The 288,358-nt window shown below is 37.7% G+C and overlaps 9 protein-coding genes across 21 annotated transcripts; 5 read left to right on the forward strand and 4 right to left on the reverse strand.

Moving 5' to 3' along the window:
- Positions 1-4,137: 4,137 nt before the first annotated feature.
- st6galnac5a (ST6 (alpha-N-acetyl-neuraminyl-2,3-beta-galactosyl-1,3)-N-acetylgalactosaminide alpha-2,6-sialyltransferase 5a) lies at positions 4,138-42,198 on the forward strand. The gene is made up of 5 exons (XM_056743216.1): positions 4,138-4,290; positions 4,879-5,082; positions 33,177-33,589; positions 37,795-37,902; positions 39,581-42,198. The coding sequence occupies exons 1-5, from the start codon at positions 4,276-4,278 to the stop codon at positions 39,825-39,827; spliced, it is 987 nt and encodes a 328-aa protein (XP_056599194.1). The 5' UTR covers positions 4,138-4,275; the 3' UTR covers positions 39,828-42,198.
- A 2,553-nt stretch (positions 42,199-44,751) lies between these two features.
- Positions 44,752-71,376, reverse strand: pigk (phosphatidylinositol glycan anchor biosynthesis, class K). The gene is made up of 11 exons (XM_056743214.1): positions 71,238-71,376; positions 69,920-69,973; positions 68,397-68,488; positions 67,934-68,069; positions 66,048-66,159; positions 65,871-65,967; positions 63,648-63,765; positions 62,990-63,100; positions 60,305-60,477; positions 54,532-54,607; positions 44,752-46,130 (listed from the first exon to the last, which is right to left on the reverse strand). Exons 1-11 carry the CDS (start codon positions 71,319-71,321, stop codon positions 46,014-46,016), a joined length of 1,170 nt encoding a protein of 389 aa, XP_056599192.1. The 5' UTR covers positions 71,322-71,376; the 3' UTR covers positions 44,752-46,013.
- Positions 71,377-72,561: 1,185 nt separating this feature from the next.
- On the forward strand, positions 72,562-127,700 carry ak5 (adenylate kinase 5). 2 transcript variants are annotated; one of them, XM_056740865.1, is made up of 14 exons: positions 72,562-72,905; positions 73,853-74,039; positions 75,434-75,601; positions 75,911-76,083; positions 80,655-80,768; positions 93,317-93,508; positions 106,014-106,104; positions 110,809-110,885; positions 117,239-117,281; positions 118,891-118,935; positions 123,124-123,287; positions 123,911-124,027; positions 125,736-125,930; positions 127,133-127,700. In XM_056740865.1, exons 1-14 carry the CDS (start codon positions 72,846-72,848, stop codon positions 127,196-127,198), a joined length of 1,692 nt encoding a protein of 563 aa, XP_056596843.1. In that variant the 5' UTR covers positions 72,562-72,845; the 3' UTR covers positions 127,199-127,700. The 2 variants fall into 2 exon arrangements, with proteins under 2 accessions (XP_056596843.1, XP_056596852.1); XM_056740874.1 differs by lacking the exon at positions 118,891-118,935.
- A 1,042-nt stretch (positions 127,701-128,742) lies between these two features.
- On the reverse strand, positions 128,743-154,134 carry zzz3 (zinc finger, ZZ-type containing 3). 3 transcript variants are annotated; one of them, XM_056743219.1, is made up of 12 exons: positions 154,012-154,134; positions 142,480-143,941; positions 139,750-139,888; positions 139,474-139,621; positions 139,275-139,402; positions 135,486-135,557; positions 135,238-135,339; positions 134,720-134,815; positions 133,156-133,305; positions 131,790-131,924; positions 131,538-131,638; positions 128,743-130,260 (listed from the first exon to the last, which is right to left on the reverse strand). In XM_056743219.1, the coding sequence occupies exons 2-12, from the start codon at positions 143,874-143,876 to the stop codon at positions 130,116-130,118; spliced, it is 2,613 nt and encodes an 870-aa protein (XP_056599197.1). In that variant the 5' UTR covers positions 143,877-143,941; positions 154,012-154,134; the 3' UTR covers positions 128,743-130,115. The 3 variants fall into 3 exon arrangements, with proteins under 3 accessions (XP_056599197.1, XP_056599198.1, XP_056599196.1); XM_056743220.1 differs by lacking the exon at positions 154,012-154,134 and adding an exon at positions 153,426-153,550; XM_056743218.1 differs by lacking the exon at positions 154,012-154,134 and adding an exon at positions 153,086-153,400.
- A 536-nt stretch (positions 154,135-154,670) lies between these two features.
- On the reverse strand, positions 154,671-174,904 carry usp33 (ubiquitin specific peptidase 33). Its single transcript, XM_056743392.1, has 24 exons — positions 174,686-174,904; positions 172,942-173,029; positions 171,157-171,210; positions 170,038-170,100; positions 167,964-168,116; positions 166,661-166,766; positions 166,484-166,553; positions 166,230-166,343; positions 166,016-166,094; positions 164,773-165,175; positions 164,406-164,537; positions 163,923-164,035; positions 162,822-162,994; positions 162,616-162,686; positions 162,431-162,464; positions 162,292-162,337; positions 158,800-158,980; positions 158,229-158,355; positions 157,773-157,942; positions 156,926-157,007; positions 156,738-156,846; positions 156,394-156,496; positions 156,148-156,216; positions 154,671-155,804 (listed from the first exon to the last, which is right to left on the reverse strand). The coding sequence occupies exons 2-24, from the start codon at positions 173,023-173,025 to the stop codon at positions 155,647-155,649; spliced, it is 2,694 nt and encodes an 897-aa protein (XP_056599370.1). The 5' UTR covers positions 173,026-173,029; positions 174,686-174,904; the 3' UTR covers positions 154,671-155,646.
- A 1,339-nt stretch (positions 174,905-176,243) lies between these two features.
- On the forward strand, positions 176,244-188,111 carry miga1 (mitoguardin 1). Of its 2 annotated transcripts, none has more exons than XM_056742540.1 (16): positions 176,244-176,327; positions 176,786-176,941; positions 177,984-178,149; positions 178,948-179,063; positions 179,160-179,295; positions 179,550-179,686; positions 180,255-180,375; positions 181,070-181,170; positions 181,987-182,105; positions 184,013-184,085; positions 185,155-185,241; positions 185,327-185,425; positions 185,564-185,698; positions 185,784-185,837; positions 186,005-186,121; positions 186,949-188,111. In XM_056742540.1, the coding sequence occupies exons 2-16, from the start codon at positions 176,852-176,854 to the stop codon at positions 187,165-187,167; spliced, it is 1,770 nt and encodes a 589-aa protein (XP_056598518.1). In that variant the 5' UTR covers positions 176,244-176,327; positions 176,786-176,851; the 3' UTR covers positions 187,168-188,111. The 2 variants fall into 2 exon arrangements, with proteins under 2 accessions (XP_056598518.1, XP_056598517.1); XM_056742539.1 differs by lacking the exon at positions 176,244-176,327 and adding an exon at positions 176,439-176,707.
- A 2,553-nt stretch (positions 188,112-190,664) lies between these two features.
- fubp1 (far upstream element (FUSE) binding protein 1) lies at positions 190,665-198,416 on the reverse strand. 6 transcript variants are annotated; one of them, XM_056742534.1, is made up of 20 exons: positions 198,235-198,416; positions 197,608-197,707; positions 197,450-197,485; positions 197,314-197,353; positions 197,184-197,230; positions 196,660-196,743; positions 195,821-195,878; positions 195,548-195,710; positions 195,361-195,459; positions 195,178-195,276; positions 194,966-195,068; positions 194,607-194,855; positions 194,313-194,473; positions 194,065-194,201; positions 193,899-193,975; positions 192,514-192,639; positions 192,171-192,245; positions 191,642-191,701; positions 191,265-191,413; positions 190,665-191,005 (listed from the first exon to the last, which is right to left on the reverse strand). In XM_056742534.1, exons 1-20 carry the CDS (start codon positions 198,325-198,327, stop codon positions 190,997-190,999), a joined length of 1,965 nt encoding a protein of 654 aa, XP_056598512.1. In that variant the 5' UTR covers positions 198,328-198,416; the 3' UTR covers positions 190,665-190,996. The 6 variants fall into 6 exon arrangements, with proteins under 6 accessions (XP_056598512.1, XP_056598511.1, XP_056598510.1 ...); XM_056742533.1 differs by having other exon boundaries at positions 190,665-191,413; positions 196,672-196,743; XM_056742532.1 differs by having other exon boundaries at positions 190,665-191,413.
- Positions 198,417-198,495: 79 nt separating this feature from the next.
- Positions 198,496-204,954, forward strand: LOC130417884 (phospholipid scramblase 1-like). Of its 4 annotated transcripts, none has more exons than XM_056743723.1 (11): positions 198,496-198,599; positions 198,907-199,297; positions 199,854-199,886; positions 200,409-200,459; positions 201,082-201,132; positions 201,226-201,311; positions 201,502-201,544; positions 201,616-201,836; positions 202,428-202,589; positions 202,710-202,871; positions 204,311-204,954. In XM_056743723.1, exons 3-11 carry the CDS (start codon positions 199,874-199,876, stop codon positions 204,347-204,349), a joined length of 828 nt encoding a protein of 275 aa, XP_056599701.1. In that variant the 5' UTR covers positions 198,496-198,599; positions 198,907-199,297; positions 199,854-199,873; the 3' UTR covers positions 204,350-204,954. The 4 variants fall into 4 exon arrangements, with proteins under 4 accessions (XP_056599701.1, XP_056599702.1, XP_056599703.1 ...); XM_056743724.1 differs by having other exon boundaries at positions 198,500-199,154; positions 199,243-199,297; XM_056743725.1 differs by having other exon boundaries at positions 198,500-199,022; positions 199,274-199,297.
- Positions 204,955-206,639: 1,685 nt separating this feature from the next.
- On the forward strand, positions 206,640-212,093 carry si:ch211-71m22.1 (uncharacterized protein LOC100149582 homolog). The gene is made up of 10 exons (XM_056744609.1): positions 206,640-206,751; positions 206,836-206,952; positions 207,912-207,950; positions 208,536-208,618; positions 209,772-209,814; positions 210,288-210,508; positions 210,760-210,921; positions 211,149-211,310; positions 211,406-211,462; positions 211,570-212,093. Exons 3-9 carry the CDS (start codon positions 207,935-207,937, stop codon positions 211,433-211,435), a joined length of 717 nt encoding a protein of 238 aa, XP_056600587.1. The 5' UTR covers positions 206,640-206,751; positions 206,836-206,952; positions 207,912-207,934; the 3' UTR covers positions 211,436-211,462; positions 211,570-212,093.
- The last annotated feature ends 76,265 nt before the right edge of the window (positions 212,094-288,358 follow it).

The raw sequence follows: 288,358 nt of genomic DNA on the forward strand, positions 1-288,358 counted from the left end.
AACAATTAGAGAGCGAGTCGTTTTTGGGTAACCTAAATAAAAATTACTAAAAAATTAATCACTGGGACACAAAAGTACCTAAGGTTGACCATGCACTTTAAAATGCAATTTTACCAAGACTACTTTATACTGTCTTTGCTTAATGTTCTACTTAGATTTATATTTACGAGCTCCAGTTTGTAATCCCTTGAAGCAGATACAAACATAAAAAGAAACATTCTTAATATTTTTATTTTGAATTACGTGTTTTTTTTAATATAGACAATTTGCCTTTCTGTGTATTTCGTCACTAACCCCAATAAGCTCTATTCACAATGCTGGAGATCAGTTATGGAGTGTATAGTGGGTTTTTAGGTCCAGGCGAGAACACTTAAAGACAAAATCACATGCAGTTTCACATCATCACATTATTTAACGTGATAAGTCTTGTCCTCATTATTGCTTTGGTACTAACATTACGAGCAGATATAGGCATTGATATGGATGGCATATATCTACTGATCCCAAGCGTCTTTGTATGATTTTGCAAGCTAAGCTCTTTTCTTCACACATGGTTATTTCAAAGCCTTGCCTTTAATGGACTATAAAAGGCCCATGAATGATTTTTTGACATAAATGGTTCCTATTACCTGTAATGCAATCTATAATACAGGAAAAGGGTTGAAGCTTTTAGCTAACCTCTCACAGAGGGATGTCAACATGCTTTCTGTTGTAAAAAGGCTGTTGAATCTTAATTTTGTCATTTCTTAATAAAGATCCTAGCACACGCTGCTCACATCCCACTGTTTCTTGGTAACACATTTCTTGATTTTCCTTTTCCAGGAAAGCTCCTTAGTGATTGACATTTTGTTAATGAAAAAAATGTGTCATAAATAATGCCTTTCCGTATAATGCTGCACCATATTTCCCTTTTAGATTTTATTGTCTTGGTGCCCTTTATAAAAAATGCCAGACAAGTAAATAAATATGTTGTTTAGCCAAGAAATGCTGGTTTTCAATGTGGCATTGAGATAAAAAAAAATTGCACAACCACTTTTTGCATTATAAATCTACTTGAATGCACAAGGACATAAGTGAGTTGTTTATTGACTTTCCTTTTTCTGAACAAGCATGCATTGAACGTTTGACACTAAAAGTTATGCCTTGTTATTTTTCATCGTTTTTCAAAGGGATTTGAAATATGAAGGAATTATGAAATATGCATGATCTGCAGTGGATGACATATAGCAAATCAGGCACTGGCCTTCTCTCTCTCCTAATGTGGCTGTCATAGCAACATCCACACGTGTGCCTTTTGGCAGCAAATGTAATGAGGTGAGCACACACGGTGTTGCATGGGATGTGTTTTGGCAGATACTCTCAGCACAGCGGCCCTCACAGAAATGAATATCAGCAAAGATCTACAGCAAACTGTCCTGCACACACCTCTTTATTATAGCATCAGACAGTGTCTCCAGGACCAATCTGACCTGCTTTTCTTTCACAAGCTTTGTAACACAATGCTTCTATTAACCAGCTGCTTGTTTTATATTGGACGCTTTTATCTAAATCGGTGTGTGGGACGTTCCTTGAAGTTGCAGCTGGAACAATATATGGTTGACCACCATGCTTACAGGCAAAAAGATTGATAGGGTTTCTAGAATTATTGATAACTTATTTCACTGATTGTGGTTTACGTGCTATTATAAAATAGACAACTCAGATTGTAAATTCTGATTGGATGAGCAATGTACTGTTAAATGCAGATGAATGCAAACCATTCGATAGTAATGTGCCCAGTTGCTACATTGACTATCAACAGTAAAGAGCTTACATCTGTTGATGGAGAAGTCATACACAAAGATAACAGCATTACCCACAATACCCCTGACTATTAATCATACATTTATCTGAATATGGGCATTATACAGGCTTAGTGTCTCAGATGAAAAAATCTATTTTGAATGATCCGAAACCATGAACTTGGCAAACTGTGGCAGTTTCAGCATCTAGTCCTTCCTCAACGGTGCTCATTGAAGCAGCATTGGAACAACTTTATTTCCCAACAGACAGATAACAAACCTGTCATGTCTGGATCCCAGTATTGTTTTGCAGCTAGCCAATGAAATGGCATTAACTATTTCATAGGTGAAAAAATGTATAATTCTTACATTACGTTTTTATACGATCCGCATTCTTCCCAGTGACGTCAGGTTTAGGGGTGGAGTTAGGGGTGGGGCTTCTTTCTCGCTTTTCAACATAACTTTTTGTACGTAAATAGTATGTTTTATATCTTTCACTTCAAAAAACAGGTTCTCCTGTGAGATCAAGAATTTGTGATTTTCAGCAAGCTCTTGACAATTTTTGTGTGCAATATAGTTTGTCGTTTAATGCACCATGGATGCTATAGATCACAGGTTGCCATGAACCTTCAAAAACAGTAATAATAGTACTGATAAAAGTACTAATATATGCTAATTTATGTCAGTAACATAGGGGAGAGCGGGTATGAAAGTAACGTAGCGATTTACACCGAGCCCTGACTACGTTTGCATTCCAAGCTTTGATATCACGTTCAGCACACAACCTTTGACCTTGCTGCCGAAGATCACGTGATTTTGTCATTGTATCCCGGAGTTAGGTCCGGTAAACAGTTTTCGAGCACGGAAACACGTGTTATTTTCGTCCCTTTGCTAATGTAATAACATCTCATTTAATTTTCATATTGTTCATAGTGTTAAAACTTTTATTAAACACATTGACATTGCCAATCGTAAAATATTAAAAAGTATTTCAGTTTGTACAATCGGGTCATTTTTAAACGTGTGATAAAATGGAAACTTAAAATGAAATGTAATTTAATATATATTTGGCAAAGATAAAAGACATAAGGTGTTTGCACGTACATATTAACATGGTTATAGTCAGTTAAATTAATAAAAAACAGAGTAGCACAAAGAATCTAGCTAATATTGGTGAGTTACTTTTGACACACCTGTGTCATGAATCTCTCTCTGAGACATGGCGTGAGAACCCAAGTGCAGGCAGACACAGACGGTATTGATGGAACAAGGATTTATTAAACAAACACTGACAAAACAAGCAAAACAAAAACCCACGATGGGGTAAAACAATACAGGAAAATATAAACTTTAACAACGAACAAGGACACTGACTTACTCAACTAAAACTAAGAAAACAAACACTTGGAACAAACACTAAACTAACACTTACTAGACAAGGGAGACAGGAACAAGGCACGAGGTCTGACAACAGGTACAGCGACAGGAACATATACAAGAACACGATCATCAAACAGGTATCTAACAGCAACAGCAAGTAATGCACGAGCAACGAGACAAAGAAACATGAGGACTCTTTATAGGCAAGGTAATTAACAGAAACTAGGAAACAGGAGGGTAGGAATGATCACGCGACTCGGGGAGAGTATGGAAGACCGTCATTGTCAAAAACCTCTCTCCCCACACAAAACCATCAGGCAATGCCATGGCTCCACTTGAGACAAGAATAAAACATGACATGATAGTGGAACCATGACACACCTGTGTGTTACTTTAGTCCCTACTGATGGGGACGAAAGTAACAATGTGCAACTTTTCTTCAAAGTGAAATTATACAAAAGTCATTCAACATTTAAACATTTACATTTACATTTACATTTACATTTAGGCATTTTGCAGACATTTTTATCCAAAGCGACTTACATTGCTTTATCCTATACATATTACATAGGTATTTGCAATCCCCTGGGATCGAACCCACAACCTTGCGTTGTTAACGCAATGCTCTTACCACTAAACAAAATACCACCTGGTATTGCTGGACCACAGTTGTGCGTTACGGACCAAACCAAAATATATCTCTTTTTGAAAAATGATCTTTTAAAATGAATGAATGGTAGTTTCGTCCCCGCTCCCCCCTACTGTAAACATGTATTTACCTTCACCCTCTAAATGAAAGCAAAAAGTATGCTAAATCACATATCTCCTTCTTTTACGTTTCAATTAATTAACATAAATATAAAATGCGAGAACACGCTGAAACCCAACGCTCTTTAGGACCTCGGGCTGTCACATCGCTCTATATCTGCTCGCTGCTCTCAGACTGTGTGAATTGCTCGATAAGAATGGGTTCAGACCGACCGCACACACTCTGTCATCTCACTCTGCCAGATCGCAACGCGGCAATTTAACCACAATCTGATGAAGTAACAACAAGAGGGAAAAAGTGGATCTTCATGCACACATTCCCGGGAATATACCAGTGCGCTTCAGGATGAAGACACCGATGGTAATTGTTGTGAAACAGTTTTAATGGATCGCTTCTTTCTTGTGCAGCATTGTTCATGAATTACTGCGGCTCTCTGTGCGCTGTCCTCTCAACATGCTGAATGAAAGAAGATAAGAAACAGCAAAAAAACGAACACCTTAATCTCCATTTCTTGAATAAGTCTTTGCTGGAAATGAAATAAGTTGGGTCATGAAATTTTGTTTTTGTGCAATGGCTTTTATATGTTTTAAAATTACATTTTCAGACGTATAAGTATATGCATTTAAAAAAATTGTGTATATGTTAATATTATTGTAGTTTGCCTTTATTATACAGTTTTATTTGTAATAAGGGGATTTACGCACGGTGCAGTTTACTGTACTTAGTTTATTGTTGTTGGTCTAAAATCATTGTTTCATGACCTAATGCATTAGCTTTCATTTTAGTGAGAACACCCAAGTTGATAATAATGCGATTCGTTTCATGTATGGAAATGAGATGTGTTTCTCACGTGTGACTGCACTGAGCGTATTGGTGATGATTTATGACCTTGCGATCAGTCTGTGATATACAGTGCTCGGTCTGAACTTTTGCCCTCGTGTTTTCCAGCGTCATGGAGTAGCCGTGTTTCTCGCCATCACCATGTGCACCAGTCTGTTCCTGTTGTACAGCGTCAGCTATAATACTGACAGTACAGCATCCAGCGCATCTAAGGGCGCGTCGGGTGAGAAAGCGGAGCCCACCAGAGAGACCGTTAACACGCACCGGACACCTGTACCACTGCAGGGATACAGCGGCATCATTGACCACAAGGTAAAAACACATCATCCTTATTGTAAGGGAGATGCATGTCGTGACAAACGCGAATGAATTACTTTCTTCTAGAGAAAACAAAAGAAGACATTTTGAAGAACATTGGGAACGAAACCCACTTGGGACTATTGACTTACATTGTACGGACACAAAACCACTCAAAATATCTTCTTTTGTGTTCCACGGTATAAAGAATCATATACAGGATTTGAACGACGCAAGTGTGTCATATTATTTTATAAATAATACAATGAGGATGAAGAAGTTGAGAAGTTAAGAGACGTGTTATTTTCAAAAACTAGGTTTTGTGTCAAAACTGACCTATGACCCGGATTTTTTCGCCAGCAGTGGTTTTGATTGTTGGTTTTTAGGACAATGTTGGCATTTTGCTTTTGGAGTACAGGATTTCAATGTGACAAGATGCCCCAGTACTAGATTATATTAAATAATTGACTGGTATCTTGTCCCTCAGTAATAACCGTTCAAATATTCAGTAGCTTTATTTGTAGCCATAACTTGAAGGTGTGCACCTGCTGTATACAAAAATATCTCACCCTGAGAAATACGTGTAGTCACGTAATGTGTTTGACAACCAGCCCTGGTCTGTCTTCTTCAGGAGCACTTTTGCATTGATATTATATTCAATTTTGAACATCTTTACTTTTTTACCATCTCTATGTACTTTAACAATTAAGTGTGCGAAGGATTTGGAGTTAAAATTAACCTTTTAAAATGTATGACCACGGTCTACAGACATATATCTCCCAGCCTATTTCCAAGCTTTTTGGAGCCAAATTCAGTCAAATCCCCCTAAGCCATTCTAACCGATTTAAAGCTTATTCAGTCCCTGACACTGCTAATCAATACACTAGATTAGTTTTGAAAATATTAATATCGGAGCTGGTGTTCTCTAATCTAATTTTTTGCTTACTGGTACATTTAGCAAAAAACCATTCATTACTAAATTCATTTTGTGTTCACATTGAGGTTGATTTGATTCCACAGATGAGAGCCGACGGAAAGAATCAGATTGCCGCCACTTGCACAGTTTTTGTGAATCTCCCATTAATCACTATTTACCCCTGGCTGAGACAGATGGGCTGCTCAATACTCACCTGCCTTTAGCAATATCAGCTTCGACTTGAGCGAAATCCCTCACTGGCCACTTCTACCTCTTATTGATAACCTAAAGCAATTTTTTAGCAATAAGATTTGACAGCACTTGGCTCCCACCCTTGCCAAATGCCGGGCATTGTTGTTCACATGAGAGCTGATAGAAAAAGTATCGATATGGTTGTCATGGTGCACTTTAGTCACAGAGAAGATGTTGACAAAGCCAAATGACTCTGTGATCGATCTCTGACTTACTTTGATGGTTCTCTATCTTGGTGTTTTTCCAGGACACGGGTTTATTGGACACGTCTTATTGTTAGAACTGGCATAGGTGAATGATTTCATGATCACATTAGGAAAAACCATGTGGGCAGTGACGGAATGAAGTAAGATTTCTTTTATAAGGCTCATGTGAAATAACACGTCTATATGAGTCACTTGCAAGCACCTTAAACTTCGGCCTTGATGATGCATTAAATGTTGCTTTTACTGAGCTGTTGAGATCAGCATTTCTGCTGTTTATGAAGTCAAATAAATGCAATGCATAAATGTAAATAATCTCAGTTTTTGAACACAAACTGAACATACTGAGCCAAGTTTTGGGATTGAGTCCCTCCTTCAAATAAATTTCAATTAAGTGCAGGTGAACATGTGAAATGATAGTTTCACTGGCGTTAATCCGCGTCTGTGTGATCCTTTTTTACATACTCGTAACAAGCCGCAACGTTACTCAACTTGTTAGCCTCAAGCCTGGTGGCATCTACCAATGCCAAAACACTCACCAGAACCCTGCTTATGCATTAAAGACAGACAAGGATCAATTGATTGTGGTATTCAAGACACAGGATATCGACAGATTCCTCTAATTCCACAAGGAAACCATTAAAAGCCTCCTTCAACAGACAAGGTGAAGCATCATGGAAGTTATAAAAATGCAAGGGATGTGTGGTTTATATGCTTCAGCTGTGCAGTTCATGCAGAAAATCCATCCACATGCTGATCTGGATACTGAGTAAACCCTAGATTTGGGAATGTTCGGACTTATATTTTTCATCAATTAGATAAACTTTTTTTCAATCATTTTTCAATCGTGCTGTAAGCACTAGGTTATAAAAAAAAGTAGAATATTTTTCTTCTCACCATGCTGTAGAAAGTATTATTTTTTGACAAAAAACATTTTTGCTTTTAATGCTTTATTTAAACATTGTCATGGGACACCAAAGCACATAACACTCATAATAATGTTGCTTTTAACGTCATTTTAAAATCTGCCTAGTTTATATATTTAAATGTGCCCATAATTCTTTAATAAAGGAATATTTTGCCCCAAAATAAAAAACAATCATTACTTTTGTCATACTCATCATCATGTCATTTTAAACATGTATGGCTTTCTCTCTTCTGCAAAACACAAAATAATATATTTTGAAGAATGTTGGAAACAGGAAACTGTGGGTCCACATTGACTTAAATGTTTTTTGTCCACATAATAGAAGTGAATGCGGACCAATAGTTTTTGGTTACCAGCATTCTTCAGAATATCTTCTTTTGTGTTTTGCAGATGAAAGAAAGTCACACAGGTTTAAATGACAAGCGGGAGAGTAAATTATGACAAACATGACATTCTTAGATGAACTATTCCTTTAATATACATATAAGTTACTTAAATAATATAACACAACAAATTCATAAATGGCATTTCTGTGGAAATGTTTTTGTGAATATTTGATTGTGGAACTCAAGATTTGCACAAGACTGTTACCAGTATTTCAATGTCTAGGCAATGCTTTTCAGCAGTAAGAGGGATGTATACATTCATGTTTTGTGCATCACAGTGAGGTTAGATAGAAGGAAAAAGACATAAAGATCGGCTTAAAAGCAGTTAGCGGTATAACTAATGTTGGCGTGCACATTCATTTCAGCCTTTTTGCTGCTGTAAAACCTTGAAATGGGCAGCGGGTTAATCTCTAAAGTAGATGCCAAGTTCTGCTCATTGTTTTGTTTGTCACAGGATTAAGGGGGTGGATTAGGAAGTCCACCATTACATCAGTGATGTCTGCCTGACAGTTTAGAAAGAAAGAATGCATATTATACGTTGGCCCACATTTAGACCTGCCAGTTCAAAGAAAGCAATTCTCAAGAGCATGTTAGAGAATGTACAGCCTGCTAATGTGGTTTGAAAACTCTGCTCACAGTAGGCAAATAGAATTATGAACGACAATTTAAAATGCTTTTAAACTCTGAATTCTTTGAAATGCTAAGAGAGTGTTTCACTGAAGGCAATAGTTCACCCGAAACTAAAATCCTGTCATCATTTTACTGACTCTTTCTTCTTTCTAAAACTTTTTGCTGTGTCCACGGCTTAGCAAAAATTACAGTTCTGTCATAACAACTCTCGGAGTGCTTAGCAATTGTAATGTGCATGACATATAATGTATTTGGTCTTGGTGGAATAGATCTGCTACACTGCTGCTGCGACACAGCAAGTAAGGCGACATGGCACTGCCAAAATATCCACAACAAGCTGCTTTTTGCATATAAGGAATGCTGCTGCTGCACATTTAACATATGAATAAACCACATCTTACGTGGTCCTTGTAGCAGATCTAAAGATGTGGAGTTGGGGAAGGAGGTGGGTTCTGAAAAGCGCTGAAACTGCTGCAACAATCACTAGCCGAGATTTAAAGAGTAAGTAACATTAGATCAAAAAAATTACTGTCTGTTATGTTGCTGTATTTGAAACTAAGCAGTCTTCCAAGTTGTAAGTCCGAAGGTTATTGGTTTGTAAAAAAGGGAGTCAACTTTGAAGTCCGTCTTACTTAAACTATAAAAGGAAGAACTTCTGAGGAAACAATGGTTACAATTCATTTTTCAAATGACACCAAAGGAGTATAACCCCAGGGTTTTACCGTGCGCGCGTCGTTTCACCAAAGATTGCTTCAATAATCTTGGCACATTCACTGCAGGATATGTTAAAAGACTATCCTTGAAAGAGGGGGAAATACCAACCTTATTTGGACCTGTTAGTTCCACCGAATCACAACCTGTAAGTGTGAAATATTTGTGTACCTTATGTCTGTGTTTAGCTAATTCATATAATGCTACTGTTGACATATAGCGTTATTTCTGGGGTATTACCATTAGTTATAACCACTAGCTATGAACTCTGCTAGTTTAAGAGTTCAATCTATTATCGTCTATCTATTATCTACTATCATCTTCGGATGTTTCTTAGTCAGACTCTGGCTCAAACTGGTAATGTAAAATCCCCGCCATCTCTATCTATACACTGTATATAATATCCAACCACCTGTAAACCGTAATCCAGTAATCAGAATCAGAATCAGAAAGAGCTTTATTGCCAAGTATGTTTGCACATACAAGGAATTTGTTTTGGTGACAGGAGCATCCAGTACACAGAATAAGCAACAACACACAGACCATCAAACAATACAAAAAACAGTTACACAGATGATTTAAATAAGGGCCTATGAGTATAAAAATAAAGAAATACAATACAATAAACATAAGAGTAAAGTTATGTGTGTATGTAAATATGTACAAGTAAAAAATAGAATAGACTATTTCAGTAAAAGGTATGTGTTATATACAGCAAGATGAAATATAATTTACAGAAAAAGTTGTATAAAAAAATAGATAGTGTATTATCTGAAGGATATTGAAGATTGCACTTTATTATTATTGCACAGAGTTAAATGCACATAAGAAGTCTTGCACGCAAGACATTTTTTTTTTAAATAAAATTAACTGTTCAAGAGGTAGATGGCCTGAGGGAAGAAGCTATTTTTGTGTCTGGTTGTTTTGGTGATCAGTGCTGTAGCGCCGACCAGACAGCAGCATTTTGAAGGGATGATGGCTTGGATGTGAGAGGTCCAGGGTGATTTTCTGAGCCCTTTTCATCACTCTGGATGTATACAGTTCTTGGAGGGTGGGCAGGGGAGCACCAATGATCTTCTCAGCATAATGATGGTTGGCGTTCCATTTGCGACACATGATGAACTCATTCGACCAATCATAGCAGACTCCCGTAATGATGACAGGCGTTCCGTTTGCGGGACATGCTGAATGCGTTTGCCCAATCACAACAGACTACACCATCTGACCAATCATATGACATTAGGCTAGCAGATAGGAGGGGATTAGATGGATGAATCACATAACAAATCATTTGAGAGTCAGTCAAGAAGTAAGATAAGAATAACTGCCTATTATTACGAAATAATAGTGTTTTACGCCTTCTATGTACATAAACTTGTTGTTGGACACTCCATAAACCCAAGTAGGACCTTCAAAATAATATCTTACTACTCTTTTAAATAGAGCAGCAAGCTCATTGGCCATCACTTCACTGTGTAGTAGTTATTAAGACGGATAGGTTTAGACTTTAAGACTGCGCCATCTAGAGTTTCATGGCCGAACTATTCATTTTTCAGTTCTATGCTGTTTTAATTCCACTTTGCAAGCACAGTATTTCACTGGTTTGGACCTCCATGTCCTTTGAGTGCCCGGTAATGGCAAGGACTGAAATAGATCTTTTGATTTGAGGTAGAAATACGTACATTTTAAGGATTTTTAGGCTGGGCAACTAGCATTTCCTGCTCATTAAAAGTGTTTGTGTATGGTTGTACAAGCAAGTGTTTGATATCACACATAAAATGGAGACTATAGGGATCTTATTCACTTTACAGTTGTGCCACTTTTAAGGAAATTAAGGAAACAAAAATCTGCGTCTTAGAGAGCACCCACAATCCAGTTTAAGTGTGTGTGTTGGTGTGGCACTATGACATGGGTATTTAGTTATTCTGGATCATTCTTTTCTTCATGAACACGCCTCCTATGTAAATCAGTTCAGACTGCCCTATTTAAGTCAGCACATTTTTTCCGCATGTAATGTTTCACCTACTCAGAGCCGGCACTTAACAGAACTTCATTTAAAGGATTAGTGAACATGAAAATTCTCTCACCCTACGCCATCCCAGATGTACTGTATATGACTTGCTTTCTTCAGTTGAACACAAATGAATAATTTAATATCTGAGAGTCGTCTTATCTTTTTATATGGGATTCAAAATGGCAAAGCTTCAAAAAGCATACATCTTCATTAACTTTAAATTGATTCAAACAACTCAGTGGGTTCTGTCTTCTGAGACGAAACAAATACGTTTGTTGAGATAAAACAATCAATATAAATAAATATATGAATATATAAACAAAAAATAAATATAATAAATTAGACCAATACAAATCTGATGATGTGGTGGGACGTTACTAATTACAAATCTCATGACTAGTTTTGGGACATGCGAGAACCAAATAAATATTCAGATTAGAATTGAGTTTAATAAGATTAAAATATGAATCATTTTGTCTTACATTTCACTCCATCTGCGGCAACAACATAAACAAACGCTGTGGCGATAACCTATTAACCTATATTACATTGATTTCTTTTGTTCTTTTATTAACAGAGTCACAGTTGCCGCTAAAAGCATGTCTAATGCGGTTCCTATTTTCACTACTCTTTACATTCATTTAAGACTTTATTTAAGTTGTTGAAGACTGTGCTTGTTACAAAATGTGCGTTGTTGTTGATAATCCTGTGTTTTTTTTTAATACTGGTGCGCTGTCTGACAGATTCTGACGCAGCCTTTAGCCCGTGTGTACACCAGACATGTCGCGTTGATCCATGTTCCACAACCAGAAGCTGTCAATCTATACTGGAATTGTCAATACAACCATTTATAATCGTACCTAAATAGTTTAAAGGCCTTTATATGAATAAGAGCATGATCACATAATGTAACGCTGGACAACGATGAGAGAAAAAACTGATGTGGCGTTAATGGCATTACCTTTTTTTTAAATGTAACGCATGCATTAATGCCTTAACGTTGACAGCCCTAAATTTAAAACCATTAATATACAAAAGAAATCTTAAAATAAAATATTATAAATATAAATTAAATATAAAATAAAATAAATTCCTATCCAGTATTACTAAGCAGACCGATTACCAAACACAAGGCGTGTGCGTTTGATGAAACCAATGTACATTTATCATTCTCGAGACGATTCAGGTTTCTGAAGTGATGGAAAGATTCTGCACACTGAGAACGGCTTGGAGATGAGGAATTGAAGCATGCATTTGACCATTTTTAGAATGTATTGTTAGGCCTGCAGTCATTTAGTAGTAATGTCATAACCGTAATAAAAACCTTTTTGTCTACAGCAAGTCTTTGTCTTTACCGTATGTACCTTAGTGGGATAGATGTTTTTTGTTCTGGGTAGTTCTAGAGCTCTCCCCAATGCAAAATCCCATTGGTTGAAATCTCTCTGTACAGAATCCATCAAAAACAATCAGCTGTGATTGACACCGTTATGTTCAGCGTGGGGCAGGCAAATTGCTTGTCAATAGAAACGTTTGACTTTGTTAAACCAAGTGCCAACACTTTGTCGAGCCGTGGTCAAGTAATGTAGCATCAGTGCTGTCAAATTTGTGATCTACATGTATCATTTCATTTTCTTGGTCACATAGTAATTCAGTGTGGTTTTGTCCCGGCCTGTGCAATTAACAGCTTCCGGAAGGTGGATGGTGATAAAACTGGTCCCCGTGTTCTCTGACCAGCTCTCTCTGCATTTCATTTGCTGGATGACTGCTCCTTTGAATCCTCCCAGTGTGGGGAGAGATGAGTGTCAGTTCTTCTGTCGAGAGCGTAGAGGTGCCGAGGCTGAAAGAAAGCGAGCGATATCCCAAAGGTCTTCCCTCGGCTCACCATACACGGGCTGATGTCTCAAGCGATGCTGGATTTGCACACGCTCCCCTCGCTCTGAAAAAAACCTCGACCTGTAGACCTAACCAGTAGGGGAGCTTTGAATGTGCACTGATACGTTTCTATGGGCTCAGGTACAGAGGGTATTTAGAGGGTATTTGAAAGGAAAAGTTGTGTGAGTCTATCCCGACTTTTCCTTCTTTCTTTGTGTGCTGAGAGGAACAGATTTGTTGCTTGTAGGAAGAGATGAGCTCCTCAAGTACAATCAGTGTCTGTCAATACAGACGTGACTGTTTCTACAGTAAGTTCCTGATACCTCATTTACATTTGATGCTAAAATTCTGTTCACAAGGCCTGTTTTGAGTTTTTTTTGACAGTTGCTCAGTGTTTACTTTGTATATCAGCACTTTTTAAGTTAGTGGGAAAAAATCACTAATATTGCTCATACTGAGGTAATCTGTGCTGTTTTCTAAATGACTGCTTACCAATTGAAAAAAATCTCAAATCCAGTGTTATTATAGTTAATACTTTTTTTTATTATTAATTTATAGATTTACATTTTTTTGTCTTATTTGAAATGAGCTTTTATTTTAATGTTACATTTTTTTGTGTTAATTTTAGTTCAATTTTTAGCTAATTTGTAATATGCCTTTATCATGTATTATTTATTTGTTTATTTGTATGTTGATTATATAAGATATATGACTATATAAGATACAATAATATTATTATTATTATAAATTTTGTTTATTTTTATAATTCCAGTGCCTTAAACTTAACAAAACTTTAAATGTTGCCTCAGAAATAATCAGAAATAAGTTTTCCAATAATTGAAGGCCAGTATTTTAGTTGATTTTTAATAAACAGAAACAACAAGTTTTAATTGTAATTAACTAAAAATCCCTTTGCTGCATTCACACCAAACACGAATTAAAATATTTTGTAAATGACATACAAAGACAAGTCAAGGCAAAGACACAAATGAAAAAATTCAACTCGAACAAGAAATTCATCATCACCTACTGTTTGAAGACACTCCTGTTCGTGCAACGATTTTCACATCACTTACTCAAAAATAACAAACTATTCCCGCAAGTAATAAAGAGTGAGGAACACGATGCTTTGCGTTTGGTGTGAACACAGCATTAGACTGAAATTTACTTAAAGAAACAAAACTGATGGACTGTTAAGTCCTTAAAACAATTTCCTTACAGTAAATACATCTTACGACTAGCATTTTATACATCAAAATAATACTGCCATCACTGCTGTTTGGCTATTTTGAGTCAGGAAATAGTTCTGTTTAACACGTAATAAGAAAATAAGCGGACATTGGATGCGCTTGTCAGTGCAGAATACCAATTTCATGCTTTTTATGTTTAACCTCTTCTTCTCTGTGATCCATCAGCTTGTGGGAATTACGTTATTCAGTCTCAGAAGGCATCTTGCGAACACTTACACAAAGACGGATTCTTGATATAATCTGAGACAGGATGCGCATACATAACAGATGAATTGATCTTCCTCTTCTTTTTCCTCATGAGAAATGCAGCGGGGAAAGGCAGCAGATAAATTGCTGTGTATTAATGAATTTTTTCGCCCCATACCGCTCATGAAGCCTGAAGCATTATGCAGCTATTTAGTCGTGATTGATGAGTTCGTCGTTCGCACTCAGAAGAAGACGATCAAGCTATTATTTGTGTGTTCAATATAATCTGGCCTTGATAAGTTTGCATGCCGATAATATTTCTCAGGAGATCTGCGACATATTGCGTGAATCGCATGGAGCAATTAATTATTGTTCTACTATGTTAAATGATTTCTCAGAAAATGTTGCAAATAACCTTTATTCTTTGCTTCTAATAACTCGCATGCCTTTAAAATATGTTTCTAGATGAAGTGGTGATTTAAAATATGATGTTTTCAGAGCCTTGGTGCTGGTTTAATCAAACCACAATAACAGCAAAGGAAAGGATTTCTCAATTCCTATCAAGTTTGTTTCCCCCCGGACTCGATTCGAAGTGATCCGAGAGGCAGCTGACAGTTTCCACAAGCTTAGACAAAAGTGAAATTCCCAAAAGGGTTCACCACGTTTACCCACAATTCCACAGTGCCTAATGGCACAGCTTTTGTGAATATGATGGATGCTGTTGGCAGCTCTCATCAGCGTTCGTGACATGACAGAATGAAATGTTACACAATACTTTGGTCTCGAATGCTCTTGACACACCACTGTTGGAGACTTCATAATCGCTATTGTGCACAGAGCATTATCTCTCATTTTTATGCATATCGAAATTCCTACCGGGAGTTGACTGTAATTCGGGAATCTGTCTTTGTTGCGAGAATCCGGGAGATGAATGGAGAATGTTTGGTACGGCATCTTCTTGATCAGGGTAAATGACTCATTTTAATATCGGTCAGCTACTAAAGCTATGAACGCATTTCAGTTGCAGCTCTTAAGGAGGTCATGGGGGAGAGAGGTTAGTTATGGGTTAGAGAGGGTGGTTAATCGAGAGCTATAGAGGGACAATAAACAGTATTATTTGTATAATCATTTTAAATGAATTAAATCTTGTCTTGTGTCTTTTGGGTTAATTATAATATTTTACCTAATGGTAAATCGACGTATATTTCTCTTCTGTAATGGAATCTGGTGTATCACAGATTTCAAGGTCAAAGTTTATTATGTGTCATGTTCTTAAACGCGAAAAAAGGGGGAACTGTGACATTATTTTTCTGCGGTTATTAGTCGCACAATATTTGCAGGTCAGGTGATTGGCTCAAAAAGTTCTGTTGGCTCATTTGCAAAGCTGGCACATTTTCAATCGCATACTTCTAGAGGCATCCTGCACCAGATGAGCAGATGCCGTAGAGATGCAGGAAAATGCTTACAGAGCTTTCTCCAGATATTATAGACCTCCTTGAGATATACAAAGGCTGTTGTTATCTATGGTAATGTTTGCATGAGGAGTATGATGCCTGTGGGGTCCTCCTGAGGTGGTAGAGGAGTGCACCGATGATGAAAAGTCTATCCACTTAAGAGTCCGTGGAGAAAAAAGGTATTTCGCAATGTTATCCATGCAAAGTTAGAGTCTCCGAGCTCAGCAGAAGCCTAGGGTCATTACCGTTCTCTGATAAAGAGCTCAGAAGTTAATGACAGCATGTTTTTTTTTTTATGCGGTGATGATAGGAGGTCTCTCATGAATTATTCATCTTGGAAATTACATGTGCCTTCTGGCCTGTGTGTTTTGTAAAATTGTTACGTTTGCAGATTTTATTGGGGACTGACATAAAACACACACATTTGAGTATGTATGCAAAATGTCAAAATCATCCTGAACACAGTCCCACCTGTATTGTGTTGTTTATGTTTTATCCAATTTATTCTGCCTTTAAGATGTACACGATTGAAGCTTTGACATTTGTTAACTTTTGTCAACCGGTTCAACAAAACTATATTTTGTTCATCAATAGCATAAAGGTTTATGTTATCAAGGTCTGGACAATATGTAGAAATTATAAAAATATTGCAAATGCATATCGCAGTATGCCTATCACAATGGTGTGCGATAACTAAAACTTATGTATAACTAAAAGTTATGTTTAATCCATGTTTCATGTTGATGCAGATAGTAGAGTGACTGTCCCTGATATGCGATAGATGAACAAGTTATCGTATCCACAAGTTTCTTACGCCTCATGACTCTTTGTGCGAAAGATGGGAGAAACTTTCGGTTCAATGCAAACAAACGGGTTTCTGCCGTATTTCAAGTAATTTGTTTATAGCAGAATGTGAATTAACACACTGACAGCACTTTTAAACTACATTAGCGTACTGTCCACTACTTTATAGAGGAATGGGATGATGAGTGTAATTCTTGACGGCGGATATTTAGCAACTTTATTGATTCAGTTGTTGTGACCTTAAACCAATGGAAAATTTGGAAATCATGGAAGGTTTTCAATTTCTTTACATAATGTTAATTGAGGTTATTTAAAGATGTGTTCAATTTTTATTTTTTTTATGTGAACTGCAAAGGGTAAAATAAGTAAGTAAGATATGGTCATGCAGAATATGTGCTTTATTAGTACTAATAAACAGCCAATATGCCAATAATAGGCATGCTAATAACAACTAGATAATAGTGAGAAGGGCCCCTATAGTGTTACCTTGATGTTTAATGTGTGTTATCTATTTGCTTGAGATAAGTGGTCCACATTTTAAAGTTTGTCTTTTAAAAAAGGTACAGTCCTTCACAGAAGCAGTCCGTCTTAAATTTAGTTCTGTGTTTGAAATAAGTTTCGCCTGGTTGTAAGTGCAGCCACAAACAGCAGATGTTGCTCATCAGTTTCAAAATTATTTTTTAATAGATTCCCACATGAAACAAACAGTATTGCATTTAAAAATATGAATCGGTCTAATTTTCTGTCATCAGAAAAAAATATTTAACGCTGCCATTAGTGCAATACACTACTTCCACGGCATTTACCCACTTTCAGTTTTCCTCTGGAAATTTTTGGATGTAGCATTTTAAATATTGTGTAGACCTAATGTAATCTAACATAGCATTTGTGTGACACAATATTTGTGAATTGAGAAACACTCAAAACGTGAATTCGTAACCCTTACTTAATTAAATCGAAATTTTATACACACACTTTGATTTGTTTTATTTAAAATAAATCAGATTTAAATCTCAGTTGGTTTATGCCACCATTAATTAGTAGTGTTTAAGTTTCTGTAATGTTTTAACTTCTAGCACATTTATCAAACAAAACTGGTTGGTTCCACTTAATTTAATACATCTTGATTTATAAAGGTCAATGTTGACTTATAGAAGCAATAACTGATCATAGCACTAACACGAGTGTATGTGTTCCCTGGAAAAGCACTACTGATGTAAAACTCAACCAAGTGAGTTCCAGAAACACAGTAAGTGTGTTTATCCTGTGCAACATCACAGCTGGAGTTGTTTGTTGTGTGATTTGTGTTTTGTTTTAGTGGATTTCCTATTCTGGAAATACTTGTGATCTAAATTCTATATAAATCAGACTTCCGTGGTGCTTTTTCCACAACCTGTTTATCAGTACATGATATAGTAAAGCAAAAGCAAACTGACAGGATTATCATCAAAGCACAATGTCTAAAATATGAACTATAGTATAAGGATGTGATGTGTTTGTATATATATAAGTTCATATACATTATCACTGAATCCATTGTAGCTTGTCAAGTATTGCCTTTGTTGCTGGTGTAGAGTAAAACTCTAGATAACATACAAAAAATACCTTTTCTACTGTGTTGTGGCATCACGTCATCATCTTGCGTCTGTTGTGGAGTGGACACGGTTTCAGGGGTACTTAAGCAAGTTCCTGTTTGTGTGTACTCTATATCCCGCTGGGTAATGGACTGTTTTTAGTTTAACTTTAATTCTATTAGTCATATGCCTGTTTTAAGTTGTTTGTTTGAAGTTTTTTCTCTAATGATTAATATAATATTGGAAACATGTCTCTGACATGTGATATACCATTCTGGGTGTTTCTAGGTCAGTTAGACCTGTAAATTATTATAAATGTCATCATCTACTTCAAAGTCCACTTTAAAAAAGGGGTACTTCAGATCCCCCTCTTCCCTCCAAGTACTTTCAATCCTGGAAACACCTACCCTCACTTGTCTGTGATTGCTTCATCTCTGTCTCTCCTCTATATACCCCTCTCATCACTCTCCTTGAGAGGAGCCTTTTAGCATTGCAGCCCATCTCTGGTTTTATATGCCCAGGGATGGATGCTTATTCCTCCCTGAGGGCCTGCTTTAAAGAATCTCGAGTGTCTGCCGCCGGACCTAATCTGTGTTTGCAAACAACAAATACTGTTGGCAGGGGAGCACCTTTTGTATTCAGGGCAAGGCAATCATCTCAGCGGGGAGCATCTTCATCTCATCTTCACTCTGACTGTGACTTTTCTCTCCTTTATATATTTTTTTCAGATTTTTCTCATTCTCACTCCATTTTCTGACCATCATTCATAGCAACTAAAGGAGGAAAAAAGACACGGGGTGCTTCTCAATATGCCTCCTCGTTTCCTCGCTCCTCCGTCCTCCATCCTTTGACCCAAAAACCGATCGAGAAAGAAAAAAAAGAAAGTCATACAGGTTTGAAATGAGAAGAGGGTGAACAAATGATGACAGAGTTCACTGTGACATATTATTAAGAAGGTCTGTTCTTGTTTCAAATATGATGCATAGAACCAAAACGTCTTGGTTACGTATGTAACCTCAGTTCCCTGATGGAGGGAACGAGACGTTGTGTCGAGAACGACAGATGGGGTTCGCCCTTGAGAACCAATCAACTCTGACTACTATAGAAAAGGCCAATGAAATTTGGCGAATGCAATTTGCATGCCGGGCTCCGCCCCCGGAAATCCGGTATAAAAGGAGGCCGGCGTGCAGCATTCACTTACCTTTGTTCTGAAGAGCCTGAGACCTCTCAAACTGCAGCAGAATACGATACGTGTTCGTGGCATAAGGGACACAACGTCTCGTTCCCTCCATCAGGGAACTGAGGTTACATACGTAACCAAGACGTTCCCTTTCTGTCGGTCTCTCGACGTTGTGTCGAGAACGACAGATGGGGTTGCCTATGGAAAACGCCACAACGCTGTATCGCGTCACAATCTCTAGCGAAGCGACGGTAACAAGCCTGGGCGTGTCATCTCGAAGCTTTCGTGAGACTGTAACCTTCCAGTGTGGTGGTCGGGGGGTTCCAGAGCTTTCTTGGAGAAAGATGGGTACAGCCCTGACCGGTAACTTTCACGGACGGGGCCTTAGCTCTCTATAGGCGAGAGGCCGTCCAGATCAGTTTACACCGGGTAAGCGCGACTCTTAATCAGAGAAGCGCTACAGAGGCCACCTCCTACCCGTGGGGAGGAATATGGTGGATATAGGTATGGTCTCGTCCTTGGAGGAGAACGCATGGAACGTGCGGACTGAGTAGTTAACCGCGAGGTGGAGGCCCACCTGGGGAAGCTCATGGGTTACCAGGAGTGGGAACCATTCTCATGAGGATACATCAGACGGAACAGCCCACGGAGGGGGTGTTACAGACGTCCGGTAGCACTAGGTCCGGTTAGAGCTATCTGTGATAGCTCACATGGTATCCCGGCCTAAGGGGGAAGGCTGCTCTGCCCAGCCAGCCCCCAGGGGGTGCTTGTTTGGTGATAGATGGAATGCCTATTCTTAACCAGTGTCTGGGTAAGAAGGGAGGCTGGTGAGGTACCAGTTTCTTAGCGATGTGTTCGGGTAAGAAGAAAAGGTAAATAGCACACTGACCCAACCTGTTAGAGGGTGGAAAGGTGCTTTCGCAGGCATACGCCCCCCCGGATGCAAGTCCTACATGTCGCCACGCAGGACGTGGGCTGACACCGGGTTTACGCGAAGGTTGTTAACCCTTGCGAAGGTGTTTGGGCATAGCCCAACCCGCAGCTCTACAGATGTCTGCTAGAGAGGCGCTTCTGCCAGTGTCCAGGAGGTGGCTAAACTCCGTGTGGAGTGAGCCCTCACTGCCAATGGGCATGGGAGATTCTGAGATCGGAATGCCGTCGTAACGGCGTCCACGACCCAGTGCGCCAGCCTCTGTTTGGAGACAGCCTTCCCCTTCTGCTGTCCTCCAACAGACACGGAGCTGGTCAGAGCTTCAGAGCTCTGCGTGCGGTCCAGTACGTACTGGACACAACACTAATCGGGTTGGGTCTTCCTCCCCTATGGGGAGCGCCTGCAAGTTCAACACTTGGCCCCGGAGGGAGTAGTGGGAACTTCTTGGGCACGCATCCGGGCCTGGGTCTCAAGATAACGTGAGAGTTTCCAGGGCCGAGTTTAAGGCAATCCAGGGACACGGAGGATGCTCGGTGGTCCCCTACCCTCTTGAAGGAAGTGAGCGCCGTCAGGAGGGCGGTCTTACTCTATGAGGAAGATCGGAACCTCCGAGGGGCTCTTTGGGGGGCCCTGAGGCTCCCCAGGACCACTTAGGGTCCCAAGAGGGTATGGAGCGGAGATGAGGCGGATTCCGCCCTCTCGCTGCTTAGGAACCTGGTGACCAGGTCGTGTTGCCCTAGAAACTTTCCACCGACTGAGTCGTGATGAGTGGCAATAGCGACTACATACACTTTCAGTGTGGAAGGGAGATGTTAGTCTCCAGTCTCGTGAGGAGGGGAACACAATCCTGATCAAGCACCTCAGTGGGTCTTTCTCGTTGAGAAAGACACCAGGACGAGAAGAGGCACCGTCTAGAGGCGTGTAACCGCCTAGTAGATGGGGCCCTAGCCTGGGTGATGGTCTCAGCCGTATAGGGGGAGTAGCCATCTTAGGATCTTCTCGTCCCGTCTAGAGACCAGACATGGGTGTTCCAGAGGTCTGATCTGGGATGCCAGAACGTGTCCTTCCCCTGAGAGAGCAGGTCCTCTGTCAGGGGAATGGTTCAGGGGGAGTCGCTGTCCAGAGCATCGGCTCTGAGGCCAAGTGCGGTTAGACCGGTGTGGTGTAACCAATAACACTTGGTGCTCCTGCTCCCTGACCTTGCACAGAGTCTGTACAAGAAGGCTCCTGGGGGGTAGGTGTGCTTCGGCCCATCCCGCGGCCAGCTGTGCGCAAGGATATCCGTGCCGAGGGCAGGGACTATCAAGCGGGCAAATGGTGGTGTTACGAGGTGTGGATAGTTTAGTACCCGCTCGCCTTCCTCCTCTCAGGGAGAACCGTGGGAACGGCCGGTGTCGAGGAGGATCGAGACATGAAAGTAAGCGTCCTTCAGGTCGATTGCCACGAACCAATCCTGACACCTCATAGATGTCAGGACGCGCCTCTGTGTGAGCACCCTGAATGGCAGCTTGTGAAGGTGCTCTGTTCAGGGTACGCAGCCTTTGGGGGCAACCCGCCGTCTTTCTTGGGAACGATGAAGTGCGGGTGGTGACCCACTGAACATCTTGGTTTTGAGGGACGAACTCGATGCCTGTTTTGCCAGAAGGGTGGTGACCTCTACCCGAAGTACGGAGGCGTCCCTGCCTCTGACAGAGGGAGAGATGATGCCCCGAAACTTGGGTGAGTCTCTGGCGAACTGGATCGAGTAACCAAGACGGACCGCCCTCATTAGCCAGCGAGACAGTGTGGGCAGCTCTCGAGCTCCCAGGGACTGTGACAGGGTGACCAAGGGGACGGTCTGCTTCATCATTCCCACGGGGGGTGGTTCGTCGGCTGGCGGAGCTAACCATGTCGCGGGGAGTCCCCGGAGGGAAGGTTTTTGCTCCGCCTGCTTACCTGCCTGGCGGGACAACGGCACGCACTGTCGGTTTGAGAGTGGTGACGGCTGTCGTATGTGTACGACCTCACGCCTCGCCAGGGTGTGAGGTCGGTTCGCCGAGCACAGTCCAGTGGAGTGTGCGATCGGCTGCAAGTAAACCCGGGGAGAACAGAAAACTCAGTGAGTAAGTGGGCGCCAAGCCCTAACAAGGGCCCGGCTTTGGTGACGAGGCAGGAGTCGTCCCGTACCGACCGATCAGAGCCGTGGCTGTGAAGGTTCGGGCCCGATGTTGTTCTCCCTGGGGTCTTCCCGTCAGTGTCCCTTCTCGCGAGGAGGTTGCTGACGGGGTGGAGGTTTCCCCCTCGACCTCTGCTTCCGGGGTGCCGCCTGTGGGGGCACAGGAACCGGAGCCGATGTCGAAAGGGTCCTGGGTTGCAGGGAAGCAGACGTCACGTGAGATCTCGGAGGCCTGTAGGCGGCCGAGTCGCGGCGTGAAAAAAATGTGGTTAATTGCCACTGTCTGCTTCGCCGTCAAAAAACTGCTGAGCGCAGTCCTCGACGGTGTTACCAACAACCCACCCTGCGAGATGAGTGCATCAAGAAAGCGGACTTCCTTGCTGTCACTCTTCTGCACAAGGTATAGCCGGGGGTGTCTCTCCTGGACCACTACCGTGGACATCGTCCGACCCAGGGCCCGTGCCGCCGCCTTAGTCGCCCGTAGAGCGCTGTCAGCGGTGGCACGGAGATCCTGCATTATACCCGGGTCGGCCTTACCCTCGTGGAGCCCTCTCAACGCCCTGGCCTGGCGGACCTGCAGGATGGCCAAGGCATAGAGAGAGGAGGCAGCCTGGCCCGCAACATCGCAAGCTTTCGACACCAGTGATGCCGAAGTCTTACGTGCTTTGGACGGTAGGAGTGGTCGATCCCCCCCCAGGTGGTAGCCGTCCGCGGCACAGGTGCACCGCAGGCGGACGTTCCACCCGGGGGATCTCGACGCAGTCCTTGGCTGCCTCACCATCGAGGGAAGTAAGGGAGCCGGAGCTGGTTTCACTGGAACGGTCCGTGAGTGGAGCGTTCCAAGTTTTACACAGCTCCTCATGCACCTCCGGGAAAAACATGGCACCCGGGGTGGGCGCGGTTTGCACCGCGCACCGACCTCGGGAACCACGCATCCCCGGGTTAGCACGGATGACATCACTTCTGCTTCCTCCTGAACTCGACCGCTGGGGGTGGAGTTTGGATTCGGCAGAGTCGGATGCCAGTCTCCCTCCGATGCTGCGAGCGACATCTCATCTACGTCACACATCGTTTCCGAGTGTGTGCGTGAGGATCCGGACGGTATGCCACCGCCGGTTGGGGAACGTTCAGAAGAGCGAATCGGGGTGCGATCGGCCCGTGAGCACTTGGCTGGCGGGTTTACGTTCGCAGAGTTCCCCGTATCACTAACGCTGCTAACGTGGGTGGTCATCGGGGCCGTAGCCACAGATGTCACAGCCCGGGTAGCAGACGAAATGGTGGCTGGTTCCCGTAGGAAGACAGCCACCCGTGACCGCAACTTCTGAATGACAATCTGCCCGCAGTGCAGGCAGATGTGTCAACGAACGCTGCTTCAGTGTGCTGGACGCCCAGACACCTAATGCAGCGATCGTGTCCATCCCCCTCCTCGATGAGGGTGCCGCACCCAAGAGAACAGCGGGACATGCCGCGCTGGAGAATGCTCAGTCAGTCCTGAAAAGGACTTTTAGAAAAAATCTCTAACACCTCCGGAACCGCCGAGACGCCCAGGGGAAGGTCGCTGCAGGAAGGGACGATCCGCTGTAACACGTCGTAGCACCAGCGTGTAGTTGTAGAGGATTGAATCCTGAGTTGTACTCATGAGCGATGGCTCTGAAGAACAAAAGGTAAGTGAATGCTGCACGCCGGCCTCCTTTTATACCGGATTTCCGGGGGCGGAGCCCGGCATGCAAATTGCATTCGCCAAATTTCATTGGCCTTTTCTATAGTAGTCAGAGTTGATTGGTTCTCAAGGGCGAACCCCATCTGTCGTTCTCGACACAACGTCGAGAGACCGACAGAAAGGGAACATATATTTTATTGTACCTTTATTTGATAGGGTTCAGAATGTACCCCAAAAAAAGTTAAACGAAGAAAATGATCATTATCCAATGAGAATCTCTCATTGCCAAACGTATGAATTATTTTGTGAAAGCGATCGTTCACCTTCAAACTTCTCAAAACTTGTCATCTCAAACCTTTATGACTTTGTTTCCTCCGCAGAACTCAAAAGAAGATATTTTGAAGAAATGTTGGTAACAGAAAACCATTTGCTCAATTGACTTGCATTGGTTTTGAGTCCACACAATAGAAGTCAGTAGGGACCAGTGAACATTTTTTCAAAATATTTTCCTTTGTGTTTTGCTGAAGAAAGAAAATCACACAGGTTTAAAATGATAACAGGGCGAGTACAGTGATGAGAGAATTTTCATTTTGAAGGTGAACTATTCCTTTAAATCAGTTGTAGTCTACTACTAATAACTAGTATAAACAATAATAACATTCAATAGAAAAATTGGTTTACCATTTTAAACAACTTCAAATCAAATATCATGTGGAGAACTTTGTGGAAGGTGATAGATCCAACTATGAGATATGGCTTATTGATCTAAACTTTGAGTCCAGTTTCACTAGATCTCTCTCCGTTAGATAGATGATAGATGAATATTGTAATAAATGGGATAAATGAAATGGAATAATAAAATGAAATAAAACAACAAGTGTATGTTTCTATCCAGATCTATCATTCCCCCCTCTTAATCATAAATGAAATAATTAGATTATGTATGTTTATAAATCTTAAGGATTAAAAGCAAACAACCTCTCATAATCATGACAAACCAACAACAAAAAAAAACAAAAAGTTTGGTTGATCAGGCCATACTTTTCCGCTCTCCGTGCCCTTTTAAATGGACAGGTTGTTTTCTCTTTCATTCCGCGTACTAGCATCAGAAAAGGGTGTGTGTCTAATCTCAATGTGTCTAGTCTCTGCGTACTGATCTCGAGGTTGAAAACAGAGTGACGCCCCTCTTATCCGGTCTGCTGGTGGTTGACGCCACGGAGTGTCCTCTGTATGATAAGGCCTGAACCTCTCTGCAAACTGCTTGAAAGCTGCAACAATCTGTAAAAACAAAAAGGAAAGAGAAAGGAGACAGAGGAGTTCCACATTCAAGGAAACAAATGATGTCATCAAACGGTGTTGAAGCGTTGATCTTATTTTAACTAGTTTGACTCCCTTGCAAAAATCAAGCAGAGACAGGACGACTAAGCTGTAGTTTGTTCATCGTGAGGGTGGCCCCCAAGTAAATAAAAGACAAGGTTCTTCTCACAACTCCATCCTACAGCGATTCGCCGGCATCATTTCTATTTTTGGGAGTATGAGCTGAAGCTAATTTACAGTGACTAATGTGTGACAATTTAGTCTTGCCTAAAAATTTCACTGCAGAAGGTGTAACCAGTAAGACTACAAAAGGACCATCCCATCTTGGTTCTAAGCCTGAATGTTGCAGCTTCTTGACACAGACATAGACCCCTTTTGGGGCATTTCCCAAGCTTCCTGAACCTGTTTTTGAGCCTTTTGTATAGCCTCTGTCAAAGTCATGCAGTGCATTTAAAGTGAATCCGACATCAAATGCACATCAGCCTGAGCAAGATCTGGAGTTCCTGGTAATGACATTGGTCGCCCTGTGATAACCTCAACATTTTCATTAGCTTTTTGTTTCCATCTGCTAATCTAATTCCAGTCGACCTTTTGCTGTTGTGCTTTTCTGCACCACATCTTACCCTTTTACATCCTTCTTTCTCTGATCAAGGGTTTGCCATGCTCTCATCATACAAAACATCACCAAGAGCTTCCTTCAAATTCCTTCCATCTGCGGCTGACAGATTCACTGAGACTATGCTGAACCCATCTCTGACTGACAGAGAAAACACCTCTTTAAGAGCTTCCAGTCGAGCTAATGCTAATGCTCAAATCTTTTCTCACATCCCCAACCTCTTTTGACCATTTAAACACGTCTTAGGCGTTTGCAGGCACATAGTTGTAATGGACTTCATCACGACCCTGAATCTCACGATCCATTAACACGTTTCCATCCTTTGTTTTCTGAATATAACCTTCAGTTTTCTTTTGGCCTCTTTTAACATCAACAAATCAAGGGTCTGAGTCTTGCCTTTGCTCCCTGAAATTCATCAGAATCGGTGTCATAATCAGCATCACAGGATTTTTTCTATTCTCTTACAGAAGGAAGTTTTTGCTTCTCTTTCTCCTTTTTACCCTGTTCAAACTGATCTTCGAACTCCTTGCACATGTCCTGTAGAGTTGTTATTTCTACAGTCATAACTTCCTTCTCTTCGTTACAGTTTCCCACCTGGGATTTTAAATCATCACACCTATCTTGTAATCCCCTCAGTTTGATTTCCATAACATCTTTCTCCCTGTTATGGGTATCTTTGTCTATTTTCATTTCCCATTTCCTGCATTAAGACAAGGTAACAAGAGTCCAAGGAACCTGCCTTAAATCTCTTTTCCTAATTCTCTCAAATTTTTTCCATACTGTCCTGATGTAATTTGGCTCCCAAATGCCACCTTTCTGAGCTATGATCTTACATTTTTCAACTGTTTCTGCCTCTGTTTGTTTAGTATCAAAACATTCAGATAATTTATCTGACAATTCCTCAGCTATATCGTGCAGTTTAATCTCTGCATCACCCTTAGTTTCAGACATCTTTTCGTCTTTAGTTTTGTTTCCTGACATACCCATAATGAACAATTAGAATCAATCCCCTAACACACACAGTGTTAAACCACTGTACTGTTTAACTTTTGATTCTTTAGATGGCGATGACAAACAACCAACTCACACTGCTGTAGGCGCGCCCCAGTTGCAGCAACACGATGAGGAGAAGACCTGCAGGGTTTCCCTTCGTACCTCTCGTCTGTCACAAGTCCGGTTGTTCAGCTGTCATTCCATCCTGCCGACAACGCCATATGATAGATCCAACTATGAGATATGGCTTGTAGATTTTATAGATCTAAACTTTGAGTCCAGTTTCACTAGATCTCTCTCCGTCAGGAATGAATTAAACCTGAAAATATCAACTCCATTTTAAGTCAATCCTTTAACCCAACCACCAGGGAGATATAGAGCTGAACGGAAGAAGAGCAGGCAGGATACGAAGTGATGTTAAATAGACAGAGAAATTATTTATTGAATAATCTCAGTTGTGCGTTGATGCTCAGTCAAGCTCTGTCAAACTTCGTCTGACTAGAACAGATTCAATATGTGTTTTTAACCATTCAAGATTACAGTATCAAAACATAGTCTCATGACATTATTATGAACCTTGAGATGGAGACCAATGGATACTCATATCAGCATAAATCACAATACATCTCCCAACGAGGTTAAACAACAGGAAAGTATGGAACAAATAATATGAATAGAAGTTAATAATAAAATAAATGAAAGAATACATATGATAGATGAATATTGTAATAAATGGGAGAAATGAAATGGAATAATAAAATGAAATAAAAAAAGAAACAAGTCAGATCTATCAAAAGAGTACACCTTAGGTTTCTCATCACGTGGAGATTAATCTAATGCAGTACTCCACTATCAGCCTGTGATATGATGAGTTGACAGTGGTGATTCATCAAAATGAATGTTTTCAATTTTAATTCAATTTATCTGCTACATTGCATACTTAACTCTGAAGCATACTATATAAAGATTTTCACCATACCGTAACTCAATGCCCAGTAGCCTATATGGATGTTTTAATCAGGACAGATGAAGCTGACAGAACCCTCTCATTTAGACTAAGCTGACCAATCAGGAAGGATATTTGATGCCAATGTCAATTGATTTTATCTTAAAGGCACAAAAAGAACCCATTATTTACTAATAAACAGTGACATTTCAAGCCCATGCAGTTTTTCTTGATTTATCACACCTACATCCCTAACATTTTTCTCTACATCACCATGTCTGTTTGAAACATGTTTTACCCGTGAGCTCAAATAATAAATCACTTTTATAATCTTACGCTGGCAAATCAGGGTAATGTAAGGAGATATTTAATGACTGGTTTAATAACTGGATTATTTTTAACAAAAAAGGATTGCTGCTTCAAGTCAGTCTTCATACATGAAATACAATTTATTAGAGCAGTGTTTCTCAAACTCTGGTAGCATACCAGTGATCCTTGAAGAGACCCCTGTGGTACGCACACGGCACGACAGAAAATGAAAAACTCTGTATTTAAAACACGAAATGTAAATGAATACATCATTTTAATTGTTCTATACAAGATTGATTAATATGGAATACATCTCAGCTTATGTGCAATTTTTTATTAATTATCATTGGTCGATGTAACTGAGGGGCAGCGCAAACACAGAGCGGGAGCAGACAGGTGCTTGTGAGTCCATCACTCTCTCTCTTCCGATGAGCTGCGTGCATATGAAGCTTCTTATGTATTTCTGCACTTGAAAAGCTGTTTAAAGCTGTTGTTAAGCATTAATTCAACGTGCATCTGCATCTAATCGAGGTTAAACCAATGAAGCGTCCGTTGTGATTTAGTTTTGACATGCCGCTTTGACAAGAGCCGCTGCAGTAAACTGTAAGTCTCCGTATGTTATATCAGAATTTGGTTATATTCAGATGTTCTCTTGTTGTTTAAGTAAACGTATATTTATCTTCTGTGTCAAATATTCCTTCCACCTTGTTTCTCTTAAATATATGTTTGTAAGTCTGCAAGTCCCCACAACATTAATAAATCCCCCATAAAAGTAATTTACAGTGAACTACAGAAAAGTTTTTTGTGTCCACTATTACTGCTGACTAACTTGAAAAAAAAGGGAAAATATGTTCTTTAGTTTGAAATCAGCTAGTAAATAGAAAAAGTGTTTGTATTTTTAATAATACATTAGAATTGGAAGACAAGATGTAAAGAGAAAGATTCACAGCTCTACTATTAATTTAAGTGTTTATTCGAATGATTTTCTATGGCGGTCATTAGGTGGTACTTGGAACAACTCATTTTATTAAAGGTGGTACTTGATCTGAAAAGTTTGAGAACCTCTGTATTAGTGGATCTTGGAAAACACTAAAAGGCATGGCCATATAATATAATAAAAAGCTGTGATGGAATGTAGTTCTACTAGAGATTGAAGTGAATTAGAAGCGTTCTCCATTTATTGAGCAGTATTTATTTCATATCATCCTCCCCAAAGTTATCTAGAAAGAGACATTCAGCCTCATTTACAGATACTGTTTTCAGTCCTGTTTAAAATAGCCCAGCACTTACTAACACTCCTGTCTTCTGTTTCCTTCCCATCTGCCCTCAAAAGAATTCATAGACCCTCTGGATAACTCCTAATCAAGCCTCTGTAGGTCATGCGCTGTTATTAGAATCTCTGAATAATTCGGATGCGCTTCATTTTTTGTGTCCGTGTGGCAAAAAAATAAATGTTTTTGCCTAATTAAGAGCTTGCAGGAACACGTAGCCTGGACCATCAGCAGGGGATGATGGGAGGCCGATGGGATTGGGCTAATTGCCTGTTCCGTTATGGCTGGCACGCCCGATCGCGTCTCATTCGTTAGCTCACTATATCATGTGTACCGTGGGCCGCTCCGGTCAGCAGAGCGATTTGCAGGGAGTCAGCGATCTCCTTTGGGCCTTTAATCGACGGCGCCTCGGAGCCACTTCCTCCTACAATGCAAATGTGATCTCATTTTCTCTCTCTGCACTTATTTGAAAGAGATATCTATTTTTTAATTCGTGTCCGATCGGCCTGCAGCATGTACACTAAAACTAATTGCTCGGTCTTCAATCTCTATCGCATGCCATGGAGCATTTACTAAACATCACTGAATGTGGAATCGAAATCCTGTCTGATTAAATGAAACTTGCCAAATGGAAATCTGGGTCAGACTTTATTAACATGTCCTGTTGGGGTGTTAAAGTTGTCACAAAATCCAAACTGATTTAACTTATTTCCTTAATGCACGTTGGTGGTCTTACTGTGCATGATTTATTACTTCACAATGTTCAAAAGAGAAAAAAGATTGTAATCGTTGATCAAAATGTGAAATTACCTTTTTTGGAAGTGCTTCAAAACACTTCGATTCAACTAGGCAATACCATGGTAGCTATCATGTGTCATTTCATAACATAACTCTTCATCATGTCCTCTTACAGAGATGTCAATTCGATGTGGTCTCTTCCTCATGATATTTCCTTAAGCTGATGGATAGAGTCTTGGTCTCTCTTCAATATGTTATTCATTGTGTAAAACGCAAGCTTAACTTCCAGATTCCAGCCTGAATCTACCTCCTCCACTTCTGCCCGCTCAGGACACAGATACTGATTCTGCTGTCAGGCATTTTTAGCTAGAACTCCTACAGCCTGTGGGTGTTTATTCAGACAGGTCCCAGAACAGATAACGCTGCCCACAGCTAAGGTATGGTGGACAATGAATGATCTCAGTAATTTGGGGAATCCTATTGTGTTGGTTCTAATTTTCTTCTTCGTAACAGTAATGCCTTAAAACTGTTTTGTCATCAGATTAAGACTGTGAACTTGGTCATAATTTTTTACCCTTGTGTCATACAAAATTTGAATGGAACGCAAAAGAATATATTTTGAGAAATGTCTCATCGGTTTTGTTTTTTATACTACAAATGTCAATGGGGGCCAATGTTGTTGGCTCACCAACGTTCTTCAGAATTTCTTCTTTTGTGTTCTGCGGAAAGAAGGATTTAGAATGGTTGAGGAAATGATGAAAGAATAAAAATATTTTGGATGAAAGTGAAAGTGACCTATTTGTCAGGTATGGTGACCCATAACCGAAATGTAACCTCTTGCTCAAGGGCACCGCAATCGTTACCCGCCGGCCCTGAGGATCGAACCAGCAACCTTCTGGTCACGAGTCCGACTCTAACCATTAGGCCACGATTGCCTTCAGTTATCCCTTTAAGCAGTCAACAATCTCATTCGTGACTAGAATCCTATGACCAGTATCTCTAATAAGTTTCCACAGAATCCACAGCATTTTCTTCTTTAAAATATAGCAGCTGTGTTCATTTTGTCCACTTTTCACATTTCTTGTACCGAGACAACCCTGTTATTTTCCTCATTTTACCTGCACTTACACACAGCAACCTAGAATGGAATGGATCTCAAGAGTGTCTCGTGCAGCTGTCAACAATACTGAAGTGTTTTTCAACGCTTAAACGAAGGGTTTGGGGCAATGTAGGAAGCTCATGTGGTCCGCAAGGACCTCGAAAGCTCCTGGCCTCATTAAACATCATGTCAGTGGAGCAGCACCTGTGTCTTCTATGACCTGCGGCGGAGTGCCATTACCAAGAGTGAACAACGGACGGCAATAGGAGACACATTAAAATGCCACAGCGCTGCCTGCAGAATACATGCCGCCATTTGTTATTGTTATTTCTCTCACAGCGGATGTTTTCATCCGGGACAAATTATGCAATGCTGGCCGCACTTTTTGCATATTATTGATTTAAAGAGCGTAACAGAGGATGGAGAAGAGTGAAAATGTAACGCTTCCTTAAAAGGCAGAGATAGGCCTTTTCCCAAAACACTTCATCCCCTAGGGTGGAGGTGAAGGGGCTGTGCCCTTATCACTGTAGAAATGCCAATGGGGCTTTTATGTCGAGTTGGAATAATTCCTGAAAAGCCGTAGACTAGAGAAGGGAAAGACATGCAGTGGAATACTGTTTAGCATGTACTATGTGTGCAGATTTGTGTGTGAAGGTGGATGGATTCTGAAGACTACCAGATATTCAAGGTCAGCCAGTGACCCCTGAATAACTAACCACTGCAATTATATATCTAACAAAAATAAATCCTTGAGTTTTTCAGGATGCAAGTATTGATTATCAGCCTTATTCCTTCCATAAGGGTATACCATATTCCTCATAATCAATAATTCTTTCAACCTTCAAGTTCTCATAAGCCTTGTGCAACTAGAAACACACAGCTTGCATTTTCAGTAACTGAAGAAGTGAATAACTGTTGCTAATTTCACATGTTTTCATATCTTTTCTATAGTTGAAATGATGGGGGTACAAATGTCTTGAACATTTTCATTAAATCTCAAGTAATGTGTAGTTTTAAAAAGTGTTTTTCCCTTAGAGAGATATTACATGTTAATGCATGTAATGCATCTTAATGCATGTAAACAATACATCCACACTTTTGGCATTATATGCACACTTACATAGAAGATATTAGGGCAGCGGTGTTTGTCTTCACACCACAAATGGTGTAACTTCTGTAAATGAATATATTTTTACAAACGGATATCTGTTTTTTCCTTAATTCCTTAAGGCAATGAGTGTTATAGTCCCAGTTAACCAGAAGTTGCTCCACATTTTTACCTCCATATTCTGACGAATTTCGAGTGAAACCGAATTTTGAGAATTGTTTTTCATTAAGATTTTATTGACTGTATAAGTGGAACTGGCAGTATACTAAAGGGTGGAGCTGGCAGTTGAAAGGGAGGTGACGGATGGAGGATCAGATTTTAACTGAAGATTATGAGAGCAGACAAATTGACCCACAAGAGAATGACCCACACTGATACACAATTTACAATAAACGCTGCAATATTTAATCAAAAATAGGAATTGTACATTTTACTGGGACTTTAAGGTAATTTCAGTTTGTTTTGTAATGTTAAACTGAGTTTACATTTTTCCTTTGGCATTTTTTCGTTATTTACATCTCACTACTTCTTGAATAGACTGTGTATGAAATATTGACGGCTTTAGGGTAGTAGATAATGTTGATCTTTCCTCTCGGTTCCTCGCAGCCTCTGAAGATGCACTGCAGCAGCTGCGCTCTGGTCACCAGCTCGGGTCATCTGACTGGCGGGGGGCGCGGAAAAGAGATCGATCAGGCTGAGTGCGTCATCCGGATGAATGATGCGCCGACCGCCCGTGGTTATGGGGTGGACGTGGGTCAGCGCACCAGCCTGAGGGTCATCGCTCATTCCAGCATGCAGCGAGTACTGCGCAGCCGTCAGGAACTCCTCAACTCCAGCCAGGACACAGTCTTTATCTTCTGGGGACCCAGCAGTTACATGCGGCGTGACGGGAAGGGTCTGGTATACAACAACCTGCGGCTTATGAACCAAGTGCTGCCCAAAATCAAGGTCTACATCATCTCCTGGCAAAAAATGCAGCAGTTTGATGATCTTTTCAAAAGAGAGACGGGCAAAGACAGGTAAAAGACACTTTTTGTTATAGAATTTCCAATTTGAAAGTGGATTATTTGATAAGTGGCCAATTTTTTTGTGTCTGTAATGTTTCTGTCCAGAAACAAAAGCTAAATGTGATGATTCACTACTAGCAGATAGATTTTCATACCCAGTTCAGAATTTAAATGAGTGTGCAGAATGCGATAAAGCGAGCGTGTGCATTTACATGATTGAGAAACCAGACATGTTCATCAGAATGTGTGTCAAGGTCTAAGACTCTAGAATACAGATTTCTTTGGTGTTTTTTTAATAATTTATGTAGGGAGAGTTATTGAATCTTTTTTTATAAAGAGTGTTCTTAGATTTTGTGTTATCCTTTTGCGACCCCTATTTTTTTTATGTATTTTTTAATCAAAGAAAAACAAACTTTTTTTTTTTTTTTTCAATAAACCTTACAACATACCTTTAATTTTTTGTGTGTGTGTGTATTTTTTTATTGCAATAATCAGCTACTTTTCATTTTTCAAACGAGACCAACAGTAAGTCTGCATTACAAAGAATTCATGAGTTACCGCCATTTTAGTTCCAAAATGCATTTTTATGTGTATGCTCAAAAAGGGTCCTGCAGTTACTGGATGTATTGATAATACAGAAAAATTCATAAATGCAAATAATAAATACATTATAACAGTTAGGAAGCAAAGGTGATAGTCTGCTATCTGATATTAATCGGTTGTACATACATTGTATGTCCACTCAAACTGTATTGGTGCAAATAGCCCAAAAAGGTTCAAATGCCAACATAGACAGGCTACAAAACTAGTTGAGAATGTGAGATAAAGGTTAGGCTATATAGTTATGAGACGTACAAGTTGTAAATCGGTATTTTTACACCTTTCATTTAATTTTTTCACCGCAGTCCAGCAAATTCGACAATTCTGGGAAATGCCAGCATTATGATGATTCTGTAGCTCTCATTAGTCTGTTTATTCATGTCATTGCTCATTTTTTCTTATGTAGGTCTCCTGAAAACTCTTTGGAGACTGATTAGTGTGAAATTCAACACTTGATGATTACTACTGATGAATTAGCTTAGAATGATACCTGTTTTTTGTAGCTGTGCTCGCTCATGCTCACAGCTGCCTTTTTTTTATCTTTTATCTGTTTCTGTGTGTCCTCCAAAGTGGCAAATGAAAAGGAGATGTGAGATGTCAGTTAGACTGCTGCTGTTTTTCCACGGTTTGATTATGTCACTTTGTTGGTAAATACAGAATTTCAAAAAGCTGGTCCGTAAAAGGTTACCGTAGGAAACTTTTAACATATTTGCTTACAGATACAAAGTTTAACTGCATTTTTCATGTGGGATCTGATAGGGTAAAACCTGAAAATGGTAAAAGAAGAATAAACAATTCTTTGCCTTCTGACCCAATTCAGTGTTAAAGGAAAAGCGTCCTATTAAAACCAGAAAGTAAACATTCTGCAAAGCCCAAGGCTCATGAATATTAATTTGATCACACGAGCAATACTTTTTAAATGGATTTTTTTCATTTATTTACTCTCACTGTATGACTTTTTCTTATGCAGAATACAGAAGAATAATTATCTATTGAATACAAACAAACCATATTTGAAATTCTCTCCATTTATATACAAAAGCTTGTTAAATGTCAAACTATACCTGTGTAAATGTTGTTTTGATCTTTTTTACTGTAATGCGACACATTTTTATAGCTGCCTAGTCCAACCCCCCCACACGCACGCACGAACAGACTACAAGTTATAGACATCAGGGGATATGTTGAAAGACAAAGTACAACTGACTGAACTGGGTCATCATCTCTCTTGGGTCAGTGACTTGAAATGATGGAACAAATTGCAAATGTTGCTCTTTTGAATACAATGAAAGTAAACGGTGACCAGTGATGTCACATTGCGAAGCGTGTCACATGACTACGGTTTTATTTGTGTCTGAGAAACTTCACAATGTTGAATTAGATGTTTAAACTCAATTTGGCTTACAAACTGTACTAGAACATTTTAGGAGAGATAATAAAGACGGCAATGTTGATAGATGCAATAAATGTGAAGGATACGGGCCTGTTTACTGATTATTACCCAGAGCGTTTTTAAACTGAAATAACAATCTACAAAATGATCCAATCATTTGACAACATGCGTCTGAAGGCAGCGAGCGCAATATAAATTGCTTTTCAAATATTGCCCATTCGTTCCCCCTAAAATGACTAATTTATGAAGAAACCAGAATCCGTTGCTTATCAATCCCTGATCTTTTTTATTAAAATCTTTTCTTTGATATAGAACTTTCCCTTTTAGCCAGCAAATATTTGAAGCTTTATTTGGACCCCAAGACTCCCTAAAGTGATTCACGCTGAGGGTGCGAGTTGTGTATTGTAGGTCATGTAAATAGTCATGCGAGTTATAGAACACTTGACAGTCAGGATGCAGTGAGTTTGCTCTTTGGCCTGGCACTGATAGTGTGACAGACAGCCCTGCGGCACTAGCACACAGGCTCAGCCGTATTGTTTTTCCACGACTTAGCAGCTCTGTTCTTTGTTTTTCTGCCCTTTCACTCAAAGCAATTTGTTTTGCCTTATAAGAAACGCTTTTTCAAAGAAGGCTGTCAAACTGCGTTCAAAGGGTAAATACTAAATTAGCTGGGTTGTGACAAACGTTGCATACGTTGCTTAAGTCCAATGTTATGACTTGGATGGCTAAAATATTACCTCACACTTGAAATCTCGAGATGACTAAAATTCAGTGGCTATGGTTGTCCACTGTGTCACTGAATGTATGAACAGTCGTAAACATATACGAAACTGTACAACACACACACAGACACACCTGACTAGGAGGTTTTTAATTCACTAAACATTCTCAGACTGCATATCGGCTTCTATTTTTTTATGAAGAGACACTGAAAGAAGCTTTCTCCTCTGAGCTTCTTTAAGAGGTAAAGTGTTGAGATTCATACCACAGTGAATAGCAAACCCAGGCTTTTTTCTTTCTCGACTGATGCAATAAGTTCATGCCTTTGGGGGCATGTTTATCCTTGGATGGTTTTTGAGACTATAAGCTAAATTAACTGTCAGCCCTACGAAGTTTGTAACATTGAGGCAAACAATCTGTTCAAAGTAAAGCTTTAAAGGGACAGTTCACCCAAAAACAAAAATTTGCATTTACTCCCCCTCCAAATCTCTATGCATTTCTTTGTTCTGATGAACACAGAGACAGATATTTGGAAGCATGCTTGACATGTAACCAAACAGTCCGTGGCCACCATTGACTTTTTGCTTTTCTACATTCTTTAAAATGTCTACCTTTGTGTTCAACAGAACAGAGAAATTTATAAAGCTGGTAGTCAATGGTGTCCAAAACGGTTTGGTTTCAACCATTCTTCCAAATATCTTTGTCTGTGTTCAATAGAACGAAACTATTATACAGATTTGGAGCAACTTGAGGATGAGTAAATGAAGACAAGACAGAATTTTTATTTTTGGGTGGAGTGTTCCTTTAATTTCACAAACATGTCCTTTAAATAAAATATAATGATTTTTATTTTATGTGGTTGTTATTTGTTGTGCATGTCTTTGCAATCATTTGTCGGAAATCTGGGTCAAGGATACAGTTATAGGTCTACAATAATACATTTACTAATGAATAAAATATGCTGTTGTCATAAATGACGGTGCATTCGAACACTTTTCAGCAAATCGGATTGGTGGCCAGACCCAGCTGTTGTATAAACCTAATTAACAATGGTAAATGCCAAGCTGACAAATGACCAGAGTACATGCTGTAATAATTCACCTTTTTGAGGTTATAGTTTTGATGTTGATTAATTCCATTCATGTATTCAAACACATGCACGAGAACATTGACGTGGCAGTAGGCAGAGAGTAGATGCTTTGTTGTCAGAGGTAATTTAACAGTAATAAGAGGCTTCTAATCAATCACTTCCGGGCCTGTTGTTCGCTAATGGTGTTTGTTTTCCTCTATCAATGTGTTATTTGTCAGAGAATCACCAGGGCTTTCATGTCAAATGGGCGGTTGGCAGAACTGATGAGTGGTTGATGAGAACGTTCAGTTGTAGAAATGATCCTGACAGCTGCGCTGAATTCTAAACAGAACGAAATCGCGTGATTGCATGCGCTGAATTTCTATAGGAATTCTTGTTTGTTAACAATTGTGTTTTTTGTGTATTTTTTTTCAGGAGAATCTCTAATTCGTGGTTAAGCACAGGCTGGTTCACAATGACTATTGCCTTAGAGCTTTGTGACAGAATCAATGTATATGGCATGGTGCCTCCAGATTTTTGTAGGTAAGTCAAAATTATCATTTGTATTTTATTACAATTTACAGTTTACATAAACTGTAGTGGTTTCCAAAGGTCTGATGACAATCGTGAAAATGCTTTGTGCTGAATATTTTTTTCATTACAAATTGTTTTGTCAGCATAACAGTTCGGGTAACAATGATGACAGCTTGCATTTGAGCTGGCAGGAACTCTGCTAATCTGGATGATCTGTGAGAACGTTCCAACAAGCATTTTATTAAATTAAATAGGAAATTCTGACATTTTATACAATGTAGCATGGATGTTATGTCACCAATTTATTTCTAGTTGGCAATTGAATATTCTAGTGACCTAGTAAGAAATAAAAATGTATCATAATGTGTCTTTAGGTTAACTTATTGCTAAATTTATTATTTTATAACATTTTGAATTGGATTTTGGACCTTACTCTATGGGATTGTTAGTCCTGACGTTATGAACCACCATATATGGAAGGTTTACTGTTTCTGGGTCCAAACACTCAATAAGATGCTATAGGCAAACAACAAAAATACACTCACCTAAAGGATTATAAGGAACAACATACTAATACTGTGTTTGACCCCCTTTCGCCTTCAGAACTGCCTTAATTCTACGTGGCATTGATTCAACAAGGTGCTGAAAGCATTCTTTAGAAATGTTGGCCCATATTGATAGGATAGCATCTTGCAGTTGATGGAGATTTGTGGGATGCATGAAGCTCCCGTTCCACCACATCCCAAAGATGCTCTATTGGGTTGAGATCTGGTGACTGTTGGGTCCATTTTAGTACAGTGAACTCATTGTCATGTTCAAGAAACCAATTTAAAATGATTGGAGCTTTGTGACATGGTGGACATGGTGGATGCTTGGACCTTAAAACGGTATTCCTCACGTCACCACTTAACAAGCGAATATATACCTGGGGGCTGGTGTATAAACATTGCTTATGGCCACTGTCCTTCCAAAACCTTGTTTGTCAAAATTTGCTGTTTTTAACAATGAACATTTGAAATGATTGAATACTGTGTTGTCAAAGTAGACAAGCACTTTTTAATACTTTTGACTGGTTAGATATTTGCAAAACCCAGAGACAAACATAAAAAGTGGCTAAAAGTAATGATTAATGGCAAAAAATTTAAATCATGAAACATGGAGAAGAAAGACAGCAGTGATATGCACAAAATGGACACTGGAATATGTATGCAATGTATTCAATTATCCATACACGTAGGATTTATAAAATAAATTTAGTGTAAACATTTTTATAAAGATAAAACCTACTTAAAGGGGTGATATGACAATGCCTAAACAAATATTATTGTTGGTTTTAGTTGTAATTCAATGTGTGTGCACGATTTTTTGGTTAAAAAACGCTGTATTTCTCCCACAGACCTTGCATAACAGTGCTACATGAAAAAATAACTGATGGCTCAAAATTAAATGATTCATTGTGATTCCGGGCAGACTCATGACCTTTCCCCTTAGCCATTTTGCAACCTTAATGTATTACATGAAATCAATTCATTCCCCTTAAAGCAAGTTATTCTGTAAAACCAAATCAGGTTAATTGCCTTGAAAATTAATATCTATCTGAGGATTAATTTGGGAATCGGGGAATTTTGTTCATGTTAGGTTAATATAACACAGTCCCCATTTTAATCTCTACACTTGTTCTCTACAGAGAGTCACAGCACCCCTCTGTACCATATCACTACTATGAACCGACGGGTCCAGACGAATGTGCCATGTACATCTCCCACGAGCGGGGCCGTCGAGGCAGCCACCATCGCTTTATCACAGAGAAGCGGGTTTTCGCTAATTGGGCTCGGACATACAACATACATTTCTACCAGCCGGACTGGAGCCCTCCGCCGTTACCCAGAAACAGCACAGAGGCCACAGGCTCGTCCCGAACGCAGAAGACGTGACTCTGACTACAGCCTTTGTCAAACTCAAACTGCATCAGATAGATCACTGGCTATTTGCCATGTGGATGGAGCTTTACGTGTTTGACTGTGAGAGGGAAAATTCTGAGTAAACTTTCTCAGAGTCATAAAAGACTGATGCTTAAACCATTTCTTTTGCTTCGTTATAGTTTATGTATAAAAGGCATTGCAATGGCCTGTATGCATCTGTCCGAGACCATATCTTTAGATCATCAATGAATGGCAAACCCTTTAGAACAAACAGCTGAGGTTCACTGGATGTTCTTATTTTTATGCTGTGTGAGGAATTGTGGTAGGGCGTGGGCGTAATAATCAAGGAAGTTTGCTGCCGTAACATGGCCGCAGCATGCGCAGTGATATCACGTATAGTATAGTTCCTAATAATATATATTTTCCGCCAGTCTTATCGGTCTAATTGGATTCAATGATCTATGCTAAGCTATGCTAAAAGTTCTATCGCCTGCAGGAGATCGGCTGAATAGATTCCAAAACGGTAGAACTCAACTTATGGGAATTGGGGGGAATTGGAGAATGAGCCTAAAAAAAAAGTGGAGTGTTCCTTTAACACAAAGGGTTTGATGCCACATGCAATGGAATGACGGAACTGGTGTTGAAGTAAACACAAAATGTTAGGTGATGGTTTTCTGTGTGAAACAGGACTGGGGTAATATAAGAGGGTAAATCAATGGGTTATATGCATGCATGTCTTACTCTCGTTTCACATGAGGAACCCTAGGCAGGTTCCGGTTGGGGAGACAAAGCAGAGAGAAATGGAAAAATATTTAAATTTGCCAGATGCTGTACATTGCGGCACACAGCAGTGGTATATACAGTAGAAGTGCTGTTCTACCGTAGTTTAAATGATATTTTCATAAGTTAACATTTAGTTATAACATTGTAATAAGGTAGAACGTCACTTCTATATACCACTGCTGTGTGCCGCAATGTACAGCATCTGCTAAATTTAACTATTTTCTCATTTTTCCATTTCTCTCTGCTTTAAGCCTTCCTGTACAGGGTTCTTCCCGTGAATTGCGGAAGTCACGCATGCATAGAGCCCATTGGCTCAGTAATGTTGAGTATGACACCTATAGTGACCCCATAATATACCGAATGCGTATTGCAGTAAAAGACTTGTGGAAAAAACATACTAATCGAAACTTATGGGGAATATATTGTGAAGTACATTTTTTAAAAATAATTTATCTTTTGCCAACTATTTATTTTCTAGCGCCTACTGGATGGATTATATTTGAGAGCTTCTTAATTTATTTATATTTATTTTTCAATATTCTTTTTAATGTTTTTGGGATCAGTTAATGTACGTTTGCACATTATTAATTGTTAAACAGAACATAAAAGGCACAAACAGTTGTATTTGATTGAAAGTCCATTTTTAAGTGGTTAAACATGAATAAACGTGTTTGTTAAAAGTGAAATACAAATGATTATTGTATATGTGTTAACTGAGAGTAACAAATTGTTAAAAAAAAGATCATGCACACCTTGGATTTAGGATAGTATTTCCCACAACCCTGAAATCACCCAGGGTTAAAACATTTATGCTATTATTGGTTTAACATTAAAACAAAATAAGTATTTTGTAAATATTCAAAATCCACTTTTTTAATTTTTGAGCAAACTGCTTCTTTACGCATTTTTATACTAATTTGGAGAACAAAAAAGAACAACAAAAAGAACTCTAGAACCTCCACAAGAATAAAGCAGAACGTCTTAAAATGAAGTAGAAGCTGAACGTGCTGCAGCATCATTTATTGTTCTGGTCAGTCTTGAGTGGAAATATGTTCGAGTTGTTGAGAATGCATACAGGTGTAATTATTCCCGTCACAGCATGAGGAATCGCATCATTGACCATGACCACGCCGTACCCGTCAGTCATGCAAATGCACGCGCGGGCAGAGATTGCAAAAGTAGCTGAGGCTTTAATGCGAGTGCGCTCCAGATGACTGACAGGTTGGCAGTGGCATTACTGTTGAATGCACAAATGCGTTCAGATACAAAGCGCAACTGTGAGTGATGAGTCTGCCTATTATAGCGTGAATTATTGCGAGGTACTGTTTATTATATAAATGCTGATATATACCTGTCAAAACTTCAGCTGAAGCTCAAGTATTCTTCAAGATTTATTTAGCTCCTATAAAAACTGTGGGGTAATCGTGTGTCACTCTGAAAAGTAATGTTTAACAAATAAAGGATGAGATGTGTACAAACAATTGTGGTTTATAGGACTTTTAAAGTTACCTTCATTGATAAGCCGTCATTGTTCCTTTAATTTGGGAATCGTACGATCTGAATACGAACACTGGGGATATGACTGGAAAGGTAAAAGTGAGAAAGTATGCACACAGTCTTGGTTTTGCTACCTTTTGGCAGTAATAAACAAGAGCCATTTCTCATTTTGGTTTGGGCCACACAGAAAAATTGTGACAATCCATGGAAACAAGTTCCTCTCTCTAGATAGAAGATACAATGATTCAAGTGTGCCACTGTAGTATGATATTAAAAGAAAGAATTGGTGAAGCCAGAGTTGGAAATGGAGAAATAAGGCGATACAGGCCACTGCAGCAAGACCTAGATTGCGACACAAGGAGTCTTTCTCTTGGTGGTGTATTGATCCATGGTGGCCTAGCGATTTTCTTACAGCAAGTCTAACTCCGAGACAAACTGCATTTCTCATGTACTGTATGAACGTGCCAAAACTACAAATAGTCCAGCTACAAGTTAGTAGAATAGACTCCTTTGCCAGGTAACATATCTTGATAAAACCATTACAAAATCTGTACATCTTTTCATGATAAAATAGCCTAGAGTTTTATATTATTTTAATGGGAGCACGTGGGTTTAATCCAAACTATTCCCGTTGTACTAAAGCTCACTGATTAAATTGTGAAAAATAAAAGTTTATTAAATTGTGAAAAGACTGCTTCAACTGGCCTGGTCGGGTTTTCCCGACAACGAACAATAATGTCCAGCTGCATAATCGCAGCAGCAGATTCTGAACAGCAGCCACAGAAAGAAGGGGCGGAGCTTGCATTCTTCAACGAAGTCGCGCCACCTAGAGTCTTGGAGTGTGATTTGCTGTTGTTACACGCGAAGACGTCATATTATCATTGAAAGCTAATTTTTTGGTCTTACATATGTAAGTTATTGTTAAACTTCAGGTTCCTTTCGAACACTAAGTTTCTTTCTGTGTTTTGGATTACACTTAAAATCAAATCAGAAATAGGTTTGATGTTGTGAGAGAATTCTTCTGCAGATCTGGGAGCACAAGAAGACACAAAGTCATCCAGCTTTTGAACTCGTTTATTTTAGACTCTACAAGCCTTTATATAGGTACCAAAAATACCTCTGGATGGTTTCAAATGTCCAGGGGTTCACAGAATGACCAAATAAGGTATAGCAGATAAGAGAAAGAATGTTTAGCATAGAAAGAATCCCCCTATAGCCTGAGGGAAACCCTTCCACCAACTATCTAGCCAGGAATATATTTAGTGAGCTTAACAACTTCACAATTCATTTTTTTGCAGGTTTGTATTCATTTATGCGGAAAATTAAATCTAACAGTTATAATAACACATTAAGTTATAGTACAAGAAGCCATTAAAAACATCAATATTGTGTAGAATTATTGTATAAGGAATGTGTTTCATTGTATAAACTTATATGTTCTTGTTGATGGTGTTAGAAGTAATGTTTCAAACTTGTGGGCATCTTGTGTGAATGTATTAGTTATATTGTTTTATGGTTTTCTGTTTTGTCCTAAATGAAAACAGACAGTTTAATACAAATATAAAAAACAGCAGTATTATTTTAAACGATACAATTAAAAAGAGTGTAAAACAAATTATTAAATTACAATTGAACAAATTAACATGTTCCGCAGCTGGACGTGTCTCATAACGATGGATCTTAGCACAAAGGAGCGTTTCCTACGAGACCTTTTGCGAACATTCGTCATCGTTTCACGTAACACGTGTGCAATATATAAGGTTTGTAGCAGCCTGAAAACCTTTAATCACGTGGTTCCGCTAATAATGAGAGGTCCACAATAGTCTCAAAGAAATCATGTCTGTACTTAACAACAGCAGTAGAAAGACAAAGACACAACTACCAAATACGCATTTTGACCATTTCTCTTTTAAACACACCATTTGTACTTTGCACAAAATGTAGAATACTTTTAATACAGCAATCCAGCAACAAACATGCATCCCTCCCTTGTTAGAACCAACAACTTGCCCATACTGTATACTTTTTTATTCTTTACTTTATTAAAGATTTAAACAAACAAAAAACTAACTAAAAAAAACATGATAAGTCGCATAGGCGTGTTTAAGTTTAAGCTCAATTCTCCGGTTGTCCTGCATGTGACCTCATAAATCTGTGTTCTTACGATGCCCTCATGGCTTTACGATTACAATGCACTCGTAGATCTACGATGATTTTCAAGCGCTACTTAAGTTATGATGCTTTTGGGAAACAGACAGTTATATTAAGATCACTCGTACGATCGTTTTTACGATCAACTTAGCTTAGGATGCTTTTGGGAAATGCAGCCCTGCATGATCTAAGAAATCAAATTAAGGCAATAACAATTTATAATATGACTATGAGGTGAGAAAGCTGGTTCCCTTTAATTTACACGCGTGTTTCATGGACCAATGGATATTTACAATATACTGAAATACACATAGTGATTCTTTTCAATCAACCATTAACCAACAAAAGGGTATTTTTAACACATATTTCTCATAACTTTATCCATAATGCTATTTCATAGCAGCATACAGCCTTCTCTGTTCAACATTTCCACTATTTTTCTTCAACTCAGCTTTATTAGTTTAAGCTTGAGAGGAAAAGAACAACATAAAAGCTTTTAGGGTTATTTAAGCATAGGCTTTATTTAGAATGGCACCTACAGACAGATTTACAGTAAAAAAATACAGGATAATGGAAGACAACAAACAAAAAAGACGAAATGGCACTCTAGAAACGGACAGATTTTTAAATAATGGATTCATACAAAAAGCATGGTGAATAATTCTGATACTTCTAAACAATGATGGATGTCTGGCCTACCAACATGATGCATTAGACAGACAGGGGAAATAAAGAATTTAGGGATCCAATCACATTCACACTCGACCCCCTTTTAATGTGGAGTGGAGATGCTAATGGACAGATACAGGACACAGCCAAAGCTAAATGGAGCCATGGTTGCTATATATGGAAATTCTGTGATTGATGTCTGTGTCTCTCAAACTTGAATCTCATAAAAATGCCTAGGTCATATTTCACCCCAAAACCAGAAGAATTTTTTTAATGAAATTATACTTTCACAACAAAACTGAAGCATATTTAAAAGCAATAAGAGTGACATTTTGTGCACAACATATGCCAATCTAATTGCACCATAAGATGTTATAAAAAGATAATTTTTCTTTTGATAATGGGATTATGTACCCAGGGCATTCTTTTTTAATTTTTGTGGATTTTTAAAAACATTTCTGTTCTGCTTTAACATTCTTCCTGTTCCAGATTCACAACAATCCAGTCCTTAATCAATAATAGTGCACATAATAAAGCACAATTAAATTAATGCAGTAAGTCAAGAATCGCATATGCAGGTTTCGTATATTTGCACAAATAAAAATAAGACTTCCATTTTATCACACTGTGAAAAAAACGAAGACACCTAAAGTCTATAAAAGTTTCCATTGCCAGAGTGATATAAGTTTTAGGAAATTATTGAACTACGCTCTGGGCTGAGAGAAGATTAAATTATAACTGGAAATAAAAGAACAAACAAAAATCTCCCTGCGAGCTGCCTGTGTGCGCTAAGTTCAAAAGAAAGTCACTGTGTGAACTTCAAATGCATTCGACTACAAACTTCTCAGAACAACAAAGAACAACAAAGAACGTTTCAAAGTAAAAAAGTCAGTGCATGTCACTTTCAAAAGGGATACAAAGCAGAACCCAAAGACAACAAACCTGCATCAGAAAGATGAAGTTAAACCTATTCCTGACCAAATCAAGCATGAACAAAGTGAGGGTGGTGCTCTTTCATGAAAGAGAAGATATCCAGGCCTCAGATACTGTATGGCTGTAGGTTTCTTGAGTCCTGTGGTGTTGGAGAGAGTCTCTGCCTTAGAAGATGTGTTTGAGGTGTTTGATTCCATAGGTCTTGAAGAACACCAGTATGATAATGGTCCAGAGGCCCAGAATGAAACCATCTGGAGGGTGCCAGTTTTTCTGCTTGGGTTTCTGTGAAGACATGAGAAGAACTTGTTCCATAAAAAGGAGCACATGAAAAAGCAATAGATCTGGAGAGAGTTTGATGTACTATACATTTACATGATGTACTCTACTATATATTTCAGAAGTGCAAACATCATTCAAAGCCTAAATATGTTTTATGAACACTTTTTACAATGGCTGATATATCAGGATGGGCTTAGGCAACTATATTAAAACCCACAACCCTTTAGAAAGCATTAACAGGAAAGCATTATTCTGCTCTTCGTGTGTAACTAGGTTTCCATGTGTTTTCAAAGAAATCTCAATCATGTAGCATTCACAACCTATTTTACTCCTGAAAAAAGAACATTTATTAAACAAATGGAAAATATACTTGACTTTATACATCAAAATGGTAAAAGCAGCCATTTTTACCAAAATGGAGCCTAACATGAAAGCTTTAGAAGTTTTCAGTTGATTGTAGAGAGCTACTTTCCTGGTTGCCACTTTTGCGGACGCTTTCTGACAAGAAGTGGAAACTGAAGGTCAAGTTGAACTTCAAGAGCATCTCGGCATGTCAGAATGATAATACTTATTTTTCGAACTGTAATCTTTATCACATTTACATTAACCAGCTTTTAGTTTAGAAAGCATCTTACCTGCAACAGAAACTTAAATACAGTTGCTAAATAGCTTTCTTGCAACTAGTTAAAGTTTGTTGATAAAAGAAAGAGAAGACAAACAACTGCCAATCTAAATTTAATGTCAGACAAAGGAGGAAAGACTTGATGAAAGATTTAAACTAATTATTTAGCAAATCCTTGAAAAACATAAGAAAGAAAGAAAAATGTATGAATGGAAGGAAGGATGAAAGGAAGAAATTAATGATTTAATGAACGAACGAAAAAAAGAAAGAAAGAAAAGAAGAAATAAATAAATGTGTACTAATAGTTTAGTATCAAATCTCATCTGCCTCAGTGTTTGTACACTTACAGCTACATCATCACTTTGTGTATGAATATAATACATTTAAATTAAACATGCATCACTAGACGCGCATTTATATGCTAATGAAGCTTGAATATTCTACTGAGAAGCAAGATTTAACCTCTAAAGAGAAAGTGCCCATAACTTTTCCAATTATATTGCAGGGATGCGTGAGAGGCCGCGCTCTCAAAGGGTCTTGCATACACCATGTGACCATAACCTCATGTTTAACTGCAGACCTTTGCTATCAACTGAAAAAGAGCTACGCCCTGAAGCCCAACTCAACAGTGACCCAAAAAATACACGCTGAGCACCAGAGCGCAAATAATCGGACTCGCGGATGCCACCGACTGCAGAAATCTGGAAAAGGGTTCAATGTAAAACACAAACTCTGAGGACCGGTACATGCTTTTAAAAGCCTTTCATACCTAAGCAGAAGAGAATACGTTCATGTAGGTGATGACTTTTGTTCGTGCAGAGTAAAAACAGCAGTAATGAGCAGCCTCCATCAGCATAATTTATCACACCAGAGGGTGGAGGAAAGCGAGGGGGATATACAGAGTTCTGAGGTAGTTAACCTCCAGAGATAAGAAGAGACTGTACATGAGGCGCCTTCTCACATGAATGAACGGGGACTGATGGATCGGGTCTGACAGACAGTTCGTTCTACCTCAGGGAGCAGCCGAGGAATTGAAGTTAACTAGACCCATGATACAAAGGAGGTTAGGGGGGATATTCTGAGATTATTGACATTTACATTTGAAAAGTGAATAATTATGTGTTGAAAATCAATGAAAATAGTCCCCTAATAGCCAGGCAGAGAAAACACGTGTTGCTGGATTCTTCTGACATGTTAAAGGGATATTTAAGGCATCAAGGCATCCTAACTGAATATGACTGTAATTGACTCTTGAAGAATAATGCAGTCGGAGTTTTTTATTCCAAGTTGTAGAATAGGGGGTAATTTTTTGAAGCTCCAAAAAGTGCATCCATCGATCAAAGAACTGCTAAACACGGCTCTGTGGTTTAAAAAAGGTGTCTTGAAGCATTGCATTTGTTTAAGAGAAATATCCATATTGACAGCAATATTAACTTTAATGTCTAGCTTCAATTATCCCTCTGTTACGCGTGAACCTGAGGATTGTTTTTCCAGCAAATGATTGTGATGAAAGCTCTCACAAAGAGGAGACGGTATCCGATTGGAGCAAAACGAAACATGCCGCATTCATAACCGGAACTTACGTCATGTCTGCGTTATTTGCCGGGAAAACAAGCCTCTGGTTCACACGCAGAAGAGGGATAATGGAAGTTAATACGTTAATAACGCTGTCAATGTGGATATTTCTCTTAAACAAACTAATTTATTCGCTTCAGAAGACCTTTGTTGAAACAACGGAGCCATGTCTAGCAGTTCTTTGATCGAAGGATTGCATTTTTCAAGCTTAAAAACTGCCCCCAATTCACTCCCATTCTACCACTTGGAAGTAAAATGATACGCGGTATTATAACTCTGACTAAATTATTCTTTAACTGCATTATTCTTCGAGAAGAAAGTCATATTCAGTGAGAATGCCTTGAGGGTGAGTAAAATATGAGGAAATGTTGTTTCTTGCCTGAATTATCTCTTTAAAGGGATAGTTCACCCAAAATGACAATTCTGTCATCAAGAGCGAGTCATTTGAATTCTGTATGACTTTCTTCTGCAGAACACAAAAGAAGATATTTAGAAGAATGTCGGTACCTGTTGACTTGCATAGGTTTTGTGTCTATACAATAGAAGTCAATGGGTACCAACATTGTTCGGTTACCAACATTCTTCAATCTGTTTCTTATTCATGATTTTTATGGCTGTAGATAAAAACCAAGATCCACATGCAAGTAACAATGTACTATAATCTAAATAAAAAACTTTATATATTGAGTAAGTACAGAACAATTCACATAATGTTAAGTATAGAAAGATCAAGAATAACAGCTCAACATAGACTATATACCGTATTGCATATATAAAGATATATAATATACCGTATTGGTTTCCATGAAAATTATAAACACTTTCAACGTATTGCTTGTGTAAATAGAAACTAGAACATACCGTACAGCTAGAACATGAACTCACATTCTTTCACCTTTATACTTCTAAAGATTTAAAAGGAGCCATAACACAGAAAACTAGATTCTGGAAGATGGCTGCAGGGATTTATTCCCATTCACACACAAGAGCATCAATGGGGTCAGACACTGATGGTTGGGAGATGTGGTCTGGCTCACATTCTAAATCATCCTAAGGGTGTTCAATGGGGTTTAGGTCTGGGCTTTGTGCAAGTCCGTTTTCCACACCAGACTCAGTAAATCATTTCTTTATGGACCTCGCTTTGTGCACAGGGGAATTATCATGCTGAAACAGAAAAGATACGACCTATTCTTCTAAAAATGTTTGCTAAGCTGTAAAGGATTGCTGTATGCCCGATTTTATGCACCTGTTAGTAATGGATGGGGCTGAAAAGCCGAAGTCGCTAATTGGGAGCATGGCGGGTTCAAATACTTCTCGCTATGTGATACCCAATAAGGAATTCTGTCATCATTAACTCTCTTGTCATTCAAACCTGTGTGATTTTCTTCTGCTGAACATGTTGATAACCAAACAAAGGTAATATACCCATTCACATCTATTGTATGGACACAAAACCAATTCTAGTCCATAGGTACCACCGTTATTCGGTTACCAATATTACTCAAAATATCTTCCTTTCATCTTTTGTGTTCTGCAAAAGAAAGTCATGAGGGTGAGTAAATGACACAATTTTCATTTTTGGGTGAACTTTCCCTTTATGTAACTTTGTGTGAACTAAAACATCATTATAATGATACAGACATCTTAAAGACACAGTAGTCACATACATAAAAATGTTTTCTTTGCCAGCGTAAAACCTAAAGTAACATTTAATGTGATACATGGCACAACATAAAATGTCACATAGGTATACCCAAATATATGATTTATGGTGAGCAAAATAAAAGTTTTCTTAATACATAAAATTGCTAAATTGCTTTTTTTTGTTTGTACACAAAAGAGTGTCTTTTTACAACACAACTGCATTTAAACAAATCTCATTTTAAATGTTCCATGTAAAAAAAATCTGTTTCGACCAAAATAGTAATTAACAATAACTTGGTTAACAATCATCTAATTTGTAATCACGAAACACCCAAACCTTTTCCAAAAATTGTCACAGCATTGGTAACGTAACTTCATTCTTCCTGAATGTACACTCAGCCTTCCTTGGCCCCTCATCTTATTGAGTGAGGAAATTATTTTCAGTTTGACTGGTTCACAACCCAGCCAGAAAAAGACAAAAGGAAGGAACACAAGCATGCCTCCTCCTTCAGCTCTGATTCCCTAAAGCCATGAGGCTGAGACATCAATATGTCAAGTGAACAAATAACTATTCAAAGCTGAAGACAAGCCATCTCAGAGCAAAATCATCACAACAAGCCAAGTAATTGAGTTTGGGGGAGAAAAGCACCTTCAGCTGGGTACACGGTGATTATTCACTGACATTTAAGCTGATTTAGAAGCAGGAACGAACAGTGTGGAAAGGGGAAAACCTCATCCGGAGATTGACGCTTTGACGCGGGAGACATCAAGATTTCTTGGAAGATGGGGGTTATAGTAGTACGTTGTCACATTCGTGACCGCACATTGACTTCGCTCTTTTCAACGAAATTGTCGTGATTTGGAACAATTGAAGATGTCTTTTTGGGAACTTTGGTTATGTTCTCTTTTAGTGTGTCTGTCTAAAAATCACCAATTTCAAGTTTAATCATTATATCATCTAAATGCAACAAGGAACATCCTGAACCACAAAAGACTTGAAAACTTTCCAATATCAACAAAACTTTTAAGGTCATTTTAAGCAAGCCAACATATATTTAAAGGCTTTCACACAAAGTCAGACATTAACTGGCCTCCAGCTACATTTCAAATCATTTCAAAACGTAAGAGGTCACTGAATGAAAACGGACGAACACAGCCATGCATTTTCAGAGACATTTTCAGTCTACACAACGTCTGATGAATATCTGACCGAATGTAACTGCAGGGGAAGAAACTAAAAGGTTCTCCATGGAACTGAAGAAGATAGAGGCATAAAAAATGAACTCTTTACCTAGCAGAAGGTGTGATTATAAATCACATTTCCATTCTTAACACATAATTCAACACCAGTGTTAAGAATAAAAATGTTTCATAATTTGTACATGCAAATCAATAAACTGTCATGCAAAAAACAGCCATAGTTGAAATATGTTTATGTGAGAAATATACAGTGCTAATATCAGCTTGACAGTACACAACTTGAGGCGTTTACGTGACCTTCAGCATCATTTAAACAATTCCTCAAGGCAAAACTCAACAAGACCTACAGCGGCGCTCACACTCAACTTAGAAAACAGACGATTGCACTTTGGATTCTCTGGGCTCTTCTCTATTGTATATGCTCTTTTTTTAGCATACTCTTTTCTGAACTAATTTGATTGAACTGCTCTAAAACGTTTTTATGGTTTAAAGACAGTTCAAATGTTATTCTAATATTGTGACCTAGACAACATAGAATTCAAAATATTGCATTAGTGGTTGACTCATTTCTAAAGGGCCCTCATTAAGTCTCTCTCTTTACCCTATGAAGCAAGATGAGTGAATCACAGGCTTGATGAAACGCACATCCAGCCAGATCTGGAGTAGAAATTGCTTCGTGTGTGACCTCCACTGTCTGCCATTTCTCTGCTATTCAATCGCTAAACTTTCCCCAGTTGTGTCACCAACAGTGGTCGTCTACAACCTTTAATCAACAACTTTCTTGAATAAAATGACTTCTGCTAGCACTGCAAGTCAGTCACAACATGAGTGCCCCTTACTTGTTATTATGTGAGATTAAGCCTGTTTCCTTCTGTTTTGTATATCATGCGAAGAAGCCATCCAACGGAGCAGTAATGGCCCTGAACGGGCTTTTGTGCTATGTTCGGGAACTCATAATGCACTGTGCCATCCAAAAGACCCATTTTCAATCCAAAGATCTGTTGCACTTGAAAACTGTGCTTCATAATCGCCACTGTACCAAAGCTATTGTGCCTGGAAGAAAAAACTAAATCATACTCGAACAACACCTTCTAAACCATTTTGTTTACCGGACGATAAAAGAGTATTGACTGTGGATATAGTGTAAACAAAAAGCAATAAGCAAAATAAAAGATACGAAATTTGTTTCTGTTGAATTCAAGAATTGAATGAAAAAAAAATTGAACATTGTGTCAAAAAGTAATATGCTCGTGAAAAAATCAAGCCAGTCAGACTTCATTTATGACCCTGCTCAATATACCAGGAACTAGCAATAATAGGAATAGACACAGAAAGATGAAGAGAAAGCGCTAGTATAAAGATGGAAAGACAGAGAGAGATCAAAGGTTGTGATGCAGTCTGCATGAGGCCGGTAATAGAGTCCAGGACTGTGGGAGGGTCCAATCACCAGATTCCTGAACGGCTGCTGAAGGATCAGCTCATCATAGCCCTCAATCTCCCACTGTTCCCTTAATTTCCCTGTACTGTCTGCATTGTTCTGTTGCTTTTTATCCTGGATACAACATTAACGTGTGTATGTCATTCGCAAAGCTCATTGTGTCAGTCTGATTTCCTGATAAGACAAGCAATGGTGACTCACGACACCCATGAATCCTCAGAGATATGCCGTAGTCTTCCAGACAATTTCTTTAACCTAGTGGGAACTGTACAGCGACAACCACTGCATCAAAATTAATGAGCCGTCATCCACAATTCAATATGGCAATCGCTTTCCTCTATCTTTGAAAATTTCCTGAAGTAGCATCCACACAAAAAGAATACTGAAATGTGTTTTCAGATGTTTGGTTCTGCACCTGACAATTGTGTGGTTTCTTTTAAGATTATGTGTTTATATTGTACAGTACGTGAATGCTTGACATGACCTCAAATCTCTTTTAAAAAAACTCAGAACCAGCTTGTTTGTTTTATATATTATCAAAAGTTAATAGAATAAGACGAAGAGTTCTTCTACATAACCTTTAATGAAGGATATTTGTAAAAACATTTTATTTCAGATGGACTAGAAAAATAAAGTTGAGTTGTAGAGTATAATAAAACGGGAGCATCCATTACGCCTCACCCAGCTCCAATGCTTTGTTGGTTATAATGGGAGCCAGCTTTCACATCAGTCTGGCCAACTTTATGAGAAAACTTAATGCGCTGAGGACATTATCCTGTTCCCCATCCATTAACGTTAATGCTTTAAGGAGCTGGTGCGGAGCTAATTTTCCATCCCTGATGAATACCACCATCCCTTTGATAGAAACACATGGAACTGGGCCAGCGCCATCAGTTGAAAAAGAGTTGGCGTGAACACGAACCTGAAGTTAAGCACACACTACGTCTCAAACTACTTCAGTTGTGTTAGTGTATAAACTATACAACTAATCACAGACTTTGTGCGTTAACTGCAAGATCATCTGCAAGCTAGAAGACAGCTGCCAGCAGGCAAGTGCAATCTGCTTCTTGTCACGGTTACTGATGCTGAATAAAAACGGCGAAGATGACAGGCTTGAGACTTGTAGTTTGTGCTGGCTTGGATTTCCAGAGAAGCAGACAAAGCCTCTTTTATCATGACAAATTGGTCATTTTAATGTTTAACAATAGGGTATGGGAAGATGTGCACTACTGTGAATATAAAAGATGATGTATGGTTAGGCGTGACATGACGCCATATTCAAATCATGGCATATCCTTGAGTGCTTTATTGCTGTTATAAAATAGTTAACACATAATATGGAGGTTTACTAAAATAATTTTTCATCATTTCACCCATCCTCTTGTCATTTCTAACCTGTATGACTTTCTTGCTTCTGTAGAACACAAAAGAAGATATTTTGAAGAATGTTGGTAACCAAACCACGGCGGTACCCATCCACTTCTATTGAGCACCCAATGCAAGTCAATGGCCACGGCCGTGGTTCGGTTATCAACATTTTTCAAAATATCTTCTTTTGTGCTCTGCAGATGAAAATGTCATACAGGTTTGAAATGACACACAAATTGCTTCTATTCCATTTTATAAATTAGACTATCAACACCTACTATTTACTAGCTATTTACATACAGTATGATACTACAAACATATTTTAAGACCTCATTCCTTAATTATAGCAAACGTTCGTAATGCCAAACAAATATCATCACATTTAACTTACTGCATGACGCCATAATTGCAACAATTACCAAATCTGCTTTGATTTGAACATATAATTTAGTATTAAATATTGTCAAACCCTCTCCTGCTGGTATCCACTTCAAAACCATGAATCATATTCATAAGAACTATGTCCTCATACTGAACAGATTTAACTACACACTTACCTGATGAATTATTTCAGAAACTGGAAGCTGGTCCACATACGTCAGGGATTCAACCTGTAGAGCGGCGTTCCCAGATCTGAAACAAAATGAAAAATGACTAAAGCAGACAAAACAAATCCTTCTTCAAACAAAATGTTTTCAAATGCCCTCTGTGGTAAATCCACGACAACAGCATCTGCAAATCAAACGAACGGCTTGTATTGAAAAAATGAAACACTTGTTTTAACTAAATAAGTAATTTGTTTTGACTAGATGAACCCCGGAAGATTTTAAGCTCTGTCTACTCTAGCCACATTACTATGCATGGGCTAAGGAAGCAAAGACCTTGCCAACAGACAACCTTGCCCTCTACAATTGCCCACAGTCTGTTCATTTGAGTGGTAGGATGATGTTTCGGGCCTCATCGCAGGCCAGCAAAGCTCTGAGAGACGAGACAAAACCCCTCAGACTCGACTTCAGCCGTCTGTTCATGGCTACATACATGAGTGGCTGCTGGAATTAAATTCAGGAGGCAGCTCTCAATTCCACACAACATCTTACTGAAACCGGGTGTGATGTGGAGTGGAAGGGAACCAAAACAAACACAGAGACTCAATAATGAATGGAAAAAAAGTTGAGATAAAGCCGAGAAAGCGCACTTTGGGCCCCGACATAACCTCGGTGAAATCCCATTAGACCAGATTACATTTTTCCCCTCCCCGCAATTTCTCGCTGTATAATAAGTATCAGTATATTTTTCTCGAGAAAATATGCATCTGGATTTGGCTGGAGCGACACTTTTATACGGTTAGAAGGAAAATAAAACGATTTGGGGGAAAAAAGCTTTTCAGATATTCTTGGGGTGATGTGTGGGCAATGATTGACAGGTAATTTCAGAGGTGTCTGCGCTATTCACTGAACAAACAGCAAACAAACTGAAAAGTGTGTTTGCATGACGAATGAGGACCGGAGGTTAACGAAAAGAGTGCGGAGCAGCTATATATCGGAGAGTGAAGGCGATTGGTAATCTATATGTGGCCAGGGCATTTCAGTCAACAAATCACTTCTGTATTTCAATGAGAAGCTTGGGCTGCAAATCCTTGGCCCACCCGGGAATGAGGCTTTTTCTATTAGCTGACAAAATGGCTTGTCAATCTAGCCGTGTGTATGGTATAGCCACATTGAACCACATTTGCTCATAGTTCAAATGGATAAACTTGAATTACAGCGAACGGAAACCAGAGTATAGATTACGTACAATGTAAGAACCTCTGGAGCTGCAAACCTGCAATGTAATGGTGCAAACTATTGAAATGTAACATATTTTTTACAGCCCAAATTCTCAGCATCTTTAATAGAAGTACACAAAAGAAGACGCATATTTTGTAGAATGCTGGTGACCGTACAACGATGGTACCTATTGGAATTTGGTTTTGTGTCCATGCAATAGAAGTCAATGGGTACCGCCATTCTTCGCTTAACAAGTAAATAATAACCGATTTTCCATTTTTGGGTAAACTAGAACTTTACGTAACTACCATTTTGGTCAGTAGATATGACACAAGGACATCAGCTCAATTAAAAAAAGAAAAAAGTGCACACCTCTCTTCGACAAGCCGATAAATCTGAGGTATCACATTTGCCTGTAGCACAAACAGTACAGACATCTAAGTTTAATACAAGCCTTGTTCATAATGACATCAATTAAATTGCAGGAGGTCACCGAGTCTTCAAACTTTTGATTGCCGGTGGACGTTTCATATTATATCAGTTCTGTTTTCCCCCCTCCACTCTCCTGAACTCGGCTCAACTTTGTTACATCACCAACAGTCACTGCCATCAAAAATCAACTCCAATTGAAAATAAGCGACTTCTGGTTCTTTCGTCAAAGCAAATCATTTTACGTGTTTAAGCCTCTTGGGGTTTTGTTTAAATCCCTAACATTCATGTATAAACAATAATAAAAACGATTCTTGCCTTCGCAATTAACTAGCATTTCCATGAATTTAGAAAACACATTGTATCAAATTAATCGTTTAAATAGAGTGAAAATTATTCACACATCTGTCCTGGCAATTTAGCAACCATTTCACACAATAAACTTTTAATCAGAGTTCATGCATTTATGGGAAAAACAATCTGAAGGTGTCTCGGGAGAGGCCAATGTGTACCAGAGTGAGCACTCTCAATTCCTTTATGCCCGCGCAGCACCTTCTGATTTATTTTTCATTTCGTAACATCACCTGACATTTAATTACTTTGAGACTTGAGACCCGCGCTAGGCAGTCAACATCATCACCCTGGGCAAACTTGAATTACAATACACTCTCGTAAAGACTGGTCACGTATCATAAAGAGGAGATGGGAGTCTATTAAACCGTCCTCCTTTGTAAAACTTAATTTACCTAATGGAAGCCCCCCCCCCCCGATACGGCGACTGGGATGCGGAGGTGAAAAACAACTATGGAATGATTTTGTATCGTCACGCTCAGTGTTGGGTGTAACTAGTTACTAAGTAATTAGTTACTGTAATTTAATTACTTTTCCCTTGAAAAAGTAAAGTAAGGGATTACTCATATGGTTTCTGTAATTGAATTACAGTTACTTTTGATGTAATTAAACTAAATACTTTGTGAAATATATGCGTGTGCAATAGTGTAATTGACATCAAAATTCAAAGTCTTACTTTAAAATCTGTGCTTTAATGTATAATTCTCACATTTGTAATACTTTGGTCAGTTAGTAATATTATTTATTTGAATGTATTAAATAGTTTCATGTCTATCCTTGAATCACTTAACTAATCAAGGTCGATGTAGGATATAGAAAGTAATTTGTAATGAGTAACTAAATACTTTTTGGACAGAGTAATTTGGACAGTAATCTAATTACACTATTGAATATGTAATGAGTAACTAGAAAATAAACTACTTTTTCAGAGTAACTTACCCAACACTGGTCACGGTTATACTGTCATACTAGAGACATCTCACGGGGAGATATTCGAGTTGGGTTTTTTTTTACACACTCAGGAAGCTGATGTTCGGCGAAGTACATACTGTATGCTAACATTTAACAAATCCCATTTCAATCTCAAAGATGGATTTGAGCCGGGAGTCATAAAGTGAAGACTATATTTCAACTTGAATATGTAAATAAAAGTGTGATTTACGGCTACCTTGATTCCACTACTTCCGTGTTACATACACGCTGCTCCAGATGTGACACAACCAGTCCACATTGTCACAGGTCGTGATAAAGCTCAAAGGAGCAGGCATTAGTGCAGCGGAGTAAAGATCAGGCATGCGTCCTTGATAAGACAGCCTGATGGCGGATGAAAGTGGAATGCGCTAGCCAAGCATGACAGCTGTAAGACCCCCCCCAGGTGCATATGCTGTTGCTTCAGCCACAGATGTGCTAGTGTACAGTGAGACCTTTGGAAATGTGCCATGACAGACGGTGACGGTGGGATAATAACCAGAGGTTGTGCTACATATAGGCCTTATCATTATCTGTTAACCTGCCCGACTGAGTGGTAAAACTTTGGTCATGCTTTATTTTCATGGCAAGTTTGTTTTGATATCCCCATAATCATTTTGTAGTGACATCATTATTTTGTATGGAAAGAAGAGTATGCATTAAAATAAGGCTAAACCTTCACTTGGCTTCAAGCGTTCTCTCAATCTGTCTATCTCTCTATCTCTCTCTCTCTCGCTAACAAACACACATACTGGAACTATGAGAACGTTTTAAAATACTGTAAAAATCGTAGGCATATTAGATTCTTTAAAATGGTTAAATTAATATTTTGCTTTAGTTTGCTCCATCAAAATAGATTCCCAAACCTTATTATCTATCATCTATAATAATTAAATACGATTTTTGTATGAAGAAGGATTCCTACAACAGACGGTATGGCTAACACTGAGACCTGACCTCATTATCATTGAGTCAGTCTTACATGACGAGACAGAAAAACTGAGACAGCTTAAATCCATAAGAACTGATGCAACATTTATAAGATGCTTTTAATTTCATTTAGCAAATGAAAGTTAAATAATAAATTAAATCTATTTAGACATTATTTAAAAAAAACATACTTTACAGCTTTTTTATATAATATGTTGCTGCGACTTTTTAAAGTATTATAGTTTCAAAGTAAAAAAATCTCATTTGATTAATACAGTTGATGGCAGAGAATGTTAGTAAATGTGAAATGATGTTTTCAACTCACACACTAAAACAAAAATAACTTATAAATTATAAACATATAAATAGACTTCAGATTTTCAGGGGTGACACATCTAATATGCCTTACAGTTTTGCACTTCAGTATGACAAAAAGGTTGGTTAATAAAAATCAGGATTTACGTTTATTTGATTTTAATAGTGTGCTAGATTGTGTGCTAAAAGTTAAACAGACCATAGATCAGATGGAACTGTATTAAAGAATAAACTCTCCTTAATAACACTTCAGAATCTAATAAGTGTACTACGTCTGATTTATCCAGTGAGGTCCATATACTGGCTGTATTACTGCCAGTAAATGGATTACTTGTCAAACAAGACATACTAGTGCCATCTTGTGGCCCTCATAACTCGAAACACAATGAAAACTGCCTGAACATATTTTATACTCAAAAACGTGGTCTGCCAAAATGTGAATTCTTATCATGTCTTATAATTGTTTCAAGGCTCTATTTAATAATATTATGTTATCATGGGAAGTAAAGAATGAACAGTCCTACATGTCATACTGGAATCCGTGTGACCTGATTTGCCTATTACACACTAGCCATGGTACCTGCAGTATACAACATCATTATAAGGTCATTAGGGGAGTCAATGTTACTAAGGTTTTTAATAGTAAGCAGGCACAATATCTTTGGTGTGGAACATTAAGAAATGGTTTCATTAGGGCTGCCTTCCTACTACACAGTTATTAAAAACACTAATTATGCAGGACCAAAGAAAATTAATCATTATTAATGGAGAATATAATTTTTTCAATAGTTCAATAGGAGCAAAGTGTCAATCAGTTGTACGCCTTAAAGCTACAGTTTGTAAAAAAAATGCCGCTAGATGGCGCCCAATAAAAACAACAACAATGCCGTAGCTTGATGACGCTATTAAGGAGCGTGGAAAGATGGGATCTGTGGTCTTTAACTCCTCCGCTGATGTCCATCAATCAGAGAGGAACGAGGAATCATGTTAGCGGATGAGGTAAAGTGTTATAAATGTTGTGTATAATTGTGGTCCATAAATAAGTGACTGCTCGAAAAAAGCTAGTGGCTTGCTAGACAATACTTTCGCATTTGTCCACGAAACTGTTATCAAGCAGTTTCTACGTCAGTAAAGATGTCGTGATGGCCAATGATGATTTTATCACGATTTACAAGTAGGAGGAAACATTGTATTGTAAGTACTCAGCTGAACAAAAAATATAAAACTAGCCTAGTGGTTTTTGTATATTTTACTGCAAAATTGTTACAAACTGCACCTTTAAAATCCTTAATTCCAAAAAGCCCTTTGAAGTGTCCAGCTTTTAGCACTTGGGTTTGGAACCACTCTTCAATAGAGCCATACATCTTTTTGTAACGCAAACAGTTTTTATAATAGCATTACACAAATCCATTAATGTTAAAATAAGCTGTATGAGAATACAGCATTTCCTATTGTTACCTTTGATGTGATGAAGGTTCACACTGAATAGGCTAATTTACGCCTGCAGAGCACTTTTCCAAAAAAAAAGTAATGCTGAGAATCATTCAGGTTAAATTACTGTTATGCTTACCTCTCAATTGGCTGCTCTATAGGGGAATCAAGATTTATGGTTTCCTTGGTGATCTCCACTTTGCGCACGCTACCGAAAAAGTCTGTGATGAGGACGCTTCCGGGATCCCTCTGAAACAGGTCGGTGCGGTGGCCCGGTGTGGATACACACTGACTTTGTGGGCACACCTTAAACTGAAAAAAAAAACATGTGTCACACATGGGCAATACAAATAGATGATAAAAACAAGCAAAGAGATAATACTGTGGGTAATTTTGGGTTGCCAAAAAATATGAGCACATTTATTCCTGAACAACATCATTTGCATTTTAATATCATCTGTCAATGCACATCCAACGATGGCAAGCATGGATGTGTTATTAATATGTGGTCTTGTGAACTCTTAGGAGTGATGATAAAATTGACTGAAAATGGGTCAGGGAGACAAACATATACTTTACAAAGGAACCGCTAGAAAAAGAAGATTTCACTAAAAACAAGTTGTTCAAAGTGTTTTTTCACATCAACTTTTATGTTAAAATAAAATCCATTTTGTTGTTCCACCTATTTTGTACATTGATTTAACATTTGTATAACTGTCTGGAGAGGTTGAGGCCATTATCAAACATCTAAATTTAGAAATGTGTTCTTTTTAATCCACTCTGAGCTCTGAAATAATCCTTTCTATAAAACCACAGGATCAAATATTTTAAGACCCGATCATGTCCACCTGGAATTATGTGCATTTTTAAGTTAACATGAAATGATTTTTGCAACTCAATTCACATATGAACAAAACAGAATGCAATCTGAAAAATATTCCACTGTATCCATCAAGAACTGATTGGATCATAAATGGACATTTCACAACAGAACACAGAGTCACCTCTGAATAAGTTTGTATTGACAGGATGAAAATGTTGTCCCATATATCAGGCACTACATTTAGGGAATCTCAACATTTCTGATATTTGCTGTTATTAATGTTAACTAGATCATCCAATGGCAAGTTATTACATAGGAGCTACTGTAACAACAATAGTTGTAAAGTTTAACCGACTTGCTATACATAAATGTGAATATGAAACTGTTTAAATGCTTAAAGGCAATAAACAAATCATCACTACACTCTTACGGTCTCAAATCAAGATGATTCAATACATTTATCAAAAAAATATAAAAAAACAATGCTAATGAGAACGATTGAAATTTTGAGAAAGATTTCCAATAAATTGCTGTCAATGTTGCTTAAACAATCAGGACTGAAAGGACAAAATAAATGAACATAAACAACTAATTTGAGCTTTCTATTCTTCTGTTTCAAGACACTCCACCAATACTCCTTAGAAAAATACATCCAGTTATAAATTAAACATTGCTAGTCATGATTCACACTTTGCAATTCGGCAGCATTTAAAGCAACACCAAATTGAAACAGCAAATTGAAAGCAAGAGAAGAAATTTTCTTAAGTGCGTACTTGACGCATGCCAAGCAATTTCAAAATGAGGAGAAATGAACCTTTGGCTGGAAAATGCCATTATATTCCGGCACAACTAACACATACTGACAGGCAAAAGGACATGCAATCATCCTGATGAGAGTGAGTGGGATCGCTGAGGAGAGGGAGATCAAGTGGCCATTTTCCATTCAAGATTAAAACCTCTCCCACAGGAAATCCATAATATCACTGCTAATCTGAGAGAAAGCAGACACGAGAACAAAAAGCAGCAGAAAAAAAAGCTTTTTGTAGGACCTGTTTGATCTGGGAAGGATATGGAAGGCAGGGAAGATCAAAATGGATTGTGGGAGTTGGTGGGACTCCAACCAGTCAGATGAATAGAAGAGAAACTGCAGCTCAGTCAAGCCTTCAGAGAAAAGGTCTGCCTCCTGACTGTTTCAAAGCTGTCTGACCTACACCTATATTAGCCACTCTGTTTAAAGTGGCATGTTAAGAGAGCTGCAGTCCTTTCATCTGAAGTGATGGGATGTCTTTGTGACCTCAGCTTTCTAAATCTAGACCAGGTTTTACTGTATATCAGTCTGTGCACTTGATAGAAATCACACCTACGGTATGAACCTAACGTTGAGAGGACCATGCAGACACTACAAGACTTGTCTGAATATTACATTTTCTTTAATTACAAATGGGTAGTTAAACAAAATGTAAATATTATTTTAGATTATTTATATTTATACTGAAATGTATTTGTCAACTATCCATACATAAGCAAACGCTATAAAACATAAATTGGTAGTTGACAAATAAACATGTAAATGTGTCCTATTGTTTAACAGCAAAAATTTTGAAGAAAAAAAAACAAAACTGAAGATGAATCTCTCTTATGCTATTTTATTTTTAATATAAATATTAATAATATCAAATATTAACAAATATGGAGATGGTGGTCTAGTGGGTTAAACCACTGACTGGTAAATCAAAGGTTGCTGGTTCGATCCCAGCAGCCACCACCAGTGTGTCCTTGAGCAAGACACTTTACTCCATGTTGCTCCAGGGGGATTGTCCCTGTAATAAGTGCACTGTAAGTCGCTTTGGATAAAAGCGTCTGCCAAATGACTAAATGTAAACGTAAATGTAACCCTATTACTAACCTTTAGTTTTCAAAATGTTTGCTATGTCACACCATAAGACACATGTATGGTATATTTGTCAACTACCCACATACAGACACATACAGTAAACTTACCAGGTCATTCATGTTGGCCTGGCTGGCAGGATGCACTTCCTCCAAGAACTCCAGTAAGTAGAAGGTGTACTTATCCATCAAATGAACTCCTATAGCCAAGTCTGGCTGATGCTGTGTGCAAAAAATATTGATGAAGAAATGCAAAACGTATAAACTTCATAATCCACTTAAAATACAAACAAGTGGAAAACTAAAACAACCAAATAAGAAATAATGCAGCGAATAAAATAAAATAAATGTCTGAAGGCCATTCACACAAAGTCACAAAATGTTTTCGCTTTTTTGCAAAGTCAAATGTCAAACTTTTTTCTTTACTTTCTGGAAAAATATTTTAATGCTTAAATGAAACTGTTTTCCAAAGAAACATTAAATAAATAGGGAATAAGTAAGCTTATGAATGACATTTGAATTATTCATGTATAAACTTGCTCATTTGTTTTCACATTTGTAAGTTGCTTTGAACATCTACTACATGAATAAATATAATGTAAAAGGTTGTCTTTAATATTAAAATGCCTTTAGACTGCTCCAGACATAAAAAAATAATGAATATAAAAAAATAATGCAGAACTACACTAGTATCCAACAGCTGCATAGTTAAATCTATAAAGGGGGATGACAGATGTGCTAGAGATCACGTGCGTCATGTTAGACTTACTGAGAGCGAGTCCTCTCCAACCTGGCTGCTGGCCAGGGCCATGATGTTGGGCGAGTAAAACCTCTCATACATAGATGCTCCCTGGCACGTGTCTATGATGAACAGTAACTCATTATACCTGCAGAGAAAGGAGTTTGGTTTTATCAGTACTTCTTTTTTTCTTTGTGTACTAATGCAATCTATGTAGTTAAAGTCAGTTCTGGTGTAATGAGAGGCGGTTCAGGCTGTCTCAAGTCTGTAATCACTACATAAACAACAAAGCACTCCTCTGCAAGTTGTTGCCACAGTAACCAAAAACCTGGCTTCCATTAAAGCTTCATTCACAAAAAAAACATAATAAATATTAGATATCTAGCCCTTTCAGCCGAACTGGAGAGAGAGTGTTTAGATCACATGAAGCCAAGATGTAATAGGGGAGCAATGGTGCACAAAAGGGGCTTCACTAATTTATTGGATCAAACCTGCAATTACCAAATTGACGGCACAAAAACATCCTGTGCAGTAGTGGCTGAAAAGTGCGGTTTTACAGGCAGAGAGGAAGTTCTCATTGTACCTCACACCAGCCTTCCACAATATTGACACAGCGCTGGATCCTAAACATGCTATAAGAGCATTTAAAGCACATAATACATTACACTGTTGCAGGGGTTCAGTCTTGTGTATTGACTCAGTGTTATGTAAAGTGCAGGAGTCACAAAGAGCAGAATGGGTTACTGCATGTTGAACTCTGATAGCAAGAAAAATGCTTTTCAAAACTAAGAAACTATTGGGTATGTGTTAATAGCAATAAATAAACAATGAATAAACTGAACATGCGTATTAGCTGTTAGCTAAAACAATCAAATACTTATAATTGAACACAATTTTCAGTATCACAATTGCAGATATTAGCATGTGTATTTTGTGGTGCAAAATGCAAGTGGTGCTCTTGCAAAAACCATAGGGCTAAGGTGGTGTTGTTATGCAGCTGCTAAGGTGTCCAATTTATGACATGCACTTTATGGCAATACAACATGCCTGTCAAAGCAAACACCACTAATAACTAAGATATGTTAGATATCGCTAATGTCCTTCTGATACCTCGTATCTCCATGTTTCGTCATATTTCATTATTATTAGTCACATTTTATGTTTGTCACTGGGTTTTGCAAAAATGTAATCGATAAAAAGTATTAAAAAGTGCACAGTATTTGTGAGATTCTTCAGTATTCTGTGTGTCCCTCCCTCCCTAGACCCTCTCCTCATTAAAGGGGTCATATAGCACAAATACTTGTTTTTCTGTGTCTTTGATGTGTAATAAATTGCCCATGCATGTATTACACACGTTAAATTGCCAAAATTAAAGCGTTGGGATTTTTTAAATCTAAAATTCGTATTTTATTTCATCTGAAACACCTCGTGTAACCACCCCCCACAAATCTACATCAGTCCGTGGTATGATTTGACTAAGACTGCCCAAATGTACAGTATACGCAAGTAAGGTGGCGTACCTGTCAGTACAATTGCTTTGGAACCTGATGTTCCAATTATGTTCAGAGGCGTTACATTTTCGTCACAGGCTTGCAGTATATCTCTTCACACTGGTTAATCATAGCACACCTCGCTTTTCAGAGCGATGAGTTTTGTAAAAAATCTCTCTGCAAAGAGGCGGGGCAAAGAGGAGATACAAACATGCACGGTATGATTATAGTTTCCTGTTATGATTAACGTCTCCTTTTATGTTACATTATCAATACTGAGAATACTGCTTTACCTTGTCTCCCACTATTGATGATGTTATAAAAGACGATGTACCAAGAAACCAGGAATACACATATTGCTGAACTAAGCAGAATCAGATAACACGTGATTTTCCCCAGTCCCAAGTGTCTCCGCATTACCTCATTTACATAAATGTTAGTGACTATCTTTCAAAAAAGATTTGACTTTGAGTGAAGCAGCACTTCTGTGTTTGTGTCATTCTTGGACCCTGGATCCAGAAATCTAGATGAAAGTTACATTCTAACAGTATTTCAAAAGTAGAGTGCTTTTTTCCATATGAACATACAAGGTTTCAGAAGGACAGCGACAATATGTACGATTTATCATGTAATTGTAACCTAACATATTGTCTGACCACTAATAGAGCTTCTTATGATGTGAACATAATGGTCCATTGCACCCTTCAAGTGAGGTGTATTCACACTTTTCTAGAGTTCAGATGAGCATGAGTTGTCTAGTTACCTCCGCTTTTGCCACATCTGCTCAAAAGCATCGGCCAGCTCAGTGTTGCTGATCTCTTCAGAATCCTGGAACTTCAGGAAGCCATTTCCACCATGACCTTTAAAAACACAGATTTACAGGCATTCAGGCAAATGGAGGAATACGGATAAGAGTTCATAAGAGATCCAGGAACCTCACCTGTCAGATAGATGAGAATATTGCTGCGGTCATCTGACAGCAGCCTTTTGGATCGAGGGGTGCTGGGAGGGAGTCGCCCTGTCAGGACTCGGAGGAAATTCTCAACCGTCACCTGCACAGTCAAATAAATGTCTGAATTTGGTTCTTATTTATTGAATTTAAATAAGAAATGATGATTAAACACTAGGACTGAGCGATATATCTTGCAATTCTTATGCTTCCTCAATGAATTACGGTTAAATGCCGCAAAATCTGAAGGCCAAAGGGTCCTCTTGCACAGAATCTCAAAATATGGGACGCAGAAGAAGAACGATTTACACACATGCACACAGGCTGCATCTGAAATGGAATACTCAATGTGTAGATACTAACTTTACGTAAGTACATACTTAACGAAGGCTGAATGGGTACATACTGTTTTGCCTGAATGGGTGTAGTATGAATGGGATCGGATCATCAGGCTGCGCCGGCGAGGGTACGATGAGATTTACAAGACCGCCCAATTTACTTGTGTTTAGATTTAGGCGGTATTAGTCAAATCGTGTTACGAACTGACGTAGATTCTCCGGGTTGTGGTTATACGAGGGGTTTCAGGCAGGTCTGGGTGAGCATTCGCTTCTAGGTAAAATACATATTTTGTTCCGACACGTTTCTAATACATGCATGGGCAATTTATGACACACCAAAGTCAAATAAAAACAAGTATTTCCGCCAAATCACCCCTTCATTTGATTTCGGCAATAACGGCTCTATTCCTATTGTGAAGAAAGATTATGCCAAAGTGTATCCGTTAAGACCATCTGATTAAAATTATCTCGTGAATAATCCCCCTTTTATTACTAATTATTTTTATATCTTAGAGTTAAAAATCAATTTAAGCAATATATAATATTGTAAAGGGCATATATACATATAAAACACAAACGTAAATAGACTGCTGAAATAAGCTAAATATTAATGATTCATCTTTGCATTCTATTAATTAAAATATGCACAATATAAAACATGGTCAATTTAAGAACAAAGCAAGGTCATGTTAATGTTACATTAGCTTTACAATAATTAACAACATGTTTAATTGTAAATGAAAGTCGGCGTGACTGTTTTCCCTGGCTGTGAACGGTATTCTGTCCCGTGGGCTCATGGTATAGAGAACTATCCCAAGTATCCTTCGCGGAGTACTTCTAAATCTGGGCGTAACCGGTAGGCCATCCGGGAATTTCTCAGCTACTCTTATATGAATACTGATGGTTCGGACATACTGCTCTGTTCAGTACTCTTTTCTCCTACTACATAGTATGCGAGTAGGCGTATTCAGACACAACATTAGTATATGCACGTCCGAAATCGAACACAGCCACACACAGTTCCAAGAAATGGCCGATATGTTGTGTATAATCACACTATTCTTATAGTGTGATTCTCAGTTTCTCAATGAATTACAGTTGAATGCCACCACATCCAAAAGCCAGAAAGCCAGAGGGTGCTCTTTCGCAGAAAACAGAAGAACAATTTTTTCAGGAAATGCCAATGGTCATATTCTATCACTGTTCCTAAAACCTTTTCGGGTATTTTCCTGATAACAAAGTATATTTATAGTGATGATGTTTGACGAGTGTTGCATTTTCAAATGCAAGTTATAAATGACTTATAAAATATGAATCTCGTAGTGATTTTAGATCGAGCAGTCCTTCCTACTGATCAAAGAGCCGTTGTTCACAGAAGAGCTGTGCATAAAACACAGAATCAATTTAGACATGTATAATATGTGTTAATCGCGATATATATCGGCCAGCTCTAACACACATGACCTGTCTGATCCACCTAAAAATAATAGACCAGCCTGGGTGATATTGTAAAATCAAGCTGGGTAATAGCAGCCTCACCTCGTAGCCACGGTAATCCACTTCCACGTCATCTCCATACACATTGAGCTCTATGTTCTTATGGCTGAACACGGTGGCTGGTTTGGGGTTTCTATAGTTACAGGCCATATCATCGGCCAGCATCAGCACGATGTGACTGGGGAAAGCAGAGCAAACACATCTAATTAGAGCAGACGGGGAGATGGCTGGAGATTTCTCTGTGGTTAGAGACACCAGCACGATCTGGACACAAATATCACCGCCTCTGGAGAACACAAAGTAACTAACAGCAAAACAGCGTGCAAAAGACTATTAAAATAATGCGTCAATATAATGAGAATCCCAGAAGGTAAAAATAGTTAAATAATTATATACAAGCAGACTGGTCCAATTACACTGGTTCAATAGGACAGTTTGGACCAATTAAACTGTGTTGTTATAGTTTCCTAGTGTCTACAGAATAATTGACTGTGTTTAAATGTACCTGTCTGGAATACCCAGTCTTTTAACGCTCCTGTACACTGACAGAGAGTTTGCAACATGACGATAATTGAACCAGAACCTAGATGTACAGACCTAAACATAAACATGATTATGGGGTTAAAAAAACACAAGAAAAAATACCATGTTATACTTAAAAGGGGACAAAGTACAATAATGACATTTTCATGAGAGAGTTATCTATATATTGCTATATCGCTAGTTAAATGTCTCTCATATATTTTTTTCGGTCTCTTTTTGATATGTTATGCAATTTTATTTATTAATTTGAAGCACAGCTGTGTAATAAGCAAAAGGACTTTATACAGACTTGCTCAAATGTGTTGGTACTCTTACAGCTCATTGAAATATTGTTTCATTTCTCCTGAAGAGTGATGAAATTAAAAGCTATAGTATCATGTATACTTGTATGCCTTTGGTATGTCATAGAATAAAGCAAAGAAGCTGTGGAAAGAGATGAATTATTGCTTAAATGGCCTGGACACTTTTATTGGTTTTTCCTTAGAAACGATAATACATAATTGGATTTTAGTGATATTTCAAACTAATTACTTTCTTTAATTAGTATCACACATGTGTCCAATCTTGTAATCAGTCATTCAGCCCATTTAAACGGACGAAAGTAGTCACTGTGCTGTTTGGTATCATTGTGTGCACCACACTGAACATGGACCAGAGAAAGCAAAGGATAGAGTTGTTTGAGGAGCTCAGAAAGAAAATAATAGACAAGCACGGTAAAGGTAAAGACTACAAGACCATCTCCAGGATGCTTGATGTTCCTGTGACAACAGTTGCAAATATTATTAATGGGATATTTCACCCAAAAACTATAATTTGCATGCCCTGGGGGTGAGTAATCCGTAGCTTTTTGAGCAAAAGTTGGCTCCATAGAAGAATCAGGAGGAAGAAAAACATAAAAAAGACATGTTGGAATTTGCTTAAATTCATATTGACCAGCCACAATCCTTCTGGGAGAATGTCCTTTGGACGGATGAGTCAAAACTGGAGCTTTTTGGCAAGTCACATCAGCTCTATGTTCAGATGAAGAAACAAGCTTTCATTTGTGAAGCTTTCAGAAGTGAACACCATACCTACAGTGAAACATGGAGGCTTGGTTATGTTTTAGGGCTGCCTTGCTGCATCTGGCACAGGGTGCCTTGAATCTGTGCAGTGCACAATGAAAACTCAAGACTATAAAGGTATTCTGGAGCAGAATGTACTGCCCAGTGTCAGAAAGCTCTGTCTCAATTGCAGGTCATGGGTCCTCCAACAGGATAATGACCCAAAACACACAGCTAAAAATCACCCATGAATGGATAAGAACAAAACATTGGACTATTCTGAAGTGGCCTTCTATGAGTCCTGAGTTTCTAGTTTTAGAGGATTCTTCATTTTTTGTGGAGGGGTACCAACAAATTTGAGCACATCTGTACTATATTCCTTCCAAAGTGTAACGTTTAAATAGAAAGAAGCATACACATTCATAAGATTCCTTATTTAACTTACCAGAACTGCCCAGTTGTTGGTATGGCCACTGCTGAAAAACTCACTAGCTTTGGTCTAGAAAACAATCATAATGAAACACCACTATTAGGAATTTACATTTATGCATTTGGCAGAAGCTTTTATCCAAAGCGACTAACATTGCATTGTATTATACATTTTCCCCTAAGCTCAAACCCATGACCTTGGCATTGCAAGTGCCATGATCTAACCACAGGAAAGCTAGTTTAACAGCTGTACACAGGAATGTACTACTAACAAATGAACAGGACTAAACATTCAAAGTGAATTTTAAACTTAAATTTAAAACAATGTCGACAATATGAACAAACGGCTCACAACACATTTCATTTAATTTAACATTCATTTATTTAACATTTGCTCACTCTTTCCAATAGGTTCTCTTCAGAAGAGAACATTTTCATTCTCTATAGTCTGTCAATGAGATGCCAAAAAAATGACAGTTTGTGTGTTTTGTCGTCGTCTGAACAGAAACATGTCAGCCAAGATAACAGCAAAACACAAGGCAAATGTTCATTGAAAAACAATAAATAAAGGATGTGATCCACAAAAAAACCTGTCAAACTAGAGCAGCAGCTTACATGTTTTACGGTGCACCCAGAGACAATTCTGATTTGTTATTACGTTATGAAATCAACTACTTTTTAAGTCTATTTTAAGTGTAATTTTTTAACTATAATTTACAATATAACACAAATCATAATAAAGCTGGTATAAAACCAAATCAACATTTAAAAACGAGGCATAAAATGTTTTCATGATCATCTTTGGTCACAGTATATGGTATAATTCACATTTTTTGCATTTGAATTACAAAACAGTTTGAAAAGGTTTAGTGTTGTCCTTTCTGACAGCAGACCTTTACAGTTTGGAAAACAAAAACATTACATTTTTAAACATAACAAAATCTTTATAATTATAACATATATTTGCAAAATACAAAAGAACATAAATGTAAAGAATAGTAATGACAAACAAGGAGATTTGAACTGGACACCCAAACCCATGCTTTTATTATGCTCAAGTCGCTGTAATGTAACGTCAGTTGCATTCATACTGGAAGACGGAGGCACTTAAAAGAAGCTAATCCTCGATAGGTACTAATAGCTATTCGCGGTATTTAAAACTGTACACAACATTGTTCATTATCACGATAAATTGCATAACTTAACACCAACAAGCTTTTAATCACAGCCTTCCATGAGCTGGGACTGACAATGCTCTCTATGCTTCACTTCTTCACGTACAATGAATCACAAAAACTCTTAACACTTCAGCAGACATAAATGAAGACACTTACCTCAACATAATTACTGTCTGCCGGGGGCATGGAAATAAGCAAATATGTTAGTGTACATATTGCCAATAAATAGTAATTATCCATTTTTGTAGTCACTGTTTAAGTGACTGGCAATGTTTGCCGGCAGGAACCACCAAACTTCCGGTTTGCACTGCAGACTATCTCATCTTTCAAAATAAAAGTCAAAGTATGCATGGCAAAACATGACTTTACATGAAAATATGTCAATGCTGCACAGAAATAGTAAATATTAGAAACATTTACATATATTGTTGCTTATAAATATACAATATACTGTTGCTTATTAATATACAATGTTTTTAATATTTTATTTATGATTTAGTAATTAGCAAATACGACATTAATCTGTCTTTATAAGTTGTAGTTTAAATGCTTTACTTATAATTTTAGTTAAGTACATTCACCACTAAGGTCCTCTAAAAGTCTTCTTGGTTATAGCCTTCCCTCTGGGCCTTGGTTTATAAGAATTTCTTATCAGGTTAACACAAGCATCTCACAAAAATGACAAACATTTCCAATATGTAAAACTTTGTCACCTTTAAACCAGTCAGCTGCATTTCCAGACTATTGCAAAAAGGATTATTGTTAAAAAATAAAATCCCTCTGTTCATAACCGAGACACTGCATCAATCACTGTCCCCTCAGACAGCAGCAGCTGGCAAAACTCATCTCACATGACAGATATTTAAAAATATGAAACATTTTCTTCTCAGAAACCTTGTTTGATTTACATAATAATTTGTTTTTAAAGCATGTAAGCAGGCACTGATTTTAAGACATGGAAAAAATAAAAGAGTTTTAACATAGTAAATTTCAACAATATTTCAATTTATCTCAGTAAAAATATGCCAATGATGGTGGGGGTGTATTTTTAGTAGGGGACCACTATCAAATCCATGAATATTGGGTGTCTGTGTGACCCTGTTTGACTGCTATAGTAGTCTGAGGAAACCAGGAACGTCATCATGTCCTTATAAGACCCAGCAATACATTTTCTGAATTGTTCATATGTTATTAAAACAGATTGTAGCCTTCATACGTGCTTTACTTGTGCCTTCCTAAAATACCAAATGTCTAGATGTCAAGTATTAGCCCTACTAATAATGCTATAACAATAAAATAATAGTAACGATACAAAATAGCATAGTAAAACAATAATAAAATGATACATTGTTTCAATATGTTTAATTGTTTTGTCTTCAAGAAAATTATAAATATTGTAGTGTTTTGTAGTCTTTGCACTGCTCGCTTCAGTCGTAAGGGCGCGCAACATCAGCCGCTCAAATACGCGGACTTGAATCACTCCATCTGTGAGCTGGCAGCATGCAGGTGTATCGTACTGTGTCGGTGGGTTTCAAAGACTGAAGTGAGAGACTAAAACCAAGACTCAAGGGAGAGGTTGCAAACAGGATGTTACATGCACAGCGATTTATTGAGAGTGTCGCTATCTTTATCCGTTCGGTTTTATAGACACTTGGAGAATGCGTTAAGATCGGAGCAACAACTCGGATTCGTGAACCTGCTCTGTTTTTAAAGAGAAGAGACAATTTCAAGGCAACAGGGTTGATAGCTTTCTTGAAAACAGATATGAACACCAACGATGCGAAGGAGTATCTCTCCAGAAGAGAGATACCACAACTGTTTGAGGTGAGCATTATTTGTGTGGGAACTTTTGCATTGATGAACACTGAAAAGAATTTGTTTTTATATCACAGGCTAGCAAAAATGTCATTAATAAGTTTCTAGCATAGCAAAAATACTGCTTATTCTCTGATATTTCGGAAATGTCACTCCATCCAATTCCTTAAATAGGAGATCAATATTATCAATGATTTGATATTATTTGTAACAGCAAGATCAAATGATTAGTTGGTGATTAATAATTTAATCGTAACGATTAATTGAAACATTTATCTAAGCTATTGAATCATCTTTTGAATTGAAGCTCTGACAGTACTGTTATGTTACATTGCATTAGGATATATGTGATATTATACATGTAGATGGTTATAGGATATGGTGTTTATAGTTGCCGTCTGTGCGTGAAGATCCATCGGGTGTGAATCTATGTGAGTCAACATCACTGATCGCCTGTTGTTGTTTATAATGTGAGCCTTGATGTCAGAAATAGTGATGCTTTTAGATGTCCTATAGGGAATAACAGTGTATAACAGCTTATTAATTGTATTATTAAAACGAACAATAAAAGTGTATGTTGCTGTAAGCTATTACTGCAGTTTTGTGAAAAGTATTACAGACGAGTTTTTTAGAGAGTTTGGTCTTATTGAGTATTCTGTTTACTTAACTGTGTAAAGATGGTGATGATTGCATAATAGCAAACTTTTTTTCATACAATAATAATTATATTAATTGAATGTCAAATAGGATAGACTAGAGTTTAGCCTTAGGCCTACTGTACAAAGTGGATTTATCATGTGTCCAAGCATACAAAATAAGTAAAATAATATTATCTAAAAACACATACAACATTCTAAGAGATAAAAATGGAAAAACTCACAGATATAAAAATGGATAAACACAATACCTATAAATTTGGGTCATCTGCCATGATGTTCTTGTTACATTTTTCCTAGAGTCTGCTTACTGGTTTGATGTACTACCGACCAGATGACCCCATAGATTATCTTGAGACCTGTCTTAAGAAGGTGAGGGAGCTGGGTGGAACTGATAAAGTTCGATGGGACACATTCGTTGGGCAGGAAAAGAAATCTTTACCGCCACTCAACGGTGGGCAGTCACGACGATCCTTTTTCCGAAACGGTGAGTTGAGAAAACAGAAGGAATGAGATGTAGTCATCAGCCAATGGAACTTAGAGCAAATTGAAGGCAACAATAAAATTCATGCAAAACAGAAATGCTACAAGCTGGCGTTTTGTTGTATACTACACAGCAGGCTCATTATTCATTATTCTGATCTTGTAAGACCATGACAGTCATCAGTAGGGGTTTTTCTGTCTTTTTTCGGCTAAAGCAAATGAATGCCAGCAGATTACAGTCAGATTGTCCACGAATCCAAACATCTTATTCTAATTATAAATAATGAGAATCAGAGATAAAATAAAAATTCACCCTTTTGTCAGGTGCTACAGAGGTGTGTGAGGTAGGCCTACAGATTGATATGTGATCAAAAAAGAAAACCTTGCTAGACATTCTTAACATTCTGCTACAGTATAAACATGATCTTCTAGAGCAGTGGGTCTCAACTGGGGGGGGGGGGGCGCAGAGGTACAGCAGGTGGGGCGCAACGGTTCCCCGAAACCCCAACCTTTGGAACTCGATCGTGAATGCACGGAGGAACAATTGCAAATTGACGGAGGGCAATGTTCTATATGAGGCTGCATGTGTGAGCGTCCGTGCAGACTCATTGTAGGTCCAGCGCGGTGCCATTTTAGGATGCGCACAAAAGCTTAAAATGTTAGGCAAGCTTAGGCAATTGTCCACTCAGGAAGCAGTAGCATTACCTCTACATCATCTTAAGAAACAGGTAGATCACATAAGTATGTTTCTCTTTCAGACTCCAATTTCAGACTAAGCACAAGTCTCTCTCTCTCCCAAATGAGTTCAGAGTGGCGTGTAAATGCAGCGCCTTTTCATATATTTCTGAACATGGACAGCTGTTTAAAGCTGTTGACAATTATTAAAGGTGTAAGGTGTTTTTTCAACAAGGAAATGACACCACACAGTGTCTGTATAATACACTACGAATAAACTCCAGATCGTGTTAAAATTAAACAAATATGCACGTGACCTGGCAGATTAATCCTTTTGAAATAATTCCCAACTACAATTTTGTAATTGTTTAAATGCAAAAAGATAATGGTTCACAATGGTATTTTAATGGAAACCTTCATTTCTGTGATGGTTTCTTTTGTTTTTATCAGCAGGGTTGTTACATTTATAATCTGATCTCTTGAGATCAATCTATCATGTATACGTATTTGTTGCTTCTTTATACAAAGTTGAAACTATATCTAACATTTTTAACACATTATCTTCTCTATTCTCAATGTGGCAGTTCTTTAAAGGAGTTTACAGGGTGGTGCAACCATGAAAAGGTTGAGAACCACTGTTCTAGAGATACCTGTCAAAAGTGGTCAAAGATGAGGATCAGGTGCTCTCATCACTAACTCAAGTATTTGCATTCATCCGTATAGTGCTCCCAGACAGCCCGAACTTCCCATATCGGAGATACGAGCGCCTCCCACCCATTAACCAGTTCTCCATTGAGAGTGACTCAGACCTGTCTGAGACAGCAGAGCTCATAGAGGAGTATGAAGTGTTTGACCCCTCTAGACCAAGACCCAAAGTCATCCTCATCATAGGTAAGCCCAACGTCTGAGATCTTTTCTCCAAGATCTGTATTCACAGCCATTTGTGTTAGAAAGAGCAAGACTGGTTTTCATGTGCTAGTTTAAATGTTTTGTGATCCAATCATCCATATTCCGATTTCATTCTTTTGGGCATTTGTACTTTTGATTTCTATTGTTGTGGTCAGTTAGTATTGGCAGATGTATGTATATATGTACAGTATATGTATACGTGTGTTGTTTGCGTGATTGCATAGCTGCGTCTCACATGTAAAAAAGTTCAAAAGTTCATGTTTAAACTCGAGCCACCTTCTTCCCAACAAGGCGGTCCAGGCAGTGGTAAAGGTACACAGTGTTTGAAGATCGCCGAGCGCTATGGCTTTGAATACGTGTCAGTAGGAGAGCTCCTGAGAAAGAAGATGATCCATAATGCCAGCAGTAACAGGAAGTGGAGTCTGATTGCCAGAATCATCACCAATGGGGAACTGGCACCACAGGTATGTACTTCAGTGTTAAATAAAGGTTTAATCTTCAGAACTGAATTTTTCAATTGATAGTGCTGTATCTTACATGTCACTAGGGATGGGAATTGATAAGAATTTAACGATTCCGATTCCATTATCGATATTGCTTATCGATCCGATTCCTTATCGATTCTCTTATCGATTCTCATTGGGTGAGGGAATAAGTACAAATTTGTTTGTATTAACTCGCTTTAATATCTTATAAGAACACAGCACATACTCCGAGTATACAAAAATTATGTGTAGCAACCACAGAACAAACCTAAAAGTAGGCTACAAAGTAAAGTCAAGGGACCTATAGAATTTTTCACATTCATCATTGGTCCAGACAAAAAAATAAAACAAAACTGCCATTTAAGTGCCCTAAAAACACAGACTAAACAGTCAAGGAAGAGTTTGTGCCTTTGGGAATATTCTACCTGAAACAAAATTCAACTCAACTGACATACAAAATAAAAAGAAGTCTTCTGTAAAGACCACAACTATCAACTTAGGCAAATTAACAATTTTTGTGCAGAAAATGTAAAAATTGACAGGGAGCGGAGAGCGGTTGCCACGGCGATAGAAGTTATAATTCATACCTCGAGGGTATTAATATGGCAGAAAAGGACACCCTGTTGCAAAATGCGTTTTGAAGTTGCACAGTTTTCTTTTGCAGATTTAGCTCCAGTTGGGAATATTTCATGTCTTAAAAGCTTTTTGACTTTTAAAAACTTTTATCTTATTTTTTTAGATAAATCTAAATGTTCGATTTAAATGCATGAATGTATAAACATTACTTGGCAAAAGATGCACGTTTGCCCTCTCAGGAAGGATACGAGATGAAATGGCGCTCAAATTAACTAAACAGAGAAGTTACCTTCGGCATTAATAGCAGATGACGTCTCGTTAGCTCCGCTGCTGCTTGACTCACTTGTTGTTGTTCTGTCGCTAAGTAGTAGTGTATCAAACACGCGACAGTCCTGCAAATTAATTGCGTGCTGTGTGGCCAAATGTTTCTGCATATTGGAGGTTGTTCCTCCCTTTGTCGAAATTAAACTTTTACAGTTGTTGCAAATGACCGCATTGGCGTCATTTCTAGTGAAATATAACCACGCTTTAGATCGCTTCTGCCTCGATTACATGTTTGCTGCATAACCAAAACAACGCAGCGCGTGTGTGACGTTATGGTGATGACACATTTGCCACGAGCGGAACCGATAAGCGGAATCGTTAAGCAGATACGCTAATGGTTCCAAGGAATCGATGCACTGGGCAACGGTTCTAAAGAAGAACCGGTTCTCGGTTCCAATCCCTACATGTCACAGTATAAAAATGTTATGCCTGTGGTCAATAGTTGGTCATTTCTTAAAGGAGTAATGTGGAGATTTTAGCGCAATCTAGTGGTGAGGTTCGGAATTGCAACCAACGGCTCACTCGCACCCCTTTCAAAGCACTACAGTGGTTGACACAGGACAAAGAAGTTGTCACGTTTTCCCTTCTTTGCTGAAGGAGATAACGTATTTACAAAACACGCTCTGTAGAGAAGTTTGTTTAGGGATACTGTAGAAACGACATAGTGAATTTCATGTAGGGGCACCCACGGTGTATGTCGATAGAAATAACTCATTCTAAGGTAACAAAAACATAATGCTTCATTATGTGAGGTCTTTTTACACCTATGAAGACATTTTTGAATATTATATTGCATTCCCGTCATTACATCCTCAAAAAAAATGACACACTGAACATTTAACATCAATGTAACAAACAAACATGTTAAACTGTTGCATGAATGTTGAAACACAAATTGAAAAGTGCGTAAGCAGGTGGGATGAATCTCAGTGTTTTGATAAGCCCTCCTTTTTTTTCTTTTAAAAATGACTCATTTTGGTTTCTCAAATCTAAGGTTCTGCATGTGAACACAGTGCTAATAGTCACACAAAAGACTACAATTTTTAATGGTGTGAAAAGTCCAGAAATAGCTCTTCATTTCATACTTTGAGAATGAAGTAGCTGCGATTGAAGTGACAGGCTATGTTTGAATTTGTTTTTTCAGTCTGTTTCAACACTTAACAATAATTAAAGCTACTTAATTCCCTGCCTAGAACAATGTGCTTACACACCTCTTTCCTGCATATTAGCTTTCCGATTTGAGAGCTGAGCCTAGAAGCGTGGGGCTTGGTATGAGGTTATTTAGGCAGGAGGTTTTAAAGAGAAGAAGTAGATAAGACCTCCGGCTGGGTGTTGCTTTCCTAATGCACTTCTGAAATGCTTTGTTAGTTTTAAAAGGAAACCATCTATCTGCAAAGATTATTGACTAGAGGATAAAATGACCAACCCAAGTCATTTAATCCTTAGCTGCATTAAATGTCCCTTAATGCAGAGACACAGGTCAAGTTCAGCCTCTTGATACTGCCAGAGAAATAAAAGACACCTTCTTCTAACGATTTACTGGATTCGGAAGACAAAGGAGACTGTTTTAAGACTTTAAGGAAAGATATGGGTCGAGAAGTCTTGGTGTTGTAAACATATTTTTTTGTATTTTTGTCTTCCAGGATCAATATATAAAGATGTTGTCAAAAATTAAGAGAGTTTATGCTTAAAACAAGACAAAATTTAATTTACACGTTTTTTGTATGTTTATCTTTAAGCTAAGTTACTTCATCTGCAGATTTTTTTCTAGTTTTAAGCATCATCTCAATTAACTGTATTATTTCTTTAGAAAGCAAGGCTTAAAGGTCCAGTGTATGTAATTTGGTGAGGTTTTCTGCGGTGGCACTACGGTGGCTGACACACAGAAGGAGATAACGCATTTATGAAACATGCTCTGTAAAGCAGTTTAGGGCTTCTGTAGAAAAAACATGGCCAATTCCATGTAAGGGAATGCTTGTAACAGTTATTGGCCAACATTTAGTATCATATAGTAGGAAAAATTGCTTTATATATGTCTTTGTACTGTTGAACACTGTATAAGATATTTTGAAGAATGCAGGAAAGCAAACGGTTCTGGGGAACATTTGACTAGCATTGTAATTTTTCCTACTATAGTCAATAGTGGCCAAAAATCATTTGTGACCCTGGACAACAAAACAAGTCTTATGGGTCAATTTTTCGAAATCGATAATTTTACATAATTTGAAAGCTGAATAATTAAGCTTTCTATTGATGTATTGGTTGTTAGGATATGATGATATCTGGTGGAGATATAATGGTTTAAGTCTCTGGAATCTGAGGGTGCAAAAGAATCAAAATATTCAGAAAGATGCCTTTGAAGTTGTTAATAAGAGGCACTGTTACTGGTCATACACTCACAAAAATAAAGTTTGTGTATTTTAACAGTATGAAATTCACAAGATCTTTACTAAATATCTTAATGATTTTTGACATAAAAGAAAAATCTATAATTTTGACCCATACAATGTATTTTTGGCTTTAACTAAAAATGTTCCTGTGCTACTTAAGACTTGTTTTGTGATCCAGGGTCACATTTGGTTACAAGCATTATTCCAAATATATTTCTCTGAGGTCATCAGAACAAAAAAAAATTAAACAGATTTGGAACAACTCGAGGGGTGAGTAAAAGATGACAGAATATCTTTTTTGGGTGAACTCTCCCTTAGGACAATTTGCTTCTTAATGTACCCTTATTTTGGAAAACAAGACAAAAAGTATGAAATTCTGAATAGTTCCTTATAATATATATTCATATATAATCTATTTATTTAGAATAGGCTGCATAAATGACACTTATAGTGTTTCCAACTGTGTTTTATTCAAATCTGTAAAGCCTTGTAAATTAGGACGACTGGTTGTTGGATCCAGATATGGGGCAAACAATGTTTTGAAATGTGAAGTTTTGCATGTGGAAAAAGCATAATAGTCTTATGTATTTGCAAGGAGGGTCTTCATCATAAACTTGTACTCTGCACTTTGATTTCAGCTTGTGGTAAAATGGAAAAGACAGCATTTGGTTGTACAAATTACATTCCAAACCAGGCGACAATGATGACTGATGTAAGAGTTATTTTTAGAGCTTTAGAGAGTCTTTTACGGTCTCTTGCAAAAGATGCCATCCACATCATTAGATTTGCTTGCTTGAACATTTTCCACCCCCAGTGCCTTTAGTTATCCTGCATTCCTCAATGACAGTAAAAAGATCCAAGTAAAAACACAATATTTTCGGGAATAACAATATAATTTAATTTAAATGCATATGTAATTCTGTAAAATTTGCATCTATCTAATGCATTAATGTGTTGTAAATATATGTTGTAAATTTCTCCTTTATATTGAATGAATGCCTTAAAGCTTAGTTTATCTAAAACAATTTCATCCAAACTAATTTAATGGGATTTAACATACAGTGTAGCCGCCGGAATTGCAAAGCACACTTGCTGTTTACTGTAGATACTCAACATAAGAGAAGAACAACTGCATACAAGAACAAGGTTTATAATAGGGGCATACGTATTGAAGTTATCTGAATGTCCAAGATGAGTGTTCCTGAATTTGTGAATAGAGTAGATTATTTTCACCTGAGTGTATTTATTCATCCACATTAGGAAACAACAATCACAGAAATCAAGCAGAAGATCATGAAGATTCCAGACGCCAGTGGTATAGTCATAGACGGCTTCCCTCGAGATGTGGGACAGGCACTTTCTTTTGAGGACCAGGTGAGTGATTTTATTATTGCCGTTGCCATGACAAACTCTAATATTACTGCTCGCAGTTTAGGCAAGGGATTTGACCTGAAGTATTATTAAACTTTGGTCATATCTAAAATCGGAAAATCATTAAAATTGGGCATGGTGACTTTTCTTGACCTACTGTAGAAAACGCTCAGAGCACCATAACAACTGCATAGCGACATGCTCAGAATCATCCAGAACACCATAGCAACAAGTAACACGCATCCTTTTACAAAGTCAAGCATCTACTGTAATTGAATTGAGAACTTAAATCTTCCAATTGACGTCACATGACCATAGTCATTTTTATTCCTACTATATAAATAAAGTCGATGGGGAAAATGTTTTGAGGGAACAATTTCTTTAAACGGTCTTTAAAAGTCTCTCAAGTTGTGTGCATAAATAAGTATGAATGGCAGGCTACCATTCATGAATATTAGTTGCTAAAGACCTGTCAGTTCTGTCCAGACTGCAACCTACAATTGCACAAGTGATCACAGAAGCGTTAGTTTACAAGTGAACTTTTGTGATCGTGTTTGGGTTGGGGTGTGAGTACGTTTAAAAGCAAGGCAGGGCAGAAAACGCAATATAAAATGTCAGATTTGGCAAAGCTAATGGACCAGCTTCTCACAGCTGAGTGGATAATTACTTAAGTGGATAAAACAGTTGTCAAAGCAGGGCTGTCTATACTGTGTTTGCACTACTTAAGTGTTCATCAGCTTGTCACAGGCGAATTGGGGAAGGCATATGGAAAAATGCTTGATGGAATTAGTAGTTTAACTTTTTAAACAAAAATGTCTAGTGTGCATTAAAGTTCCTTTTCATTCATTATCGATATTTATTCCTTCACAAAACCGTGTGACTATTCTGCAGACCTGCAATGGGAGAATTTAAGTCTGGAACAAAAACCTTGTTGATTCAGACCTGCATGAACGGCCTGACCAGAATTCACTCCTTGACATAGATAACCCATAATGACAAACATAAATACCCCAGTACACAGGTGGCACTGTGCAACTTTATGCTTCTGACACTCGCTTGTATCTCGGAAGAAGAATTAATCTTGCTTCCTCTTCTTCAATATATGCTCGGCAAGACCGTTTTGTTCTTGAACGCCACCAAGTCGTGTTTTACTGTAACTTCAGCAGCCCGGGGCACATGAACAAAAGTGCCATTCTCATTGGTCGGCCAGTTTTTAACGCAGCGTTTCAGTCATTTTTTATTTAAATGACGCATTTACGTTTGCTGTTTTGCGCGTCGGTGTGCCCACTCACTAATGCACCCTTTCTTTAACCACGAGGCGTTAAACGTTGAAGACAAACGTGCAAGATTATCGTCCCGGTGTGGACAAGCCTTTGGCTGTCAAATATGAGCTAATGTCAGCCTTCCAAAAAGGATATGTTTTTATCAAGACTAATTTGCTTTCTCTTTCTTCTGTTAGATAGCAGATTCTCAGTATGTTTATTATTATGTCTACCTTAAACCTCATCCCTAGCTTTTCCAAATTAACCTTTACGTTTTACATAAACGTAAGATTGAGATTGTAAAATGACAGAAGTGTGCAACTCTAAATGTTGGATATTGCATCCTCCATCTCCATCTGCGTTCACGAGCAGTAAATTGTAAAGAGAAGCAAGATACAGATACACCTCCATCATTCCTCGGCTGTGTCTGTCCCTCCTTATGCTTCTTCTGTGCCTTCTATTTCACACCAATTATCTAACTTTTTAATGTAGCTTTAACGTAGGCAGACAGCTGTGTGGATCATGCTTTTTGCGGCCAAAAAACATTTAAATACGTCTGTATTCTGAGCCACCCTTATATGGCTGTCATTGTTTAATCAGTGTTTACCACATTTCAAAAGACTGTCGCCTCAGTAGCCTGCCAAACAATATTTCTTACATAATTCTTTATTTTGTTGTTTATAACCTTTCACAAGTGATGATGTGTGACTTCAATTCAGTCTAACAAACAGCCAATGTGTCACGTAGATAACCAATTATCAAAGCAAGTGAGATCCGCAAATGATGCAGCACCTTTTCTCAGAACTGCTTTTTAGGGACACTACATGTAGTGAGTTTCATATATACATAAAAAAGCATCTGAGGATCTGATAAAATCAGGCAGTCGCCAGTTACCGTGGCCGGCGGGCCAATAAGTTAATTTTCCCCCTTGTTTACAAGATCTAAGCTCCGATATCGCACGTCTATATGATGCCAGAATCAGGAGCAGCATCCCTTGGGCACCCTTGTGCTCTCCTCCTTTTTTCGTTCCGGGGTGCTGGCACACTCAGTGAGTGGATGTGTGAGTGAAGAACTGCCAAAAACACAGATATTTTCGTAATAGTGTGCAACAGGGAAGCACAGCAAAAGTGGAGCGTTCAAGATTGTCTGTCTTTGTGCTTTTCATATAGCATGTGCTTTGCTGTTTTTAATTCCAAGAGGGAGATCATTTTCAATGGATAACTGTTGCCTCATTAACAAAAATATTTTTACATTTACATTTATGCATTTGGCAGACATTTTTATCCAAAGCGACTTACATTGCAATATCCTATACACTTATACTTAGGTATGCTCAATCCCCTGGGATCGAACCCACAACCTTGCATTGTTAACGCAATACTCTTACGGCTGTGCTTATATTGTAATATACTTTTTTAAAAACAAACAAAGAAAGGTTTTCTCTCCATTATTAAATGAATTAACATGACATGTTAGAACATACCCTATAGACTGTTTCAGCGGTAACAATATAAACAAATGTAACGTCCCCGAAACTTGACTTCCAGTATTCTTCCGGAAAGATTCAATAACTGTTTTTAATTTAAGTTTTAATTTAATTTACTACAATTAAAATACAATAAAATATTAATAAAAAATTGTATAATTAATATAAATTGTTACATTATTATCAAACTGGAAGTCAATGCATCTGATAAATGGTCTATACAATAAAAGTTATAGCATAATACTTTTTTAAATAATATTTTACTAATGTACTGTAATAATTTGTTAGCAGATCATGTAGAAAGTCTCTTTAGGACTTAGGACATATGTGAATAAACTGGACAACAAAACATTTCTTATGGTTCAGATTTTCGAAATTGAGATGTTTACATAAAAATGAAAGCTGAATATATAAGCTTTTTATTGATGTATGAGTTGTAAGAATAGGACAATATCTGGCTGAGATACAACTGTTTAAAACTCTGGAGTGCAAAAAAAGTCTAAATATTTTGAAAATTGCCTGTGAAGTTATTAATCAGGATCACTGTGGTAGGACATCTACTCACAAAAATAAAGTTTTAATATATTTAAGGTAGGACATTTACAAAATATCTTTACTTAATATCCTAATGATTTTTGGCGTAAAAGAAAAATCGATAATTTTGACCCACAATTTTTTTTCCCACGCTGGTTTTGCAAAAATTCACATTGTTTTTCAAAGACAGTAAAACATCACTAAGCACATTAAATGTTTTTTTATTTATTAGATTTATTGTTCATTACTTCCTTTTACGACCACTGGAACCGAAATGGAACAGTGGTGGAGGCAGAGAGATAAGTTCAAAATGAATGAAGCCACTGGATATAATAAAGCCAGATCAAAGAAGGAGACAACAAATTTATTAATACGGGCGATGATGTGAATAACAATGCGCAAGTGTGTATGTGTGTGTGGAAGGAAAAAGGTTTGAACAGGCCTTAGACTTGTTTGTCTTTACTGAGTGACCAGGCAACCAATAATAGTGCCACCATAGCCAACGTCACTAACCATATTAGCTTTGACTATCACAGAATATAATGAGCAGCATTGAGGGGATTTAAAACCCAATTATGAGGCAAGATTAAAATGAGTGGGGTTCAGAACACAGCTTTAACAGCGATCATTATAGGATTACTAAATACCTCTAGTGTGATAACACCGTCTCCCCAGCCTGTTCAAATGTCAACTAAATATTATTCCAGAATGTCACGGTGGAGAAAGTCTGACTCTGGGAAATGTGTGTAGAGTGGTACAGGAGAGTGACTGGAGCATTACAGATGATCTCTAGAAATCAGAGAGCGAGTTTTACACACTACACAACTCATACAAGCTGGTATCTGTTACATCAACCCTCCCAAACCACCTGTTCACCTGCTGCAAGTGTGATTTTAACCGGTTTCAGTCGGCATGGAAAGCAGGCACGCTAACAATGAGGCTAGGCTTGATTTTAAAGGATAGTTTATCCAGAAATGAAAATTCTGTCATCATACTCTCGCCCACTTCTCATTTCAAACCTGTAGGATTTCTTTCTTATGCATAACATAGATGAAGATAATTTAAAGAATGTATGACCCAACAACAGTGGGACCCACTGACTTGTTTTGTGTCCCTCCAATTGAAGTGAATGGTTACCACCATGGTTCGGATAAAAACAACATTATTCAAATTATCTCAGTTTGGGTTCTGCGCAAGAAAGAAAGTCATACAGATTTGAAATGAAAAGAGGGTGAGTGAATGATGGCAGAATTATTATTTCTGGGTAACTATAATTTTCTGTCTCCAGACAGAACACTGTTACTTGACTAACATTGTGATATTGGACAGCAGGGCCTTTCTGTTGACCTTGTTGTTTTTAGTGGCCTTTACTGTCAAATTAATAAAAATGTTTTTATATTTTGGCACTAAAGGGGTTTTGTTAATATGGCATAATGAGACTGAGGTTGTTGAATGAGTTGTTGTCTGAATGAGGTTGGCATGTAGCAGTGGTTTGACAGAGGACGATGCTGACAGTAATGCTTTAAATCTGCTTACTCAAAGGGATCCTTCTACCAAAAACCTATTTACACACCTTCATGTCATTCCAACCCAGTATGCTGCTGTATTTCCTAAGAAAACATGTATGTAATGGCATGAAAGTGTGTAAATAACAATTAAGATGATGAAGATATTAATATCATTATGAATTTTCGATGAACTATCCTTTTAAAGGAGCAATGTGGATTTTAGCGGCATCTAGTGATTGTGAATTGCAACCAACATCTCACTCCGTGCTCAGCCATCTCTTTCGAAACACTATGGTGGCTGACACAGGACTAAGATGTCGTCAAGTTTTCACTTCTTTGCCAAAGAAGATAATGTTTTTACAAAACGCACTATGTAGAGCTGTTTGTCCGTTTAGGGCCACTGTAGAAAAAAAGTGGCGATTTCCATGCAAGGGTACCCATGGTGTATGTAGATAGAAATTGCTCATTCTAAGGAAATAAAACATAACGCTTCATTATGTAATATGTCTATATACACCTCTGAAGACAGTTATGAATATTATATTGCTTTTATGTCAATAGATCCTCCATAATCTTCCACATTGCACCTTAAATATAGCATATTAGTATAGTGAATCTTAAAAGAAAATGGAGAAGGATTTCACAGAGGCATGGTGTTAATGGAATGAACAACAAGAACACAAGGAAATGACGATGGATTAATAGAAAACAGTGCACTATTAATAGATTTCAAAGATTAGGAAAAGGCTTATACCATAGAGAGGCTAGTGAAAGAACAGAGGACAGGAGTGTTTCTCAGAGGGTTCCCATTATGCTCCTGTAGATTGGCAGCTTGTCTCGTGCAATACACATCGGGAGGTTTAACTGGCAGTGGCTCTCCTGGGTCTTTTAGGAGTAATTCCCTTTAAAACAACATGCCAGACCATTTTCCAAAAATCCTTCGAGGTGAACACAATTTTATTCTCAATTCACGGCAGTCCATGGGGGGCCGCAGAGCTTCTCCCCCCCCCGATGTGCCATCTAATGTCATTTGACAGTGTGAATACTGCTATTAAGTCCGGGCTTTGTACTGCTGCTTCATGAATTTATTCACAACGAAGCATGCGTGCGCGTATGATTGTGTTTTGGGTTCGGGGCTGAATCTACTGTTTACATATGTGAAGGTTTGCTTAGGAATTTTGATACTGTTCAGTGGCATAGCAAGTCAGGTCCGGCCCCATATGCAAAAAAATTTAAAGGGCCCCCTCCGTCTGTTCGCGACTGCGTTAACCATTACTCGACATCGGTTGTTCACTGAGGTCTGTTATTTAAATGTTGACAAGCGTAAATTGTGCTCATATAGTAACGGCAGACCCCAAGGGAGAACTCACAGGCGCCCGAAAATGGAAAAAGGAGACACAGCCAGCGTTTTACACGTGCCAGCGATACGTGAACGGGCTTAACATTTATATGATAATACAGTTGTCAATCATTAAATATTTAGCTACTTACATCAGGCTCTTTCACTTTTCCAACCTCGGCTTCTATCAATACAGCACCCCCCCCCCCTCTTTCATTTGATTGGACAAAAATCCTCGCCTTCCTTCATATGTTAGGCCAGATTGACATCAGATTGACATGCTCATTCAGAGTCTGTATAAATTAAACTTCATTCCGTTTCGACACAGCAAGGATGATTATATGTATTAAATGGATGCCAACTAATTGGCTCAATAAAGATCTTTCTACTACCTACTAACCTTTCAATGTACATTATTATTAAACACCTGTTAGCCAATTTCAAATATTTTCTTAATTTCATTGAAAATAGGTGCCTGAAAGATCTGGTTTGTGATGTGAAAATGTATTTGGGCAAAAGGTAGATTCTTTTAACAAAGACATACAAAACCCTTTGACTTTCCTTGAAACACAAAAGCAGGATGTCAATGGAGCGTTTTTTTCACTGACAGATACAGTGACACCCTTTCAAGCTTTAAAAAACAAACATAAAACACTTCTTAGTCTTCTGAAGCAATAATCTAAGTTTAAATACAATACAGAAGTGAAAGAGAAAATCATTTGTGCTGCTTGGCATATCACTGGGTATAAATCTAAACAGAAGAAATAAGTTTATGAGAGAATATCTCATCCTGAATGTATCTCAATAACAGACAGCTTACTTGACAAGCAATCTGGTCAGAGATAAAAATAATGAGATACAGTACATTTGGAGTGAATAGCAGAAACAGATTCCAGTTCAAAAATGGCAGAAATTCATGTCAGTATCGTAACTTACGCTGACATTTCGCCTGCCAAGCTTTCTTTTGAGATAATCAGCATGCTTTCTGTTTTGTGGCAAGCTTTCAGGCTGTTTAGAACTGACATTTGTAGGTTTTTCTTCACCAGCAGATGACTGATTAAATACATATTTCCAAAATGCTTCCTAGCAAACTAGTTACAAAGATGTCATTGAATTTGAGGTAAATATATGCTCTTTGAGGTCGCAATGTTGCCAACATGATCTACATATAAAATTCAATGTAGTTCTGTGGCCACTTTGTCCCATAGACGAAATAAAATCCAAGATGTTACTTTAAGCTTTCGAGGGCATTCATTGATTTCTAATCATCCTAATGCAATCCTTGTCAGCCAGCTGAACAGAAACCTGCAGTTAACACAAGGCTTGACGTGCTGTTTGGCTGAATACAATTAAGTTATTTGACATATTGGACTTGATAAGGACGCAGCAAGTATATGTGTGTTTTTCGCTCAGATCGTGGCTACATTGTTCAGGGATAGAAAAAATTATCATAGAAAAAAGAGGCAACTGATAATGGCAGTCGATGGAAAATCACTGAATGATATTTCATTGAAATACAAACGTGTTTGTCTCTCAGTGTGTGTGTTTGTGTGTGTGTAAATGGCTGATACATGTCTATTAAACTGCAGCCCGACAACAGTAGATATGTTATCAGAAGGCTTTGACGTTTATTTTTGTTAGTCTTTGACAATTGTTTAGTTTATTGTGGAATCGTAACCATAGCAACTGTTTTTCGTTTAGGCAGTGTTCACACTTGACTTCTTTTTTGAAGCTGCTAGTGTCTGTTTTACATTTGTATCCTATGAAGTAAACCGTTTTCAAAAAAAGTCCTCGCTTTTTTTTAAATGCCAGCGTCTTTTTCTGCAGCTCAGAGCATCTTTTGGAGTTGTAAAAACTTTTCTGAAAAGTATGGCCTACATCAAGCACCTTTTGAGCACTGTTTCAATAAAAACACGATAGGAATGTTATTGGTCGAGAAAAAAGCTCGAAAAATAAAATGGCGGCCAAAACACCAGTTGGATCTGGTATCAGCAGAGCGATGAAGACGGGTCGTATGAAATATGAGGGGGGGCCGATCACGTGATACATGGTAATCCCAGCTAGAAAATGCATACATGATAGGTCCCTATATTATTTAAAGTAGTAATCAAACATGTCCCTACTACAATCACAAGAATTAAACCTAGTGAGCAATCTTCATGAAAAGCACGTTTGTCATACTTTTAATCTTATTCAGTGTTGGGTAAGTTACTCTGAAAAAGTAATTAATTACTAGTTACTCATTACATATTCAATAGTGTAATTAGATTACTGTCCAAAAAGTATTTAATGATTACTAATTACGTTCTATATGCTACATCTACCTTGATTAGTTAAGTGATTCAAGGATAGACATGAAACGGCTTATTTAAATCATTCAATTAATAATATTATTAACTGACCAAAGTATTACAAATGTGAGAATTATACATTAAAGCACAGATTTTAAAGTAAGACTTTGAATTTTGATGTCAATTACACTATTGCACATGCATATATTTCAAAAGGATTTAGTTTAATTACATCAAAAGTAACTGTAACTAGTTACACCCAACACTGATCTTACTACATATAATAAAAAAATGCTGAATCATATATTAAAGTGAAAGTGAAAAGTGAAAGTGACTAATTTGTCAGTTATGGTGACCCATATCCGAGATATACCTCTGCTTTTAACCCATCCAGAGAGTAGTGAACACACGCACAGCAAGTGGTGAACACACATACACCCAGAGCAGTGGGCAGCTATCACTGTAGCGCCCGGGGAGCAAGTAGGGGTTAGGTGCCTTGCTCAAGGACACCTCAATCGTTACCCGCCTGACCTGAGGATCGAACCGGCAACCTTCTGGTCACGAGTCCAACCCTCTAACCATTAGGCCACGACTGCCCCGACTATATTAATAATATATCATTTATTAATATACGACTATATTAATAAATAATTTACATTTACAATCATATTTATGCATTTGGCAGATGCTTTAATCCGAAGTGATTTACATTGCATTATATTACACATTTGTTTCAAAGGCTGCGTTTATATTTGGAATTAACATGCTATCTGTATCTGGATGTTGTCCACATACACATTGAAGTGTATACGCGCTTCTGATCCGAATGTCATCCGATCAGCGTCTCCTGATCCAGAGGTAGTCGAGGACGCATTGTGATCAGATCTCAGTGTAATGTAAATACAATCCAGAAAGTTTATCTACATTTACCAGCACAACTTCAAAGAAAACCTGTCAGACTGCGAAGGAGATGACAAATACAGCGGAAAGTTTACTCTTGCTCACGCACTCTTGCACAATCATTAATTTTCCCACAAAATGATCGTGGATACTTTATTACAGTGTATCATTATTTGCAACCTACAGAGGATGTCAAATCACACAGATGTTTTACTTGTCCACTTCAGCTTTATCATCACATACGCTATATGCTAACGCCATGATCTAACCACTGAGCTACAGGAAAGCATTTATTGCTTAACAATATAAAAATGATAACAACACCAAAATTACACAACATATTTGCAACCCGTTTGTGGTAGTTGAATCAATGGCGCCCCTCAACGGCAGTTCGGTTGAGACTAGGAATTCAATAATGTCTATAATTGCAGACACGTACATAAGTTTATAGAAAAGTGTTCTGAATTAACCAGGGTTGAAATCCCTAACCAGCGGTTAGCATGTCTGCTAAATCATTTGGTTTTATCAGTTGCATGTTTACAATTGCTAAAACCAGTGGTTGCAAAAACTTCAACCAAATTTCCAATCTTTGTACCAATTTGTTGAAAATGATCGCTTAGTCTTATGCTGTTGGAAAGGTTTTTTTTGAAAAACGTCTTTGCCAAGGTCCTCTGGCACACTAAACGGTGTGGGCGAGTCGTTACTTTTGGTGGGCGGAGTGACATTGGTGAGTGGGGTAGACGGGCATGGGTCGTTTTTTTCTTTTTAATCCAGTTTCGAATGTCCATGATAATTATGTGAAATTATGAAATGCACAAAGCCTGTTCCTTTTCCAATATGTAATGTCAGGATGCCTGAGCGTGCTATATGAAACAACCAATCGAAATGCGACTTTGCCAAACAGAATGTCCTTTACTAAATAATAATTTGTATTTTAATATACACAGTAGAAAGACAATACAGTTCACAAATTAAATTTATGAATAGGATGTTAAAAAAAATTCATTAATTAAAATTCACATACATTTTTATCTGAGGGGGCGGGTTAAAGCGCTGACCCTGCCGTTGGAGCAGTTTTGTATTAAAGTAAGTTTCATTTTCACTTTCAATAACTTTTGATTGCATTTCTAGCAAGAAATTAGTATTGTAGTTTTTAAATATGTGATTTTTTTTTGCAAAGACGCTCTCTTTTTATAATTTAAATAGACTTACATTACGCTGATTATGAAGGCTGTCTGCCTTCGTGCACAAACGCTATCTTTGAACATTGCCGGCTGCTATTTGTAACCATAACATAGCTTTCCTGTAGCTCAGTGGTAAGAGAATTGTGTTAACAATGCAAGGTTGTGGGTTGCAAATACCTATGTATAAATGTATAGGATAACGCAATGTAAGTCGCTTTGAATAAAAGCGTTTGCCAAATGCATAAATGTAACACTGTGAGCGTTTTGTTTTACTAAACAAATCGCCATTGTCCACTTTTTCTTGTCAAAAAAGAAGGCAAGTGTGAACACGGCCTTAGGTTGCAATTGAGTTATAGTATGTGAGTATGTGTTCATACTCATGGCAAAGTCAAAATAAAAATGTTTAAGGGAATAGTTCACCCAAAAATTTAAATTCTGCCATCATTTACTCACCATCTTGTTTAAAACCAATATGACTTTCCGTATCACACAAAAGAAGATATTTTGAAGAAAGTTGGTAACCAATAGGCACTTATTCACTTCTATTGCATGGACACAAAACCAATACAAGTTAATGGGTGCTGGTTACTAACATTCTTCAAAAAAAAAAAAATTCTGTGCTCTGCGGAAAAACGTCTAACAGGAAACAGGACCAGGAAGTGTCATTTTTTGGTTGAATTACCACTTTAAAACATGTGACATTGCTTTAAATCTTCAATCATTAAAAATGCTTTTCCTATGGTTTAATGGATGAATGTTTTATATATGACACTTGATGCATGCTTAATTCCTCTCATCAACATATAGATTTTTTTCATTATAATGTGAAGGGTCACAATATATCCTGTGAATAATTCTTGAAGATGCCTTGACCTCTGAGTGTCATTAAATAAGTACATACAGATCACTTCTATAGTCACTTTGACCTTGACATTGTGAAGGTGACTGTATTAAACAGAAATAAGACATTGGGCCCTATCTTGCACCCAGCGCAATTGACTTTGTACACCGACGCATGTGTCATTCCTATTTTGCACCCGCGCAAAGCGTGCTTCTCCCTCCACAGAAGCAAGTCGCTAAACTAGTGAATGAACTTGCGCTCCCTGGGCGGTTCAGCGCAAAAAAGGAGGCGTGTTCCGGCGCAAACAATCCCTGGTGCTATTTTGCTGTTCCATTAAACAATTGCGCCACTGACCAGAAAAAACCTAGTCTAAAGTCAGTGGCGCGTTGCGCGTTGTTCATTATGCTATTTTAAGGGCGCATGCTTGACCATAATGTATAGCGTGCACAACGCGCATACACTTTGCTCATGTAATCTACACAGATGCAACAGTTATTTTTGCAAATCATAAATTGTGTCACTAAAAAAATATTAACACATGAGATGACGGAAATCATTGTGGTGTCCTCTGCTGGCGTCAGGTCCTGAGTAGAGGCAGATCCACCTCCCGTAACACGGCGTGCCCGATTGATGCTGGCAAGCTTGGACTTTCCCCGTCTTCTGATGTCATTGTAGCGCTTGCGGCACTGGTGCGACGTCCTGGGGATGCCAGCTGATGAAACAATTGTGGCTATTTCCTCCCACGCCTGTTTAACCGACGCTATTTTGGGTGGGTTTCTCCCATCCCCATACAACACAACTTCTCTGTCTTTCACTGCTCTTACAAGAACATCAGTCTCCTCGGCTGTGAACCGCTCCTGGTGTGCGCCTGGTAAATACGCCATAATAATAGCAATCCATAATGGAACTTGCGCACCTGCTTTTAAAGGGAATGTTGGATGACGCTCTGATTGGTTTATTCCCTGTTACGCCCAAACCACACCTATGAATAATGAAGCTACTTCAGACCAACCCATTTTAGATTTGCGCCGGGCGCAAGAGCCATTTATCCCGCCGGGAAAATAGCAACAGCGCCGAGACCCGCCCACAAAGTTACTTGCGCTTTGCGCTTTGACACTTGCGTTTCAGATCGTTAAAATAGGGCCCATTATGTTAATTGTTTTGTTCATTTACAAGGAGACACTCACCTCCTCTCTGTCCCTGCAGATCTGCACTCCAGACCTTGTGCTGTTTCTGGCCTGCTCTAACCAGCGTCTGAAGGAGCGTCTGGAGAAGCGGGCCGAGCAGCATGGTCGCCCGGATGACAACCCTAAAGCCATAGATCGACGCTTGACTAATTTCAAACAGAATGCCATCCCTCTGGTCAAATACTTTCAGGAGAAAGGCCTCATCGTCACAGTAAGTAATACTTTTGGATATGTAATGTAACTTATTGAAACATAAGAAAAGTCGAATATTTCCTTATTGCCACGAGATTGTGTAAAAACGTCACCTTTGACATTTCCGCATCTCTCACTTACACCAGACCATTTAACATATTTTGCAGTGATGTAGGGACAATACATTAGCAATAAATAAACCCACACATTATCTAGGCTATAGTCACTTAATAAATGCATTATATATTATAATAAGAGGTATGCATATTGCCAAGAATAAGAGGCATGCATAATTCGTTTTTTGCAAATCAAACAAGTATCAATTTGATACCAAAGTGCTTAAAAGTTAAGAAACACACCTGCGCACATTTCAGGAATGATGTTATGAAATCCCATGCTGCCGTATTTAACTGCACTGACCAGGTGCACATCCACCACAAAGTCCCACCGCTGTCAGTATCATTAAGACACGCTCTTTATCACTTTGAGTAATTAATATATATATATTCAAATGTGATCCGAGAGGGGCTGGAAATAAAAGCAGTTAGATTCAGCATGTGTCTCTCGTGAGCTTCTTTTAGTTAATAAACAAAGATAATGAGGACGTGATGTTGAACGCTGATTACAGCCTTTAGTTCTAATGACCTGAGTCACAGATAAGATTGAGGAGAAAGACCTTGAAGCAGGGGAATTTAGGACGGGGAAATGCTTTAGATGTCAAATCAAAGTTACATCTAAGAGTTCACATGGGAAATAACAGGAGTAGTGCTTTGGTGGTTATTTTCATTTGCCTTTAAATAGCTGCAGGGGATACGCTTCCACACAGAATGAGATTTAAGCTAAAATAGAAACCCAACTGCAGACATTTAGACGTATGATATAAAACATTTGAAAGGTGATAATGGAGTTCTGGGTTGTTTCTTAAGTTCTTATACACTTCACTCAAAAATGAGTCACTCTTATGTCATTACAAACCTACATGACTTTTTTTTAGAAAAGGATTAAAGTCATACAGCTTTGGAGTAAATAATGACAGAATTATTATTTTTGGCTGAACTTATCCTTTAATTATAAAAACAAACTAATCCTTGCCTAAAGGTATTTGAGTGTCCATCCTGAGTCTTTTTTGTGTGTTTATCACGAGGCAGGCGATTGCTAAAAGCCCACATTTCACCCGCTCCTGTGCCAACTTAGACTGCTTCTACACAGCAATAGACAAAATTACCTATAAACTAGAAAATGGGAAGATAAAAGAATAAACCATTTATACCTATTTGAATAAAATATATAGTTTTGTCTAGTTTTGGGTAAAATGGCAGCATGAACAGGTTTGGGGGAGTACAGGTGTGTGATCAGGGATTGAGAAAGATAAATGACAACGTTCCACTCCTTCGAGCCGCACATTCTACAGATCATTTAGTTCAAACTGAAAGTCCTGTTATCCAGTAACATGATGCATCTTGCAGTGTAATATAGAACATACCTTTTATAATGAAATTGGCATTGGAAAGGCCAATGGAGCATGGTGTTTTTTTCACTTCCTGTCGACAAGACTTAATTAACTGGCAGGAGACTGATGGCTCTAGTGTTGTGTGTTGGGCAGTAGTGACTTCATTTCAAAGCATCAGATTAGCAAACATTGGAGATATTACACTGACTTGCTATTAAATTTGGTTCATACTATAATTTTATTTTCATTTAATAACAGCCTATTAATTTTGAACCCGTATTGCAGCTTGTTTATATAAATTAGCTTTTTCATTGGGAAGATTCAAGCTTTAAAGTATGTTTTTATATAACGCTATATATTTTGTTATCTCAAAAGTTCAAAACAAATTTGAATCCTCAAATCTTATAAATAAGATGCAAACCGAGGCAAAGACTCAATACAATAATCTTAAATAAATTTCAGCTATTTATTCTAGTGAAATCAGAGTAACTTTATTCTATCATTAATAAGTGTGATCATTTGAATAGTGTTGTAGGCGGAGTAAGTTTTTTTTAAGGAAATGTGTTTATCTGATATAAAGCGAGGAGGTTTGTGTTAAATCTGTTGGCATTTCAGATGGTTGAATGTGATTCAGACACAGCTCAGGCGAGATGACTTAATTAATCTCTTCCATCTGTGGCAGTCTGATATCAACCAAAGTACACTGCAATAATCAGCTGTAAATGACATTAATAAAATGTAATTCCTTATTAATCTTGATTTATTTCCTCAATGTCACAAGAAAGACCGGCTGAATATTACTTGGACTGTTCCATACTGTTCCATTTTGCCTTCTTTAGAAATAAATGTTGATAAACAACAAACCTTACAAATCTGTTGAGGGATGGATGTTTAACAAGGTACTTTTAAACACTGCTGTGTTTGAGATGAGAGATGTTCTCCTCACAGTGTAGTACTGGAAATCAGAATGTGGTGTACACTATATGCGGTGCATAGGGGCGCCGCACATGGGGGGGGCAAAATTTGGCCAAAATAATAGTTAAAGCTTTTGTAAATAAAACGTTTTAATTAATAGAAAATGTTTAAAAAAAAAGTAATTTTATAAAACGTTTCATCATTTTAAACGAGTTCAACAGATATATTTTATTTAAATCCAGTTGTTATGTCAATCACTGCCAGTCACATGACCAAATAGGTCCAGCAAAGAAACGAGGCGCAAAACAGAACAAGAAAATGAAATAAAAGGAAACGGACAATGTAGTGGAGTAGGCGGGGCGAGACCGTGGTTCGAGACCGGTGAGTAATTGTTAATGAGCACCAGCTGTGCACACACCGGACTCGAATCACGTAGGAGATCGGGAGCATATAAGAGAACGAGCGACCAGACCGTCGAAGAGAGAGGACCGGGCCTGAACATGTTTGTATTTGTATTTACCTTGAGGGGCCACCGGCTGTTATTAATTATATTAAAATTTTGTTTAAATGTTTGCCGGTTCTTGACTCCTTCGTTCCTTTTATTGAACCTTACTACAGACAACAAAAATCAAGACAACAATCAGAAACAAGAACAATGTCCAAGTGGATAAATATTGATTGGTATATCATTTCATCTCTGTAAATATTTAAGTTATTTAACGTTGCCTGAGAGGTAGGCTAGTTCATATCATAATATATGATCAGTGGTGGAAAGAGTACTAGAAATTTGTACTTAAGGACAAGTACTGTTAAATTGCTGAAATTGTACTCAATTACAAGCAAAAGTACTGGTGTTAACAATGTAATTTAGTAAAAGTAAAAATTACTTTTCTCAAAAACTACTAGAGTTTTAGTTACTTGTTATTTTTTAGGCAGTCTTATTCAATGAATTAAGAATAATTATTAATAATCAAATTTTGAGATTTATATAGAAAATAGAAAAAAAACACATCTTTACCTTACTGATAAAGCTTACAACTGAATACAACTCAGACAAAATAACCATTCAGTTTGTTGTTTTGTCTGTCCGTCTGTCTGTCTATCTATCATGAAGTTAGTTTTCCAGTTAAAATCATTTATGCAATTCCAACACTGTTCAATCATGTGTACCAGGTCCCACAATGCAGAATTGAATAAATAAGAGCCCAAAATACTGCATGCAAAAAAAATGCAAAATATTTGTAACCTAAATTGCATTGGATAAGAGGAGCTGGATGATCAATTAATCAAACCTCAAACCATCCAAGATGTATGTGACATTTTTTCTTAGGTAGAAAAATAAAGATTTTTACCTGGAGTTGTGGACCATGGTTTTTCACAAAATGCAAGTCCACAGGTTCATGTCTTAAAAAGTTGAAGATACAGATAGAGGCAACATAACAGTAATCCCTGCGGCTTCTTTTGATGTATTGATGACATCTTGTTTAAGTGAATCAATCGATCTGTGCAAGAAATTTAACGCTATTTGCAACATTATAACTGGTAATGCACAGTTTGAGAAACTGCTTCGCATGCGTTCCAATCGCATATGTTCCCTACTCACTTATAAGGGCAGAGCACTTGATGTAGAGACAATTTTACCTCATGATATAGCCGTTTGGATGACACTGGGCGAATGGAGTTGCTTTGAAACTCATGCTGGTGCCATTCATTTCCTATTCCCTCCCAGCTGTCCTTGCCTTCCAGTATGGTGGTGTAAAGAGTATGGGTCAATTAAAATGAATAAAAATGAATAAAAAGGACTGAGGGTATAATACATGCATGCTTTAACACATTTTGCTATAGCTTCCTCTTCCATCTTGTTCTCATTCCAAGAGAAATGAACCAGCCGAACATGGAGGACCTCCATCTGCTGAATTTATTTGCAACAAATTGGACTAGCAGGCTATCATCTTAGTTGCAAATACTGTCAGTGATGCAACATCGCCAGAGATTTAGGAGAGACTTATGTCTTATAAGAGATATATGGGTTCCCTTGACATAAATGAAATGTGCCATTAATGCCAGCTGAATGCAGGATGGTTTGTGTGCTGGCTGTCAAATTGTCATCGTCACTTTGTCAGCTCTGATCGAAACTTTGCTAGTTTGCTGCTATACAGGTATGTCTCATTCTGCCTGCAGGCACTGTATAACCAGTTTCAAAACTGCAAAACTTTGTTAAGTAAAACTACCATGGTATGGAACTTTACTATTAATTTAACCTAAACTTAAGGGTTAAATCATAAAGAAGCCGATTTTATCAACCAATCAGGTTCAGTACGAGAGGAAATAAAACAGGGGGATTCTAGTTTTTCAGCTTTTTAGTTATAGTTAAAGTAGCAGTTCACCCTCATGTTTTTCAAAAACAGCCTGACTTTTGTGAAATACTGTGTGAAAATAAAGTGAAAAGTGCATGAGACTATGAAGATATGACCTCATGTCTGAAAGTTATGTGGGGGCACAAAAACATTGGCACACAGTCCATCTAAAACCTCAGATGTTCCTATCCAATTTTTTTGCAAATTAAAAAACAGTGTACTTTTTTAAATACTGTGTTTTCAAAGTTGACCTGCCCTTTTTATACTTTTTATTTGGTTGAACATTTGCAAAACCGTGACAAACAAAGGGTGACTAATAATAATGATTTCTGGCAACAACAAAAAGAATCAGGAGATACAAGCTTTCAGAAGGACCGCAGCATGCAGGGTCTTCCACTCACTTACATACATATTGTATGTACCAAGCATTGAAGCTATTTAATGATGAAAAAGGGGAGGATTTAAATCAAACCCATCTCAGTCTCAAATACTAAATAGATTCACCATCTGTTCTCAACTAGGTCTCGGGTTCTTTTAGATTTCTCCTGAAAGGTGTCAATTTGTACAACATCTGCTTTGTCGTACAGAGGCCAAATTTTTGCTTTAGTCTTATCAGCTCTCGCAACTGTTTTCGACCGTCTTGAGATGTTTTTTTATTTAAGATTAATTTTGTCATGCTTTTTTAGTCATCATTCTTTTTATTGAAATATTTATACATTGCAGAACTACAGCAATGTAACCTTCCCCTCACCACCAACCTTTAGCCCTGCATGTTTCATTCAGTTGTAGACAATTTTTTATATTTACTATTGACTCAGAGAACACCACAGGTATCGATGTTTGCTAAATTAAACCGTTTTTCTATACATAGCAGCACAACAGACACCAAGACGAGGATTTATTACTATAGATAAAGGATGTTCACAGTCAAAGCAGAACTAAAGCAATTTCTCAAGAGCTCATCCCCTTTGTGCTATAAATAGTTTACATGACTGTTACGTTAAAGGAGGCATGAATTAAATTAACAATTTTAACCCAAGCTTTTGTTATATAAGCTTTAAGGTTTTATATAAGAGCGAATTGTATTCACGTGAACATCATGTAAGAGTCAGAACTGAAAACGCCCTTGTTACTGAGATTACATCTGTTATTGACACCATGCTAAGCGAACACCAGCTTCTGGGATGCACCTATCTATGACGACATTGATAGGTTGAACACCGCCTCCAAAAAAAAATGTCAACAACTATGTCTTTAGCCCCGCCCAGTGGTTCACGCATGACAGAACTGAAGTACCACAAGTGACAATCCCTGGTTGTGGAAGAATACAGTCGCAGCATAACCTTCCTTCGGATTCTGATATTAGGAATGCGGGGTTAAAGTTTATTTTAAAGACGTTCCAGCTAATGTTGGAAAAACATAGAGCGTTTGTTCATTTCTTTTCTCTGAGAAATCCTTTATGAACAAGGCACAGGTCGACACTGAATTTGTGTAGAGTTTATAATTAAAAAGCAGTGCTGTGCCTTCAATATTGGATATGATAGGAATGGTGCAGCAATCTTATGTGAGTAAAACATTTTAGTACTATTTCTTTAGTGACTTTGTCACTATTACTTTGTTAGAGATCGGTTGATGTGCCCTGAGCACTATCGCACAAGATTATTATTACCAGTTGGCCTCTAGTCATTTGTAGTAATTGCAGAGGTTGTCTGATCTTAAGCCCTTGCAAGATGGGATCTCTGTGATTTGGTGGGCTCATATATAATTTTTCAAGGTTTTATCCACCGTTTGCGAATAATGGAGCTTGTTTTGAAGTGTTCTGGTATTTCGGGTGCTGGGTGATATCCATGAGTTACTGGGAGTCTCCCGTTTGTTTATTTACCATGGAAACTCTTGTATCATTTGAGACCCCGGTGGTCTTTTGTCTGGTTCGTGATCACTGGTCTCAAATGCTGACAGGTATGGTCATATATCATTAAATGCAATACAAGTATAGGCTAAACAGACTAAATGCAAAGCCTTGCCATCGCATCCGCGAAATAAGTCAGTAAATTTGTGTAAAATCATCTTGTGCGAATGAGTCACATGAAATACTGATGTGGGGAGGTCATATATAAATCACAGGAGGTCTTCAGATAATACTAATGCCATGCGAAAACTGTGAATGGTGCTAATGTGAAGGCTAACGTTACGTCTCTAACCAAATTCACAGAAGGCTCCAACTACGCAAACTGTTATCCAATCAAAGCAGTGGGCGTTTACTTATAAAGTCTTCAATGCGGCACGCCCATTAAAACTGAGCGTTTGCAAGCCAGCCTCAAAACCTGGGTAGAAAATAGCTTATTACTTATAGATTTTCTTGTTTTTGATGTGTAAATAGGATGTGCTTGCTGTCTCAAGCAGAAATATAAAATCTTTCAGTTTCAAACATCAAACATTTGCCTCTGTCTGATTGAATCTTATCAATTTTCTAATGACACTTAATTACATTTGCTCAAAATGATAACTGGGGTACAAATGATGCGTGTAGTAAGTGATGTAGGTGAATGCATTCCTTTTAATGAATCGCCTGGAAATGGAAGTAAAGGCTGTGTGAGTTCTATACTGCGGGCCTCTGACAGACAGATAAACTGATAATTAAGCACAAATTGCTTCTATAAGTCATTCTCAGTTAGACCGTAATTACAGACACCCCAAGAGCTGTCACGAAGAGCCAGATTATTCCGCATACACCACCTCTGTTTACCTTATGGAAGAAGCTCATCTCTGCATGATAAACAGTTTCATTCACGATCATCTGGAGAGTTAAAAGAGTATGTTTACACGATAAAACGGGAAAGTTTTTCTTTTGTGTTTTTGAAAAGTTTCATGTACACACAGCTGCGTTATCAAAACAATCTGCATTAACATGGATCCGTGAAAACGAATAAAACGATGTGTTATGCATGCCAGGCCAGTGGATGGTGCTGCTGCGCTATAAAGAAACTGTTGCGCAACTGCATACCCTGTTTTAATCTAAAAGAGCTTTAATCTAAAAGAACACTTTGTCGGCGTGTTTGTTTATTTATAGTTGTGTGCATATAAATACTATGTCTCCGCTGGTTGTTAATAAGTATGTCACGCGGCACTGCAGCATCGAGCCCGCAGTTATTGTTTGGGGAATACTTGTGCATGCCTATGGTGTTGTGACTAGGAGGGATACACGAAAGTGTTGCAAAATCTCACCATAAATTTGCAACAAATTATGTTAGCTAATGCATACACCTACCCCAACCTTAAACCTAACCTTACAATAAAAAATTGTTTTAATAATGGCGTCGTTTGCGTTTTCAGTCCCACAAAATGCAGTTTTCGGGTAAATTAACAGCCAAAATGCATAAAAGGTTTTCGTTTTTAGATGAAAATGGTCTCGTATAAACTGCCTGTCAAGGTGGACATAATGAAGGTAATGAGAACCATGACAAAGGAGGAAATGATTTTAGTTTGGCATCCATTCATAATTTCTTTAGCTTGTCGCTATGTTGAAGTGACCTTCAGAGAGATTGAGAGATACAGTATTAAGTATTTCTTTACTCATTACCCTTTGAGAGGAAGAGATAATTTGCAAACAAATGTCATTTTTGACGAAGTAGATGGGGGATATTCGATTTTTTAAAGTTCAGACTTGCATTGACGGCCTTATTCATTTTTAAAACACATCAAATACATAAAGTGCAGTACATTAATATAGGCCTATGATACGCTTATTTATTCGCTTTGTCTTTTTATAAGAGTTCAAGTATTATTGTACAGCTCTAGATTTTCTCCACCGGGAGAACAGTTTTATTGCTCATGGTTTGCTCTTTCTGTCGTTCTCTGCTGTATTTCAGTATCAACTATTGTTCTACAATACAAATGAGACAACTTTGATGCTGTACATGTTACTGTAACTACTGCAAATCTTAAATTGGAAATTTCATTAATTATTATTGTGACAAATGTGTTAATTTTGTACACAGCCTGCTATCCCTGCTGTGACAGAATCCATGGTTACCAAACAGACTACTTGTGTTTTTTATTACATTCGCAAAGATGTGGATCCTTAAAAAATTATTTAATATAGTTGATTGAAAATGACCTGCTGTCAATTTTCTCAGTACATTTTCTTTGTCATGCAGTTTTATGTAACTGGTCTTTTGAGGTCAATAGCCCCCCGACACACTACAGGTTATAATAAACTATTTAAAAACACACAACTGAAGATTCAACCAGCAGCATAATAATTTGTTTTCATTGCTTTGCGTTTTGCATGTCAGTAATTTCAGCAGGGCACTCTGATATAAGTCTCTGCTCTAACCCTTTAAAGCGTAACTGCACTGGAGTTGTAAGAATCCATTAAAATAATTTCCTGATATAGTTCCAATCAAATAGAGATATTTAAACTACTGCAGAGAGAGAGAGTGAGTAATATTTAATAGTTAAACTTTATTTGAAGTTGGACCCTTTAATAGATTTAATTAAGCATCTCAGACGCTTTGGTGGCAAGTTCCTTTCCTGCCGCCACAGAGGTCTTGATGTCATTTCCTGAAGAAGTCAGAGTCTTTCAAACATGCTCTGAAATGACCTCTAATGAAAGAGGAGTACACTGGCGTCTCGGGTCTGAGTAGATGTGTTTGTAGTAAATTAGTTGATAATTGAATCAAACTTTTTATGCAAATCTTTAATTCTACGGAAGATCATAAACACATACTGTATGTTGATACTTTTGCATTTAGAAGACAATCAATATGTATATATACACAATGATCACATTTATTCATTTGGCAGACGCTTTTATCCAAAGCGACTTACAAGGAGAGCTTATAAACATTTAGTCAAGATACTAAACAGTACAGTCAGTTTACAAAACAACATATATATATATATATATATATATATATATATATATATATATATATATATTAGTGGTGGGCATAGATTAATTTTTTTAATCTAGATTAATCTAGATTAATTCCAAGATTAATCTAGATTAATCTAGATTAAAATGGCTCATTTGAATTCTGCCGAAGGCATTCAGAATATGTGTGCTACCCAAATAATGACTAAAAGTAAGTCTTTGAGAACGGGTTTCTCAAGCCAGGTGGTGCATTAGACCATGGGCTCTTCTCCTGTTTCCAAAATGCATCACAAACTGCTTGAGAAAGCTGTTCTACTATGATAATTGGTGATGAAAATTAAATTATGTTCAATAAGATGAACTTGTGTTTACTTTCGCATTAGCTAAGGGATGATTTGCGTTTAGGTGGTACTTGATACTGGAAGAGCTCCTACAGTACATTTACATTTAGTCATTTAGCAGACGCTTTTATCCAAAGGGACTTACAAAGAGTGAGGGAGCAACAAGCGATATGTCATACAGGAGCCATAATACATTAGATCTCAATACAAAGTTACTGGTTTCAACTAAAGTTAGACCACTACCTGTTGAGAGAAAGTGTTTTTTTTAAACCAATTCCGCATTGCACAAGGTGCAAACAACCTTAGTCTTGTCGATGTTTCTATTGGGAAGGAAGCTTCTTAAAAATTAATATTCCCTGAAGCAAACCCGGCGGCTTCATAGCTGCATCCATGTTAGCACGTCACGTTTGATGCGGTAATTTCACAGTAACGTTATGTTGTGTTCAGACCAAACGCGAATGGCGTGTCAAGTGCGAGTGATTTATATGTTAATGCAAAGAGCCAATAGACCTACTTGCTGCGCGAATCGCGCGAATGAAGCCCTGGTTATGAGATGATGAGGCGGCTTCTGCTTCCGCGAATCACGCGAGTCGAAAAATCTCGTTCTCGCCCCGTACAGTGCAGTTAAGCTGGTATACATCCGCGCTAAAATATCAAGGTGAAAGTCATCATAGCTTGCGTAGTATAGACCCAGCTGCCAACCCAACTTTGAGAATAGATTAACGGCGACATTTTTTTTATCGCGCGATAAGAGTCTCACTGCCACCACTAATATATATATATGTTCTAGATACATCTAATTTAAGCTGGACCTAACGTTGCAATCACACTAGATTTGAAGCATGTCAACATTCTTGGAAACTAGAATACTTGGAAATGGAAATGATGTCTTGCTGCAGGGCCTCTGTTGTGAATAAGTAATAATTTATTAATAGAAACCTTATGAATTAAAAATGTTAAAAATACACCATAAAACACTTTTGTAACATTGCATTTGTGGAGCTGATCTTCTATATTCTATTAAACATTTTTGAATTCTCCACTGACACATGAACTTCCATACTCTCCTGTATTCACATGTGGATTGATGAAAGTGAATTAAATTGAGAGTGACCACCCCCTGAGTCAAAATGTGGTTCAGTAAAAATTTATGAAATATCACACAGCTGTTAAGGTTCAGAGCCACCTGTCAAGAATAATCATGTCTCTCACTGCCACAAACAGATACTCTTTCCAGAAATATACATCAATAGTATTATAATGTGTTAAATTCTGCGATTGCCGTTACTGAGAAGTTATAGAAGTTGCTAGTATGCAACAGTATTTTATATCTGAGAAAAATGAATACCATGCATTACTTTAGCGCGCTGGAACTACTTTTTCTTTTTAAGCAGTAGATGTCTTTGAACATTTTGGGCTTTTTAGCTCCCAAATGGCTACTTTTACCATTAGGCTGACTTATGTGTAGGACATTCTGTGAGCTGCAAAGTTTGGGAGAGCATTGCAGGGCTGAATGCAAATCTGATTCTCATGTACAACATTGGAAGTGTTATATGTAAATATCGATTCGCCTGGGAGAGGAGAAAGGCAAAGACACACTTTTTTCTCGATGAGAGTTTGTTCAGATATTGTAAAAAAGTTTTTTAATTTGTGCCCAAACATAATCGATTAAATGTATAATAAAGTTAAAAAAAATATTTGTAAGTGCTCCAATTTCGTTGTATACCAAAATATTCAGTTGCCGTCTATTCAAAGCTATATTCTATCTTTACTATACTGTTGTTCTGTACTCTACGTGTCTACTAACACCTTCAGTAAATGCCATTATACATAAATATGGTATTTTTTCATGATACATATCAATTACAATGGTATTTTTTACTGTGATACTGCCAGCACACTTGTTTTATGAGTGAAAGAATATCACGAAATTGCATCGTAATAAAAACAGAAAAACGTCTTCGGTCAGACCAATCTGAAATCCAATACGTGCAAGTTAATTTCTAATATTCGACACCTTACTCAGTATCCAATAATATACAACAGGTACACAATCTTCTGAAGCTCAAGGGACACTCCCACGCACTACCTGCTCGTTTTAGTCTGTTGTCATGGAAACATTCAGAGAGACTGGATTGGGATGTTGCTCTTTCTGCCTGTTTCTCAAATTTTATTTCGCCACGATGCATTGTTATGCATTTAGACGAGGTCCTTGTGAAACATCTTATGAAGGTTTTCTGTTCTGTGTAACTGTTGAAACTGAGAGGCTGGCGTATGTCTAGCACCTGTCCGGTTTAGTGAATCCTATAGTATGATGAAGTTATAGGAAAGTGATGAAGTCTACTTTCATTGTGAAATCGCAGCATGGCTCCGACCCAAGCCTGAGATCGATACAGTAATCTTGTTTATGCAGACGTGTTGGACCACCGATAGGAAGCAATAATTAGTAGAGACCACTGAAACATGATTCAGGAAAGTAACAATGTATTGTTTGGCTTCCTCATTATGTGTTGTCGTACATACCTGTGTGAGATCTTTGTAAGTCACTCCCGGTACAAACCAAACACTTTTTTGTTTTTTTACAGCTTGATGCAGATCGAGATGAGGAGGAAGTGTTTTATGACATCAGCATGACAGTCGACAACAAGATGTACCCCACCAAAGAGCCCGTGGCAGGTAAGAATATATTATTAACTTTCAATTCCTTTAAATGTTCTTTTGAACAATTTTTACAATAATCTCACGCGAATTCATGTAGTTTACAATCTGGCTAATTCATTCTGACCTTTACAGTTTCGATTTACACTAAAGTTATTTTATGAATATATCCTTTCAGCTTCCTTTCAATGGGAAATAAAATTGTAGAAAATATAAAAATGGGACAGAAAAGAAAAATGTGTATATTCAAAATATATATACATATATATCTATACTGTATATATACTGCATATATATGTGAAGCTTTGGCTATATTGCGAAACACTTTAACTGACAACATTAAACGATCCATTTTAGCCGTGTAGAAGAGTGTATAGAAAATAATTTGGTTAGGTTGAAAGAAGTCAACAGTCAGAATAGAAAACATTCTTCTTTAATAATCTACCAAGCATCAGAAACTGAAATTGTCAATATAAGAAAAAGTCAAAACGGTCACAGAACCCATTTTTTAAGAGCTATGAAACGTCTTCCCACAAATGAAAAATTTCCAGACACTGGATTTAATTAATCAGCTTGTCAAGATTTCCTCATCCCTTGGCAGGAAGAACACATCAGAGAACTCTTGATCTCCAGACACCAAACAGCAGCAAATAACCACCGTGAATTTAATCTCCTTACAAAGGTACCTGCAAAGTCAAAGGCGAAGTTTTTCGTAAGAGCTTGATGCAGACTTTCTGCATCCCCATGTGTCATGCTGTCAACCGTCGTTAATGTCAGTCAGCCTTGATGATATTTACAAGCGATGGTAGCACAGAATGAGAGAATAGAGGATGGTGGTGTGAGAAGGAACTTTGTGATCTTCGGTTCGGTCTCTGTGGTTTCTGTGACCTTGAGGAGAGCTGGGGAGGTGAGGAAGTGGCAGACTGCCACGTTTGTTTTAACACAAATGTTTCCTGGTGCTGCCGGGTGGGACTGATAGCAACACAAAAACAAGGGCTGTTAAATAATTTGACCCAAATGGAGATGATGTATACAGAGGATAAAAGGCTGTCTAAGGCATGATGCCTCTTTGTGGAGGGGAATAGGATGATTGTGAGGTCTGTGTTTTATTTTGCATCAGTAAAAATAAACTATATAGATAATTTTTTTTCAACTTATGAATAATAATTTAGGCAAAGCTATTATATTTTATTAATTTATTTTTATGATCTACAAAAAGTTAACAAATTGTAAATGACCTCTTATTGTTACCCTATATAAGAGTGATAAACTTACAATTGGCAATGAAAATTATTATTGTTATTATTTCTTTATATCTTTACAGAGTGCTGGCCCACATTGAGCAACCGCCCACCATGAAAACTCCTATGTGCTGTCGGCCTGAAAAAACAATTTATATAGATATTTTTTTTTTAAATCTGAACGGTCCACATTATAAAAATTGTTCCGCGGCCTGTCAGGCATTTGCCAGAATTGCTAGATGGCCAATCCGCCTATGCACTTCTGCAATGTACACATGACATCATTCTGACAGTGCATCATTATCGTACCAGCGCTGTCTTTATCTTTTTTTGTGCTGTCAGCCTTCAGTCAAACAAACAGTCAATTTTACTGTTTTATTTACTATTTTATTGATTGTTACTGTCATTTAACTTGGATATTCCCTGTAATCCATTTTAATATCTGAAATAGAAAAATACTGCAGATATTTTTCAGTGTGCAACAGGGGATTGTGCTGGAAAGCCCAGGATTTGTTGTGCTAAATGGCATATTGATCAGTGAGCTGAAGGGAAATCACTGAATGAATCACTTGATGTCACAGAAAAAAACTAGCTTTGTATTCTTTCTGTGGTTGGCTATATGAGACCAGTTTTATTGCACTTATGCTTTTTGTTGTCCTTATGTTGTTCCAATTGCTTTCATTGTTTGCCTCATTTGTAAGTCGCTTTGGATAAAAGTGTCTGCTAATTGACTAAATGAAAATGTCTTTGCTTGTTAGATGAGTCATTCCTACTGTGTAGAAGTTGGCCTATTTAATTTCCCCAACATTATCATATCTGATAATAGATTACAAACAAGAAACTAACAATCTAAACTGATATTTCTTTGAATTTCAATATAAAACATTTTAAAGTGAGGCAGGAAATGACACATGCCCACTTGAACAATCTTTCAGTTGTTATTTGTTGTTGTTACTACAATGCCTCGTCTGCATCAGTAAAAGCATTCCTGTGACGCATAATCCTACTTGTGAAAGAAATGTTCCATTACTACCAGAGGTCTCAGGTGCGAAACCAACAATTAAATACATTATACCCGTCATAATCCTACAGGAATAGTGGCCAAGATACGAGATGAACTACAAAAAGGCTTGAAAGATAAAGCAGAGCCATGCTTTCGGTAAGACAACGTGTGACACTATTTCAAGTTGCTGTCACTTCTGCTTTAGTGCTGAAGGACAGAAACTGGAGGTGTAGGCGAACGCTACAATGTACTAGTCTAGAAAAGAGGTAGCCAATGTCACAAAGCATCAGCCTCTGGCAGCCTGTGCTCATAGTGTAGCAGTGTGCTGAATCAGAACTTACAACAGATGTTTTTATGGTAAACTGAAACCATATGTGTGTGTGTGTCTGTTTACGTGTGAGCTCATGGCTGAGGCCAAACCCCTGTGATACTGGTTTTTATGTTCAACTCAGTGAGCTGTCAGAATCTTTGAAAAATATTTTTTTGCAGTTCAAACCAGTTTTCCTCTTGCCAGTTGTGATTTTGTCAGAGAATCTATGACCTCATTGTTATACGGGACTGCATGTTCCCGGAGCATTGCATTGGCTCGAAAAGGGCACAGGTTTGGCCCTACACACATACTGCTCAAATGTAACACAGCACTCGTTATTTCAGATATAAGAATAAAATTTAAAGTTTTAGGTTCAAATTATATGTTAATAAGCATAATGTATAATAAAACCCAAAGTAGAATTTGCAGAGTATTTGCTTAACAGAATAGAATAGAATAGAATAGAATAGAATAGAATAGAATAGAATAGAATAGAATAGAACAGAGCTGTGCTGTGCTAAGAAATATACTGTAGCGCTCTTCTCAGTAATACAATTAGAATAGATTTACAAACAGGCAGATAGGATGAGACACATGTAAATGTAAAAATAATTACAGGATTAAGATTTTTTAACTTTACAAAATTACAAGATTTAGATTTTTAAGATTTCAAGATTTTAAGATTAAGAAGAAAGCGATTGATGAGTGACTCACAGGCCTGGGACAACTAAACAGTTTACTATACATCAGTGGTTCTCAACTCTGGCCCGCGAGATCCATTTCCTGCTGAGTTTAGCACAAACTCTGATATGAAACACCTGAACAAGCTAATCATCGTCTTTAGGAATAGATGCGTTCAATTTAATGCGGCGCTGCGCAAATCTATCAGCTTATGACATTTAAGCACCATGACAGCGATTCAAGTCACTGATAAGCCTCTTCAGGTGTTTTATCAGAGTTGAGACTAAACTCGGCAGGAAAACAGATCTCGTGGGATAGAGTTGAGAACCACTGCTATACATAATACAACAATATCTGACACTGAATTATCAGTATTAAAATATCTGTAGATGTCATTTAATATATGTCATATAACAAGTTCTAAGACGTAATATTAAAATCTCTATTGGACATGTTTAGTAAGGCTCAATTAAGTAAGAAGTGAGGATCGATAAATAAAAGATTGTTTCAAAGTGTTTCTTGTTTAGGGCAGTAAATCATACCTAAAATACAAGTATACTCTCAACGTGTAATGTTGCTGCAATGTTGTAGTGTCCACTAGAGACTGGTGCTAAATTTATGATACTACCATATGCGAGGTGTTAACATTATATCACTAATGACAATTATTAATATTACAGTTATTGTCAATACCGGCATACTGTGACAGCCCCACTCAGAAGTCAAATCCCATGATTTATGTCAGTCTGAACAGCTTTAAGTGCTCTTATTACTGTTGGTTTTGGCAGGATTTCCACATGCGTTTCACTGCATTAGTGTAAGCTGCATGTTATTGGGTGCTATAGGCTTCGGAAACAGAAAACAAAGAAATAAATTGATTTGTCGGGATCAGCTATTGGAGTTGGCCAAAGATTCCAACATAGTGCTGTTTTTGAAAAGCAATACACCACAAAGCCCTCGTGTTACAGTGTTTAACTTTGAGTTTTGTCTAAGAATAAACCTTACTATAATCCTCACTTACATTTATTTGACTGTTATTCAGGCTGTTCTAAATTGACACCCTTTTCTGCCTGATGTTATTCTAGTCTTATTAAATCAAACAAGGTTTTTTAAAGCATCCTTTCAATAGAATCGGTAATGAAACAACCATCCCAAGCATCAAAAACATCTGTGAATGATGCGAATGACTAATGAATCACATAGGAAACCTTTCTAACATGGAAACCTCAGTGATCGTTGCCTGCACTACAGAAAGAACAGCAGGGTTCCTCCTGCAATTATTGATACTGAACAATAAAGAAATATTATTCAATAACAAGCTGTAGGTTTGAGGCAAATAAGTGTCTCATACGAGGCTTCAGTGTAAAGACTGCATATAAAGATCCTTCTTTGTACAGTATGACTCTACAACCTCTGTTTTTGTCTGTTTACATCAATGTTTTTTTCTTTCAATATGATTGCATCCTTTGCTTTCCCTCTCTCTGCAGGACCCAGTGAGCTTGACCTCAGTTTACTAGCAGACAGCTGTAGTCTGGCAGATGTACCTACCAAATTCGATGAACAGGTACATTCTCCACCACTTGTATACTTGTATAAAAATATATTTTATAAACTAATCTAGAGTAATCAACAACTGGTCAACAACTTAAGAAATGATCTTAGAACTACAATAAAATAATAACATATATTATATACACAAAAATCTGGGAATGTCTGGGATCTCATATCTTCTTACAATATGACAATGGTTTGATGTTTTTGCCATTATTGTGACATCACAATAGCATTCAGAGCATCATCAGCATGTCAAACAGTGGCTCATCTGTCTCATCACTTTAATTTATTATGAAGTTATTGGAATCTCAGATTAGCCTCAGATGAAACTGCTGAATGGTTGTTAGAAGCGGGCCGAACACTGAACACTGTGTTAAATGGAAATGGCTGCTGAGTGACAGGCCTGTATTAGCGGTTGGGCATATGAATGATCGTATTTCTTGCTGTAGCCCCTGTCTTAATAAACCGGAGGCCAAAGTCTAAGTTCTCTCATTTTACCACCATTGCTATTTTAGAAGTAAACTTTAATACCATGTTCTTAGTGTATTTGCATTACTGACTGGAACATGTTCACTGACCTTCAATGTGGAAAATGTGATCGATGTTTCTGAATCATTGAATGTGTACAGATGGGTCTATAATGAGACGCTTTATAGCTCTCTGCAGTAACCTTTCAGTATGAACACCTGTGGGTGGGGGCAGGCACGCAGATGGCACTAGGGACGGTGGGCACATGATCCCCCTCAGATTCATCCGTCCCCTTTATTGTCCCTACTAAAGGTGACAAGCATCGGTAAAATGAGGATTAATCAGGGTTTTCCGCTATTTACATAAACCTTAGCAGTGGAGGACAGGCCCGCCTCTCCCAAACTATTTTGCCGGGACAGAGGAAAATTAACCCAAAACAAATTGGTTGGACAAATCAAACAATTTATCATCAGAAAATAATGTTTTGTCTGGACTTGCAAGACTAAATAAGGGTCCTGGCATAACATTATCATCTAACCAATGTACTGTATATATTGACTGAGGTAAATTTACTGATTTATGTTTAAAAGTTTAAATAAAACATATTTTGCAGAAGGCATGACGTTTTGGTGGGTGATTGGCATACAAATAATAGTTTGATCATTCATTGCTAGTGTTGATAGCTAGACCTTTGTTCATTGTTGTTTATCCATGATTTCAAATAACAATCTTCCAATGGCTTTTTAGTGCAAACTATTAGCCCTAATTACGCAAAGTAACAACTTGAGCACTATTAAAGCCCAAATTACTCAAAATGACTAGCTGAGTTGAAATCATTTGATGACAGCTTGGTCCCCCCAGCTCGGGGGTTGTGGGAGATCATTGCAATATCTCATTGCAAGGTCAGGAGGAATTCGCTGTTGAGTGGAAATATATGTAATCTGCACTGTAATGTTCAGGGCTGCGTTTCCCGAAACTTTCTTAACACAACGTCATTCTTAAGTTCTACCTTACTTAAGTATTCCTCTGTAAGTCATACTTTCATAAGGTTGGTCTGTACCGCTCTTAGCTATACCTTATTGCCTTCATTGGTTCATACCACTATACAATAAGCTTTTCTACATCGCAGTTTAATTTCACATATAAAATTTAATATCATAATTTAATGTAAAATTTTATTTAGTATTAAATTTACATTTTTACTTTAACGTAGAGTGTTTTCATGAATAAATTTGTCAGACACGTTTTTAATTACAGCCTATTATCCCAAGGCACATCAGCTGGCAAATCATTTGACAGGAAAGGCGTAGTCTATATAAAGGGAATGAATGTTATGGGGAGTTTGGTCAAACTATGGCAGTGAGACAGCGAGTAGTTGTCTTAAATCAAAGACGGCGCCATCCGCAGGGCCAGTTAGTGTATTTGCATAATTTCATTAGAGAACATTTTAGTCCCCTGGCTATCATGTTAGATGAGAAAATTCTACAAAAATTTAGCCTCCCACGGGAGCAAATTCTGCAGCTCCTGCATCTTGTTGGCCCAACTTTGTTGAGCCTTGAAAATCAGCTGCTGCATGGCGGCCCTTTTATTTTATCCCGTGGGGTGTTTTCTGGAGGTGTTTGGGGATGAATATGGGAGGAGAAAGACCTCGGTGTGGCGATGCGACTCAGTGTCAATCATCCTGCTCCGTCATGCCACCGATTACATATGCATACCATTCACCAAGCACGACGTGATGGAGGCACATCAAGGCTTCCATGCCATTGGGGGTTTCAGGCGAGTGATTGGCATTCTGGATGGGACACTTATCCCAATACACAAATGAGTGATTACGCTAATAATGTGAATCAACACAGATCGTGGAGAACATTAACACACTGTCGCAAACTATGAGAATATAAATGACCCTTTCAAAAAGAAGTGAAACCAAACAGCCAGTTAATGTAGCTGGGTAATGCAGAAAACGTATGGCCGTGATGGTGTGGGATCGGACACCTGGAAAATTATAAAAAAATACATACACACATATTTCTTTCTTTCTTTAGACTATTTCAGTGAGCCCTGATAAATGTAATTTCTACTATTTCTAAAGGGTTTCTTTATAATAAACATTGTTTTCTCAATACTTTACCCACTCTATAACGCAAGGTAGAGCGAACAATCGATTCTCGAGGCATCGATATCAACCTAACGTCGCACATAAGAAGGTTGAGGTTTAAGGTATAGTTGGAGGAACACGCCTAGAAAGGTATAAGTTAAGGTGTACCTTTAGAGTCTTCGTAGCGCGCTAAGAGACAACGTTATAGGGAAACGCAGCCCAGATTGTGTTCGTTCAGTCATTATTTTTAGAATACATTGCTTCAGTTAAAGGTCCAGTGTGTAATGTTTGAGAGGATCTATTGACAGAGATGCAATATAATGTAATAACTATGTCTTGAGAGGTGTATGAAGACCTCACATAATGAAGTTTTATGTTTTGATTATTTTTGAATGAGCTATTTCTATGTAAAGACATGATATGGAGAAGCAATTCGAAATGTCTGCAATTCGCAACCTCACCTCTAGATGTCGCTTAATTTCAAGGACTGGTCCTTTAAGGATATACTTCCATAAAAACCATCAAAGTACCATAAATTTAGTCATATGACTTCCATGTCATCCATTTGTACTGAATGTAAAGATTTTCTGGTTTACAGTATATTCTGAGGAACATAACACTATCTTCATCTTGTTAAGGTCTAATTGTATTGAAGAGAAATAGTGTACTTGTCATCGATTGTTTTCATTGTGTTTGTTCTCTTCCTCTAGCATCTTGTTCCCTTCACTTACTTTTCCATTCTTCCTGTCTTACTCACACACACACGCAACCTCACTATCACACAGAGACACAAATGATCTTCTTACTCACAGAATTCGTGCTATCTGCCGATGTAATCCTGCAGCACAAAAGCCGACAACCAATTAGTCTCTCACGTCGCTAGATTTCTGGGAAACTGAATTCTGTTTCACCGAAAAACATTCATGCATTTTGCATTATATTTGTTTTATGTGACTGTCGCATGAGATATTCTGTGAGGTTCTTTAATGGAGGATGGTGCGAAAAGTGATTATCAGATATTGGATGTAATACACACGCAGGCCGGTCCACATTCACAGCGTGACCCTTTCATCTGTGTCCATCAGCTGTGCTGCTCACAGTAAACTCTCAGTGCCACTTCTCTAGATGAGAGCTGATCTCAGGACAGTCTTCATCTCAGTGTGGAGCTTGTTCTGTTGTTTCTTGACTCCTGTCTCAGCGGTTTTGTCCATCAGAAATGTTTCGGTCCAGATTGAAAGCTTGCTATTTTCAGCAGTCTATTAAATAGAAAGGAGCTTTTACAGGAGCTTTTACAGGAGGATAGTTTTAAAACATTTAAGACAATTACCGTCATAATTGTGTGGTATTCCATGGAGTATAGGAATACCATGGAAATACTATGGTTGGCATGGCTATATAAACAGGTATGTTCTTTTTTTAAGGGGTTTTATATTTTCTTAAGTGAAATTGTGGCCTTTTATAAAGAAATAATTGTCATTATTAAGATGCAGAACAAGTGTGAGTGTTTCATGTATCCAAAGCGCCGTGCTGCATTTTAAGACTGACTTCTGCTGAAATCATGCATCCAGCACTTCCTGCAGCGCCCACGGCTCCGACACGCATAAAAACAAGGCAAACGACTCCAGGCCGACCTTACACTCCGCACAGCTAATGAATGAGAGGCAGACTGTGATATTCATGAGAAAAGCTCATCCATAGAGAGAGAGAGAGAGAGAGAGTGAGAGAGAGAGAGAACATGTGAAATGTTTTTGAAATGTAAAAAACATCTGATGAGTGAGCGATTTATCAGAATATCATTCATATATATCATATCATCACTTGTTTTAGAGTAAAAATAGCTAAACATGTAGAGAAAGGCAACATACACATTTGTAACAACACAACTGCACATGTGATATTTCAGTGTGTGATGTAACCAAAATATTCACTTCATTCTAAAAATGGCTCGGTTAAAAACAACCCAATTGGCAACCCAGCGATGGGTAAATATTGGACAGAACACATGCTGGGTTAAAAAAAACCAGCACACTGGGTTACACATGTTAACCCAGCATGCTGGACTATTGAAAAAACCCAAAATGTTATTTTAACTATTCATGTGTTTAATTCTGGGTTATTCTTGCTGGGTTATTCTTAATTTCGTCTGTACTTCATTGTCCAACCAGACAATTGACATTTATTTAAAAAAAAAAAATATTTGACTGTAAAAATAATTGTTAATATATTTTTTTACTTTTACAGCCAGTTATTTTACTTTGATGTTATTTATTGTTATTTTTTGCAAAATTAAAAGAAAATAGTTTAATGTTTCAAATCAAACATTAAAAAGCATTATAAATAACATTATAAATAACTAGTACAAATTTTCCACAATATATAGCAACAAATGTAAATTATTAAAATAACTAAATACATATAAATTATGTATAATACATTATGAATTACATCACTTTATACATTAAGAAACCACACGTGCAGCAAATCAACTCATTAAATACAGGCAACCACACTTGTGTTTCTTTATCATATGCACAAACCTTGAAATGTTTGGTAATATTCACTTAAAACGTAAAAACTTACCTTTAAATTGCTCCAACCAGTGACTTTGCCCCTTTGTTCTTTTTAAAAATAAAGGTTGCGTAGTACACTCAACGTCTTCAGGGCGGTAAGTGCGCGAGACTCTAAAAATAACCCAGCGGTGGGCAGAAACAACCCAGCACATTAACCCAGCGGCTTAAACCAACACCTTGAAAAGTAAAACTACACAAAAAGTGTTTAACATGTGGAAAATAACCCAACAAAACAACCCAACGGACTCAACCCAGCAGTATGGGTTAAAAATAACCCAGCCATTTTTAGAGTGTGGTTGAGTTGGTACGGATTGAGTTACAGTCGCAATGCAAAGTTTGTGAGATTGAAGCTCTAAATTGATTAAAAAGGTATACCTTAAATGCACTGTAAGTCACTTTGGATATAACTGTTTGGCAAATGCATTAATTTAAATAGAATTTAAGATTGACGATAATGAAATGTAAAATGTCATCCATATTGCTTGTGAATTTGGCTAGCGGTTGGTGTTCTGTGGGCTTTCAGTTCTGATCGTGTTTGTTCGCGTGTGGATTTGTTTCACTCTCTCTGTCATGACTCATCGGACCGGCTGTCCTGCCCACATCACAAGTTCATCAGAGACACCCAGCACTCCTCCCCCTCACATACACACACACACTTTCACATCTCATCTTCTTTAATGCTTAAAATCTCTCAAAGAAGCCAGAAAGTGTCAATTTCTCCATTGTTTTTCTCATGTTTTCTTTCAAACACAATAATTGTACAAATCGCAAGCAGTGGTTTACTTATCCAAACGTATCGCTTTTTTAATACCATTTTATGCTTGAGTGCAAAATACAGCTTAAAGGAGCAAAGCTGATGATTGTTAAGAGATCAGTTCAGACAAAAATATATATTCTGTCATCATTTATTTACCCTCATGTGGTTCAAAACCTGTATATGACTCTGTGAAACAAAAAAGATGTCTCAGTGATTTTGTCCACATAATGGAAGTCAATGGAGACAATGCTGCTTGGTTACTAACATTCTTCAAAATATCTTCTTTTGTGTTCTGGGTAAACAATGAAATAATGTTCATTTTTCGAGGAAACTCTAGACAAGGACAGTTAGATGTTCCTATTAGATAAAGGTGTTCAGATCTTCTGTTGGTATGCAGTGTATCTGAGTGCGTCTGGTTGTACAGAGCTGTAATGTATTTGTACTTTCTTATGTATCTTTCTCCATCACAGACTGATGAAGAGGTTTCAGGATACGCAGAGGCAATTGCAGAAAGTGAGTGCAGTATCACTCTTACTATATTTTGTTTATACTGTATATGTATTTCCCTTGTATGTCCAAATTGTATGTTATTCAGAAGAAGAAAAAACACTGAACTTTTTCAATACAGTGTTGTTAAAGTTGACAAGTACTTTTTGAATCGTTTATTGGTTAGAAAATTGCAAAGCCCCCAGTGACAAACATAAAGAGTGACTAATGGCAAAACAATAAAAATGACTTTATGTCACTCCTGAGGTTTGATTTTGTTGAAATGGCGACAAAACATCTAGAAATACTGATTAAATGAAAATTTGGAGCGGCCTCTTAATTTTCTTTCTGTGGCTTTCTATAAGCTCTTTCAAATGTATTAGTGTGAGCTGTATGTACACAGTGCCAGATGTTAGTCAACTAAGGTCGGTATGATTTAAAAAACATTTTTGTGAGTTCTGCCTTGAAAACCAGGTCAAGGTTGCAATGTTGAAAAGAAAACCAACATGGAATGTGTTGTTATTCTTTCAATAATAGTTTCTGACATTTCCTCATATCTTCTACCACTTGTGCAAATTTTGTATTGCACATGAATCGACTCCTAAAATGTTTGCAAACCTGTATACGTTTCTTTGTTCACAGAGAAAGATATTTGGAAGAATGCTTATAACCAAACTGACCCCCCATTGAGTCCCATAGGTGGAAAAAATACTTTAGGATTTTATTTTTTCTGTTGAACACAGAGGACATTTTTAAGAAAGTAGGACATCAAACAGTTCCGGGGCACTTTTGACTACCTTGTATTTTTTCCTACTATGGCAGTCAAAGGGGGGCGAGATCTGTTTGGTTATAAGCAGTGTTGGGTAAGTTTCTCTGAAAAAGTAATTAATTACTAGTTACTCATTACATATATAATAGTGTAATTAGATTACTGTCCAAATTACTCTGTCCAAAAAGTATTTAGTTACTCAATACAAATTACTTTCTATATCCTAAATCGACCTTGATTAGTTAAGTGATTCAAGGATAGACATGAAACGGCTTATTTAAATCATTCAAATAAATAATATTATTAACTGACCAAAGTATTACAAATGTGAGAATTATACATTAAAGTACAGATTTTAAAGTAAGACTTTGAATTTTGATGTCAATTACACTATTGCACACGCATATATTTCACAAAGTATTTAGTTTAATTACATCAAAAGTAACTGTAATTAAATTACAGAAACCATATGAGTAATCCCTTACTTTACTTTTTCAAGGGGAAAGTAATTCAATTACAGTAACTAATTACTTAGTAACTAGTTACACCCAACAGTGGTTATAAGCATTCTTCCAAATATCTTTCTCTGTGTTTATCAGGGAAAAATATATTTATACAGATTTGGAACAACTCGGTGGTGAGTGAATAATGACATCATTTTCATTTTTGGGTGAACTATCCCTTTAAGACTAACGTGTGTATTTTTCTGTGTTATAACATGTTTTCCTATATCTTAGCTTTGTGGTGATTCAGTAGAAACCTTTGTTTTTACTTTTAGTACTCATGATATGTCAGCATTGTTTTGGGGATTTTTACTTTCCACCTAATTTTAATGTCATAATCACTCTTCTTCCAATATGCCACCAGGTTTTCCAGCAGAGACCAAGAAACCAAAGGTCATCTTTGTGATTGGTACGTTGAACACTACAGCAGCAGTCACACATTTTTCAAGCATTGTTCACACAGAAAGCCACATGTCTGTGTTTCTGCATTTCACCCACAAAGAACATACATGAGAGGTTATTCAAACATGAGCAGGCCTAATGATAAATACCAGACGCACACACGCACCACAATGAAATGTGAAATTGGGAGCAGTTAAAAGCATCTTAATACGTTCCTAATTAGAACTGGCGACAGTTGACATGTGGGCACCATTCATGTTTTTGATAAATGGAAGACAAGATGTTCGGAGTCTTATTGTTAGGTGTTTCTCTCCTCATGTTGGTTAAAAAATTTTACAATACTGGGATGTAATCATGTTGAACCAAAAGCCAACCTGTACATCTCTTTGTTATGAGAGGCAGGCTCAAAGAAATCAATTTGGTGGCTCTTAGATGGGAACTTGATAGATATGGTTTGAGTTCATGGTGTTGGATCACCAGATTGGAAAGGTAATGAAGGGAACCGTACAGCTTTTATGCGCTCAGTATCTCTGTGAATATGCTGTCATCAGTCTAACGGATAGACAGATGTGAGATTGATGGTATGGATAAATGACGCTCTTAAACACCTCTAAACAGCTAACCCAGACATTAAAGAGTTAGGGAAAGATTTATTAGCTCTGTACCTGTGCAGTGGTACCTGTCAAAGAAAAAAATGGCTAACGATTAGAGCTAAGAGCCAGACTCGGGGCTCCTCTGAGGGACGTTTTTTGCAGTTAAACTTTAAGTTTAAACTTAGAATAGATTGAGAAAAAGGCTTTGTACAATGATAAGCAGGCTAAAACTAGCCTATATTATTAGATTAGATTCAACTTTATTGTCATTACACATATACAGGTACAGTGTAACGAAATGTAGTATTATTGACAGATGTATTGATTTACAAGTGTATTAAAGTATTTTAAAAGAGGTCAGTTCATCCAAAAATAAATATTCTCTCATCACTTATTGAGCCTCATGTGGTTCAAAACCTGTATATGACTCTCAGTGTCTCAGTGTCAGAGAAAAGATGTCTCAGTGATTTTGTCCATAACGTTCTTCAAAATATCTTCTTTTGTGTTCTGGGTAAACAATAAAATAATGTTCCTTTTTTGAGGAAACTCTAGAAAAGGACGTATTCTGTTTTCTGTTAGATAAACGTGATCAGATCATATAGTTCTTCAAAAGCTGCTGTCTGCCATGAAAGCAAATGGTACAGGGTCAAAGCTTTTGAGAAATTTGGCAGAAGAGTGTTTTAAGGAATGAAGTGATCTATATTTAGCCAGAGGATTGTTTGGCTCAGAGGTTGCTTTCCCACAGATCAGGGGATTTGAGGTGCTGTCCAGTCCTCAGGGAATTTATGCCGTGTTCTTGCTCCATGTTGCCTCAGTTATAAGTTTTAGTCAATTCCTTCAAACTCCAAAAAAGTCTCCTATTTGGTCTCCATAGGCTTTCTAGGAGAAACAGATGTGTTAAAAATATTTGTGATTTTTCTTTCTCGTGGGTGGATGTACATATAAACCAATTCAAATACTCTGGTTGCTCATGGAAGTCAGGAACAGAACATCTCGGTCTTATTTCCTAAATTTGAAGAAAACATTTCCGTCACTTTTCTTCTCCGTTTTTTTGTGTATAGTTCATGAAACCACCCACTCACTGTTTGATACGTCAGTCAGTAAATTCTGTCAGAAATAAAACTAAGTCAATGCTTTGAGTGAAAGAAATATTTCACAACATATGTGTTCCTCCTGGAATTAACTCTGACTCAGTTTCTGTCTCTTGACTGGGTCTAAATTGAGAGAGTTTGTCTCATGCTGGGTTCCCTGGGTTTGCGATAGAATTCCAAAAGCACGTCTATTATTCATGATATGACAACATTATATTGACATAAAATGCATTTCTTGGGCAGTAAATTATTTATTTTCTTGGTCGGAGCCAACTGCTTTAATGTTTGAGGACCTTACTGTCTCTGGGAAAGGGCAGCATGGAAGCCTAATCATTGCTGTGACATTACTCAAATGTACTCTTAAAGAGTACATAACTAGGATTTTTTTAGGTCCTACTTTGGTTAATGGAGTGACCAACAACAAGTTTGTGTACATAGAAGGTGTAAAAAAACTTTATTTTGTAATAATGGGCAGTTATTCTTATCTTACTTCTTGACTGACTCTCAAATGATTTGTTCTGCGATACATCCGTCTAATCCTCTCCTATCCGCTAGTTTATAGTCTGGTGTGATTGGTCAGATGGTGTAGTCTGCTGTGATTGGTCTACCGCGAATGAGTCTCACGAGATACAGTTTTTGGAGGTAGAGTAAACTTTTCGCAGGCAGTCCTAGAAAAACGTAGGGCGGGGACTATATGTAGTGACCAGTGGCGACTGAAACAATGAATGTGGTGTGAAATTGTGTGAAATATACGATGAAGGTTGCAGCAGTTTGTCTTTCGACTACACATGCAAAATCCGCGATGGGACTGAGTTGGAAATTAAGACACAGAGTGATATGCGTCATAATCTGAAGACCACGCCCATGCCCACACCAACCGTCTCTTCCGAGAAGCTGCCGCCTCCTTGTCATTTATGATTTATCACAAAAAAAAACAATGTCTAAAAGCTGATATGTGACAATGTGTATAGCAAACAAGCTAAAAAAAACAAGAAATACGTTTTTATAAGCTGTCGACCCCAAAAAATGAGCGTTTTAGGACATAAAAGTGGATTAAAAAGAGATGACAGACCCTCCAATCATCACGCAGACGCTTGGAGTCCGGGCCAGCCCACTCCTCCATTCATCCCAGAGATGCTGAGCGTCCGTGGGCGGGACATAATCGCAGCATTATCCAATGACCGTCTTGTTTCTAAGCACTGAAAAAACCTGTTTAAAGCAGCCCCATTGAAGTCAATGGACGCTGGGCTTCAACAGAGTTATGCACTGTACGCTACGGGAATGAATGAGAAGGAAATCGAGTCAGCCGACCTAAGTAACTGATTCTGAACGAAATTGTTTTCGTTCAAGATGAACGTGTTTAACGCATTTTTAGTCAATAAAATGTTAACATAATAGTACATATATTTGACCATTCATTTTTTGACAATTATAGGGGAAGCTGAGCTTCCCTTGCAGTCTTAAAGAAATCGCGTCTGGTAGTGACGTAAATCCATGGTGGTTCGCGAATAGGACTAGGGACGACCAGTTTGTGTGATTCAGAGTTGACTCCCTTTGTTATTCATTCACCTTGGGATTGCAACTTGGCAGACTGCTTACTTTCAAACACGGTAACATTGCACACTGTATGAAATGTGATTTTCGTGATCTCTTGTTATGTACTCTTTAAAGGGACAGTTGCCCAAAAAAGAAAATTCTGTCATTATTTACTCACCCTCGAGTTGTTCCAAATCTGTATAAATGTCTTTGTTCTGATGAACACAGAGTAGGATGTTTGGAAGAATGCGTATAACCACACAGTTCTTGGCCATCATTGACTACCATAGTGGGGACGTTTTCTTTGTTCCGTTGAACACAAAGAAGATACTTTGAAAGAAATAAGCTTGAGAAATAATCTTGAAGTAAAATGATTCTTGAAAAACAAGTTCATTTATCTTACCTGGCTGGCAAATTTCCGAAGTGTAAACATTATAAAGTTTATGCTTATAATTGGAAAATGTATATACTGATACATATTGTCATAGATTTTTGCTGTTTTAATGTTTTTTATTAATACTTTCCCTCACTGTTTATACAATAACCCAGAAAGCATTGCATTGGCAATGATTCCTTAAACATTTGAAATACTGTTGACACATCCCTGTAAGCGGTCAACCAGTAATAGTCAACATGTGCAAACCTTGGAAGACGCTTTAGCCTTTGGGAAGATTTCCTGTAGGCTGTATAGACAAATAAGGGTTGCTCTGAGATGTGTTAGGAATCTTAATGAAAGCCTATGGGATTTAGGTCACACGGTGGGTTAGCAGATATTCTAAGGTGTGGACGATAGATATTTCCTCATAATCTCCCAAGACAGTCAATTACTGAAGCTCCGGCCGTTGTTCCCCAGTATCTAGAGCAATCTCTCCTTCCTAGCAGTATCTTTCTGTTTTTTTCTCTCGCTGTAGATCTGTTTCTGCCGTTCTGCTCAACATTCATTGATGTTGCCGTGTGTGGGTGGTGTTTGTCTAGGTGGGCCTGGATCAGGAAAAGCTCTTCAGTCTGAGAAGATAGAGGAACGGTACAGTTTGAAACGACTGTGTCCTGGAGACATCCTGTGCAGTGAGTTACAGTCCTACAGCGAGAGAGGACGGTTTCTCCGAGACCTCCTGGAGAGAGGAGAACAACTTCCAGAGGTGCATAATCACATTAATGTCCATTTGGGGAAATTATCATCATTCAATTAGTCATTTTTTTATGCATTCAGGGTTTGAACGATTCTAGAAAGGAGCCTTATGAGTGTCTAGACTGCCTTTCATAAAGCACTGCTTATTTAGGACAATCAGTTTCGTTCTAGCAAGGCAAAGAAAAATGTGTAAGAAGTTCAGGTCAGTTCACTGGTGTGCCACATATGATCTGTTCAAGGATTTTTTCTGCACAGGAAAACATGAAATATTTTACCCTTCAGATATTTTTTTACAGTGTTAAGGAAGCATACGTTTGACTGTCTTTGAAAAGCTGTTCAGATACGGTCAGCTGACTTGTTTTTCATTTATACTGCACTCATCACAGGATCGAATCATGTTGTGTTGTATTTGTTGATCGAGTCCTCTGAGAGTCAGCATGTGGAATAGAGAGATACAGACATAATCAGATGATTTATGTTACAGCAGTGTTGCCTAGCAACATGACTGTCATTAACATTTGCCGTGAACTACTTTTCGTTTTCCCAGACTTCTCACTTTCGATCCGTTGAGTATCTTTATTTGTCCAAATATCTGTTAGTCTTAAGAGCATTTCACATTTGTGTCTTTTAAAGGAGACCGTGCTGGATCTGCTGTGCGAGTCCATGGCGTCAACCGTACGTCAAGGGAAGGGTTTCCTTGTCACTGGCTTTCCAAAGAACCTAAAGCAGGCACAGGAGTATGAAGCCAAGGTCAGTGGTCTTCAGGAAAGATTCCAAGACTGTACTTATACATTTCAGCAAAGAGTTGGTTCGTAATGGTGGACAGGGACAGCTGTCCTAGGGACAGTTCACCCAAAAATAAAAATCTCTCTTTCTTCTGTTGACAAACTGTTAACTGTGTTTGTCCATGCAATGGAAGTCAATGGGGTTCAGTATTGTTTGGTTACCAATGCTCTTTACTAATTAAAGTCATACAGGTTTGTAATGCTCCTGTGATTTTCTTTCTTCCCTGTAGAACATAGTCAGCCTGGAAATTATATATAGCGATCCACGGCAATCATAAATGTCTAAATCGATTTTGTGTTTTATGCACAGCTCTTCCGTGAACTATGGCTCTTTGATCATTAGTAATGTTACTGGTCGATCTAAAATCACTACGAGATTGAGTCATTTAAAACGTGCATTTATAAAAAGCAACACTCGTCAAACATCATCACTATAAATCTTTATTATCATGAGAAATACCTGAAAAGGTTTGAAGAACAGCGATAGAATAATTCATTACATTTATTTAGCACTTTTCTGGACACTCAAAGCGCTTTACATGGAAGGGGAATCTCCTCAACCACCACCAATGTGCAGCATACACCCAGATGATGCGACGGCAGCCATATTGCGCCAGAATGCCCACCGCACACCAGCTTATTGGTGGAGAGGAGACAGAGTTACGAAGCCAATTAATACATATGGGGATGATTAGCAGGCCATGATATACAGGGTTGAATGGTCAAATTTGGCCAGGATGTCGGCGTTACAGCCCTACTCTCATTCGAAAGACATCCTGGGATATTTAATGACCACTAAGAGTCAGGACCTCGGTTTAACGTCTCATCCAAAGGACGGTGCTTTTTTACAGTATAGTGTCCCCGTCAATATAATGGGGCATTAGGACCCACACAGACCACAGGGTGAACACCCCCTGCTGGCCTCACTAACACCTCTTCCAGCATCAACCTAGCATTCCCATTAGATCTCCCATCAGGTACTGACCAGGCACAGCCCTGCTTAGCTCCAGTGAGCAACCAGAATTGGGCTACAGGATGATATGGCTTCACAGAATATGACCATTGGCATTTCCTGCAACTAATCTTTCTTCTTCCGTTTCCCTTTTTCTGAGTTTTTCCTGAGTACCCTCTGGATTTTGGATGTTGTGGCATTTAACCTTAATTCATTGAGAAACTGAGAGCATAAGAATCACACAATATATCGCCCAGCCCGAGAACTAAGGAGATCTTTTTAAATACATATGCAAATATAGCTGCATGCAGCAATTACAGGGTCAAGCACAACAAGGGCACAAAGGGAAATACACATGGTCATGTCTGATCATGAGTTTATGAAAATCCGACTAATCATAGTTAAAAGTACTAGAAACACAAGGATATTGCTTATAACTTTTGACCACTAGGCATGCTGTTGTTATAGTAATGAGGTGAAAAAAGATGTTGTACTGATGTTATATAAATAGTTTCAATTGAATATGTCAAAGTATTGCAAAGAGACAGCCATATGACCCTTTGACAGGCTTATTTTTACATTCATTGATGATGTATATGAGAACTGTTCAATCATTTAAAAAGCTTTGAATAACTTTTTGTCATGAGATGCTAACAGATACAAGAGTAACTTAATTTTAGTAAGTTGCTGCAGGTATGACAGGTACATATGTGTGTTACAGATCGGACTGCCCGACATAGTGCTGTTGTTGGAATGTTCTGCAGACATCATGGGCAGACGGCTGCAGCAGAGGGCCAGATGCAGTCTGCACACTAAAGAAGCTCGTGACAGAGACACTCGCCGCAGGGTGGACGGATTCTGCAGTTTGGTCAATCCAATGGTCAATCACTACGAACACACACAAATCCTACACAAGGTGGGTGTGAAGATGGCTGGATTCAGCTGGCTCAGAGACCAATACATGAATTAAATTTAGGAAATGAGTTGAGCATTTTGAATGGTTGAAAGTTTTGCTAACTACATTGCCACAAATAAACATCCCCATTGGAAATTATTGAATATTTAGGACCAACCGCCTGATCTTAAGCTGGGTTTAATTAATCAAAGCACATTCATATTCCCCTAATTTGGGTTTGTTATGTCAGGACGTTTAAACTCTGTGAAATCAATGAAAATGGATTAAGAATGTAACCAGCTGAAGTGAATCCGATTTGTATTTGAAAGATCCTCTGATCCCTATGAAAGGGAAAGAGTCTTTTAAGTCAAAGTGGATGAAGATAAAGCCAAAAGCAAACAGGATCAATCTCAACATATACCAGCTACGAAACACTGACATAAAATGGGGTTTAGTCATTGTTTTGCTGTGTGAGGCCATGCCAGAAAAATGTAAAAACTAATCACAAAAGGAGGGGATAGTTCACCCAAAAATATAAATTCCGTCTCAATTTATTTACCGTCACGTGTTCCACATTGTTTATGATTCTTTCTTATATGAAACACAAAAGATATTTTTGAGAAATGGTGTTGACAAATGGTAAATGTTGTTTATTTATCAGCGTTCTTTAAATGTACCCTATGTATTCTGCAGAAAAAACTCATACAGGTTTAGCGATGTTGAGGGTGAATAAATTATAGAATTTTCATTTTGGGGTGAACTTTTTCTTTAAACTCATGAATATTGCTCAAAAGATGTAGGAAGTCTGTTTGGTGTAGGAGTGTGATCCTTGTGTGATTCAAAGGAAAACTTGTGATGTCTGACAAATTCCCACGAATGCAGCTATTTCTTACATTTATTATTTATATCTGTAGCAAAGCAAGATTCATGTTCATTTGTCATGTTAAAATCTGTTTGTCAGACGTTTCATTGTTGCTGAATGCTCTTTATGAAAAGCATTTCATTCAAACAAAATGGATTTGATGTACAAACGTATCTGATCCAGTGATGGTGATAATACAAATATTTTGGTTTCTGCTCTAATGTTTTCCTATACGTCGCGTCTCGATGCATTCAGAGCATTTTATGTTTTAAGGGTTGTGTTTATCAATACTATATGACAGGTCTCCTGTGAGATAATGCCCTAGTTTTCAGATTTTTCACAGGCATGTGTATGTGTGTAGATTGATGCTGAGCGGCCCCCGGAGGACGTCTTTGAGCAGATCTGTCTGGTCTTGGATTCCTGCTAGAGACCTTGGAATCACACTGCCCTCCTGAGGACACAACCCTCAAATACAGCTGACTCACACTCAACATTTACACGCTCCCGTTTCCTCACTTGCACACTTACAAACTTCAGACAACTAACAGCCAGCGATCAGTTTCACATCTCACGCCAACCACATTCACTGTATACACCACCAGAATATTAAATCTACCAGTGGTATACCAGTGTTTATCTCTTGGTTATGAACGGTTATGCTATACGCTTACGCAAGTTTTTACATACAGTGGTTCAGTGGTATAAACATAAGTTTGCAGCAAAGTTTCTGTGTCTTTGGATCATGTCACTCAAACGTCGTAACCTTAAGAACAGGAATCTGCACAAGTTTCATGCTTCATATTGTGCTAAGCATTCCAGAATAGTAATTTATTGCCATTGTATAGTTAATTGGAAGCAGAAATGAATGAGCTGAAGGGGAAACAGTTTGACTATTAAGCCGTGGGCATAATAAATTAATTTCACAATGAGGTCTGATAAGTGTATGCTTCTTTATCAAGCAGAGTGAAATAAAAGCATTTCCTATGTTTAAGTGTTTTAGTATTTTTTTAGACTGCAAAGCTGAGCTGAAAGAAATCAGAAATGTTTTGTTGAGATTCATGATGGGTGGGTTTTAGCTGCTTACAGGGATTTGAGACACCAAAGATATAACCATAAATGTATTGTATAGTAATGTATTTGGGCAATTTATGTGTGGTAATGTAATCCCCAAAAAACTAATTTTATGATTTAACTTCTTTTTTAAAGCTTTGAACACACAAAGTATACATTTATAATACTTAAAATCAGATTTTTGAACACCAGGTGAAGCAAATAGGCTTAAATGTATAAATAAATATTTTTGAGCAATTCCATGATAATGTCAACCTTGATGAAAAAAGAAAGGTTTCACCGAAAGATTTTCACCGTACGGATTAGTCAGATGTCAATATTTGGTGGTTAAAATAAGATACCCATGTGAATTTTTGTGTTTTTAAAGCATAGTTTTCCATAGTCAGGTGAATTATCACATCCATAACCATATTCCTCATAAATGGGCACTTGAAAAGGAATATATAGTAGCCATTTTATGTTCAATAAAGAGACATCCCTTTTTGTTACATATTTGTTGGGTATGATTGCTTCTGGTGTGAACATTTTAATTTTGTCTCTCAAATAGATTCGTCCTTTTTTGTAACATCCATAATGCATACATTTTTCCCTCTTTTAAAATAAAGAAAACATTATCAGTCTGAATAGATATTTTTCATCAGGTGTTTAGTAAAATAAAGATAGTTCAATATATTGGCAAAAAAACATTCTCATGGAATATAGAAATGTTACATCTATAATGTATTTGGTGGTCCTTTGGCTGTAGTTAGATATATGACCATAACATGCATTCTCCAACAAGGAACCACCCTCTGATGGCTGCAAGGATGACTATCAAACTTTGAAATGAAACCCAAGCCAATAAAATAGAGCTAAAACTTCCTTAGCAGGAGGGTAAATCATAATACCAGAGCCATGTGGTGTAGAAAGACTTTTCACATACTTTTATTTCCACAGTTCTCCTCTAACATTTTTTACGTTATTTAAGAACAGACTGTTATACACATACTGAAGCAGGTCAAGGTAGGGGAGGTGAACATAACCGAACCCAATACAAAATGGTCTACTCAAAGCACAACGAAATTTATGTGTATAAAATAACGTGAGAGCACCATGTGCGGCACCCTCCATCGACTTGATTTCTTCAGTTATGTCCTTCTTTAAATAGATTAATAAAAATACAATCTTTTCATGGACCGTGAGGAAAATTAGAGGGCGTGACGATGGTCGGGCAGTTTTTCCACAGAGGGGGACTGTGCCACCAGTTCTTTATTTTCTTCATCTAAAACAAGTGGCCGAGTTTGAATCAACTGGACAGGAAAAAAATGGCACACGGCAACTACCACTGGCTACTTTTCACCATATATTTGTATACTCCACATGGTCAACAACAGTACACATTGAGAAAAAAGAAAACTCTCTACTACCATAGAGAGCGCAATAACGCCTTCCAAATCTCAGCTGGTCTTCTCCGTGCTGTAGTGCTTTTAGGTTTGGGAACCTATTGGGTTAAGAGGAATGGGGTTTTATTCAGAGTTTTAAAAAACCAAGAAGTTAACAGAAATAAAGTGACAACATCATGTAACGGTTGTAAGAGGAAACAAAGAGCAGCTTTCTAGTGAAATTGGTAGCCCATGGCTAGAGACACGTATGGGGTAAGTCAGCTGGGATTGTAGTCCCCCCAGACATCTGAATTGTGAGTGAACCTCGCAATTTTTTAAAAACCTGGTATGAATCAAAGACGACAGTCTCAGCACCAAGTTCCTTTCCTTCTACTTCCAACTCACGAAAAGAGAGCTCACACAAAAAGCTTCACTTATAAATATTTCAACTACAGACGACACTTTGCACTTTGACGCAACCCCCACCCCTCCCACCGACGAATCCGCCCCTGTCAAAGTTTGACGGCTCGTTCAGCCGCTTGTCTGGGTGATCTGACATCTGTCGCTCAAACAGTGGAACAAAGGGTGAAGTCGGGTTGCCTTCTAAATGTCCTGGGATTGGGAATGTCGGTGTGCCTTTTCTTTCCTCTTTTCTTTGACATTGTGTGTTACTTGAGGAGACCCGGTAAGGTTTGACAACAGCAGCAGGGTGCTGCCCCCTCCCTCCCACGAACCCCCCCATCAATCCATCCCCCCCTCCAGCAGTGGGTCGGAGGTGGTGAGGTGCGGCCCATCTGCGGTACCCTCCTGCCCAGACTTAAGCATTTCTTTGACTTGGATGATGGAGCCATGCACAGAATGCCCTGGGAACTGCAGCCCAGCCCTGGATTTTAGCGCCGGAGCTCGTCCCTGTCATCTGTTGGCAGGGTAGTAGTTGGGGTCCAGGTAGTTGTAGCCTGTATTTTGCGGTAAACAGTAGTCCTTGTCCAGAAAAGTTTCGACCTGGTAGACCGGCTCCAGCCTGTGTGTGGGCTTGTGGGTCTCGGTTTTAAACGGACTGATGAGGCAAACAAAAAGTGCATTGTTATTAAAACATACCATTTCAGATGAGACAAAATACATTTTATTCTCCTTCTAGGATGAAAACTAACGCTATGGATTTGAGAAGCTGTTTATGTTTCCCGTGACGACTGAATAATAGATGAAGCAAGTAATTGCACTTTAAACTAGGGATGCATGATAAATTATCGGCCATATCGGTATCTGCCGTAAATGGTCATTTTGAATGTTATCGGCCGGTAATCAAATTCAGGCTGATATATTATAGCTATATATTTTGCTATTACAAAAATTCTGGGTTGATTGGAAGAACATTTATAATTTGTTTATTAAATAAAAAATGTACCAGGAAAAGTTTGAAGGTTACAGAATCGTTATCTAGTGTGAAGTAGGCTTGGTACATGATTTTCAGGGGGAAAAAGAGAACTAATGGTTACCTTGTTTTCTGCAGTGCAATGTTTTCAAATAAAAGCAGTTGTCCACTTTTTGCCTTTTGCTTCAGTATAAGGGAAATTTATACTAATATTTACATACTGTATATCTGCCAATATATCGGTTATCGGCTTCCAATGTTAGAGAATTATCGGCTATTGTTATTGGCCAAAATGTACGTATCGGTGCACCCCTACTGTAAACTCCTATTCATGTTTTTATCCTTCTGTTATTCATTTGAATATAAAAACAGCAGCGAAGTTAAACAATCCTGCATCAATCCACACAATAGGCCACTTTCACTTCACAAGACTGCAATTCAATATGATTTGATTCTATTAAAACACACATATAACAAAACTGAAAAACAGATGAAAGTAACATGCAAACTTAAAAAGAATCCATCATTACACAAAATAGGACCATTTTTAAGTAAACATTTTAAATTCCAGAGTCCTCAAAAATGCATTTCTCCAGAATTACAACTGCAGAAAAAAATGCACAAATCCTTCTTGAACAACCACAGAAAACAAGACCTGCACTGATTGACAGTTCAGTTTAAGGCGGCTATGATGTGTCATTCTATTTACACAGAGGGAGTGAGTCACCTCTCACACCATGTCATTAGAAAATCCATTTTAGGGCAGACAAAACATTTCAATCATTTTACGTGGCAACTTTACAAAGGATTTTGAGACTGCACGGAGCAACTTAACCCAATGTTTTTGAAAAACAAAGATGCATCAATGGAACTGTGTGAAGTTATATGAATTAATTGTGAGGTCCTAAAAAATCCTGCCCCAACTGTTAATAACATAATAAAGCTGAGGAGGTGCAACTCACCAGTCTGAGCAGGTACTGCAGAAGTCCACGGCGTTGTCCTGCAAGCAGTCCTGGCAGTGCCACCGCACACCCTGGATGGGCTCCATTCCACACATGTCACACTGAGTGAGAATGACATGTCAATATTAAAGAAATGACACCAAAATCTAAAGGTTTCACACTCATATGTTCAATAGATCTGAGAAAAAACTGATTTTAAAAGCATCACAGGGGTCAATGGTTCTGTGCACATGCAGGTCTAAGTGTGTGTACCTTATAGCCAATGTGTTGTGTGAGAGCGCTCTCAGCATGGATCTCTTGTAGTTTCTGCTTCTTCAGTTTCTTCAGTTCCAGAAGCTCCTTGTACTCTGGCAGATGTCTCAGCTCCACAGGAACCCCGTCCTCATCCTGAGATATCACAGCAGAGTCAACACTATACAGCGCTCATCACCACAATAGATTTACTTCTTTTCAGCCATCACCAATTCAATTTTATCTATATTTGCAGCAACAAGGCTTATTCACAGCAAAAGTAAACATTTTAAAAGCATTTTAAAGTATTGCAGGTTGTTCATGAATACAGTAAAGAGAAAATCTCATTCTAATTCAAACTTCCTATATGAATTAAAGCTGTAAGGGAGAGAATAGCACGTCGGAGAACAGCATGTGTGTGGTTAATGTTGTTTCACTAAATTTCCCTTTTTTTGGTATGCAGTTTCAAAATACAACAAATGAACATGGAATGTAGAAATGTCTGCTTGGGCGTACGATGCACCGATGTCAAATTGTGCATGATTGCATATCTAAATATTTCTTAAGTACATTTGCTAGTAACATTATAAAAAATTGAACTTATTATAAAGTACTTTTCTATAGTAATTGAAAGAATACACAGAATCCAGAAAAAAATCCAGATGCATTTCATGAACTGGCCCCCCTGACTATCTAATTGAACAGCGCTGCTCTATACTGTATACACCAATATGAAATATTTACACTAGCTATAAGATAATGTACATAATTGTACTACTGCACAAAAAAATAGTATCATAATTTTGCATATTATAATAAAATAATAACATGCATAACATGGATATTATATTACACCTTAAATATACTTTGGTTAGAAGGAGAATGTTTGGACTATGCATAGAATCATACACAAAGTCTTTCAAAGAACAAAATCTTCACAGAAGCTACACAAAGACAGTCAACACATGTGCACTACAAATGTATGCCATGTGCACACCAATACTTTGGGCTTTATGAGGACAGAAGTTTTGTACTGCATTAAAGGTTCACTGATGCCTGGCTATGTTCTCAGCAGGGTTCACTGACCCAAAGTCTTGTAAAGGTCACATATATCAGAGGAAGAGAGAGAAAATGTCAACCCTACACTGAGCCAGCTCAGTCACATAACACACTGCCCTTTCAGAAAAAAAGAGAAACTCCAGTCAAGTCGTCTCTAATCATTCAAAAGGCAGATCATCGTTATCAAATGATCGATAAATCTCAACAGTGGAAATGCCAGTTTGCTGACAATAAAAACTTGAATGACAAAATTTCACACCGTTTTAAAACCATCATCTATTTACTCGCATTAAATACATCTGGAATTGACATGTTCGTCAGGACTTACAGAATCATCTGCACCGTTATCCTGTAGGCTGTTGTAGTAGTATGAACGTTCATCCTCATCATCCATGTAGACGGGCGGCTCGTATGAGGTGAGAAACGTTGAGGGCCTGTACAAATGTTTATTGAGATGGTGCTGTCGCTTACTGGAGGCCTAAGATAACACACACACACACAATATATCAGGTAAATATCAATTGCAAAACTTTATGTCACCAATAATGAAAGAGTCAAGAGGAATACAACATACTAACAACAAAGGGGTCGATCAAACACAGAACGCGCCACTTCTGTTAGAAAAACTTTTTTTTGTGTGTCTCTTTAAATATAAATGAGCTTCTGCTCCCCTCCCTGTATGCGGAATAGGAGGTAGAACTCTTACACATGTGGTTTGGATGACATCAAGACAAGCAATAGGAGGGAAAGCGCAATTACGTCAGTAAAGCCCGGTACAACCAAAACCATACAATAACTGCAAGAAAAATACCCTTAATGCCGTGTTCAAAAATATGAATAAAATGGAAAAGACAAAAACATAGAAGAACAACATATTCTGAACATTTGCTGTATGAAACAGACATAAACACAGATAAAGGCAAAAACATGCATTCAGATTACTTGTAAATGACAAACAGGTATGTAAAGATCAGCAACCAGGTGTTATTACGTTGTGAGTAGCAATTTCTGCGTAACCTCATTGTCTTACAAATGTGCAGTCCGTTTCTATCTGTATTGTCGCACTTAGGACATACGAGAAAACACTGAACTCACCGAGAAAAACAGCTGGTACTGATTTACTCGGCTCGAGCAGCTGGGCCACCGGGTCCCAGAGCTTAGATTTTTTTAACCTTTCGAGCTACTGGGAGCTCTAGCTCTTCACCTAGGGGTCGCATCGACTTGCTTTTAATGTCATTCGAAAGCCCTGAACATGTGCTCTTGCTTAAAAATGTCTGACAGTGTGTCTCTGGCGGAAGTGGAACTACTCGCTCTTAAGGCGGAGTCTGTGAGCGGTCATGGGCGGGCGTAAATCAATATAACATCACTCAAAAACTACTTAAAAGCCATTTCCTCTGTGAATACTTGACAGACGAAAAAAAAAATCCCTAACCCTTCCTCTTAACAGGTAGTGGTCTAGCTTTTGTTGAAACCAGTAACTTTGTATTGACACCTACTGTATTATTGCTCCTGTATGACATATCGCTTATTGCTCCTTAAACTCTTTGTAAGTCGCTTTGGATAAAAGCGTCTGCTAAATGACTAAATGTAAATGTGATAGGGGATCGCCAACAGCCGGTTTTGTGTCACTGTTGTGGTTTAAAGTAAATTACAAAAAGAAGAATAGATGGATTTGTATAATTACAGGGTGTTTCTGCACACACGATGGCGACTCAATTTCTGGTAGAAAACATTTAAAAGTGCATTTTGTTGGATAGCAGCCCAACCTTGCTCAGTTAACCCTTGTCAGCTGACACAAAACACTCTCTGCCAACTGAAAACAATTCAAAAGAGACGCATCGAACAGCGAAAGACACGTTCAGTCTGATCAGGACTTAAGAATGAATGTTTACCTTTTTGCTGTACATGCACACATTGGGCGTTCTTCCTGGTACTGGAATACCAGCTTTTGTCAGTTTAATGAAGTATTTCTGTACCCTGCTGGCAACCTGAAAAGAAAGAGGTTCCAACAGTGTTTAGAAAAACTCAAAAAGCTTCAGTTGAATTCATTGGCCTGTAAAAGCAATGAAAACACACCCTATATATATATCTTTATATAAATATTTTTTCATGAATTATAAACTCTGTGTAATTGTGTTCATTTTTTATTATATTAAGAGATGTTCATAGAGGAAGGGAGAAGATCCGAGGAAGTGTCTAGAGCAGGGTTCCTCAACTCTTACCCTGGAGGTCCGGAGCACTGCATAGTTTAGCTCCAACCATGATCAAACTTGCCTACCTCTGATTTTCTACTGATCCTGAACACCTTGATTAGCTTGCTCAGGTGTGTTTGATCAGGGCTGGAGCTAAACTCTGCAGTGCTCCGGACCTCCAGGGTAAGAGTTGAGGAACCCTGGTCTAGAGAATATACCTGTTTGGCAGTTCTGTTGCCAAGTTCATCTGCAATCTTCTGCCAGCGTTTAGACTCGACCTCCTCCGGTGGGAACTTTAAAAGCAGCTGCTCCAATCTTTTCTACACGTTTCAGAACAAAAACATTTAAGCATACACATGAAGAATTTGTAAAAAAAATATGTGAACAGTTCCATGTGTAGTACATGTTCAGCTCCACACACAACTACAGAACACACAGAGATGATGAGATGATGTTGGTTTTATACCTGCTCTTCAACAGTCCACAACTGGTTAAAGGTGTCAGGTTTGTTCTGGTTGCACATTCTCCCTCTGATCATCTGCACATAAAAATCATGAGTCGGAAAAGCTTAGTATAATTATTGCTCCCATCAAACCCACAACATTGCCATTTTTGTTGCCCTGTTCTACATGTTAAGCTAAGAAAATATATACAATATGTACAGGAGAAACTATAACATTATGTTCACACCAAATGAGAAGCATTACATTCCTCGCTCTTATTACCTGCGGCAATAGTTTGTTATCTATGCACAAATTTCTCACTTAAATTTAAAGGAGCGCAGAAGACACAATTGATGCACATTCGTGTCACCCGATGCGAGATCGGGTCTATTCTTGTCTTTGCGTTGTCGTTGTATGCAATTTGAAGGTGTTTTTCTATATCATGGAGAGGATAATGACATCATCCACCACTTTTATTTCATATGGATGCCCAGGATTGTTTTGATGCTGAGCTCAGCGCAGCGGTGTGTTGTTTTTTTCTTTTCTTCTTCTGTTTCTTTGTTGATTTGGCTTCTCTTAATGTTCATGGCATCTTTCTGATGGATTTGTTGTGTTTCGAAATCTAACTATGGTCTGTTTCAGTTGCATAGAGATCTCACTGAACCCCATGATGTGGGTTCACTGCAACAGCTTCCAAATGCAAACACCACACATAGAATCAACTCCAGACCTTGAACATGCTTCATTTATGAAGAATTGTTTTTAAGGAAAAGCACAAGCCTTTGAATAAACAAACTACACACTTCTTATCAACTTTTGAAAGCTAGTCTTTCTCAATACCAGGAAATGGTCTCTTTGCAAAGGGCTAACTATTTTTCAAGTTTAATTGCAAAAATCCCACTGTCTGCGAACCCTATTTTCCACTTTAAACTCTGTGTTGAATCCTCCGATTGTATCCGGTTTGGTTGTTAGTGCAGAAGTTTTGCAGCTTCTTCGTAAACAAGATTGTTAGTATTAGGTCTCAGATTCTATCTTTATGACCCAAAAGCTGTAATAATTTACAGATTAGTTGTTCTAGTCCGCTTTTCAAACCATATCTCACTCTGACCTGTTGGCTGCGATTTCCAGTTCGAAATTAACCACCTGTTCTCTTGATTCCATCCCTGCTACTCTATTTAAGGAGGTATTGGATGTTATTTCATCTAGTGTACGTTCCATCATAAATGTCTCCCTGTATCCACTTTTTTTTCACAATGCGCTAAATTACCCATTATGCCTTGCGTATGCGTGGAGGGCGGATGCTTAAGACTTCCGACTTTCCAAAAAACTACTTTGTTGCTCATCATAAGAAGTTGGACAGCGACATCTAATGGGATGATGACATTAAACTCCACCCAGCAGGCACATTTGATGTAGCCAAGAGCTTTAAATTTATAAAAACACTTGATGCACGTTAACATTGGATGAATTCTTTGCCATAACCTTCAACAGTTCACATTTCTAAAGAGAAGGTTGCGGACTCCAGTGTTATTAACAGGGGAGACATAATCTGACGGGAAAATTTTGATAACCACACCAGATGTAAATAAACCTGATCACCTCTCGTTGGATCTTTTTATGAAATAACGCAGCATTGGAGACATCTGGATGCTTCAGTGTGAATGGTTCTGGTATGTCATGTAGCGATACAGCTGCGGTGTTGCAAAACGTGCCGTGATTTTTAAAGATATAATGCTGACTTGACCAAACATACATTACATACAAAATACTTTTAAATAGTGTTTACAATGTGCATAAACATGTTTGAATACAGTAATACTGTAATATTATACAAACTTAATTTGGTATTATTATAAATTATTATAATGTCACTTAGCCCTGAATGTGTTAATAATGATGTACTATGCAATAACAATAAAGAAAATAAAGTAAACAATATGTTGTTATGTTTTTTAGAGGAGCAGTATGCAGTAGTCAGAGCTGTGACCGAGCTGTATTTAAATGTTATTAACTTTACGATCTTGTTGTGTCATGTGGTAACACTCGTTCGTAAGGTTTTCTGAGCATTCTGTGGCAGTTGGTGATAAAACGTGCCAATTTGCATGTTTGTGACATCATCGTGACGTACATGCGTTCATTGAACTTACTGTATTTTAATATACAATAAAGCCGAAGTCGTTTACATATTTAATGTTTCTGTTGTCACACATACAATACTTATTACAGACAAATGTTCATGTCTAATCAGTAACAATGACAGGTGCTTTTACACACTGTTTTGTAATAATTCATTTACTCACTTACAAGTAACTTTAAGCTGCTGTTGGGTCATGAAAGTAGAAGACACAGGGAGACTGTTTTCCACTTACTGAAAGTCATGGTTTATTCAAAATGATACTAGTCGCTATCGTTCTCTGTAGGAAAAAAGTCTGTAAACAAAGCAGTACTAGATTGTGCCCGCCTGTATTTGTATGAGAATATGCGACGAGAGGGTTTTATTGAATGACAGATGCACGCTTTGCAGTATCAGACGCAACCTCTGAGTCCTTGTGCTGCTGGATTTAAGCGTAGCCATAAACAGATTTTTTTTATCAATTAAACCATGTCAAATAGCAGCATATCTATTGAAATTTTCATCATCCCCAGTGCTGATCACCTGTGGGGTGCCACGGGATTCAATTTTGGGTCCAGTTTTATTTTTCCCTTTACATGCTTCCCCTACGCTTGATTCTTAAGCGTCATAAGCTTTCCAATCACTTCTACGCAGACGATACCAAACTCTAGTTATCATTAGATTCAGGCAGCGACTCTGTTCTTTCTCTGCTAGTATGTCTAAAGGATATTAAGGAATGGACAGATGAAAACTTTCTCGAGTTGAATGAAAAACAGTCAGTGGTTATCCTGTTTGGCTCCCATCACTGACTGACAAATACAGCGTAATTTTGGGGCACCTTCAGTCGAACAATCACTCTTGTGTTAAAAAACTGGGGGTCATTTTCGATTGCCACTTGAAGTTTGACAAACAGATTAACTCTGTGGTCAGGGCCAGTTTTTCCAGCTAAACCAGCTACAAAAGTTAAAATCTTTCCTTTCTTTTAGATTAAGATACCGTTATCTATGCGTTTATTTCCTCAAGCCTTGACTACTGCAGCGCCTTGTATGCTGGAATCAGTCAGTCATCACTCTCACGATTACACAATGCACACTGTGTATCATCAGCATCAGAAACACCAACATTGAACTTGACTGAAGAACCACTGAAAATGCTTTTTCCTCAAGGTAACACACAACATCAAAATAGAAAGAATGCCCCTTCACAGAGTTGTTTCTTATATATGTGTGCTGAACACTTAAACCCATGTGTAGTGAACGTTCAGCAAGAGACTTGACCGGTGACTTTTGTATGAACCCGCAGGCAGAAACCTAGTTTATGTGGGAAACACTAGCACCTCTTTCATGCAGAGCATAAAATACATTTCGATACAGCGTGCAATGAGGTGAGGTTATAGTTTTTATTAACAGCACGCTCAGTGCATATTCTGTCAAAATGTTACAGCAAAAAGATAGAGAAATATAAATCGCACTCTCAGGCAATGTAACGTCTTGCTCGTATAACATATCATGTTCAGTGAAGCATGATGAAATACGCAGAAATTGTAGTTAAAGGGAGAAAATGAGCGCAGTATAATGATAGGCTCATGGTTCTCTAGAAAACCAACAGAAACAAATGTCAATGCGGATGTAAATGATGGCAGCAAAAAAGCGCTCATTGTTAACACATCTTGGTCCAGCAAAGCTGTGGGATGATTTACCTGAGTTCTGCTACTGGACATGCTGTGTTCCGGACCGTCACTTGACGGTAGAGAGGATGAGTATATGGATGAGGAATCACCTTCCTTCTTGGAATCCACGGGACTTTTTGGTCGAGCAGGCAGAACCACTACAAAAAGAGGAATTAATAATGACTGATCCCTCTAACCATCTTATCAGCTGTTATCAAATGATACAGACCTTGATCGAAGATTAACTGCAATTGCCGTGTTTTGCGCTTCTTGTCGCAGAACTCTCTTTCAAAATCCCCGCAGCCTGAGGTGTATTGGTCCCATGCAATGTCTGGGAGCTGGACCACTCTCTGCGGACGGGGCAGTCCCATCTCCACCTTTCACCAGAAGAGGTGATATTGAATATTGTTTGGTATGGCACTGTGACTGCCAAGCTCAGCACATGATTTAGTAACATGCATATCATATAGCAGTGGTGACATCAGAAAGTGTACAAATGTTGTACCTGTTTCTGTAGCTGGTCCACAAAGGTGATTGGATCAGCCAGGCCCTCCTTCTGATGCCGTGCCAGAGTTTCCAGGTCCATGATGGCTTGAGTTCGCTGGGCCTCCAAGACGCTTACGGTTTGGAGCAACCTCTGATAACTAATGTATAGGAGAGATGGAGTGATGCTTTGTACATTATGAACGCATAACACTTCCTATGCATCAATGCATCTACCCATTAAACATCAATTCTCGTTCATTCAATTCACTCAAACAACTTTGCATAAAACAGAAAGTGGTACCCATGTAAATATTTTTAGCTTGCTAGTAGGTGGGTTGGCAATGGCTGAGAGCGTCATGCACATTATACAAAACCAATTCTCAAATCAATTCAAAATAAACTAATATTCTTACAAACTATTCATAAATAGGAATAGGATCTTGAAAGAAATTGTTAAGAGTCAATCTCGAGTCACATAAAATGGTATTGTGAAACGTTTAATTTCAAAGAGTCCTTTTTTTACCACTTAAGTTAATAAAACCAGATAAGTGCAATTTAATTTAATAAATATGTCTTATATTTAGACAAAGTCCATTTACGGAAGTCGTGCCACTCGGCGGCCTTGTTTGCAACTCCTCTGGGCAGCTATTTACGTCAAAGCTAGGTCACAGTCCTATCTACTTGAATGGGAAGAGGAAAACATTTCTATAATCGCAATAAACCATGACCTGAAGTGTATCATAACTTTGGTTTGCTAAGCTTACATTGCGTTAAAAATCACCTTTTTCAATGTCGCCTCATCTACTGCGCTTGCACACAGGCTGGCAAGCGCCTCATTAGAGCCACTCCCCTTTCTTTATGGATTGATGATTGCCAAGTTTTACTGGAGCGACCATTTTGAGCGTTGCATTCCTCGCCATTCATTGTAACGGCAGTGGCCAATCATCAATTCAATCATATTATAAATGTATAATAACCATTTTATGATGTAAAAACTTGCAAGTCGCAGGTTTACACATTTATTCAAAATTACTCTAAAACATGTACTAAAATAAATCTAAAAACATGTTGAATGTTTTTCCTTCTAATAACGTTTGTAATTGGTTAAATCGCTGAGCATTTACAAATAAAGTCAACACTGCATTAAAAATTAAACCAGCTCACATTTAAAAGTGCTTTTCGAGATTCATCTTCTTGCTTACACACATATGCCATTGCCTAAGCAATAAAAAGCTTTGACCTTTTCCCTGCACACCCTCAGGAAAATAGGATCCACAAATAGGAACTAAAAAAAAAAGGGAATTCGACAAAGCTGCTCTTCTAAGCAAGAGATTCTCCCTACTGCTTACTGCTAATCTTATTCAGAAACTCAGCGGACCTTGCCAATTCAATCCAGACTAACGTGACGTGAATGAAAATCAATTGATGACAGCAAGTATTCAATCTCAACAAGAATTCATTTAGAGGACTTGCTTCATTTGATCTGCCTTACTCCAGGGCAAAGGACTAGTTTTGCTTCAATTTCTAATAACATAGACCGCCGAGCAGCTGTTAACTGCCTCTCCTTTCAGATGTACAATGAAGATAGGCATCCAACACTGCAGGTTGGGGAAAGAAGCCAACGATGGCAAGGCGCCCAAAACTGACATATGGCTGGCAGTGCACTGCCACCTATGGGTCAAGCATCTGAAAGGCAGACTAGATCATTGAAGACCGATAGAAAAACATATTAAACAAAGATGCAGCGATATGGGTTTCAGGCAGAGATCCAATTCAATCGATACCACCAGAGTTATTTTGGGCCCTGTAAACAATGCGAGCAGAAGAGTTATTGCATGGTGCCTTTTTTCTTAATAGTGCAAGCATCTTTATTTTTATCGCTTTCACTTAAAGATCACCAACATACATACATTTTTGCTGTATGCTTGCTATAAATATGTTTGATGTCAAAGCAGATGGTTTGGTAGCCTGCCATTAATATTCTATGCGATTCAAAAACCATATTCAGAAATCAAAACATCAGAAACTCTAAGGTGGGTTCATAATGCAAACAACCCAGAAAACCCTTGAAACCAAATCTCAAGGCCCTAGCAATCACATCTTCCCTACATTAAAATAAGAACAACTTTATTTAACCTCGAAAGATTTATAATTCACACCACAAACGACTGCATTCTCTCTTTGTTCCTATTGACCCACAAGCCAATGCATTTGGCCGCTCCTGATCCCCGCTGGGGTGGCGGGGAGATGAGCCGAGCACTCACACTGTGAGATGGGAACACACTGAATGAGCAACACCCAGGACAACCTGTCCACCAGCAGCAGGTTTTCCCCCTCACTTATTACCCACCACCGTCCTGGAGATTACAGCAGCTGTTACTTACTTCATGTTAGCACTGTTGACTATTACGCTAGAGAAACTAAACATCTATGCAGAATTAAATCAGAAGTACAAACTCAGACTCTGCGCAGACGAAACAAAACTAGAACAGCTGTATTTTGACAAACACATCAATTAAGTGCTGCAGGATGTTTGTACTTCTATTAAACTCATCTTTGTTTGTTCCAGAATCTATAAAAATTTACATTTCAAAAAGGATTTTTACAGAAAACGTAAAGGACGATGGCCAGGTGATTAGGATTTAACTTTTTACATTTATGCTTAAATTTACGCTTGCATCAGCAAAAACTGCAATTTGACCAAATATGAACCACCACTTGATACAGAACACCAAAAACCTGAACATACTCTTTGTTGTGTTTGAGCGCCAAGTGATCAGACTCAAAATAGTACACATCTGGATCCTCCTCTTCCTCCTCATCCTCCTCAACCTGACTGGCCAACAGCTCTTTGGTGGATCTGGACACTGTACTATCTGAAATGCCAACTTCTCCACTGACCCCTGCTTTCAGTGAGAGTTCTTTGTCTGCCTCGCAAGAAAGTCCCAGTGCATGATGGGAAGAATCCTTATGGCTGACCTCCTCTGAGGAAAGAGGAACCATTGTGGCCTCCTCCTTCAGCAAACCATTGTCTATGTGTGGGGAACTGGGTTTGGGGGAGCTGGCTTTGAGCCCACTACCACAGGCAGCGCGGCGTGGTGAAGTCCTCAGGGTGTATCTGTGTTCTTGAGGCTCCGTGAAGGAGGGGGGCTCCACGGATGGCTGGGAGGAATTCCCTGCCACCGTTTCTCCTGAGATATTCGAGCAGTCGTCAGAAGGGTCCTGCGGCTCGGCCTGAAAGCTGCCATTGGTGCTCTCATCCTGGGCCTGGCTGGCGTCCCCCACGACGTCCACCTCCACCTCCATCTCAGGTTCCCGGGACAGCACGGCCTCGGTGGCTTCTTCTGGCGTGCTATTCCATTCACAGTCAATCTGAGGGCTGTCGGACTCATTGGCTTGCTTGGGATGAGGGGATCTACAAGGCACAGTAGGGTCTGGGAATGAGGGCAAAGCCTGGCTGCCATTTAACAGTGACAGACTGTTGTTGAGCGTGGCAGAGGAGGCACAGGGCTCCGCAGGTAAGGCTGCAACTTCGGAGTTCTCTTTGTGGAGTTCAGAGAGGCCATTCGTAGCCTTGACGTTCTCACTAGCCTGCAGTGGAGGAATAACATCCTCTGCTGGGCCGTCGTCTTTCTGCTCCTCTTTGTCGAAGCCAGGCCGAGGGATCGAGGACGTGTTCGATTTTGGTTCCTCGTCATTTTCCTTCGATGCAGCAGGATCAGGGCTGTCCGGTTTAAGAGGAGCTCCTTCCTCTACTCCATGCGATTCACCTGAGCGAGGGCACCGTTTGGCCCTCTTCAGGGCGGGGGAGGCTTCTGGCCCACCCCCAGCCCTTGACCGTTCGCAGTTGTCCGATTTCTCTGACTCGTCTTTCTCAGAACATGGCAAGCCCCGTTTTCCGTAGACGGGCAGGGGCTCACTCTCCGCTTTGCTTTCGGCTACCTTTCCGACCTGCGCTCCGGACTGCTGGTGCTGCTGACAGTCCTGTTTCTTCTTGGGCGAGCGGGCTCTGGGCGCAGGAGGTGAAGAGCTCTCTTCTGGCTGGGCGATGCTGCGATTCCTGAGGGTTCGACCACAAAAATTTTCATCCAATCCATTTATCCCCACTGATGATCTTGTGACTCGCGAAGAACGGGACGCGGCCATACTATGGTGGGTGCCTACTGTCTCTTCATCGTGGTGCTCTCTCCTCAGCAGCAGAATGTGGGCATCTGAGGGACACAGGGAGAGAAAAATTAAAGGCCATTCATACTTACAGTTAAATGGGTCAGAATGTAACCTAACCATGACCAGTCTTAAATAACAGTCAATGTTAAATATCCTTTACATCCAGGATTGTCCATGGTCAAAAACACATGAAGGTCCAAAAGGCCATATAAGGTAAAATTAGATATGCTGCTAGCTAAAGATGTGAGCTAATCTGCTTGCTTAATGTTCCACCATGTGGATCAATGGATTGAGACTAAGCAGGAAGAACATAACTGATGTCCAGTGTGACTATGACTAAGTACATTCATGGAATATCTGGAATGTTTCCACGCAAACGCTCCATAGGAAACCAACAGAGACCCATTCGTTTCTTACGTTTTATGTTAGTGAAAGAAATCAACTATTTTACAGATACACACATGGCAAACATTCTGTGTTAAATATAAGCCGCCACTATTTGGAATAACAAGGTTAGAAGACTCTGTGTAAAATTAGGTCAGCTCAACACCACAATCCAAACTCAAAAAAAGCTAAGAAAATAAGTCCAACACAGATCAAAGACACACAAGAGGGTAAAATATAGATTAAAATATAAATCACAATTTTGAAGAATAATACACAATAATACACAAAACATAAAGCCAGCAGTCAATCCAATATTGTAGTACTGCCTGATCTCTCTGGTTCTCAACCCAAATTTCATGCGTGTAGAACAAACAAACAATTTTCTCACTGAATGTTTGTTTAAAGGGGAGATTTAAAGCGGGTTCATGTATTCTGACTTCTTTACACTATTATACATGCTGGCTTCTCATGCTTAACATGGTTAACTTGTTAAAAACAAGTTGGAATTATGATGTAGTATATCTGTGCTTGATACACTTCCCCAGCACTCCAACTTGTTTCAGAAAGTTTTTTAAAGTCTGGATCCCTGTTTCGTAACATGGATCCTATTCCTTTATTAGGCAATTCTCCCAGAAAAGCTTGGCAAGGTGAAAGAAATAGCCCGCCAACCGACGAGCGATAGTAAGACACGCCTACAATCAAGACTGGCTGCACTCTGGGCATGCAGCTGCAGATAGTTACTCTTGCTATAGTCAGAGAAGTCAGTAGTTAGTTTGTTCACGACATTTCAGTGATGGATGTTATATAAACATTGGATATGATGCTGGATTTGGAGATCATTTGAAACCGATAGATGGTGCTGTCCCACTGCTAAAAGATGCTGGACATTAACCGGACACAGTAAGTAAAACTAAGTCATCTGTCTGTGTTTTGTTGACATTCGGCCGTACGTGCATAATTTAAAAACACGAAGGGATTAATGCAGTTATTTTATTTTGTGATCAAGCACTAGTTCCGTTTCCCCTGCCTGCTCTGCTCCGCATGAAGCTAACTTTTTAACAAGATTAACTTGTTTAAATGTCCCTAAGTTACACTTTCATCGACTATATAACCATTATTTCATTAATAAACATTTAAATAAATACAGCCCTGTGGAATTAATTATTTATTATCTCAACAAGCGATCACAGTTTGAATGTAACGTTAGTAAATGCATATATAAACAGTGCTTTGTCCGCAGGTATTTAATAAGACTGAATTTTTTTTTTACGTAACACCAGTTGAGATATACAATGAATTTATATGCAGTTTTGTTTGTTACTTTCATGACAATGTATATGCAGCTACTATCCAGTAAATTAATGTTATCCAGCAATTATTCTTCAACTTTTAATGAGATATTAAATTAATTGACTTTTTTTATTTTACTGCAAAATGAACTCCAACTCCATTTAATATCTTCCTTTGAAAAAATTTGACCTTCAACATTTGTTTTGCCTATTGTTAATATTAGTGATCTAAAAATAAAAATATTTTTTGTTATAATTTGAAAATGAAATTTAACATGAAAGACTGCTAACTTATTGTTGTAAAGATGACTGAAATGAGGAAAAACCAAAGTGCAGTATGGGCTTACTTCACTCAGCCATTGTCAGGAGTGGCAGTTTGGGGAGAATCCCAAAATGAATGTCAGCATGGGGTCAGCATCTAAAACAACCAAAAATACCTCCAACATGTGGACCCACCTAAAGGTACATTACTCAGCTATCTTTGATGAGGCACAGAAAAAAAGAGATGCTGAAGAGCAAAAGACATCAAGCCACATTCAAGCTTCTCTTCCTATAATGTTTGAAATGAGACAAAGTGGAACACATGTGATGTCTGCTCAAAAACAATGGATAGGATTATTACAGAAATGATTGCTACCGATAATCAGCCTTTCGCCATGGTTGAAAATAAAGGCTTCCAGAGACTAATGGCAACTGCAGAACCAAGATACTCACTAAAATGAGTGAGAAGTCCTCAGAATACATAACAGTATTGTTGAGAAGGTTAAAGCACTCCTAAAGCCTAATAAAGCAGGTTATAACTTGGCTTTTACCACAGACTGCTGGTCCATGATCCCTACGGAGTCTCACATGCCATTTCACTGATGATCAGTGGATTCACAGACAAGTAGTTCTAAATATAAAAGCAATGATTGGATCGCACGCTGGCGAGTACATTAGTGAGGTGTTCTTGGACATGCTGAAAAAATGGGAACTTGACAAGGAACGAGTGGTTCTTGTTCTTAAAGACAGTGGTGCTAACATTGTTAAAGGCATAAGAATTTCTGAAGTGCCTGACATGAGCTGCAGTGCCCACATATTACAACTTGTTGTCAATGATGGCCTCGACTCCAAAGTAGTCTGTGAGTGCTAAAATCTGAGCAACCCACTTTAATCATTCAATACTACCCAAACAGCGTTTAGCAGTGATCAAGCCGGACCTTGGGCTACCTGCAAATTCCATTATTCAGGCTGTGCCACCCGATGGAATTTAACCTTACACATGTTGGTGAGGATATAAGAGCAAAAGAGAGCGTTGAACGTATATGCCAGTGAGCATGGTGGGTTCACTAGCCTAAGTGTGGAGCAGTGAAATATTGTCAGCAATCTTATTGACGCCCTCTCTCCAGTAGAGGAGGATGAGCCACTTTGAACGTTCAGTGTCATGCATACTCCCAATTGTCAAAGTTCTGAAGATGTTGCTCAGCACCCAAGGTCCCTCCTCTTATTAGATTAAAACAATGACACAGGTGATGCTGGAGAGTCTTACCCGACGGTTTGCAAAAGTGGAGGAGGTGAAATGTGCAGTCCTTGCCTGCCTTCAGGATGCAAGATACAAGACACACACTTTTTGGTTCCCAGTGAACGAGTCCTCAGTGAAGTCGGAGCCATTTATGACAAAAAAACCAAGTAGGCTTAAATGCTGAAAGACTTTTTTTTCTACACTACAACCTAGTTCTGCTCAACTGGGAGTATTAAACAATGCTAGAATAACAATGTTATTTATGCCAGGTATGTTTAAATGTTTTTTTTCTAAGTGGAAGTTATTTTTGTGCTTTATTTGACATGTTTGTTTACCTCTTTGAAGTTACATTTGTAACAGTAACCTCTTTCAGACCTCTCTATTAATTTTTTTAATTGGTAAGAATTATTTATTTTTGAACAAATACACTTTAGTAACATCGCACTTAATTTTCAGTCTTTCAGACCCCTCTATTTATTGGTGTATTGATGCAAATGTTTTGCTTTGTATGCAAGGAGGGAGTGATTGTTCTAAATTAAATAGTTTGTTCAGTTGTGTTACAATCAATGTGTCAAAAATAACAGTAAATAAACATCGGTTCTGCATATCGAGCACATAAACATGCAAAAAAATATCTGTTTTAAAAAAACACTATTGGTCGATCACTGCCAAGCACCAATGAGTAAAAAGGGACTTCTGAGTAAACAAGACAGTAACCTGTAGGGTTAGAACAGAATATTCATTAGGTGGGTTGGCATTCGATTTAAAAAATTTAAATTCGGGATTGCGGTTTGAATATGAATCTCCCATGAGTGAGATTCTAATCTCAGGTGTGTGAGAAAATTCTAAATTCAGTGAGGACAAGACACAGGCAGTGTGCCAACTATGCGATTTGAAACTGGCCTACCACAACAGCACAAACAAAGTTTTGTAAGTTGTACGGCTATAAAAATGCTAGTTTGTGATTTATTATGTGTTCAACTTTATGTGCGCGGTGCAGATCTGCTTATGTTATCAAAGCAACACGAGAGCAATTAATGAATGATGCTTTGCGCTGTTCGGTCAGTGTAACAATGCATGATGTCCGACAAAGCTAGTATTTCGTAAGCACACCAGTTGCATGTCACCATGTCACACGTATCTAAAGTTTTTTTTCTTACAGTGAGGAATTTCATGCCTGTCATGCGTTTAAATTAGGATGCACCGATATGTACATTTTGGCTTATAACGATAACCGATAATTGTTTTCACACCGGAAGCCAATTATCAATATATTGGCCGATATACATTATCTAAATATTATTATTACATCTTTTGAGACTGAAACAAAAGGCAAAAAGTGGACAGCTGCTTTTATTTGAAAACCATTGACTGCAGAAAACAAGGTAACCACTTGTTCTCTTTTTCCCAGAAAATCATGTACCAAGCCTACTTCACACTAATTACAGATTCTTTAACCTTTATACTTTTTCTGGTGTATTTATTTGATAAACAAATTAAAGTTGTTCTTCCAGAGCAACCCAGAGAAGTGTTTTTAATAGCCACATATCTTTTATACAACCACATAATAGCCACATCTCTCACAAAAACTACATAAAACCCATCTGTTCTGTGAATACTTGACAGACAAATAAAAAATAACCCTCTCTCTTGCTCTTAACAGGTAGTGGTCTAGCTTTTGTTGAAACCAGTAACTTTGTATTGGCACCTATTGCATTATTCCTCCTGTATGACATATCGCTTATTGCTCCTTAAACTCTTTCTACGTTCCTTTGGATAAAAGCGTCTGCTAAATGACTAAATGTAAATGTCTAACAAGTGTCAAGACAGAAATCATTCAGACAGCAACCGGCTTTAAAAAATATACTTTGGTTCCTATAATTTACACATTCAAAAATATCTACATACCGTACCTCCCTTACTAATGTTCTCTTATAAGTTAATGATCATGACAGATTGACAGTATTGTACTGGGTTTTAACTGCGAGTTGAGCAGCTGAATTTGTTTAACCAGAGAAAACGATTCATAATTTTTCAGCAAAAATTGATCAGCCTAAATTTTATTATGATTGCACATACCTATCTATAAATGTATAGGATAATGCAATGTAAGTCGCTTTGGATAAAAGCGTCTGCCAAATGCATTAATGTGAGGATGACACGCGCCTGAATTTAAAACTGCCCAACAAATAAGATGCGTCTCTGCGCAGCTCGTGCCGAGATGCACCTCGATTTATAACGCCACAGGGAGATATCGTCGTCTATCGCGATGTTTGCCTGTACACATCATCCAATCAATGCCAATTCGATTGACAACGCCCAACCCTAAACTGCAATATATTACATGGTTTATGTAAGAATGATTATCTGAAAGCAAACCACCCAAGAAAACATCAGTGACTCACATCTTCTAAAACCTTGTCTTTGTTCCCATCAGAAAATTTACTACGTATTACATATATATCCAGAACTACATGAGGCATTTGCAATACTAGGGATGCACGATATATTATCGGCCGATAAATTATAGCCGATAAATTATGAATAATTTCCTCTTGTTAAACAACTTCAGCTGCATGCTGCTCACAGTTCAGTACTGTGCAGTCTTTCTGTCATGATCATTCACTAACTGCTTTTACCAAAACATTGTTGATGTAGTATGTAGATATTTATGAATGTATAAATTATAGAAACAAACGCATATTGTTTGAAACCGACTGCTGTCTGAATGCTTTGTTTCTTGAGACATGTTAAGACTTGTGGCTATTGAGAACACCTTTCTGGGTTGCTCTGGAAGAACATCTTTAATTTGTTTATTAATTAAACATTATAGCAAAAAAAGTTTTAAAGAAGAATTAAATAATCTTGAATTTGCGTAAAATAGACTTGAGAGAAAAAAATAAGTTCAGTCTCAGAAAATGTTTTATAATTTAGGTAGGGTATATTGTTCAAGAATTATCGGTTACCGCTATCTGTCAAAGTGTACATATCGGTGCATCCCTATTCAATACATATGTGGAATGTTTTTTGAGCATTAAGCAACCAAAACAAAAATGTGTGCAGAATAAAATAGTTCATCACATTTTCCTGAAGGATGTAGTTTCACAAAGGGGCAGTGACTGGTTCATCTTGCATTAAATGCTGCAGGTGACATAATAACCAGCACAATCGTCACAAATATGTAAGGAAAATCCAGTGAATTACACCCTTTTCCAGCCCAATGACATCAAAATATTTCTAAATAAAAAAGATGCCAAAGTACAGTTTTATTCAGTTTTCATTTAATTGAAAGTAAGTAATATTTATGGCTGTTAAGTCTTTCAATTTATTGGCTAATAACACAAAACGTTTCAGACAGTTATTGCTCATAAAAACCTACAATTCAAAACCGCTCAAGACACGCATAACATGCTTATATTATGATTGCATTGATAAACTAACTGTGAAACACACAAAATCTGTAAAACAACAGCAAATAAAACAACACCTTTTAGAAAAGCACACAGGAGACTGGAAGAAGTCCTGGCTAGCACTGCTGTCTGCAGTACTCAATAATAAGGATGTGGTACTGTAGTCAAACAGAAGATTCAAGTGTGACAAATTACATTAAACCATATTAAATTTCTCAATTGCCTCCATCCCACTGTGACCATGCAATAGGATATGTCTAGGACAAACGTGAGAAAGATAGGGATCGTTTTAGTTTTATTACATAGGCAGTTGACTTACAAACACAACAAATATAAATCAGCCCTGTTAAACACTTGCTGATCCATATCTGAAAATTTCCACACAAGTGGGTATTTCACGCAGTCAAAAACAGCACACAGAAAATAATTTAAAAAAAACACCGCCATGTACTATTACAGCAATCTACATGAAAAACTGCAAATTAAGATTTTGCCCTCCTAACATTTGTTTTGTCTCAAAAACAAGAGGCACCTGAGAAGAGTCCTACATGCATCCCTCATTCACACTCCACTGAAGTCTCCGGCTGAGCGTTTAATGAGATTTGACCATGCATATAAAAGACAAGACAGAAAACAGGCAGAAGGGGTGGTGTCAGGTCTGAATACTAAAGCTCTTAAATGTTTGAAAACAAGATTTCGCATTACTACTCACGTCCATTTAACTATGATATTCTACTTTCCACTCCCAGATATAGAAGCCCTGTATTTCCACACAGCAAATCCAAACCTGTGGTTTGAGCTGGCACCCACACATAGGCTGGTATATTTTTATATACAAAGTCCTTGTATACTTTGAGCAGTTCACGTATTTTCTTGCAATTCTCAAACGTTTAAGAAAAATATCCAGTGATCGCAGTAATGTAAATGATGTCGGACCAGTTTTCGGTACATCAGTCATCATAACCATCATAAACGATCAGGGATAAACTGAGCTTTGCCATGAACTCTTCGCCAAGAGTCACCGCTAATATCTTCAAACACATTTGTGTATAATGTGCATCAGGGAAACTCAAGTGACCCAATTGCTGGTTAGGTTGCATCTCTCGAGAGCCTTGATAAAGGAGCAAAACACTAAATAACAAAGTATGCTGAGGGATGTAACTATTTACTTGAATTACTTCGGAGCACGTTTTATGTTCTGTGTTAGAAAGTGGTGATGAAGTTTGATGGGGTATGAGCAACATGAGGGTGGATAAATGAGAGGGTGGGTTTATTTTTTTTGTAAACTATTTCTTTATATAGCACTCCCAAAACTTCCATTAACCAAAAAACCCTGTTGTGACTACAAAGGGCTAATAAATGAAAAACTGCTTATAAAATCTAAATGTCTTCATCCATCTGGAAGGGAATATGTGATTAATCTCACTTGAGACACATAGATCTCACTTGAAGTGTACCTGGTCTATTCATTGCTCAGTTTTAGCATAACAAAAACTGAAATCTCAGGATTACAAGCTGCATTTGTTATAGACACTAGAGAAAATTACTTGGACCCCATCAGGCCATCTGGGCAGTGGCACGTATTGTTCTTCCGAGAACCAATAGCAAAGCTTTAAGTCATCTGGCATTGTCCAAAGGGGAAAATGCAGAGTTAATACAAGAGTTCACCAAAAAAACTCTTTATGTTGTATCTGTATGACATTATTATTTCTGTAAAAACACAATACAAGTCCATACAACTTGTGTTATATCCCATGTTTTGTAAAGCCACATGACAGCTATTCGATAATATTTTTTTCCCAGGACAGACTTTGTGCATTTAGACATAATGAAAAGCATACATCACTCGAAACTCACCCCAGCGCCTCTTTAAAACCACTATCAACTTATAGAAAGAGCTCCGAAAAGGTCTTTTTAAACATTTCTCATGTGTTATACATGACAATTAACCGCATCAGGATTTGGGGTGACATGAGGGTGTGTACAATAGTGTGGGGTGGGTGGGGTAACTATTCCTTACATAAAAAAAGACGAGTCAGTATATGTTGTATATGTCATATGACAGGTGATGCCTCTTGATAGTCACACATTTTTTCATACATGTACACTTTTGCTAACGTTAGACGATCAAAGACATTTAAACACCCCTGTTTATCCACCAATGACAGGTAACAACAAAACACAAGGAGCTGGAGCCGTTTTAGATGGAGATAAAGACAAACTCTCCCCAAACTTACCCACAGTTTACATTTACATCCGTTAACGTGTCGGTTTAATCATTTTGTTGCGCGCATTAAGAATTTTAAACTTCCTGGATTGAGCGACTAGCGCGCGTGGTGTAAAGAACTTTAAATTGACACGTGCTCCCCAATGTGCTAACACTATACAACCCGAGTCAGTTCAAATGACAACATGTGTCCCGCCGAACGTTAACTGTGGATTTCAGTGCAACGGTGTATTTAAAAACCATAACCTTAGTTTCAATAACACCACATGTTCTCGATATGATATGTTTTCTTAGGAACGGGTTTGCCTCTTTAAACTGGACAGAACAACAAACAGACAGCGTGTCTCGAACAAAACTGCAAATTAATAACTCACCGTTATCTATCTAGGACGTAATTTCGCCTTAAGAAGTAATGTTTTCTCCTTCAACTGCGTTTAATGGGCCTCTCCGGCATCACCGCATCCGCGGCTTGGCATAATGTGCAACCCGGCTGCAAAGATCATCGTGTGCACGTTTCTCAAGCTCTGGGGACTTCTGACCGAACTCGAATACCGAAAGAGTTTTTTAATGCAACCCATTTGATAAATGCAGCTAACAAATCACGTATTAACAAACGTTAAGTCATTACCAGTTGCATAGCTGGCCATTAGCAACGCCGCTACGCGACTCTAAATGAACAAAACAAATGAGTGTCTGCATGGTTTATTAGCTCACCTGCTAACTACTGCATTTGCAGGATGCGCAAAAGCGCAGGCACTTAGTATTTGCGCCACACACAATAAAACACACGATGCTTTTTTTATCGCCACGCAATATGAAGCAAACGGTTTCTTTTCCACGAATCACCCACTAATTAGCATCACGGCTAAGAGCGATCGCGAGTTCTACACTAATAAAAACGATACTCACTGTAGCATGCTAAATGCTAATGAATTTGGCACACCCATTGCAGCACTTCCACGCAATCATAGACCACTTGTTAACTAAAAACGTGGGTCTGTTTTCCATGGCGCGTAAACAAAACCAGCACAAGCAGCGAACGGATAACTTTAACAAATGAAAGGGCCTAAATGTCGAAGCTAACAGGCTAGCGTTTAACCCTACAGAGGAGCGGGGGCAGCGTGCACATTCAACTGATCGCCGCAAACAACTTTGCCCATCAAATCCGCTCGAACTGCTACATTTGGAGCGGGTTGTAAGTCAGACTCTGCTTCAACTCGGAGAAAACAGTCAGGGAATTGGGCTTGAGTGACAGATAATTCAATGTAAAGGGTTTATGAAGCTACAGAATTACACTTACCTCACTTCCGCAAATCGTTTGCTGCACATTCGGCAGCCGCCATGTTTTTTCTCTCTCGGCACTGCTGCTGAATGTGATCCCACAATCCCGCTCACTGCGCTACTGTACAGGACAGCAGCCGCGGCCCACACGCTTGCTTTCATAATTACCGCCCGGCTCTCTTGAGCACTATTGTCAGCACTCATCGGATTGACCAGTTCAGCATTATGTTATAGAGAACGTTACTTAGATAAAAAGTCTTATTGATGTTCTTCTATGAATGGAAACGATGGGCTTTCTATGTCTCTTTAGCCATTAAAGCCTGAAGTCAAAACAAAACCCAGGGCTGTACGACTAGGCTAAATCTTTAGTGCTGCTGTGTTTAACTCTATGGGAAATTCTCAAGCAACCTGTTAATAAAATTAAGCTACTGGGCATAGTTTAACTTTTACTCCTAGTATCAAATGTATCACATTAACGAGAATTACCAATGTTGCTAATGCAAATAAAACCAAAACCAACTGAAGTACATTGTCTGGGACAGTCACAAAAAAAGAACATCTCTAAAAGGCCTATTTTTTTGAAAACAGGAAAATTAAATGCTGATATCAATTTAAGCGGTAGAAATTCCTTTCCATTCAGCACACAAAGAGTTGAAAGCGGGTAAAAACGATGCCACATTGGTTTCCACAGTATGTTTTGGGTTTAATATTAGCCACTGAGTTACAGCTTGCATCTTCGTGGACAATATTGAAAACAACATCACATCCTTCTATACATTAAATAATGCCTTGACTGTACACATCTGATGCAGCAGGATTGAATTGAGCCAATTTCTTCATTCACAGAACATTTTAAACAAGACAGCAATTGATTTTCTCCAACGTGTGCATTATTGTTGCATCTACATGCAATCGAGGAGCACAGCTATGAAACACAAAAACGAATCGATCTTCTTGCCAGCATAATGTCCCACATCATTCCTATTAGCGTGCATTTGCTCGAAAGGAGTTTGCCAAATCATTTCCTAACAAAGAAAATGTCTACGAATGCTGGAATAAACAAACCCCTCTGGAATAAATAATATTTAGTGCAGGAAAGTGTGTTTCTTAAGCACTAGTACATTCAAATACACATAGAACATCAGAGCTGAAGCATGCACGCTTTTGAATCTACAGTACAGTGCAAAACAAAAAAATGTTATTTCCTGAGACTACATAGCATTTTGTATACCTTCATACCCTCGTACAAAACATAAAGACTTTATCTACTAAAACAACATACTTAATTTCCTTAAAGTAGGTGTTACCCTGACAATATCTACAGAAGGATGCACTGGAATTCTTCACTTCTTCCAATCGACACGTATATTGGACTATTTGGTTTTAGGGAAGAAAAGGGCAGTCACACATAAAAATCAAATGCATTAACGTGCCGTAACAATGTGCCTTAGGTCTAACTTCAGCCAATAGGATGTGGATATGCACAGTATATACAAAGCACAGAAGTATCTGCTATAAAGAACAGTCAAATGTGGAAGGTATGTGTGTACGTGTGTATCGAGGTGAAGCTGCAAGGTCCTTTGCTCGAATGCTTAGCGACAAAAGTGAAGTGCAAAATTAAGAGTTTCTCGGTCCCATTGTAGTGTGGAAGCATCTACACGGAACGCGTCTCCACTTCAATTTTCTCTTCTCCTTTTGAGTTCTCCGTTTCCTGATGGCTGATGCTGGGCCGCACTGTCACCACCGGCCCTCCTCCGTGGATGGAATAAAGGAAGTTCCAGGTTTCCTCGGATATTTGGCCTGAATCGGCACCTATTAAATCAATAAACCAGCGGAAGGGTTATATGATTAGAAATTTATGATGGGAATTCGACAAACTAAACATGCTCCTTCAATATAACATCGATGCATTTACTTTCCTAATACATATTTTTATTGTGATTTCATCCGTGCACTCTATTGCAATAGATTGTCCTCAGAAAAAATGCCCTTTATTTGTCATTTACAGAACACTTAACAATCTACTCTGTGCCTCATTTATTTTATCATTGAATTCACTCAAGAAGTATGGCCATAGGCAAGTATAAAGGGTGATTAATGCTGTTTCATGATGACATTACAGATGAAACATAAATTATATGATGATAAACTTTACCTTGTTTTAATGTGATGTGTCCATTTTTATTTACAGCGATCTTGGAGTTATCAATTTGCCCTGGTGGGTCTGAAAGACACAAGATTTTCGGTCATCAAAACACACCCAATACAATACCTCAACCAACAGTTATACAGTAATAGTTTCAAGACTAATTTACCAATATCTGCAAAACATTATATCCTTAAATTGCATTTCAAAGTTTAGAATATTTCAGAAACATTATCACCAAAGGAACTGACTTACCAATGTCCTTGCCTTTGACAAAGCCCTCCCATTCCCGAAACCACTGCATGCTGATACAGTATATCACTACAGGAGACTCCTCCTCCTGAAACGCCTTATTGAGCTAGATGAAGGACAGAAGAGATATAGAGAGGAAAAAGATTGAGCAGAGTATTACTTCATAAATCTCACACATCTCACTGCACCACTGCAGAAAAAAACAGAGAATCTCTGTTCTCTGTCTAAGTGGTGCTGGGTGTGTAAATGTGTATGTGCATTATATATGACATTTATTGGTCTAGACTGAAAAGATAGAAATGGTCTAATCCTTTGTTCTTTACGATTTCCAGAATCGCAGCTCTTACCCGCACAAACATGTCCAGTTCGTTTTTACGTCGCTTTTCCAGCTTCTCGATCTCTGTCTGGCACGTGTGGCAGACGTACAAATGATTGACAGCCGGGCCACCTCCATACCTAATCAACAGCGAGTCAACAATGAGCATGTAAAACAACCAAAGATTTCAAAATCCATACTCAAGCATCAAACTCATACCTGCTATACAGAAGATCCCATACGTTCTGCGGAAGCATCACAACGAGATCATCAATGGACGTTGCTTTGTTTGGTGGAATACCTGTCAAGAGGCAGAGGCACGTTGACTTTATAACAACATTTTAAGCTTAATCATAATGAAGAGCTGCTTTAATCGTTGATGGTCTATCAGATCTTATTCCCTTTAAATTCAGGACATATCAACCAGTTCAAACGATTCAGATCAAGGGAAGGAAAATGTCTTTCTGAAAAGATTCACTAAAAAAAGTAAGTAAGTACTTGTAAAATGTTCTCCCTACAAAGATAAATAAGTAACTTGAACATAAAATGTTTAGTTAAAGGAGTCAAATGATTGTTTTGCATATACTAAACAAAATTAGCCTTAACACGTTTCTAACAAAGATTATTTTGTTGACTGGATTCTCAAGTTTTTGGCCAAAATCTACTAACAAATTACAAAACAGTGTAGGTAAACTTGACTATGTTGTGACAACTAATGACTTAAACATATTTTTAAGTTGTGTTGACTTCAGTCTCTGTTTGTTGAGTTAACTCAAAAACGTGCTAGTGATAGGTGGCCTTATTATTTTAAGTTGGTTCAACAACTTTTTAACAGTGTATATGCCGACCTCATTCTGCATTCTCACGTTTACTTTGTAGAATAAGAGACACAGGAAGAGAGAAAAACAAATATTATCAGAGAAAAGGATGTGGAGGGACCCTGCCACTTGACCTCTGATGCTTGTATAATCCACAACTGTATCTGATCGGTCTGTGGCTTTCAAAATATGTAATATTAGTTATAGGGTTAAGTGATGACTATAGGTCTTATGAGAGTGATGGTCACCTCCGTGCGCACACAGGAAGTCATGGTTGGAGATCGGTCCTGGCTCAGCGAAAGTTTTAAACTTGCTGAGCCATTGACGTGAGATGTAAAACTGCATGAGGCTGGGTTCCATCATGTTGAGCAGACCATTCACCTTCCGCCTTTCCTTCTGTGCCTCATCATTACTCTTCCTGTTACACACACACATACAAATAATATCAGGGACATTCACTAACACACACACTTCAGCACAGAATTGAAATTCAAAGTAAGACTCAAGGCCATTTGTCCTGCTAACCAGAACCTTGAGCTGCTATTTAAAAACATGCTTGATGTTTAACCACTAAACCAGGCTACAATGAAAATATGCTCAAGTCTCCACTGAATACAATAAACGTCCTTCAAGCCTGATTTGAAAAATGGCAAGAATAGAAGAAAAATGCCAAACATCTGTGATGCATATGTGCATTTTCTTACTTGTAAAAAAGCACATATGCCTCAGCGTTTTGAACACAGGACTCTGATACTTCAGTGACGCTCTGGTCGTCATACTCGTACCACAGCTGGTTCAGTTCATTCCGGCAATAAGCAATATAGTGACCACCTAAAAAAGAAAACCACAAGAAATAAAACATTTGTGGTTGATCAACATGTTTTGTTCTCATTGAATGCCAATATATACGCAGGGTGGCCAACAGCCAATGCAACAAACCTTGTTCAGCTGCACTTTATATTACAGTTTGTGAATTTACAGTAAACATATCCAACAATACACTAGTAACTACGTTTCCAAAATGAGTTCAAGAACACAAAAGAAGATATTTTAAAAAATGTTACTGAACAACAACCCATTTACTTTCATTGTATGGAAACAAAACCAATCCAAGTTAATGGGTACTGCCGTTCGGTTACCAAAATTCTTCAAAATCTCTTCCTAATCCTGTTGTTCCCACTTCTATACATCATTTACTAAACCTCCCTTTACTGTTGCATCACTAAACAGCCATCCCCATCTATGCAAGTCCCGACTCTAAAAGCTGGCACTTACTGCTGGCAGTGCCATGGTGACAGATGACTGCTAGCAGGTCGTAGGTGGTGGTCTGGGCGGAGCTGTCCTTGGCCAGAAAGGGCTGCATTTCTAGGCCTTCCAAGGGGAAGGACACATGAGTACTGATTTTAGTGGAGAACATGAGTTCATGTCTGAAGCGCTTGAGGTGAATGCACAAAATCTGTTGGGAAACAGCAGGGAGCATTTTAACACAGCAGGAGATGGTTGGAATATTTCCAAAAATAACAACCGCAAGAGAGTATCAGGACAAAATAATTATTGGTACATTTTCTGAGGTAAATGCGAGCGTAGTTTGCCTCGTGCTTTTTAACTGGTTCTTTTCAGTGAACCTGTCGATCCGGTTCACAAAATCATACTGAATCGTTCTAAACAGTTGGCGTCTACACTAAGCACTTAATCACAAATTAAATAAGTGGAGCAAACTAGCTGAAACGTAAATGTATTTAATAACAAATAAATCGTATTGGATTAGTCAAGGATCATATAAACTGTTTCACCAGATGCGAGTGCAACTTACCCCCAGTGAAATTCTGGTTTGTGTTTGGCTAGTGTCTAATAATATAATTATTTCCGAATAATTTAATTTAAGTTAATATTCATTTGTATTATTATTTCACTTCACAATAATTGGAATAAATAAATGATTTGTTGAATTTATTGTATGTGTGTTTTATTAAATAAACAATTTGTTGAATGGGTCCTGTAGTTCGGTCGCATTTAAAGAAACCACGTGGTACATTGTCATCTAGGGGATGAGCTTGGTATTGCAGTCTTAAGTCAAAATATTGGATGCACAGAACTTTGACATGTTGTTTAGTACAGGACACTGTGTGCAAGCAACAACTTTATGATGTCGCAAGCAGCGAGGCAGTGTCTGACCACCCGCTCCAATCTGAAGTAGAAGTAACCGACCAGTAAAGACACTTTCATTCAGAAATTTACTCCGTCGAGGCAAGTTCCGTGCTGTGTCTTTCTCTGACACTCCAAGAGTCCACACACTGCCGACACGTTTGCCTCTCCATCGATATTTTTCTCTCTACTTGTCTCTTTCTCCCTCCTTCCCTCCCAGGAGTGGGGACTTTGGGGATAAGTGTGCGGTGGAAATTTAATTTGTAAATGGACATCATTTTTATAAGAAGTATATTTATTCTAGGACACAAGATTATTCTACAATCTGGCTTAATACTTTCCACAGTGTTTCATGCATTCTGACTTCTTTACACTGTTAAACGTGCTGGCTTCTCATGCTTAACGTGGTCAACTTGTCAAAACAAGTTGGACGTATGACGTAGTATTTCTGTGCCCGGTAAACTACCCCACGTTCGTATAGGCTTTGGAAAGTTTTTTTCAAATATCAAATTCCCTTACGTAACAATTTTTCCTATTAGACAATTCTCCCAGAAAAGCACACCCACACGTAAACCAGAAAGAGCAGGAGAATGCGCACATGTCAACCAGCTGGAACAAGTGAGAGAGAGCACTACGTTCGCGAAGTTCACCTATGTTTGTTTGCTCACTGCATTTCGGTGAGGAATGTTATATAGCGCTGAATTTGGAGATCTTTAAAACAGATAGATGGAGAGGTCCCAGCGCTAAAAGATGCCGGTCATGAACCTCACGAGGTAAGTGAAACAGAGTCATTAATTCAACAGTAGTGCAGGGATAATGCAATGATAAATTGTGTGCTCGTGCTGTAGTCCAGCACACAGCGTGCGCGTTCAGGGCCCGCCTGTTTTCAGAAATAATCGTACAGCTGTATCGGTCTTTGATCGTCACGACATAATACGCGCTCTCTCTGGTCTCGTCTTTGGCCCCGCCCCTCTCGTCTCCTCGATAAGCTTGCCGCCTGTGTCTCACAACCCACACCTGCCCCTTATTAGTTCCCCTTTAAAATGCCCTCGTGTCTATTGTCCTGTGCTCGTTCGTTTTGCATTGTTACCTTGCTTGTTCATCGTGCCATGCGCTTGCCTTGCCTTGCCTAAACCTACCCTTGTCTTGCATTGAAAGACGTTGTGTCATTGTTTGTATTTAGGTAATTTTTTGCCCCCTCTTGGGAAGTGTTTTGTTTTGACTTCTTGTTTTGCTACCGTGTTCCCCCATCGTGGGTTTTTATTTTAATTCATTAATTAAAGTCTTCTTTGTTACATCTGGGTTCTTCCCTGCCACAATCCTGACAGAAACCGCTTTAAAAAAGGATAGGATTCAGCCATACAGCCATGGCTTTTCATTTCTTTTGCCTAAATAACTGCCAAAAGAAATCCAAATGCTGTTTGACACAAGACTGTAGAAAAAAGTAATGCCAAATTCAAGCCAGTTTGGGTCAAGAGTTTGTCGCTTACTATCTGGGGTGCAGCTCTGTCATTTTTTTGTCAGTTTCCAACAATTCATACGTCATTAAGGTTTTTATAGAGCTTGCTACACATTATAAAAATGTGCTGTTTTAAAAGAACACTTAAATCACCTAAAGAAAACTTTTTGAAAGAAATTGTTTTGAAAGCACATAAGTGGGATTAAAATGATTTAATATGAATGTTTTTTATTTATCACCATGAAACGTGTCTGAGGTATTTGGTTTGAAAAAACAATACACATACTTCAAAAAGAGTGCAAAGAGTGTGGTAAACACATGCTTAATAAATGTTATCATTTTGAGGGGTCCTTTCTTCAACTTAAAGGGATCCCTGGTCCCAAAAAAGTTTGAGAACCCCTGGCTTACAGGACCCCCGAAATAAGAAGAAAACGACACCAAAGTGTATCCTAAAGGTACATCTACTTTTCACTTAAGAACTTCAGTTCAATGTTGTTTATATGTTGCGATTATGGATACATTCTAAAATAAAACACATCTGACATCATCCTGTTATTACGATTTTCTATAGCGGTGAATAGATGTATTATTATCCTGAAAGACTTCATGAAAGCACAGCAACGGTGGGACATGATCCAGTAAAATGGCCTCGTATTTTCTGGCCATTCTACAAATGTGCTGAGCAATCATCAGATCAAATGACTCCCATACCAAATGACATCCATATCATTACAGATCTCTCATCATTTTATAGCCTCTCTCCAAACATAAATCCACTTGATGTAGAAAACACATGACTCACCAGACTCTATAGCCCATTATATTATTATCATTATTACACAAGGGTTCATGGTTTTGTGTGACTTACAGGCATCCTTTCTACAAGGCTTCAGCATGAAATGGTTTTATGACGTCAGTTTCAAGACTTGTAAAGCTCACAATGGACAGAGTTTGATAACACTGGGCCAAAGCTGTACACATTCATTTTTGGAGAAATATTTGAGGATTTTGTGACCGAGTCATCTGCAACTTTGTTACAAACTGTCTTCAACCTTACCTATTAAGGTGCAACACTTCTAAATTGAAAACCTTTAAGAATAAGAAAGATGCCTAAAAACATTATAGTTGGCTGTCTACGAGCTAGAATAAATAATCGCTCTTACCTCTGGCAAACTCTGAACTTTACAGAATTTGACACCATTCCGTAACCTGAAACAACAAGAAGAATCAACGTTTAAATGTTAGTTTCTGTGACCGTCATCTAGGAGCACATTTTTTTATCTAAAACAAGGTCATACTCACTTCTTGCATTTTTCACAGCTGTACATGTTGTCTCCTGAAAAAATAAACACATGGGCTAAATATTGTATTATATGAAGTGAAAGATTTCCATGTCAAACACTTTATTATGTATTATGTGCAAAGCGCTCACAAAACTGCATTTCACAAGTAACTAGTTAAGTTTGCTGGTTCATTTCTGTACAAACCTTTAAGCTCGTCTCTTGCAAAAAAGGCAGCCAGACAATCCTGCAGTGTGACCACAGGCCCCCAGAACCAGCTACAAAATAGAAGAAACATGCAGCCCTTCTGGTAACTATTTTTGAGGCAAACCTTCTTGGTCTACAATGTTGACCATGTTGAGTTTACAAATGTCCAAATGCTATTTTGTATGGAAAAACAGCATGCGCAATACCTCTTGATATATTCCATGACAAATGAGATCCATCCTTGAGGGGCGTATGCTTCTCCACAGGAACCAGCCTTTACCAAAGCCGTCTGGTGGGAGGAAGAGTGCAGCTTGGCAAGGTCCTCTTTCCCCGGAATGGGCAGAGAGATGTCCTGGAAGTTCTCCAAAGTCACTGAAACCTGACACGGCAAGGACAGGCAACAATACAGACATGCCTCTTACTCAGAATTACGCAGAATCTTACTGCACCATTGGTCAGGAACAATAACGAAACAGAAATAACAACGCTCTTAATAGTATGATAATGCAGTCAATACACCCTCATTTTTGAACAAAAAATGATTGTTCTTGTAACTGATAGTTAAAATAAAAATTTGCAAAAAATGAACACAAACATATTTTTACCTTGTGTTAATTCTATTCAAAGCAATTTACACTGACTTACATTCAAGAGAATTAGACCTATGACCTTGGTTTTGCTATAGGCAGATTCTACATGACCCACAAAAACATCCTATATTGGTTTTTCACAAGCATTCAGTCCTCCATGAGGTAAAAAAAAACACTACTCGCTATTATCCTCTGACTAAGGAATCCAACACTACTGGTTCTTATCAGAAGCTATGTTAACACGGACCAATGTAATCCGATTAACCGTGATACGAATCTGCATATTATCACTTTTAAAGTTCGGTATTAGCTGTTATTAAACATTTAGTCTAATTATTGTTTGCCTGCAGACGCTCTGGTGGGTCTTCATAGTATTGCCATGGTTTTGGTTTTGCGATGCACGTGCTTATTGGCACGAGACATTACTCTGCCTTTATAAACTGTAACTGTGTTTTTTTCTCGTGCAATTTTCTTAATAAAATATACACAACATGTGCTTTAAAATGTTACACTTTAACGCTTGTGCAGTGTACGCATGTCAGCAGATTAAATCGGATTGAAACTTGTCATATAAATACGCACATCAATCAGGTCACCTTTCATGTAAACACTACATTCATATTGCACAACTTGAATCCGATGTGTCCATGTAAACGTAACTAGAGTCAATGGATCATGGGTGATTGGGCTCAGGTGAAGAACATGGAGGTCACTCACCCTGTCACAGGTCAGGCACTGAACAGAGCTGACAATAGTGCCATCGAACACCTCAGAGATGACACTGCGATATTTCCTCTGCCGTTTACTCTTTGGAGGGGTGAATGAGTGCACTGATAACATGACACACAACAACTTGTGTGAACTTACTTTCAGTTTAAAAGACAAAAAATGACAAGACAATTGCCCAGTTTCACAGACCCCAGACTTAAATGAAAGTTTGAGCTGTCTTAACTGAAAATAAATTGCCCAAACATATCTTGCCACTGTTTTGTTCAAGGTGCAACCAGTAATGTTTTCATCGAAAGTAAGCGGCTTAAAGGAAACCCAAAAATGAAAATCTTTGCACATATATTCTAATTTAACTTAAGCATAGTCCTGTCTTAAACTAAGGCTTGTCTGTGAAACCGGGCCAGTATTACATATCTTAATTCCAGCATCAATCTATGTACAGAAAAAAGATTTTGACAATGACTCTCGTACCTTTTTTGTGTGCAGAGCTCAGGTTCGGCCACATGGAGGACTTCGGGGGGCTGTTGGACAGTCTGCATGAGATCCCTTCATTTACAGCTGTAGATCTGGTGCTACTGCTGACCTGAATATCAGGATTTGAGTCTAAACACAGAAAACACAGACATAATTAGTTCTGTTCTACAGCCCAATGAGCCACACTGCCGTCTAATCCCTAGACAGGCAACATCCTAACCAAACATCACATTCACATATGACAACATTGAGCAACGCATTATAGGATTGCCTTGTTCACCAATGACATGTTGTTTTGCATTTAATCTGTGCTGAAACAAGTGATCTCAGAAGAAAGCGGTGTACAATAAATCAAAATGTTCACCTGTAGTTCGGCCCTGAGCTTTAATGGCTCCTTGGCTGCTGATTATTGGCCTTGTCTCACTGGACGTGTCCACGTCTTTATCCAGGTCGGCATGGGAACCGGCGCGATAAAGGTTGTTGATGAGGTTCTTTTCTTTCTGCCAATCTTTGTTGTTCTGGCTTTGCTCTGAGATCAGCATCTCTGCTTCGTTGATGTCTTCAGGGACTCTGGGGCATTCGCTATCAGCCCGATCGCTGCTGCCGCACGACTCGCAAGACTGAAAGTCGTCCGACTGGCTGTGGTTATCCTCGTCGGGACTGTCGTCCATGGCCACGGGCTGATTTGGGTCCTCGGGTTCAGGAATGGGCTCTTTCAGCTCCTCGTGGAGTTGGTCCATCAGACAGCGCAGAAACTCTTGAGAGTCCTAGTGACAGATAATTACAGAAGTTAGGAAAAAAACTAGGACCTTTAGGAAAACCAGTAGCTTCATGCTAATTTTCAAAGGTCTGCATGTTTACTTGCAAAAATCCACGAATACAATTTTTTTTACATTGTTGAAAGAGTGCCACAAGTACGGAGCCTGACTCTGTATAGCACAGATTAGCATGCAACCCACGGGACCCCCATCGCCCTAGGAACAGCTGAAGCTTATGAGAGTATTACTCATTACTGGCTCATCTACACTGCGACACGGCCAACTGGCTTTATAACATCCTGCTACCAAGAATCCTAGCAAGCAAACCAGTTCCTAGAAATGAGATGCAGCACATTAGACCACAAAGCCTTGTATTTTCTGCAGTTATTTAAATGCAGTACAACAATGAAGGTTTCCTGGCTGGATTTATACTACGGTTCCAAATGATGGCAATTTGACTCCATTCATTGCAAAGGGAAAAGCATTAACACAGGCACTCACTTTGAGTGAATGTCACCTCAACTGGAGACCACCACTATGTAGGCTTCATGAAAGCAAGCCTAAACAATTAGATTAATGCTTCCCGCTGTCTCTGAACAGCCCATTCATGCCGATACTGTAACACACAGCCTTCATCTCCAGCCAGCCATGACAATGGATGCACAGAGCATATGAGCTGATGCAATAAATCAGACAGCTATTGCTTTAAGAACACTAATTCTAGGATCCAAGAATACAAATTTAAGAGCAAGATTATTATAGTCCAAAAATAAACGTGGGTCTTTTAATTATAGGCTAACTACAAAGTGGTAACCGCTCGCTTTATACACTCTGTTGTGTAAAGCATACCTGTTGGGAATAACCACGGAACATTGGGTTTACAGCCTTGATGCCCTGGAAAAGATTTGTGGGGACAACATAGGAGTTCCTGCAACCACACAAAAAGAACAGAAATGAGGCATTGTGACCAAAAGTCCATTTCATTAAATAAGAAAAACAGATTGAAGTGGAAAGATAGAAATGAGACTGAAATAGGAAATGACAGGACAGGAGGGGAATTTACCTGTTTTTGTGCCACAGGTCTGAGATGAGTTTTTGATAGCTCTTGCATAGCGCCGGCTTCTTGTCTGTCTTCACCAGACCACCACACTCCAGGAAAAACTGAGTCAGGGGAGGACTAGGACAAAAACAGGGAGATCAAAATACCTTTGAGACGAGGTGATTAACAGAGAGCGTGTAGGGTACTGAAAAACACACGCAAAAAAGCGTTTATTGTAATTAATGTGCATTACAGATATCAGACACTAGGATTCTTACCAGTTGGAGAGCGCCTGAAGCGCAGCGTTCATGTAGCACGTATTACCAATATTCTTCAATCCAGTGAGACCTGCAGGGAGAAATAGAAGCTGAAACGCAATCTTAACAGCGTCTGACCAAACAGGGTTCTCAATCCAGTAAGAATGCAGAGAATTTTCAATATTAAAGATGAAGGACCTCTGGTCCTCAGTTCATCCTCCTCTTCAGTTTCCATGTCCAGGTCATCACAGGCTCCTGCTGGAGAAACTCTCAGAGAGGTCGGGCTGCCGGGAGCTTTGGGGTCCTGAGAAACCACAGGGAGAGACTGAACTTTGCCCTTCACAGATGACAGTCTAATGCAACTGAATGCTTTTAAACAAACATTCACGAAACGTGGTCTCAAGACCAAAATTAGAAAACAGACAGTATGTTAGTATTATCGTTTCCACAGAAGAACTTTTGTAAACTGGTTGCAACCTTATTTCTCTGTTTTTGAATCCTAAACAGAGCTGTATAGATTTTCCTCAAACACTATGGCTATAGGGATTTGTTCCAAATCCCAAATTCCTATGGATTTGTGGAATGAAATAAGCCTGAACTACTGAACCATGTACAGACCATTCAAATTATGCTTTTCTACAAAATTTCAAGCTGTTTGGGGTATTTGTGAAAATATCTTGTAAATTTTAGGAAATAAAATGGAATCCATTGATTTACACACAACAAACAAAAAGTTTAGAATTCAAAATGTAACCGAAAGCAATAACATAAACAACATTTGAGTTCTTTACAGGGAATTGACTTTTCTTTCTTGCATATATTTAAAGCTGCTCATAGTTTTAGCTTAAAAACAAACAAAAGTCAGTTACAGAGCAAGTGCATTTAAAATTATTCCGTGTCTACAGCTGACACAGCGCGGCGCGAACCCAATATTAATTTACATTTTGTATACACTGGATGCGACGTGACAATCTGTGTGTCGTGTCACCCTGGTGTAGACACAATGTTGGTGTTGTTTACTTATCCTGATCACAAAGTTTATGATGGAGCGACAAAATAATGCATTTTAATTCAATTTTTTGTCCACACAAAAATCCCTTTTTCTTAGTGGGTTTGTTGTGTCTCTCGTGTGTAGACAGGGTTTATGATTATAATAATGATTTATAATCTGTGTTGGGTACAATTTTGTGGAACATATCAGTTTGACGTCGATTTATACCCACATAAAAAGAATCGCAAATTTTATATTTTAATTTGAAACCAGGATATAGAAGCAAACTATACGGATTGCAGTTTAAAAAAAAAGTGTTTACAATGTAAAAAAAGGATATCATGTTTAGTCTTATGCATAGTTAACTGAAAATGAAATTTTATTCATGTCCAGGTCCAAAAACTACATTTACCTAACTCTTCAACAAAATGTATTTACTTCAGCAAATACTAGTTCTTTTTGCATTATGTAAAAAATAATTACTACTACAACTAGAACATGAGTTCTGACCTGGCTGGGGCTCTGTACTGGAGAGTTGGGCTTGGCAGTGCTGGGCAGCTGTACTTGGGGACCCAGTTTCCTTTCCAGGAAAACCTCTTTGGTGCAGGCGTAGCACCACACTCTCAAGGTGGTAAGATTCACAGTCAAGTTGTGCTGTGTCTCCTGCAAAAAAAAGCCACTTAGCTTAGAACAATACCAATACTATGCAAGTTGAAAACAATAAGCAGCAACAAGGTGATGTTTAAAACTGCTATAACAACAGAACTACTATGTACAACTATATGAACAAAAAGTTTGGAATTTGGTAAAAAAGTATGACTTGCTTTTTTCTTTTATTCCTGATCGACCTAAATTAGTTGGAAAATAAAAATCAGTATTATAATATTCACTTAGAATATTAAACAGTTATCCATCTTTTCTACTGCACATGATTAATTTCTCTAGGTCTGATTTCACTTAAATTGCTTTAAGAAACTCACTAAACAGCATATAATTAAAAACAATCACCGCAACAAAAAATATCATCATCTGCCTGATTTCTATTTATGTATCTAACAACATTTTAAACCATACAATGCAGGAGAAATTTAGGACAAATGAGTGCCGCTACAAGACTGATAGGGAAGTGGTAAATGGCTGAGGCGCGTACACACACACACACACACACACACACAGAGAGAGCGGTGGCTAAGAAGTATCTGCATTATTCATGGCTCTGGATTGACTTTCACTGCAGTACTTGCTTGCAGTGGTGCAACCTCTGCCAGACAGGAGCAGTTAAAACATTTATGAGAGATGAACCAAAATACAAACCCTGCCAGAGTCTGGCACTCTGACCGCTTTAGAATAAAAACGCACACTTATATCCATTCTAGCTCATCGTCGAGGATTAGATTTGGATAAAAATCTTATTAATAGCATCTGCTAAATTAATAAATCTAAATGATGACATTGGCATTATTCAAAACGCCCGATATTGCCTGAAATTGTTTTAGCATTAGTTCCTTCACTTTTATAATATGTTGCATGTTCTCTGTTTTACAAGGTTATGCTTGGTTGATGAAGGCAGTGAGATTCGATAAATGATCTTCACATCACTAAATTTGAAGAAAAATAATATATGCGCATATTCATGCCTTCCTTTCATGTTCCACTGTGGATCTTTCATCTCCTATGAGCCAATCTCACGCACACGCGCACACGCACACACACACACACACACACACACACAAAGAGTGAAATCACTCATCAAAAATTTAAATAAATATATATTTATCCTTTACTAAAATAAGATTCTGGTGGATTTATACAGCAGTGTTTAGCCCACAATGTATCAGTCGGACGTAAAGATAGATCTAGAAACTTTATTCACTGTCCCTGCATACATCAGTAGTCCTAAGTATAAACATTTTATATTCTCAGTTGCATAATCATTTTTTTTAACCTGTCATTGAAAGACCCATATTAACCAACCACTAATCTGAATATCTGCTATCTGCTCTGACTACAGCCTTTCTCGATCTGTACAGCTGTTCTCCAGGCACTTGCATTGGGCTCTTTCAAAACAAACATTCCTCATTAATATCCAAAAGCAGTCTGCTGATCTTCAGAAAAAATGAGGGGCTTCATTTTGCTTATGCAAGAAATGTAGTTTATCTTGCTGTATTAATTGCTAAAGGCCCTTAAATATTTCTCTCGCTTTGACATGCACGGGGTGTTTTGGAGTGGTGTGTTATGAGGTTTGGGAAATGAGTAATCACAAGGGGGTTAGATGGATCTGGAGACCCCGCCTGGAACTGTCATTAATAATGAATGAGCTCACTAACAGACCAGGCTGAAACTCGAACACAGTAGACTCTTCCAGCGTAATTAAATATATACATAAAAATTGAATAATTAATCTACATTTAATAACACACGGATCATATCTACAAATACGGATGAAGCCATGGAAGTTATTAGCAAAATATTGAATTGTGCAGAAATGTGCAGGCAACAGGGCCAGTTACATATTTTCAAAACAAAAACCCACACAATTATTGTACAACTTGAAAGTGTTGAAACAAAGAATATGATGACTAACCTGTGAGTGGATGGTGCTGTGGTCTGCATGTGACTCCCCACAGCCAACATAAGAACACCCATTCTGAATGAGATAAACAAGTTTGGATAAATACAGTTATTACCGTTTGCAGGTCACTACTGTGAACAAGTGTTGATTTATCACCGTGCATTAAAGGTTTTCATTTATTCAGACAAACTGCTTTTTTAGATAATAACTTTTTAATAGATAACACTGTTGTCACGATACAAAAACTTAAGTAGTCAATTTTAACAACATTGACATTTCATAAAAAAAATCAATTCTCATACCTGAAAGGTAGTGAGACACTAATGCAAAAATTAGCCTTGATTCACATATTGTGTTTAAAACTGCTTAGAAGCATATCAGTTCATTGATGTCCTTAAGGCTAACATATTTTTAATAAAGGGGAAAATAACATTTTGATTCTCAGTTCTTTAGGGGGGGTTTCCCGGACAGGCCATTAGACTTGTCCCAGACTAAGTTAAATGTTAGAGGTGATCGAATACATTTGTACTAATATATCATCAAATATATCACCGCGATTGTTTTGTCTCAAGATGCACACAAAGAATATTTTTTGTAAAGGTTGTTTTTAAAAACAACTTCAATATCCTAATTTAACCAATGCCTAGTCCTGGTTTAAGCTAGTCCCTGTCCTGGAAACCACCCCATAATGTTTAGCAGTCAGTAAAATAGTAAATAAAAGTAGTAATTCTATATTTTTAACAACATGTACTGATCCTTTATCTAGACATGAATCAGATTCTTTGTCTGCATGTTTACAATAAAACTTACAATTAACACCTGACCAGCAGCTATTTTACAGAAAAGCATGTTGGACTTCTCATGAACACAGGCACGAACTCTATACACAGAGCAATAAAACAAATAACAAACTAAGTTTGTCCTACCGATGCTGAATATCAGTGCTTTGTTTTTTATCTACTTACTTTGGTATTCTAACATCAAGTGCTGTACATTTAATATCCTCTGAGAATAAATGTATTTTTATCGATCCCAAAGGGGACGTTCAAGTGCAAAACAGCAGACAACATCAAAAGTATTAACAGCAGACACGTCATAGTAAAACATGAGCTGATATGTTTAAGATCTTACCTGTAGACAGGCCCAAAGGTTTGGTCCTCCAACTTTACAGTCCTGACACTGACCCTGAAAGTGTACATACTCATTATGATACATCTAGTATTGAGAACGTAACAGGACTGAAGTTGTGCGACAAGCGGCACCATTTGGGTTTATTTTATTAATGCCAGACGGATTTAAAAAGTTTTTGACTGCTTGGTGAATAATGCTATAGAAATTATACATTTCATCGGGAATGTTAGATCACAGAAAACACTCTTCATCATTAACATTACAAATGCAGGCAAGAAATTTTTACTTTTATCCATAGGACAGTGGAGGTAGACAGGAACATGAGGGTAAGAGACAACATGTGGAATTGGGACATGTATGTGTCTGAAGCGCTAACCACTGGGCTACCACTCTGACAAAATGTCTTATTTTAAAGGAGCGACGAATTAAAATATATTTTTTTTGTTATATAAGAGGGAATCTTATTAAAGCAAACCTCCTTTAAGTGTCATAACTGAAAACGCCCTTGTAACTGATAAATGGCGCAGCAATCTTATGAGAGTACAACATTTTTGCATGACTGTGTTCTTAATCCACTGCAAATCAGTCATATCTGTCATTTGTAAAGTAAAAATTCCCCCACAAATGACCTCCCGTATTTTGATGAACACCGAGATCCTGTGATAATATTAGTCCTGTGCAAATCAGCATCTCTATGATTTGGCAGGCTTTTACGTCATTTTTCAAGGTTTTATCCACCGTTTGCGATTAATGGAGGCTGTTTTGAAGTGTTTTTGTATTATTTCGGTTGCTGGGTCATATCCATAAGTTAACAGGAGGCTCCCTTTTGTTTATTTATCATGGAAACTCATGATAACATTTGAGACCCGCGATTGCAGTGATCTTTTGTCTGGTTCGCAATCATGGGTTTCAAATGCTGACAGGTACAGATATAATTAAACACCATACAAACTATACGCAAAGCCTTGCATCACATATGCGAAATAAGTCAGCAAATTTGAGTAAAATCACAGGCTTCACTTATCCAGTGAGAATGCGCCACATGACCTACAGACGTGAGGATGTAATTTATAAATCACACGAGGTAATACTAATAGATAATACTAATCCCGTAATAATACTACAGTGACAGTCTAATGCAACTGAATGCTTTTAAACAAACATTCACGAAACGTGATAATACTAATCCCGTGCAAATAGGGCGATTGTGTAACCTAACGTTACGTCTCTAACCAAATTCACAGAAGGCTTCAACTAAGTTTACTACGCAAACTGCTATCCAATCATAAAACTGGGTGTTTACTTCCAAGTCTTCAATGCGGCACGCCCATTAAAACCGAGCGCTTGTCAAGCCGGCCTCAAAACCCGGGTACAAAATAGCCTCTGACTTATAGATTTTAATGTTTTTTAATGTAAAAAAAACGCCAACGTCTTAAGTAGACCTCATACAACAGTATAAATTTTAAAACAATAAACAAGCCAAACAGTTCATGAAACCTTTACAGGAAGAACAGTCATTATTTTATGTTATTGTGGAAATGCATCTTCACATTCTGTGCAAAGGACCCATAAAGTATTACAGTTCCAACCCATGTTTATCAACACCTATCAATGTTTATAACTAAGAGTTTGTTGTTTGTTTGTTGTATGCTGATAGCAGTGCATCATTACCGATTAAGTCCAAAACAAAGGTTAAGTGCTTTATCACTTTACACTTACAAGCACTACCGTACCGATTTTAGCTCTCAGAAACAAACGGTAATATGATTGTGACTGGAGACTCACATGAGACTTCTGGATGAGCTCCTCTTTAGTGATCTCCCCCACACACTCCAAGTGTGGGCAGTCATTACTCGATGCTCCTGGCATCACTCTTAGGAAAAGAAAGAGAAAAAAATAACACATTAGTACACTTTAATTTTTAACTGCCTTACACTTTGGACAAATCTGAATGATACGAATCAAAATAATAATTGGAACAACAGCAGAGAACATTCAAACAGCATTTCCAATGTCCAAAAAAGGCCAAGTATAAAACTTCCATGTCTTGAGGTCACAAAGTTGATTTTATCGTATTTTTTTCCATGACAGTTTTACTAAATAATTTAAAATTGTAACATATCACTTTTAAAAAGTTTTCCTAATACTGGAGACGTCTTTTGTGTCTAAAGCGTTCTTATACACGTTAAAGAAAAACCTAGATTTTTCACCGACCATATAAAATAAAAACTTGCAAAGCCAAATAACAAAAACACACTGTAAAATTGGCTAAAATAGACTTGGTCATGACAATATGAGATGTTTTGTTACAATCAGGTTTACTAAGGTTACTTGTAATAATCATGTAAGAACGACAAGTACTTTTTAATAGCTTTTATTGTTCAGATATTTGCAACACCCAGTGACAAGCATAAAGGGTGACTGATAATGATTAATGGGAAATACAAGGTTTCAGAAGGACAGCGGGGATATGATTTCTTTGGTTTGATAGACAGATGGAGAAGACTTACTAAGAAAACTATCTTGTCCAAAATAAACACACTACTCAATGAAAAAGACTGAATGCAGCTTTACAAAGTGCAGCGAATATACAAAAACAAATTAAAATTGTTATTTTAATAACAACCTCTAGTCCTTTAATGTACTTCTCATAAGTACAAAAAACTGCAGCTGACTGTAATTTTACCATTTATTTGTTGCCAAACAAATCGCAAAATAGTCTCACAACCTAAACAAAAGAAACTTTTGCTCACAATACTGAGTGTAAAGCGAAAGCAAAACCATGGTTTGCAAAAAAGATCTTACCATTATCCCAACTGATTTAAATCTACACCGTGTAAACAATATAACGTTATAACACTTACTTTAAATGAAAATGATGCGCTTGTAAAATCTGCAACTCGACCATGTCATGCATCTTCAATCTTATATAATGTGAATGTAATAATATCATAAAACTCTTGTCATTGAAGTTTGGCTGACTGAACATTTTGACAGCAACAACACTGTGTCTCATGTAGTTTAATAAAGATAACGTATATCTAATTTAAATATGTAAGTCATTAATAGCAACGCAAATGATAATAATGTACAGTAACAGTCAGTCATGTACAGCTGTGAGAGGGCGTGACGTCACTTGACCAAGCGTCAGCACAAGCCAGAATCTTCGCTAGGCTAGTTAGCAACTAGCTGCTGCCTGTCACGCACATACTCGCAAACAATTTCTCCAGCCATTATAAATCTTTCGTTAACTGCTACCACGAGAACAGCTCAAATCTCGCAGACTCTCAATGATTGAGGTGTTTACTTTGAAAGAACAGCAGACTGTAAGCGTGTGACTGGCGGGCTAAAGCTAAAGTCACATCATCTGACAGCTCCACCGCTGCATCAACTCATATTACAACACCCCTGTTAAAAAAGCACAGAGCTAATGCACAGATTAGTAACAGAATCTATAAGAAGCCAACACATCATAGATTTTACACCGTAGGTCGCACATAAAGTAGCCGCTGATTACATACTAGCTCACCTCCAGGGAAATGCACGATGATGTAAATATAACTCGATTCTGATGTGTTGATGTTTAAAGATGTCTTTAATCCAGTCAGCTACATACTAGTGACATCCTTCTGTTCACAGAAAGCAGAATTTTAATCGGCTGGAATCGGACACTGCAACTTCATAGTGGAGCGACATGATATGACACATTCAATCAAACAGCCTCTTCCGGTTGTGCAGTGCTGAAAGTGAATGGGAATCGGACCGTGGTAATGCCTCCTAGTGTGGAAACACGGAACGACTCGCACATGGAGGGATCTATCCCAGCCCTGACGCCCCAGTGTGGAGACCGAATGAATTACAATGTGCCCTAGCTTATGCTCTGTGATATTACACTCCTGAGACCCAGCTATTCATATTACATCCTGGGCTTTCACATTTATGAGGTTGGGCTGACAAAGCAAGCTTTTATAAAAGATTTGATAAAGAAACATTGCTGCAATGTGTTTCTTTTAACCACTATCTTCATTTTATGTATATATTGGTCTCAAAAGGTTACAGAATAATTGGGCCTATTTTGGTTACATTAAGTTGAAATAAATTGAATTGTTAAATTATAGTATAATCCTGTTTGGGGAATGTTGTAGACGTCCCAGCAGTGATAACATAGATACATGCCAGCAAAGTGTTCCTTGACATGTCTTTAACCTGCCATCTGGAGTTCAAGGAATTGACATGTCTTTCATCATGGTCATGTCACATGGTGACATAGGTTATTTTTAAAGAGACAGTTTACTTAAAAACCGAAAATTCTTTCTTTATTTCACTCGACTTCATGTTGTTGCAAACTTGTATGTTCTTTATCTTTCTTGTGCTCTGTAAAGACAAAAGTGATAGGAATGATAGCCCACATCACCATTTCTTTCACTGTATGGATAAGGGTTCAGTTGCAGTGAATGATAACCAAGGTTAATGTCTGCATATCTTATTGCTCTTTTTGATTTTTACAAAAGAAAGAAGATCGTGTGAGTTTGGAAAATCATAAGGCTGAAAAATGATAATTGATTATAACAGGGTAGATTTAATTTATTTGATTTGTTACATTATAATTATATAATTATTATAAATATTTTAACCTAATTTATCTCATCTTTTTGGGCTGTCATGCACGTTTTGAAAATAACAGACATTTGTTTATAAGCACACTTCTCTTTATGTGTCAGAAATAGTTCACACCTAAATCATTTTTTATTTTATTTACCCTCATGGCCAAACCAGTACATAAGAGATATTTTGTTAAATGTATATTTTCTATAAGATTCTACGGGATTTTCCCAAATTTTAATGTGAGCTCGTAACATGGCATCAGAAACTTGAAATATTAGTTTCATTGTATGGAAAAGGGGCCTGGCCTTTCTTCTTTATTTTTGTGTTCTACAAAATAAAATATAAAAAATCGCTGGATTTGACAAGCGAGTCGGTAAATAATAAATAATGTTACATTTTGAGCGAACCAAACATGTATTTTTTAGATGACTAAATACAGTTATTATGCTTTTATTTTGAAACGTGGTACCGGACGTTTGTTCTAGACTCGTACGAGCACACGCGCAGTTATCGCGTGGGTTGAGCTATAGAGGACAGATTGCATGTCAAAGAGCTGTAGAATAAATGTAGGTATTATACTCATTCTGTAACAAAACTACAGTATCATCTCTGTTGGCGTTGGTGAAAATGCTATTACTCGGTTTAAAAACTGTTAACCATTGAGTGAGATGTTAAATAATAAACATAGATCACAGTTGTTAATCAAGAGTGGATCATCTGTTTAACAATACCTTTTAAAATTCTCTAATGTTTTAAGTTATTCAAGCTTTTGGATATTATATATTATATTTAAGAGTATCAATAATAAGACGACTGCATATTGATTTGTATAATTCTGAGATTTCAGGGTTATGTCATAACGAAAGACAAAGGATGTAATGTTTGTCTGTCACAGACTGTAAATCTCGAATATACCATTAAGACCTGAGGCTTGGCATTTTACCACGTGAGAATCAACAAAATGGACATGTAGATCATTCTACACATTACAAGTGGATCTGTAACGTGATGTTTGTTTCCGCAGGTTGTACTGGTGTTTTGATGGGAGAATGAACTGTAGTTGATACTCATCCAGAGGGATTATGGCATCATGATGGAAGACATGGCACACATGTCCATGAAGGTGGCCGCCTTACGTTTTGTGGACTTACCTCTGTCTGTCTATTGCTCTCTCCCACAGGTATGCCATTAATGTATCGCTTAATTGCATGGTTGTAGATGTCTAGAAAGATTTATGTGAAGAGATGTTGCAATATAAATTACAATGAAAAAATGCATTTTATTCTATAATATTAGCACGCAGTATAGCTCTTTGGAAATCATGTACATTAATATAGAAGGTAATAATGTTCATGTTATGTTGTTATAACATACTTTTGGCCCTATCAGACATTGAGACAATAAATCAGCTATGTTCATTCTGTTCTTCGTTGGATATATCATCCGTGTCTTCATGAAACTGTTTGAGTAATCTGTGTTAGATGTGCTGTGATTGTGTTTCAGATAAACCAGGTATTAACACAACACACAAGGAGAAGCCACTTTCGCATTCCCATTCCTTTTGACATTCCAGTGGCAGCCTGAGAAAAGCTGTGCCACTTGTGGATAGCCATGATTTATACCACAGCCAAGCATTACATATTAAGCTGCTAATAATAGACATAGATATTTGTGCCACAGTGTTTTGTTTTGAAAGTCCCTTTAGGAGTGTTGTATTGGAAAAGTGTATTTTTTTCTATTAAAGAGGTCACTTCACATATTTATCATATTTATCACATATTTATCAAAGGAATAGTTCACCTTCAAAATGAAATTTCTGTCATTATTTACTCGCCCTCTTGTAATTTAAAACTTATGACTTTCTTCTGCAGAACACAGAGTAATATATTTTGAAAAATGTTGGTGACAGAAAACCATTGTATCCCCATTTATTTTGTGTGCATGCAATAGAAGTCAATGGGGACCAACAGTTTGTGTTTACCAACATTCTTCAAAATATCTTTTGTGTTTTGCATAAGTCCTTGATTTGCCTTTGGTAGTTTGAGCATAATCAGTAGATCAAATCGCTCAAGCCAGTCCCCACACTTCCAGCCAAATGCCAACCAGTCATCTAATCCTTGCTGTGTCCCTCTGTCTGACTCTCTCACCCCCCGCCTGTCTCACACTGATGTTGATCCCGACTTGAGCGTTGCCTTATGTCTCTCCATTCCCTCTCATATCAGGTGAGTCTTAGCACCGGCACCAAGAAGCTTTTTGCGGCCACTGCGTTTGGTGCCATCTCTCTTATCTTCCTCGCCCGGCGCTTCAGAAGGAGAAAGGGCAGAAAAAACGCCGGTTCGCCTGTAGAACAAGAGAAGTTTGAAATCATCACCATCCCCCTGGCAAGAGGTAATAAAAACACAATATAAATGTGATGTAATCTGCTGGTTCTACAACTGTTTGTGTATCTTTAACTTTTCTTTTTGTGAGGGCAACAGCTGCTATTCTTATCATTATATATTGCTCTTTGTGTGTATGAATGTACAAATCACTTCTGCACAATCAGATGAAAATATAATATATACATGTAGCCATGGAAAAATGAAGAGGCCATTCCAAATTTTCATTTAATCAGCATTTGTAGATGTATTGTGGCCATTCGAGTCCAGTCTCTGTTGAATTTCAACAAAAACTCAAACCTCAGGAGTGACATAAAGTCACAGCAATGTGAAAGATTGACAACAGGACAAGACACAAGAAAACTGTGATAAAAATCGAGGTTATCACATAAAAATATTTTACCTTTTTTCTAAGTACATGTACAAATGTCATTGTTCTTTTGCTTAAAAGTGAATATGAACTTGTTTTCTTTGCAGTATTTGAGGTCTGACAAATACTGATCATCTTTTCTGTTATTTTGACCTGTTTCTCCAGGTTTCATTTTCTGCAAATAAATGCAATGCTATTTTTATTTTCAACTTGGTAAAAATATTGTTAGTATTTTACAGAACAAAACTAAACCCATAATTTTACCTAAACACGTACCTATAAATAGTAAATTCAGAAAAGCCGCAAAAGAGCGAAGAAAGCTTTTTAGAAAATTGGATGATAAATTATGTACTGGTTACTTAGAAATGTGTAAAAAAAATATGTGACAGCATAATTTTCCAGAGCTCTGATGTGTCTGTCGTCCATCTTTTCTTGTAGAGATTGGCAGAGCTCATAATCGGCCTTTTAACTCAGAAAACTGCTCCTCTTGTAATGTTGAGCCCAATGACAGTCTGTACAGCAAGTTCTCGGGCTCCTTGCACAGTCTGCCCTCAGTAAGTCACTTTTTATTGTCTGCTACTTTGGTCGAGTGGTGTAATGTCTCTATTTAGTGGACCACTGAGGTGTCGAATTGGCACGTTTTCTTTCAGGTGAGGAGCAGACATTCCTCCAGCAGCTGCACCTGTGCAAACAGCATCAGCTGCTGGGACGAGACAAGAGATGATGGTGACGTCTGCAATCTGCTCAGCATCCCCGTCACCACTCCAGAGAATCTCTACTTGATGGGTAAGCAAGCACAAAACAAAATTCATCCCCAAATGCAAATAAAAATGTTTTTTTTGGGTTCAGATCACTTGCCTTTGGTTCAAGAAGAGTGTCATGTGCCATACTAAGTCAGGCATATTTTGCTAGGCAATTAAACTTGTAAAATATGTTTTATGAGCATATTGAAGAAAAAACATCTTCCGGTTAAAATGTACACATTGACAAGATGTTTAATCAGGGAGCAGTTTACCCATGTAATGCTGGTTATGCTACAGGTATGGAGCTCTTCGAGGAGGCCCTGCAGCGCTGGGAGCAGGCGTTAACCTTCCGCAGCAGACAAGCAGAGGATGAGGCCAGCTTTGTGGCGGTCAAACTGGGAGCTGGAGATGCCATTGCAGAAGATAGCATGGAGGTATTGTGCTCTTCAAGCTAAACTGCCAGTTTGTGCCAACAACATCACAGCCATAGGTTCTATTTCCATAAAGCACCCAAAGTGATAAAATGTTAACGTAGAATGCACCAAAACGTATAAATGTATTACTCGCTAGGCTTTGAGCTTGATGTATGTAGAAAATGATTGTGGCTGTTGAGCTCCTCCAGGAGACTCGCAAGTTTCTGGATCATTTACTGAGCAAAGAATTCATAGTCATAAAAATGTGTATGTTAATGCAGCTGCAAGAGCCGTCTAGGTCTAGGTCTCAGGATGGGCGCGACAGACAATACATTGAAAAGTATTATCTGTAGAATTTGACAGGTTGTGAGTTAAACCTCACTGATCGCTTCATTCCCTTGAATGGAGCACATTGAGAATAAAATACTGCCAAGTAAATGAGCAAAGGACACCGCATCTCCATGAACCACTACAACCAATTTGATATGATGTTGAGACACTGTCAAGCAAAGATCTTTTTTATGCAGTAAAAATCTGATACAACACAAATATAACACTACAATGTGTTTTTCTGTCAACTTCATATTAGAACATCATTGGTACAGATTTCATTCATAAGCTGGAGTCCCTGCTACAGAGAGCGTATCGGCTGCAGGAGGAGTTTGAGGGAACACTGGGATTGACTGAACCCTCAACACATTTTAGTAATGGTGAGTATACAGACTTTCTGTTTAATTCTGTTAAAAATGACATTGAGAACAGTTACATGGTGAATGTGGTGCAAACATAATACGAAACGCTATGAGCATGCAACTTGCTTGTAAACCACACAGGACACATAAAGACATTATGCAAATGCTACACAGGATTTTGAGGATCTAAATATTTCATATAAATCACAACGACGATGCAATTTCATCCAATAGAAACACTCTGACAAGCAGATGTGCAACTTCACACGTTGCACATCTAAATAAAGTCTCTTAAGAATCAAGACTCAGCTCATGTTCTGTATCTAAATAAAGATGCTGGTAATGGACCAAAGTTCTTTCCAGTTTACATGTCGACCTCTTACCAACTCTCCAGTTCACATTGCATCTCCACATTTTATTTAAAGCATTATTACATAAGTACTTAGCTTTCCTTTAGCTCAGTGGTAAGAGCATTGGGTTATGAGTGCAAGGTTGTGGGTTCAATCCCAGGGGATTGCACATACCAATGTATAAATGTTGGATAATGCAATGTAAGTCGCTTTGGATAAAAGCGTCTGCCAAATGCCTAAATATAAATATAACTTTTGAATGTGTCTGTTACTTTCTTGTCATGATTGTCAGTGTTTTTTGTAGGTTGCTCACTCATATAAGACTAGGGCAGTTCATTGTAATCATTCATTTCCTCTTGAAGACAAACACACAGATCTGTCTGTGAGAGAGAACCTGGAAGACAGTTGTCTCAGAGACTCGATCAGCATCGCCTCTACGGATTCCTTCGTGTCTGCGGCAGAGGTGAGAGAGAAAGGAATTCTTTTGTCACAGTTATTTTGAGTGGTGTGTGACGCAAGGCAAAAATTCCTAGGGCTCTTAGAGACACTTAATAGGTTGAACCATTCGAAGGATAAGGCTTTGGATAAAAGCGTCTGCCAAATGCATAAATGTAATGTAAATGTAAATATTTTACAGCTGTCTGCTTCATTCACTCTCAACAATTAAAACAGATGGGGAAAGAGCAGATTTTATCTGACATCACTTCAACATGAGAAAATAGTTGAGCGGGAAAAGTGGGTCAGGGCTAAAAACAAACTCCATGATAAATTCTAAAAATAGTTTGGAATCATTTCTCTCAGTCAGGGTGTGTAGCTCTGAGGTGAACAAGTGAGGATGTGTCTCCTTATTTTGAAACTTTTTAAAGCACAGCATCACATTCATTTTATAAAAATTTGGTATTTAAAGACATTTTCAGTAATGTTTGCATGTGCCAGATCAGACTGACATTTAACTGTATTTGCAAGGGGGTAAATCTTACAAGGTGACCCTAAAGAACTTGTGATTTTATGACAAAGAATGTTTATGTAGAACATAACTTTGTTTTCGTAAACACCCAAATTAGTAATCTCACTGCATTTGTAATAAAATTGTATCCAATTAAATAGTACTGTATTGTATCTGCCTTGTAATTTATGCTAAATCAAAATAGAAATAATTATTGTTTTGTCGTACAAACTAAAGCCAGATTCAGATGCATTGAGGTATTGAGTAACAGTAATTGTTTGCTCTTCAGTCTTTGTTAGTCAGATTTTGGTGACTGTTGTTGCTGTGTTACAGTTATCTGAGCACAGAGAGATGAAGAGTGCTTATGCGCTGGGTTCACTGTGTTATCACCCCTTCTATGAGGAGGCTCTTCAGATGGCTGAAGAGGGGAGGATCTCCTGTCGAGTGCTGCGGTGAGTCAAGGATGTTAGGTTTGGAAACATGCTTAGATCTGTGTCATTACATTGCCGCTCGATAAAAAAATGAATAGTTGCTCAATTGTACAGAATTGTCATCATAAATACAGCACATGTATAAATAATCTCACAAAGATAATTTTGCCAAGTATTTTTTGCCTGATGGGTCAGAAATACTTGTTTCATCTTCATCAATCTTCAAAGAATATTTTAAATGTTAAGTTTACGCAAGGGCTGGGACGATATATTGCGATTCACACTGATGATACCTGTCTAGGGCGATTCTGAAATCACAAAGGCTTAGATTCTGTGCTTTGTGCACAGCTCTTCTGTGAACTACGGCTCGATTTAATATCACTATGAGATTGAGTCATTTATAACATGCATTTGAAAAAGCAACACTTGTCAAACATCATCTTTATATACTTTACTATTATGAAAGGGTTTGAAGAATCGTGATTGAATATGCCCATCGGCATCCTTGAACTGCAGCTGTGTCCCAAATTACATACCACACTATTCTGTCAACCATGTAGTGTATGAATTTTAGAAGGGTAGTATCGTCCCAAATCGAATACTAAGTGGTTTTGTATCGGTTTGCCAGAAGAGTGCAAATGACGTCAATAGTAAAGCGCAATGCATGTAAATAGTTGGTTTAAAATTGAGAGAACTCTGTTTTGAAAAATGTTTAAAAAATCATTGTGCATTCCAATTAATATCAATCATCTGCAGTTGGATTGTTTTGATTTAAGCCATAATAACTAAAAAATAAAATAAAAACATTACATAATAAAAAAACATGATTTTTGATTTATCTCATTTTGGAAAAAACACTTTTAATATGTTAGTTGACTTTTTATTGCATTGTTATTATGTAGGCTACAAACTGGGTGTATTTATTTTTTAATGTGCAATTAAAAAGTAGTTTTCATATGCGTGTAAGGATTCATCCATTTTGCTATTATTGCAAACTAATGTAAAAGTGATAAGCAGCAGCAGTTCTTTCTTGTTATTTACCCCAGTGTTACGGCTGCACCACATAGGGAATAAGCGAGATGAGAGCGGCGCGACCATGGATTAAGAACACATCTTCACACAGTTGACCGAATTAAAATGTCTTTTTATATTGCATAACAGTAGTTTCAAAAATCAAAGCTGCATCAATGAAATAATATAAACTTATTAGGGAGCAGTGAACTCTGGATAGGAACCCTATCAAATGGAACGCAGCTTTCATATTTTCGGTTGAAAAGTGCATCATCCGGGTACTTAAATTGCATCTCTTTTTTAAGAATTTTCAATGTGCACTACTCACATTGAAACTAATTTATACTACAAAATGGTGTAGAAAAGTGCATTAGTGTGCGATTTGCCCTGCGTTCCATTTCGAATTACTCATCACTATGCCCTTAGCCCTTCGAATTGTTTACCCTCTGGAGTGATAGCTTTGAAGGGTTAAAGGGTTCAGGGGACCAAACAACTGTTTCTTGAGATACCCTTCTGCGTCATCATCCAGCGTCCATAAGGAGTTGGCGTCGCCACGCAACTAATCTGAGCAAAGAATAATGGGAGCCCGAAGTGACCATCAGTTGTACCCTTTGAATAACTTCATTCTGAAGGGCCCTTTGAAGTGGCCAGTTATGAGCACTTCGGTATGGAACGACCCTTCAATATGGCGGCCATGATTGTTGTCACTCGGAAGGGCGATATATCCCAGTTGGAACGCAGGGAGGGGATGCACATTACGTGTGTAAATCGTTCTTCTTCTCTGGCCCATATTTGGAGTTTCTGCGTGTGAGGGCCCTCTGGCTTTCTGATGTGGCGGCATTTAACTGTAATTTATTGTGAAACTGAGCATAAGAATTTCACAATATAATATGTTTGCTTATTTTCTTCAAAAACAGAACTGAGATGCTTGAATGTCTTGGGGACACTGACTTCTTGGCAAAGCTGCATTGTGTACGGCAGGCGTGTCAGGTAACGTTACTCCTTCAGAAGGCCTACATTTAGCTTTATTTTTTTATTATTCACATTTGTGTAGAAAACAGTTTTGGGCTTAGTCACCATCAAATCAAACAGGATTTTTTTAATTGGTTAGAGTGATATTATAAATAATTGATCCGTTCACACCATTATTTTTTCAAAATTCAGTTGCAAAATCTTTATTCAAAAACGTTAAGCTCCTCTCTCCAATGACCAGGCAATTTTAACCCTCCCCTCCAGGCCCAACTTTCGTCAAACCAATCACAAAGGGAAGGGCAAAATAAAGCTCCGCTCTACATTTTTTTCTTATTTCAGAAGCCGTTTCACTCGGATCTACGCCACAATACTGAAAAGAAAGTCAATGGCAACTTATGTCTCCTGGTGACTTTAATGTCTGCATGAAACTGAAGCAACGATTGTCTTCTGAAATGAGAAAAGAAATGTCTGGCAGGACATGATTTCATCCACCGACCACTGATTGGATCGTTAAAAGGTGAAAGATTTGAACGCCAGTTTGCAATCTGTCAGTCATTTCAGCCCCGCCCTCACGCCATTCCTCGTCACCAGAAATGAAGAGAGGTCGTTTCGAGAGGGAGAGGAGGTTCAGGTTTCTGATAAAAGATTGCAAGTGCAAATTAATAAAATGTAATTTATAAAAAATACTTCACCAGTGTGAAAAACAAATAGAATCATCATTGTTAATTTAATGCCAACTTCAATCTTGCCCAAAGCTGCATATGGGTACTACGGATATACCATACATGTGTCCTAAGGTGTGACTGCAAAAAATGACTACACAATATATTATTAATATTGATATTTATAATATAAAATAGATTTGTCTTTCAGGGTCCTCACCATAAGACACTTCTACACATTTATGTGTGAACTACCCACATAAACATTTCAGTTTAATTCATTCAGTTTCATCTTTCTGAAATATGCATTATAGTTTGCTGGCTAATGCTATGTGCTCTTGGTTATCAAGGTGTATTGATTACACTTAAATTGGGGTGAATTGAAAACAGTTTGGTGCTACCCTGCACTTTGTTTCTCAATGTAGGTCATTTTATGCGAACGGGCAACTAGAGCATTTCTGGCTGACACAGGAAAGAAGATATTGTCTTCTATAATAGTCAAAGCAAGGAAGGTTAGTGATCTGTTTTCTGTCATAATGTTTTTATAGAGATTGCCAGAGTTGTCCACTCATATGACATGTGTTGTGTGATTTGCAGAGCCCAAACAGATTTGAGGAGGTTTTTGAAGAAATGATCTGCTTTCTGGAGCAAACTGATCACTGGGAGAACACAGAAATGGAGCTTTCTGCAAGAGGGGTGAGAGATTTTATGTTTTGCATCATGTCTGGGAAAACTATTATAAATGATCCCTGTAAACCAAAACACATTCTGCTGTGCACAGTGATGTTTAAGATTATTACAATGTATTATAGTGTCACACTCTATATTTGACAGGTGAAGCATCTGAACTTTTATGACATCGTTCTTGACTTCATCCTCATGGATTCATTTGAAGATCTCGAGAATCCACCAATATCTATCCAGAATGTGGTTAACAATCGTTGGCTTAACAGCTCTTTCAAAGAAACAGTATGTACTGAATCCATAGCAGCTAGTTTGCCAATTTACTTCAGTTGATTTGACACAAATAATAAAAGAATTATTCTGTATTCAGGCAGTTGCGTCAAGTTGCTGGTCCGTTCTGAAGCAAAAGAGGCAACATATGAAGGTATTGCATGCAGGACTTCAGTTTGGCACGAAATGTTTTTAACATACTTGCATATGCGTTATTTTAGATCATGTGTGAATCCAGACTAAAAATATTCAAGATCTCTTGAAATGACAAAAATTGTGAAATATGACTTACATTTGAATTGTTTTGTATTTTGTGTTAAGGTGCAAGATGGCTTTATTGCACATTTCTATGCAGTCTGTGAACACATTAGTCCGGTCTTGGCTTGGGGGTTCCTGGGCCCTAAAAGTTCCCTGCATGATTTCTGCTGTTTCTTTAAGGTAACACATTAAACATCACCTGTTTTATCCAAAATCTCAGATGACATGCATACATTCAGAACGAACTGATGCATTTTGTACAGTACAATAATATAGGAGTGCTGGTAAAAACACTAAATCCACATAATCTGCATGCAAATGAGACTTCAAATCAGGAATACAGGAAGTCTTTCTTGTGATTCTCACAAAATCTGGGTTTCAAGATTTTCTTAAAATCAACAAATTCCCTTTATATTCATATAATACAAGGTATGACATGTTTGAAGGTATTAATTTTAAAACTTTTACTGACAGTTTAACACAGAAATAAAGGCCTTAAAAATTCTAATTACTGTAACCATTGAAAACTTTCAATATCATAGCATGTTTTTCTTAACAAAGTCATGACGCCTAAGCAAGTTTTTATTAAACCTACATAAAGAGACATTAATAAATTATGTAAAATGTCTTTAAATGTGGAAAACATGACTTTCTTAAAAACACTTGTATCAACAAATTCCCTTTATATTCATTAAAAACAAGGTATGACATGTTTTAAAGCTTTCATTTCAAAACTTTTACTGAAAGTTTAACCCAGTTATGAGAATTTTATCAGAAAAAGCAATAAAATAGACAATTGTCAAGATTGTGTTTTGTTCAACGTAGAGAACATAATTATCTTTATTGTGATCATGTTTTATTCTTCAAATCTCTACTGCCATGATGTTTCAGTGGTTTTATGAGAATCACCCTTTTAATATTCACTTGGATCAAAAGTCAGACTCCAAACAAATGCTTTGTCCTTGAAAATAGTCACTTACGGAAAAATCCTCCGTTTTGGTCTATAGGAGCAGGTGCTGTTCTTCCTAAAGGACATCTTTGACCTGGAGAAAGTACGTTACTCCAGTTTGGAGACTCTGTCTGAGGATATCCTGCACCTGCTACACAGACGCTCAGAGCTGCTCCTCGCTTATCTGGGTGCCGACTCAATCCGTCACCTGAATGGCTGTGTCAACACACCTCTGCACCTGGTTCCCAGTGTTTTGCAAGAGGCTCAGGTCCAGTGAGCCATTGCCAGTCTTCCAAACCCTACATGTGTTATAACTTATGCGGACATTCATTCATAGTAATCAGCTGAATCCAGAGGTGGAATACACAGCCTTTGAAAGTCTCTGGGTGCAAAGCACACTTGTCCTTTATTTGTGTCATATTTAAAATGTAGTAGGAAAAAGGGAAAGTATGATGTATTTGTTTTTACACCTGTTTTCAAGTATTTAGCTGGTTTATATTGTTTTTAATTATTAAATTGAGTGTTTTGAGACATGAAAGCTTTTAGAAGATACTGTCACAAATGTTATGACAATGTAGACGGTCATTTTTTCAGAGAGATTTAAACTGTAGGCCACTAGTCAGCGTCCCTCTGATAAAAGCTTCTCCTGAACAAATTGACCTCTACAGAAATGGCCATGACTGACCAACGAAAGGATTGTTTGTCTATAGTATATCACATAAGAATGCCATGTACATTTTTTGTGAAGAAGAAAGTTAACCCAAAAATGAAGATTCTGTCATTTACTAAACTCTCAAATTGCCCCAAACCTGTATTAGTGTCTTGTGGATTTGTAAGAATATTAGCAATTTTCAGGAAGAATATTAGCAATTTGCAGTTCAGGGACCCTACCCTTGTAGAATAAAATGATATATTTTTCTGTTGAACACAAAATTAGATTTTGAAGAATTTAGGAATGCAAACTGTTTTGGGGAACCTTTGATTACATTGTATTTTTTCCTACAATTGTAGTCAAAGATGTCCCAGAATTGCTTACATTCTTCCCTTGTGTTCAGCAAAACAACGTACCAAATCGGTTTGGAATAACTAGAGGGTGAGAGAGAAATTTCATTTTTGGGTGAACTATTACATGTAAAGAAATTAATATTTTGTGGTCAAATCTGCATGTTTTGGTGTAACAAAACATGCATCTTAAAAATAAAGACATGACATTTTCAGTGATTACAAATTTATTGATGACAATGGCAACAACCTTTAACATTTCAGACCAACAGTACTCCGCAAAAAAAGCACAAGTACATTCAACACCTTTAACAGTTCATGATAGCATTTGTGTTTTACCTCAAAGGCATGCTCCAAATTTCTCAGATAGCCTCCGATTTTCTCTTCGTTTTTAAGACCCCCACGAATTCTGTTGTGAACAATTTGCTCAAAAGGAAAGCACATCTTGCATGCATATGGGAAGATATGCAGCAATGGACAAACTAGGTTCAAAGAAACTAATTTAAGCGCCAAACTGGCAGAAAAAAGTACTCGAAAGAAAAGAAAAACAATTCCTGGTCATGGTCCAACTGTATAACATTGATGCACATCAAGTCCCTACGCTTATCAGCAAAAGGCAAAGCATGTACTCAGAGAACATTTCAGAGAGCCAATAATATATTTCAACAGGTCATCAGAACAACATCGGCCTAAACTCACAGAAACATTGACTTTGAAATTGACAGATTCCTCATGATATCATTATTTTACCTTATAATTGGAGCCCTTGAACAGTCTACGTTCAGCGGAGGGACAGACTCAAAGGAATCCTCCTTACGGACAAACTAGCTCGGGACCTGATTCTACGAACTACCCCTGCAGCGTCTTCAACACTGTGAGTGAGAATGAAGGCAGCAATGTAGGACAAACATTAGACTACAGAGGGGCAGCAAATACAGCTTGCAAGACCATTGAAACATGAGCATACATACAGTATACGTCAGTTTTATCAGATCATTCATAGGGCGGACTATGGATTCATTGCAATTGCATCTGCATGCAGTGTGTAACAATAAGGCAGATGTAACGATTACTATAGAATAGCACTCTAACACAATGTTTTAGCCACGAGCAGACATTAACACATTCATAGTTCATGTATAAAATACATAAAGATGCTAATCTGCATTATGTAGTCATCAGGAGAGGAAAAACATTGTTTTATGCCATGCAATTCATTTGGACAGAAGCAGCATACTACCAGAATTAAATGCTAAATTTCATGACATTCCTGTTTACTACAAGAGAAACGACTGAGGTCATTTGCTGCTTTATATTATTAAATGCATTAAACTATGTCACAGGTTCAATCGCTTTGATTTCTTAAGATACGCTTACCTGTGTTATTGCTGCAGAACCTAAGGTGCAAGGTCAGGGATGACACTGCAAAATTAAACATCACGCTCCTCATTGTGCCACTAATGAACATATCAAATCACTTGCATTGAATCGGACAGCCTTAAAACCACATTAATACTAACATGAGGCCATTTGCTGAGGGTCAAGCGCTATGCAGTGGAGAAACACTTGGAAAATCACAATTTAAACGTCCTGACTTTTGCCCTGACTTAAACACACAATGGTATATTTCACTTTAGCATGGAAAGTCTAAAGAGAGACTAAAACAGTGACAACATGGCAATATCTCCATATGCAAATATATCACAAACAGCCGTTATGGTACAAATAACAGTCCAATGTGAAAAAGGGTCAAGTCACAGACTCAAGAGAGAAATGCAAATCAAAAATGACAACCCTCACATACTTACCCAAAAAAGGGCAACATTGAGATTTTTAAAAACATTGCGTTTCAGTTGGTCAAAGACAATGCATTGACAGCAAAACAGAAACTGGGCCATACAAGTCATGTACATGTTGTACTTACAAGAGGAGAGCTCTTTTCACTGGTGTGGAACGCCAGAGTCTCCAAAAACCTACAGGGACTATACTGGAGGAATGCTAACAGACAATTTGCAGACAAAATAAAAAATAGTCCTTTCGCATTGAAGCTTTTTAATCGTATCAAAACGTTTCGAAATGCCAGCAGTTATATAAATATATACACAAATTATGGATTTAAAACATTTCAAATATGGGATAGGGACAAGTCGTTTTGCAAAGCATGGCTGTTAAACAGAACACTTGCTGCCCTGTAAAAAAGCAGCAAACTTGGAGAACAAAAACTACAATACTTGCAACATGTTTGCAGTCACAATATCAAAGAACAGTTTGGAAAAACGCATACTTTCTTACCGCTTTCCTAACTTGCCTGTGAGGGAGGAAATGGCTCTCATTAACAGTGCACACTACCTCAAACCAGATGAAATACAGCACAATAATAATGAGCAACACTACAGCACTCCAGCGTTATTGCATGTGTCACATACCTTGCCAACACCAAGTCACCTTGCCTTAGATAACCTGTCTATTCCTACATTCACAGCAATGACCAGTAAAAATGCAGTATAAAAACAAAAGCATCCATTTTTCAAGCAAATGTCACATGAGTTCATGATTTAAAATAGACCAGGAATCAAAATAAAAATCAGCAAAGACAGTTGAAGAGAGACTAATAAAAAAACAACAGGAGAGCAAAATATCCATTCAGTATATATGGACAGAGAAAGAGAGAGAAATCCATGCCTTTAGGCATACTGCTGCCCCCACCCACCCCAAATCAGGAAATAAATTCATAAAATGTTCCCCACCTTTGCACCCCACTTACCAACACAGGAGGTTTCATTTTGTTTTATTGCAAAACACAACAGGCATATCATATTAAAACTGAGATGATTTACATGGAAATGACTATAGTTTAGTCTACATAATGATACAAGAGGTACAGGATCTGGAATGACCAATATTACCGGACTAAAAACAAACCGTTCATTTACAAGTGGCAAAACAAAAAGGAAAAATATATATACTTGACTGTGGAGCCGGTCTGCGATCTAGTTTAAACACTCAAACCAATGAAATTAAGATCTTCATCATGGCGTCTGCATCCAAACATTTAACAAAGGTTTTTTCTGACAATGTAGCATTTACTTTATGTCCACTTCACATTACTGGCCCTGTGCAGAAGAAATACATAAGAAATACATAACACGTTAAGAGCAGAAACATTTATGCATCACCCTCCCAAAATAAAAATAAAAAATAGATAAAAGGCTGTTTGAGGAGGAAAGAGTTTGGTTAAGTGTTGCTGCGATGATTCTGCTGGAAACCTGCTAAACCTGTGGAAGCAAATGTTACAAAAAAAAAAAACGGAGGGTACATGCACATCTATCAAAAAAAGAGCAGAGGCTAAAGATAGAAGGATGGGTCGTGTACCTGCTGAGCCTGGGGTGCAGCTCCAGGGGCTCCCTGGCCATAGTACGCTGCCTGCTGCCGGTAGTACTCTGCCCACGCTGCACTGTAATCCGGTTGAGCTCCCGGCTGGGTCGCCGCTGCAGTCGCAGCCACCTGAGGAGCCGCTTGACCTGAGAGAGAAGGCAGAACATTTAAGAAACTGATGTTTTTGTTTTTGCTTAAAACTATGATTGTAAGTAGGGGAACGACCCCGACCACACTGCCTCGGGATGGCAGGGCAGAAACCCACTTCTTTACTCTAGGGCAGCCAAATATACAGCAGCTCTACTGCAGAGGACTGTGAAGGAAGTGTGCTTGCCCAAAATATACATTAACAAACTCAATTCATCATCTCTCACCTTGTTTCTTATAGTACTCTTCCCATGCCTTGGTATAGTCCTGCTGAGGCTGTGCTTGACCTGTACAAACAACATTAAACTGTTTTAATAAAACATGCAACTGAACCACTGTGACACCTGTCTTAGGAAAATGCAACTATACTTAATCTACCACTCACATTCATTAAAAACCCTAAATTAACCATTCATTTAAAGCAAAACATTGTAACATTTTATACTTCAGAATTACAAAATTTATCAATTCAATAAGCAACTAGCATAGAAATATAGGAATACACACTGTTATAAAAAAGCATATATTTATCCATTACAAAAACATGCATTTACAAGCAAATGAGAAGTATGATCTTAATGGTTTTGTTTCACTTGTTTTTACCCTATACTGCCTGTTGAAAAACTAAAGCTCTAAACACCAGTGTTTAACACCACAAAGCCTCACAAGTCTCCAAATGTATCAGCTATTCAAGCCCTGCTGCTATCTGAACCCTAACAAAATAAACTCAGGCTACATTTTGCAAAATCTTTATACCCGTTTTTTTGTAATATTCCTCCCAGGCCTTGGTGTAATCTGCCTGTCCACTTTGAACTGGAGCTTGCTGGTCACCTGTTAAAAATGGTACAATTTGAGAAATTGAGAACCATTCTTTCAAAAGTTACAGAAAGTCCTCCACCTGGCTAGGTGGCGCACTTTACACAAACGGGTTGAGCGTCTCAGAAACTACACTGTCCGTGAACACTAGTCGAATAGAGCTATCTGCGATCATCTGATGAAGCTTATTAGAAAAGCAACATTGTCATGGCTACACTGAGAGGCTACTAGGTCTACACTGAAGGTTGTGGGACACGTCTGTGGATTGCAGGCATAGATGTACCTTGTCCGTTGGTTTGGGTTGTGCCTGGGGCACCTGTGGTGGGTGTCATGGGGCCCTGAGGCTGCTGCTGGTACTGAGAATAATAGGCTGCCCATGCAGCGGCATTAGCGTCAGCCGCTGCTTTATCTGCAGAACAAACAGCAGGTTTGGCCCATTCAGTGTTTCCTTCACATGACAGAACTTGAAATTAATGCACTAGCCAAAGCAAAGGCAGGGCTGTACAATGCGACAGTGTAGTCACACAGTGTAGCACGCATGCGATACATTTTGGCAAGTGCATTAGACAGAGCTGCATGTTTGTGTGAAATGTGTTTGTCATTGTGCTTGTCTTTGTGTGACGTTAATCAAATGCTCACAACTACTTTATTTTATTTTAATCTATTTTGACATTGAAACTTGTTTTTTCTGGCTGCATTAAGTCCATATAACTACTGCAGATGCAGACGTGGAATCCTGCGGTTTACATATGTCATCTGGCTGTTCTGCGTGTCTGGGTGAATGAGCTGCACAGTTTAACATACTACACGCATCTTGACAGTGGAATTTTTCCTCATACAGTTAGCTGCAGACATGAACAAACTTTATCTCCAGAGTTTTTTTTTCACAAGTATAATGCATTTCACAGTTTGAGTAAAGCTACAGTCAACCACTGAAACTCAGACGTCTGCGCGACGACCCATCAAAATAAAAGTCCTGTTAACCTGAACACTCAGTGAGGGAAATTATTATTTGTTCCCCTTCTGATTTTGTAAGTGTGCCTGCTTAACAAGAAATGAAGGGTCTATAATTTTTATTGTAGGTTTATTTTAAGTGATAGACAAAATGGGATGGTGTTCTTGGGGTCACAGTCAACATTTCAATCTATTGTGGCATAGCATGTTACCAATGGTTTGTCTCAAACTGTCTCAAAATCATTAACAAGCTTCTTCGTGTAGTTCTGGGCTGATCTTTCACCTTTCTCGTGATCATCTTTACACTATTGGGCACAACCAATTTTTGGAGCCAGAATTCTTGCTGGTTGGTAGGGGATCAAATACTTATCTTATAACATATACATGTATATGTTTTCCGTGATTTTTTGGTTGATAAGACCCTTCATTTCTTTGTAAGCAGGCTGACATACAAAATCAGTAGGTGATCAAATAATCATTTCCTCAACATATTACTTTTGTATATTACATAATTAAAAACTAATATAAGTAAACAAAAAATTATATGGCCCTAATTAATCTTTAATGTCATCTGTCAGTTACCTATGTGTTTGTGTAATAACTTGTGATGACGTTTTATACTTGTGCTACAATTATTTGGCTTGCGCTATAAATTGTAAATCTCTGTAGCACCAGTGCTTTGTGCAAAAAATTCCTGAAAGGGTTAGCACTTACTGGGATCTGGCTGTCCTTGTTGCCAGTGGGGGTATCCATTGCCCCAGCCTTGAGGCTGGTATTGTGCCGGAGGACCACTGAGGATAAAAAAAAATTACATTAAGTTTCATCAAAACAGAGACACTAAGACAATCATACGAAGAGAAAGTAGGAAGAATCTCCTTACTGTGGTCCAGGAGGGCCCTGACCATAAGGACCAGGATTGTAGGGGCCCATGGGTGCAGGAGGTCCGGGTGGACCTGGTGGGCCATGAGAAGGACCTCCATGTGGCCCATGAGGGCCTCCCATAGGGCTAACGGGACCCTATGATAAAACAAAATAGCAATTTTACTTCAATGTCTCATAAAACCTGAGAATACGAGAGAGAGGGTTTCATGAATACTGTGTTGTAACTATGAAAAAATTAGCACTCACCCCAATTTTCTCCTCAACCAGCTGCCTGGCGTAGTCAATCTGTTGAGGTGAGCCACGAACTGTGAACATCTTTATGTTTGGGTCTGCATTAGGTGGTGAGTTTCTTTGGAGCTCTATTCTGGCTCCTGACTGCTGACTAATGCTTTTAATGGTTTCACCCCCTAGAGAAAAAAACATTTGGATAAATAATATATATTATATAATAAATAAATAAATAATAAATTGACTTTCTATTTCACAAAGAAATGTGTTTTTTAACTGTTAAAATTAGCTGTTAATTCAGCAACAACTGACCTTTGCCGATAATTAGACCCGTCTTCACAGTAGGGACAGTGAAGTTGAATTCCTGCAGGCCTCCAGGGGGACCCATGTTCCAATTTCCCTGTCCACGGCCTCTTCCTCTGCCTCCGCCTCCACCTCCATGTCCTGGAGGCCCTCCAGTCTGCACACTCCTCAGCAGATCAGTTATGATGTCTGCTGCGTGCTGTGCCCTGTCTTGAGGCCCCATGATCTGAGCAATTCTCTCTGGTGTGGTGCCGTCATCTGAAATAAAGGTCATGCATTACTATTAGTGGTGCGAGGCCAAACTGACATTATTTATGAAAAAAAGCATCCATTCAGTTTAGTTTGTATACATAGAAAATATTATATACCTGGTTTGAACTGAATCCTTACACCGGTGTCGTTTTGAATCTTCTTGATCATTTCACCACTCCTGCCAATCACAATTCCTACTGCAAACCTTGGTACAGGAACCTAAAGTAAGAGCAAGAACTCTCATTTTAAACCATTTCCATTCAAAACTATTAACATGTATGAATCATTTCAAAACATTAGATTTTCTTTATGAACCTAGTATACTTACATCCAGACTGTCTCCTCCACCAGCTCTTGAACCATACTCCCCCCTCTGATCCCGGAAACCTTGATCTCTGATCAGGTCCATCACCATGTCTTTAGCTTGCTGCAAACACATGTGTAAGTTTAATGCATTTAAATATATTTAATAAACCTACAAGTAACATGACTGTTGCTTTAATGCACTCACCTGCACTTTAAAAGGATCTCCAGAGATCCGGAGTGGTTTATCAGCACCTGTGTTTTGAGGCCCATCTTGAATCATGACCATTTTGACTCCAGCGCGTTCCTATATAAAAAAAATTGTACTCTGTAGTTAAATGCACTTCTAAAATTTGAATGAAATGCACCATTAACCATTACAATCTGTGTCTTACCTGCAACTGTTTGATTGTTTCTCCTCCCTTTCCGATGACCAGGCCTGCTTTGGAAGAGGGGATCATGATCTCCTGAACGGACATCCCTGCTCCATCATTGTGGTGGAATGCCGGGGATGGTCTGCCTTTGTCTACAATCTCTGACAGTAAACTCTTTGCAGCTCTGTTAGGGTAAACAAAAGCTTTTTTACATTTCTTAAAACACTGTACTCATCTCAACCATGCAACAATTTGGAGCAGTTTTTAAAGGGGACGGTGTGTTGAGATACTCACTGGATGGCATCAGGTGAGCCTGTTAACATCACTGACCTCTCCGGCATGCCACCACTGTCTGATGGTAGAATGAAAATATGGCATTTTTATTCATGATGATGCTCTAGACCATGGGTATTCTATAAAAGTACCCAGAGGTCCAGTCTTTATATTTTCTTCCAAATGGCGGTCCGGACAATATGTTTTTTGAAAATAAATAAATATTTAATCAATTTAGCCCACCTGGATATATAACGCATGTATAAAAGATATGATCTTTAATCAGGCCATGTATTTTATATTTTGATATTCACAGTATGTATTGTAGGCACTGTGGCTAGAGGAAGGCCCTCTTAATAGAAGTCTGACAATTAATATTTGTAAATTAAAAGAACTACTGACAAAATACATATAACACATGTAACAATTAATTGCTCTCATCATAAACAGAAAACAAATGTACTTAATTAGCCTTTTCAAGCCATTCATACCAGAACTATTCTTTAAATAATTTCCCAATAAGAACGTTGTTCATTACAAAATGTGACCCTGCTTGTGAAAACACAGCAAAAGTCTTTACCATTTTCTACATAAAATCATCCTACAGAATATTCAGTATTATAAATATAAAAATATCTTCAATATTGACTGAACAATGCCATTATAAAGATTGAAATCTTAGTGAAATTACTGCTTGACATCGAAATAGTAAAATGTTTTAAATGTTTTATTAGGCTATGCTTCGCGATCCAGATGAAACCAAGCAAAGGTCCGGATCCGGCCTGCCAAGTGATGGTGACTGCTCAAGAAAGCTAATGATAGTATAGAAACACTGACACGTATATGGAAATGGCGCTTACATGTAGTCTCACCTGGAGCAATCTGTATTTTACACCCAGAGTCCTGCTGAATTCTTGATATCTGTTCTCCTCCTCTTCCAATGACTGTAAGCAAGGTTGCAAGATATTTTAGTGAGCTTTATGTGTATCATCTAAAATACTTGAATCAATCACCCTCAAGAACAAATGTATTTTGTGTTTAACAGAGCTAAAGGTCTTTGCAAATACAGTCTGAAATTTTCGCAAGCATTTTTTTGTATTTGGCTCTTGTACAGCGTCTCTGAATTGTTAAAAAAAAAGGCCAAGGATTACAGATGCGAAAAACGCAGAAAATCAAGCCCGGTCGGAAATTTTTTAATGTCGAACGAAAATATCGGAGGCAGTGTGTAAATGTGATTGAGGTCGTATTTATTTGTTATGTTGCAGGAATTTCGGACACAAATTTCAGACTTTTCTACAGATTTGGAACAACTTAAAGGCGATTAAATATTGCCATAAATTAAATTTTTGGGTGAAGTATCTGTTTAAGTTAGAAGTCAACTTACTGAAGCCAACCATGCCATCAGGAACCTTATAGTCTTCTGATAAAGTCCTGCACATAGACATGTTATGTTAATTAGAAGAAAGCGCAAATGAAAATATGCTTCGTTTATTACAAAAGGTGATTTTTTTTACCTTGATGGACCACCCATTCCTCCCATTGCTGCAGAAAATGCTGAAAATTAAAACATATTGGCTGTTTAAATAAAAACCACAACAAAATAGTTTTTCAGGTTTAGAGTACTCTCTTTAAATTTGAGACAATGCTTACGGTCGCTTGGCGGAACTTTTTTTGTTTCTGGTTGATCTAAATAAAAAGATGAGAAAATTTATTGTATTTTACTGAAAACACGGAAAACTGAAAAACTACAAAATTAATCATATCAAGACGTAATCTCGTTCCTAAAACCAAATAAGGTTTGTACTCACCATGGTACTCACTAGCGTCTTCAAGGGGTCTCTTCTGTCCCCCATATCCAAACTCATTTGTAGGTGTAGGGGTAGTTTCGCCTCCTATTTTTGCCGCTATCTAAAGGTATACAAAGAATCACACCGTTAAAAAGCTTTTTGATCCGCGCTTTACCAGCGTTATAGGCCCGAAACAGCATTTGTGTTGGCCGCAAAACTAGGTCACCAGTACACATGTAGTCTTTAAAAGAATATACAATATAAAGTTGCCCTTCAGTTATTTCTATCTTAAGCTATGTGTAATATGGCCTTTCCCTTTTACACATTTATACAGGATATGGTATAGTTACCACGCTTGTGCGTGAGTTATCTGCTAGATTAGTGTCGTTGTTCTCTTAAAGTGCAGATTATATTAAATATATCTTCAAATGACTGCTATATGAGAAATGAGTACAAACTATATTTATATATCAGTCAGCATATTGTAATAAAACAAGAAAAACAAGCACAGCAGAAAACTCTTTGTTGAGACGCGTCTAGGCCTTAAACTAGCACGTTAGCTAAACGGGTTTCGCTACGCTATTCATATACTTTGCCGTTCAAAACTCCGAAATGCGAAACATTATCTGACTCATTCGGCATACTTACTTGTCTGGCCCTCTGAAGGGCGTCTTTAAAAGCATCGTTCATCCCTGGACCGGCGTTAGATGACGGTGGTGCCACGCTGGAGTAGTCAGCCATATCTGTAAAGCAGTCGTCTTGAACAAGGAAGATGGCCGTTAACCGCGAGAGTGATGAAGAGAACTGACTGCAGCCGTGTCTCGAGCCTGATGCCTCTTCCGCCCAATAGCGCCGAGCGGAAATGAGATAAGAGTCCCCCCTAAATTAAACCGTAGTAAACAAAGCGGCGTTCGTAACAAAATTACATCCCTAATTCTAACAAATTAGATGAGCTGTAAAAAGGCATCTAATTCAAAGATTCTTGGAATCGCCCCAAATCCTCTCATTATAGGGTATTACCAATAAACCGGACATGAATAGAAGGCCTAACGTTAACGTTACATACTTTTATTTTAACAGATTTTTGTAATGTTTGCAAAGGGAACAGTAGAGTGATTTGGCCTGTTTTTGAAACCGATAATTTGGTAGACCAGAACTGTTTGCACTTAAAAATTCCGCGGACACTCACAGAAAAAAATGCCTAAATTGTTTCATTACCATTAAATGTGCATTTAAGTTAACGCTACTGTATTATAATTACTATGCAGTTGTGACCTGAGATGTTGCAAGTTTTGATTGTGTGAAACCATACCATCTTAGCAGGTCACGTGGTAAACAGATGGCTAGGGGCAAGAGGATGCAACTATTAGTATCTATATACTAAACTGCAGTTTGCTGGAGTATCGGCTCACTACAATATACTACAGTCTACTATAGTAATTATTACATTATTGTAGAGTATTTTTCATGTAGGGAGCTAGAGCTGAAAGAGCTGCATTACTTAACTATATTGTTATAAGCCAGTAGCCTAGCAACCTTAACACCTACTTAACCTGCTGTTCTCCAAGGTATAAAGTGTCACTGGTGTCTTGTTAGTTTACATCATGACAGACAGTAGTATGAGTGTGTATTGCAAATTTCCATCCTGACTGTCAGGACTGAAATGATGGGACTTCATACTCCACAGGTTGCTCTATCATCTTGAAATCTGGTAGGCAAATATATTTATGATGATTCATATTATGCATTGTTGGATTTACCAGATGCTATTAATAAAAGCAACTTACAGTACAGATAAACATTTTATCAGTATGTAGTCCCTAGAATTAAACCGTGGTTTTGTAAGCACCATACTCCAACATTTTTACTAGGAGCACAGGTGATGTGTTATGTGACATTTACATGAGCAATGTATGTGTGCAAGCACTTGCAATTCGTTGTTCTGTTTTGTTTGAAAATATAGTGCAGGCTTGTTTAACGGTTATGGCTTATAGTAAAACAGATTATATTCACTTTATCTGAAAACTCTGACACCGTAAGCCAAGTTGAATGAAAGAACACATGAATAATTTCTATGGCAGTCACAGTTTTCCTGATAGTTTAATGGTTGTGTAAAACGTGTTTTCTTTTATCCATCACACACTGCTTATCAGTACTTTTAACATTAAGTGCATTTATGAATTTACTGCCAGTTCTTAGAAAGCATATGGAAGGTGTAATGTGTGTATAATGTAATGATATCTTGCTATTGTGTTTTAATACAAAAGAGCAGTAGCATCCAGTCACCATGTTTGTCCAAGGTGAGTGATTATCTAAATTGGTATTATTTATATTATTTTAGTACAATAGGTTTTCACCGAAGGAGTAGGAATAGATAAAAGGATTGGTGTGCATTAATTGTTCTATAGAGTATAATATACAGTTCTTATGCTTGGGTGACTGTACATTATTACATTTATTATAGGCTACACATACTTAACCGATTAATGAATACACCTTAAATATTGAAACATTCATCAGTGCAGACCTGAAATAATCATACACAACTATTACAGAATGCAATTGACCAACCAGAATGTATTATAAGAGAAGTCTTGTAATAATAATAATTATAATATGAGTTTGAGATTATATAGATCAGTCCTTGTAACACTGACTGTTGATATATTTGTTAAAAATATGTTGTTTAAAAATACGATGTCTGCCGCAACAGTCACAATATTCTGTTCTATGACAAAGTCATTTATGCGCTACTCTGCTGCACCCTAGTGAGCAAATTAAGTTTCTCTATTTCAATCCTATTTCAATTTTCTTAAATGTAGCTCAGCCAGAAGGTGCAAATGTGCCACCTGTCAATGTGCCTGTGACACCAGGTGAGTGTTAAATTTTCCTCTACTACACTGATTGTGCCCGATTATACCCAAAATGTTTCCCAGCTAAATGAGTACATACTTCCTGTGTAGCCTGATGACACAAATGGCATGCTTAGGCAAATAAGGTAAAGTGTGTACTTTATTCTTGGTCACATATGCAGCCAAAAATAGTGTGTTATATTTTGTGTGGAGGGGGGAAAAATAACTATTTTATTTCATAAATGCATATTGGACTTTCTTTTATGTAGTTTAGGCCTAATTTTGTTAGGGTTAATGGTCAAGATTATGGGATGTTCTTAAAATAAATCAATAATCAGACATTTTATATTACATATTACATGTTTCAAATAGGATGTTGTTGCTATATTATGATGTATTGTACTTGTTTTCTAAAAGAACAAGTCCATGTGGTTTCCAGTCGTACTTCCTCTATCCATATTTAAATGAGGTTAAGTTTCCACCACCTGTGTAAAAATGTACAGATAAAACCATTTCAGTTCAATTTTGCTATTTTCAAATGGGTTGCTTCCGAAATCAACACAACAGGCTACTTTCTACCTATAGAGAAGAGCTTTGTCATTCTGCTTTTCTACATGTGATGTTATCAATGTTTCCCTTATAGTATATACCATTGGATGTCATACAAACAATGACGTTTACATCGCACCACCTGGTAAACACATATACAGACAATTAATTAATTAAAAGTTTTATGAGGTTCAGATGATAATGTTTCCATGGTCTATGTTTTTCTTGTCTGCCCAAGGTTATACACCACATCAGGTACCAATGACAATGCCAGTCATACAAAGACCTCCTGGTTGCCCACCAGGGCTGGAGTACCTGACCCAGGTATGACTCATGATTAGTCAACTCATGCTGGCATTAGTATCAGTAATCGGATGCCACTGTGGGCCTTCATAATTTAGCTCATCTTTCCCCTCACAATCCAACATAAATCTTACAAATCATACTTATTATATATATTTACTCTATATTTGAATGGGGAGAATGGATTTCTGCAATCTTATTCCTAACACAGGTGGACCAGCTTCTGGTACAACAAAAAATGGAAATAATGGAAGGTAACATTTAGCCATTAATTATTCAATTTCTGGGCTTGTGAATACAAATGGTTTCTCTTTCTCTCTAACAGTTCTTACAGGATGGGAGACCAATAATCAATATTTGGTAAAAAACAGTTTAGGGCAACAGGTATTCTTAGCGGCAGAGGATAGCGACTTTTGTACACGTATGTTGTGTGGACCAATGCGCTCCTTCATGCTTCATATCCAAGATAACACGGGACAGGAAGTCATGACTTTATCACGCCCCCTTAACTGCAGCAGCTGTTTCTTTCCTTGTTGCCTGCAAGAGGTAAAATACCACCTTAACCATGATGCATTTCTTGCAAAATATGTACTTATATATTTAATATATTTTTCTGTTTACATCAAATGAAAAGATGAGGGATCTTAGAAATATAAGAATATGATGTTTAGCTGTGGTTGCAGTATGCAGTGTTAACCTGTATGCATTTCTTTGTTCTCATGAAAACAAAGGAAGATACTAGAATATTTGGAGAATATCAGTAACCAAACCGATCTCACCCCCATTGACTCCCATAGTATTTATTTTTCCTACTATGGTAGTAAATGGGTGATGAGATCTGTTTGGTTGGACAGTCGTCCAAATATCTTCCTTTGTGTTCAGCAGAACAAATACATTTATTCAGGTTATCAACAGCTTAAAGGGGAATTTTATTGTTAATAGCATTTTATGATTTTATTAATCCTCACATTCTACTGATATTGGATTAATAACTCTAGTATATGGATATTATAGAATCTTTTTTTAAATCAAATTTTAACTTAGTACTTAGTATAATTAGCACATGGCTCTTCAAGACCCTTAACAGAACATAAGAGTTGACTGATAAATGTGTTGAAATGAATTAATACCTTTCAGCTTGAGGTTCAGACCCCTCCTGGCAGCCCTATTGGTTATGTAATCCAAATCTGGCATCCTTACCTGCCAAAGTTTCTCATTCAGAATGAGAGAAAAGAACCAGTTCTGAGGATTGTGGGGCCATTCTGTGACTGCAAATGTTGTTCTGACGTTAATTTTGAGGTAAATAATGCATTACATTGTCCTATCACATTTAGAAGGTACTTACTTAAGGCTAAGAAACTATTTTATGTAGCCTGCTTAGCTGCTTATTAATCTAACATCACTTGTTTATGATGGTAGGTGATGTCCCTGGATGAGACTTCAGTGATTGGTCGAATTAGCAAACAGTGGACGGGGTTTGAGGCCGAAGCATTTACTGATGCAGACAACTTTGGCCTTCAATTTCCAATGGATTTGGATGTGAAAATAAAGGCAGTTATATTAGGGGCCTGCTTTCTTATTGTAAGTGCAAAAATTTACGCTGTATTATTAGTCTCTCATGTTTTCCCAAGTGGTTGATATCTTTATGACAACATCATGTTGACCCTGGGACAAAATTTTAAATCAACAAATCAGATTTCAATTTTTATTTTAAATTGAATCTTCCAACCAGGATTACATTCTTCTGGACCATTGTTTTTCACTAATCATTTCCCTCTGATTTTAGGGTTAAGTTATGGTTAGGGTTGGGGTTTGGTGTGGGTTTAGGTTTTATTTTTAAAAATGTTGTCATTAGGTCAACAAAATATGTTCTCCTGAGGGAATAAACCACTTGGCAAAATCAGGTCGAGCTGTATTATTACAAGTCACTAGAGATTTAAAGGATGATAAAATAATACGATTTGAGATCATTCAATTCAATTTTATTGTTGTTTTCACAATACATTTTGAGAAGGTCCTTCCCATGTTTGCTTGAACTTGTAACAGCGTTCATCACGTGTCGCAACTGGAACGCCTACCATCATTGCTGGATTACGGTTTACCGGTTATATATTATATACATTGTATAGATAGAGATGGCGGGGATTTTACCTTCCCAGTTTGAGGCCTAGTCTGACGAAGAAACATTCAAAGACGATAGTAGATAATAGATAGACAATAATAGATTTATTAGACTTAAAATACCCGAGTTCATACCTAGATAAACAAACTGGTATACCCCAGAAATAACGGTACATGTTCATGTTATATGCATTTGCTAAACACAGACATAAGGGACCAAAATATTTCTTGAAGTTCAGACAAAAGTAAATAGTCACATCTACAGGTTGTGATTTCGTGGAGCTAACAGGTCCAAATAAGGTTGGTATTTCCCCCTCTTTCAAGGATAGTCGTTTAACATATCCTACAGTGAATGTGTCAAGATTATTGAAACAATCTTTGGTGATACGACGCGCGCACAGTAAAACCCTGGGGTTATACTCCTTTGGTGTCATTTGAAAATGAATTGTAACCATTGTTTCCTCAGAAGTTCTTCCTTTGTTAGTTTAAGTAAGACGGACTGAGTTTCACAACGTAGAAGACAGGTTTTAGAATGACACACGCATCACGTACGAACGGCAGTGTTTTTGCGGAGGAGAGTGAAGTTTTCACGGCAATCCCAGCAAAACGTAGGCGGGGACTATGTCTAGTGATGTAGATATGCGGCGGTACTCTTTCGTGTCTCGTTTGCATGATTCAGAGTCGACTACCATTTTTACAAGCCAATAACTTTGTTATTTATTCACCTTCGGACTTACAACTTGGCAGACTGCTTACTTTCAAACACGGCAACATAACACACTGGATGAAATGTAATTTTCATGATATAATGTTATTTACTCTTTAATGTGATATTAAAGGATTGGGTTAGGGTTTTAATACATGAGATATAACACTGTTGTCTTATTTTTAACTTACAGGATTTCATGTATTTTGAGCACAACCAAAGGCAAGAATAAAATCATCCAGGAGCCTGCGGTTTCCCCAATTAAAATCATTATATTTGTTCTTTGAAAATGTATTAGTCTTTTAAATATCACATCTGAAAACTGAGAAAAGCATGGTCATAAAGGGTTTACTGACATCTATGATGTTTCCGCATGTTCTGTCCTTATTCCCCCCATTTGGATTTATTTACTTAACTATTTATCATAGTGAAGTATCTTGTAAACCCTTTCTGTATGGTTTTATTCGCCATTTTGCTTTGTTGGGTTGTGTCGTTATGAACAACACTAGAGTGAATATGTCTCTGTTCTGAATATCTCTTATTCTTCAATGGGAAACCCATACTGTAGTCTTATTTAAGTAAAGCAAACCTGTAAATGTTTCAGTGTCACTTTATCAGAGGACTATTTTTAGTCAGGCATGTCCTGCACAGTTGTCCTTCTTCTAAACTAAACTAGACACATGGGACTGCCACCCAATTTCACTATATAGCCTAGGCATGTTGAATTTATATAAGAAAGTGACTGTTACATTGCAAATTTTGTAAATGACAATTCACTAATGTATGACTATTTGTCTGGAATGTCTGTTAAAGAATAAATACAATTTCCATCACTCATATTTTTCCATATTTCAGATAAATATTTTTTCTGAGTAAAAAAAGGTGGAACTTCAGATGGTTAGTTAAGCCAGCACATTGAGGCTAAGAATGTAAATTGTAACAAAAGTTTCATTTCTTGCTAATTCTGTATTCAATAGAATCTGTGTGATTTGGTAATAGGCTATTGAAGTGCCTAAATATTGATAATGAAGCAAGAAGGAAATAACATCACCATTTGACTGAGCCTATTGATGCTGCCTTTATTGAAATATAGTGTGAAGTATCAAGTCCTTTCAGAACCAAGGCACATGTTCAATCTATACATAGAAACAATTGTTTAGTGTGTGCCTTTAATGGATTAAATATTTTCAAAGTCTTTCAATGATTAAACTTTATTAACAGAAAAACTAACTAGCTACACTTAAGTTAGGTGAAGTTTGGTGTCAGGTTTGAAAAATGTCAACATTAAATAAACATTGAAACATACAAGAGCTGTCACGTGTGACGGGGAGAGTCCAAAGAGAATAACTAGGCATTAACAAAAACAGGCTTTTAATAATAAATCCAAGCTGGAACAGAGACACGATTCAGTAGACACATACAAGATTCAGTAGATAAATACACGATTCAGTAGACACACGATTCAATAGACACATACAAGATTCAGAAGATACATACACGATTCAGTAGACACACGATTCAATAGACACATACAAGATTCAGTAGACGATTCAGTAGACGATTCAGTAGACACATACACAATTCAGTAGACACATAAACAATAGCAGACACATAAACAATAGCAGTAGCATAAACAATGGCAAACATCTAACTGAGGAAAACACAGGGCTTAAATACAAGGGAATCGCCATCAAGGGGAACTGCAGGTGAGGGACTAATAAAGAAATCAGACACAGGAGGAAAAATCACTTTATGTCCCATAAATTCTGCTTTGTTTAAAAATCAGTTTATGTTTTCTGCTACTGTAAGAATCAGTACATGTGTGACTATCAGAGAGATTTCCTTACTCCAGTTTCTCCAGTTTACATTGAGGATTCTCCAGTACATCACAGATCAGCTTAACTCCTGAATCTCCTACATTATTCTGAGACAGATGTCTCAGGTGTGAGGGGTTTGATCTCAGAGCTGAAGACAGAGCAACACAACCTTCAGCTCTCATATCACAACTACACAACCTGTCAAGAAATTAGGAAACACTCATGTGAGTTTGAAACAACATGAAAAACACATGCTGTTTCAATTGTTTATTTAAATACAGCTTGGCAAAATGATGTTCTTTATCTAGTGACTTTGTTTCAATGCTTGAAGAATTCTAAGTGTGTGAAAAATACAAACAGAAAACTGCATGACATCTGTAGTACTAAAGATTTGTGAGGATTTTATGAATAAACAAGTTCACACTGATCCGGATTCACGAATCCAAAATTGTAAATATAAAACATTGTGTTGAAATTGTTTCTTACATCCCTTTTGTTATAATCAGCTCGCGCTTTGACTCCATGGTCATTTCTGAAAGGTTTAGAAACACAAAGCGAGGATGCAGAGAGTTTCGCTTTAGAGTAAAGTAAAATCTCAAATAGTTTCAAGGAAGTCGAGATAGTTAAATTGGCCTGTTAAAAAGGTGGGGATGCTCTAAACACCTCACAAATCACATGGTGGCACCGCCTTCATTTCGAAAACATTGCTGTACTGTGTGTGATTTCAACGGATATAGGTATGGGCTGCCGCGTGTTATTAATACGCAATTGGTGCGAGTGGGCTGAGGTATAAGGTTACCCGCACTTCCGTATAACCGTAAGACAAAACGTTCAAGTCTTTGCCTTCTTTCCATATTTCGGATTTCTTTCTGCCGTTTATTCACTTTTTGCTTCATGCAAGGGGTGTGAACTCAACATTCAGAAGTTTGTTTCCATGGGAAGAAAACTCGTGTTAAGCGGAAACATTCATAGAGGCACCAGTTGCTGACAGAACTTAAGACACACAGCTCTCTTTTGTGTGAGTAACTTTAAAATAACTTTCTTTCTTTCTCATTTTCATTTACATTTACAATCTGACAAAATTTGAAACTTGAAAACAGAGGACCGCACAATATCTTCGACAGGTCAACAAGTTATAGTTTTTTTATAAGCCATGTTTTATATTTGTGTTTATCTACAATTGGTAGAAAAGGTATAGATAAAGTTAGTAATCACAGTAATTGTCATCATTTGTAACAAAAATAGCAAAACTAAGTGTTAGTTATATTAGTTATGATTTCTTTTCAGTAACGTAACTGTCCTGGTCTACATCAACTGCACTTCTATTTCTAATTTCTTATTCTTTTTATATATACACTAACATTTTTAATCAATTTTATTGCTGTTTTATTGTTTCTTAAAATCTAAAGTATTTGTGATCTTAAATCATTTGCATTTTAAAGATACCTCTTATTTCTTTCTGTCAATCATACTATGTAAAGCACTTTGAAATGCCCTTGTGTTTGAAATGTGCTATATAAATAAACTTGTCTTCTCTTGCCTTGCCTAATCGTAGCACTAAATATGTTTAAAAATACAAAACGTGCAATTGTTACTTAAAATTTGTATTTTACAATGTTTTATTTTACTTGTGTAATGTAGTCAGTTGAGTCAGTCACATTCATGAAATTCTATAATAGGCTCTTGTGTTATCTCTGGTATTTTTATCTGTTGAGGGGTTACTTGACATAAATGCATATAATTTACATGTTATTTTCTTGTGAGATACTAACGGATACTCCTTCCAATTAAATTTACATGTGATTTATATATTTCCTGGGGTCCAGCGTGCATTATTACAAAGAGTACACTGTGTATGTATTTCTTCAGTTAGGAAAATGGCTTTTTTGGTCTTATGACATACCAAACCTGAAAAGCATTGCGAAGAGAACATAGGAATATATTTGTATAACTTGTTTGTCTGGTTTATTCTGGCAGGAAATAGAATTCAGCCATCCACTATGGCAGCAAATAATGGTGAGTGTGTCAAATCTTTATCATCAGCAACTTGATCCTGACAGTTCTTTGTTATTTACTGCGGTTGTATGGTGTATCCCACAAAGAATCTTACCGTTTGCATTCACAGCAAACAAAGCTTTGTTTCTTAACTCCCAAGCTATAAGTAAATGTCAGACCAGCTGCACCCATGGTTAAAGAAAATAAAGTGGAAATGAAGTAATAAATTTCATGTTTCACATAAAACATTTAAGACATTATAGTTATCATTATATTCTGTTTCATTGACCTACAACCATGGGCAGTATATCCTGCCCCACCGTATGGCCCGGGACCACCCCTACCTGGACAAGGCAGGAGGAGCTCAGAAAGAAATTAACAATTTTGTATAGGAAAACAAAAGCTGTCCCTTTCTAATCTCAAGTTACTTATAAATAGTTAACCAAAAAGTGATAGTTCACTGTCATTGTACACAAAAGAGAAGCTTAGATATGTCAACAAACGCCTTTTTGCGTTTCCTAAAAGAAAAGTATACAGGTAAATTATGACAGAATTTATATTGATTGAATATCTTTAATATTTCCTTTATTTCCCTTCCTGCTTAAGTTCCCATGCCCAATCAGATTCCAATGATGCCAGTTCCAGAAAGACCCGCTGGCTGCCCCCCAGGACTTGAGTACCTAATCCAGGTAGAGCTTTTCAGCCAATATACACTGTTGGAAAATTATTAAGTTATCTTCTGCAACATTGGCGAATAACCCTTATCAAAAAGAAGTATACTTGAAAGTATACTATTTGAATACTGCTTGGGACTAAATTGGACCACTTTTTAGTTTATAGAAGTATACTCTTAAGTTTACTTTAAGTGTAACAGTAGTAAACTTTTGAGTACACAACAAGTTTATATTTAAGTTTCATTTTTACTAGAACTACTACAAGTAAACTTGCTGGTATACTGATCGCTTACTAGTTCAATACTTTTAGCACATGTTTAGTCTATGAAAGTACAGTTTGAAGTTTTCTCCCAGTATACGTGTAGGTTTTCTTAGGTGTACTGTTATTCTAGTTCATTACTTGTAGCACATTTATAAAAGTATTGAAGAGAACGCATATTATTAGTGTTTTAGAACGAGACCTATCGCGTGCGCAAACCGATTGCCTGTGGCTGTGTACTGGATTGCTGATTATAACGTTGTAAAAAACATTAAGGTTCTTTGACTGACCGATCAAATCGCTTGATAAGACGCAAATCATTATGGGGCGAATTGCTTTCGTATTGAATGTAGCAGTGACATACTTTCGGAAGAATTAACCCTAATCTTAACGGGCTGCATTTGCCCCGCGGGCTGCCAGGTGACTAGACCTGCACTGGTCGAAACGTGTTCCGAAGCATTGCCAAGTTGAAATGAGTCTGTCACGTGACCTGAGGAAACAAAGCATGGGGTTCAAACTCAAAGCGTGTCGATTGTGCTGTCCCACAGGAATGTTATAATTATTTATTTAATTTATGTTATTTTACGTATTGTATTTCTAATTAAAGTACTACTATTTAAATCAAGTGTACTTAAGAGTAAATTTAAGTATTTCTAAGAAGTACATAAGAAGTTTAAGTATACTTATAGCACACTTTGATAAACTTCTTTTTGATAAGAGAAGCATGTGTTGCACAATACATCATTAAATTATACAATAAATATCATGCTTCTTAAATGAATGTTGATACATGTTATGCACATTTTTGAAATAACAGAATGGGCAATTTTAAAGTGCTTTAATATGTTGCCATTGATATCCTTAAATATTGTCATAACTTAAATTCCTCTTCAATAATTCATAACACAGATTGATCAGGTCCTTGTTCATCAGAAAATCGAGTTAGTTGAAGGTAATGTCATGATCACTTATTTTCACTGATATTAATCGATTTTATTCATGCAGAGTCGAAGAGTATATAAACCAAGAGTTGAAACTCCAAGAGGCCGCCATTTTGGGGTGAAAATGCTTTATAACTGACATGGTTTCTAGCGAACCAAGGCTTTTGTCATCATAAAGAAACATCATTCAGGTTGAATTTCAAAAAGTAGAGCCGCTTTGACCCCAAAGTGGCGGAAATCGTCAGGCGCTGGTGTTGTAATGGAACGTTCTATTGAATTTCGCCTCTTGGTATATATTCGGTTGTTAAGTAATTTTTTAAGGAATACCATTTCCGGTATTTTTTCAATTAAAATGTTTAACAATTACAATGCCTTGATAAAGTAAAAAAATATTGTATTAAAAATAATATATTTTAGATGTGAATAAGTAAATATGCAGCACCTATAACTACTAAAAGTGTTGGTATTGTGGCATTTTTCACAGCTATATTGGGCTGGGAGACGAATAATAAATATATGGTGAAGAACAGCATAGGCCAGCAGGTGTTCTATGCATCTGAAGAGAATAACTGCTGTAACAGGCAGTTCTGTGGACCGATGCGCTCCTTCGTCATCCATGTTCAGGATAACATGGGACAGGAAGTTATGACACTCATACGACCTCTGAAGTGTGCAAGCTGCTGTTGCCCCTGTTGCCTGCAAGAGGTAATATAAAGCCTACATACTATATTTCTGTTTGGTAAATATTTGCTTGGGCAAACCGTTGGCTCAGATTTGTATAAAAACTTGTAAAAAAGAATGCTATTGTGATGGATATTTATTATTAACAGTCTAAATATCATTTGTTCATGAGTTGTGAATTGTATTAATGATTTGCTAAATTCTTATGGTGTAAATATTATTGGTTGATTAAGATTTTGTCCGAATGTGTTGTGGCATTTGTGTCTGCCTCACAGCTCGAAATCCAGTCTCCACCAGGCACCCCGATTGGATATGTGATCCAGGACTGGGATCTGTGTCTTCCCAAGTTCACAGTACAGAACGAGAAGAGAGAAGGAGTTCTGAAGATTGTGGGACCTTTCTGTTCTTTAAAATGTTGCGCTGATGTGAACTTTGAGGTTAGAGCCATATTAGATAAAAAGTAAATTATCATTTTTGCCGTGGTAACATTATTCTGTATTTATAATGTTAATAATGTATTAATAAACATCAAACATAAAGTTTGATGTTTCTTCCAGAGTTTCTTCAACTGTTCAAGCCTTAAGACATTGCAACATGCAATACTAAAGCATATTTTTCAGAGCCTACTAACACTAAACTATTGTACATTTGGTTTATAAAACAGGTGCTGTCCATGGATGAGTTAGCCAAGGTGGGAAGAATCTCCAAACAGTGGACTGGTCTGATGAGAGAAGCTTTCACTGATGCAGACAATTTCGGAATCTGCTTTCCTTTGGACCTGGACGTGAAGATCAAAGCTGCTCTTTTTGGAGCATGCTTTCTCATAGTAAGCAAGAAAGAGCCATTGCTCTCATATGTCATCATATTTCTGGTTGGACAAGTTTGTAGCAATGTAACTAACACCAGTATGTTCTTTTTCAGGATTTCATGTTCTTTGAACATAGTAAATAATGAATATACTGCTGGATATCATGCACTGTAAGTATTTAATAAGAAACTAAAATTATATTAAAAATTGTATTGCATGCTTTGTTTATACATGTATGTACGTTCTATTCTTACAATTACTTTCTGACTCATTGCAGGTTCTTCCTTGTAATCCTCTATTTTAAATTCTTCACTTCTAGATGTTAATTATCGATTCCAATAATAAACAACATAAGCACATGTGATATCGAACATGTTTTTTTAGAGAATCATAACATTATGAATTGTACAGTATTGTTACATTACCACTAGGTGACAGCAGTTACTTTTTTACTGACAGTTCTTAATACTAAAATGTCATCTTTGAAGCATCTGCCAAAATGAGTCAAGCTAATTTTATATTATAAACATGGGTGTTAGATACTGCTAAAGCAAAGAAATTGTATTTAAACAGATACTGTTTATCTTATTCTTCATTAGCCAATTTGCATTTTGATCATGTCTATAGATCTTCATTCATTCTATGTATAAATGTTTTTATGTCATAGATATTTTTTCTAACACCACCTGCTTTCAAAATTGTATTTCTTTTAAAAATGTGTTAGAAAATGATTGCTTACAGGTAAAAAGGTGATGGTTGTTATATTAAGCTGTTACCATAAACATAAAAATGCAAAAGAGACGTTATTCTCATTATTCCACAGAACATCTGCAGCTTCTTGTAGCACCTTCTGTCGGGAAGTCTCACAGTGCTCATTAACTCTTTTGTTATGCCTTTTTGTAGGTTAAGCAGACATTTGATAATGATGACATATCCTTTACTTTATTGTTTTTGAGGATTTATGTTGCTCAGCAACAACACTTTCCTCACAACTGTGTCAGAAGGTTGTTTGCTCCAACTATAAAATATTCAAAATGATGCTTAAAGGGGTCACATGACACGGCTAAAACAAATACTATTTTTAGTATTTATTTATTATTTTCTTACTAATTGAGATTTGCCTGTCCTCCTATTTCCTTATTTTTGTATTGTCCTTTTTTTTATATTAATATAATGCGGTGCTATTCCCTTTTTTAAAATAATTAGAGCCAGTGAGGGAGGGGACGCATCACCTCATGCAGAACGTGATTCATCTCCTGATAATGATGATCATGTATAGCCTATTAAAATTAAAGAAATATGAACCAATGCAGAATAAGAAAACGAATGTCATTCCTTTGGGCAAAAGCAGACGACTTCTCGTCAAAGTCAGCGCTCATGTTTCCAGAAGGGAGCTCTCAGAGAATAATCTCTGGGGAATGCCAAAGTTTTCTGAGGGAAAGAAAAATATTCTTGGGGAGACGCAAAAGTTTTGTAGGAACGCAAAAATATATAAAAAATATTTTCACTCCCTTTTTTCCACCATCTGTAGGCTATGTCCCTTCAGTGACTCAGTACCGTAAAGAAAACTTGCATATCAAAATTATACTAGCCTTACTGTTCAGTTTTAAGATAAACGCTTTCAATATGAGAGGATCCGCAAGCGGCCAGTGTCTTTCTCGACATTGCCGTACATGTCTTTATTGAACACTGTGTGGCGCGCTTGAGCATGCATGGCTTTTACAGTTAAAATGACATTTAAGTTTTGTTTTAGCATGATAATTTGACAAAAATAGTTTTTTGTGTTTTTAGTTGTCTAGTTTGAATGAAAAACCAGGGGACCCCCCAAGTTAACAATGTTAGACCTTATGAGAGGTCCCTAAAGGCTTATGAGGGGTCCGGGACCGCCCCAGCCCCCCCTCAATTCGAATCCTTTTTGTATCCCCTCTTCACCCCGGTTTTTACAAAGCTCATCACTCTGAAAATCCATGTGTGCAATGATTGGCAAGTTAACTAGTGCGTAGTGATTGGTCATTACTGCAAACGTGTGAAGGAAATGTAACGCCATTTACCATTGTTGGAACATCAGAATCCAAAACAAATGTGCTGACAGGTATGCCCACCTTACATGCGTATTATTTGGGCGGTCTTAGACAAATCATACCAGGAATTGACATAGATTTGTGGGGGTGTAGTTATACCAGGCATTTCAGGCAGGTCTGGGTGAGCATTTGCTTTCAGATGGAATGCATCTTTTGTTCCGACACTTTCATTTGTGTCTAACACATGCATGGGCAAGTTATAACACACCAAAGACACAGAAAAACACGTATTTGTGCAATATGACCCCTTTAAAAATAGTTCTGACATCTTAGTTTTAGAAAACTGCATACAGTACAATACAATACAGGTTTTTTTTGCAATGTGCAGTATGCATATGTGCAATATGATCCGTCTATAAAAACAAACACAAATCTTTTTTTTGTACTGCACATATATTGTACATTCATTGCGTAAACACATTCAGAAAAATATTTGCAGTTATTACCAACTCTATTCTCTTGCACACTTTCTAGCTCATTTGACTTAATATGTATACTTTTTTATATAATGAATGTATTTTCATCCAAGTGCATCATGCAATCAATTTAGCATCAAGGAAGAATTCCTCTTGCCCCACTGAAACCAGCTGGAAACTTCCTATCTGGGAGAAGCCCCAGTATGAGGGCAGCTGGATGTATTTAGTTTGATCAATAATGGAGAGCTCATCTGCAGATGGAGGCGCTGAGAGACCTCGACAGTCTCTAATGAAAGGGCTTGATTGATGCTGTGCTCTGATGTGTCTGTGACAGAAGACTAAAGCCTCACCTCTGCTCCTCCCACATCTTGTACACATATGCATGAACATACAGCCACAATCCACTGTTCATCATGATGAATAGACATAAGAAACTTGCCTCTGACCTCTACAAGCTGCAATCCTCTAGTCCCACGAAACTAGGTTATTAATAAAGCATGGAGTTGGTGCAATATGCTGTTTCTCATCAGGTCATATCTCATATCTACTTTAAAAGATGCAAACATATTAATTGTGAGTTCAGGTTGATTTAGTTATTTCCATTACTTATTTTATTTTTTAAATATTTGTATTTATAATAATACAATTTATGTTATATAATAAATTATATTTTCTATTATTTAATTTAATTATTTTTTGCAAGCTGATTGACTGTTAATAGAACAGTACAGTCTCAAGCCCTTTAGATGGTTTCAAAGCAACAACATAAACAAATGTTATTTCGCATGTGTGCTTTTGTAGCCCAAACTTAAATTCCGGCATACACATGGCAAAGAATGGAGTTATATAATTAAGTTATCAGTGTTGGGTAAGTTACTCTGAAAAGTTCAATAATTGCTAGTTGCTTACTACATATTCAATAGTGTGTAAGATGCAAAGTACTCCCTTCAAAAAATATCCTATCAACCTTCCTAAGTTAGGTGAATCAAAAATAGACACGAAACGACTCTTAATTCATTCAAATAAATAATATAAAACCACATAAAGTACTCTTATTAACTGACTTAAGTATTACAAATGTGAGAAACATATATTAATGAATGCATTTTCAAGTTAGAATTTGAATTTTAAGGTAAATTCCACTATTGCATACATTACATAGTATTTAACTGTGAGAAAAAAGATGAGTGATTACGTTACTTTTTTGAGGGAAAAGTAATTAAATTAAAGTAACTAATTACTTAGTAACTCGTTACACCCAATACTGACTACTATGTTATTAAATATTATAAAATAGTTATATTATTAGCCCCTAGCCAGACTGATGAACAAACACATACCAAAGTTAACTAAAACAAAAATAGATCACAGAACTTAATTTATCATTTGATGAATCTGAAGCATAACCGTTCCCTTATCGAGGGCTTCCTGTCCTCAATATGCAAATGTGAAGACATCATCAATGTATGGAGAACTTCAAAAGCTAAACTTATCACTTGTGACACGTCCAGAACTTTTGAAAGACCGTCAATTAGGTTGGAAATCGAAAATCAGGCTAGGAATCGGATCGGAAACAAAAGGAATAGCATACTTGAGATTAAAGTTTGAATTCCTCTTAGCAATTCCTGTCTGCATATTTTCAGAGAAGTACACGCGTAGCGTGATCTGCTGATATCTCAATAAAAGCCCTTATAAGAATTTACAATATTTTTACAATAGTAAGCATAGTTTAACTATAGTATTTGCATTTAAAAGCACAGGAACCACAAATTATCCATAGTTTCACTATAGTTATACAACAGTTAAACCATGATGTAGTTCAACTGGTAATACTTATTGAAATAAATCTGAAAAAACATGGTATGCTCAAAACGGTGCTCATAAATATACAAGTAAGCAGGCTAAATGACTATGATATCTATATGTTTAACTTTTCCATTCCATTTTCTACCGCTTATCCGAACTACCTCGGGTCACGGGGAGCCTGCGCCTATCTCAGGAATCATCGGGCATCAAGGCAGGATACACCCTGGATGGAGTGCCAACCCATCGCAGTATGTTTAACTTCAACTGTGAAATTGAAACTGGGAATCGATAGGAATCGAAATGGTTAAGCAGAGTCGGAATCAATATAATTTAAATGATTCCCAACCCTGGCATTAGTGGAGAAACAGCTAGGCTTTTGCCTGCTGAAACATGCAGCTACAGTAACTAGCTGTGAATAACTGCCAGCTAACCAACCAAACAATAGCATTATTAATCCTCAGTGGACCCAATAGAGCATATTGCTTTTTTCACTGATCTTTGATGGTAAAACACTCCAATTTTTTTTATAAATACTTAGACACTTGAGTCCTATGTAATACATAAGCTCTAAAGAAAAAGCTCTTTCACTATTCTTTAACTATTTCTCAGTTTTCTCTGTGTCTGTATTTCTCTGAACAGTCTTGGAACTTTATATTCCTCAAGATAATTGCTTACAGTATGTTTTCTTCATCATTTGTACGTCATTTTTGATTAAAAGCATATTTTCATATTTAAAATAATAAATCTAAGTAAGGTGTTTCACCGAGTGGGAGAATTTTAACTTTTACACTGAAATGTATATATGCATTTTGCAATATGGGATTCCAGAAATCCAACCAGCTGTGGATGTTCAGATATTAGGATAAAGGAAATTAGATTATGTTTTAAACACCTTTGTAATTACAAGATTTCAGTCACATCATCTCTTTCCTGTCATATTGTGGCATTACTGCTGGCCACAGTAACATCTCCTGCACCAGCAGCTTTAGTCTTTGCCCTTAGGGCTCCTATCCACTTATAGATCAGACTAAGGTCTGCTTAGCAGCAGTGGATTACCCATACAGACCTGGAAGGTGACAGCTACTGGCCAACATCTATAAATTATATTGACTGTGGTCCATCAGCGAACATTTTTAAATGATGGAGCATCCTGTTAGAAAATGCCCATGCTGAGTTTTGACCAACTATTTGTTTGAATATGAATTATATAGTTATACAAATAGGTGAAACATTTGTTAACAGGTTGACATTGTACATCAACACTTACAATGCCATAGAAGAAGAATTTTTGCTTGAACATTTCCATAAAAAAGTGATAGTTCGCCGATATATTGTATGGACCCAAAACCAATGCAAGTGAACGGGGGCCAGTTAACAACATTCTTCAATCTTCTTTGAAATGACATGAGGGTGAGTAAAGATGGCTTGGTTGAACTATCACTTTACATCAAGATTAACTTTTTGTTTACAAAAGTTTCTTTACAGTCAAAAAAGTTCTTTAGATTACAAAAAAGTAAAATTTCCTTTAAAATGGTTCTAATTATAATGTAATTTTACACATCATATTTATTGTCTTACTCAGCACAAAATATTTGGTTGAGAGGATTGTGTTAAAATGCTCTATAGCAGGATTCCAGCACTCAGGCAAGAAGACAAAATAACAAATGAGAATCTAAAATGTTGAGCTGGTTATTTTACTTCCCATTCCAAATTCCGGAGCAAGAAATCCCTCCTGCAAGGACAGATTCATCAACAGGAGACAAGCATAAAATGACAACTTTATTCGTTTTTTTCGAAGTTATGTGCCAGACTCTTGTTATTTTGAATCTCTCCATAAATACTGATGTCAGACAAAAACAATTGATCTCCTTTAGGAACACACACACGCATATGCCCACACGCACACACACAGATGAATTTTCCATCAGAAATTGTTCAGCATACATGACAACAAGACGGATGTACCAGCCTTCAAGGACATGAGTGTACAGAATATAGACCCGCAGAGTGGGCTCTACAGGACATGAGTCTGTTGTGAAAGCAAATTTCCCAGAGTAATTTAGATATTCGTTGTCTTTGTGCTTTGACATGGAAATGTATCAACCTCAGTTCATTGAGACTTACATCCTACTAAGAAGGTAAAGGAGGATATTTTTACATACAGAGACAAAGAGAAATGCAGAGACATTCACAAAGAGTGTGTTGAGGTTTCTTACCTACTGTATATTCAGTGTAAATGTGAGCATCTTTCACGATAAATGGGTCACCTTGCCTTATCTCATTTTAAAAACTGAACGGATTTCAGACAGTGCAAATCTTTTTTCCTCTATTCATTGGATTTGTAACTTGAAGACATTTTTTGTGAATGATTACAACGAAGCCATTAATAACCATACATTGAATTAAACCAATAATAAAAATACATCATTGGTCTTGAATGTGTCTTATAGTCCTTAATTATAACATGGCTATTTCAAGTTTCAATGAAATTTTCACCATAAGGGAGGATCTGCTAATGAATTTATAACATGTTGTTTACAATTGGCTTCTGCACTGAAATGCCTTGATTCTCTCTCGCTTGATCTTTATGCACCCATTAGCCCAAAACTCTTGGGTTTTCTGTTGCTCTACAAAAAGTTGCTTGCCGTTCATTTATTAATCGCCTTGCACTAATACAAAGCAGTCGGGCCTCAGTTTGCTGCCCATTGTAGACATGCCTACGGCATGGATCTGAGCCATATCAAATATGTATAAGCATTCAAAGTGAGACCAGCTCTGACAGTCTACCAGCAAACTAGGGCCCATCTCCACAAACCAAACACCCACACACAGCTGTATGTCAAAATAGCTGAGCCTGTCAGCAGTTCTGTGGAGTATATGCAAAGTGAGGAATGACCATTATGAATGAATGCCACCTGTCGGAGAGAGAGCATGTAACTCTGCAGTTAACACTTTTCTCTAAACTAGTTTCTGAGGTTGGAAAAATGCTCTGGGGCATATAGACAGGGTCAGAGCTTTTTCACATGTAAAACAGAACCAATCAAATTAAAACAGCTTGTTTTTCATTGCCATCAAATATTTATGCGTAAGTGTTTATGCTTGTGTATATATTATTTGAGGAGCATCAAGCCTCTGTGGGAAACACAGCACATGGATTTAAACCAAGGCCTGTTATTGTAACAGAATGTGATGAATTGCAAATAATAGTGATAGGGACCCAAGTGGACACAGGGAGAGTTAAACTGAGACAGAAACTGGAAAAAGTAGCAGCATTCAAAATGTTGTTTGTTGAAAGCAGGCATGCATAATGCAAAAATGTTTTTTTTTTTACTATTTGAACACAAAATGCTTAAGAAAGACTATGGATTTCTATTGACTGTTTCTGTTCTTATTGTATGTGTAGACTTTGGTTAAATTGTAAAGTGTATAAGGCCTAACCCATTTGGCATTGCAATTTATTTACATTAGTAATGACAAATGATCAGTGTCTTGCTTCATGTGTATTTACCCCACATACACAAAATATGTAAATAAAATTGGCCTAAAGAAAATAAGGGAGATAAAAAATGGGCAAATTTAGTTATACATTTTGATTTAGAGTAATAAATCACTTACCAGAGTAATAAATCACAAAGTTATAGGCTATGCTTGTGTGGGGAATGTAAAGTAAGGAATTGCTCTGTTTATAGCTGATGAGGATGGTGCTAATGAAAAGCTCCAGCCTCCTCCATATCTCAGCTCCATAAAGCTGGCAACACAGCTCATCCTGTTCACAGTCCAATTTCCCATGAAGGTCCCTGAAGGACATACAGACTTACTGACTTCATTCATCAGTGCAATTTTTCCATACGTGTGCCTGTTGATCTGACATCACTCTCATTTTCTAAAGAAAATTGTGGAGTCTTTTACCTGCATTAATCCCATTTTCAGGAGGATTGGTGTCTTGGGCTCTCACCAGAGACTGCTTGGCCCGTTTGATCCCTGTGAGTGCGAAAATCCAACGAGAAAATTTGAAAGGCACAGATGTTTGAAATATCAAAGTGTAAATATTATTCATGATCTACTGTTAATGCCATTGCGCATTTGGTTAAATCTGTGGAGCAATAACTCATAAAGCAGTGTTTCATTTCAAATTCTTCTCAAAGAACAAATGAGCACATAAATTAATACACATTTTAATTAAATAAAGTACGGCAATTTTGCAAAGTATAGAGCAGAAGCAGTAAAAACTATTTTATTGTTTTTAACTAAACGAGAAAAAAATATAACTGTTAATGATTACTAAAACATGAAATAAGCATTTACAGCTTTTACATCTTACTTTGGAACTGAACTTTGGTACACATTCACAAACAATAGAGTTCCTGTAGATTATTTCTGATACCAATCAAAATAAACCGAGAAGACCCGGGGGCCTGTTTCAATAAGGAGGTTCAACCAACTTTAGGTTAAAGCTTGAACTCTGAGTTGGTTAACTCAGAAATTAGAAACTATGAGTTTTTGGTTTCAGAACAGCTGATTTGAGTTCGATTTAGTCTGGGTAGGCTTACCCTGGGTTAAGTGCTTGCACCACGACTACAAAAAGCCATCCTCAATAGAGCTCCGATATTAATGGCAACGGCACCAAAAAAAGCAACATGGCGGAAAAAAAGTGGATAAAGTGGATTTACTGATGTTCTGAAAATTACTTAAGTTTAAATGAATAAATAGATAAATGTACCAATATAGAAATTAATTAATCTTAAATGAAGGAAACAATAGAATTAAGACAGAAATAATAAAAAAATGTATGTTCTCACTCGGCATCAGTGCTCTAATTACGTAGCTGGGAAGTCATGGTGTATAGGAGACCTGTAGGGCGTCAGACTCCCGTTTAAAGTCAGATTGATCGCCAATTCGTACCCTGCTCTAAGCAGATTTAAGTGGAGTGGCTGCACGTCAAAATTAATTGTTTTTACCTTTATTGCTTCATTTCGGCTTATTTGTCTGTATTCATTAATCTCTTTATTCATGCAATTTATTTATAAACTTTATTAAGTCATTTCTTATCGTCCATAGAAAGTTTTGCTCTGATGTAATACACGTACGGTTGCTGATGTTATTGATATAAGGATGGATGAGATATATTTTGATATATGTAATTTTCTCCAAAGAAAAATGGTACAGTTTTAATAAAAATGCACAAGGAAAGGACAAAATTCCACTCGGGTCCTAAATTGCTCTCCTGAAATCAAAGTACATCCCAATGAATTAATGCAGCCTCTTCTGAATCCTCCATAAAGCAAATATGACATATAAGTCACTGAGATGGTCTCTGTGTGATCATAATGTGTGCCACGAATGACTGTATTAATGAATGAGTTACACCACTTGCGCTTTAAAAGGGGGAGGAGATTGAAATAAACTCTGGGTTTACCAAAGAAAACCTGACAGTTAAGTTACGTCATGTCACACGCCAACCTACTGGTGTACACGATCCTGAAGTAGTTGGATGTTACTGCACACAAAGAAGGTTAGTAAACGATATAAGGGCAGAAAAAATATGCTTAGATATATTTGTGGAATAGAACTTTATGTTTGGTCCTGATTATTGTACAACAATTTCTGCTTGTTACAAACTGATTGACAATTACTTTTGGGTACCATGTCTTGAACTAAAAACTTAATTTCCAATTTTTAAATGACTTTTTGTAAGTAACTTTTGTTCCTCCTGAATACACATGTCAGAATTGTATAATTGGTGTCAAACAACCTGCCAACACCTCAGGTCCAAACATAAAGTTCTATTCCACAAATATATCTCAGCATATTTTTACACTTTTACATAGCGTGTAGACTATTCATATCCAGTTCTCTTTAGAGATGGCAAATTGCAATACAAAAGGACTTTAAGAGAAGTTAAACAGTAGATAACTCGATTTGTATATCTGTGACACACATGCATGCTCACAATGGGGCAGTTTTAATAATGCATTTAAGCCAGATGAATAGCTAATCTATCACGGCTGCATTAAAAACACAGCATTGGTGACGGATGGAAAGGAAATCTGTCACGGCTGCATTATAAACACAGTATTGACCTTGACTGTACGCAAGGTGCTTCCGACAGCACGACACTTTTGTAGACATTTGTGCAGAGCTGTATCATGTAACCTCATCATTTACTAACACAGATGGTATTCAAACCAGAGACAACATTTGTCATGCTTGGCGATAACTTGCATTTGTATGCATCTGATATTTACAATATAAAGAGATTGTAATTTAATCCCTTACAACATTAACATGTTGTCTTTCTCAGGATGATAGACGAGAAGCAGGAGGCAGAGGCATCATGGTGGTCTTTCTAGTCCACACCATCAAAGTTTATATGTTAAACTAGGTGTTCTGGTGTATCATTCATTACTTCTTTGTTAAATCATTTGATGTCTTATGAATGAGTGCTGTGATCTTAGAAACAATGATTTGTAAAAGAAAGCATCATGTTTATTTGAAAGATTAAATGCTTTGCGAAATTTATATTAATTTAGTTTCGAATAGCATGAACACATTTGTTTTTGTATCATACTTGAGATTCCACTGATGTCTATTGCGTTATACAATGCTGTTACATACCACTAAACTAAGTCTTTACAAAAAGCATTTCTGCATTTGAAATGTTAATTAAAATATTGCATAGCTTATTTATTGAAGCTGTTCATTGTGTGGAGCGTTGTGTGGTTTATTTGTTGTGGTGGTGACAATTGGTCCCTAGTCTATAGGTGAAACTTATCCCACAAACTCATCCATCCTTCCCTTCATACTCAATTTTATATCAAATAGGACACGTACGTCCTTCCCAAAATAGTCGCACAGCACACACAGTTATCATTATGTGAGGGATCAACCGTTTTGAACCTAGTTTATATTGCACAGCCTGTATGAAAGTCAATGAGAGTCAGAGAGCTGAAGAATTGCAATCGAAACAGTGTTTTCAAATCGGTCATGAATTACAATGGACAGCATGTCTCCCGAAGCATCAATAGCTCTTAGAATGCTGTTTATATGCAAATTAACAATAAAGCTCACAACAGCAGAACTGCACAGTCGCTGGGTCCTTACACAAAAAATCAACAGGACGAAATAAAGTCACAGGATATCTAAATACCACGTATTTTTGCTAAATAAAAAGAATGAAAAATAGGAAGGAGGAAAACACAATAATATACAATAATTGTTAATGTTGAGCATGCTGAGAGAATACAGGATGCTAAATTGGAAATGAATCCTTATTCACGAAACGTCCAGGTGTAAGAGAGCCAGCAGGTGACGAGATGGAAAAGCGACCGGAGAATAATGAGGCACACGAATCATTTGTATTTGTGTGATTCTATAATTTTTTTCTACCTTCAGTTTACCATTCCTCCCTTTTTATCAATTGATGAAATGGAATGATGTGTGTGCTTTCACCAAACATACGATTTTGTATCAGTGTATCGCTAAAAGCACATACAACCTACAGTAGCTCAACTCCATTATATCATAGTTTAAAGCGGCAGTCCGTAGGATTGGCCTCTTTGTCGCCATCTCAGTTTGTAATTGCTACTGCAGGTGATGTGCGGAGGTATTTCTTTACGTGACTTGTGATTCGGCACTGCTCAACTGTGCGGATGAGTCTGATGTTTTGAGTCGTGGCCTGTGACAGTCTAGCGTTGAGAATCTTCACTGAACATAAATAGCGCAAAATAAACACAGAAAACATGGCAGATAACATGAAACAAATAAGAACATAAACAGACACAAATAGCGCAAATGGAGGCTGTGTTGAAGTGTTTTGATATTAATTTGGGTGCTCGGCCATTTTGTTATTTCTCATGGAAACTCCCATAACGTGAACCGGACAGAAGATCCTCGAACGCGGGTATCACATGCTGTCAGGCACGGTCATAAATCATCATACACCATACAACTATATGCAAAGCCTTGCCATCATATCCGGGATATACGTTAAGTCCGTATATTTTAGTAAAATCACAGGCTTCACTTGTCCGTGCTAATTTGCGCCATATGAAATACAGATGTGGGTAGGTAACGTTAACATAATTTCTCAATCACACGAGGTCCCCAGATAATACTAATCCCGTTCGAATAACGTTAGGGCTTAAATTACATTTATCATAATGAACATAACAAATAGGGAAAGAACAACCGATGAAACTGTACCCGTCTGCATTAACACGTCAAGTGCGCAACGGCTTTCTGTTATCTATTGAAATATTGAAATGCCTTAACGTTAACGTTATCCGTTCAGAAGAAATAAAGCGATGTCTGCATCTGTTTACAATCCTTTCAGATCACGGAGTTGTTGCCACCTTTGAAATGCCTTGCCAATATTAATTCTTGTTTTCGCACAAGTCCGATCACATTCCCTGTTTCTTTGTAAACTGTAATCAGTTCGTTCTTTCTTGTCTTTCACAAATGATGAATCCCCAGATGTCAACAATGCTTGTATAATAGTAAACGTTGTCTGTGAATCCTACCCAGCAGTTGTGAGTACACGTTAAAACCCCCCGTGTCACTCGCATCCAAGTGCGGGCTAGCAGCCTAACCTCTTCGTTCTGTGTACAAATGTGACGAAATGACGCATAGACGTAAGACACTTTATAAGTATATCCGCTATAGTCGACCCGACAGGGCATATTGCAAACCATTATAACAAGCTTTCCGTGGTGAATCCAGCAAGGGTAATGACACAGTTTTAAACACAATTCTTTCGTGTACTTGCTCAATAATTGGTTTTAGTCATTTTTTTCACAAAAAAACTTGCGGACTGCCGCTTTAAGACAATGGTTTTAACAGGAAATCGTAAAAGGGATAGTTCATCCAAAAATTAAATTCTGTTATCATTTACTCACCCTCTTGTAATTTTAAAGCTGTATGACTTTCTATCTGCTCCAGAACACAAAAGAAGATGTTTTGAAGAAGGTTGGTAACCGACAAATGGTGGTACCCATTCACTTCTATAGTACCGACACAGAACCAATGCAAACTAAGGCATGTCAGTAAATGATTTCAGAATTTTTTATTTTTTGGAGAATTATCCCTATAAATCCTTTTTTCGTGCAAGTATAAAAGATGATTCTCTGTCAGGCAGTAAGGTAAATAGAGAGGATTTTTGCTTTTATCGCACAAAATTATGGAGGACAGGTAGAGTCACGTGTAAAATAATAAAGCATTTCATTGTTTAATAACTAATTCTATAAAAATAGGCATTAATAAATTTGTTTACAACTTCATTTATTTATCCAAAAAATGACAAAGAAATTCATTATTTCATGTTAAAATGTGCAATAAAAGCGTGATTATAAAAATCATTAATTAATCAAATATTAATCCATCAATGAATACTTCAAATTACAACACCCAATAAGTGCATACTTTTATAGTACTTTAACGAATTCCTAAATAAATTGTGGAATTTGAGAAAACGTATTTGAAAATGCATTTTAAAGAGAGTAATAAATAATTGGATTTACAAATTAAACTCTGAATATGAGTTTTGATCAGTAATTTCCATTTTCATGCTGCCTTTTCTTTTCCGATTTGCTGTAAGATTAGTTTAGTCATTTTGCTTTTCTTTTTATCCTCTCTAATTTTAGCCGAAATAAGTCAAGGTACAAGAGTGATTATTACATGTCGTCCTCCCGAGGAAGAGAAACATCTCAAGGCTTGTGAAAGTAATGGTGAGGAAAATTAGTCCCTCTCCACACCATCGGAAAAGATGTACTGCACATACACCTGAAGTCAATATACTTTATGAGAGCGAGTGTGTAAACATCATTACATTAAGGCACTACATTAATTACCAATTTCATTCATTAAATCTAATTACCAAAGCGACTAGTCTCCATGAGGTTAACAGCCATGACCGCTTCCCTTGTTACTGTTATTTCTCGGCAAAGCATATTTACATAAATCTCAAGTAATTTCGTATTTTTAATTGAATGCACTGATTCCAGACAGATGAAATGACTTGTTTTTTGTTGTGTTGTTTAAGTGCACATTAAATATGTCAGTCTTGTTAAATGGATAGTTCTCCCAAAAATGAGGAAGATATTTGGAAGAATATCAGTAATTGAACAGAACTCAGCCCCATTGACTCCCAAAGTGTTTATTTTCCCTACTATGGCAGTCGGGGGAATGGATCTGTTTGGTTACTGACATTCTTCCAAATATCTTCCAGATATGGAAGTTTGGAGCAACCTGAGGGTGAGTAAATTATGACAGAATTCAGATATTCAAGAACTACTACTAATGATAATGGTAGTAGTATCATTTATGTAGTCTAGCATTTATGCATCATTCTGAACTTTATAGATTTTGTTTTGTCTTTGGGAGTGGCAGCAATATTGGCCTCATGCCTTGAAATCAATACATTCCTCACACCGTAAATTGAATACAAAACAGTTTAACCAGGCAACTGCATGGGGGAAACACTAATGGTCACTATAATTTACCCAAAGCCATTTTACACTTGGTGAGCTGAAATAAGCTTACCTTAAGAGTCATTGATGAGTGTTTGAAATCATTGTTATTCGGCAGTATTTTCTGCATTTGCATCAAACTATTTTTCCTTTCTACCTTAGCAAGATGCCTACTCTCTGCTTTTGAAAAGAAGCAGCCCCACAATATCTCACTGTATATGGGGCTGTTAAATTGAGGGCAGTGGCCGACTTGCATTGTTTTCACTTTTAATAGGGTATATGCATACAGGTCTATAAGGTACTTCCGCTAAAATCTCAGCCAGGCTGTTACATCAGTTTAAAATTGACTTTGGCTTCAAGATGCACATAGTCTTACGATCAACAAGGTCTAGCTATTCAAACACTTCGCCATACGTCGACAACCAAAATGGAGAAGCACATTAGGTTATCCGTTTCAAGGAACATCAACAAAAGTGAAAATAAGTCAAGTGAACTCATGCACTTACTATAGGCATGATCAGAGGCACTTAACAATACTCACCCTTAGTGCTGTCATTTCGCCGAAATTTGATTTTTTTTATTACTGAACACATCGTTATCACTTGAGAAATCCCCTTAGTGCTATGAGTGCAGAAGTGACCTAGCTGGTGGAGATCGTAGCGAAAGTACGTCATCATATACGTCATCCCGTGCACATATACACCAATCGTGGGATAAAAAGTCTTATATTGGCCTCAACTGCACAATATGCTCTATCCAATCAACCAATCAGATTTTTTTACAAACTCGTCTGTAATGGCTTCTTTAATGGCACCTCTCATATGGGCCTGTGATGTATGCAGAACTTTTCAAAGGAATGGATGGTTCACCTTTACTCTGTGAAGTCTGCAGCTCCTTTAAAGTGATTATGTCATCTCTCTGACTTCTTTCAGAGTCTCACTCCCTTACATCTTCAGAGATTTTGAGCAATCGTCTTTTTTAAGCATTGAGGTCTGATGTGAGTTTCATTTTCTGATAATAACCAATAGTATAGTATTTATAGTGGAAATACTGGAATATTATTTTGTTTTCTTTCAATTTATGTGCATTTGCTTTCACTTATCTTCTCCTGCTCCAATTTGCTTAAGCTTCAGATTCACAGCCCGAATAATGATCTCCTGTGGTTGTTTTATCGTTTTATGTGGAAGTCATATTAATGATTTGCCGGTAAAGCCAATTGTAAGGCAATTGTATTCTCATTAGGTCTTCTTTCAAAGAACTAAGTTTTATTGTAAGAAATAAGAATTGTAATAAAGTAGTTGGTTTGATTGTGGGTTTGTTCAAAAGAATCCTTGCTATTTGAATTCAACACTTTAATACAGAGATGATCATCAAATGTGGGATTTATAACGGACTCTTCACATCTGAAGGATGAGTATTCATTCTTCATATTAATAGCTGTTTCGATTTCTTATGTGTTAAGTAATTCCGATCAATAGGTAAGAAACTGAAGTGAATGTAAATTAATTTGTCAATTGTTTGAATCAGTTAGTAGGTGTAATTATTCGCATTCAATCGTGTTTGACATCATAAAACCATTGAACTGAAGGCTGTTAAAACTTCCATTTAAGATATTTTCTTCCAGCACAGGGTCTTGATGATGTAGTTTTACGTGCCGGATACTTTACGGTGAAACATAAAGGACCTTCAGAGCCGGTGGGGCATGAAATAGAGTATGCTTGGCTAACACTTTATCCCAAGTTGAAGAGGAATTCAATTTGACTGTTGGGATGGGGGCTAGTATAGATTTTATGCCTGTTTGCCTTTTATTTGACTGCAAGGTATGAAGGAAAGGGGCTATTGTGATTGTTGGGTGAATTGTCTTTTTCTTGCGCTCTGATCGTGTCTGTATCTAATTTCACACTTCTGGTCTCTTTCAATACACTTCTATTGTTTTTAACAACTTGATAATACTCATTTCACGTGAATAAAGAAACACACAAATTCCGTTACAATTTATTAATAATCTTTGTATCTATTGCACGGCTCTCCTTTAAAAATAGATTTTTTTTTCGATCTCATCCCCATAGTAGAATTTATTTTAATGGTGGTCAAAGGTGGCCCAGACCAGCTTGTTTTTCCTAAATTCTTCAAAATTTCTAGTTTTGTGTTCAACAGACTACTATGGTAGTCAACGATGCGCCAGAAATTGCCAACAAACAGTTGCTTATATTCTTATATCTTTCTTTGTGTTTAACCCAATAAATGTATACAGGTTTGGAACAACTTGAGGGTGAGTAATTCTTGACAGCATCTTAATTTTGGGGGAAACTATCCCTCGAATGTATGCTGAATTATTGATTTAATAATAATAATAATATCCCAATTTTTATAACAACACACTATGTGCCTGTGCCCTCAACCCCACTGTCTGGATTCATTTTGTGCTAATGACCAGCCGACTAAATTTATCCTATATTGCCCTTCTTTCTTTCTCAAATGACACCCAATCATAGTTCTCCATGCTCTGTTTTTTTCCAAGGTTAGACCTGTGTTTTTATATCCCCACATGATAGGCCAGTCTTCCCCAGTGATAGCATAGCTTTGTATATGACAGAACCAATTTAGCACAGCTCGGCTGGTGAGGTAGGAACATCTGCATTAGAGTGTTGTTTGTCCTTGGCCAAAACTCAACTGCTGTTAGTCTTGTGGGTTTCAGATCATTTCACAGTTTGGGCACATCATAACACTTTTCTACTTTTGTTGCTGCAGCCACCAGTACTGCTTTTGAAAATGTGTTAGAAACATGACAGCTATGTGGAACTACAGGGTCTGATACGCCAACTATGATTGAGTGCAAATACGATAAGACCGTGTTACATGAACCAGTTATCCATCACTATTACATGCATGTCCCAAGAGGACACATATGTCAGCCAGAGCAAAGCCAGGTGCTTAAGTGAACATGATAAATGCGTTGACATGGGTCAAAATGAGTCAAAAAGTTGTGATTGTTGTAAAACATTTGCACTGTCTTGCATTAAAACATTAAATTACACACAGGACAAAACGAGCTAGTACATTTTATATTGCATTTGTACATTTGGCAGACAATTTTATCCAAAGCAACACTGCATTCAATGTTGAGCTTTTATATTTCATCAATATGTGTACTACTTCGGAATGAAACCCATGTCCGATAGTAGCTAAAAGGTGATTTAAAGGTCCAGTGTATGAAATTTAGCGGCATCTAGTGGTGATGTTGCTAATTGCAACCAACGACCTAGTCCTTGGACATGTATTATATAAACTGAATTACTGTCAGCTTTATAACTCACTGAAACGAGCAATAATCTGCAGACTACTTAGTCAAACAGAAACTGCTATCATGACTTATCTTCATTGGTGGTGTCAGATTTGGATTTAGTGTAGTGACTTCTGCCGTTTTTACCATTGCTTTCTTACAGGCTATGATTTCTCACACTGTGCCTGAAAAAAGAAAACCTTTGACAGGTGATGACTTAAATGACTTACAGTTTTTTTTAATGAAAGTGACATCTCCATTTGCAAGTCTTTTAGTAAAATATATTCAAATCTTCTCATTGTGATCTTAAGCTCCAATCAACACTTATATATTTTGATCTTAATTTATGAGATCTGTCTAGATAGGGAAACTGATGTTGAAGACAGCCTGCCCTGGTAAATGTAGTACTAGTAAGTAAAATGTTTTATATATTCTGAAACTACATTTAAAACGTACATTAAGTCATTATAAGCAATCTTGGAAACTGAACTCATGATCTTAGCGTTGCTAGCATTATGCTCTACAATATAGTCAGTTGTTATATATCACGAAAAGATATGATTGTGTTTTAACATTCCTTAAAACAGAGTGAACACAAGAAATCCCTCATTTGACCAAACCAGACCTGTTCCTACATTCATTTTCAATCATCCAATGACTTTTTGATGGTTGTTTGTTGAATTTCACTTTTACTTTGTGGAATTTAAAAAAATACATTTTTGAATATACATTTACAGGATTCTGGTTTAGTATTTGTATTAAGGGTGTTGCTGGTATATGGTCAATTACTGATATTAAAGTAAGTTCTGTCATTACAAATCTGTACAGGGTTTTTCCTGGCTCAAAATGAGGCACAGTTGGTTTCATCGAGATCTTGTACACACACTGTCATGAATCAACACGGAGGAGAACCCAATTGCAGGCGGGGGTAAAAGAAGATATGATAACAATAACAAGAACAGGCAAACAGGAACTAGACTAACTAATACTGAACTAACAAAGACTAAATTCAACACTAGACAGCAGGGGTCAAAATCAACAGGGACAGGTGTGGGGTATGAACTAATTAACAAACAATAACGAGAATTAGCTTCATTGAAGGCCTGTGGCGACACGATGTGGCGGCAATTTTTTTTTGTCGACGTCATATTTTTGCGTCAAAGCTTCGCAGCAGCTCGCCACACACACGTAGGAGACCAAAACATGGGTATGGGAATACTTCAAATTTAGTCCCAAACGTAAAGGTGTCGTTATTCGCACTCTTTGCCAAATGGAGTTGGCATACCACGCCAGCATAACAGTAGTCTATACTGTGCACTGCACAGTGTTTTTTTTTGCACTACAACTTTAGAATTGTTTGAACAAGAGGGTTATGTTTGTACTGTAAAGAGTAAACAGGCTGGTCTTATATTTTGTATAACTGTAAAACAATTGTATTTATTTTATTTTGTGTAAAGCAGAATACTTTTTGCTGTGCAAAACTGTTTTTTAATAAAGTATATTATTAAGATTTTTGGGGGTATTTATTTGAGATACATCATGGTTTTTATTAATCGAGCAACAGAAAATAAGCGTTAGATTAATTGTCCAATTAGTCGTTAGATTAGTCGACTAACCGATAAAATGACTGTTAGATTAATCGTTTAATAAATAATTGTTACCCCCAGCCGTACTCCATTGTGGCTTTATGTCGCAACTGCAGTGACAAATGACAGTCTGTTAAATGCACGCAGCATTTCTTCTGAAGACTCCCTACATAATTTGGGTGAGAGCCTGAGGCGGCAAGACATTTCACGGAGGCGGCCGCCTCCAATTTCTCTATGCAGGAAAAACCCTGCTGTATGACTTGCTGTCTTCTGTAGAACACAAAAGAAGATATTCTGAAGAACGTTGGTATCCAAACAACATTGGCCCCCATTGACTTCCATTGTATGAACTGAACCACTGAGACGTTTCTCAAAATATCTTTTGCGTTTTACAGGAGAAAAAAGGCTTTGAACGTTAAAGTTGCACATTTTGTCCATTAATTTAATTACTGATAACATAAGTAAACTGCTGGAAAAATGTTGATACAACATTTGCAGTTCAAGTGTTTTTTATCTGTGTATTTTTCTTCTTCCAAATAAAAAACATATTAAAAGAGAATTTCCTTCATGATGTTTTTTCCAAGCTGTTGTTTTAAGTAACTTCTAAAAATTGACTGTGCATGTCCGCCCAAAATGGTAAGTGGCTTACATTCAGAATATGATAATTGCAAGAGCTACACATCTTAAAATAACATGTTTTTGTAGCTCAGTGGTAAGAGCATAGCATTTGCAATGCCATGGTCATGGGTACAATCCCAGGGATTGCACATACTTAGAAACAAATGTATAGTATAATGCAATTTAAGTCACTTTGGATAAAAGCATCTGCCAAATGCATAAATGTAAATATGTTTACTGGTATTGCTCCAATTATAAAGACGTGCGTTTGGCTAAAATTTGACTTCTATGATAACCACAAATGGCTAGCTCTTGTGTGCAACTTTTTATGCATACAAACCACAAAGACCACATTGCTCAATCATGGAGTTTGCTATGCTTGTCTAAAGATGAATATAAATTGATGTGTAACTGGAGAGAATCTTTATTGACTGTGATATTTCCCTTGGCATTCGCCAGTGAACTAGATTTAATATCTTTGATAAGAATAGTGCTGTATAGATAAGTATAGTCGCTGTGAAACACGGTCTTTTGCCATTGCACTAAATGACACTCAGTCATGTTTGCATAATAAATGCAATTACACATAATTACTTATAAGATTATTTTGTCATGCAGAGGAGTTTACACTAATTGCAGAGATTTCCTTTGAGGCACCATAGGGTATAAGCACCTTGCTTGAGATCTCTGTAGTGATAAAGTTTTAACAACTCCCCAGCACCCAGACATAAATGTTGGAGATTAAACTCACAGTCTGACTCTGATAAGAGTTTTACCCACTGAGATAGCACCACCCTGTGGTTGGATAGTAAAACGCACCCATTTTGATGTTGGTATTGGCAAAGAAACAGGAACAGTTCAGACAGATATTTGGAAGAACGGTTGTAACCAAACAGTTCTTGGCCACTATTGACTACCATTGTAAGGAAAAATGTTCATACATTTCTTTGTGCTCTTTAACACAACAAAATATATTTTGTAGAATATCGAAAAGCAAACATTTAAATCGTGTATACACATTGTATTACATCTAAAACAACCGATCATTTTAATTTACCCCTTTAATCCGGGTGAGTGAATGATAAGAGATTTATTATTTGTGATGGAATTGTCCTTATAAATAATCTTATCTGATCTTATTCATATTACTTGAATATTATTGCTAATAAACACATTGTTGATAATTTCTTTATGATGAGCGATGAACATCAAGAACCAATAAGCTCTCGGAATACCCCCCAGATCATTTGACAGCTTTACTATACTGTAATTCCTGACTCAGTGTCTCATTAAGGTTCCGGATCAAGTTGAATATAAAGAAACTGCAGGGATTATCAGAATCTGCCTAGACTGTCCATCTGCCCATTGTAGCATGGGAAATGGAAAGCTCTTTCTGCTCTATATTGCTCGGTTTCTAATGAGTCCTCAGGGGCTCCTGAGTGAGTCCTGAGTCAAACGTCAGAGAAAAGAGAAGTCACTCAAGATACTCATAAACCTTGGACTAGATGGAAAGGAAAGATGTCCCAGTGGGACCAAGCATGCAGGTGAAAGACCCAATCCATATGTAAATTGAACACTTGAGGCAAAGGTTCTCCATTATTTCTCCCTGCTTAAAATTCATTCAGTTCTTTATGACCAAAGGATGCCTTCTCAAAAAGTGCCTGTCAACCTGGCAGGTGGGTTGAGGAGAGATCTCACTGGACTTTTGGCAAGCATTTCCACAAATGTACAAACCATTGACAAGAAAAGGAAAAATCACCTTTGTGATGGCAGTTTTTGGATAGAAGTCTCCTGGAAAAATCTGCTCAGATGAACATTTCGATAACATTAAGGAGATTTTTTTTGTCTTACAATATTTTTAAATTACTGCCTATTTTACTTTTCTCTTTATTCTACTAGTTTCAAATCTTCCTAAAGTCATGGACCAACGAACCAAGCCATCGTGGCACTTGTGGATCTCCCTGTCAAGGTAACACCAGATTCTAACACAACTAATTGGAATGAACCCTTTGAACAGGGATATTTGCTATAATGTCTAAAAATTTCTGTCTTTTGATCTGTGTATAGGAAATGAAAGAGTGTACGAATCTAGAAAACAGTCTGGTCTATACTTTTAGCTTGGTCCATTTTGTGAGGTAATTTGGAAAAATAGTCGCGCTAAAATGGCTGTGGCAAAACTTTGCTGGTTTTATGTTCTGGCTATTTAACAAGCATGGATGAGCCAGATCAGTACCTTGGATGAGCCCTGCTAGGCTCTGATGGCAGATTAAGGCTTTCAAATGAGTAAAACGCAGTTCTGACGCTAATCCTTTAATCTGTAATACATCTGTCTCTTTCTCTTGTGCATTCAATGTTTTGCAAGGGATTTTGGCTGGATCCTTTTCCATCAAACACGAAGTGTCGATATATTATTGGAGCCCACGTGGACGCTGTTGAAGAGAAACACACTCTGGAATAAACTGTGGAGGTGTATAATTTAAAGTGGACAACTGGGAATTGTTTAGAAATAAGGTGGCTCCCAATTGTCAATTTAGATTTGCCATAGGAAAAATATAAAAATATTCCAATTATAAAAATGTATTGAAAATGAAACATTCATGTTAAAAAGATTTATGATAATTTATGATAATGTAAAGGTCGCCGTTGTCCATCTGAAACCTCCAATATTTATTATTTATTTTTTATTTTTTGCTATTAACCATTATTATTAGTCACCCTTTGTGTTTTTCACTGGGTTTTGCAAATATCTAACCAATAGAAAGTGGTAAAAAGTGCTCGTCAACTTCGACAACACAATATGTAATCATTGAAAAAGTACAGTGTTTTTCCTTAACAAACGGGAATTTGGACATCCAAGGTTCCAGAAGGACATCAACGAAATGATAGTTCTTTATAAAGAAATGTCATCACAATTTCTTTAATAGTCATTCATTTTTAAAGAGAAACTGTTTTTCACAAAAAATAAACATTTATTATATTCATCTATTCATCCTCATGTTGTTCAAAAGCTAAATGTTCTGTGGAACACAAATGGAAATATTTTGAGAAATGTCTTGAGAAATGTGGTTTTGTATACAATGGTCAATAAGGTCCATTGTTGTTTGGTAACCAACGTTTTTCTAAATGCTTCTAAATGCTTAAAGAATTTTCATTTTTGGGTCAACTATCCAGTTAAATCTATAGGCCCAACAAATCAACCCTCTATTTGGCAACTTTTTATTTACAATGAATGAACTTACCACAAGAACCTTTAACACATTCAGCTGACATTTAAATAATTGACTGTAACTTTGTTTCAAATGCTGTTTAAACTGACCCGTGTATAATCTGCCTTTCTGTAGTGTCTGCACTAAGGCTCATACATAATTACACAGTCATGTCCTAGAGGTGTGAGGTGTAATTGGAAATCATGCCTCCCCCTCAGGTGAAGCCATACATTATAAATGACACCTGTCGCCCACCCACTTTGCCAGCGGTGAGTGGGTGATGGTGTTGTCACTGATTAATCTGACCGACTGCAGTTGGAGAAGGATAGCAGAACACGGTGGAGAGCACACTGAGACGCTCATTTATTCATATAAGAGTACGCTGAGAAATCCTCATGCAACATTTCAAACCATGATGTTTCGGGATGAAGTTGTGCCGTACAAGTGACAGTCGAGACCTGCTGTATAAAAATACTGCCATCCTCATTTATTCACCCCCATGTCATTCAAAACCTGTAGATGAGTCTTTCTTCTGTTGAACACAAACAAGTTATTTTGAGAAACGTCTCAGTGGTTTTGTGTCCATACAATGGAAGTCAATGTAGGTGGATTTGGCTACCAACGTTCTTCAAAAAAAATCTTCTTTTGTGTTTTGCAAAAAAGTCATACGTATCATGTGTAAAGACATAAGTGTGAAGAAGTTATGAAAACAAGAATTATTTTAGGTGAGCCTTCCCTTTAACGCACGAAACACATCTGGGCTTTATTACCTCCCGCAATTAATGCCGCGTGTGAGTGTCAACACATTTGTCATCTCAGATTTCCTCAGAGATGCATCTCAAATCAAATGTGACTAGCAGAGGATTGTTTCTGGTTGTGTGTATGATTCAGAGCTCGCAATGGGTAAAGTGTTTTCCACTTTAGCCGATAATACACCCCCTCCCCAAACGCAGTGTGCACTCCTAAGGGAGCGTCGCTTTTGGCATGAAAAACAATTCCCTGCTTTAAAATCCATCAGCTGTGTACACAAATCAAGCTGATATCATACGTATGTGCAGAAGATCATGGCGAACCATGTTAATGTTTTGTGAAATGCTCATTAATGTTTCTGCATGAAGGAGAGGATATTCTCCCTAAATTATTAAATTGTCTCACACTCTTCCAGATGAGCGATATCGCATTACTTTAGAGAATAGGACTATTTTAAGGGTCTACTGAACCTCGCATTAGTTGCGGCTACTGAGCACAAGCGGGCTTCTGAGAGCTCCGCAGCGGCTGTGGGCACGGGTGGGTCAGATTATTGTCACACTAATGCACTGGTACATTAATGAACACAATTTACACTAATTGCTTCTTAATGCTTAAGTCTGTTGTGGGAAATGCTTGGAGTGTCAAATAAAACATAAGATTACTTGTAATGGAAGGAATAGATGCTGTCACCAAACAGCATCTATAAGGCAAATGGCCTTATGGAGGATTAGGATCATAGGAATTTGAAACATTGGTTATTGAATCACAATTTTATTAACTTAACTTGACTTGATGGTGTCATACTAAAAACGATGAGTATAAAGGGCTCGGCAAAGTCCAGGCGAATTGCGCATTCGTTCTGCGTTTTGGTGTACGAAGCTCAAAAACGTTTCGATATAGTATTTTCGAACAATCCAACACCCCTTTGTTTCTGGAGGCGAGGTTTACATGGCGTATGCAAATAGCCTCCGTGCATGTGGCGAGAGTGATCACAGAGGTGTTGGTACATCTGTGCCATCTCTGCAAAGTGACATTCAAAAGCATTCATGCTGCTCAAATGTTATAGTTCTTTTTTATGTAGACCTTATCTGACCTCACCTCAAGCTAAATATAACACGTTAATTCCCACAGACCGGGTTGCACTTCATAACACACCCACCTATAACGTAATGGCCATGGACCAATGGTGGCTCGAGGGTGTTTACTGGCCAACACGAACTTTGCCGGAGAGTTCTGTTTGGTTTGCAGTCGTGAACTAGTGAAACGAATTGTCGTTTGGACCAGATTTTGTTCGAAATCAGGTCACAGACAGTTGTATTTTCGATTTCGAATGTAGTATGCTGAGCCCTTAAAGGCAGAGTAAACAAAATTGACGTGGTTAAAATAGTTTTTAAGCGTTAGTTTATAAACAATAGTTTATAAACACATTAAAGGGGTAGTTCACCCAAAGATGAATATTCTGTCATCATATACTCACAGTATTGTCATTTCAAACCTGTATTGCTTTCTATCTTCTACAGAACACAAAAGAAGATAATCCGAAGAATGTTGGTAACCGAACAGCAGCGGTATACCCATTGAGTTGCATTGCTTTTATATCCATGCAGTGGGAGTAAATGGTAACCAACATGCTATTTTTGTGTTCTGCAGAGGAAAGTTACTTGTTCAATAGGACAGGATGCAAAAAGGCTGACATAATTGAATATTTTTGGGTGAACTATAACTTTAATATGGGGGCTACACAAACGACATCATTTTTTCTGACTGAATCTCTTCAAGATTCTTTAACAGGCATTTCTGGTAACCATTTTACTTTATGTGCATTGCAGATCTGAAGGATCCTTTGTGGCTAGGAGGTACGTTCAAAAATATCTCATCATTTACTTTGATAGGGAAATGTGAAAATTTGCATTCCTCATGCTTTCTGCTGCAAAAGTAAATGTGGTGCCATTTCAACTGCATCCCATGGGCATCGGCAGAACATCTTGTTGATGTTTAATGCATTCCTGCTGCCTTACATTGGCGGGGTTTCTGTTCCTCCAATTTTATGCCATTATGGCAGCTCCTATTTGGATGTTTAATTTCATCATTTTTCCAGGGACCTTTTGTTCTGTTCTTATTACTTAGAAGCACAACTTCATTTCAGCCTATTCGTCTTCACGCTATGATGTTCTTCATTCAAAATCTGCCTATGCATAATGACCACATTTCAAAATTGCTTCAAAATAATTGACTGTAAAAGCAATAACAGATGCTCTTATCATACACAATGCTCTAAATAGACTTATTTTGCACACTTTAATGGTTTCTTTTCATTCGTTATGTCATAATAAAGGCATAGATCTTTTTCAAATATCAAAAATTTGCAATGTAGATCTACAGGTAGCATTATATTCTAGCCAAGCAGCTCATATCAGCACCATTCTTGACTTTCTCTTTGAATGCTAATAGTGTGACATTGTTGAATTCACCAGAAAGGCTTTTCAACTATGTTTTTATGTCATTATGACAATGTGTCTGTCCTTCCATTCTTCAACATTCTGTTCTTTTGAAAACGTGTGCACAAGCTCTTACTGCATAATACATATCACAGCATTAAAAAAAAAGTAACTGGGTTGTTTTAGAAGACAAAGCTATTCTCTGAATCAAAGAGACATTTTAAATGGCAACAAACACAGCAGGGATTATCTGCCTGTAAGGCTCATTTGAAAGTTGTTTTGACTTTGAACAGAGCTACAACTTTAACTTTTCTAAAGCCGTCACGCACCTCCCGTCTCTTTGCCTCCTCTTCTAAACTTTGGTCATGGTAATTTGTTTGGGGCACATGGGGCACAAGGTCTATTTATGTTTCATTCTGCAGTTTTGTAAAATAGATTACAGTCATGTTGTTCTCATCTTGCTCCCTTGAGATAACGAAAAGCACAATTGACTAGCCAAAACATTCTCCTGCATGCCCTTCTTCATGAGACCACTTGTGGATGCAATCTGAAGATTGCATCTGAAGATGAAGTCTTAACGCTCATTTACTTTCAGTCTGTTGTGGCAAGGATGCGTGTGTTTTTTGTCAATAGAGATACAGTACGTGTATACAGTATGTCTTTTACTATGCTATGTGAAAACCGTCAACAAGATCGAGAGGATACCACTGGTGCCAAAAACAACACCATACTGCAGTCTTGAAGTTCTCAAATTGCTCCTGGATGTCCCACAATGTCAACATTTTTTAAACCAAAGTTTGTTTTGAAGAAAACCACGCAATGCCATATGTTGAGAAACATCATAGTAAACCAACATCCATGCCTGATCCTGACTGTCAAGTACTGTATAGTTGAGGAGCCATCTTGGATCGGGGCTGCTTGCCGCCTCAGGCCAGGACTGCATGCTAGCATTGACAGAAATGTGAATTCCCAGGTTGGTTAAGCCAGTGGAAGCTCTGTGGTTGGGTGATGGAATAGTACAACATCAGAGAAAAACAGGCGTACATCAACACGAGAAAAAAATACACCTTTTGTAGTTGACCAATCAGAGTCCTTATTTCTACTCAGTTGATTGCTTTGCTAAGAGAGCAATTCACTGCAAATGTCTTGAGAATTTAGTGAAATGGAAACAGTTTTATAAGGAGAAATGTCGCAAAATTCATCCTTGGACTGTTTCACAGAGCTAGATGAACAAACAAAGTTTAGAGTCTGATAAATCTGATAAATCATAAAGGACTGATGTTTTTGGTGAACAGCAGAAATGGTTTCACCATTTTTAATAACGTACAAAAAAAGAGAGAAATCATTTTGATATTAAATCCATTTTAACAACAAAATAATGGTTACAATATTGTGTAACTGTGTTTTTGCACAGTGCACTCTCAAAAATAAAGGTGCTTCACAATGCCATAGAAGATCCATTTTGGTCTAAATGTTTCCATAAAGAAACTTTTACATCCGAAGAATATTTCTGTTTCATGACAAAGACAAAGTCAAAGATAAAATTTAAAAAGAAAAGATTAAATTGTAAAGATACTTCATCTGGCAGTGATTTAAAAATATCAAAGTATCATCAAATATCTTCATCATCCTGCTCAACCGAAACTCAGATTTATCTGGGTAACCACTGAAACCGGTTAGACAATATTCCATTTTGTGGGTCTAATCCGGAATCATATAAAAAATTTGTTAATGATATTGCTGTCAAAGGTCAACTGGTGATTGAATCTAAAGGTTCACATATCCTAAAGTGTGTACATGAATTCATACAGCATGTCTAGTAAAGCAATTTTTAGTTATTTAGTTTACAAGAAAGTATTTGATAATTGATGTGAATGTGATTAAATGATACTTTAATGTACATTTTATTGCAGTGACCCCCCCCCCACAAAAAACTTTCTTCCCTTTTCCTGCAACTGCATAGATATATAGTAACAGTTAATGTACAAAAACGGTTGAAAACTGTAAAACTGAGAATGTTTCTGGGATCCCTTTAATCTTTTCGCCTCACATAAAATAGGCTCTTGCAGTCACAATCCAGACTTTGCTAACAATGTAACTCTACGTCAGACAAGCCCTCTTCAGTCAATGTTCTCTCCACAAACTCAAAATATGACACTTGGAAAGTAAGCCAATTATAGTGGCTCTGCATTGGGCTCCCGGTGCTGAAAAGAGACGTAAATTACATCATTTTGCGGTGACCAGCCATAGATTTTTCTGTCAGTGAGAAGAATAAGCGGTGCCATGTTGAAGTAGCCAGGTGATTTGAGTCTTGTGCTCCTTGGCACTTCATTTAGTGGGCTCATCTTCTCCCTGAATAATCAAAGATGGGATCCCGAGGGAATATAACCAACACCAATTATTTTCCATATGCTGCCAATGGACTTCCTGTCTCCGTTTCTACAAGTAATTACAAGGACTGTGAGAGAGGATGAGCTGCAGAAGACCAAACGTGGGTTGGTTATTTGTCACAAAGCATGCTGTGTCGAATTTAATACATTTATTCAGAGCACAAGGACAATTTAAGGGAACATTTCTCAAGATACGCAAATTATTGAGGGAACTGGCAGATCCTGAGAAACCGAGGTTGATCTTCGAATAATAAAAGTTTAACTTAAAAGAATGCACTTTAAAGTGTCAAACAGAGATCTGTGAAGTATCTATACATTAATTATGTACAGACAGATTTATCTGCACTGTCATGCTGAAAAGCCCTGCAGCGTCTCCGCCGTTTACATTTCATTCCTTTGTTTTTTTTTGCTTTGGCCTTGATCCAAAGACATTCTAATATATTATTTTGAAGAGGCGCCTCAGGTCCCAAGATAGGGCTTCAAAAAGAAAAGGTCTACTAATATGACAGCCTGGCTGAGAGCTTGTTTTAACCTCCAGTGCTTTTAAACATGCGCTGTTGTCATTGTTTACGGCGAGAAACAGGATGTTGCTTTCAGAAGTCTGCGATGTAAACAGACTTTGCTGTCATCAGTGGAAATATAGGCAATGGAAGGGACCGCTTAACATTGAATTTAAGCTAATGGACAAATAACACGCAGGGAAATGTATTCTCGTTGAACAAAACCATTCCAGCACTGATGCTTATTGATAGCATCTTTTTTGTCATTGTTTGCATGCTTGGAACACTTTAATTACAGATTTCGCCTTTAATAAAATTTAAAGAGCAGGGCAACATAGATTATTTGAAAATATGGCATACTGTTACAATGAGGTGGTCTTAAAGCAGCATCTTACATTTTTGATTTAATGGAATCTGTTGTTGTATCCTAGTGTTGGAGTTAAAAATCTTTTCTTCCTTACCAATTTAAAAACAGCAGGGGACAGAGAAAATCTCTTTTTACAGTTTAATTGCAGAATGGAATGTGATTTTCACATTTTTAAAGCTCTGAGAACTCCTGATGCAAAACACAACACTCTGTCATAAAACACAAGATATCCTCTTAAATAAGCATTTTATTGACATAAATGTTGAGTGTTTTAGCTTTCAAATGATGTTTGTGATTGAATAATAATGTGGAACAAAGGTAAAAAAATACAGACAGGATGAAAAACGCCTTTTCCCAAGGTCCTGTATGTTAAGGGGATATAGGCTATATAAAATGTGCCCCACCACAATGATGTTTACAGAGGATCCTTTCAGTGTATTGGTGAATATTGTATTTACCAAAGGTGGTCCAAATTATTTCAAATGATTTGTAATCAATTTATACATTTTATTTTGGCAGATAATTTCATGTGTGACTACCGACAGTAGCATACAGTAGACCTACATGGCCTATGACCCTGTGAAACTCTATGCAAATTAAGCAACCTGAACAAGAAGACTGTAAATATACAGAAGGTTACAGAAATCATGACAAACATGTTTTCTACATAAAATCATCCTATGTAATGTATACAAAATGTAGTAAATATAATCTTGATATCATTAATATTGAGTAAGGCCAAATCAAAGATTGAAATTATATTGAAATTGGTTGTGAAACTTTTTGTTTTAGAATTAGATATCGAGACAGGCAGGGACACAAATGCATTTTTTTACCCTAAGAGCTAGTTCTTCTTTCCCCTTAAATTTATTTATTTATTAACAATTCAGTTAAATAAAACAGTTTAACAAGACGTGACCATGTGTATGGAAAAGCTGCAAATGTATTTGAGAGATCATAATAGTTACTCAAATATTGGTCACAGCAAAAGTATTTCAGACTGCACTGAAGTGTATTGCATTACCAGTTTCTATATAAACAAAACACTCAAACCTCTGATTACATAAACTTATAATTTTCAGGACATTTGCAGGAGCACAGAGGTGCATTTGCAGTGTGTATGAGATCTTATAAGCGTTCATAGCTATTCATACTGTACTTGAGTTAATTTGCAAAAACAGATAACTCTCTGTGGAAAAATGTTTTGCATTCCAAGTAATATCTTACTGTAGTTGGTATGTTTTTGATGATTTATAGTAACTAAAAAAATACAGCCAACACTATAAAAGATAATGAAAAAACATGATTTGAAAGTATATAAAAAAATATAATATATCTTTTTGCAATTTAACTCTTCACTTGTACTGTAAACGTTATTAAATTCAGATGGACTCTAATATACGTGACACTTTGTTGTTGATTATGACCTCAAATGTTTTGTTGTTCCCCATATATTCCACTCTTTGGGCTCTTTTGCAGGACTGCCCAAGGAAACAACTTTTTCCTGAAATTTGTTAGTTTTTTTAGCACATTAATTTAAAGATTAAAGGAGCTGTATGTAACATTGACACCTAGCGGCTGAGCTTGCTATTGCACTTTTTTGGTAACGGAGTAATTTAAAGGGTTATAAATTCTAAAATAATAATTAGATTATAGTTCCAAGTCCATGTAACTACGCTACGGCTGCGTTACATCGTTGCCGTTTTATAGTTTTATCAATTATATTGTTAAAGCGAAATAGATATTTCAATGTCTGGATGCCTGCCTTTGACGTCATCGAACTGTAAGCTGTAAACGCCTGTAGAGAAAGTACTACCAAAGCCACTCCATGGAAAGCCTACCACCTTAAGCTAAAACTTGTAACGACCAATGCTATCGCCGCGGGTTCAAGGGATTGGACAGAACGCAGGCAAGGAGACTAGACTCTATATATGAATATGATTGGCTGAGGTGTCTCTCATGATCCATGATAGTCTTTATGCTCCAATTGTAAGTATAACAGACCCATACATCTCCTTATAATAAGACAATCGTTGGTAAAACCAGCGAAAACAAACTAAGCATGGAGAGTGAAACGTACAGCATGTGTTCTCTTGCTGGAAATGCAATCATTATTTTGAGTTTATTTCTGTCAAAAGCAAGAACATTGTTGTGCGTTGTCGCTCATGTGGGGGTGAGCAAATCCCTCTCTCCCGCCAAAAACAACCCGAAAGGGCAGTACAGCACGGTTAAACTTCTCGAGACAGTAACTTTATACAGTTTTATAAAGTAAAATTGCAACATACAGTTCCTTTAAGGCCAATAGATGACCAGCTGGGAATCTAGCTGATGTCATCTGGGACCAGATTAGTTAGTTGCAGTCCGACATATTATACCGATTCAGCTTTTTAACGTCTAACCATCCATGTCTCTGTTAACAGTTTCCTGGCTGACTGTTCTTTTATCAATAATCCCATTGCTTTATTCAGGGCTGCTCGGTTTTATAGAGCTGTGGTGGTAAATATTGCGAGATGATTCCACCAACTGATTCCATCAACAGCTGTATCAAAAAACATGACATTATATCAGTATGATGGCCATCACTTATTAAATGGTGATATTTTCGAGGAATTGAGATTAAATACATGAGATGTGGAATCTTTTTCAATTCAGCATACAATTCAGACTCATCACAGTCTGAAGCGCTTTTTAAATTACGAGTTTGGGATGCCATGTAGCCAAATCACTTCATCTGATTGCAACCATGAGTCTTAAATATCCATAAGACATATAGATTTAGTATTAAAAACTCTAAAGCTATCTTTTTTCTTGGGTTTAATTATTTTTCAAGACAAGCTCCTTAGCTCAAACATGCCTCCCTGATATTGAGCGGATTAAGTTAAGAATGCTGTTTCATAATGTGTCTTGTGTTTCTGTTCAACAGCACAATGCAAACGGCTGAGAACAGACATTTAGACCATATTATGGTATAGTACATAGAGATACTCGTTTCCTCTACAATATTATCAAAATGCAGAAAGTAGACCAAACCTTTTATCTTTTTTATGTTTGAGTTTTCTGCTACCTAGAATCTCAAGGACATTTTATACCCAAGAGTTAAGACGTTTTAAAGAAAGCTTTCAGGGTCTGATGAAGTGTTCATGGGTATTTCAGGGAAAATACAATTATTGTGTCCTATTGACTCCTCTACTCTGGTCCTCTGCTCTGTTTGTTGTTGATTTCCCAAGATTTTTTACAACACTACGTATCTTTCATTGTCCTTATTGTGTTGTTTGAATAACTTTTAGTTGTTGGAAACCGTTAGCTTACATAGACCTGATTATCAGTTTCTATCGGTTCTCCTTGCAATTCCTATTATTCTTTCGAAGCATTTGAATAATTTGCATTCAGAGATGCAGGGAGTTATGGCTGCGTTCTTCAAGACAAGGTGTTTTCATGTCTGCTGTGTTTTCATGAATAGTTATGGGAAGTGATTCAGATGAGAGAGGTTTAGTAATGAGAGCAATACGCTGGAAACACACGTATTTGATCATGCTGTGTTGTTGACGCTGTAGAAGTAAGTCCTCCTGTGATTGAAATATTCTGTTCGGGATGAGCCTGATCACTAGGTCCTGTCAATCATTTTCCGAGCATCTTTAAGCAACTGTCCATCTTTCCTTTATGACAGCTCTTCCGGCATCCTTTCACTAACCCGACCCCTCCATTGTGTGAAACTATTCCATTATATCCAATTCAGTGGAGTCTTGGGACCTATTAAAGGGACAGTTCAGCCGAAAATGATAATTCTGTCATTACTTGTTCTGCCAAATAAAAAAGAATACATTTTGCATTATATATGCAATGTAAATAATAACTTTATTAATGTGACAATACAGAACATGAAAACATAAAGAAGACTTTATTCACAAGATATACATTTGACCAAATCATACATGGTCTCAATCAACAGCATAAGCAACAAAACAAATGTATTCTAGACAACACACACAGCCACAGGTGGAATAGATCCTGAGAAAGCGACACTGACATCGCATTGAAAAGCAATTGATGCATTTTTCATTCACTCCACAGTTATGTTTGTATGGATTTGGCTTCAGTCTCGCAGGGTTGGTCCATCACGGTTAGCCTTGAGTCAGCTTGAGAGCAGACGAGTGCTGAGCAATCTCATTCAGTGTCGGCGTCGGGGTGAATTGCATGCTGGGCCTAGGAGGATTGAAAACAAGCTGCTTCTGCACATTCACTCTAATTTTATATCTCTGCACATAAACTTTTCCAATGGCGCCCATTTTATGATGAAACTTGAAGGTTAGTTTATGAAAATGGGCTATTTTGGAAATAAACAAAGCTATATGATCTGTGTGGTTGGATGGTAAATGAAGAGAAACACTGCATTATTTAAATCCATTTATATTGCCTGAATAAACACTCCGACAGGGCTTATTTGTATCATTAGGGACCCTGGATTTAAGGTATTAAGATTGCTTTTAGTGTCTCTTCCATTACTCTCAGCATTATTTTATAAAGCATGCGTTTTAAACAGGAAGACAAAAAAGGTTGGTTTTATTAGTGGATGACAGAACTAACTCTTTGCCTTAAATTGTCTGCTTTACAATAGGCAATTTATACAAATATGGCTCTTTTACAAAACTGTTGAAACAGCTACATTATAAAATTGGACTTTTCTTGATTTTCCCTTCAAGCTAAGATCAAAGGCTAAGATGAAGCCCTTCAGACGGTTGCTTCTCCTCTACATTCTTATGATAAGCATTTTAATTTACATGTCTTTTGTATCACCAGCCGTCAAACAGATAATATTTGATAAGTAATTCATTCATGTGAGAATGGTCTGACTTTATCCAACTATTTGTTTGAACATTACTGAATGTGAGAACACAAATGTACTCTGAGTGTTTCACAAATACCAGATTTCTAAATGTTATATTTAAAAGCTGAATTCATGAAACCCACTCTCTGTGCACAGATGGGGAGATTCACCAACATGTAAACAATGTTTAATTTAGAACACCATGAAAAATTCTCAAGCAGACCTACTGCTGTCAGCAGCAGGGAGAACATACCTGTCTGTCAGGAGCTGCGAATGAGGCAGTAACTGGAAGCATCTTTGCCTCCTGAGACCTTCACAAGATGTAAGACCAACACCTATTTTACTGTTTTCCAGGGTCTGGGAATGTTGGCTCTGCATGTTGCGTTTATGTGTGTTTGATAAAAATGTTGAATATCATGAACGTAAACCGGGTAAACATTGTGTTTTGATCCTCATCTGTAGCTCTTGAGACATTATACAGAACTCAGCTGCATTACAGCTGTGATCTAGCTTTTGCCTTTTGGTCGCCATCTTTGTTGGAAACATGAAATTGTAGGCTAATTAATGCATTTACATTTGGGTGGGTTAAAGCAAAGTCTGTTTAGGGAAGTCGTGCCACTTGGCCGCCATCTTTGCAATGCGGCTCCGGGGAGTTAGGGCGTTAATAACATCAACTCTACCACTATGTTTGTTTCTATGATCAAATTGTGCTTAAAAAAACATTGCTGACGGCTCCCCCATGTGTTTATTTTAAGTGAAATTGTCTGCTACCAGTGTCGTAAATAATGCCGCTGTATAAAATAGTTTTCTTGTTTTTGCTTGTTTATTATTTCGTTTACTCAGGCAAAAAAGTGTCCATTTGTTTGCCTGCTCTTGGCATCTGCACTTAATAAAGACGCTATATTGACGTGATCATGTGACGTAATTCTTCTTCTGTTCCCTTTCAATGGCGGGTGGCAACTTACATATGAGGAGCATATCTGACAGCTTCTGTACTGGAGTGTGGGCCAGAGATTAGCCATGTGATGTGATGACAAGCTCAACAACTTAAGTTATCAGAGACATGTTGTGATAACACCGTACCATTGGTTTTGTACAAGTTAACAACACATGAAACAAAGCTTTAATTTTCTTCAAGTACAGGACTTTCAGAGCTTTTTATTTTCACATATTTTCATTTTTACCTTGTAGGGCTATATGCTTTTGATAAAAGTAGACAATTAAAAGGAATAAAACGGCTTCGTGATTTTGCGATGTGGTAATAATAACACAGTTTCCAGTGTGAAGAATGAAGAATATTCTTTTTGTAACAGAAACATGCTTGACTGTCAACTGCAGCTAATTCTTGTATTGCATGTATTCTGCCTATTGGTTGATGTCTCTCACATAGATAAGTCACTCTAATAAGCATTTTATTGTAGTTTTAAAAAACATTTTATTGTATGTTTTGGACATTATCCAAATTTTATCTGACCACGCTCTCGTTTAACTTTAAACTTCTTTTCTTTCATTGTCCATAAAACTACACCATTTTTACATGTGTCTTCATTTTTCGTTTAGATAAATAAGTAATTTTATTTGAGTAATTAATTGGTTTAGGGCTTATTTATGTTATGTAATTATTAGTTTATGAAAGGTGATTATAAAGTTGAATTGCACCAAAGTGTATCAGTTTAAACCATCTGATGAGAATGATCTGGTGAATAACTATCATGCATTTTGTTAAATCTGTGAGTTAAAAAAACAATTAAATTCAAATATACAGTACATATAAATGTGCTCGCACGTGTCTCTGTGGCTGCATCCGAAATGGCAAACTGTGACAGTACGTACTGATTTTGTATAAGTAGCTACCTATCGGCCGTTAAAACAGAACGTTCTATATAGTATGAGTGGGAGTAATATGAATACATTTGGGACATACCGCGTACGCCTTGTTTTATGGTTATGTGACCCATATGCTCTTTGACCTATGACGTTTTAACAACAATCTACACATGAGAGTTAATAAAAACATAATTTAGTCACGAAAAAAATTGTTAATTGGCTCTTACATAAAACGGGCTGCCGCCTCAAAGTTTACCGCTATATTTATCGGATTAACTTTTGAATTTTGACCGTTTTTCAGCTCCCGGGGCATCATGGGATAGATAAGTGTCCATCTGATCCACACTCTCGAATCTCGGCGGAAGTAGTAGACCATCCGGGTATTTATCGCCTACTGTTTTTTGCATACTGAGGATTCGGACATACCATAATGATTCATTTTTGCCTACTATATAGTATGGAAGTATGTGCTTTCTGGCGCGGCCTGTGTGTGCGCGCATTGTGGCGGAACTCGTTATGAAGAGCAGAGGAAAATTGTAAGGCGCGACCATGTAGAAACAGAAATTACATGCCGACATTGGCGGAAAGTATCGAATTACAAATACTCAAATTACGGTAATTGAGTAGTTTTTTTCAGGAATTGTACTTTTTTAAGTAGGCCTAGTTAAAAAACAGTGTACTTTTACTTGAGTACATTTTTGTGCTGTATCGGTTCTTTTACTGCGCTATTTTTCCTCACATTGTCGTCGATACTTTATATGTTTAATTTTCATGTGATTGGCTAAGGAGAATAATCGGTCCCGTCACGTGACCCCGTCCACTCAAATCGAGCATAAAAAACTTGCGTCACACAGATTTCAAGAAATCTGCCGCCAATTTAGTTTAATCATGGAGGAGGATGAACGTGTGCCGCAGGCAGGGCACGTAACAAACGTGGTTTTGCGCACTTGAAAGTCAAAGCGGAAAAGGGACATAATGCGAAGGTTCATCCCAGATATGGAGAAACATTGAGTTCCTGTATCACCCTGTTCGCCAAGTTTCATCCAAACGGCTATCTCATGAGATAAAATTGTCCACATCAAGTGCTCTGCCCTTATAAGCGAGTAGGGAACATAAGCGATTGGAACGCAAATCCTGGACCACAACTCAACATAAAAGTCTTTATTATTCTACCTAAGAAATAATGTCACATACATCTTGGATGCCTTGAGGTTGAGTAATTGATCAGCCAGCTACTCTACACATATGATTGTTAATTCTTATCCAATGTAATTTCGGTTACAAATGTAAACACCAGTACTTTTACTTGTAATTGAGTACAATTTCAGCAATGTAACAGTACTTGTACTTAAGTACTAATTTCTAGTACTCTTTACACCACTGCACGCTGATGCAGCCATGTAAATAAGATAAATAACATAATGCTATTTAGGTTGTTTAATACGAGAACAAGGTATAGACACATTATATGTAAAAAGTACCCCTTAAATGACTTCTCTTGTGATCTTGCGCAGTTCAAAAAATGTAATTAACTTGCCCTCCAAGGGGGGCGGGAGGTGCCGTTGAAGGGGTGGGACGCCCCCCTAAGGTAAATGGTAGGGGAAACACTGCCTGTGCAACACGATCAATCTCTTTTCCAGCTATTGAAAAAGAAAGTAACATGCTTAGAATAGCCAGTACAGGTGTGAAAAAAGGCGTTCGGCTGAAAATCTCATAAACGCAACTTGTTTTACAGTCTTTCTGAGTAAACCAATTACTTTTCTGTAACGTGAGGCTCAAGGCTTAATTGTTCCCATCCATCTTTTTCAAGAGCTGACTACACCTGGAGAAAGCTCTTTATCATACCTACATAAGGTGTCATCAATTTCCACATGTAGTTTTAAGCTTCAAATTGTTGGTTTTGCACCACAGAACCACATACATCTGACAGCCAGGGCGTTTTTTGTCGTTAAGGCAATTATTAGCAAAGTCATTCCTCGGTTTTGACAAGTCTGTGCTTTCTTTTACTTGCCCTCTTGACGAAATCCTGAAATGGCCTTTGCAGAGGTTGGCGTAAGGCATACATCAGCACGGTTTTGTGAGAGCAAAGATTTAGATTAATTAGCTCCGATATCATCAGCATATCCCCCCCGTCTCTTTCAGGCTTTTCCATTATGTTTTCGCCGGTGCGCATGTTAATACATCACCTCAGTGACAACTGTCCTTTCAATGGAGAGTTTTCATTTAGCCGTGTTGATCCTTCTCCAGACGGGTTCAATCGCTTCTCTATTGACGGTGTTCACTCATGTTTATTCAGCTGCGGCACATCCTGAACACTGATAGACACCCAATGCCATGATCATTCTGGCTTTTAGCCCAGCCGTCTATTGTGCATTCGCTAGTGTTTGAATAGCAGAATGACTTGAGGAGAATGTTTGTGCACTTTGACACCAAGCTATGTGATGAATTTAAAGATTATAGGAGAAAGTATCGCATTGTAGTCGATAGTCACCAACTCTGAATTTTATATATGCTTATTGGTAGAGGTCGGGTTGTGGCAGGAACCTCCATGCTCTTAAAGGGATAGTTTACCCAAAAATGTAATTCAGTCATAAATTACTCACTCTAGTTGTTCTAACTGAATACATTTCTTTGTTTGGTTGAACACAAAGAAAGAAATTTGGACATTAACATTTAGATTAGATTAGATTAGATTCAACTTTATTGTCATTACACATATACAAGTACAGTGTAACGAAATGTAGTTTAGGTCTAACCAGAAGTGCAATTAGCAAGTGCAGGATATACAGTGTTAATAAATACAGAATACAATATTAGGAAAATACTTTACAATGGTAAAGTAATTTAGTAATTTAGCAGACGCTTTTATCCAAAGGGATTTACAGAGAGTTCAGGGAGCAATAAGCGATTTTTCATACATGAGCAACTATGCAATGGCAGACCAATTTTTCTGTCAAGTATTCACAGAAGAGTTGGGGTTTAAGTAGTTTTTTAAATGTTGTGAGAGACGTGGTTGACCGGGCTGAGTTCGGAAGAATGTTCCACCAGGAAGGAATTGTGAAGGAGAATGAGCGGGAAAGCGATTTACTGCCCTTTTGAAAAGGTAATAGAAGATGCTGCTCATTTGCAGAACCCAGGGTTTTTGATGGGTTGTAGGAGTGTAGGAGGCTGTGAAAGTATGCCGGTGCATATCCAGTGATAGTCCTGTATGCAGGCATTAGTGACTTGAATCTGATACGGGCTTCAACCGGTAGCCAGTGGAGAGAGATGAAAATGGGTGTCACTTGAGCCCTTTTGGGCTGTTGGAAGACGAGACGTGCTGCTGCGTTCTGAACCAGCTGGAGTGGTTTTATAGCCTTTGCAGAAAGACCAGCAAGGAGAGCATTGCAGTAGTAATACCTTGAGATTACCAGGGCCTGGACAAGGAGTTGTTCCGCACGCTCAGTAAGATAGGGTCTAACCTTTCTAATGTTGATTAAGGCATATTGGCATGACCGCAATGTCTTTGCAATGTGATCATTGTGGACAGCTGTCCATCAAATATGAATGTGAGGTTCCTGGCTGTTTTCGAAGGAGTAATGAAGACAAAAAAAATATTTTGCGTAAACTGTCCCTTTAATACTGAATTAACCAAACATTACCTTTACAAACAGAAATAGATTGAGTTTCATAATCTATATATTTCCTGCACTGGTCTAATAGTAGATCCTAGTCACAGATACTTCAAAAAGATTAAAAGTGTTTGCAATGTGACTGCTAATTACCTTGTAACATTATATGGAAGTCAAGGACAAAAATAAAATAGATTTTCCTTATGGTCCACATATAGTTCATACAGTATAGTGAATATATATTTCTTATAGGCTCTTATTTATCCATGTCCTCTTCTGCCCTTTGATAGTCTCTCTCTGTCAATAGTGATCAAATACAGATTCTCTGTCAAGTTCCTCAGGTCTTTGCTGCAGTCAGTAATAGGGGCCTGATTACGTTCGAGAATGAAAGACTGAGAAGAAAACGGAATTCCTCTCTTTTTTGTTTTTCTTTTTGATGTTGGATTCTGTTTCAGGTTTTTCCCGTGTGTGACTTGAATTACAAAGATGGGTCAACCAAGCTATAATGAAGCACAACTACATCAACTTTTCCATACAACTAAGATCTAGTTACCGGAATAGTTATACCTGAAAACATTGTACAAGGTTGAGGAACGTGTTGGGAAAAATTTAGAAAGAGATGCCAAACTTTATAGAGGGATATAGCCCAATATTATTTTAGCAAAGAATTATGGTAATAGGTTGTTGTCAAATTAATATTCTGCACATCCAATGAAGCTGTCTAATGACTTGTAGTGCCCCTGGCCAAACAGTCGTTGTCTTTCTTGGATTAAATCAGCTTTGTAAAAATCTTTATCCATTAACAATGCTGTCATTTCTACTGCAAGCTCAATCAATCAAATACAGCGACTCTGACAGCATGTATTCACTGGTGAATAGTAAATCCCTTCCCAATATTAAAGCACCTGGAAGAATATTTGTGTCTTGATGTCAACCTGGTGTACTACAACGCTGTGGATATGGCATTTTGTGTTTTATAAATGAAATTTAATTTAAAGAAATTATGTTTTGTTCTAGGTTTTAAACAGGAAAGACTGAATTTGCTGGTCAGTTGCATCAAGTTCACAGTATAATAATATATTTGTATAGAATCATTAACATTAACATTAATGAGCAAACCATCTCCTACTCACTTTATTTGTTTTCTTTACGATCAATTAATCTCTTCCCACGTTATATAAAAATCCCAACCATAAGAAACACTGAATGAATACAAAATTCAAACCACAAATGCAATTGGGATATTTGCAGGCGTCTTTAGGTCATTAACACTGGACGCAGTCATTATTAGCCAGCAGCCTCATTATAGAGAGGTTTAATCTCCTTTAAATGATGTGGTATTGGCAGCTAAATTAACCTCTGCTTTTCCTTTGGATTTAAGCAACAGGAAGGACTGTGAGCGCAGCACAGTCCCATTAACTTTACATTGACTGCTGGACCCTGTGATGCAAGTAATGTGAAACAGAAGAGATCAAGTTCATTAGCAAACATTAACTCTCAGTTAACATTATCTATTATTGCAAGAGCATTTGTGACCTAGTAAATGTGTTTATTAGAAACTATCTTTTGTAACACTTGACCAAAGGCTGAAATGCCAAAAAATTCTGAAAAGCCGAAATAATCTTTTTTTAATATTACAATAAGACTGTAATTGTTACATTAGTAACTGCTTTAGCAAACACAATATAACATTGAACAATTCTTAGTTCATCTTAACTTTACAATTTTTTAAATCCAAAGTTGTATCTGTTTACATTAGTCTATGCCCCTTGAAAAAACAAACAATTGTATTGATTTTAATTAACATTAACAAGGATTAATAAATGCTAACAACACTATTGCTCATCATTGTTAGTTAGATATTAAATAATGTATGTACTAATTTGAACTAATAACACGGACAAAATATTCACAAGCACTTTGTAAACATGTTATCTCCTTCGGGCAAAAATGAGACAACATTTTTGTCTTGTGTCAGCTGCAGTAATGCTTCGAAAGGGAGGGCGAGTGAGCCTTTGGTTGCAATTCACAGCCTCACCGCTAGATGTCGCTAAAACTCCACGTTGATCCTGTAATTTATTTTCTTTATGATCAATCTCTTCCTGTATCAATTGTTGTTAATCAATCAATTGCTTTTATCAATGTGCTACTTTCTTTAGAAGGCTTCTTTGTGGACAAATTTAAAATCCAATGTGATTTAAAGTTGGCGATTTGATTAAATCCTGTTTTAAAGATACAGTTTGTAACTTTTTTGCAGTAAAATATCCAAAAAACGACTAGGCCAGTGTTATATATTTTGTTTATTTGAGTATTTACAATATCTCAAATGTTTCCAACTATTTTAAATTGTCATTTTAACCAGTAACACGGGGCCATGTCTGGCAGTCGCCTGTCAATGGCGTAATATCCACGTTACCAAAGACACTAGATAAGCCTTCAACCTTTAGTTGAAAATTGAGGAATGCAGGAAAGCAGAATAGAGGCTGTTATATGATTGGCTGAGATGATTTGTGTAAGCCGTTACACTTTATCTAGACCTTGCATCTCCCTAATAACCCTCGGTTCCCGCTTTTACTGCCTTAGAAACCATGACAACATAGTCTCGTGGACAAATGTGGAAGTATTAGTTTGTAGCGTGTATAAAGCAACTATATTGTTTTGCGCAGTCGTTATGGAGCACAATTAATCTTAACTGTATGCAGCTGGTTCTCTTAACAAAGACATTTGTACTAGAGAGATCTTGCATGTGTTTAACTAGACAGGTGAGCAACTGTTTAGATTCCTCTACTGACAGAAAATGTATGATTATTAAATCGGTCAACAAGGTAATCTTATTGTTTAAATGTCTTTTTCTTAATTTAGCACTAGTGTCATATTTACTGAACAAGCAGTAATCGTTTTTAGATCATCTGACTTAATAGTAATAAATACATTTTATGAATTACATCTAATTCATTATGTTGAAAGAAAATCACGTCATCAAATGCAACATTTATAAAACTTTATTACTCTACATCATCCATAAACGTGATTTCTCATTCACATTTGATTGATTATTAGTTGTTGAGTTGAAGACGACAGTTCCCATTATTCCACGTTCCTTCACAGCATCATTTAAATCTTTCTTCCATGTACTCTCCTTCTTTCTGTTTCCCTGTATAAACACAGTATGTCTGTAAGAGGTCATTTACATGCAGCGGAGAGATTTTTTTTGATGTTCTGCATTCTCATCAAACTGTCTATCTAAAGCCAGCAGCTCTAATTAGATATGGATTGATGTGCCAGTCACGCCTTCTTGTTGTTCAACACACTGTCATTTGTTCTTCAACACCTTCATTAAAAGCAACAACAGGAAATATTTGAACAGCTGATTAACCGTCATTACAAATAATGACGAAAAGCCAAGGTCGACCCAATATTTTTAACAAAAGAAATCAGGCAACAGTGTTGAACTGATACAGGATCAATATTTAAATGCATTTAACATGATGAATTTTTAAGGTTGGCTGAGAACTGAATTTGAACAATGTTTGTTAATGATAATGTAAGCAAATTAGCTACATGTCTAGGGATACTCTTAGGCAATTCCAGCGTATTGGATGTGACAATTTGAGTTATGTATGCGACATATAAATGGAGAGAATGTATTTGTTACGATATACTGAACCAGCTGTTTATAATTACTAAACTTTGTTATTAGTCTACACATCAAAAAAACATCAGTCTATGCACAAGTTTTCTATTTTAAAAAAAGAGAAAGAAACTTGCGTTATGTAGATGACAAAAATGACCATGTTTTTGAGAGACAACATATTTGGGGGGATTTCTGTGAACTAACATAATACAAACCAGAAGCATTAATACCCAACAAATGGATAAGAGATGCCTTTTTATAGAACATAAAATAGTATACTTTTCATTTTCATGTGTCCATTCATGAGGAATACAGACTGTTATGGATGTGACAATCCCGAAAACAGCACTTACCTGACTTTGGAAAATCATGACCTCGTGGCTATTATAAGCACCAAATGTTGCCATCTATGCTATAATAAAAACCTTTGCCACAGATTTCATTTTTCATGTTAGGATTTGCATTTGCATGGAATTGCCCTCCTATAAGAAATGCTGAGATCAATATTTAGCTTTAGTTGAGCCATTTGTTTAGTAATGAGATTCTCCTTTTAAGGTTTTTAAAATATTAATGAGATTACTTGGATTTGTGGGATGTGAATGGAGATATTGCATGCAATCACGAAGACTGTTGACCACTTTTTTTTGTACTGAACATAGAACGTCTTATGTCTATTTATGTCTGTCCTTCTGTCAGCATTAGGTAAAAAAATAATAAACCGAAAAGTTGGGTTATAAATTAACCATTTCTGGGTTGTTTTATCCCAAAATTCTAGGATGTTTTAACCCATTTTTGGGCAAATATAACATTTTTCAGGGCTAACTTAACCCAATGCTTGGATTTGTCCCTTTTGTGACTGCTGGGATGCTGGGTTGAAAATAACCTAGAATTTTTTTTAGGTGTGCCGGTCTTTACTCAAAAATGGATTTTGTCACTTACACAATTATTAGTACATTTTTTAACATTTTTTTAAATGTTCACAGCTTATCTTAAAGTGACAGTTCACCCCAAAAAAATATTACATTCATTACTCTTTTCATTTCAAACCTTTATGTATTCTTTCTTCCACAAAAGAAGATATTTTAAAGAATGTTGTTAACTGAACCCCATTCACTTGCATTGAGTTTGTGTCCTTACAATAGAACTGAATAGGGACCAGTGTTGTTCGGTTACCAACTTTCGTTAAAATATCTTCTTTTGTGTTCTGCAGAAGAAAGAAAGTCATAAAGGTTTGAAATGACAAGAGGTGAAGTAAATGATAAGAGAATTTTATGATTAGGTGAACTATGACAGAATTTTAATCATGTTAAAAGCACTGAAATTTGTAAATCAGCAAGAAAAATTAATAAACCATTTATATAAATAAATCTTTCATTAAATATAGCGTATCTTGAAAGATAAAACAGTGTGCACTGAACAAAGTAAATGAATTGTTAAGTGAGTGGTGTGTTTAACATATTTTTCTAGGCTCTGGCTGATGGTGTGGGTCTCTCTCACACATCTCCAGATGTACTGCCTGACATCCTGGTTTGACAGCGATACATCACACCGTCAGCTTTCAGCGAGGCACTGTTTTCTCAGTGCAGATGGAAAGCATTTGATTATCACATGCTTTTCAGCAGCGTTTTCAGAAGCTTCCTCATCAACTCTGCCGTGTTGAAGCGAATTTGAAAAAGGATGCTTGTCTTTGGGACGAATTATGCAGAGATAAAACATTTATTTTGTAATCAGTCATGAGAGATCATGACTCATTCATTGCTCAAAGTCTCCAAACTGATATAGCGTTGTAAAAAGATTGAAAGGAAAATCTTAAAAGATACAAGTATCTTGCAGTGAGCTGATGCGTTTTGCCCCGTGGTGTTTGAACTAGTTTAGCCGCCTGTACATTCAGTGTGTTGCTTCATATTTAGCCAACCCTATCGATTATGCACTCTATAAAATGTGATTTGTATCAACTCATGGTTGCATAAATTAAAATCTAACCCAACAATTTGTTTTGTCCATATGTTTCATCCATTTTAAATAGTTTTTGGAAGGACTTGACTGGCATAGCGGTCACGTTTAGGCTTAAGATCCTTTTGTCCATCTAAACATACTATGATAGAACAATGACGACATATGAGTAGGATTTTCTTTTCGGTTTTAAAAATGAAATGAGCATTTGGGACATTCAGCACAATGATTATTTAAGATTAGGATGCCTTTAAATTTATTTTATTCAATCATTTTAATACACTCTTGGTTATTTTTAACCCAGCATTGCATCAAAAAGAAACGAACCCAACCGCTGGGTTATAAATTAACACGCTGTGCTTGATTATTAAATTTTTTGGGTCACATACAGTATTAACCTTTTCTAGGTTAGTTTAAGCATGGTTAAATCAGAGTTTTGAATTAAATTATAATAATTTATAGCATAGTTCATCCTCCCCCACAAAAAATAAAATCTTCATTTAGAAATACCACAGAATAACACAAAAAAGGGTGATTTGAATGTACTGTAAAGATCTAACACCACAGAAGCACAAATATGAATGACAGCTGTTCACCTCCATCCAATAATGACACAAACATCAAAGAGCAAACATTATTTTTCCAGAACCAAAGCATACATCTCTGCTCACTGACCTAAATAAGACCTAGATGTCATTATATATTACTGCCACTGCACTACATCCACAGGGAACATACAAAATCCATACCCACATTTAAAATCTCTTTCATTTCAATCTAATTATGTTTTTAGGCCAATTTGACAGCACTTAGATTGTGCACAGTAAAGAGTGGTCATTGAAAAACATATCCAAAACCATTTTCAAGATACAAGAACCCACCCCGTAATGACATTGCAAAGCCCCATGTTTGGATGTTCAAAGTCTAATTTGTCAAATTGCTTTCAGAAGAACTCCTTGTTGATGATCTACTATTTAGAATCTGTAGAAATTGATTTAGTGTTTTTGTTCATAGTTAAGATCATAGCAAAACAAACCGACTCTGTATTTTGTATGCTTAAGTGAACATGTGCTGTTGAAAAATGTGCTTGGCATGCCTGAATGTCATGCTACTGTTCCTGATTACACCAGATAATGCAACAGATCAATATTTAAATTCATGGAAATCATTCCAAAACCTGGAATTATCTTTTCCTCCCCCTCAAAGTATACAAGCCCTACAGCTGATGCGCGCAGGGCTGCATTTGACTGTAGATTTGATCGATGATCATGATTTGGAACTTTTCTCTGCATAATCTCTTGGCAGGGAATCCAACACTGTCATAAAATCCTTCACAGTGTCTTTATCTTTCTCATGACATCCCCTGTACTGCCATGCTAAGCACTGCTGGAAAACACCAGCGCAGAATATCAAACAGCTTCGCAAACACTGAGGAAAAGGAGGATGATGAATTTCAACCTGGTGTTACCTAGAATTTTGATAAATCCAGGACTTTTTATGTTAAGTTCTATATGTAGGTGAGACGGGAGGAGGGTTTATTTCTTATACATACTTGGATCCTGTGACAAAACTGTGAATGTTTGCCCTCTTGACCCGACATTCATTGATTGTAGCAATGTTTTAAGATTTAAGCCTGTTGGGGTGAGACGACACTCCCATTCTTCTGTGTCAAAACAACCATTACCCTAGATGAAATGGTAAAAACATAATTTAGAGAATGAATTTTAAACATGTCCATGTTAGTTAAACGTCATGGGCAGCAGTTATATTTGGAAGTCAGCCAGGTGGCATAATTTATCAGACGTACATTATGATAAGAGTGGAGATGGATGGCACACTGAGATAATTATAAAAATGATAAATCATTACCAGATCTGAATATTTACCTATGCCAGACACACACCGAGTGTACCTTGTTGTTTATAAAAAATGAAAACTATGCCAACCAGTTCCAGTTTTATGGAGATTTAAAAATACTGCACCATGTTTGGCGACATTGCATAATTTCTTTGTACCTGCTAGAACAGGGGTTCTTAACCTTTTTGAGGCAAAGGCCCCCTCCCAATTGTATTAAAAAAATTTCTAATGATCCCTCTCAAAAATTGTACCTGACAACATTAAAAAAAAAAACTGCAAAAATGTTAATCATCATAAAAATGCCAAATAATAAGAAATATCCTGATGTCATATATTATGTTATCTTGAGGCCCCCCATAAAGTCAGCTGGCGCCAACTTTTGTAAAGAACGACAGTGTTAGAATATCTCTGAACATAAATTTATAAAGGTAATAATATTGTGTAGTATATCGGAGATGAATGAAACTAGTTTAGTTGTCTGAACATCTTTACATCTGGCACAATGGCAATATTTGAACACTACATAAGTCCAATTTGTCTACACAAGACATTTTCTGATTTAATTATTGAGATATGTACCTGTAATATGTGAAATAATTAAATATCAAACAGGTAAAGCAAAAGATAATTCCTATGGCTCTCTTTTTAAGAAAATCACTGTAGGTCTACATGAATTAATTAGACAAGTCATGCATGATGAAATAACTTTGAGACCGGTTAAAAATGGACCCCAATTACCCCATCAACTTCTTATGTAAGAGGAATTTATATTCTTTCTGACAAGCTCTACTTTTTTCAATAATTTCTTTTTAGGAAGATTAATCTTATTAAAGAGCACGTTCCCTGTGATCCCATTTTTCAACCTTTAGTTAGTGTGTAATGTTGCTGTTGGAGTATAAATAATACCTGCAAAATGATAAAGCTCAAAGTTCAGTGCCAAGTGAGATATTGTCTTTAACAGAATTTGCTTTTCAAGGACTATAGAGAACGGCTGGATCGGACTACAGTCCTCTATTTCCCGGGTTCATGATGTCACTATTCCGAGTTCTTTTAATATCCTTTGCCCTCAGGAATACACCAAAAAAGGGGCAAGGTCTTCCTTAGTGAAGTGGAAGAGTCGCTGGAGTAGTGTTTGGTTATCAGAGATTGTAAACATTTGACTGAGCTACGCGCTTAATTACTTTCACTTTCATCACAGTCCTACAGCTGATAATACGAATTCAACTACATACATTCAAAGATAACGGTCAAATAACAGCTTTCATGACTTTAACATCGGCTGTGAAAGCTGTTCTTTGTAATACAGTGATATTGTGTGTGTGTGTGCGCATACCTCTTAAACACTTCTATGAAACGTCCATTGAAGTCCTGCTTGCAAATGTCTCCTGGTCAATCTATTTGTTTTATTACCCAACTCGGGCCCAATATAAAAAAGCAAAACTAACGCTTCTGTTATTAGTTTTATTTAATATAACCGGTCTGACGCCATTTGCTGCGGTGTCATTTCCCTCGCCATTGCGATCTCTAACAAAGATTGACGTTTGCTCACACAGCTTTTCATTTTCTGAAGTGGTCTATAGTTAAACCATGGTAGCCACAACGTTACCATGGTTTTACTACAGTAACCATGCTATATGTAGTAGAACACTGGCTAAACAAATGGAAATCAATCCGCAAAAAAATATAATTTGTGTACTCCATGAAGATTTACATATTAGAAGAAATACATTTTCTTCTCACATGTCTTACTTGTATAGAATAGATATTGTATTCCTTACACCAACAGCTATACACAGTCACCTAAATCCATTTGGCACGGCTGATAAAGGTGAATAACAACTGTATGTATTTCTAGCAGCACATCTAGAGCGGTTTGTGCACCTGAAATGGGAGCCAGCCGAGATTAATCAAACAGCTTTAGAAGAAGTGCAGTGCAGCAACAGTGCAAACACAAGAGGATCACTAGTTTTTTTACAAGCCCGCTGTGTAAAAACAATTTATCCTTCAGAATCAAGTGCTGGCCTTGTGCTGGTTGCTATAAATAACATTGTAATGGGGAAATAAATCAACTCTCTCCTCAAACCGAATACATACATGAGTGAATGTAATTACGGCCTATTTCATTATAACTAATGTATTTGCAATGTCAGAATCTCACAACTAGAATGAAAATGCAAGCAGGAAGCAGATTGTGGCGTCAAGCACCCAATTATATGTGGTTAAGTTTTGGTAGATGTCATCTTGAAAAATAACACATGTGTGTGGGTTTTGTTGGTCTGCTTTTGTTTCTGCTTAGTCAGAGTTTCTAACAAAGCAATGAGCCACAAGAGGCAGTACAGTGATTTCTTGTCACCATCGTCAGGAGGATGAACCCAAGCGCAGGCAGCGGTAGGAAAAACTCAAAACATTTATTAAACAAAACAAAAACCCACGATGGGGGAAAACCAAAACTAAACAAAGATAAACTCAAACAAACTGCAAAACAAAGATTTCCCACGAGGGCGCAAATCTACAAACAGAGAAACAGGATAACTAAACCGAACACTCTTCAAAGACTTGACACAGACTAGGAATACAGGACCACTAAACAAGGCTAAGTAACCAAACCTAAACAGCAAAGGATAGCAAACACAAGGGCATTAAATAGGAGGACTAACAAGGGATAATTTACAGTAGACAGGTGTGGGGAATCAAACAATGGCGGGAAGCTAAGCGAGGAAATGAGGGGGCGGGGTCAAGAGACGAGACTGGAGAGTGCTTGGCCATCATAAACAAACAATGACCATGCACTGCCATAAACAAACGTGTGACAGTCATGACCCTGCCACAAGACTAGAGAAGCATGACAAGGAGAGGATCATGAGGTTTGACGTGAATTAAATAATCTGCTGTATAAAGTTAACTTTTATAGTTACTTAATGTCTTTTATATACTCATCATAATGAAGAGTTTGTTAATTATCCTGTAGGATATTTGTGGTTGCCAAGGAACAAGCTACTTGGCACATTAAAACAGAAAGCTTGGTCACAGGTGTGCATTTATCACTATTTTATTTTAAATGCAGCAAAGTGCACAATCAACTGTTTAAGACTGCTATTTACTTAATAAGCCAACACTTGTTACTTGTTATAAATGGTGTTAAAATTATGTACAGTCCAAAAAGTGTGACATACACATATAGTGTCCTCCACAAGCTACAACATTTTGCCATTTACAAAATAAATTGAGTACAAAATGTGTTTTGGGGCATGTTTAATCTATAACTAATTTACATACATTAATCCCTTTAATAAATCAGGATGCTAAAACAACACAGACAGCTAATGCACACAACATTATCAGCAGGTAAAGTTTATGCTTATTCTTTAGCCCAACACTTACTGGTTTGCAAGTCAATGTGGTTTGCACACACTGCTTATGAGCTGCATTTTAATGCGTCTCTGTCCCGCTGCGTGGCTCTTTGGCACCAGCATATTTCCGCCTATCAAGGTGATTTGTTGTATAATGATTCCTCAGGTGTTAATGTGTGTCACACATAATTCATTCATATTTATGCAAGTCAGCAGCACTTGCGATGAGCAATGGGCCAATGGGGTGGCTTAAAGTAATGCAGCTAAAAGAATAAATTTTTGGCACTTGACAGAGAGCCAGAGAGCACCTCAACCTCACCTAAATGTCTTGTTGACTAAAACGCTTTAGTGTTGAATTGATTAAGCTCTGCTGTCATAAAGAATCATGACAGGCGTATTTACCATCAAGGGACACAGAGTTTTTAAAATGACATACAGCAAACACAATAGGTTTAAATGCGTGGATTTTGGAAATTAGGGATTTGCTGTCGCTCAAATGGCATCCAAGAACAAGCTTGCTGGGAAATCTACAAATTCGACCAGACTTCTTATGTGAAAGTGAAATCCAATAAACACGAGCAAAATTATCGCTTTAATGCATTAACATTATTGAAACACCCACTGCATCATCAAAATACACTTTAAATTGACATCTGACCCACTGTTAGTAATTTAAAATGCCTTGTTCAGAAAGTAAAACATCCCATTTCACTGATTAAGACGGTTGTACTTTACTCACTGTTGTCTATAATAGGGGAGCTGATGGTATCTTCAGCCTGTAATTAGGAAATAGAGCCACTGTTAGTGCCCTTACATATGGGTCACAAATCACGATTCATTATTTCTAGTGACTGCTACATCGACTGCTCGACCTGATTTTGCAAAGTGGTTTATTTCCTCAGGACAAGATATTTTGTTGACCTAAGGACAACATTTTTATAAATACAACCAAATCTCACACCAAACCCCAACCCTAACCATAACATACCCCTAAAATCAGAGGGAAATGATAAGTGGAAAACAATGTTCTAGAAGCATGTAATCCTGGTTTGAAGATTAAATTTATAATAAACTGTAAATTTATTTCTGAAATCTGATAGGTTGATTTAAATGTTGTCCCAGGGTCAACATGACGTTGTCTTAAGGATATCAACCACTTGGCAAAAACAGGACAGCCACATCGACTACCCTTTGTGAGATGCATGTCTTTGGCGCAGTAGTGCTCAAATATTTAATCAATTTGACTTCTTGCCAAGAGACAACATAAATACAATGACGGACAGACATTAACGGGTGATGTAAGCCACCAGTTTACGACAGACATTTGCAATGATGTCATTCTTTTTAGAGAAAAGGTCACAGGTCTTCATTAGCTTGAGGCTGTCAAAGTAGCCTGAGTCTGCAAAGATGGAAACATGTATTGGCAGTTTGGGCCTGGTGATGGGAATTTCACAGCGGAAGACAGTAAATGCAATAAGTGCAATAGCTTGGCAATTTTGTCGGAGCAAAAGACAGACGTTATGGGATCCAGAAAGACAGGCTGTTAAAGCCAAGCGATCGATGAGGGCTGTCGAACCCAGTCGAGCATCTGGATTAACATCATGTTCTTATTAAGCAGTAAAATGAAGTCACAGAATCAAGTGAAGTGAGCGATCGGATTGTGCTGACACAGGAAAGTTGTCCTTGAAAAGATGTCGTAGTCTATTTGTAGAACCCAGACGATCCTTGACATTTCGATGAAGGCAGTGCATCCTCACACATGACAAAAAAATACTTTTCTGTCATTTTTCACATTTCAGCTTGTTTCCTTGGTTGATGCTAAAAACATGTTAAAATGTAAAACATTCAGATAAATGCCTTTTTGTGGGTTGTGGGTGTTTGGACTGTATACACTCCTTAAATACTTAATTTATATGCACTTTAAGTTGCTTTGGGTGAAGGCCTCCGCCAAATGAATAAACGTTAAAAAAAGACTGTGGTTTGAAAGAAAATGTCTGAATTTCCTTGAATGTAACGTCAAAAATGTCTTTGAATCAACTATTTGACTCACACAGATCAAATTAAAGAGCATCTGTGTTCACTCTAACCAAACAAAATATCATCTGAGAACAGCCCAGCACAGCTACAAGAGCTCCAGAATTGCATAAGAGACACAACAACTTCAACAACACGTGTCAGCCCTTAGGCATGTGTATGATCTGTTCCTACTTGAGGAGGTTAATTCAATGCCCTCACAAGACTTTGATTGTATCCATATGGTCGGGTTGCAGGAAGCTGCTCAATGTCAATGTCATCGGCATCAGTACATCAAGTATCCTTAACATCAGAGGGCTCTGTCCTTATCAGCACGAACGATGTTCCTCAGTACGCTCTACTCAGACGGAATGACGTGGAGGACCCTTAAATCACATATACAATTACAATGTCTACAATCACTACCTGTTCTTAGATGCAGTCAAACAGTGTGCTAAAATAAGTAAGTGTAATAAAATATTTACTTTGATTGCTTTGGATTTGCATCATTTTTCCATCACAAAATGAATGAAGTAAGATGACTTTATACAGAGAATAATATCAGTCCCTTCACACTGCATCATTATGGTAAAAACATGGTAAAGTAACATTTACCCTGTGATGTTCGCAGACTTCTAATTCAACAGACTGGCTGGAGAAACACTCCTGATCCGATGTCTTGGTGCCCTTCCATTTATTGACAATTCTCGTCGAGAACTTTAGAAACTCCTATTCCAACTAATAGTAAAGACAACATAAATAATAAAACGAAAGAAAAGCAATTCAAAGGCTCTTAATGGAAAGATAGCCTCTATGGTGACATACACCTAAGCTTTCATACCACTGTGTTGTCTATATGCTATGCAAATTGCCCCAAAACAGATTTCTTGTCAAAAAATGACAGATTGGATTTATATTGCACAGCAGGAAATCTTAACTCGGGAGCCAAACTTTGCAACTATGTTTTGTAAGTTAAAAAAAACTAGCAGGTTTGAGATCGCATCCATGAGTTTCATGACTGTCTGTCAAAGCATGACCGTTGCATTCACAACATAACAAGAGGCAAAAATTCTGCAGCGTTACAAAATCGAACAGAGTTTTTTTGTAGCTTTGTAGATGCCTTTGACATTGCTAAAGGGAAAGCTAGACGTTGTTCTCCTTTATCATCTATCCTTCCGCACTCATATCTGGGTTTCCTTTTTCTAACTTTGTGCCTTGGATCCCTCAGTGAGTAGGATCCTTTCCCACAGTAAGTAGACGAACAATGACAGCGCTGTCTGTGGCCAGTTCTTCTGTTTCCAACTACATTAGGAGACTAAACATTTCCCTGACCAATCTGGCTGCCATGTTAAAAAGGCAGTGTTTGTTTAGGAACAATGGAAGGGCAAGGGAACAGAAGCCGTTTGTTTGCACTGTTGGTAGTCACTGGGTGATAGCTTCTGAGGGCCCTCAGGGACCGCCAGAGATCGGCGCCCCATGTTTTATCCTTCGCCAATACCTCAAACATCCATTTTTGCCAGCATAATTGAAAGTCTTTTCATCTACTCTTAGACGTTTTTATCTCTAATGGGAAAGCAGTGTAGAATAGACTTTTGTAATGTTCTGGCTTTGTGCCACATGTCCATCTTCATTTCCATAGTTTTTTCTGTAAACCTATTAAATTGTACATTTACATATGTAATTATTTAACAAATTATTTATTAAATGTTGTAATTCAATGGGAATATTGGAGCAAACTGTTCTTTTAACCAATATCTACTAGTAGTAGTTGAGTACCTATAGAGTAATATTGCATACTTCATATCTTCAAATAGTATTTAGTTTTATCACATTTATAAAAGATAGATACAGCTTTACGATTGTTCGAAAACATATGGCGCATGCGGGGGAAGGGGTAGGCTGAAGCAAAGCATTAGCGCACCCATTGTCAACAAAACACAGACATCAAAGTTTCACTCACCACATTCAGTTCATGTCCGGCATCTTTGATCACTGGGACGGCTCCGTGTTTCAGTTTCAAACAATCTCCAAATCCAGCTTTACATCCACAGTTTATATAACTTTTATCACCCAAATACAATGAAAAAACAAACATCTGAACTTGCGAACGTATGCTCTCTCTCTCTCTCCTGCTTACAAGTGAAAGTGACGTCTGCACATGCTCCTTCTACTTCTCTCCTCTGGCCGTGCCACATGCTTTTCAGGGAGAATTGTCCAATAAGGGACTGAGAGAAGTTGTTAGGAAACCGTTTTTTATGTTCGAAAAAAACTTTCAATAACCTGTACGATCGCTTAGGGAGTGTACTGAGCACAGAAATACTACGTAATACAGCCAACTCAATGTATGACAAGTTAACCATGTTAAGCATGAGAAGACAGCACGTTTAACATTGTAAAGAAGTCAAAATGCACGACACATCGTTGCAGGGCCGCTTTAACAACAGGCTGCATAAATGTGCATCTTAATGCAGGTGTACATGTTATTTTATAATTTTTGGGGGGAAGTCCAAATCTTAATTGACAAATTTCTATTATAAATTCATATATATATATGCAGTTACTCTTTTAAAAATAAAATAATAAATACCTAGTCAATCTTGCATGAAATTGTTTTTTCAAGAGGAACATTAAAGCTATATGTGTAATGAGCTCTGTCAACCACACCACAAGCATCTGCACCTTCCCCCTGGTTCACTCACTCCCTTTCACCGAACTATTGACATTATGGACTACATTCCCCATAATCCATTGCACCCACTTCTGATCACCATGATTATATCTGCACCTGATCCTCATTCACTGGACTTGTCATAAACCTCATCTTATCTTCTGTTCAGTGTCAGTCCTAGTTTTATTATGTCTTGTTCTAGTTACAACTTATCTTGACTAACCAATGGATGTTACATTTTTTGATGATCATTTACCCGTGGGTGTTACTTGTAGTGTTTGAATAACTTTACCCTTGGATGTTACCTGTCGTGTTTGGATTGACCTACTTTTGAATTTTACCTGTTGTCTGGATTTTACTCACCAGTCTGTTGTTTCCCAAACACTCTCATTAAACACACCAGTATATTTCAGTTCACCTTTGTGGCATCGGCCTTCCGTCAGCTGGAGTGTTAAAGAAGGACTGACCATAACCAAGGATGACCAAATCATCGTGTTCCACAGCCCCTGCATGGACCCCGGATCCCTTATCCGAACTGGTCCACCTACTTTAAGCTCAACTATCTTCTTCCGCCCCACCCCGTGGCTGCCCCTTCCTATTATTCTGGCGTCGTGGAGGAATGCTGTGGGTTTGTGATTAAGTACCAACTCTTCTTTGAGATGCAACCCCAACTCTTCCCCACGTAGAAGACCAGGATTGCATATGTCATCTGCCTACTCTCTGGTAAAGCCCTTAGTTGGGCAAAGAATGTCTGGGAAGCTGGTGGTCCTTTCACAGAGACTTTGACAGCATTCCTTGGGCACTTTACTGTGGTGTTCAGACGGTCAATTTATCTCCTCTCTGTTCAAGATCAAAACCGTTGGGTCAAGGTTGGGTCTGTAATCACTCTCCAGCCATCTCCCTTCAAGTAGGGTCCCTTCACGAAGAGAGTGTTTCCTTCTGGGTTCTGGAGGGTTTCACATCTCACATCGTCCTGGGACGCCCCTGGTTAAAGCTTCAACAACCCTACATAGACTGGAATTCCAGCAAGATCATTCACTGGAGGGAAGCCTGCCGATCCCGATGTACTCCGTACCCAAACACGACTCCCTTCCATCCTCCTTGTCCAGACAAGTTCTTCTAAACTCAACCATGGTGGAGAGACCAATAGTTCCTACCAACACCTCGGTTCCAAAGGAATATGGGACGTTCCAGGACGTGTTTTCTAAACAGTTGGCAAGCAAACTCCCTCCTCATCGGTCATGGGACAGCACTATGGGGCTGTAATTTCCAAAGGAAGGCTCTATCCTCTTTCGGTCCCAGAACGGAAAGGCATGGATGAGTACGTGAGGGAGGCACTGGCACAGAACTTCATCCGGCTTTCCACCAGAGCAAAACTATGATATCGGCAAACAGAAACTGCTGGCGATCAAGCTCGCCCTGGAGAAGTGGCGGCACTGGCTAGAGGGGGCCACACACCCATTCTTGGTAATCCAAGATTACCGGAATCTCAAATACCTGAAAAATGCCAGACGTCTTCGTCCCCGACATGCCAGATGGGCCCTGTTTTCCACACGGTTTCAAGTTACCGTAACATTCTGTCCAGGGACTAAGAATGTGAAAGCTGATGCCCTCTCCCGTCAGTTCCACCCCGATCCTGAGCCCATCGACCCAGATCCGATTCTCCCTCCTGCCATGTTCCTAAGCCCCATCCTGTGGAAGATTGACGAAGAAATCGCCACAGGTAATCATCAAGCTCCGCCGGGAGGTCCCGAAGGTAAAACCTATGTCCCCCTCAACAGCGAGTTACCCTCATCAACTCTGCTCAATCCATTCTGGGATTAGGACACCCAGGCACTCAGCAAACCCTCTCCTCCTATCTGCCCAATACTGGTGGCCAAAGATGTCTCAGGATATCTCCCAGTACGTTCAAGGATACTCAGTTTGTGCCATATCAAAAACCCCATGTCGCTGTAATAACACCCCAATACCAGCCGGGACAACTGTATGGTTGTCCAACCGGGATCTGCGGAACCCTGGCAAAGAGCTGAGTCCCAAATACATAGGTCCCTTCCCCATACTGCACCAAGTCAACCCAGTCACCTATGACCTACAACTCCCAGCCCACTACATAATATCCTCTTCATTCCACGTCTCTGTGATTAAGCCTTATCTTGACCCTGTTTCTGTTGCCTCCACAGAACCATAGACAGAAGGAGAGCCGCCTCCTCATCCACCACTTGACATCTCTCAGCACATCTGAACAGTCGAGTCCATCCTCGACTCCAGGCGACGAGGCGGTCTCCTAGAATGAGTGTTACAATATGTTGCTGAGTAACATGTGAAAACAGGTTCTTAGTTTACGAGATCCGTTTTCTTCTCACTTATTTTATGTCAAGCTCAATTAGTTTGAAGCACAAAATCTTCCTTTAAGCGTTAAAGCTCATTGTTTAGATGCATGATTATTTTGGTATCACTCTAAAAAAATCTGTAAAATTAGGGCACAATATACTGTAATAATATTAAGGAATTTTCTGTATAAATTTTTACACCTGTTTTACCTGTATTTTGCACTGCATTAAATTTAGCATTGACGGAAATATCTGTAAAATAAAGGAAAATGAACCCGTAATTTTCTGAGTTTTGCCACAATGAAATGGGAGTTCATGTAAACTACAAACCATAATGTAAGTGTTCCTGCACAGCTTATTATACATTGATACAATCTCATCTCTGTGATGTGCAAGTTTATGAATCTTCTCATGGCGGTTCTCCTGTTTTTAAATGCATTTCAATTACAGTGTCATTTATGGCATTTGGTAGACTCTTTTATCCCAAGATTTAGGTACAGTTCATTTTATCACGGCATGTGTGTTTTCCTGGAAATCGATCCAATGACTTTTGTGCTGGAAATGTACTGCTCTACCAACTGAATTAAGAACATATTTCTTCTTTTTCAGACCATAGCAATCAAGAAAAAATCTGGGTTAGTTTTAGCAAATTTAAATAAACACATCCTCATCTTTAAATTTGTTGTCTAGGGTCTGGGGAGACATATATGCTCCAAAAGAGTGGTATAAGTTTCTTTCAAGCAAGAGTCTGGCTCAATAACAAGCAAAGATCCTGGCTAAAGGGTGACAGTTGGCCAGAAACCATATGGGTTTCACAGAGCCTCCTAGTTTCTTAAATGAATGCTGGAGAAAGCGTCTTGTAACAGAACTGCAAAGCAGTTTTAAACCCCCTTTTCTCATAAAAAGGAAACATGGAGTTTGGTTTCTTTAAGGGGTAAAATCATGTGTTATTCCTTTAAAAAACTGCTGAACAATTGCAAGGAAAAGTGATTGCCTCACCTGAACGTCAAACACAATAAAGTCTTTCTAATGCTGACATTAAGATGTGGGTTGTGATGAAAAGGTGTAACATCTAGATACAAAAACGGGTATTAGATGGTGCGTACATCCCTCTAGCCCCCAAAAGCGCCATATCGGATGACCCCGACGCACACACGACAAGAATTATTAAATGCTGTTAGAAGTTCCTCTGGGACACACAGAATACCAGAGTGGGAGTCCGTGGAGCTGAGGCGTACTGAGTTATTACACAAACCACATTATGTTACTACATCTTTGATCTTGACATGCTCCATAAGAAATGCATGGTGCAAATTAAATTTCATAGAATTTACAAAGGAGCTGTCTACTTAGAATCTTGCTAAGAGCAACGGCGAGCGCTCCACAGTCAATCTCATTTGACTTCACAGAGACAGGACTTTTTCAGTATGAAAACATGCAAAAAGGCTATTTTTTCGCAAACTATATATAATATATAAAAGCGAACACAAACTTTTTACAACACTTCATTGATCGCTTGTTAAAGCTGGACAAAAATGCAGGCTGAATTTAAAAAGTATACAGTCCTAGATCATTTCACCACTCATAATGTAAAAGTAAGTACTGCAGGTAATGCTCCGCCAAACACAAATGAGTCTCACAGACTGCCAGATGGCCAGATAAAGTGTAAGAACTCTAGAGAACATGTTTTTCTGTTGTGTCCAATTCAGGCATTACACAGCTTCAGACGAAACTTGCTGTGGCACAGGGTGATATAAACGTGTGTGGCTTCCAGACCACATGACATCATGAAGCTCAGAGTAAACAGTTTTCGTCCTAACACTTGCTTTAGAAGCAGTACAGAACTCAATAGCGAGTGGGCCAGATAATGTTTATGGTCTTTGGCACTTTGGCACTTGTACGTGCTGTGTTACTTATAGAATTCTCCACTTCACCACAATATTACTTAGCTAACAGAGGAACCTGTAGCAATAAAGAAACTTGATATACATGCGGGCAGTCATAAAAGCTTTTTTCTATAATCTTTCTACTCCCATGTTTGCAATCATATATTCTTGAATTACACCTGTAAGCAAAACATAAAATGGCCAATTTTACTAAACAACATAATATGGTACATATATACTGCTGTTGTGTCCATGCAAACAATATAGATTCAGTTGGATTAGACATTGAAATTTTCAATTGAAGTTCAGCTCCCTTAAGAGGTAAAAAATATGGTTATTTGCTAGAATAGTTCTGCTTAATTTTCCCCTGTGCATATCTAAACAAAATACGTGCTCATACATCATTCAAATGTGTTTTCTGGCCAAATGGTTGCATGCATAAGAAGCATATATAATCCCTAAGCAATTTAAAATGCAACATTCTGGATGTCTGATTATCATTGCGGTGCGCCACATGTCTGGTAGGTGTTTTGCCTTGCTGAAAGGTTGCATCGTGCCAGGTCAAGTGGGCGGTGGTTTCATTTGTCACTTCGGCTCACGCCAAAACATAACTCAAAATTACACATGCTCAGTAAGATCATACTACATACATTCCTGTAAATACACAACAATTGAAGACAGCATTAAAAACAGTTTTTTTGGTTTTAACGTGAAACGACGTTCAAATGTTACGAACAGGCAACATGGTTTAATCATTTGTATATATAATGTCATTTATGTTATTAAAAGACATATTTATATGTCTTTTAATATATAATATATTATATTTAATGATGTGCTTTTGATTTGTGTTCCCCTCACAGCTTTCCCCGTTTTTTCACCCCATGGACTCACCGGACCTTTCACAGTCATGGACAACACGTACACTCCCCATAATCCTTTGCACCATCTTTGATTACACCAGCACCTGAGACTCATGATAGCACACACACCTGATCTTTATTCCCTGGACTCTTTATATTCCTGGTGTTTTGTTCTGTTCAGGGTCAGGTCTTGTTGTATTATGTTAGGTTAGGTTTTTTTTTATAATGAACGTGTGGCTGTTACATGTTGTTTTGTGGAATTATTGACCCGTGGATGTGTCTTTTGGATATACACACCTGTCTGCTGTTCACCCGATCCCTACAATAAACATTCACAAGTCTCCTTCAGTTCCCTGTGTGGCATCATTTGTATGTGCTGGTTTGGATTGCTCAATTGGTAATTGGTTTGCGCTTCTGATGGTTTCCCATTACAAAGTATCATCATTAAAATTGTATGCAATTTGCAAGAAACTGTTCAGACGGTCATAAAATAGCATGTAATGGATATGACTCAGTCGTTGATAACCTCAGCAGTTTTTTACCAAATAAGAAAGCTGTTTTTTTCCAGTAATGCACTTCACCACTGTTGTAAACTGGGGAGAGACTTTGTTTGTACAATTTATGTAGAACACAGGACATTTTGTGGAATTTTTCTACCACACGATAGTTTAGTTCCCTGATAGTTTAGATCCATGATCCCAAACCTATATATATTTAGACTTCTAAAAGAAATAAAACAAAGCATGTGCAGAGTGCTATACAGTAAAATCACTGAAAGCGTTTTTTACACACTTTATTGGGGTTAAAGGGTTCTTGGAGATTTAGATAACCTCATGCCTTTTCATTGGATTAAATACATACAAAAATATTAAGCAAAGTGACATTGACAAACAACTGATGAACTTTTTCTCAGAATGTAACAATTTTTGCTGATGAAGTGCTGACAATGGTCTCAAGGTCATTTTTTGTGTATAACTTTAAATTCACAGAGGTGTCTTTATCACAGGTGCAGTTCATCACATTGAGTATGGACATATTACAGTTGACAACCTGAGGATTTCTAAAAAATGTTTCTCTTGTGCAATTTTTCTTTTAAAGAGTCTTAACATTATTTATTGTTCATTTAGATTTTGTTATCAAACTTACTGACTTTCATACATCTAAAGGTGTAACTTACCACTGTATGTTAATAGCTGCAGGTACAGTATATAGTATGCAGACTCATTGTGGCTATAAGAGAGGACCGAGTGAGGCTAGGGAAGAACACAAGAGTTTATCTGTGTGATGTGTCTTAATCCATTATCACAAGCGCCATGGGAATACAGTGTCGTGCTGGGCATTTAATCTGCTAAGCATCCACTCTATTAGCATCTCATATAAAATACATGAAGGTTTGCATATAAATTTGACTTAATTACTTGCATAAATTAGAGACTGATTATTGTCATTTTTGCATTTGAAGCAAAAGCAGTCTGAAGATGTTATTTTAGTCTAATGAGAGATAGCCAGTTGAGAAGAAGAAAACCACGGGGGAACAGGAAAGCTGTTGGTTTCATACAAATGGTCTGAATTTTTTAAAATGAGACAATAATCCTCAATTCAGGGATAATGCTGTGAGGTTGCTGGAGGGCAGCCATTGATCAAGCTGATTAGAGGGAGGACATTAAAACCTTCATTATTTCTGCTCCCAGCATTTCTCAGCACTCTCATATTGAACCTCACACTAACTAATATTGGCAGATGTTTTTGGAGCATTGTAACAGTAAACAGACACATTTTGCATTTTCGCATCTTTGACTGGACCTTGCAGTCATGCAGTTGCAATACATTTAAATCATAAAAAAATGTATTTCTGATTTGTTTATTTTTCGTAAGATCACTTTTATTTTTTATTTGCTTTCTAGGGAATATTAATTCATTATCGTGTAATTGATAATTAATTTAAGGTTTTTCCCAGGGTTCTTATTATTCAAAGATATTATATTCAAAGTTTCTTGATTACATCTTCCAAGTTGTAGGACTATGTGTTACTTCCGTGTTAATTTTGCATATACATGCATTTTCATATTAATATTTATTTTACATATAAAGAGTTCGAATTCAAAGGCCTCTTATGCTGTTGAAATTCTCTTCAAAAATTTTTCTTCAGGTTTCTATGTTTAGATTCAGTGATTTGACTTTAATGGAAATATGACATATTCAGTGCAATTAAAGTGGAAAAAATTACTTTTAATATAAACATCAGAGTCTGATAAAAATGATACATTTAAAGTCACCTATAGAGGATTTTGCATCTGAACTGTTCATGGGTATACATACTGTACAGCATGACGTCATCCTCCAGAAAGTACATGTCACTTTATGTAGATTTATTTTATCATATTTATAATCATTTTACATATGTTTACATTTCTTTGAGTGTCTGTCAGTGTGTTATAAGCATGTGAACGCTAGATGTACAGTATAGACACTTTTAAAAGGGTATTTTAAGGGACATTTCAGGAAATGCACCTGAATGTCATTGTTTGAAATTACAATAAATAAATCTAATATAAAACACTATTGGGAAAACAACACCACTAATATCACTGTACAGTACGACATCACTCTGCTTCAGCAATGTTTTCTACTGATCTGAGTTGGTTTAGTGTTGTTAGTTGGTATGTCTAATGTTTGAGAAAAGTTACATGTATCAAAACCTTATCTCACAGGAATTCATAACTTTATAATGAGGTGGTTAATTAATGAATTTGGATGTTGTAAATAATACAAAAAACTTACAATTACTAGAAAAAGAGCAATACTGAAGCCCCACACCTAACACTTCCCCTAAACCTAGCGTCAATGGTGCAAAAGAAAACCACCGGCTACTAAAATGTATGATTTTTTAGCAATTAGCCAATATTAGCCATTTCATTAAAAAGTTAAGTTTTTGTTGTAAGATTGTGTTGGATTATTTATAAGTTTGATCGTATAAAAATAAGAGATACTATTAGACCCTCACTGTACAGTCCCTAATATCAGAACATAACACTTCTGTTCTAAATGGTTCAAAATCTTTTCCCTTACTTCTATTTCGCCTGCATGATTTTTAATTCAATTTTTTACTCACTTCAAAATGGCCCTTGTGACTGACAGGGTGCTAACAACAAAACTGTTCTTCCTTAGACGTCTGCTTTATATCAACACCCTGCTGTGAGACTGATTGCTTGTGACCTTTCCAACCTTCATCCGGGAACATTTCAACCACTTATGGATGTAGAGAATAATGACACAGAGTTTGTAAACATACTGTAAGAAAGGGTGAACATGATGATTTATTTGGTTGATATGTTAGGACTGCCCATTTGTTTTTGTTAACATATTTGGCTAGATGAGATGACATACAGTTAGTTTACAGTGGAGTGCGGGTTGTTCATTAGCAAGCAAAGCAGTTTTTCTTTATTTTTTGTTTTAAAGGGATGTATGCAAGAGTCCATTCCAACACTCTTTACTGAACTTTTAATTAGCTTTCACATAGTCTGCACCAAAACTTGTCAAAGTGAATACAGAAACAAGCAGTAATTGGGTTAGCTTATCTGGCATTCCTTTTATTTATTTATTCATTTCTTGCTTCATCTATTGCTAATAAGACAAAGCCCATTAACCTTTCAGTTATTAATAGTATCGTTCAGCTGACCCTGCGTACATCATGTCAGTCCAGTAGCTACAACCTGAGAGGTTACGATGTATGAGGTTGTTTTTCAAGGGCAATGTTCTAGTTAGTAAACTTGTTCAAAATATAGTCACTAGTTTGTGGTGTTTGCTCAGAAAAGAATCATTGTAACTTTTTTTATACATCGTTTGTAATATTATACGTTAAAACAAAGCAGGTGGGGAAAATTCTCATGTATTTACGCTTAAACAGACTTACATTTAAGGACCACAAATTACAGATACAGTCAGGTCCATAAATATTGGGACATCGACACAATTCTTACATTTTTGGCTCTTTACAACACCACAATGGATTTCAAATGAAGCGAACAAGATAAGCTTTAACTGCAGACTGTCAGCTTTAATTTGAGGGTATTCACATCCAAATCAGGTGAATCGTGTAGGAATTACAACAGTTTGCATATGCAGTTTTGCATTTTTTGTACAAAAAAAATGCAAAAATACAAAAATGTTAGAATTGTCCCAATATTTATGGACCTGACTGTATATGGGTTTAGAAACCTCCCATTGACTACACCCCCGTCACTCAACATTGCCACCACCAAGCCTCCGACAACTCCTTCAAACTTTATTAAAAACATGTTCTTCACTGTGGTTTTTTATATTTTTATCCATGCTGCAATATTTAGGATTTTTATTTGTGATAACGTTTCATGTCCTAGAATAAAATATCAAAATATAGAGGGCTTTGGTTGACCACATACTTCATTTTAAGCATTTAACCTGACACCTTTTGGGAAAAAAACATTGACTTTAGGAGAAAAGAATCAGATGTGCCAAAATAATTGTTTCTGTGTTTTTGCCTTACAAAATACATCATCCTTGCAGTGCACTAAAGCAACTGCATAAAAATGCACTGTATGTACAACAACTTACCTTCATAGTTTTGAGTTTTGTCAAAGCAAACAGTGTTCATGTAGCTGGTCAAGTTTGATTCGCACTGAACATACAAGTTAATCAAATGTATCTTTAATGCACCATATGTTCATTTTGCCATAGGTGCCTTAAACCCTCTGTATCAAGAGTTGGATTAAGGACATGTGGGGGCATTTGAATGAGCAGGGAACCTTACAAACCAGTGAGAGATCAAAAGAAGACGAGAAATGCCCCAGAGACATGAACAGTTCCACTTCAATGTGATTACTTGCTGCAGCAGCAATCAGACCTCACAGATTCACTGACTTCCGTCCGTTTGTACAGCAGTCAAGCCTGTCAAATGTCAGGTCTCGTTTATCTCTGTCAGCAGCGCTTATCTCGGCCTCCCGGACAGTTAACATTTGGATCGGCCGGTGTCTAGCTAATGAGCTCCGGGCCATGGGGAGCAATAGGTAGTGCGTGGCCATCGGTCTGAGAGCTCACGGGGAGCCGCGAGGTTGTGACGCCACTGCTGCGTGCAGATCTGTCATATCTGACATATGCTGTCAAATCTGTCGGGGTCATACAGTACAGAGATGTCTCCTGCAGATCAGATGAGTTATTCTTTTAAAACGTATTTTCATATTTTACTCGTCCTTATGTTGTACAAAGCTGAATCAGGAATAATAAAAATGTGACAACATCTTAGTTCCCTGTCAGCCAGTGTAGTGCTTCGAAAGGGTGGGAGAGCGGTGAAGGGATCCGTTGGTTGCAATTCATAACCTCACCAGTAGATGCTGCTAAATTTCTTGATTTTTTTTCTTTAAAAAAGCTACTGTAGAATAGGGTCAAATGAGTCATACTTCTATTCTTTTTTAAGGCATATCAGTATAATTCATATACTGAGTAAAAAGAGCAGTTTTACATTTTCCATGAAATTTAGGGTGAATAAATGATTACAGATTGTTTATTTCTCTGTGATCCATTCCAGTAATTTTTGCATTCAGTAGGCTGTGCTGACTCAAGGCTATGACCAGTCATTGTTATAAAATGCAGGCAACACATCTTAAGAAAGCACTTTCTAAAAATGTCAGCTTACTTCCAGCTCAATAAAGTCATTTCATTGAAACTGACTATAGCATGTTCTTCTCTCCCCGATTATTTAAATCAACTCAAATGTGCATAACATAATTTCCCACCAAATGAAACGCTTTGCTTCTCTTCAGTAAGCACAAAGGTCAGCGCTAATTTGTCTCTCAAAACAATGATTTTAAAATCTTTGAAGATGATTTATTATTTATAGTTAGCTGTCAGGGTGTGTAAGAATAAGCTGAGGCTTGGGTTGGTTGAGAAACTGCAGAAAATGCTTACAGGAAACTGACAGTAGCTTTAATAAGCACTGTTGTTTGGTGGCTTAAGCAAAACTCCCACAATGTCTTGCCTTCATTACCACTGACATTGAGCTGCTCAGGGCCAAGGGTTTGGTATTGGTATAAATAATGCAATTTCATTTATTCATGACAAAAATATGTTCAAGATGTCAGTGTCAGATTTTTTATGAGTTCCATTTACTGCCCTTGAACAATCTATGAACTCAATTAATTTGGAGAACTTTGCCTACTTTAGTTTGTAAAGCATGTTGGAATGGATTTGTACAAACTTTAATACATTTGCCATGTCTAGTAAATACAATTGTTTGACTCATTGAAATACTGTCCATTTTCAGCTATTTGTAAAACATTTGATGTGCATTCGTAATAGGGGCTGTCCATCGCAACAAATTGATTCCATATACAGTAAATCCTTGTGTTAATATATAATATAATAGGCCTATATATATATATATATAAGAATTATGTGCAATATATATTTATATAATATAAAATATTAATGTATGTATGATTAGTTGAAATATTTGTTATTTTAAAAGTCCTACTTTGGTTTATGGAGTGTCCAACAACAAGTTTACGTACATACACGGTGTAAAAAACTTTCATTTTCTAATAATAGGGAGTTATTATTACTTTACTTCTTGACTAATTCTCAAATGATTCATTTGGCGATTCACCTGTCTTATTCCCTTCCTATTTGTCCGACTACTCTGATCTGATTGGTCAGATGGTCTGGTCTGCTTTGATTGGTCTACCGCATGCAGTGTCACAAATGGAATGTAGACGGGCAATTCATGGAGTGACACAAATCTGACCCAGATCTGAAATTAGAACGACAGACGACTCGTTCGCGTGATTCAGAGTCGACTCCTTTTTTCCAAAGCCAATAACTTTGTTATTCCTTCACTTTCGCCTTTACCACTTGCAATTCATGTATTTGTGTGCATTTTTATACAGTATACATATTTGCTCAATAGGACTAGTTGTTGTCAGCACAGTTGAATTTCCAACGCCTTATGCAGGGGGAAGCACTCAAGAATATGAATAGAGGAAAGGAGGTCTGAGGTTTCACTGGTTCGTAGGGTAGGCATCCTCTGTGTTTGGGCATAAATGATTATAGAAAAACATAGCAAACTTACCTTTCCTTACCATTATCAGAGAGACATCTCATGAGTTTTGTTTCCCAATTTTATCACATTCTCCTCAGTGAAAGAGGCCTTTTGTTGAAGTGCTGCTGATAATGCCCTTTGAATGGTTCCCATCAATGCGACACATCGTCAGTTGTGCACCTCAGCCTCATTAGGTGTTTCAGCACTTTATCACAAGACATAAGGGAGGCCCACCGCAGGTTGATCAGACCTGGATGTGTGTTGCACTGTTACAAGGTCATCTGGCAGAAGCATGGGAACTATCAGTGCAACTCGAAGGCACCACAGTCATTCCCAGCCGGCCCTGAGAATCGAACCGGTAACCTTCTGGTCACGAGACCGACTCTCTAACCCTTAGGCCACTACTTCCCAAACCGTTAATGCAAGCTCAATGTCCCCGGTCCTGTATGGCATAACATTACAACACCATTTTATTACTTGGTCACTTGGCAGCCCATATTGCGTCCTTCCGATTCAACCACAGCCAGTGGCTGCTTCTCTCAGCGACAGTGGCAAGTTCTTTGACAACCGTCCGTTGGGCCTGTCCTCTGATGCCCACATTCTTAAGCAGCCTTGTAGTGGAATTGGAAACCAAGCCCCTGCAGTCCACTTCCACAGGGAACATTTTTGCAAGAATATGTTTTAGGTTTGCATACCAAACATGCAGATTTGTTGGTGAGGGCAGCACATCATATGTAGCTCTTATGATAAAATTTAGCCTGTTTGTTTTCATACTCCACAGCTCATTCAAAGTGATTTTGGACCGTTCAATGCCTTCCCACCTCATCCAACAGCCTTACAGTGTACAGAGAGTATCTTACAGAATATCCTCCACTACCAGGTGACACTGTTCCTTTGGTGTCGTTTTTCACCGTGTGGGTGTGGTTGATGCCAAACCAGGTCCGCCTCTGTCTTGTTCCAACATGTCCTTAAGTCTGAGGGCTGCCTTTGCATCTCCTACCGCTGTTGATGGGTTCCATTTCCTTCCTGTCGCTACTGTTGGAGCAGAACTAATGTTCTCCTGGAGCTTATCCAGCAGTTGCTTTGTTCATTCTTTGGTTGTTGTGATGGTTGTCATGCCATCCATGTATACCCTGATTGGAGGTAGGCACAACCCATTTTTCAAATGCTCTCCTCCAACCACCCAATGAAATGCCTGGATTATTACTTCCATTGACATTGTGAAAGCCAGAGGTGAAATTGTGCAACCTGCCATTATGCCAATGTTACCTGATCTGGAACGTGGAAGAAGTCTGTGGCCTTCTTCCTTTGTTTCCTCAGGCTCCTCCTTTCTCTGACAAATCTGTTGTTTTCTTTAGTCTCCTGGACTTAAGTCGTCCCATCGTCTCCTTCTGTGATCTTGGGTTCTTGCTTTTCATTCCAAATCTCTCCACCCCATAGGTGTAGATGATCTCCCCCATCTTCTCCTGTTTTCTTTCGACATGTCCTTTTTGGCCTGCTAAAAGCTGTATGAGATCCGAGTCAATGGTTTCCCATTCATTGTTGCAGGATTGAGGCCAAAGTATCTGAGGTCTTCTTCCATCCATTTTCCTTTCTACTGCTTGCTGCGGCTGGGCAGTTTCCAGGTTGATGACTGCTGTTAAGTTTATGCCTGGTTGGGCTTCATCTGGGGTTCTGAAACCCTGTGGGCTGTGGCGCTTGTCCCGCCACTGGACTTCACCCAACTGATTTGCCCTACCTCTTGTGAGGTATTGGTCAATGCCAGGCTCCTCACTAAGTTCTCTTAGACACTTATTCCTGCCCTGATGGATTTTAAGACCTTTCTCTGATTTTACCTTTGTCCAGCTGCAAATGCTTATCCATATTTTCTGTCCTGTTGTTCCAATTTCTGCTGTGCTGATATCTTGGTTCTTTGTCATTTCCATTCCGAGATATGTTGCCATTTGATCCACTGATGAGTCATCTATTGCCGCCACTCTTGCAGACTCCAGGGGTATTCTTTCTCTTGTGTTTTTTCTAAGCCATGGATGGATGGACCCATTACGCATATGGTAATAGATCCTGCCGACATGGCCAGCTAGTCTATTCCCTTCTACAAGCAGTCTCTCCAGGCTGTCACCAGGTCTTACCTTGGTTGTAAACTGCCCAGTCACTAGTTTTAACCAGATTATTCAGATTCACTTAATAGGACTAGTAGTTATAATACCACTATTTCAGCACAGTTAAATTGCCCAATAGGACATTTCCCACGCCTTATGCATATTATATAAATATACACATTACACACATACAACTGCGGCATGAAGAGACCATTGCAAATTTTCATTTAATCATAATTTCGAGATGTATTGTGGTCATTCCAGTCAAGTGTGATAAAATCATCAATATGGAAGACTGACAGAATGACAAGACACATGAAAACTATGATAAACAATATTAACACATAAACATTTTTTTAACTTTCCCTAAATACATGTACATTTGTATTGGCTGCTCAAAAAAATTACGTTACATAACATATAACTTGCACCGAGCACAAAAGAATGAATATTTTATGAACCGATGGTGCCTGTCTGTATTGACATGTTTTCCTAAACTGTAGTAATCTGTTGGACTGGACATCCTTAAAGACCCACAGCGGGATTTGATGCTAATAGAAATCACATTTAAAGCTGCAATCCACAAATATCAACCAACATTATCTGGTGAGTTTCTGTCAACTTCCGAAAATCCTGCTGTATTTCTAAACATCCCGTCACAGCACACCATCATTCAAATGTGTTGACAACATGATAAACTAGTATAATAAACTCAGCATGAGGTATGAGCAGCAATTGAAGAGTGCGCTTCCGATGAGCATGGTGGATAGCATGCAGAGCAGACAGGTTCTCATCCCTGTTAGAACAAGTGCTTGAAGGCTCAGCATGAGAAATGGTTTTGGTAGGGGGGGAAGCCCGGCTTTCATGTCCAGCAAACTACTATCAAATCCAGTCCGAACACTTTCATCAAGCGACTGCCATGCCTCAGGGGTACACTCCTGATGGACCCAATCAGAACAAACTGTTGGCCAATCATCCTCTCTTGCTCTTACTCATGGGTTATTGCCATCATCATCACAACCATCTCCAACTCTGCAAAGGAAATCTGGAAGTTAAAATCAGCATTACACTACTAAATGATTTTTTTAATCTTACAAAAGTGTCATTAAGCTCAGAAAATTTGAGGTTAAATTGAATTGAAATACAGAATAGCAAGGAACCTCTCTTTTAAGAATGAATAAGTAAGGCAAATTATTCAGCTATCTATATTTTTACTGTTCTATTTTACAAACTAGTATACTTAGCACAAATAAGCTCAAATATGTCCTATGATGTGTCTGCAAATATTTATAAAAAAATAACATTGAGAGAAGATTAATCTCTCTTAAACCTGCTTCAGACTGTTTTCAGCGATCTTATAATATCATGACAGATCACACTATGCGACATGGATCTAATAAGCTTGGGAACAACAAGTATGGACACCTCCTGAATCTTATGCTACCGCACAAGTTAGAAAAAGTCATCAGCATGCGCAAATTGTAAACAAACACAGCAACATTAATCACACTTTGGCAGTTGTGCTTTCATGTGTGCTGGAAAAAAAGAAGAGGTGGCAGCGTAAGAGAGGAATATTATTATCTTTTTTTATTTTCATGACATTTTCGTCCTCCATGGCATTGAACTTTTATTGCCATGTAGTGTTAATTCATCACTTAATGTTTCATTTTTATTGGTTACTCAGAAGAAGTAGGTCGTACGATCAAGCTAAAATTCTGACACTGCCAGAAAATGATCACAGGCTGTCTTTGATCGCAAGACCCTGACAATGGCCGTCTTTCAGTCTCTCTCACTGTATGATGTAGGACCAGTATTTAGAAGCCACGACCACAGAAATCGCCTCGGTTGTCATCTTTCGTATGGGACAGCCCAAAATCGCAGGCATGATGCTACTTTCTAATATGAATATAAATTATGCAAAATAATATATTATTAACAGTTCGTTTTTTACATTTATGCTCTCACACCACAAGACACATGTGGTTTATTGTCTATATAGATCTGATAGATTATACAGCATATACTATCTTATTATTGATCCAAAATCATACCGTGGTGTTGTAACATCTTGTTCATTCCCCAAATCTGATAGATTTAACTATCCGTAGATGTCAGAGGGAATAACAGCTGGCAGGAGACAAAGGGATGTTATAATAAAATGACCAAAGTTTATTAGAGAGAGAAAATCTTAGTTGGGTTCAGATGCCCATTCTAACTCTGCCTAGAACTCTGTCTAGAGTTCACTCTATCTCCGTCTAACTTTGTCTGACTTCGACTGACAAGAAACATATTGTTATTACACCAACATAGACAGAAAAATACTGCTTTACAACATTGTCTCGTGACTTTATTATGAACCTTGAGAATGAGACCACTGCAAACTTGTATACTTGTGACGACAATTCAAATGCAGCATCCTACAGAATGTAGAAAACAGCATTAAGAAATGAGTATGGAATAAAATAACTATATTAGAATGAATATAATCTATAACTAAATAGCATAGAATCAAATAATTATATTTAAGAATAATTAGGATGAAGAAATAAGAAATTAAATGCAACACAAAGTGTATGTCTGCACTCTCATAATTTCATCATCTTTAGAAAATACGCACACACAAACAGAAATTTTGATCGTACGATCTATCAATATTTATACAGAATTGGTGTTTGTATTGTAAATGAATTTTCCAGCAAGCTTTCATTTTTTATGTCATTCAACAACTTTGCAAATCGAATTCCCCTTCCTTATTAAGGCCAGGGATTAGTGCTAGATTTAGCAAACTCATGTGAGAGAGAGTTGATTACATAGCAGCCGTCATGCATTAGCACCACTAGAATAGGGAGGTCTGTATGTTCTCATCTACCACTGTCAACCACACAATTATAAACTGAGCACACTAATTACTCATTTATGCAATGTGGACTCCCATGTGGCCATTGGTTGTACTGAAATATGCACTTGGGGCTTTATCTTTTAACTTTTTGCCACACATGCTAGTGGCACATAGATTGAGAAAATTTACTTGCCAAAATATTTTTTACCACCCATATACATTACCGCATAGATATATAGTGACAGGGGCATTATGTTTTATATGCATACTGTATGAGTGATGAACATTGCAGTTTTTGTGTTATATATTTATTGCTCAGAAGTTGCTCAGGAGATCAACATAGTTTCAGATGTTTCTCTTAAATTTGCTAAGGAGGAATTTTCTTGGGCATAATTTGGTACAATAATCTGAATTTGTGATCTTTGTTGAGATCTATTTTAAACTCTAATAGATTTCATGGCTTTCTTAAGCATTGAAGAGACTTAATGATTACAGCATTTCAATTTCATATAGATGTCTAGCAAAATATTTGAAATATTTATAAAGATCTCATCTGTGGTTTCTCTTTCTTATGGCTATGTAACTGAAGAAATAATGAAATGGCACCTGAGTCAGAAATAAAGACACTGTTATGTTCCTCATATTGTTGTTTATGTGCCTAAATGCTAATAACATTATTGCCAATTTAATTCTGAAGGAAAAACACACATTGAAGATAAATCTCTACTGGAACGATTCCCTCCATGTAAAACCTTGCTGATAAAAACAGCTTACACTAGCCTAAGTTGTATTTTGGATTAGCTGGTTTAGCTGGTCCTGGCCAAGCTCGTGTTGAGCTGATCTTCTTTAGATTTGACATTTAGCCATGCATCATAAACCATATACAGATCAACAGGAAAAAACAATGCCAATTGTTCATTTTGGACCCCTTGTAAACTGTGGTACCAGGATACACAATGCATTAAAGAGTATTAAAAGCTTATGTTTCATATCTCTGTTCAAAGGGCCCCGAAAGAGGTGTTTTGTAGGATGCACTTATACAGCATCTTTCAAATGTTTTGTCTGTTTCAAAAGCAAGCCTTTTTAAAGACGCAAGTCCCTTTAAGCTGCCTGCAACAAAAGCTGCTTCTCTTTCACTTACCGCTATTATCTCTCCCCCGCTCTATTTTATTAACACATGAGTTCGAATTGATCGTTTTGCTTCCCTTTTTCTCTCCATATCACACACAAATCCATACTTTGGGTCTGTTTTTTTTCTTTTTTTGATGAATATATTACCATAAATTTAGTCAAATCCACACATGGATGTCGCGTCTAATGAGGCCACATTACCATTTCAGACAGAGCAGGCGCAGGTTTTATCTTCTGTTCGTGGAGACACGCTGCTACAAAGAGAATGGCAGAAGAGAGCAGTGTAGAGGTTCTGTCACTCTTAATGAAGCGTGATGGTGTTCGCTTCGCCAATTGTCAGTATTACGAGTCAAGGTGCTGCAGTTTCAACGCACGCTGTGGTCGGCTACTTCGGGCTCACTGTGTAAGCATGCAGGTGACAGCGCTTGGGGCTAAAGTGTGGAGGAAACAGAAGGCTTCCAGTGACCCGGGTCACAAAACACGGGTTGAATTGACGTGGAATAAACCAGCAAACTTTTTTTCCAAACTCAAGACAATGTTGGTTCAAGGCAATTTTTATATGGTCACCAAACTGTCTATCAGATAATTTGAGGGTGTAACTGACATGTCCTTTGGACCGGGATACAAAAAGCCACCGTACATCTTCAGAGGTTAGTGCAACACAAAACCAATTGCTATAGCCGATGTCAACCATACGCACAATTTAAAAGACTTCACACTTCCACAGATGGCAGACAGATGGAGGCGTAGATCAACGAGGTCTGTGACTGGTCTCAGATCAGAAAGTCTTGAAAAAGGGACACCTGCACGGGTCTCAATTTTTTCACCCAGATTAAGACATTTTACACTTTATCACCTTTTAATTATGGGCAGAGAATCATACTGTATACAAAGTTTGACGGAGGAGAAATATGCCGATAAGAGAGTGTCCTTGCTGTGAGAGTTTGGCTGTACATATGAGTAAAGTGCAGAAAATGTCACTTTGAAAAGACTTGAGATGTGTGTGTAAAAGAGGAAACTACGCAACAGTCTTAGTGGAGCTCTAAGTGGGTTGAAGGGCCTTGACTATTTCAGGATCAGGTTTAATTTTTCATTAGGTTGGGTCAGAACCTTTCAGAGGGATGAATCGAAACACCTATTGGCTTCTGGCCATGGTCAAAGGGAAAGCACAGCTTTAAATCAATTTTAAAGGGATGGTACATTCAGCAATGATAAATTCTGTCATGATGACTTGACCAGATTTTCTGTGGAAAACAAAAATGATTTGAAGAATGGTAGCTTTTATGCTTAAAAAACACAACAACCAAGTATATCCAAATAAAATATGTTCCCAATGTTTTTCAACAGTAACATATTTTAAAACCATACTGTGCATTGGTCTTGTGTGAGGAACAAAACCAATTTGCAAATTTGATCTGTTATTCAGAAATCCTCTTTCATGCAATGAAATCTTATTCATGTATTGTGAAATATGTTCATTCAAAACATAGAGGCAGTTTGAAAAACATAGGGGCAGTTTGATACTGAAAGGCATTAGTTTTTGCATATCTTGAAACAAACTCTGATATGCCATACAGTATTTGAATATTTGGAAACACAGAAAGAATACAGTCTTTTGCTAAATTAGACATTTTTAGACTGTAACTTTTTTTGCAATTTTACGTGTCTAATACATGCATGGGCAATTTATAACACACCAAAGACACAGAAAAACAAGTATTCGCGCCATTTGACCCCTTTCATCTAGTGTGGAAAATAGTTTTTATCAACTGATACCAATTATTGCAAAAACAAGTTGAAATGACTTTGCTTAGCCACTTTAAAATCTTTAAAATGTAAGGCAGCTGAAAAGGTTACCATGTAATTGGGGTAAATAAACCCCAAAAGCTTTTGGAAAAATGAACATAAAACTGATGTGTTTGTGTGTGTGCAGTGTATAATAAAGAATGAGAAATAATGTCCGGACCTTTTAAATGTCCCTCTCTCAACTATCCAAGTAGCTTGAATGATTCTTTAAAGTCATGCCAACAAAGCTTTCATAGCCTCTGACTGTGCGAAGAGTCATGAGACACAAATGAGCCAATATAAATAATTGAACGTGGGTTTATCTAAAGCATTTTAGCAAATGCAAACTAGTCTCCTGCCAGAGAAAAGACCACAGACAGGCGTGAGACTGTTGTCCACTGCGCTTTGTGACAGGAAGCATCACTCACCATGACAGGCAGAATTACAGAGCAGAAAATATTCTGTCTATAAATAACACACTCTTGTGTCTATCTCCTCCATCTCCTCTTCCTCTGAGCCTCAGGCGTAATACTCTATAATCTCACTCCCATAGACCACCTCAAGAACAAATGACTTTGAGTCACTTGTCGAGCACACGTTGCTGTACAAGTAACGTTTAACTTCCCCCATAATGCCACTGCTTTACTAAATGTTCTCTTACCAAGGAGGAATGTGAGCTGTAATGCCATTACTAGTGTTCACACAGTTACATCCTCTCTTATTCTCAGTATCTAAGCTCACTTATTCTAGGGCACAGGAACCCCTTAAAGTAGTTTGATTTCCTCTGCAGAAGTGAGCCAAAGCACTGCCACTAAGCTCCTTATCCTGGCTGCCCTAGTCTCACCCCTTGGCTCACATGATTAGAAGCCAGAGAGGAAGTGAAAGCGAGTGTGTGTGTGTGTGTGTGTGTGCGTGTGTGTGTGTGTGTGTGTGTGAAAGAGAGAGAGACTGAGAGGAAGTTTATAAGTGTTGGAGAGAGGTCCATCTGTTAGTGCTGGAGACTGCCTTCACCACATGATACCCCGTTGTGGGAGAAATTACCCTCCTCCTCCCTGACATGTAGATACTCAGAGGGATTTGTGCGTTGATGCCCCACATATTGCTTGGCCACACACATGCATAGTATTTGGTTGAGGAAATCACTTTGTTCCTCTCCCGCAGAAGCAAATCTGCTGAAGGGGGAATTGAGTTTGTGGCAAGTCAGAAAGCTAAGCAGTGACCTTATTAATTCAGCCACTTACTATCCATTGCTTAAATGCAGAACCTAAGTCTTGATGTGTATACTGTATACAGCCATGAAAAAAATTATTAGACCATTTAAAATTTATTTTCTGTTTTTCCAAATGTACTATTTATAGGTACATTATGTGTTTAGGTAAAACTATTGTATTTGTTTGATTCCTCGAACCATTGGCAACA

Source organism: Triplophysa dalaica, chromosome 3 (assembly GCF_015846415.1).
Source record: "Triplophysa dalaica isolate WHDGS20190420 chromosome 3, ASM1584641v1, whole genome shotgun sequence".
Lineage (NCBI taxonomy): Eukaryota > Metazoa > Chordata > Actinopteri > Cypriniformes > Nemacheilidae > Triplophysa > Triplophysa dalaica.

Excerpts from the sequence above, each read along its gene's own strand:
- ak5 (XM_056740865.1), top strand. The coding sequence starts at position 72,846 with ATGAACACCAACGATGCGAAGGAGTATCTCTCCAGAAGAGAGATACCA. Across the intron at positions 72,906-73,852 it reads AGATACCACAACTGTTTGAG|AGTCTGCTTACTGGTTTGAT; the intron begins GTGAGCATTATT and ends CATTTTTCCTAG. Across the intron at positions 110,886-117,238 it reads CTACCAAATTCGATGAACAG|ACTGATGAAGAGGTTTCAGG; the intron begins GTACATTCTCCA and ends TCTCCATCACAG.
- LOC130417884 (XM_056743723.1), top strand. Across the intron at positions 201,133-201,225 it reads CGTTTACATCGCACCACCTG|GTTATACACCACATCAGGTA; the intron begins GTAAACACATAT and ends TGTCTGCCCAAG. Across the intron at positions 201,545-201,615 it reads AAAAATGGAAATAATGGAAG|TTCTTACAGGATGGGAGACC; the intron begins GTAACATTTAGC and ends TCTCTCTAACAG.
- pigk (XM_056743214.1), bottom strand. The coding sequence starts at position 71,321 with ATGGATAATTACTATTTATTGGCAATATGTACACTAACATATTTGCTT. Across the intron at positions 69,974-71,237 it reads CAGACAGTAATTATGTTGAG|ACCAAAGCTAGTGAGTTTTT; the intron begins GTAAGTGTCTTC and ends ATTGTTTTCTAG. Across the intron at positions 63,766-65,870 it reads CAGATGTGGCAAAAGCGGAG|GTATAATGAGTTACTGTTCA; the intron begins GTAACTAGACAA and ends CTTTCTCTGCAG.
- si:ch211-71m22.1 (XM_056744609.1), top strand. Across the intron at positions 210,509-210,759 it reads GCCCCTGTTGCCTGCAAGAG|CTCGAAATCCAGTCTCCACC; the intron begins GTAATATAAAGC and ends TCTGCCTCACAG. Across the intron at positions 211,311-211,405 it reads TTGGAGCATGCTTTCTCATA|GATTTCATGTTCTTTGAACA; the intron begins GTAAGCAAGAAA and ends GTTCTTTTTCAG.
- fubp1 (XM_056742532.1), bottom strand. The coding sequence starts at position 198,327 with ATGGCTGACTACTCCAGCGTGGCACCACCGTCATCTAACGCCGGTCCA. Across the intron at positions 195,879-196,659 it reads TGCTCCAGGTGAGACTACAT|ACAGTGGTGGCATGCCGGAG; the intron begins GTAAGCGCCATT and ends TTCTACCATCAG. Across the intron at positions 195,460-195,547 it reads AAACAATCAAACAGTTGCAG|GAACGCGCTGGAGTCAAAAT; the intron begins GTAAGACACAGA and ends TTTTTTATATAG.
- st6galnac5a (XM_056743216.1), top strand. Across the intron at positions 5,083-33,176 it reads GCGGCATCATTGACCACAAG|CCTCTGAAGATGCACTGCAG; the intron begins GTAAAAACACAT and ends GGTTCCTCGCAG. Across the intron at positions 37,903-39,580 it reads GTGCCTCCAGATTTTTGTAG|AGAGTCACAGCACCCCTCTG; the intron begins GTAAGTCAAAAT and ends TGTTCTCTACAG.
- zzz3 (XM_056743219.1), bottom strand. The coding sequence starts at position 143,876 with ATGGCCGCGTCCCGTTCTTCGCGAGTCACAAGATCATCAGTGGGGATA. Across the intron at positions 139,622-139,749 it reads TGGACCAGCTACAGAAACAG|GTGGAGATGGGACTGCCCCG; the intron begins GTACAACATTTG and ends TTCTGGTGAAAG. Across the intron at positions 139,403-139,473 it reads GCAGTTAATCTTCGATCAAG|TGGTTCTGCCTGCTCGACCA; the intron begins GTCTGTATCATT and ends CTCTTTTTGTAG.
- usp33 (XM_056743392.1), bottom strand. The coding sequence starts at position 173,025 with ATGCCAGGAGCATCGAGTAATGACTGCCCACACTTGGAGTGTGTGGGG. Across the intron at positions 166,554-166,660 it reads GGATGAACTGAGGACCAGAG|GTCTCACTGGATTGAAGAAT; the intron begins GTCCTTCATCTT and ends TTCTCCCTGCAG. Across the intron at positions 162,995-163,922 it reads AGTGCCTGACCTGTGACAGG|GTTTCAGTGACTTTGGAGAA; the intron begins GTGAGTGACCTC and ends TTGCCGTGTCAG.
- miga1 (XM_056742540.1), top strand. The coding sequence starts at position 176,852 with ATGATGGAAGACATGGCACACATGTCCATGAAGGTGGCCGCCTTACGT. Across the intron at positions 185,699-185,783 it reads ACAGCTCTTTCAAAGAAACA|GCAGTTGCGTCAAGTTGCTG; the intron begins GTATGTACTGAA and ends TTCTGTATTCAG. Across the intron at positions 185,838-186,004 it reads AAAAGAGGCAACATATGAAG|GTGCAAGATGGCTTTATTGC; the intron begins GTATTGCATGCA and ends TTTTGTGTTAAG.